This window comes from Scyliorhinus canicula, chromosome 1 (assembly GCF_902713615.1).
Source record: "Scyliorhinus canicula chromosome 1, sScyCan1.1, whole genome shotgun sequence".
Taxonomy (NCBI): domain Eukaryota; kingdom Metazoa; phylum Chordata; class Chondrichthyes; order Carcharhiniformes; family Scyliorhinidae; genus Scyliorhinus; species Scyliorhinus canicula.
The window spans coordinates 191443953-191729562 of NC_052146.1; the positions used below are offsets into that span (position 1 = coordinate 191443953).

The 285610-nt window shown below is 44.8% G+C and overlaps 1 protein-coding gene across 5 annotated transcripts; it reads left to right on the forward strand.

The window, feature by feature from the left end:
- The first annotated feature begins 5268 nt into the window (after window positions 1-5268).
- On the forward strand, window positions 5269-227507 carry stxbp5a (syntaxin binding protein 5a (tomosyn)). 5 transcript variants are annotated; one of them, XM_038805189.1, is made up of 29 exons: window positions 5269-5513; window positions 11220-11317; window positions 30834-30915; window positions 46578-46678; window positions 90203-90337; window positions 93824-93887; window positions 109105-109188; window positions 116696-116819; window positions 119815-119893; window positions 127913-128067; window positions 133159-133231; window positions 138965-139112; window positions 140196-140263; window positions 146777-146817; window positions 149635-149855; window positions 151263-151441; window positions 160671-160796; window positions 163657-163808; window positions 167807-167869; window positions 174876-174935; window positions 175037-175084; window positions 190411-190461; window positions 197793-197906; window positions 199407-199646; window positions 206030-206399; window positions 208642-208807; window positions 213584-213695; window positions 217944-218164; window positions 224778-227507. In XM_038805189.1, exons 1-29 carry the CDS (start codon window positions 5373-5375, stop codon window positions 224817-224819), a joined length of 3558 nt encoding a protein of 1185 aa, XP_038661117.1. In that variant the 5' UTR covers window positions 5269-5372; the 3' UTR covers window positions 224820-227507. The 5 variants fall into 5 exon arrangements, with proteins under 5 accessions (XP_038661117.1, XP_038661079.1, XP_038661087.1 ...); XM_038805151.1 differs by lacking the exon at window positions 197793-197906 and adding an exon at window positions 165884-165967 and having other exon boundaries at window positions 5270-5513; XM_038805159.1 differs by lacking the exon at window positions 197793-197906 and having other exon boundaries at window positions 5271-5513.
- Window positions 227508-285610: the final 58103 nt, after the last annotated feature.

Below are 285610 nucleotides of genomic sequence, written 5' to 3' on the forward strand. Positions count from 1 at the left end.
GTATTAGTGGAGCTGATGCTCAGAGTATTAGTGGAGCTGATGCTCTGAGTATTAGTGGAGCTGATGCTCTGAGTATTAGTGGAGCTGATGCTCTGAGTATTAGTGGTGCTGATGCCGTGAGCATTAGTGGAGCTGATGCTCTGAGTATTAGTGGAGCTGATGCTCTGAGTATTAGTGGTGCTGATGCTCTGAGTATTAGTGGTGCTGATACTCTGAGTATTAGTGGAGCCGATGCTCTCAGTATTAGTGGAGCTGATGCTCTGAATATTACTGGTGCTGATGCTCTGAGTATTAATAGAGTTGATACTCTGAGTATTAGTGGTGCTGATGCTCAGAGTATTAGTGGAGCTGATGCAATGAGTATTAGTGGTGCTGATGCCCTGAGTAATAGTGGAGCTGATGTTCTGAGTATTAGTGGAGCTGACACTCTGAGTATTAGTGGTGCTGATGCTCTCAGTATTAGTGGTGCTGATACTCTGAGTATTAGTGGAGCTGATGCTCTGAGTATTAGTGGAGCTGATGCTGTGAGCATTAGTGGAGCTGATGCTCTGAGTATTAGTGGTGCTGATGCTCTGAGTATTAATGGTGCTGATGCTCTGAGTATTAGTGGAGCTGATGCTCAGAGTATTAGTGGAGCTGATGCTCTGAGTATTAGTGGAGCTGATGCTCTGAGTATTAGTGGTGCTGATGCCGTGAGCATTAGTGGAGCTGATTCTCTGAGTATTAGTGGAGCTGATGCTCTGAGTATTAGTGGTGCTGATGCTCTGAGTATTAGTGGTGCTGATACTCTGAGTATTAGTGGAGCCGATGCTCTCAGTATTAGTGGAGCTGATGCTCTGAATATTACTGGTGCTGATGCTCTGAGTATTAATAGAGTTGATACTCTGAGTATTAGTGGTGCTGATGCTCAGAGTATTAGTGGAGCTGATGCAATGAGTATTAGTGGTGCTGATGCTCTGAGTAATAGTGGAGCTGATGTTCTGAGTATTAGTGGAGCTGACACTCTGAGTATTAGTGGAGCTGATGCTCTGAGTATTAGTGGAGCTGATGCTGTGAGCATTAGTGGAGCTGATGCTCTGAGTATTAGTGGGGCCGATGCTCTCAGTATTAGTGGAGCTGATGCTCTGAATATTACTGGTGCTGATGCTCTGAGTATTAATAGAGTTGATACTCTGAGTATTAGTGGAGCTGATGCTCTGAGTATTAGTGGAGCTGATGCTGTGAGCATTAGTGGAGCTGATGCTCTGAGTATTAGTGGGGCCGATGCTCTCAGTATTAGTGGAGCTGATGCTCTGAATATTACTGGTGCTGATGCTCTGAGTATTAATAGAGTTGATACTCTGAGTATTAGTGGTGCTGATGCTCAGAGTATTAGTGGAGCTGATGCAATGAGTATTAGTGGTGCTGATGCTCTGAGTAATAGTGGAGCTGATGTTCTGAGTATTAGTGGAGCTGACACTCTGAGTATTAGTGGTGCTGATGCTCTCCGTATTAGTGGTGCTGATACTCTGAGTATTAGTGGAGCTGATGCTCTGAGTATTAGTGGAGCTGATGCTGTGAGCATTAGTGGAGCTGATGCTCTGAGTATTAGTGGTGCTGATGCTCTGAGTATTAATGGAGCTGATGCTCTGAGTATTAGTGGAGCTGATGCTCAGAGTATTAGTGGAGCTGATGCTCTGAGTATTAGTGGAGCTGATGCTCTGAGTATTAGTGGTGCTGATGCCGTGAGCATTAGTGGAGCTGATTCTCTGAGTATTAGTGGAGCTGATGCTCTGAGTATTAGTGGTGCTGATGCCCTGAGTATTAGTGGAGCTGATGCTCTGAGTATTAGTGGTGCTGATGCTCAGAGTATTAGTGGAGCTGATGCTCTGAGTATTAGTGGAGCTGATGCTCTGAGTATTAGTGGAGCCGATGCTCTGAGTATTAGTGGAGCTGATGCTCTGAATATTAGTGGTGCTGATGCTCTGAGTATTAATAGAGTTGATACTCTGAGTATTAGTGGTGCTGATGCTCAGAGTATTAGTGGAGCTGATAGTCTGAGTATTCGTGGAGCTGATGCTCTGAGTATTAGTGGTGCTGATGCAATGAGTATTAGTGGTGCTGATGCTCTGAGTAATAGTGGAGCTGATGTTCTGAGTATTAGTGGAGCTGACACTCTGATTATTAATGGTGCTGATACTCTGAGTATTAGCGGTGCTGATGCTCTGAGTATTAATTGTGCTGATACTCTGAATATTAGTGGAGCTGATGCTCAGAGTATTACTGGTGCTGATGCTCTGAGTATTAGTGGAGTTGATGCTCAGAGTATTAGTGGAGCTGATGCTCTGAGTATTAGTGGAGCTGATGCTCTGAGTATTAGTGGAGCTGATGCTGTGAGCATTAGTGGAGCTGATGCTCTGAGTATTAGTGGTGCTGATGCTCTGAGTATTAATGGAGCTGATGCTCTGAGTATTAGTGGAGCTGATGCTCAGAGTATTAGTGGAGCTGATGCTCTGAGTATTAGTGGAGCTGATGCTCTGAGTATTAGTGGTGCTGATGCCGTGAGCATTAGTGGAGCTGATTCTCTGAGTATTAGTGGAGCTGATGCTCTGAGTATTAGTGGTGCTGATGCTCTGAATATTAGTGGAGCTGATGCTCTGAGTATTAGTGGTGCTGATGCTCAGAGTATTAGTGGAGCTGATGCTCTGAGTATTAGTGGAGCTGATGCTCTGAGTATTAGTGGTGCTGATGCCGTGAGCATTAGTGGAGCTGATGCTCAGAGTATTACTGGTGCTGATACTCTGAGTATTAGTGGTGCTGATGCAATGAGTATTAGTGGTGCTGATGCTCTCAGTATTAGTGATGCTGATACTCTGAGTATTAGTGGAACTGATACCTGGAGCATTAGTGGAGCTGATGCTCTGAGTATTAGTGGAACTGATAGTCTGAGTATTAGTGGAGCTGATAGTCTGAGTATTAGTGATGCTGATGCTCTGAGTATAAGTGGAGCTGATGCTCTGAGTATTAGTGGAGCTGGTGCTCTTAGTATTAGTGGAGCTGATACTCTGAGTATTAATAGAGCTGATGCTCTGAGTATTAATGTGGCTGATACTCTGGGTATTAGTGGTGCTGATACTCTTGCGTATTAGTGGAGATGATACCTGAAGCATTAGTGGAGCTGACACTCTGAGTATTAATGGTGCTGATGCTCTGAGTATTAGTGGAGCTGACACTCTGAGTATTACTGGTAATGATGCTCTGAGTATTAGTGGTGCTGATGCTCTGAGTATTAGTGGAGATGATACCTGAAGCATTAGTGGAACTGATGCTCTGAGTATTAGTGGAGCTGATGCTCAGAGTATTAGTGGTGCTGATGCTCTGATTATTAATGGTGCTGATACTCTGAGTATTAGCGGTGCTGATGCTCTGAGTATTAATGGTGCTGATACTCTGAATATTAGTGGAGCTGATGCTCAGAGTATTACTGTTGCTGATGCTCTGAGTATTAGTGGAGCTGATGCTCAGAGTATTAGTGGAGCTGATGCTCTGAGTATTAATGGAGCTGATGCTCTGAGTATTAGTGGAGCTGATGTTGTGAGCATTAGTGGAGCTGATGCTCTGAGTATTAGTGGTGCTGATGCTCTGAGTATTAATGGAGCTGATGCTCTGAGTATTAGTGGAGCTGATGCTCAGAGTATTAGTGGAGCTGATGCTCTGAGTATTAGTGGAGCTGATGCTCTGAGTATTAGTGGAGCTGATGCTCTGAGTATTAGTGGAGCTGATGCTCTGAGTATTAGTGGTGCTGATGCCGTGAGCATTAGTGGAGCTGATGCTCTGAGTATTAGTGGAGCTGATGCTCTGAGTATTAGTGGTGCTGATGCTCTGAGTATTAGTGGTGCTGATACTCTGAGTATTAGTGGAGCCTATGCTCTCAGTATTAGTGGAGCTGATGCTCTGAATATTACTGGTGCTGATGCTCTGAGTATTAATAGAGTTGATACTCTGAGTATTAGTGGTGCTGATGCTCAGAGTATTAGTGGAGCTGATGCAATGAGTATTAGTGGTGCTGATGCTCTGAGTAATAGTGGAGCTGATGTTCTGAGTATTAGTGGAGCTGACACTCTGAGTATTAGTGGTGCTGATGCTCTCAGTATTAGTGGTGCTGATACTCTGAGTATTAGTGGAACTGATACCTGGAGCATTAGTGGAGCTGATGCTCTGAGTATTAATGGGGCTGATGGTCTGAGTAATAGCGGTGCTGATACTCTGAGTATTAGTGCAGATGATACCTGAAGCATCAGTGGTGCTGATGCATTGAGTATTAGTGGTGCTGATGCTCTGAGTATTAGTGGAGCTGATAGTCTGAGTATTAATGGAGCTCATAGTCTGAGTATTATTGGTGCTCATGCTCTGAGTATTAGTGGAGCTGATGCTCTGAGTATTAGTTGAGCTGATGCTCTGAGTACTAGTGTAGCTGATGCTCTGAGTATTAGTGGAGCTGGTGCTCTTAGTATTAGTGGAGCTGATACTCTGAGTATTAATAGAGCTGATGCTCTGAGTATTAATGTGGCTGATACTCTGAGTATTAATGTGGCTGATACTCTGGGTATTAGTGGTGCTGATACTCTTGCGTATTAGTGGAGATGATACCTGAAGCATTAGTGGAGCTGACACTCTGAGTATTAATGGTGCTGATGCTCTGAGTATTAGTGGAGCTGACACTCTGAGTATTACTGGTAATGATGCTCTGAGTATTAGTGGTGCTGATGCTCTGAGTATTAGTGGAGATGATACCTGAAGCATTAGTGGAGCTGATGCTCTGAGTATTAGTGGAGCTGATGCTCAGAGTATTAGTGGTGCTGATGCTCTGATTATTAATGGTGCTGATACTCTGAGTATTAGTGGTGCTGATGCTCTGAGTATTAATGGTGCTGATACTCTGAATATTAGTGGAGCTGATGCTCAGAGTATTACTGTTGCTGATGCTCTGAGTATTAGTGGAGCTGATGCTGTGAGCATTAGTGGAGCTAATGCTGTATTAGTGGTGCTGATGCTCTGAGTATTAATGGAGCTGATGCTCTGAGTATTAGTTGTGCTGATGCTCTGAGTATTAGTGTTGCTGGATTAGTCTTAATCCTGTTGCTGCTTCAGGTGCTGATTGACATCCGGGTGTGTGCGGTGGGGGGTGCGGTGTGTGCGCAGGCGCGGTGCTGCGGTTTGGGGCTGGCGGCTGCGTGTGTGTGTATCCCGGGGAGCGGAGCGATTGCAGCGGGAGGGGAGAGACCGGCAGGGGAGTGGGGAGGAGGAGGCAGGCGGCGAGGTGGGAGGCCAACAGCCCGCGGCACAGGGCCGGCCCTGCCATCCCTGACATGTGAGGCGGGCCAGCCGGCACCATGAAGAAGTTTAACATCAGGAAGGTGCTGGACGGCCTGACGGCGGCGGCGGCCGCCTCGTCCTCGTCGCAGCCCGGCCAGCGGCCGGCCGACACCGACATCCTCGAGACCCTGTGCTCGGACCACTTCCAGCTCTGCAAAGTGAGTGCGGCTTAGGCCTCCCCCTCATCCCCGCCGGCCCCCGGCCCCTCTCCCCCAGCCGACCCCCGGTCCCTCTCCCCCAGCCGACCCCCGGTCCCTCTCCCCCAGCCGACCCCCGGCCCCTCTCCCCCCAGCCGACCCCCGGCCCCTCTTCCCCCAGCCGACCCCCGGCCCCTCTCCCCCAGCCGACCCCCGGCCCCTCATCCCCCAGCCGACCCCGGCCCCTCATCCCCCAGCCGACCCCCGGCCCCTCATCCCCCCGCCGACCCCCGGCCCCTCATCCCCCAGCCGACCCCCGGCCCCTCATCCCCCAGCCGACCCCCGGCCCCTCATCCCCCAGCCGACCCCCGGCCCCTCATCCCCCAGCCGACCCCCGGCCCCTCATCCCCCAGCCGACCCCCGGCCCCTCATCCCCCAGCCGACCCCCGGCCCCTCATCCCCCTGCCGACCCCCGGCCCCTCATCCCCCTGCCGACCCCCGGCCCCTCTCCCCCCGCCGACCCCCGGCCCCTCATCCCCGCCGACCCCCGGCCCCTCATCCTCGCCGACCCCCGGCCCCTCTCTCCCCCCCCCCCCCCCCCTCTCCCCCCCCCCCCCCCCCGCCGGCCGCCGGCACCACAGAGTTCGGATGGAGGGGTGAGCCTCGGCCCTGCCAGCCCCCCGAGGGTGATGCAGCATTCAGGGCGCCGGGCCGCCTGCCACCCCGTACCCCATCAGTGCCACCCCGTACCCCATCAGTGCCACCCCGTACCCCATCAGTGCCACCCCTACCCCATCAGTGCCACCCCGTACCCCATCAGTGCCACCCCGTACCCCATCAGTGCCACCCCGTGCCCCATCAGTGCCACCCCTACCCCATCAGTGCCACCCCTACCCCATCAGTGCCACCCCTACCCCATCAGTGCCACCCCTACCCCATCAGTGCCACCCCCTACCCCATCAGTGCCACCCCTACCCCATCAGTGCCACCCCCTACCCCATCGGTGCCACCCCCTACCCCATCGGTGCCACCCCTACCCCATCGGTGCCACCCCCTACCCCATCGGTGCCACCCCCTACCCCATCGGTGCCACCCCTACCCCATCGGTGCCACCCCTACCCCATCGGTGCCACCCCCTACCCCATCGGTGCCACCCCCTACCCCATCGGTGCCACCCCCTACCCCATCGGTGCCACCCCCTACCCCATCGGTGCCGCCCCCTACCCCATCGGTGCCGCCCCCTACCCCATCGGTGCCGCCCCCTACCCCATCGGTGCCGCCCCCTACCCCATCGGTGCCGCCCCCTACCCCATCGGTGCCGCCCCTACCCCATCGGTGCCGCCCCTACCCCATCGGTGCCGCCCCTACCCCATCGGTGCCGCCCCTACCCCATCGGTGCCGCCCCTACCCCATCGGTGCCGCCCCTACCCCATCGGTGCCGCCCCTACCCCATCGGTGCCGCCCCTACCCCATCGGTGCCGCCCCTACCCCATCGGTGCCGCCCCTACCCCATCGGTGCCGCCCCTACCCCATCGGTGCCGCCCCTACCCCATCGGTGCCGCCCCTACCCCCTCGGTGCCGCCCCTACCCCATCGGTGCCGCCCCTACCCCATCGGTGCCGCCCCTACCCCATCGGTGCCGCCCCTACCCCATCGGTGCCGCCCCTACCCCATCGGTGCCGCCCCTACCCCATCGGTGCCGCCCCTACCCCATCGGTGCCGCCCCCTGCCCCAGTGGCGCCGCCCCAGTGCAACCCTCTTCCACACCTGTCCTGCCCGCATAACTCCCGTCCACGTACCCACCCCGTTGGTGCAACCCCCGGCCCCTGCCCTATCGGTGCAGCCACCCTACCCAGATCAGCAAGCCTCGCCCACCATATCTGTCACCCACCGCATCAGAGCAACACACACCCATCGATTTCATCAGAGGACCCCCTCACCCACCCCGTCAGAGCAACCCCCGCATCCAACTACCCATCTCACAATCATTATGGCCCCACCCCTCCCAACACACCCACCAACGCAACCGAACCAACCTACCCACCCACTCAGATTAGCGCCCACCCCACCCACCCCTCACAGCAGCGCCACCCCACCCACTCCTCAGATCAAAGCCCACCCCAACCACCGCTCAGATAAAAGCCCACCCCAACCACCCCTCAGATCAAAGCCCACCCTACCCTCAGATCAAAGCCCACCCCACCCTCAGATCAACGCCCACCCCACCCTCAGATCAACGCCCACCCCACCCTCAGATCAACGCCCACCTCACCCTCAGATCAACGCCCACCCCACTCTCAGATCAACGCCCACCCCACCCTCAGATCAACGCCCACCCCACCCTCAGATCAACGCCCACCCCACCCTCAGATCAACGACCGCCCCACCCTCAGATCAACGCCCACCTCACCCTCAGATCAGCACCCACCCCACCCTCAGATCAACACCCACCCCACCCTCAGATCAACGACCCCCCCACCCTCAGATCAACGACCGCCCAACCCTCAGATCAACGCCCGCCCCACCCTCAGATCAACGCCCACCCCACCCTCAGATCAACGACCGCCCCACCCTCAGATCAACGACCCGCCCCACCCTCAGATCAACGACCGCCCCACCCTCAGATCAACGACCACCCCACCCTCAGATCAACGACCACCCCACCCTCAGATCAACGACCGCCCCACCCTCAGATCAACGACCACCCCACCCTCAGATCAACGCCCACCCCACCCTCAGATCAACGCCCACCTCACCCTCAGATCAACGCCCCACCCCACCCTCAGATCAACGCCCACCTCACCCTCAGATCAACGCCCACCTCACCCTCAGATCAACGCCCACCCCACCCTCGGATCACCGCCCACCTCACCCTCAGATCAACGCCCACCTCACCCTCGGATCAACGCCCACCCCACCCTCGGATCACCGCCCACCCCACCCTCGGATCACCGCCCACCCCACCCTCGGATCACCGCCCACCCCACCCTCAGATCAACCACCACCCCCCTCAGATCAACCACCACCCCACCCTCAGATCAACCACCACCCCACCCTCAGATCAACGACCACCCCACCCTCAGATCAACGCCCACCCCACCCTCGGATCAGTGTGACTCAAACCTACCCACCCACCCTCGGATCAAAGCAACACCTCCCCACCCCCTACCCCAGCAGCGCAGCCCCTTCACACCACGCCACCCCTCCCCACCCACTCACCCCTTGCCCACTCAGCGCCACAGCTCCACATTCCCCTTCCCTCGTCAGTGCCACCTTCCCCCCTCCCTCCATCTTCGCCCCCTCCTCCCTCCTTACCCCGTCAGTGCGACCTTTCTTCACTCCCATCCCTCCCCATCAGCACGATGCCTCCCCACTCCCTCCCCCATTAGCATGACCCCTCCCACATCAGCGCCACCTCCTCTCCACCCACTCATCCCATCAACATCACCCACCCACCCTCTCCCAAGTCAGCATCGCCCCCTGCCCACCCACCCATCGCCTGTCAGTGCCAACCCCTACCCACCCACCCCTCTCCCATCAGCGGCACTCTCTCCCCATCTGCCCACCCCTCTGTCAGCGCAACCTCTCCCTACCCACCCCATCAGAGCGACACCCCCGATTGTCCATTCCCCACTGCCTGTCACCGGTCCCGCCCTCTAACTCCCCCACCCCACCCCACCCCGTCAGTCCATCTCCCTTTGACAACTAATCAGGTACCCATTATTCAAGAATTACAGGCCAGTGAGTCTCAATTCAGTGGTAGTCAAAATATTGGAAAATATTCTGAGGGACAGGAATAGTGTTGATTTGGGAATGCAAGGCTTAATCAAGGGTAGTCAGTATGGCTTTGTTACAGGAAGATCATGTCTAACAAATTTGATTGAACTTTTCAAGGTGGTGACTAGGCTTGTAGATAAGGGATATGTGGTGAAGCTTTTGAAAAGGTCTTGCATGGGAGACTGGTCAATACGGTTAGATCCCATGGGATCCAGGGAAAATATGATCCAAAATTGGCTGAGTGGCAGGAGGCAGAGGGTAATGGTCGAAGGTTGTTTTTGTGATGCAAGCCTGTGCCCAGTGGTCGTCCACAGGGATTGGTGCTGTGTCCTTATGCTGTTGATAGTATACATTAATGGTCTTGACTTGAATGTAGGAAGTGTGATACAAAAATTGGCAGTGTGGTAAATAACGAGAAGGATAGCCGTAGATACAGGATGATATAGGCGGGCTGGTGAGATGGGCAGAACAAGGGCAAATGGAATTTAACCATGAAAAGTGTGAGGTGCTACAATTTGGGAGGAATAACAAAGCAAGAGAGTATACAATGACCAGTAGGATACTGAGAAGTACAGAGGACCAGAGTGACCTTGGGGTGCGTGTGCATAAATCCCTGAAGGCAGCAGCACAGTTAGATGAAGTGGTTAAGAAGCCATGAGAGATACTTGCCTTTATTAGCCGAGGCATAGAATACAAGAGCAGGGGGTTACCATGGAGCTGTATAAAACGCTGGTTAGACCACAGCTGCAGTTGTGTGCGCAATTCTGGTTGCCACAATATAGGAAGGAAGTGACTGCACTAGAGAGGGTGCAGAGGAAATTTACCAGGATGTTGCCTGGGCTGAAGTGTCTCAGCTATGAAGATAGACTGGATAGGCTGGGGTTGCTTTCCTTGGAGCAGAGAAGGCTGAGGGGAGGATGTGATTGAGGTGTATAAAATTGAGGGGCATAGATAGGGTGGATAGGAAGGAACTCATCCTCTTAGCAGAGGGGTCAGTAACCAGGGCGCATAGATTGAAGATAAGGATCAGAAGGTTTGTAGGGGTTGCGAAGAAAAGGATTTTCAACCAGAGGGCGGTTGGAATTTGGCACCCACTTCCTGAAAGGGTGGTAGATGTCAGAACCGTGCCAAGTGTTGAGAAATATTCAGATGAGCACTTGAACTGGCGTGGCATACAAGGCTACGGAAAATATTCTGGAAAATGTGATCAGAATACATAAGTACTTGATGGCCAGCATGGATATGATGGTCCAAAGGACCTCATACCATGCCTTTAAAAGTCTGACACACCCATTCACCCCCCGTGACTCCGTCATGCCCCCACCCTATTGACACCCACCCTACCCGCCCGCCTCGTCGCTTTGACCCCCCGCCCGCCTCGTCGCTTTGACCCCCCGCCCGCCTCGTCGCTTTGACCCCCCGCCCGCCTCGTCGCTTTGACCCCCCGCCCGCCTCGTCGCTTTGACACCCGCCCGCCTCGTCGCTTTGACCCCCCGCCCGCCTCGTCGCTTTGACCCCCCGCCCGCCTCGTCGCTTTGACCCCCCCGCCCGCCTCGTCGCTTTGACCCCCCCGCCCACCTCGTCACTTTGACCCCCCGCCCGCCTCGTCGCTTTGACCCCCCGCCTCATCGCCATCCCAAAACCCTCGTGCCTGCAATCAGCACATGCCCCCCTCATCCCCCGTTGGATCCTCTCGGATGGCCACGCCCTCTCCCTTCTTGATGGTTCCCATCTAACACATGACCTCATTCAGTCCCTATTACATCCCGTAACCTTCCATCAGCGTTTTATTCATGTTAAACCCTTTCTTGGTAATTGCTCTCTGTGAATCCACATTTTACTCCTGCCAGTTCCCATTCTTGTATCCCAGATTTTGCTGTCACTGTAGTCTGTTAATCCACATTTTTTACCTCTTGCATCTGGATTTTTCTGCGGCTACTTGTGGTGTCAGACGGTTCGTCATGGATTTCCATATCAGCCCTCAGCCATGGCTTTCGATCCGGTGCAGAAAATCCTCGCCATTGGAACCCAAACTGGATCTTTGAGACTGTATCCTTTAACTATCAGAGAAAAATTGCTGAACTCCATCTGCCTCCCAGTGCCCCTGGCACCTTGCTCTACCCCATTGGAAAGGCAGGCCACGTATTCTGTGCCCTGTTCCCCCTTGATGGCTTCGAATGGTGCCTGGACCATTGACATACTACATTTCTCCGTTACAGCCATGAAGATGTGCAGGAAAAATCTCTTGATTTATCAGTCAGTGGAGGTAATGCCTTGCCATTTGGCTTGTCATTGTGTCTTGTCTGTCAGTTCTGTGCTAATCTGTTGTGTAGCAATTAGTCTGCAATTTACTCATGTTGCATTTATTATGGATTCTAATGATCAGACTTTAAACTGTGGGGTCTGTGTCTTTTGCCTGTTACGTACTGTGCGTGTACAAGCTCTAGTAGTTCAGTCCTGGTTGGTCACATGCTCGGTGCTTCATTATCAGTCTATACATCTGACTTGGTACAGCTGCCCCCCCTCCGTGGAACATGTGCAGTGTAGCTTGTTACAGTTTACAACTGTGTGTGCATTGCAGCATGCTTTGTTTGAAAGAAAACACAGAATGGTAAAGCATTGCACCTGTGACTTCAGTATTTATTCACAATCTTCCTCCTATGCTGATGTTTCGTAACTCTAATGTTGCACTGTCGATGCATTTGCAATTACAACATGGGTTATGTTAATAGAATGTTATCGTGCATTCAGCGCTTTTGGTTTTGAAGTGATTGTTGCAACGTTAGATTAATTTGATTTCATACTTATTTGCCTGGCCCGACCCTGGTCGTCTGGCATAAAATGTCTGTGTATTGAATGGATCAGTTTGTGTATCTCTTGTGTAGTTAACTGGGAACTAGGTGTCTGTGTTGATGAACCGGATGAATTTATTGAGAAGCCTCTTTATTGCTACTGTCCTGATAATGTCCTATTCAACCATTACCTATTTGCTTGATTTTAAAAATTCTCATCCTTGTGCTCAAGTGCACACAAGCGCTTGCCCCTCCCTATCCCTGTATTAACCTCCTTAAGCCCTTCAGGTTATTGTGCTCCTCCAATTCTGGTTTGTTATGCATCTCTTGATTTTCTCCACTTCACCGTTGGTGGCTATTTTCAGCTGCCATGGACCAAAGTCCTGCAATTCTCTCCATGCTTTTCCATCTCCCAATTCTCCACTTTTCTCTCTCTCCTCACTTGAGATGCTTTTTAAAACCAACCTCTTTGACTGCACTTTTGGTCGCCTGTCCTCGTTTCTTGAGTAGCTCCGTGAAAGTTGTTAACCTCTGTGAAGTGGCCTCGAGCATTTTACTGTGTTAGTCCCTGCTGTCCCTCACTAGCATCATCACAGTGTCTGATAACACACACATCCTCATAGCACCCAATTGTACCTCACCACCACTTCTCCCAACCTGTCACTATCTCTTAATTGTCATATGCTTGTCTGACATCCAGAACTGGATGAGCAGAAATGTTCTCCAGTTAAATATCAAGCAATCCTTGCCACAAATGCCTAGTTGCTGACTCTATTCATTCCCCAGTCAGATGCCTGGGACTCTAGCAGACTGTTCACAACCTTGGTGAAATTTTTGGCCCTTGGATGAGTTTTCAACCACCTACCTTTGTCATCAATATTAATTTCACCTCTGAAACATTGCCCGACTCTGGCTTTGCCTCAGCTCCTTGTGGAAGTCACCATCCTTGCCGTTGAACCTCTTGTGTTTGACCTCCTTTATGTTATCAAAAGCTCTGCTGTCCATACCCTAACCCACACCAAGTCCCAGTTACCCATCGCCCAGATGCTTGCTGCACTTCGAGTTAAGCTGCGCCTCAATTTTAAAATTCTCATCCATATTTCAGATTTCTCCATTGCCCTAACCCTCCCTCTCCATCCAATCACATCTAGCGTAACAACTTTGCTCTTTTACAATTTTGGCTTCTTGGGCATCCCTGTTTTTTACTCTATTGTTGATGGCTGTGTCTGTAGTTGCTGGGCCCTATTCAGGAATTCCCTTCTGCCTCTCTTCCATTAAGGCACTCCTTAGACCCTATATCTTGGTCATCTGTCCTAATATTTCCTTGTGGTCTTGAGTTTTGTCTGACAGTGCTCACTGTAGAATGCCTCAGGATGTTTTTGCTCCATTATAATAACTATTTTAATACAGGTTGTTAAATGGGTGGCTGTGCGGCGCAGGGGGGGGGGGGCGCCTGCGTGCGACGCGGGTGGGGGACGCCTGTGCGGCGTGGGGGGCGTCTGTGCGGGGGTGTCTGTGGGTGTCTTTATCTGTGGGTAGATGTCTGGGTGTAGAGTGCCTCTGTGGATGTGGGGTGTCCTGACCAATCTAAAACTACAGTCGTTCAATTGCCTTTTTGCTTTCTTTTCCCCAATGCTAGACTCCAAAATGGTGCCACATCATTAATTTTGTTTGCTCAATAACATAACCATTTCAATTTAATTTTCGATATTTTTCCACATTCACTACATGTCTGAAGTTTTTTCTCTGCTCCTTCACAACCAGTTGACTCCAATTATTTGCGTCTCATGCTCTCCATTTTTAATATGATTCTGTCACTGTGAAGTGGTCAAAACAGTTCCACAACTGTCAAGTTTTTATCCTTAAAAGGTGCTCCACATTAAGTCAACTGAATCAGTCAACGGTCTCGGTTAGGAGTAACGTGTGATTTAAAACGAGCCTTTCCTTCTTTTTTGAAATGGAATTGACTCTCAGAGATTTGGAGTTTGTTGCATTGACTACTTGGAGCCCAGGGCTGCTGGCTTGGTGCACTCTGGTCCTAGGCACATGGGCTTCAAAGTTCAGGAATGTGAGGCCCAAGAGTGCTGGCCCCCTCCAGACACACTTTCGGAGAGTGAGGCAACCTTTGGTATACTTAAATGTGATTTCCATAGTGAGCATGGATACTGAGTGTTGGTACACCATTTGTGGCCCTGCCTTTAAGACAATACATGGCAATTATTAGCAAATTGTGTATTGTTAATTCCTCAGAACTTGGTGGATTTCAGCTTCATCCTTTGGTAACCATCCAGGTTAGTTATTTGCTGCAGACCAGAGGTTAGTTGTCTAGCCTATGACCAGTAGCTGCTACCTTTCCACTTTAGTCCGTCTACCAAGCTACCCCTCTTTAAAATTGAACTTTAAGTAGTGTTGGAATCAGATCGAGAACAATTGGTTTAATGTTGGGATAAACTGCGAAAGGAATCAACTTTCATTGTTAATTTTGGGACAGAGTGCAGCAGGATTTGCAAATGAAAATAAAATTGAACACACTGTACTTCTACAGATGTGGTTTAAATAGGCTTCTTTGCTATTTTAGGTACTGATTTCATGGTTGTGGTTGGGGAAATAGTAAACTCCATTTAAATGCGAGAGGCTAACTTTTGCTCTTTGACCATGCTCTGTGATTTTGTTTTATAAAATCACTATTGTTTTCATAATCACTCACTTTGTTTTTCTCCCCTTCTCTGTGTTCCTTCCAGCCCCCGCCCCAGGCTTAGGTGGGACGGTGATGTGTTCCTAAGTTTTGTTTTCTAAGATTTGGAGCTGGCTGCTCAGAGTTGCACACGTAGTTTAGCGATAATTAAGACGCATCGGCCTGTTTTTAAAAAAGAATAGTAAAAATCAAACTGCAATGGAGCATTGAGCTGGAGCCTGGACAGGAGGAGTGCAAGCATACCCAAGAGAATGGTGAATAATGAGATTGTTTGAAGTTTATGACTGCGAGTAGGGGATATTTTGAAATTTCTTGTAAGTTTTAACATACTTGTAAACCAGGATTGTGATTGCTAAAGTGAAATAGCTGAGAATTGTGTACGAAACTTGGAGCTGAGAAGATCAGACAGGTGTATTGTGAATATCTGCTTATCAAGGGGTTCTAGCAGTGTGTGCTGGAATTGGGACAAGAGGGTTTCTATGTGTGGGCATGAGGTACTGTGAAGGGTTCATTTGTGATACGTGCAAGAATTGGGACCAGATAAGGTACCGAAGAGCATGTTGGATAGGAAGTGGAGAATCTAGAGACAGCAGGAATGATTTGGGCTACAAATTATGATTTTGTTTTAGAACAAGTAGGGAAATTATGCTATCAGGTGGGGCCCAAGTATTGATTAGCATAAGGGCACTAACAAGGGGAATTCTAGAACAACCAGAACAGGGGCAAAGGAAAAAGAAGCGTGTCACTACCACCCAGCTCTCTGTTCATCTTTCCTCAACTCCCTGTTTGAATCTGCTCAACTGACTTCCTCTTAAGTCAAACCACTGGGTGTCCTCTTGTCTGTGACTGCATTATCCTTCATAACCCTCAGTCTTCAACAGTGTTCAACACAGTTGGCAACACTGGCCTTTTTCATCAACTTATCTCCGTTGCCCAGCTCTGTGGGACCGACATTGTGTTCTATCCAGATTACACGAGTGCGTCCCCAGCAATTGCTTCTCCGTTGCCTGCAGCATCACCTTTAGGAAATGCTTCCTCATCTATATATTGCACCTCTCTGCAAGCAAAGGATAATTTTCCATATCTCTGCTGTTTGCACCCAGTTTGACCTCCTCTGTGTCTCAACCCCTCTGATCACCGCTCTGCAATCAGATTGCCTGTCTGACATCAACATGAACATCAGCCACTGTTTACTTGCTACTTAACTCCTACCCCTTTCTCAACTATAAGCTTGGACTGTGCAGGCCCAGTTCGCAGTCTGGGCCCTGTTTGATCTTTAGCTGAGATTCACGCCACATCCTGTTCAGTCAGCTACATAAATTTATTTTTGCAATATTGCTCAACTCAGTTGCTGGAACCCTTATTTGTGCATCTGTCATCTCTAGTTTCTCCTGTTCAACTTTTTTAAAGACCCATTGAAGTTTTTTTACTTTAATGGTGCTGCATGACTGTGAGTCATTGTTGGCAATTTCTCCAGTAGTGATATTGCAAGGTGGCCACAGGCTGCAATACTGCAGTTGTAAATGTTGAAAGGGACTGGGTATGGGTTGGTGTTACGAGATCACTCGTGTTGGCCTAGTGGGCAGTTAAAGACTTGAGGAAGAGCTGAAGACTGATAGTAGCAGGAAGACGTAGTAGTGGAACTTTAACCTGTAAACTCTGGGTTATCCTTGATCTTTTGAAAGAAGTGATTAGAATTTTGGAAGTAATTAGAATCATAGAATTCACAGTGCAGAAGGAGACCATTAGGCCCATTGAGTCTGCATTGGCCCTTGGAAAGAGCACCCCACTTAAGCCCACGCCTCCAACTTAGCCCCGCAACCCAACCCAACCCAACCTTTTGGACACTAAGGGTATCATGGCCAATCCAGCTAACCTGCACATCTTTGGACTGTGGGAGGAAACCAGAGCACCCGGTGGAAACCCACGCAGACATGGGGAGAAAGTGCAAACTCCACACAGTCACCCGAGGCTGGAATTGAACCCGGTACCCTGGTGGTGTGAGGCAGCAATGCCAACCACTGTGCCGCCCCAGTAAGTAGAAGTTTGCACCACAGAAGGCTATTCAACTTCATTGTATTGATGCCATATTTCTGCTAGTGCGATCCAAATCTACTTTCACTGCTGTGGCCCCTCCCATAGCACTGAATCTTGTGCTTTGAATATTCATCCTATTTTCCCAGAAAATATGCTTTGGTCTCTGTCTCAGCCACTCTGTGCGAACGATTCCATGCTTTTAATTACTTGCAGAAATAAGCTTCTCTTAACCTCGCTTCTCTCTCGTAGTGACTAATTAGTGGCTGTCCTGCTAATCAAGTAGTGTTTGTAAATAGCTGCCATGCTTTTTTGGGAGTGAATCAAATTGTTGAGGAAAATGGGTTGAACAGGACACGATCTGAGAGAACAGATGTTAATGTGGAGGAAGCAAATGAAACCTTGTTGAAGTTAGAAGTGAAGAGTTCTGTAATTAGCTTCTTATCGAGTGGGTATTTCTGGATGGATGAATTACAATGGGTCAATGGCTTTGCTTGTCTGTAATTGTGTTGTAGGAGGCGACATGTCTTGAATTCTAGATGGAGCATGGGTTGAATGATCAAGAGGAGGAAGAGAATTTAAAGTAGCAATACATTCTGGGCTTGGGGACTGAAGCCGAGAAGACCAAAAATTATTTAGTTGTCTGTGGCCTCCACCTTTAGAAGAACTTGCATTTTTATACTGAGTCTTTCAAGACCGTGGGAGATCCCAAAGTCCTTTACAGCCCACTGAAGTATAGTCACTGTTATAATGTAGGGAAGCATAGCAACCAGTTTGCCTACTGCGAGGCCCCACAAATAGCAATTTCATAGTGTAGCCCATTTGTTTCTTAGGTAGTGATTGTGGGATAAATATTGATGAGGGCATCAAGGAAAACTCCTCAGCTCTTCAATGAAGTAGTGCCAAGGAATTATTTATGTCTGCCCATTTAGGATATTCCGGTTTTGGTTTAACATTTTTGCCAAAAGTTGATCCATCAGCAGTGCGCTGCAGTGACATGTATTGTGTGACCAGGATTTGCAGTTTATACTGCAAAGACAAAAATTTGTACTTTAGTGCCTTTAACATCCAAGACACTTCACAGGAGTACAATTGCATTAGAAGCAGTTCAGAGATGGTCCACTCTACTTCCTGGAATTGGCAGGGGTGGGGAGGGTTGGTTGTCTTACAAGAAAGCTTGCGCTGTTCGAGCCTTTCTCAATTAGAGTTTAGAAGTATGAAATTGACCTTATTGAAACATTATAGATCCTGAGGGAACCTGACAGAGTGGGTTGTTTCCCTTTTGGGAGCGACTAGAACTAGGGACGCTGTTTTAAAAATAAGGGGCCCTCTAAGACAAATGAGAATTGTTTTCTATGGGTTGAGAGTCTGATAAATTCCTTCCACAGCGAGTGTTAGAGGCAGGGTGAACGAATATCTTTAAGGCAGAGGTAGATAGATTCTTCAATAACCAGGGAGTCAAAGGGTATTGGGATGGGGGGGGGGGGGGGGGGGGGGTAGGCAGGCAGGCAGGTTAGTGCTGTTGAGGCCACAATCAGATCAGCCATGATCTTATTAAATAGCAAAGCAAGCTAGAGGGGCCAAATGGCCTGTTCATCCTAACTTGTATGTCTGGATATATTATTAAACAAACTCGACACTGAGTCACGTAAGGCGTTATTAAGGCGGATGTCCAAAGGCTTGGTTGGGGTACATTTTAAGAAGCAACTTAAGAAGGAAAGAGAGGCAGCAAGGTTTAGGAAAGAGAATTCAAGAGCTTAGGCCTTTAGCACCTGAATGTACAGCTGCTTATGGTGGAATGAAATGAATCGGAGGATGTGGAAGAGATAAGTGCAGATGTAGCACTGGGTTCACGGTTGGATGATGCGCTGTTTTGTAAGGCCAGGTATGTTAGACCTTGTAATGCATGTTGCATTTTGCTAAAGTGGATCTGTTCCCTTTCGGTTCCAGCCATTGTTATCTGGTTAAAGAGCTTTACAGATTGGAATATGCTCATCAATTTCAAACTACATGTTGAGCACCTTGTTTTTGCATCTGTTGCAAAGTGTGATGACTGACATGTGATGTTTTAGTCTGCTGCACCTAATGGTTTTAATATATTAATTTAAATAGATTGACTATCAAATCCTACTTTAAACTTTGCGGTGGTGATTAAGTAGGATGCTTTCAGGTTCAGCATTTAATCCATTTACCACATCTCAGCCCACCAGCAAAATCTGTCCCAAGTGCCCCTGAAGATAATTCTCTTTTTACTTGCCCACGTGGTAATGTATCATCAGCAAACTTAATACCATTTCATTTGATATTGTGAGCAAGGAAGTTTGCAAAGATTCTTGTGGAAGTTCATTACTTTCTGGCAGAACATTACTTGTTTCAGGTCTGCTCTAGATGTTCCTTTTGGGTCCAGTGTCATTGGTTATGATTATAAATGGATCCTGTAGGGCAGCACAATGGCGCAGTGGGTAGCACTGCTGCCTCATGGCACTGAGGTCCCAGGTTCGATCTCGGCTCTGGGTCACTGTCCATGTGGAGTTTACACATTCTCCCCATGTTTGCATGGATTTCACCCCCACAACCCAAAGATGTGCAGATTAGGTGGATTTGCCACACTAAATTCCCCCTTAATTGGAAAAAAATGGCGTACTCTAAATTTATATTTTAAATTTTTTTCAAAAATAAATGGATCCTGCATCCATCTCCTATGATCAGGGGTGTATTTGTACTTGCAAATATCTGGTTACTTGTTGCTATAACCTGAGAGACATGACACTGAGACCCCTAATTGTATTACTTTCTGTGATCTTTCACAAACACCACCTGCATTTTGCCTTGTCTTCTGGAAAGCAGATTGTTAACATTCTACTTAGAGCACATTGTAGATTAACAAACTTCAATATCTGATGAGAATAGTTTTCATTGAAATTCTATCTCTTTCCTTTCACTCCTTGCAACATCGAAAAATAATAAATTGATAAGTTAGCCCTTGGTGTAGCTTCATAATGCAAATTGGTATCCCTGAACTGACACTACCTTTTGAAGGAAAGTTCTATTCCTCACTGACCGTCTGCATGCAGGTTGAATTTGAAACAGTCTCTCCATTGCAAGCAAGGGAGTGAGTGAACAAGAAAACGTGATCTTTGCCCTTCCTCCAATGCTCTGTTGAGGATTGATTCATTGGTCAAGAATCTAAATCAAGAATCTAAACTACCCTCACTCCATTGTATGTCACTGAAACACCAGCTGGAATCCTGCACTCTATAAATGGAAACCATTTGAACATTGTATCCAATTCCGGTGTCCAGTTGTGACAATGAGCCTCAAACAAATGCATTATGTAGAAAATAATAATCTTTTATTGTCACAAGTATGAAGTTACTGTGAAAAGCCCCTAGTCGCCACATTCCAGCGCCTGTTGAGGTAAGCTGGTATGGGAATTAAACCCGCGGCGCTGGAATGCTTGTTCTGCATTACAAACCAGCTGAGCTAAACCAGCCCATATGTTGGCAGGTATGTTGGCAACTTCATCTGGTCGCACTAATGAATCCAATGTATGAACTAGATGTGAGTTAACCCTTTGCTAAGAGAAATTAAAATGAATGATTTCATTATATAAATTGATCTGAAATCCCTTCTACATCACATAGATAATCTCAAACTTGGCACTGTTCATTTTTTTTTAATCACCACCCTATCCTGCTTCATGTCCAATGAATCCATATAGGCAATACTATTCAATCACATCCTCAAAGAATACCAGTAGGCTTGCAAAACTTGTCTGATTACTGCTCATTTATGCTGAAAGTGTCCCAGAGTACCTGTGCTCTTTAGCTTTTCATTTACAGCAGCCCTTGGAATGTCTGAATGTTGTCCCCAATATGAAATTAAGCTAACTGTAATTGTCGAGTTTGTCTTTTATTTTTAATGTTTCATCATGACTATCCGTGGTTCAGAAAATATTAGCCAAAGCATCTTTAATTTCAGGGAATAAACCCATTAGATTTATGGACAATTAATCCTATGTTTTGCACAGGGAAACTTTTAATGTCCGCCTGTGCTACTGAATATTCTTGAGTTTGTGAAACCTGATGTGAACAAACCATTCAGTATATCTGCCATAACCTGAACACCCAAGTAGTTTTACCCAATTTATTCTTGAATCGACACCCTATCCTTCGATTTCTATCACTCTTCCTTATTTTATCTCAGTCATGGTTCTCATAATTCTTTTGTTTTCTTGTGTCAATTATTTTGCTTTTTTCCCTGGTTCCATCTACCCTTCATAACCATTGCTTTAGGTCCAGCTCTGGTTTTCATTTCTACTTTGTTTTTCATGACCTGGTTAGTTACTCTTGACAACCCATAATAAAAACTCTTCTCTGGGCCTGAGAAATCAGTGATAAGTGTAATAAAGTATTAATTGGTAATGATCAAGTAAGCAGGTGGACAGGATGATGATCAATTGGCTCAGATAGCTTGCCACTGTTGAGGTCTGGTTTTGATTAAAGTTCCAACAAGGCCCTAAAAGCAGCACGGTGGCACAGTGGTTAGCACAGCTGCCTCAGCATCAGGGACCCGGGTTAAATTCTGGCCTTGGGTGACTGTGGAATTTGTACTTTCTCCCTGTGTCTGCGTGGGTTTCCACTGGGTGCTCCAGTTTCCTCCCACAGTCCAAAGATGTGCAGGTTAGGTGGATTGGCCATGCTAAATTTCCCTTGGTGTCCAAAAAAGGTTAGGTGGGGTTATGCGGATAGGGTGGAGTTGTGGAGGTGTGGGTTTGGGTGGGATGCTCTTTCCAAGGGCAGGTGCAGACTCGAAGGGCTGAATGGCCTACTTCTGCACTGTAAATTCAATGATTCCATGATAGTTTTTGAAAAGGTGACTAAGGTTGTGGACAAGGGATGTCTATGGATGCTATTTATATGGCCTTCTAGAAGGTATTTGATAAAGTCCCACATAAGAGACTTAACTAAGGTGGAAGCCCATGGAGCTCGGGGCAAATTATTGACATGGTTAGGAAATTGGTTAAGTTGCAGGTAACAGTGGGGGGGGGGGGGGGGGGGGGGGGGGGGTAAAGGGTAAATACTGTAATTGGCAGGAGGTGACTAGTGATATACCACAGGGGCCTGTGCTGGGGCCTCAATTATTCACATTTTTCATTAATGATTTGGATGATGTAATAGAAAGTCATGTATCCAAATTTGCTGATAATACAAAGTTAGGTGGCATTGTAGGCAGTCTAGATGATAGCATAACATTGCAAGGAAATATTGACAGACTGGATGAATGGGCAAAGTTATGGCAGATGAAATTCAATATAAGCAACTGAGAGGTTATCCATTTTGGATCAAAAAGGGATAGAGCAGAATACTTTCTAAATGGGAAGAGGTACAATGGACGTCCAAAGAGACTTGGGGGTTCAGGTCCATAGATCTTTAAAATGCCACAAACAAGTGCAGAAAATAATCAAAAAGGCTAATGGAATGCTAGCCTTTATATCTAGACGATTGGGACTTACGTTTTCAGGGGTTATGCTGCAAATATATAAAACCCTGGTTACACCCCACTTGGAGTACTTTGAGCAGTTCGAGGAAGGATATATTGACCTTGGAGGTGTACAAAAATTATACCTGGACTACAGGGATTAAGCTAAGAGGAGAGATTATGCAAGTTAGGCCTGTTTTTGCTAGAATTTAGGAGGTAAAGGAATGATGTGATCAAAGTCTTCAAGATATTAACAGGGAAAGTTCAGGGTAGATAAAGATAAACTTTCCACTGGCTGGAGATTCTAAAACTAGGGGGCATAGTCTAAAAATTAGCACCAGAGAGTTCAGGAGAGATGATAGGAATCACTTCTTCGCACAAAGAGTGGTAGAGATTTGGAACTCTCCCACAAACAGCAGTCGAAGCTGGAACGGTTATCAGTTTTACAACTGAGATAGATAGATTTTTGTTACGCAAAGATATTAAGGGCCAAGGCAGGTATATGGAGGTAAGTCACAGATCAGCCTGTTCAAACTGGGTGATTTAGTTCTGTGCTCCCCTTCCTAGTGTAAGTTAAAAGGATGATCATACAGTGAATGAAAGTTGAAATCTTACCAATGCATTTTGTGAATGTAAGCTTTGTTTTGAAATAAAAAGCTGGAATTGATAAAAGTGACCATGAAACTGTCGAGTTGTCGGTAAATTCCAACTGGGCCACTCGTGCTCTGAAGAAATGGAAATCTGCCACACTCGCCCAATCTGGGCCCATCTGTAACTCTAGTCCTAATTTGTCAACTTCTCCTGCCCCTTTATCCCAGGAATTTGAAACCTTTCATTCAAGAGCAATTTTTATTTTGGTTCTAGAGCAATTTTTATATTGGTTCATGGGATTTGGGCTTCGCTGGCTAGGCCAGCATTTATTGCCCATTCCTAATTGTTCTTGAGAAGGTGATAGTGAGCAGCCGCCTTGAACTGTTGCACTCCGTGGTGTAGATACACCCACAGTGCTGTTAGGAAGGCAGTTCCAAGATTTTTAACAGCGATTATAGTTCCAAGTCAGGATGATGTGTGAATTGTAGGGTAACGTGCAGTTGGTAGTGTTCCCATGCACCTGCTGCCCATGTCTTTCTAGGTGGTCGGGGTTTGGAGCGTGCTGTTGAAGCTTCAAGTCTTGGTGAATTGCTGCAGTGCATCTTATAGATGGTACATACAGTTTCCACTATGCATCAATGATGAGGGTGTGAATGTTGAAGGTGGTGGATGGGGTGCCAATGAAGTGGGCTGCTTTGTCCTGAACTTCTTGCGTGCTCTTGAGCTGCACTCATCCAGGCAAGTGGTATATATTCCATCACACTACTGACTTGTGCTTTGTTTTTGTTTTTTAAAAAATATTTTTATTAAGGTATTTGCAACATTTTTATAACAATAACAAAAACAATAACATTAACCTGGCAAAATAAACATTTCCCCACCCGACCCAATCTTCACACACCTCAACCATCTAACACCTATCCGCCTGCCCCCCCCTTCAGAATGCTGCTTCTGCCGACATTTTAATTTTCTCAGAGAAAGTCAATGAACGGCTGCCACCTCCGAGAGAACGCCAACATTGACCCTCTTAAGGCAAACTTTATTTTCTCAAGACTGAGAAACCCAGCCATATCACTAACCCAGGTCTCTACACTCTGGGGCTTTGAGTCCCTCCACATTAGTAAGATCTGTCTCCGGGCTACCAGGGAGGCAAAGGCCAGAATGTCAGCCTCTTTCACTCCCTGAACTCCCGGATCTTCTGACACTCCAAAGATCGCTACCTCTGGACTCAGCACCACCTATGTCTCTAGCACCGTGGACACTGCCTTCGCAAACCCCTGCCAAAACCCTCTGAGCTTCAGGCATGCCCAGAACATGTGGACATGGTTTGCTGGGGTTACCGTGCATCTCGCACCTCTATCTTCTATCTTGAAAAACTTGCTCATCCTCGCCGCTGTCATGTGTGCCCAGTGGACCACTTTAAATTATATTATGCTAAGCCTGGCACATGATGAGGAGGGATTGACTCTGCTTAGGGTGGCCGCCCATAGACCCGCCTCCAACTCTCTTCCTAGCTCGTCCTCCCACTTGCACTTAAGCTCCTCCACTGGGGTTTCCTCCGCCTCCAACAGCTCCTGGTAGATATCTGACACCTTCCCCTCCCCCACCCAGGTACCGGAAACTAATCTATCCTGTGTCCCCCGTGGCGGCAGCAGTGGAAAGACCAACATCTGTTTCCTCAGGAAGTCTCGCACTTGCAAATATCTAAAACCATTCCCTGGCGGCAGTTTAAATTTATCCTCCAGCGCCTTTAAGTTGGGAAAGCTCCCATCTATAAACAGATCCCCCATCCTTCTCATTTCTGCCCTCTGCCAGCTCTGGAACCCGCCATCCAGCCTGCCCGGTACAAACCGATATTATAAATCGGGGTCCAGACCGATGCACCCACATTTTCTTATACCTCCTCCATTGCCCCCAGATCCTCAGTGCCGCCACTACCACCGGACTTGTGGAGTATCGGGCTGGCGAGAACAGCAGAGGTACCGTTACCAATGCTCCCAGACTGGTGCCTTTACATGAGGCCGCTCCCATGCCGACCCCTCCCCTATTACCCACTTCCTAATCATGGCTATATTAGCCGGCCAGTAGTAGTTGCAGAAGTTCGGCAGCGCCAACCCACCCTCCCCCCGACTACGCTCCAACAACATTTTCTTCACCCGCGGGGTTTTATTCGCCCACACAAAGCCCAAAATGATCTTGTTCACCCGCTTGAAAAAGGCCTTAGACTTGTGCATTGTTAATGGTTGACAGGCTTTGGGGAATCAGGAGGTGAGTTACTCTGCATAATTCCTAGCCTCTGACCTGTTCTTGTAGCCAGTGTTTAAAGGATTGGTTCAGTTTCTGGTCAACGATAACTCCCAAGATGTTGATGGTGGAGGATTCAGCGATGGCAATGCCATTGAGTGTCAAGGAGCAATGGTTGGATCCTCTGAGTCTAAAGTATCTGATTTTCTTCCATTCCAAATTGATCCAATGCCTGGCACTAACAGTGATGGTGGGAATTGTGGGAAGAAGTAGAGTTGCATAAAGTGAAAGGGGAGAGATTCGCATGGAGTGGTGGGAGATACAAGGGTAGAGGGAAAGTGATGCACATGAAGCAAAGGGATAGAAATACAGGAGTGAGAGGGCAACATGCACACAAAGCAAGGAGGCAAGGGAAGGACATACACAAGTTGAAGTAGAGGAAAGAGACACGGGCAGGATGAGAGCCACTCAAATGTGAAAGGCGAGAGGGGAAATCACTTATTTGGCAAGTGAAAGGCTGAGAGTTTGATGTATATCTTGCCTGTTTGCTCGGAGCGAATGTGTCTTTGAATATAGAAACAAAGTATTTTGCTTGTGAGCTAGAGGATTCTACCTCAAAATTGGTTATGTTCCTCTTGGCTGTTCCCAAGGGGATGCAATGAAATACTTAATTCTGTTCTCTGGCAAAGCATTTTCACAGGCTCCTGTGTCAATGTTTCAGCTCTTTACCCCAATTGCCTCTGCCTCCATACACTCATATGCTTTGTTACTATGTTTTCAAGACTGACCAGCCTAGACCAAAAAATATTCATGGCACTGGTACTTTCAGTGCCCACCTTTCCCTCACAGTAGCCCCCTCCTGTACCCTCCCCCAGTACCGGATGATTGACGGTCCTAATTTTCGCCATGGCCCCGCAATCTTCAGTAATCCTATGTGTATCACATAATATAATAATCCTGTACTGAATAATCTATCCTGTGTTAAACAGTATAACACCCTTTATTATCTACAAATGTTACATCATTGGTAACACATTGATTACATGGTATAATATTTTTGTATTGTATAATTTGCTGTTACACAATATAACACCCTGAATTATATAATAATTCACTGTTTCCTATATGATATAACATCTTGTAATGTGACATGATATAGTGTTCCATAGTGGCTGCACAGTATAACTACTGGGAAAAGTAGAACCATAGTAGTTGACAGCATAGATGACAGCCATTTGGTTCATCATGTTTGCACTAGCTTTGCGTTTGAGCCGCCATGCTTTCCTCAATGCCATTAGCTTTCTCTGCTACAAGTCCTTGTCCTATTTTCGCTTAAACTATGCATTGGACTCTGTTTTAACCACTCTCTGTGGTCAAGTTTTCATTCATTCCATGTTTTTAATTTTAATACTTGGTCAGTTTTTGGATTTATGAACTTTTTGGTGTAAGTTACACTGCAATTCAGCCTTTGAGTTGCGAACTTGTTCCTTGAATAAAATACCATTATTATAAATCTCTGTAAATCAATGTCTCCCCCGAGCATCGATTTAAATTGATAGCCCATCATTATAAAATGCAGAATACAGCATTCTATCTCATATTATGTGCTGTGTGGTATGTCATACTACATTATCTAATTTAGTGGGACAACCAATGTTATCATGAGGGGCTGTTGATCAGAGGGGTATATTTATTGAAGGATAAGTTTAGGTAAAACTTTCTTGATAAGTGAGGAGGTGAAAGGCTATGGGGGTAGGTGGAAATGTCGAGTTGAGGTTGCAATCTGATCAACTGTGATCTTATTAAATGGCGGAGCAGGCTTGAGGGGCCAAGTGGCCTACTCTTCTAATATGTGTGTTGATATGTTTCATGTGATCAGAATATGGCAAATAATGGGCTGGGTTCTTCATCAGGTATCCCGAAAGTGTATTGTGATTTATAGTAATCAGGATGAAGTCACTCATCAAAGTTAGCAAAGGATGTGCTGTATAGAAAACGGAAGGGTCAGATATATATAAGGTTCCTGGGTCAGATGGATAAGTCCTGGGAACGGTCAGTACAGTTTGTCAGTAACAATCACATATTATAAGCCAAAATTAGCACTTGGAACGTCCGAGCACTCCTCCAATGTGGCAAGGTGACCCAGGTACTGCAAAAGATGAGAACCTATCCACTTGACATTTTGGGCATCAGTGAGGTATGGTGGACGATCGAGGATGAATCAGCGATCGAGATGTTCAGCCCAAGTGTTAGTTGGCCGGAAGCCAATAAGCTATCCAATCATCACTGCCAGATTCCACGTCAAAGTCGCACTAAGTTTATTTACCCACAAAACAGACACAAAAGGAGAAGGATGAATTCTACCACTAATTGTAGGACATGCTGGATGAGGCACCCAACTATGATATGAAGCTCAATGGCAACCATCGAGGACTGAACAGTATCATTGAGCCCCATGGGACAGCAAGTATACTCAGCATAAATGGTGAGCATCTGCTGGCCTTCTGAAACAGCAATAGACAGAGCGTTGAGAATATTTTCTCAAAACACAAAAGGTTATGGAGGTCTCTAGATGGTAACACCCTTAACGAGATTGACTACATCAGCAATAGATGGGGACACATCCCTGGAAGATGGCCAGACTTGTCAAGGTGTCAAGATAGAATTAATTATACTACCGCCTTGTAGTTAGGCTAGATACTGTGCTAGATACTAGATACTACCTGATACTGGAAAAGACAGCAACCGCAAAGTCATTTGCAATAGAAAAAATAGAAGGGCAAGGACATGCTGGACAGTTTCCCGTTGGCTCTTTTCAATAGATTCAAAGTACTGTTGAGATTGGGCAACATGTAGGAACAATGGAAAATAATCAAAAGAGGGATTATGGAGAGTGCAGAAAATTGGGCAGAGGAAGCAACAAAGAATGGTGGATCACTGACATGGAGTGAAGCAGAAAATTGGAGTACGGTCACTAAATATTTGAAAATTGAATGCTTAAATAGCTAGAGTGGTTTATAATTTTTTTGTGGTGGTGATATACCTCCATGAGTGTGCAGAGTACAGCAGCTGATATGAGTCATATTTACAAGACAATCTATGTCTGAACCAAGCTGGGCATGCAAGGTGGTTTACTATGCGTTGTTGGAGAGGATTCAAGCTGATGTACTGATGAGGAGGAAGAAAGTAGAGTAGGCTGCTTGCCAGACCAAGCCAGCTTTAGGTATAGAGAGAAGGGAGGAAGATTGAAAAATTCTAAGTAATGAGGGAATGCTGGTATGTGACAGAGGGGGGCGTTTGAGAAGAGATAGCACAAAGTATTTAGATTCATGGTGAGAACAGAACAGAGAACTTGCCTGAGAAAAGCATTTTATAATATGATTAGAAAGGCATTATGCTTAGATTAGTTGGAAAGAAAAATGACCACAGAACCAACTATCAATGGGGAATCTTTGGTATCAGTCTTACATCAGTGGTGCACTTTCACCTCTTGAGCAACAAGGTTATGGGTTCAAGTCCATACCAGAGCAGATGATCTGGGCTGACACTTAGTGTAGCAGTGAGAGACTGCTGCTTTGTCTGCTGTCTTGCCGATGACATATTAAAACGAGGGCCAATAATGGTTGAAAGAAATAATGCAAAGAAATACCAAGAGTTCTTCCCACTGTTCTGACCAATGTTTGTCCCATTGCAGTTTGTGAGGTTTTTGCTGTGCTTGAACATTTGATTCAAAGGTAAGATTGCTGCCATGTGAGATGCAGTTTACATGGCAAAAGTACTTCATTAGTTGTGAAACATTTTTTGGTTGCTTTGATGTTGTGATTGGCACTTTATAAATGCACGTCATTTTTTTCTTTTGAACAGGAAATAGAGTGAAAAATGAAGTGCACTCCAGTAATGAGGAACAGGAAGTAGGTGGGGTTCGTTATTGAAATATTCACATTTGAAACTGAGGCATTTGGCACTTACAGGCAGGTAACAAAATCTGCAGAGATATTTGGCAGCACAAAAGGGTAGCAATGAAAATAAGTAAATAATCTAGGGCTGTTAAATAGCATTTGTAGTTAGAAGATGATTGAGGTAGTGACAATTTAAACTATTAAAAGATGGAGGCAAAGCTTCTAAAATAGCGAGTGAGGGAAAGGCAGTGGCTTTAAAATAATTTTCCTTCACTTTTCACGGAAGAGGTGGATAGGATTGTAGCCACCAACCAAAGTTTGGAACGGTTAGAAATAAGTAGGGTATTCTAAAAGTTCTGTGGGAAGACAAATTGATGCGGATGGCTTGAGGGTGGGAAATGTCACTTCCCTCTTCATAAAGAGTCAGAAATAAGTCAGGAAATTACAGGCCAGTTAGTCTCATTTTGATTAGTGGGCAATTACTGATCTATAATAAAGGATGAAGCTATTAAGCATTTTGAGAAGCAAGTTAATTAGGGTTGGTCAACTTGGATTTCTTAAGTGCAGGTTGTGCTGAAGCTCCTCGTGGAATTGACCAAGAATAGATGATGGAAATTCAGTGATGTCGTTGCATAATTTTTGAAAAACACAAATGAGAGGTCACACTTGCAATATAGGCAAACCCGGCAACCAATTTGCAATGCTATTCCACAAGCGACAATGATGCAAATGACCAGTTAATCCGTTTTGATATTGGTTTAGGAATGAAGGCACAACATGTCCGTGAATAGTATAGTTGGATCTTCTGCATCACTGGAACAGGCAGTGTTTCAGTTTCACTTTCATCCAAAAGTGGTACCTCAAACAATGCGGTTCCCACTAAATAATACAGTACTGAATTGAAATGTTGGCTTGCGATTGTGTGCTCGAGAGGACTGCAGTGAGGTTTGAACCCATGACCTTGCAAGGACATGAGTACTACTCACTAAGCAAAGTCGGCACCATGCAGCAGATAATTAGAATGTATTTTTGGAGAAGACAAACAATTACTTGCACCTTCAGCAATGATTTTGCTGCAGCAGTTAACAGCGTTACATATATCTCAACAATTGCTCTTAATAGAGTGTGATTTTAAAATGTTATTTTACCTTTGATGAGATTCTATATATTCAGCAAATCTGTGCACCCATAGGCAAAACCAGCCATTATGCTGCAGTGAGCCTGTGGTATATTACCAGAAATTGAACTCCAGGCCCAAGGCTACATGTGAATAACAATCTCAAAAAGCGCATCAATTTATTCAATAGTTTGCAGCTGCTGTCTGCTGAACCACTACATTGGGGAATGGAAACCTTGGCACAAACTTAAAAAATGAAGAAAAACTGAAGGTGCACAGAGAATGCAGATCGGCCAGCATTTGGATGAGACTCCACCTGCTGGTTTACCTATTTGGGACGTTGCCATCTTTTATAGTCAGCGTGACAATTTTCCTTTGTCAAAATTGGGTTAAGGGCTACATCTGAATTGCCTTCTGCACAGTTTTAAAACCACAGCACATGAAAGAAATTATGAACACTGCACAAAGTCAATTTTCACCCTAATCGGCAGAAGACACATGGCGTCGGAGCTTATGGTTGAGGATCCACATAACTGTGGCCTTGTACTTGAGGCCTTTAGCATAAATCCTGTGTCATTGATACCACTGTTCCTGAGTTTTTAGTGTGTGTATAGTAAGAACCGTCGCCCAATGGTTAATCTGATGGCTTGGTAAATATATCTTGGTAGATCACTAGGAAACGCTAACTTTCCTTAACCATGTGAATCCTCAGCTTTGGACGACCGGGGGTGGAGTGTTACTGCCAACACGACAGTGCTGCAGGAGTGATCCAACTGCAGTTTTTGGTCAATGAGGTTAGTTGTTTGATTTGGAGAAATTGAAATGTTCAGAATGTTTCATTCACCTGTTTAAAGTCAGTATGGATTTGTGATGCATTACACAAAATTATTTTGGCTGCAGTCGTTTAGACATTCGGATTGTGTATCTTGGAAAAATAATACAACTCGGAGGGCAGCACGGTGGCGCTGTGGTTAGAATTGCTGCCTATGGCGCTGAGGACCCGGGTTCGAATCCTGGCCCTGGGTCTGTCCGTGTGAAGTTTGCACATTCTCCCCGTGTCTGCGTGGGTTTCACCCCCTCAACCCAAAAGATGTGCAGGGTAGGTGGATTGGCCACGCTACATTAACCCTTAATTGGAGAAAAAAATAATTGGGTATTCTAAATTTTAAAAAAAAATAATTGTATCAATCATAAACTTCACCAACAGGATTGAATCAGTCTTTTGCATGTAAATGTATAAATTTGTTTTTTAAAAATTAGATTATGTTGAATGAAAGTAATTTTTATACTATTCCTGCAATTTTGCTGACGTGGATTGTATGTTTATGGGATCCAAATGATATTTACTCTAAATGAAGCTGAACTCAATTGGGGTTTTCTGTTTGCTTCTAAATCTCCTGAATTTGATTTGTGATCTGATGGGCCTGCTCTTTCTGCTTTCCAGATTCATGATCTACAGAATCTTATTTCACAATTTGACAAATATGTTTCTTTAAAATTAAGGTTTATACTTGACAATCCTGTCACCTTTGCATACACAAGGTTCAATGATGCATAACATATGTCAGTCCTTCATTGGGATTTAATGCATGGCAACCATGCCTTCCGAAAGAGTGCCAGAAAATTGAGGATAGTACCCATATAATTCCTTCTTGAGCAATAATTGTACTTTAAAAGTTTATAATTATTTCCCACCTTTTCTACATCAATTTTAACTAAATACTATGTACAAGGGTGAAAGCAGGCAAAATAATGGTTTTTTAAGGTATTCATACTACGTGATGTTTCTAATAGGTTGTCCTCTCTACTCACTGTAGTATTCTGAGCCTGTTGTTGCTGTTGCCTGAGAGAAGATTTTCTTTATTACATGGTTGTCAAATGTTTTGCAGAAAGTGCACTTTCTCTCCACAATTATTTCAACTGGTTATTTAAAACCATGATTCCTTTTCTCCATAACTGTGTCTGGAAACTCCTTTCCTCTTCCTTCCTCACTTCTTGGCCACATGTAAAGGTCTTATGGATTTCTTTGGCACTTAAGATTGAAATCATTCATGCAGCTACTTATGGAACTACCTCTGAATTCCTGCTCGTCACCCACCCCTAACCCCACAACTAGTCTGGCTCTGATTTCCTGTCGCTTTCCAGTTCCTTTCTCATCTCTCATCAACGTTATTAATTTTCCCCGTTCCATGACCCGCCTCTTGTATCAATACATACCCGATAAGTTAATGGTCCTCTTGGCTTTTTTTCAAGACTGCAGTCCTCGCTCCTTTCTCAAAAAAATCCACCTTTGATCCATCCTATCTCAAACCTCCCCTTTTGTTTTGGTGTGCTATTGCATCGATTTGACTGAGCAAAGCGAAATACAAGAATGTCTGGTTATGCCACCTGAACTCTGCTCCTGTTATGAGAGTTTTGCCCATCTGATAACTGATTAACTTTCACCACAGTATCAGGAAGTAACAGTGATTCAGAATTCAGACACAATGCCTCACCTTCATGACCATTATAATGCTGCCATGAAAGCAAAAGCTTTAATTTTGTATGGGCACTGAGGAGAATTCTCCTGGTTGAATTAGTATAATAGGATCTTTACTTACATCCACCTGAAAGGGCAAATTAAGTCTCATCTGGTAGATGACACCTTCCTCAGTGCACGACTGCATTGAGTTTTCAAGTTCCTGGGAACTGGACCCACAGCCTTTTGACCTGAGAGGAAAGAGTGCTACAACTGAGCCATGACTGAAACCTTCAAAGGTACCAGGGCAGTAAATCAACACAGTAGTTCTGCTATATGGTACAAGTGCCCCACTGGGATAATTGTAAAAGAATATTTATAGACATAAATTATGGTGTGGTGCTCGGTGTTAATTACTACTTGTTTAGGTGGACTGCACAAACTGAACTAACTCATCAGCGTTTTGAAGTAGCACCTTCACCTGAGCGAGGGTGTTTATGTATTTAAAATGCAGGCCACGCCCAACAAGGTTATCAAATCAAACTAACCAAATTACATGCAGGTACCAAAAATCTACAGATTTGTGTGTTAAAGGCGACTGACTTCTTGGAGGTGTTGGTGACCATGTCCCAAAGTAACCCATTTTCTGAGAATTGGTCAAGCAGAGGTGAGCAGCTGCATTTCTGCCCAACATCTGAGTATCAACCCAGGAGCTGCTGAGTCAGCTTGGATATTGCACAATCTACTCGGAGCTGAAGTTTGCTTTATGTATTGCTTTGCCTCTTTCGGTTTTCTTCCGAGATCTGCAACATGTATGATTAGGGAATTCATGGGAAATATAGCCCTGTCATATAGAAGAAAACCAAACAGCTTGTATTTATATAATGCCTTTTGGAACATTGAAGTTCCAAAGCGCTTTATAGCATGAAGTATGTGTCATGACCATGTAAAAGGCACTTCTTTAAAGTAGTCTATGAGCTAAGAATTTGTGTTTGTGCATCTAGCCCCCTTTTTAATTTGAGTGGTTCAATTTAAAATAGCCCAGCATTCAAACCTTAGTCTTAAACAAAATAAAGGTTAGATTATTACAAAACGACTGCTGGAAGTTATTTAGGTAACGGTGATAGTTTTAACTAATATACAGTTGGCACAATTAAAATACAGGTAAAGGGAAAGAAAGGAAAATGAGATTTCAAAACAGCATCTGAGGAATCATTGTGGGTCTGTTACTTAAATTCCTTCTCCAATGTGGAAGGTTGAATCTTTCAGTTTAGCAGTTGCAGTGGTTTCTGCCGTGTCTTTTCAGGTGGAGTCAACGGGCCACCAGGTTTTTGGGAGAGGGAGATTTCCTATTCATCACTAATTCTGTGGTTGCGTCACTTGCAGATTATATGGGCTCTCTTTGCAGAACGGCAGTTGATTTCTTAATACTTTCCTCTTTGTCCTCCTTTGCTAAGAGCCCTCACTGAAGTTGTTTTTAAGAGTTCTTCCTGGGGTTCTGCTGTTCTGAGCCAGACTTTGTGCAGTTCCAAAACTTAATGGCTGTTATCCCAAACTGTCAAAGCATACATCCAAACTAGGTATAGTCTGGGGGTTATATTCCCATCCATTGCCTATTTTAGCTGAGGTAATTAAACTTTTAAATGTCTCCGCCTTTAACTTAAAAAACATTTTTTCATAGTACCCAATTAATTTTTTCCAATTAAGGGGCAATTTAGCGTGGCCAATCCACCTAGCCTGCACATTTTTGGGTTGTGGGGGTGAAACCCACGCAAACACTGGGAGAATGTGCAAACTTCACACGGACAGTGACCCAGAGCCGGGATCGAACCTGGGACCTCGGCGCCGTGAGGCTGCAGGGCTAACCCACTGTGCCACCGTGCTGCCCCTCCGCCTTTAACTTGAATAGTTCCCATTCTCCTAGGTTTGAGGAGCTATTCACGTCTCCAGCGAAGCCACAATGAGTTTGTTTACCCTTGTGAGTAAAGCCCTTGAAATGAGAATTGAATTTCAAATATCTTCACCTTTCATATAGCCATCTGCAATCCATTTGGAGCCTTTGAAGCTTATCTACATTGCAGTTGAAAAGGGTCAGGTGACTTTCAGCAGTCATCTTTAAGGCTTCCTGTGTCCATTTAGAAGGAAGATTAACGTTTTTTTTTACAAAACTCTAGAATATCATAACTGCATGTCCATTACATATGAAATTAATCACTATTGCAATGTAGTCAATTTGCAAACATCAATAACCTAACTACCATGTAATCTATTTTTACTGTGTTGGTTGAGGAAAAAATATTGGCTTGGACACTTGAGAATGCTTTATCTCTTTGAGATGTGATGGGATCTTTTATGTCCACCTGAGAGCAGATGAGACTTTGGTTTAAGAACATATGAGATAGGAGCAGGAGAAGACCATGTGGCCCCTCATGCTTGCCCTGACATTGTGTGCTCATGGCTGATGATCAGCCTCCACTTCACTTTTCTACCCGCTTTCCAAATTCTTGATTTGCTGAGAGATCAAAACTTACTCACTCCCCACCTAGAATATACTCAACAATGAAACATCCGTCTAGGATGAAAATTCCAATGATATACTCAACCCTTTGAGTAAAGACATTTCTCCTCAACACAATCCTAAATGATCAACCCCTTATCCTGAGACTGTACCCCGTACTCTGAGTTCCCCAGTCAGTAGAAACAACCTCTCTCTACTTTGTCAAGTTCCATTCCTTCTATGTTTTAATGAGGTCATGTCATTCTTCCAGAGTGTCGGCCCTATTTACTCAGTCTCTCATTATAGGGCAACCCTCTCATCTCAGGAACCTTTATCGTCTCCAATGCAAGTATAATTCCTCTTGGATATGGAGATCATAACTGGGAACAGTACTCCAGATGCTGTCTCATTTAAGCCCTCTGTGACTAGCATGACTTACTTATTCTTGCACTTCAATCCCCTTACAATAAAGGCCAACATGTAATTAGCCTTTCTAATTGCATGCAGACTTGCTCCTTGCAAGAGTACTCAATCTCTCTGAACGTCATTTAAAGTTTCATACCTTTTCTAAAGTATTTTGCCTTTCTGTTAATAGTAACCCCTCCATTGCTCACATTATACTTCATCTGCCACCCTGATTTAACTTGTCTTTATTTCTTCCCTTCTAGCTTTGTATCCTTGTTCTGTGCTGTATTTCTCTATCTCTATCTATCTATCTATCTATCTATCTATCTATCTATCTAAACTAACTTGAAACATTACTCTGTCTTTGCCAAAGTAGTACAGTGGTTAGCACTGTTGCTTCACAGCACCAGGGACAGGGTTTGATTCCCGGCTTGGGTCACTGTCTGTGCGGAGTCTGCACATTCTCCCCCTGTCTGCGTGGGTTTCCTCCAGGAGCTCTGGGTTCCTCCCACAAGTCCCAAAAGACGTGCTGTTAGGTGAATTCGACATTCTAAATTCTCCATCAATGTACCTGACCAGGCCCCAGAGTGTAGCGACTAGGGGCTTTTCACAGTAACTTCATTGCAGTGTTAATGTAAGCCTACTTGTGACAATAATAAAGATTAATAATAATATAGATCTTAAATAGTTTTTTAAGAAATACATTTTATTCTGATTTTTCAACAACAAATTTTATCCCAACAAAGAAAACAAAAAGAAAAAACAGAACCCCCCCCCCCCCCCCCCAATACAAAGCAATAAATTAACAACAAGAAAGAGTAATAAACATAGAACCGTAAGAACAAACCCCCATAACCCGAGCGCCTCCTGCACTCCCGGCTCCGATGCCACCCCAAAAATAGCGAGCCCCCAGCCCGGATCCACCCTGGAACCAACCACCCTGGACAAGGTCCCCGCCAGCTGCCGCCTAACAAACTCCCAAATCTGCATATACCTAAAGGTATTCTCTGGGGGGAGACCCCACTTCCCCTCCAACTCCTCTAGGGTCGCAAACTTCCCATCAAGGAAGAGACCCCCCAACTTCCCTATGCCAGCTCAAGAACCCTCCATCTATCCTCCCTGGTACAAACCGGTGGTTCCCCCGTATCGGGGACCAAACTGAGGCCTTCACCTCCCCCCTATGACATCTCCACTGAATCCAGATTTTGAGGGTAGCTACCACTACTGGACTCGTAGAGTACCTTGCCGGGGGGAATGGCAGCAGGGCCGTCACCAGTGCCTCCAAACTCGTGCCTAAACAGGACGCTGCCTCCACCCTCTTCCATGCAGCTCCCTCCCCCTCCATCGCCCACCTACGAATCATTGCCACATTTGCGGCCCAGTAATACCCACACAGGTTGGGCAACGCCAGCCCATCCACCTCCCTGCCTCGCTCCAAGAATACCCTCCTCACTCTCGGGGCCTTCTGCGCCCACACGAACCCCAAAACCCTACTAACCCTCCTAAAGAAAGCCTTCGGAATCATGATGGGTAGACACTGGAAAAGAAACAAAAACCTCGGGAGCACCGTCATCTTAACCGACTGGACCCTGCCCGCTAGGGAGAGTGGCAACACATCCCACCTCCTAAACTCCTCCTCCATCTGCTCCACCAGCCTCGTAAAGTTTAACCTATGCAGGGCCCTCCAGCTCCTGGCTATCTGGACTCCCAAATACCTGAAGCTCCTCTCTGCCCTCTTCAACGGAAGCTCTCCTATCTCTCTCTCCTGGTCCCCCGTGTGCACCACAAACAATTCACTCTTCCCCACATTGAGCTTATAGCCAGAGAAGTCACCAAACTCCCCCAGGATCCAATCCCCTCTTTTCCTCGATTCCCTCAGTGCCATGGCCAGGGGTTCAATCGCTAGTGCGAAAAGCAGGGGCGACAAGGGGCACCCCTGCCACTCGGGACAGCCGAAAGTCCTCCAACCTCCTCCCATTCGTCATCACGCTCGCCAGCGGAGCACTGTACAGTAGCCTCACCCAACTAATGAACCCCTCACCAAACCCAAATCTCCTCAACACCTCCCACGGGTAACTCCACTCCACCCTATCAAAAGCTTTCTCCGCATCCATCGATGCCACTATTTCCGCCTCCCCATCCGTCGCCGACATCATTATAACATTAAGAAGCCGCCGCAGGTTGACATTCAGCTGCCTCCCCTTCATAAACCCCGTTTGGTCCTCGTGGATGACCTGCGGAACCACATCCTCCACCCTCCTGGACAGTATCTTGGCCAACAGCTTCGCGTCCACGTTGAGGAGCGAGATCAGCCTGTAAGACCCACACTGGAGGGGGTCATTATCCCCTTCAAAATCAGAGAAATTAGTGCTCAGGACATCGTCGGGGGCAAAGCCCCCCCCCCCCCCCCCCCCCCTCGCTTCATTCAGGGTCCTCACTAACAACGGGCCGAGCAGGTCCGAGAATGTCTTGTAAAACCCCACCGGGAACCCATCAGGCCACGGTGCCTTCCCTGACTGCATGCTCCCCAACGCCTCGATCAGCTCCTCCAACTCGGTTGGGGCCCCCAGACCCTCCACCCGCTCCTCCCCCACTCTCGGGAACTCTAGCTTATCCAGACAGCGGTCCATCCTGCCCTCCTCCCCAGGGGGCACCGACTGGTACAGCTCTTCATAAAAGGACCTGAACACCCCATTGATGTCCCTTGCACTCTGCACCAGATTCCCTCCTACATCTCTAACTCCCCCTATCTCTCTCGCTGCCTACCGCTTCCGGAGCTGGTGGGCCAGCATCCGACTTGCCTTCTCCCCGTACTCAATAACCGTACTCAATAACCGCACCCTGCGCCCTCCACTGCGCCTCCGCCTTCCGGGTGGTCAATATATCAAACTCTGCTTGGAGACTAAGACGCTTCCTCCAAAGCCCCTCTTCCGGGACATCCGCGTACCTCCTGTCTACCCTTATAATTTCTTCCACCAACCTGGCCCTCTCAACCTTCTCTCCCCTCTCCCTGTGTGCCCTAATAGATATCAGCTCCCCTCTAACCACCGCCTTCAGCGCCTCCCAGACCACCCCTACTTGCACCTCCCCATTGTCATTAGTTTCCAAATACCCCTCTATGCATCTATGGACCCGCCCACGTACTTTCTCCTCCTATAGAAGCCCCACATCTAACCTCCATAGTGGGCGTTGATCCTTCCCCTCCCCCAGCTCCAGGTCCACCGAATGCGGAGCGTGGTCTGATATGACTATTGCCGAGTACTCCGCCGCTACCACCCTCTGGATTAGCGCCCTGCTGAGGACAAAAAAATCGATCCGGGAATAAGCCTTGTGGACATGGGAGAAAAACGAGAACTCCCTACCTCCCGGCCTCAGAAACCTCCAAGGGTCTACCCCTCCCATCTGGTCCATGAACCCCCTCAGCACTGTGGCCGCCGCCGGCCTCCCCGTCTTGGACCTCGAACGATCCAGAGCCGGGTCCAGCACAGTATTAAAATCTCCTCCCAATATCAAGCCCCCCCCCCCCTCTCCATGTCTGGAATCCGGCTCAGCATGCGCTGCATGCAGCCTGCATCGTCCCAGTTGGGGGCATACACATTAACCAGCACCACCCGCTCCCCTTGAAGCCTACCACTCACCATTACGTATCTGCCACAGCTATCCGCCACCGCACTCGACGTCACAAACGACAAGCTCTTTCCAACCAAAATCGCCACCCCCCGGTTCCTCACATCTAGCCCTGAATGGAACACTTGTGCAACCCACCCTCTTCTCAGCCTCACCTGATCCGTCACCTTAAGGTGCGTCTCCTGGAGCATAGCCACGTCCGCCCCAGCCCCTTCAAGTGCGGCAACATCCGGGCCCGCTTCACCGGTCCATTCAGCCCCCTCATTCCATGTGACCAGCCTAATCGGGGAGGGGCGGGTCCTCCCCCACCCTCTGCGCCGGTCAGCCATAGCTCTCCCTCGGCTCACCATGTGCCCGCAGAACCCCCCAGGCCCGTTCCCCATGGTGGCAGACCCCCTTCTCAACCCACCCCCCAATCACCAGCAGTTCCCCTTCGGCTCTTCAAGCAGCAACACGGTACCTCCCCCCTATTCTCCCCCCCCCCCCCCCCCCCCCCCCCCCCCCCCCCCCCCACACACTCCAGCTAGGGCCCCCCCTAGCTGCGTAACCCTTCCATCGTGCTTCCGTAAGTCAGCCGACTGCTGCTGACCCCGGCTGCTCCCGCCACCCCAACGACCCCCGGTGCAACACAACCGCCACTCTCCCTGCCCGGTGCCGGCCCCTCCCACTCCACAGCCAGTGTGGGTAAGCAGCCTGCGCTTCCATCCCAAACCCCGGCCTAACACGCGGGAAAAAGAAGGGTGCGCGACCCAACGGGCCTGCGAAACAGCTCCCCAGCCCCCCTCCAGTGAAAAAGAAACAAAAACACCAAAATAAATAATTGAAGAGCCCCAAAAAAGCAAAAAACCAAAAAGGAACCAACAAAAACAGCAAACAGGTAAAAAGGATACCAGGGAGGACAATACCTCTGGGCAGTGTACATCAGTCCCCAGCACCCCCCAGTCCTCAGTTCGAGTCCAGCTTCTCTGCCTGGATGAAGGCCCAGGCATCCTCTGGGGAGTCAAAGTAGAGCTGGCGGTCTTTGTAAGTGACCCAGAGGTGAGCCGGCTGTAGCAGGCCGAACTTCACCCCCTTCTTGTGAAGCACTGCCTTCGTCCGATTAAAACCAGCCCTTCTCTTCGCCACCTCCGCACTCCAGTCCTGATAAATCCGGATCTCTGCATTCTCCCACCTGATGCTCCTCTCCTTCGCCCATCTCAGCACACACTCACGGTCAACAAAGTGGTGAAAACGGACCAGCACCGCCCTGGGCGGCTCGTTCGGCCTGGGCTTCCTCAGCAGCACTCGATGGGCACCCTCCAGCTCCAAGGGCCCTTGGAAAGGACCCCGCGCCCATTAACGAGTTCAGCATCAAGGTCACATAGGCCCCCAAGTCCGAACCTTCCAGCCCCTCCGGGAGGCCCAGGATCCGCAAGTTCTTCCGGCGGGAGCGGTTCTCCATCTCCTCCATCCTCGCTTGTCATTTCTTGTGAAGCGCCTCGTGCGACTCCACCTTCACTGCCAGACCTAGGATTTCATCCTCGTTCTCCAAGGCCTTTTGCCGTAACTCGCGGATCTCTGCGCCCTGAGCTGTCTGAGTCGCCATAAGCTTGTCCAATGAGGCCTTAAGCGGTTCCAGGAGCCCAGCTTTCAGCTCTCTGAAACAACGCTGAAGCAGCTCCTGCTGCTCCTGCGCCCACTGCTGCCACGCTGCTGGTTCCCTGCCCGCCGCCATCTTGTTTTTCCTGCCTCGCACCTTTCTCTGCTCCAAAGCCGATTTTCTGACCGCCCCGCTTTTTGTCCAGTCCATCCACCGGCAGATGATCGCAGCAAATGTGTTCCCCCACCGGGAAAAGTCCAGCCAGCGCCGCTACGGGCCCTTAAAAGAGCCCAAAAGACCGAAAAAAGCAGGAGCCACCGAACGCGTGGCTTAGCTCCGCATCACCGCAACCGGAAGTGAGATCTTAAATAGTTGAGGCCCCAGCACTGATCCTTGCAGCACTCCATCAGTTGTAGCCTGCCAACTTTAAAATGTCCTGTTTAGCCCTACTGCCAGCCTCTTGTTTGTTAACAAATTTTCCATGTATGCTAATATATTAGCCTCAACTCCACAAGGCCCTATCTTCTGCAAGAAAATTAGGGAAGTAAACACGTGGCTAAGGGATTGGTGTGGGAAAGAGGGATTCCACTTCATAGAACATAGAACAGTACAGCACAGAACAGGCCCTTCGGCCCTCAATGTTGTGCCGAGCCATGATCACCCTACTCAAACCCACGTATCCACCCTACACCCGTAACCCAACAACCTCCCCCTTAACCCTACTTTTATTAGGACACTACGGGCAATTTAGCATGGCCAATCCACCTAACCCGCACATCTTTGGACTGTGGGAGGAAACCGGAGCACCCGGAGGAAACCCACGCACACAGGGGGAGGACGTGCAGACTCCACACAGACAGTGACCCAGCCGGGAATCGAACCTGGGACCCTGGAGCTGTGAAGCATTTATGCTAACCACCATGCTACCCTGCTGCCCCAACTTCATGGGACATTGGCATCAGTTTTGGAACCGGGGGGGGATCTGTACCGTTGGGACGGTCTCCACCTGAACCTATCTGGAACCAGTGTTCTAGCGAAGAGGATAAATAGGGTGGTCAGTAGGACTTTAAACTTCTGAGTTGGGGGGAAGGGAAAGTGAAAGCGACAGGGAGCATGGAGTTAAATGGCAAGATACGCAGGAGGATAACATGTAGGCAGGTGGATTTAAGCTTGAGGCAGACTAGGAATTCAACAAAAGGAAGGATAACTTTGGACATCTTAGGACTTCCAATATCTGTAATGATAAGAAAGTTAGCATTAAGGCACTTTACCTGAATGCTCGTAGCATTTGTAACAAAGTAGATGAACTAATGGCACAGATCATCGTGAATGATTATGATGTGGTAGGCATCACAGAGACATGGCTGCAGGGGGTTCAGGACTGGCAGTTAAACATCCAAGGATATACAACCTATCGAAAAGACAGGGAGGTGGGCCGAGGGGGTGGGGTTGCCTTGTTAGTTAAGAACAAAATTAAATCTATGGCACTAAACGACATAGGGTCGGATGATGTGGAGTCTGTGTGGGTAGAATTGAGAAACCACAAAGGCAAAAAAACCATAATGGGAGTTATGTACAGACCTCCTAACAGTGGTCAGGACCAGGGGCGCAACATGTACCATGTTGCGCATGTCAGAAAGGCAAAGTCACGGTGATCATGGGGGACTTCAATATGCAGGTGGATTGGGTAAATAACGTAGCCAGTGGATCCAAAGAAAAGGAATTCATGGAATGCTTACAAGATGGCTTTTTGGAACAGCTTGTCATGGAGCCCACAAGGGAGCAGGCTATTCTGGACCTAGTGCTATGTAATGAACCAGACTTTTATAAAAGATCTTAAAGTAAGGGAACACTTAGGAAGCAGTGATCATAATATGGTTGAGTTCAGTCTGCAGTTTGAAAGAGAGAAGGCAAAATCGGATGTAATGGTGTTACAGTTAAATAAAGGTAATTACGAGGGCATGAGAGAGGAACTGGCGAAAATCGACTGGAAGCAGACCCTAGTGGGGAAGACAGCAGAGCAAAAATGGCAGGAGTTTGTATGCATAATTGAGGACACTGTAAAGAGGTTCATCCCCAAGAAAAGAAAGATTATCCGGGGAGGGATTAGACAGCCATGGCTGACAAAGGAGGTCAGGAAATGTATCAAAGAAAAAGAGAGATCCTATAAAGTGGCCAAAAGCACTGGGAAATCAGAAGATTGGGAAGGCTACAAAAACAAACAGAGGTTAACAAAGGGACAAATAAGGAAGGAGAGGATCAAATATGAAGGCAGGCTAGCCAGTAATATAAGAAATGATAGTAAAAGTTTCTTTCAATACATAAGAAACAAACGACAGGCCAAAGTAGACATTGGGCCATTTCAAACTGATTCCGGAAGGCTAGTGATGGGAGACGAGGAAATGGCTGGAGAACTTAATAAGTACTTTGCGTCTGTCTTCACAGTGGAAGATATGAGTAATATCCCAAAAATTATAAAGGGTCAGGGGGCTGAGTTGAGTATGGTTGCCATTACAAAAGAGATGGTGCTAAAAAAGCTAAAAGGTCTTAAAATTGACAAATCTCCTGGCCCCGATGGGCTACACCCTAGAGTTCTGAGAGAGGTGGCTGAAGAAATAGCGGAAGCGTTGGTTGAGATCTTTCAAAAATCACTGGAGTCAGGGAAAGTCCCGGACGATTGGAAGATCGCTGTTGTAACCCCCTTGTTCAAGAAAGGATCAAGACAAAAGATGGAAAATTATAGGCCAATTAGCCTAACCTCGGTTGTTGGTAAAATTCTAGAATCGATCGTTAAGGATGAGATTTCTAAATTCTTGGAAGAGCAGGGTCGGATTAGAACAAGTCAACATGGATTTAGTAAGGGGAGGTCGTGCCTGACGAACCTGTTAGAATTCTTTGAGGAGGTGACAAGTAGGTTTGACCAGGGAAACCCAGTGGATATGGTCTATCTGGATTTCCAAAAGGCCTTTGATAAGGTGCCACACAGGAGGCTGCTGAGTAAGGCGAGGGCCCATGGTGTTCGAGGTGAGCTACTGGCATGGGTTGAGGATTGGCTATCTGACAGAAGGCAGAGAGTTGGGATAAAAGGTTCTTTTTCGGAATGGCAGCCGGTGACCAGCGGTGTCCCACAGGGTTCAGTGTTGGGGCCGCAGCTGTTCACCATATATATTAATGATCTGGATGAAGGGACTGGGGGCATTCTAGCGAAGTTTGCCGATGATACAAAGTTAGGTGGTCAGGCAGGTAGTGCTGAGGAAGTGGGGAGGCTGCAGAAGGATCTAGACAGTTTGGGAGAGTGGTGCAGGAAATGGCTGATGCAATTCAACGTGAGAAAATGTGAGGTCTTGCACTTTGGAAAAAAGAATCCAAGCATAGACTACTTTCTAAACGGTGAGAAAATTCATAATGCCAAAGTACAAAGGGATCTGGGAGTGCTAGTCGAGGATTCCCTAAAGGTAAACATGCAGGTTGAATCTGTGATTAAGAAAGCGAATGCAATGTTGTCATTTATCTCAAGAGGATTGGAATATAAAAGCAGCGATGTGCTACTGAGCCTTTATAAGGCTCTGGTTAGGCCCCATTTGGAGTACTGTGTCCAGTTTTGGGCCCCCCATCTCAGGAAGGACATACTGGCACTGGAGCGTGTCCAGCGGAGATTCACACGGATGATCCCTGGAATGGCGGGTCTAACATATGATGAACGGCTGAGGATCCTGGGATTGTATTCATTGGAGTTTAGAAGGTTAAGGGGAGATCTAATAGAAACTTACAAGATAATACATGGCTTAGAAAGGGTGGACGCAAAGAAACTGTTTCCGTTAGGCGAGGAGTCGAGGACCCGTGGGCACAGCCTTAGAATTAGAGGGGGTAAATTCAGAACAGAAATGCGGAGACATTTCTTCAGCCAGAGAGTGGTGGGCCTGTGGAATTCATTGCCGCGGAGTGCAGTGGAGGCCGGGACGCTAAATGGCTTCAAGGCAGAGATAGATAAATTCTTGATGTCGCGAGGAATTAAGGGCTACGGGGAGAATGCTGGTAGGTGGAGTTGAAATGCCCATCAGCCATGATTGAATGGCGGAGTGGACTCGATGGGCCGAATGGCCTTACTTCCACTCCTATGTCTTATGGTCTAAGGTGGCATCTCTGAGGGTGCGGTATTCCCACAATACTGTACTGGAGTGTCAACCTTGATTTATGTACTCAGTGGGATTTGAATTCATGACTTGCTGATTCCAGAGACATGAATGGTACCAATTGGGTAATGCCACAGGAGCCTTCTAGATCAGTCAGGAGTCCAGTTATGTCTTGACTGTGTGACTGCTGATTCAGGAAGGGTGTTAATCCACAGTCCATTATTTCCTATGAGGGAATTCTGGTTCAGTATGTGGAGAATGCTAAAAATGTTTAAGTCATTAGGTTTGTGCAGTCACCCTCCAGCTCCAAGTGACATCCTGCATGCACCTTCTCCAAACCTCTGTGCTTCCTGTGTTAATTTTTCTTGAGGTAGAATTTTACTATTACATCAGAGGAACAAGCTCAAAAAGAATATGTCTAAAGTTGTTTAAAATGCAGGGTTTGTGTGCACAAATCAAAAAATAGAATACTGCAGCTGCTGGAAATCTGAGATAAAACTAAAATCGCTCGAAGTACTCCAGTTAGGCAGCATCTGTGGAGAGAGAAACAGTTAACTTTTCAGGTCAAGGACATTTCCTCAGGAAAGTTGAGGTGAAATTAGATTTTGAGCAAGGGATGGGTCAGACAACAAAAGGAAGGCTTGTGTTCGGGTGGAATACAGGAGAGATTGAATGGCACAGGGCCAGAGGGAATGCGTGGGTGGGGGGAGGGGGGTGGAAATAAACAAAAAGATATGCCTAGAGCAGATCTAACACTAAAGAAGAGAAAATCTAAAACATGCAAAACCGAGGAAGCAAAATGAGACTGAACGTATGGTCCGAAATTGTTGAACTCTATGTTGAATTCAGAAGGATGCAAGATGTGTAATTGAAGGATGTGTTACTGTTCCTCAAGCTTATGTTGAGTTTCACTGGAACAGTGCAAGTAGGTCGAGGACAGAAATGCCAGCCTGAGAGCAAGATGGAGAATCAAAATAACAGGCTACCGAAAACTCTGGGTCGTGCTTGTTGACTGTATCGAGGTGCTCCGCAAAGCAGTCATCCAATCTGTGTTTGGTTTCCTCAGGGTAGAGGAGACCTCAATGTGAGCAGCAAATACAGTAGACTAGATTGAAAAAAGATACAAATTAATCACAGCTTCACCTGAAAGGAATGTTTGGGCCTTGAACACCTGAGGAGCAAGGAGTAAAAGGATAGATGTTGCATTGCCTGTGTTTGCATGGAAAGGTGACACAAAGTGAGTTTTGGTGGATACCTGATCAAATGCAACAAGAGAAGTAGAAAACAATGAAGGTGAAGAAGGGATTGTGAGAAGTCTGCTTAGGTTATTTGAAACAGTGATGGTAGCACTCAATCGTTTTAAAAATCCAGATTTTATATGTGGTCAGGATAGATGTCAGGGCCCTCTGCAACATACTGCTGTGAATTGTGAAATGCATTTTTAAAAGGGAACATGACCAGTTCTTGAGCGAAGTGGACTTTCTTGATCCCAGGGATAAGTTGCTGCTTTGTTACAATTTTGATGAGCAGTAGGCATTGGGAACCGCCCTTAATTATTTTGTATCAGTAATTTTCAAAGGTCTCTGAAGTTGGCTGTGACACTTTTTTTTGCCTCTTCCAGGAGATTGAGGTAAGGGGTGGGTGAATGGTAGGAGAAGTTGCACTGTATTTTGGACAGGGCAAACCTGATGGTGGCCTTCTAGTCTTTTTGTGTATTCATTTGTTGAAAGGTATAATGTGTTTTCACTCTTCTTCAGGGAGCCCTTGTGAGTGCCTTGGCGGATGATACTTTACATCTCTGGAATCTACGTCAGAAAAGGCCCGCCATTCTTCATTCTCTTAAATTCAACAAAGAAAGGTAGAGTGATTTTTGCCAATAAAATCTTTGGAGTTCTACTCTGTGTAGCTGTGTTCCTTTTATGGAACAGATAGGTATTGACAACCAATGTGAACATTTGTTGCAATGGTCGGAGGTTTGTACTTTGCAATTTATTTCATCATGAATTGCGTTCACCAGCGATAGGGTCAGTAAACGGAGGACACCGATTTAAAGTAATTAATAAAATATCCGAGGGGACATGAGAGTTTCTATACATGTTATGATGATCTGGAATGCACTGCCTGCAAGTACACTTGAAGCAGGTTCAGTTGTTACTTTCCACAGGGAGGATTGGGTGTATACTAGAAAAGGAATATTATACAGACCTATCGGGAAAATGGAACAGTAGAGGGTCTGATCTGATAACTCTTTCAACGAGTTTTGAATTTTCTTTGAATATCTGAATATATAATGTCTTTTTTTTTAAACTTCTCAATTTCATTAGTTGAAAACCTCAGTCCTTTTCGGAGCTTATGTATTTTGCCCTTTCACAGCTTGTCCAAAGAAAACAGGAGCCGCACAATTTCTCAAAGGGATGGGAGGGGGAATTGGAAGGGAAAGCCATCCCCAAGCCACACTTGCGTGCCACACAGATTCATGTCTGTGTGGCATTGAAAGCAGATAGCTCCCTTGGCCACAGGTGGTGTCTATTCCATTGGGATTGGGGGGCAGAGAATAACAAAGCTCGGCTCTCCATCCCTCTTGTGGGAATGTAGCTGATGTAGACAGGAAGGCAGGGTCTCTATAATTCAATAATGATGTGGAATTAGTGTGAATGCAGGAGGTCAAAGTGGTGGAATTGTATCGGTTTCTGCTCTTTTGAATATGTTTAGCAATAAGCAGTCTTCAGGTTACAGTAACTCTAGGTAATCTTGAACCACGTACTCTAAATCACAAACATTTTCTTCCCACAGATAAATGCCTCTTATTGCTGTTTCTATGGTTTTGCACAATGGGAATTCACCATAAATATCAGAGATAATTCAATCCATATCTGAGGATGTTATTTGTACCCCTATGTGATAGCATGAAAACCTGCACGCACTTTGTTCCCTTTCAAAACTTGTCATAAATTTATTCACTAAAAGTTGAATTTCCCCACCCTATTAGTTTTTTTTTCTTTGCCCCAAAGTAATGCTTCAACCACGCATTGGTTAAATTTAGGGAGATGTCAAGAAATCCTAAAGTTGAAATGTTGCTCAGCCTGGAAGAGCAGAAAAGGAGGGTAACCGGTAACGATATCCAATAAGAACGCATAGCTATGGTAGGGTACCGTTGATAAAATATTTTATCTTCAACATACATTTGTGCTACATAAGCTCAGATCTAGTGTCTCTTACATCTGCCTTGAAGTTGGTTGGTTACTTTGCAATATGAGAAGCTATGGGGCCTTTCCCAGAACAAATTTGCTGCAAGGTTAGTTTTGAGAGTGAAAGCTAGTTAAATTCTTGCTGCCTGTGTCAATTTTCAAAAAACCTTTTTGGTTGTGGCTTATGCAGTTGTGAAGCAATTTCCTTACACGTACAGGCCTGTAGATTTCACTCTTGCCAATTTTTAGCATCTGTTCAATATGGATTCCAGATCTAGATGTGGTGTAAATGCAACTGTCATAGATGTTACTTCACCCCTGTTATATCTGTCCTTCTCTAAACCAGGTAGCTTCCTTTTTCAGAGCCAGTCCAGTTAGCAAAGCATGGTCTGACTCTGCCCAGAGTGGTTTACGACTACCACATTGGCTTGTTGTTGGTTTTTGGGCAAACTAATAGATATGGTAGTCAGCTGGTTCTTCCCATGTTCGTCAGCTCCCCACAGTGTACTGTGATCCATTTCAAAAATACAGTTTAAACTATGCGATAATTTTATGTTTGAAACAGTTAGATAAAAATCATCAGAAGTATGAGAACTAGCAGGAAAGACGAAGTAAGCTGTCATTCTTTTCTCTAGAAAAGAGAAGTGGCCTAACAAGATCTTTAAATTATTAAGGGATTTAATAGGCTTGATATAGACGCAATATTTCCACTTGTGAGGGAGTCCAAAAGTAGTGGCTGTAAACATAAGGTATCTGCAAATAAATCTGCAAATAAGAATATTAGGAGAAACATTTTAGAGTTGGTTGTTAGAATGTGAAACTTGCTATCTTAAGTTGAATGGTAAAACATTTCAGGGAAACTAGATGATTAAATAAGGGAGAATGGAATAGAAGGAAGCTCAGTGAGATGAAGTAAGGTGGAAGGAGGCTTCTGTGGAGCATAAACATCGACATAGACTTGTTGGGCCAAATGGTCTGTTTTTCTGTGCTGTAAGAACTGTAATTATTCTATGCGGGTAGAAAGAATTGTCTACGCATCTGCTCTAACAAGGTCAGCATTTGTCGTCCAGCAGGCTTCCAAATTCTGTTCGATGCTGCTGTAATGTGAAACTTGCAACAAGTAACTGCAAAATATTTCTCTATTTTACTTGTCATATCTATTCATTAAGATATCGATGGTTTAGAGATGGGTTCCTGAAGGAATTTGAATTTTGGTGGCTCTTGCAACCAATACTGGTATCAATCTAATGCGGTCAGCATAGGTGGGAAATAATCTGTTTTGGTGTTTTTTTAATTATGGTGTGACTTTTTTTTAAACTGTCTGCTGCAAGGTGAAGTTTTGACATGTCTAGGTAGGTTGAAGAGAGGTGAGAATGTGGAATTTGCAACCACTGAGTGGTTGTAGTGAATAGTATAGAAGCATTAAAGGGAAGCTAGACAAGCGCATGAGGGAGAAGGGAATAGAGTTTTCATAGATGTTGATGAGGAAAGATGGGAGGAGCCTTGAATGGGCCATAGCTACCAGCAATGACTAGTTGGACCTAATTGCCTGTTTCTGTGCCATATATTCTCTTGTCCTAAGTAAATCTGTAACAAAACCCTTTGATTTAAAGCATTTATATGTTGTTAATTATGTACTTGTATATATTTGTTCAGTAAGGATTCCATTAGCCAGATCATGTCTTGAATACTGATCATGAGCATTGATGCCAAATATCCTGTGTGAGGATCTTGAGTAGCGGTCTGCATATCTAGTAATGGGCTGTATATCCAGTATTGATACCATTTCCTGAGGCGTGAATGTACGGTGGTATCCTGCATACTGATCTTGAGTACTAAACCTGATACCGGGATTGAATATTGGACCTTATTCAGAGAATTGGTACAGAATATTGGACTGTATCACAAGTACTGATCCTGTGTAACAGTTGATAGCTCAAGTACATATCCAGATTATCAGACCAAATCCTGTATATAGATTGCCAGCACGCAAGCATACCACGACAATTGGTAACATAATATCCGTTCTATTCTCGAGTGCAAATGATAAACAACTGACTGTATCCAGTGTACAGACATTGTTCTGAATACTGGTCCTTATCCTGAGCACTGGCACAGAATATTGGATTATGGAGGCAGCACATGGCATGGTGGTTAGCACTGGGACTATGGCACTGAGGACCCGGGTTCGAAACCCGGCCCTGAGTCACTGTCTGTGTAATGTTTGCACATTCTCCCTGTGTCTGCATGGGTTCCACCCCCACAACCCAAAGATGTGCTGGTTAGGTGGATTGACCACGCTAAATTGCCCCTTAATTGGAAAAGAAAAATAATTGGATACTCTAAATTAAAAGAAAAAGAATATTGGATTGTATTTTGGACCGTTTGACTATACCCTGAGCAATGATCCCAAGTAACTGCCCTTATCTCGACCGCTGGTAATGAATGTTAAATTGTATTTTTCTTTTACAGGATGAGACATTCGCTGGCTATGCCTGCATTTAATGCCCATAGCTAATTGTCCTTGAGAAGATGGTGGTGAGCAGCTTTCTTGAACTGCTGCAGTCCATGTGGTGTAGGTACATTCACAGTGCTGTTAGGGAGGGGGTTCCAGGATTTTAACCCAGTGACCATGAAGGAACGTCAAGTCATAGTTCCAACGGCATAGTTCCAAGTCAGGATGGTGTGTGGCTTGGAGGGGAACTTGCAGGAGGATGTGTTCCCATGCAGTTGCTGCCCACGTAATTTTAGGTGATAGGGATTGTGGGTTTGGAAGGTGATGTTGTAGGTGCCTTGATGAGTTGCTGCTGTGGGTCTTGTAGATGGTGCACACTGCTGCCACTGTGCATTGGCGGTGGAAGAAGTGCATGTTGAAGGTGGCGGACAGGGTGCCAATGAGGGGGCTGCTTTGTTGTGGATAGAGTTGGGCGTCTTCACTTGATGGAGCTGTACACACCCAGGCAAGTGGTGTATATTCCATCACACACCTACCTTCTGGTTTGTCGATGGGGGACACTCTTTGGGGAGTCAGTCTGAAGAGCAGAATTCCAAGCCTCTAACCTGCTCTTGTGACCAGAGCTCCAGTTCAGTTATTAGTCAATGGTAACACCCAGAATGTTGATTGTCAGGGATTCAGCGACGATAATCCTACTGGATATCAAGATAGAACAGTACAGCACAGAACAGGCCCTTCGGCCCTCGATGTTGTGCTGAGCAATGATCACCCTACTTAAACCCACGTAACCCGTATACCCGTAACCCAACAATCCCCCCATTAACCTTACACTACGGGCAATTTAGCATGGCCAATCCACCTAACCTGCACATCTTTGGACTGTGGGAGGAAACCGGAGCACCCGGAGGAAACCCACGCACACACTGGGAGGACGTGCAGACTCCACACAGACAGTGACCCAGCCAGGAATCGAACCTGGGACCCTGGAGCTGTGAAGCATTGATGCTAACCACCATGCTACCGTGAGGCCCCTCAAATGGTTGGATTCTCATTGCCCGATACTTGATGTGGTGCAAATGTTATTTGCCATTTATCAATCCAAGCCTGAATATTCAGGTTTTGTTGCTTTTGGACATGGGCTGCTTAGTTATCTGAGGAATTGTGAATGAACATTATCAATGAACATTTCCACTTCTGACCATGTGATGTAAGGAAGGGCATTGCTGAAGCAGCCGACAATGGTTGGGTCTGTGACACTGTCCTTAGGAATGCAGTAATGTCCTGGGACTGAAATGATTGACCTCCAACAACCATAATCATCATTCTTTGCGCTTGGTATGACTCCACTCAATGGGGAGTGTTCCTCCCCGATGTCAAGGACTGTCCTCTTGCCTCATTTCTGGAGTTCAGCTGTTGTCCATGTTTGGACCAAGGCTGTAATGAGGTCAGGAGCTGGCAGGACCCTAACTGAGCGTCAGTGTCGAGTTATAGAATCTACAGGGCAGAAGGAAGCCATTCGGCCCATCGGGTTTGCACCAGCCCTTGGAAAGAGCACCCTACATGAGCCCACACCTCTACCGTATGCCTGTATCCCAATAACCCCACCCAATCTTTTTGGACACTAAGGGCAATTTAGCATGGCCAATCCACCTAACCACATCTTTGGACAGTGGGAGGAAACTGGAGCACCTGGAGGAAACCCACGCAGACACGGGGAGAGCATGCAGACTCCGCACAGGCAGTGACCCAAGCCAGGACTCGAGTCTGGGACCCTGGAGCTGTGAAGTAACAGTGCTAATCATTGTACTCTGCTGCTCCAGTGAGCAGTTCGTTGCTGAGTAAGTGCCGTTTGATTGCACTGTTGCTGACTCCTCCCATCAATTTGTTGCTGATTGAACCGCCTCCCGCTGGCCCGGGACCCTGGGAGGAGCCTGAGGAGATCCCGCCTGTCGATGATCCCGGTGGTGGGATCAAGGCAGCCCCTGAGTTGGTTGGTGGGCCCGTGTCACCCGCCGCGCTTAGCGGGTGGAGGATTCGGGCCCAGATGGCGACTGTCCGAAGGCTGTCAGCCGCCCAGTGTCGGGAGTGCAGGGTGCACGAGACGCTCTGTAGCGGGATGCAGATCTCACTCGTGCCTGACATTGTCGTCCCTCACCCCCTCTGGGGGACTCCCGGAATCTGACACATCATAATTGTAGGTTCTTTTGTTTTTCTTCCTCCGTAGATAGTTCAGGTAGTGTCCAATTGGGCTTTCCCCTCCACCAACACCCCAACTCCGTCGTTCCCCACCACCCTCCTTTACTCTCTCTCCCCACCCACCTCCAGCCTTTCCCTTCTGTTGGTACAGATGCAAGGGTGTCTTGTCTCTCCTGCGCCAAGCTTAGTGCTTGTACCATTTGTTTTTTGTAGAAACGCGTTGTGAACTGTTTTAATAATCAGAGTATCCCCTCCCCCCTCCCCGTACATTGGTACTAAGGGAAGGATATCCTGTTTCTCCAACACAAAATGAGTGTTTGTACCGTTTGGCCTTGTACATATTTTTTACTGTTTTAATAAAAAGATTATATAAGATAGTCAAAGGGTTAGCTAGGGTGGACAGTGAGAGTCTTTTTCCTCGGATGGTGATGACCAACACGAGGGGACATAGCTTTAAATTGAGGGGTGATAGATATAGGACAGATGTCAGAGGCAGCTTTTTTTACTCAGAGAGTAGTAGGGGTGTGGAACGCCCTGCCTGCAACAGTAGTAGACTCGCTAACTTTAAGGGCATTTAAGTGGTCACTGGATAGACATATGGATGAAAATGGAATAGTGTAGGTCAGATAGGCTTCAGATGGTTTCACAGGTCGGCGCAACATCGAGGGCCGAAGGGCCCGTACTGCGCTGTAATGTTCTATGTTCTATACGGGCCGGGATTCTCCTCTACCCGGCGGGACAGGGTGTCCCGGCGTATTGGAGTGGCATCAACCACTCCGGCGTCGGGCCTCCCCAAAGGTGCGGAGAATCGGGGCCAAGCCCTCACATTGAGGGGCTAGACCTGCGCCAGAGTGGTTGCCGCTCCGCCGACCGGCGCAAACGGCCTTTGGCGCCACGCCAGCTGGGGCCGAAAGGCCTTCGCCGGCCGGCGGAAGTCGGTGCGTGCGCCGGTGTGTCAGCGGCTGCTGACATCATACCGGCGCATACGCAGGGGAGAGGGTCTCTTCCGCCCCCGCGATGGCGAAGGCCATGGCAGGGCGGAAGAAAAAGAATGCCCCTGCAGCGCAGGCCCACCCGCCGATCGGTGGGCCCCGATCGCGGGCCAGGCCACCGTGGGGGCACCCCCCCCGGGGTCAGATCGCCCTGCCCCCCCCCCCCCCCCCCCCCCCCCCCCGGAGGACCCCGGCGCTGGCCCGCGCCACCAATCCCGCTGGCACCAGACGTGCTTTAATTCCCGCCGGTGGGATTAGCCTGTCAGCAGCGGGACTTCAGCCCATCGCGGGCCGGAGAATCGCCGCAGAGGCCCGGCGCGGCGCGATTCCTGCCCCCGCCGATTCCCGGGTGGCGGAGAATTCTGCCCCTGGACTGATGGGGTGATAATTGACCAGGTTGGATTTGCATTGCTTCACACATTGGCAATTTGCCACATTGCCAGGTGGATGCCAATTTTGTGGCCGTACTGGGACAGCTTGGCTCAGGGTGGAGCTAGTTTTGGAGCACAATTCTTCCGTACTATTGCCAGAATATTGTCAGAACTGTTGCAGTATTCAGTACCTTCAGCTGTTTTCTGATACCACATGGCGTGAATCAAATTGAAGACTGGCATAATGCTGGGGACCTCAGGAGGGGTGGGGGGGGGCAAGATGGATCATCCACTGGCACTTCTGGCTGAACATTGTTGTAAATGCTTCAATCTCGGTCTTAAGTTTTGTTTAATTGTCTACTACTGTTCCCAACTGGGTATGGCAGGACTGCAGAGTTTAGCTCTGATCAGTTGTTTTTTGGAGCGTTTAGCTTTGTTTTTGCTATTTGGCATGGAAATAGTCCAATGTTGTATCTGAGAAACAGATTATATTCTGGTACCAGGTCATAATTGGAGTATTAATACTGAATATCAAGCATAATCCTGAGTAACAGGTGTTGTATATTAGCCCATCTCCCAGGTACTGGTACTAAATAACCGACTACACCCTGAGTAGTGGAACATATCTCTATTACATCTTAAGTACTGATTTCAAGTACTAGACCATGTCCAGAGTACTGGTCCCATCACATTCCCGACATTATCAGGCTACCTCCTTCCACCTATTAAAACCACTTGACAGCTCGTTCATTGCTGAAATCCGCATCGGAATCTTTGTTACCTCTAGAGTTGGATAATTTCCACATACTCCTAGCTGACCACCTACATTTTGCCCTCTAAACTTAGGATCATCCAGAAGTCTAACTTGCACCAATTCCCTTTCATGTACCATCCCTGCGCTCTCTGACCTACATTGACTCTTTGTCAAATTTGGACTTGTACCAAATATTAGAATCAAATTTAGGAATGCTAGTTTGTTCCAGTGGAATATATGTGCCACTGCTACAAGATATGTGCTACTGCTGAGGGCCTGTTCTGTGCTGTACTGTTCTAAAGACTGACCGACTTCAGGTCACTACGGAGTATCACGTGAGGAAGTTGTGATTTGATCAGGGAAACTGGGTCTCTTGCATTTGCTTCTTGTAGAGCGCTTGGTCTTCCCTCCATTTGCCTTCACTCAGACCACTTTGAATTCTTTTCCTTTGTCTCCCCCACTTTTTTAAATTATAAATTCAGAGTACCCAATTCATTTTTTCCAATTAGGGGGCAATTTAGTGTAGCCAATTCGCCTATCCTGCATATCTTTTGGGTTGTGGGGGTGAAACCTACGCAAACACGGGGAGATTGTGCAAACTCCACACGGACAGTGATCAGGGATTGAACCTGGGGCCTTGGCGCCGTGAGGCAGCAGCACTAATCCACTGCGCCACCGTGCTGCCCAGTTGTCTCCCCCACTTCTTGCTGTGGGCTTGACCTAATAGCTGGCACATTTCTTCTGCTGTGACTGGACTTTTGCATTTTTCAAGCAAAACTTGGTAGTACCACGTGTGATGAAGGGAGCAAATGGTGTTTGAAGACAACTTGAAATTAACCAATCAAGATTTCTGTCGTTGCTAAATTTAGGAATGCCGAGTGGGTACTTGGTCGTAGAATCACACTGTGCAGGAACAGGCCATTCGACCCATTGAGTTTGCACAGGGCCTCTGAAAGGGCACCCGACTTAAGGCCACACCTCCACCCTATCCCTGTAACCCAGTAACCGTACTAAGGGCCAATTTAGCACGGCCAGTCCATGTAACCTGAGGATCTTTGGACTGTGGGAGGAAACCGGAGCACCCAGAGGAAACCCACACAGATACAGGAAGAAAGGGCAAACTCCACAGAGACAGTCACCCAAGACCGGAATCAAATCCGGGTCCCTGGAGCTGTGAGGCAGCAGTGCTAACCACTGGATTGGATTGGATTTGTTTATTGTCACGTGCACCGAGGTACAGTGAAAAGTATTTTTCTGCGAGCAGCTCAACAGATCATTAAGTACATGGGAAGAAATGGGAATAAAAGAAAATACACAATAGGGCAACACAAGGTATACAATGTAACTACATAAGCACCGGCATCGGATGAAGCATACAGGGTGTAGTGTTACTGAGGTCCATGCCACCATGCTGCCCACCCTGGAGCTTTTATCACATGACATTCCACATGCAACCACACTGCCTGGTCAAATGTCATCATCTATAAAACAAACCCCTGTGATAGTTTATCTCAGGTTTCTCATGACAGTATCCAGGAGAATGATCGTCAATTTCTGGAGTCTTTGAGCAATCCTGGAGGTTTGGCAGCAGTAGCAAAACTGTGATTAATTAACTTGTGCTGACGAAGAAGCAGCAGCAGCAAAAGAAGAGAGGAACAGAAAAGCAGAGCTCCTGGAACTGACTCCAGAGAAATCTGACTTAAATTTATGTTGATGGCCGGGTCTTCCTTTAGCCCAGGGCACCAACAGAGATGGGGGCCAACTAATGCCTCTCAGATGAAAGTGACGGTTAAATATGCTCTGCTGTGGATCATTTGACAGTAACTGAAGTGAACATGGCAACCCTCAGTACTGTTTTCTTTTATCACCTGACTGTAGCAATTGATATAATCGCCTCAACTTACCACAAGGATCTGATGAAATTATTCAACTGGTGACTCAACTTTCCCTATCTTTGCGGAAGGAGGTTCAGTGAAGATCAGACATTTTCACGGAATGTGGAAGTTGGAAAGTTCATCAGAAATATTACATAACACTAAAGAGTTCAGAGAAGAATTGAGCTTAGCAGGAAGTGTGAATCGATTCTGTTGCATTCAAGAATGGAATGATTCAGCGCACAAAGCCTTAAGGGGAATGTTGATCTGCGGACTCCTCCGAGTGATGAATTAAATATAATTTAATCATTTAAACTTTGAGAAATCATATGCTTTTAAGAGAAAGTTCCCGAGCCATCCAATTAAAGGAACACTGAACTCGGCTTGAAATGAAACCTAAATGGCCTGTCAGCTCTGCCCTGTTGTAAATTTAATTCTTGGAATTTAGGTGTTGCTAGCAAGGCCCCATTTATTGCCACCCCTGTTGCCGTCACAGCAATGTTTGAATGACTGCATTCCATATGGAGAAGGTATTCCAACAGTGCTGTTTGGTAGGGAGTCCCAGGATTTTTAATAGGGACAGTGCAGGGACAGTGCAGGCACAGCGATTAATATTCATGCTGCGATCATGTGACTTAGAGCTGCTGAAGTAGCCTACAAGAAATTCAGATATTTCTGCATAATCCTCTTATCGAGGAATGTAGGTCATCAGAGTATAAGCGCTGTTACAACTTTGTCCTACCCTCCCGCCTCAAATCATCGATAAAGCGAAGGTAGGTGTTGTTGACAGTGCTATCACGTGGCACTTTCTCAGCAATAACTTGCTCATTGCTCATTTTGGGTTCGGTCAGAGTGACTCTGCTTCCATCCTTCCATCCAACATAAAGTCAGAAGCAGGGATGTTTTCTGGTGATTGCACAACGTTCAATTCCATTTGCAGCTTTTCAGAGAACGAAGCAGCCTGTCCCCGCATTGGCATGACCTGGACAAGCTTCAGGCTTGACCTGATAAAGTAGCATTTAATATTTGCAGCTCACAAGTTCCAGGCAATGATCATCTTCAAACTTCCCATGTTCAATGGCATTACCATCGCCAAACCCTGCACCATTAACTTCCTATGGGTTACCATTGACCAGAAACATGACTAACCAAATAAATACTATGGTTTTAAGTCCAGCTTAGAGGCTGGATTTCTGTGGCAAGTAATTCATCACTTGACACCCCAAATCCTGTACACCATCTGCAAGGCACACATTTTCTTTTTCATATTTGTTCATGGAATATGGGCAATGTTGGCAAGGTCAGTATGTGTTTCCATCTCTAATTGCCATTGAGAAAGTAGTTGAACTGTTTATCTGTGCTACTGCAGTCTGCATGGTATAGATACATTGCCGTTGGCAGTCCCTCAATTTGAGGATGATGCAAGTTTCTGCCATGGATCTTCATGAGACTGAACAAGCCAATTCTTGATCCACAGATCTTTGGGCATTATTGATACATGCCTCAAAGTGTGATGCAGCTTGATGGACAAGTTGCTCATTTTAATGATTGGTAGAAAGTTACTCCCAGTCGTTAATTTCAATGCTGCCACATTTCAAGGAGAACTGTGTAGTGTCTTTGAAACACTTATTTAACTTTCCCCGAAATGTTGTCCATTTGAGAGGTTTTTTTTACATTTAGTGCACCCAATTCATTTTTGTCCAATTAAGGGGCAATTTAGTGTGGCCAATCCACCTAGCCTGCACATCTTTGGGTTGTGGGGGCGAAACCCACGCAAGCACGGGGAGAATGTGCAAACTCCACACGGACAGTGACCCAGAGCCGGGATTGAACCTGGGACCTCGGCGCGTGAGGCAGCTGTGCTAACCACTGTGCTGCCCCGTCCATTTGAGAGTTGATGCTTTTTGGCCATCTGGACACATCCAGTCCATCGAAGTTGATTTTGCAGTTTTGCCTGAATTCTGGGGGCAATGGCTTCAAGAAGGGCAATCAGAATTTGTCTTGACAGTACTCCCATTGAATCTAGAGGATGTGGCGGAGGTCCAGGTACACCCCAGTTCTGTTAGAAACGGAGTTCTAAGTTTTTGACCCTGTGACAGTGAAGGAAAAGTGATTCTAATTCAAAGTCAGGATGGTGTGTCACTGAGCAGGAAATTTGCAGGCGATGGTGTACCCATGCATCGAGAGTGCAGTGCAGTCCTTTCCACTTGGCTGGCTGAATGCTTCTCCACCAAAACTCGACACCATCCAGGACAAAACAACCTACTTAACCATCCAAAATATTAATTTCCTCCATTACTGGAGCATGGTGACAGCAGCGTGAACCATCCAGAAGATACACTGCAGCAAATCATCAAACCACATTTGACAGTGCTTTCCAAACGCACAATCTCCACCTATAAACAAGTGCAGCAGATGCATGGAAATACTGCCACTTGCATGTTCCCGTCCAAGTCCCATACTTCCTGACTTGAAATGATATCTCTACTCCTTCACTGTTGCTGGGCTAAAATCGTGGAATTTCCTCCCCAAAGTACTCTGGCTATACCTACACCCACGGATGGATTCACCATTACCATCGCTTTTTTTTTAGAAAACATTTTATTGAGGCATTTATAATTGTAACATTTTAACATAGCAACATTCTAAACATCAGAGTGGTCCGATACATGCAAAAACCCGACAGCAACATACCCAACTCCCGCCCCCCCCTAATTCCTAGCTACCCATATATTAGATTCCCTGCCCTTATTCTCCACCACTTCCAGGCCCCCCCATTCCCCTTCCCCCTTCTGCTGACGGTCAGTTTTCCTTAAAGAAGTCAATGAACGGCTGCCACCTTCGAGCGAACCCCTGTAATGAATCCCTTAAGGCGAACGTAATCTTCTCTAGCCTGAGAAACCCTGCCATGTCACTGACCCACACCCCAACTTTGGAGGCTCTGAGACCCTCATCCCAGCAAAATCCATCTCCGGGCCACCAGGGAGGCAAAGGCCAATTCATCGGCCTTTCTCCTCCCCTGGGCTCCCGGATCTTCCGACACTCCCAATATTGCCATCTCTGGACTCTGAGTCACCCTCCCCTCCAAGACCTCTTGACATGACATCTGAGAATCCCTGACAAAATCCCCTCAGCTTCGGACATATGCACATGATTTACCGGAGTTCCCCTGCACTTCCCACACCGGTCCTTCACCTCTGCAATCATCCGGGGCCCAGACATATGAGCCCTGTGGACCACCTTGAACTGGTTCAGGCTGAGCCCGGCACGCGATGAGGATGCATTGACTCTTTTCAGGGCCTTCTCCCATAGCCCGACTTCCAACTGCCCCCCCCCCCCCTCCCCAACTTCCTCTTCGCTGCCCCGATTGGGACACTTTCCCACTCCATCAATTCCTGTTTTGACATCGCCTTGTTCTGTAGTCCCTTAGAGGGAGGCGAGGGAAGCTTGGAACCTGCCTCCGGACAAAGTCCCGTACTTGCAGGTACCGAAATCCTTTCCCACCCGGCAACTCAAACCCCTCCTCTAGCCTCCAGACTCGTGCCCTTCCAAGATGCCGCTTCTACCTGCTCCCCCACTACCCACTTGCTAACCATCCAATTATTAGTCGCCTAGTAGTAATTAATAAAGTTTGGAAGAGCAAAGCCCTCCTCCCCACACGCCCGCTCATGAAGGGTCGTCTTCACCCTCGGGGCTTTCCCAGCCCATATAAAACCCGAGATCGCCGTCTTAAGTTTCCTAAAAAATGCCTTGGGATAAAGGTTGGGAGACACTGAAACACAAACAGCAATCTCTGGGGGACTGTCATTTTCACAGTCTGTACCCTCCCCGCCAATGACAGCAGGAGCACGTCCCACCTACGAAGATCCCCTTTCATTTGCTCAATCACCCTGCCCAAATTTAGTTTATGAAGCTGACCCCAGTCCCTTGCCACCTGTATCCCCAGATACATAAAACGCCTTCCCACCACTTTGAATGGCATCTCCCTCAGTCTCCTCTCCTGCCTCCTTGCCTGGATCGCGAAGATCTCAACTCTTGCTCATGTTAAGTTTGGAACCTGAGAACCGACCAAATTCCTCCAGTATTCCCATGATTCCTGCAATCCCCCCCAATGGTTCTGTTATTCACAGGAACAAATTGTTCGCATAGAGCGAGACCCTATGCTCCAAGCTCCCTCTTAATATCCCCTGCCAAACGTTCGATGCCCTGAGCGCCATTGCCAAAGGCTCTATGGTCAGGGCAAACAGTAGTGGGGAAAGTGGGCACCCCTGCCTTTTACCCCTGCATAGACTAAAATACTCTGACCAGATCCAGTTGGTCCTTGCATTCGCCAGCGGTGCCTGATATAGCAACCGAACCCAATCCACGAATCCCTCCACGAACCCAAACCTTCCCAGGACATCCCACAGGTACCTCCACTCCACCTGATCAAAGGCCTTCTCTGCATCCATGGCCACCACCACCTCGACCTCGTGCCCCTCCGCAGACATTATTATCACATGTAGGAGCCGTCTAATATTGGACATCGGGTGTCGTCCCTTCACAAATCCCACCTGGACCTCCCCTATTATCTCCGGGACACAATCCTCTATGTGCATGGCCAAGACCTTTGCCAACAATTTAGCATCCACATTCAACAGCGAGATCGGTCTGTACGACCCACAACTCTCCGGATCCTTATTCCACTTCAAAAATAAGGGAGATCGATGTCTGCCATAACGTTGGGAGGAGCACTACCCAGCTCCATGGACACATTAAAAGTCTTTACCAGGAGCGGCCCGAGCAACCCGGAAAACGTTTTCTGGAACTCAACCGGGTATTGCATCACCCCCAACCCATCTATAACCTCCCCAAGCCCAATTGGGACTCCCAATCCCTCCACTAACTCCCTCCATCTATCCTTGCGAACTCCAGCCCCCCCCCAGGAATCGCTTCATACCCTCCTCCCCAGCTGGGGGTTCCGATTTATACAAGCTACTGTAAAACTCCCGAAACACATCATTAACCCCCGCCAGATCCAAAACCAAATTCCCCCCCTGTATCTTTTACTTTCCCAATCTCTCTCACCGCCTCCTGTTTCCTGAGCTGGTGCGCCAACATTCTGCTGGCTTTTTCCCCATATTCATACACCGCCCCCTTTACCCTCCTCAGCTGTTCCTCCGCCGTACCTGTGGACAGGAGCCCAAATTCCAGCTTCAGTCTCTGATGCTCCTTCAGAAGTCTGTCATCCGGAGACCCCGCATACCTCCTGTCCACCTGTAAAATTTTGCCTACCAGCCTGCCCAACTCTGCCCGCTCAGTCTTCTCCTTATGTGCCCGAATTGAGATGCGTTCCCCCCCCCTAATTGGGGCAGCACGGTAGCACAAGTGGATAGCACTGTGGCTTCACAGCGCCAGGGCCCAAGGTCCGATTCCCCACCGGGTCACTCTGTGTGGAGTCTGCACGTTCTCCCGTGTCTGCGTGGGTTTCCTCCAGATGCTCCGTTTTCCTCCCACAGTCCAAAGATGTGCAGGTTAGGTGGATTGGCCGTGATAAATTGCCCTTAGTGACCAAAAAGGTTAGGATGGGATATTGGGTTACCTCCGCTAATAGTCCCACATTTAACCTTTATTGCGGCCACTGGGCCTTTCCTTTGTTGATTTGCAGGTCTACCCAGTGCAGGGCGTGGTCTGACACCACAATTGCTGAATCCAGCAGCATTTTGTCGAACACAGAGAAGTCTATTCGGGAATATACTTTGTGTACATGGGAGTAGAATGAAAACTCATCACTCCTTGGCCTCCCAAATCTCCGGCGATCCACACACCCCCAAGTGCTCCATAAACCCCCGCAGCTCCTTTGCCATAGCTGATACCTTCCTAGACCTGGAACTCTACCGATCCAGTCTTGGATCCAGGACCGTGTTGAAATCTACCCCCCCATAATCAATCGATGTGAGTCCAGGTCCGGGATCTTCCCCAGCACCCGTCTGACAAACTCAACATCGTCCCAGTTTGGGGCATATATATTTACCAATGCCAGGGCCATTCCCTCCAACTTCCCACTAACCATACCGTATCTACCCCCTGGGTCTGCCTCTATCTTCCCCACCTCGAACACCACCCGTTTATTGACCAGGATTGCCACCCCCCCTCGTTTTAAAGTCTAACCCCGAATGGAACATTTGCCCAACCCACCCCTTCCTCAACCTGATCTGATCCCCCACCTTCAAATGTGTCTCCTGCAACATGGCCACGGCCGCCTTCAGTTGCCTCAAGAGCACGAACACACGGGCCCGTTTTTTTTTTGGAAAATCTTTTTATTGGCCCCCCGGATTGCGCAGTTCTTTGGTTTCTCATCTATCTTGTTGTTTTCTTTATATTCTTATCCAAGGCTTTGGGGGTGAGGGTGAAGCCATGCCTGATAGTGGCAATCTTCAGGGTATTGGAGCAGCCAGAGGTACACACGGGGAAGGCGGCCAACGCAGTTGCTTTTGCTTCACCTGGAGAAGATTAAGTTCGCCATCCGAGAGTTGGATGAAGGCTTCCTGGATATTTGGGGGCAGTTTGTCGGCCTGTTCCAAAACCTGTTTGAGGCCAGCAACGAGGAGTAAGCTAAGAATAAAAAGAAAACACACGGGCCCTTTGGACTGGCCCATTCAGTCTCGTCCCGTCCCCCACCTCGGTCTTCAGGTCACTTCCGTGAACTAACCCACCCAGGTGGCCTGGCAGCCCCTGCCCATGGTGCCTAGCATCTAACACCCCACTGGTCTTCTTTCTTTCTTTCTCTCGCTCTCGCTCTCGCTCTCGCTCTCTCTCTCTCAAATTTCTATACCAGCCTAACCACAAACCGAACCGAAAAAACCAGCAAGAACCAAGCAAAACCCCCAAAATAAGCATAGATCCAAAGTTTTACAAAACATAGTTAGGTTCTCCTCAGTCAAAGTTCAAGATCCTCCTTCTCCTGTCAGTCTATTCTCCTTCATAAAGTTCACTGCCTCCTCCGACGAGCCAAAGTACCACTCCCAGGACCCGTAGGTCACCCATAGGCGGGCTGGGTACAGTGGACCGAACTTTATCCCCTTTTTGTACAGGGCCGACTTGACCTGATGAAAGCTCGTCGCCCTCTTTGCGAGCTCTTTCCCCAGGTCTTGATACACCTGGATCTCGACATCCTTCCACGTACATCGCCTCGTCTGCCTGGCCCACTTCATAATGCGACACCCCACTGAGGCTTGCGAATCAGTGCCCTGTGGGCCCAATCCACCTCCAGCGGTCAATCAAATGCACCTTATGCAAGCAGCTTCTCCAACATCTTCCCCGCATAACGCACCAGCGTCCAATCCTTTGATTCCTTCCGGCAGACCTACGATCCGAATGTTCTGCCTCCGAGAACGATTTTCCAGGTCCTCCACTTTCTCCAGCAGCCTCTTCTGCTGGTCACGCAGCATCCCAATCTCTGCTGACATTGAGTGGACTGGTCCTCATGCTCCCCCGCCAGCTCCTCCAACCTCTGGATCGCCTGACCCTGGACCGCCAGTTTCGTCTCCACGCGGTCAAGTCCACCGCCTGGGCCAGGTCCTCTGCACTCTACATCCGTTGTTGGGTGAACTTCTCATTTAAGAAGCTCACCAACTGGTCCATCGACCACTGAGCTGACAGGGTCCGACCCTGTTCGTCCGCCATCTCCACGTGCGCTGTCCGCTCCTCACTCGCCACCACCGTCCGGTTTGTTCTTCTACGATGACTTCTGGGCCGCAGCTCCTTTCTTCTGTTTCTGCTTCTACACCCTTTCTCTTCAAATTTTCTGCAACAATCTGGCTTAAAAGCCACACAAAGACCACCATGAGCGGGAGCTGCCAAATGTGCAGCCACTCACTCCATGGTCGCCACCGGAAGTACCACCATTACCATCTCAAGGGCAATTAAGGATGGGCAATATCGCTGGCCTTGCCAGAGATGCTTGCATTCCATGAATGAAGAAAACAAAGTGAAACGCCTGAGAGCATAAGAAATGAATGAATGGAATGTCCAACTTAAATGCGAAGCAAAACTTGGATCCTTTCTTCAGGCCTGAAGAGAATCCAGGATGAAGGGTTGAGACCCATATTATCAGCATTGCCAGGGTTGAAATGGCATTAACAGTAAGATAAATTGGCAAGATAGTGACCAGGAAGCACTGAGCCATTTTCAAAAAGATTGAAGATTGCCAAATGAAAGACTTCTGGAAGCAAAGGAGTTTCTCATTTTGAAGTTACGGGAAAAGTACACAAAGAAATAGTAAACTCTTCAGTGAATATGGATTGTGACACAGCAGGAAACGGAATGAGAGGGATGTAAAAGCTGGACAGAATGGAAGACAGCAGAAAATTAAGAGGAATATTTGAACCAAACATTTGTCAGTGGCTTATTGACTTTCTCTGCTGTTACGTGGCTCAAAGTGACAGAATTGTGCAGTGCAGAATACTATTCAGTTCATCGTGCCTGTGCTGGCTCCTTGAAAGAGCTGTCCAATTAATCCCACTCCCCTGTCCTTATCCTTAGCTCAGCAATGTTTTCTCTTTCGTGTACCCAATTCCCCATCGAAAGTTATTATTGCTTCTGTTTCTGTCATCCTTTCAGGCAGCACATTCCAGAGCATGATTCATTGGATAAATTAATTCTTCTCCTCCTCCCCTTTGGTTCTTTTGCTAATTATCTTCAATTTATGTCTGGTTACTGATTCTCTGGTGGACTGATTTCTCATTCTAATTCATCTTGTTAGTACACATGCGATTGTACCAGTGCAAGATCAGGCCTTCATCGAAACATCATGTTTTGTGATTCCAGATTGAATGCCACCAAATAGTGATTTGTTGGTACTTAAATACTATTTTCCCCTTTTTGATCATTTACTTTGTATGCGTATTAATGAATCAGTGAGCCAAAGGTACACCCAAGTGACCGCATAGCTAATTAAATGCAGTGAAGCTAAAAGAAACAAAAATGCATAGAAATCAAGATACCTGGTATAAGCAATAAGTCATAGTTAAAGATGCACACAGCTAAAGCACATCTGTCCTTGGTCCCTTTCAGTCATCCCATTATGGTCATATCTTAATTAGCTCAGTGACACTCATGGACACAAGTGCTCAGCTAAGCTTATTTAGAGACATATTTGAGTACTTACTTTCAGATGTCCTTTACCCCCTTATGTATGGAGGTGTCCTTTCTGTACATCCTCTCGCACAGTTCATGACCTGCAATCCACATTTAGCCTCAGGCGCATATTCAGCAGAAAGCTGTTTTAACTTATACACTGGTCATTTAATTTGCCCTATAGGCTGTCTCGGACAACAAGACATTTGGGTAGTGTGGACTGCCATCCACACTCTTGTCAGTAGAAGCAGGTTGTTCTTACCAAATCAGTCAAAGCCCCTCCTGAACCTTCTCTGCTCCAAGGTGTACAATTCCAACAACTCTAGTCTCCCAACTTAATTGAAGTCCCTCAATCCTGATACCATTTCAAAAATGGGTTTAATTCGGAACCATTCATCCTCTTGCTGGCAGAATGGCTTTGATTCTTTTGACTCTTGACCAAGTTTGTAAAGTTTAAAAAAAAAACTTCAGTCATCAATGCAGTTTATTGTGTCCAGATGTGTTTCTTGGTCACTGCTCATTAAGAATGTGAGATGGTGATTAGGATCCTTGTTTGATTAAAGTATCTTGGTCATCAGACTGAAGTCTCAAAGTGTTAAAATGAAAGTAAAGAGAAATACAGCAAATTCAGGAAATCTAAAATTAAAACAGAAAATGCTGGAAGTCCGGCAGCAGAGAGAAATGGTTTTGGAAGATCATTGACCTCAAATGCAGCTGATTGTTCCTTCATATAATGACTGACTTGAGTATTTCCAGCATTTTTCTTTTATTTATCTGAAGGTCTCAAATTTTTAACAATATTTTTTATTAGGGTTTTTCAAATTTCTTTGTTAACTTTACAGGGTCAGATAAGGCCAAAACACATATTTACAGTAATTTATGTACGTTGTGGTTCAGGCAGCAATTTGCCATTCCTGCGGTCGTCTTCTCTTCTGCCTGTCCTGGGTGGTTCTTGGATGCATTCATTCATTCCCTCTCCCTCCTTTATCTTCCTCATTCCTTGACTTGTCCCATGCCCTTCCCCGTCCCTACTTTTTAAAAAAAATATAAATTTAGAATACCCAATTAATTTTTTCCAATGAATGGGCAATTTTGCATGGCCAATCCACCTATCCTGCACATCTTTGGGTTGTGGGGGCGAAACCCACGCAAACACGGGGAGAATGTGCAGACTTCACACGGACAGTGACCCAGAGCCAGGATCGAACCTGGCACCTCGGCGCTGTGAGGCAGCAGGGCAAACCCACTGCTCCACCGTGCTGCCCCTCCTGTCCCTACTTTACTGGTTGCTGGCTACGATCAAGTCTTGACATAAGTTGGTGAATGGCTTTCACATCTTGTTAAATCCTTCTTCCAAACCCACAGATGGCGAACTTTATCTTCTCGAGCCTGAAAAATTCCGCCAAGTCAGACGGCCAGTCTGCAGCTTTGGGTGGTCTTGCTGATTGGCAGCCGCGCAGGAGTCTCCAGCGGCAATTGGGGAGGCAAGGAGTAGGGCGTCAGCCTCCCCCTCTCCATGTTGAGCTCTGGCTGCTCTTGAGACCCTGAAGACCACCACTAGTGTGCACGGCTCCACCCTCACTCCCACAACCCTGGACATTGCCTCAAAGAAGAACATTCAGTACGCAGCAAATCTGCGGCATGACCAGAACATGTGGGTGTGGTTGCCTGGGCCTCCCTGGAACCATTCATTGTTGTCCTCCACCTCTGGGAAGAACCCGCTCATGCGTGATCTAGTTAGATGCGCCTTGTGAACTACCTTTGGTTGTGTAGGCTCAGCCCTGTGCATGTGGAGGTGAAGTTTGCCCTGTGCAGTGCTTTGATTCAGATTCCTCCCCCTACATCTCTGCTTTGTTCTCATCCTACTTTTCTTTGTCTCGTCCAGAGGTGAGCTTGCTTCTTCTAACAGTAGTCCATACATGTCCGCACAGTTCCCCTCCCCTAGCTCATCCGCGTTCAGTGTTTTCTCCAGCAATGAATGGCCTGGACTCTGGGGGTTCTGTCATCATTTTCTTGCAAAGTAAGTTTTTGACCTGTATGCACCTTGGATCGCTCCCTCTCAGGAGTCAGAACTTCTCTGTGAGGTCCCCCAAGGCCGCTACTCTCCTGTCCATCTACATGTCCCTAACCGTCAGTGTCCCCTCGTCCTGTTCGAAGATCTCAACTTTTTGATGTCCTGTTTTGACCTGGCCATGGGAGTCCAGGTGCAGAGCTTTCGATAGGGCTGCCTATATAATTTCTTGAAATAAAATCATTCTTAAGGATTGGATAATGACTCCGTTGCACAAATTGCTTGTTCATCCTTTTTTGGAAGGTCTATAAAAAAGCCAGTCAGGGGAACAACACTGATGGTATTGTTCTATTGAATCCATTCATTAATTTGTTTGAAGCTGCTGTGTTAACTCACATTTTCTTTTTTTTTAAATGATTATCTATGAATAGAACTGTTTGGTAATATAATCTGTTGCTCAACATCTATGATGATATTCTGAAATGATGAGGATACAATTTGAATCTTGCATGTAATATTAATAAGTAATAATCGCTTATTGTCAATCCAGGGCATGCTGTCCCTGATTACCCACAAGGTTTCATTTCAGTGTACAGGAGACACAAATTTGCTTTGATGAGAAAAACTATCTGGAGAAATCTGATTTACAAAACACTGAGCAGGGAGTACTATCTGTATGCAAGAGAGAAATGTAATCTAACGTTCATCTTTTTCTTTGTATTGTGTTTGGCTGTGAGAGTCTGCTACAGAAATAATCACATTTTTGGATTTGGGCCTTTTGTATTGAAAGAGTAAAATGTGCTCGTCGTGAAAGAGAAATCATTTTTTTTCCAAAGTGATTTTGGAATGGAGAAGAAATGAAAGTTCTATTGAGGCCAGAGGTGTTCAAGTGCAGGAGGGTTAATAGGTGATGGAGGACCCAGGGAGGAGGTGGAGTCATTCGTTAGACTTGAGTTGTCTTTGAATGGTAGATTGGAAGGGATAGAGAAGATTTTAATGCAGCAATTGAATCAGTTGAGTGAGAGCAGTGGAAATTGTGTACATTAGGGGCAGGAGCGCTACTTGCCTAAAAAGGCCAGCCATGGGTAACTTGAGAGGTAAATCGAGAAGAAAAATTCATGAATGCAAAAAGTAACACATCCTGATGCATTGTTCCCCTCCAAGTCACTCACCATCTTGACTTGGAAATATATCGTCATTCCTTCACTGTTGTTGGGTCAAAATCCTGGAATTCCCTCCCTAATGGCACTGTGGGTGTTCCTAGACCTCGGGGACTGCAGCAGTTTAAGAAGGCAGCTCACCGCTACCTTCTCAAGGGCAATTAGGGATGGGTAATAAATGCTGGCCTAGGCAGCAACACCCATAAGTGAATTGAAAAAAAATTGGAAGGACACGAGCAGCAAAAGTGACAACGGAAATATAGCTGCAAAAAATGGAATATGCAAGCAATCTTGCAAAGTGAGCACTAACATTTTACAATTATATTCTGACAAAAGATGGTTAAGAGCAATGTTCCCTTGAAAACTGGGAGCAGCGATACTGTCAATTGAAATGAGGAAATGTTGGGCACACTGAATAATTACTTTGCAAAAGTATTTATAGTAGAGGAAGAAGTCAACACACTGGAAATCGCAAGCAGAGTAATGTTGAATTGGGCCAGGGACTCCAAACAGAATAACAGCAATAAAGAAAGTAATGGCACTAAACAACAACAGTTTGCATTTTAATGTGATAAAATGCCCCAAGGTATTTAACAGGTATATTATAAAGCAAAATTTGACACCAAGCCAATTGAGGCATGTTTGAAATATTAGGGCAGGTGACCAACAGCTTGAGTAAAGGTTTTAAGGAGCATCTTTTTTTGTAAAAGAAAGCGAGGCAGAGAAGGTTAGGGATGGAATTCCAGAGCTTGGGGCCTAAGCAGTTGAAAGAACAGCTACCAATCATGGAGCATTAAAAACTGCTGTGCTTGAGAGGTCAGAATTAGATCAGCACTGATATTTTTAGAGGATTGTGGGGCTAAAGAAAATTTTAGCGATGAGGAGGGAGAAGGCCATGGAGGGATTTGACAGCAAGGATGAGAATTTTAAAATCTAGTCGTTGCTTAAGAGAAGCCAGTGTCGGCCAGCGGGCCCTGTGGCATGGGACCCGGCACAAATAGGGACACTGGCAGAAAATATTTGGGTGACCTCAAGTTTATGGCGGAAGGCCATTAGAATAATCAAGTTTCGATTTCAACAAAAGAGCGGATGAGGTTTTCAGCAGCAGATATGTTGAGACAGCGGTGGTGTCAGTGTGATGGTGATGGAAATAGGTGATCATCAAGACTAAGTGGTCGATTTCTCACCTTTAGCGTAAATCTTTTTTAACAAACATTTTATTAAGACATTTATGGTTTTATAACAAAAGATATAAATACAAATGTAGACATAATTCAGTACGTAACATCCCCCAACCAACAACCATACCCCGCCAACAAAGCTTATACACACAATTCCCAAGTCCCTCCATCGCCTCTCGCTGATCCCGCCTAAACTGAACTAAAGTAAACTAATTCCCCCTACCCACCCCCCCTTATTGTATCTGCTAACAGCTGAGTTTTCCCCGAAGAAGTCGATAAATGGCTGCCACCTCCGGACGAACCCTAACATTGATCCTCTCAGGACGAACTTAATTTTCTCAAGTCTGAGAAACCCGGCCATGTCGCTAACCCAGGTCTCTGATTTCAGGGGCCCTCCACGCTAATAAGATCCGCCTCTGGGCTACCAAGGGGGCAAAGGCAAAAACATCAGCCTCTCTTGCCTCCTAAACTTCCGGCCTTCCGACATTCCACCTCTGGACTCGGCGCCACCCTTGTTTTTAGCACCGTGGACATGACATCGGCAAATCCCTGCCAGAATCCCCTAAGCTTCGGACATGCCCAAAACATCTGGACATGATTTGCATACCTCTCACCTGTCCTTTACCCCAAAATACCTGCTCACCCGGGCCACTTTTATGTGTGCTCGGTGAACCACCTTGAAACATTAGCTTAAATATGAAACCTAGGATGATGAATTACCAGAACCCAGACAGTTCCTATCCAGTGTCTTAAAGGAGGTTGGTGAAAACATTGGGAAACAGAATTCCGTAACTCCACTGCTTTTTGTGAAAGAATTTCACTCCAATTTCACTCCTAAATGGCTAAGCTCATTTTAATGTTGTACTCACTTGTGAATTTCCCCACCTGAGGAGGTGGCTTTTTTATTATCTACTCTTCTTGACTCCTTTTGTAATTTTAAGCACCACACTTGATCATCCCTCAGCCATCTAAACTCGATGGAATATAACCCAGATTTATGCAAAACGAAGTACTGGAAAGACTTGGGTATAGAACTTTGTGTGGAGAGAAACAGTTAATGGTTTGGGTCGAATATGATCCTTCAGAACTGGCTGTTGTGGAAGGTTGCATCAGCAAAGCAGATGCAACAGAGAAACTTGGAGAATTGAATGGGGTCCTTATAGGAGACAGTGTCTTTGAGGTAGTTGTGGGAGTCGTTGGATTTATGATGAATATTAGTAGATAAACTAACCCCAGAAATGGGGATGGAGAAGTTGGAGGAGGGGAGGGCAAGTGTCAGAAATGGACACTGTGATGGTGAGAGAAGGGTGGAAATTGGAAGTAAAAGTCGATTAATGTTTTCCATTCCATGTGGGAGCAGAAAACTCCACCTATAAATCCTTCTCCAGTACATGGAGGGGGGCCTGAGTATAACTGGGACAAGGAATGTTAGTCAGACCCCCTCCCCCAACACACTCCTGCCTGGTGGAACTGTTAGAACATAGAACAGCACAGAACAAGCCCTTCGGCCCTCAATGTTGTGCCGAGCCATGATCACCCTACTCAAACCCACGTATCCACCCTATACCCGTAACCCAACATTGCGTCTTGGAGCCAGCTGCCCCAAGCTTGAGTGCGTCCCTCAGCACGTAGTCCTGGACCTTGGAATGTGCCAGTCTGCAACACTCGATCGAGGACAATTCTTTGCACCGGAAGATAAGCAGGTTTCGGGCAGACCAAAGAGCGTCTTTCACCGAGTTGATGACCTTCCAGCAGCAGTTGATATTTGTCTCGGTGTGTGTCCCTGGAAACAGTCCATAGAGCACAGAGTCCTGTGTCACAGAGCTGCTCAGGATGAACCTTGACAAATAGCACTGCATCTCTCTCCAGACCTTCTTTGCAAAGGCACATTCCACAAGGAGGTGTGTGACTGTCTCATTTCCCCCACAGCCACTCCGAGGGCAGCATGCAACAGTGCTGAGCCTTCGGGTGTACATGAAGAATCTGACAGGGAGGGCCCTTCTCCCCACCAGCCAAGCTAGGTCTTGGTGATTGTTTGAAAGTTCTGGTGATGAGGCATTCTGCCAGATGACTCTGACAGTCTGTTCAGGGAACCATCCAACGTCCTCCACAGTCTCCTTTTCCCTGCGGGCCTCGAGGACATTACGTGCTGACCACTGCTTCATTGCCTTGCGGTCGAAGGTGTTTTCCTTCAAAACATTTTCCACGAGGGACGGGTGGTACGGCACGGTCCAACTACTTGGAGCGTTCCGCGGCAATGAGGCCAGGCTCATCCTTCGTAACACCAGGGACAGGTAGAACCTCAGTATGTAGTGACACTTGGTGTTTGCATACCCGGGGTCTACGCACAGCTTGATGCAGCTGCACACAAAGGTGGCCATCAGGATGAGGGAGACATTGGGTACGTTCCTCCCTCCTTTATCCAGAGGTTTGTACATGGTGTCCCTTCAGACCCGGTCCATCTTGGATCTCCAAATGAATTTGAAGATAGCCCGGGTGACTGCTGCAGCGTAGGTCCGAGTGATGGGCCAGACCTGCGCCACGTACAGTAACACCAAGAGTACCTCACACCTGATTACCAGGGTTTTGCCCGCAATGGAGAGGGAGTGTTGCTCCCACCAGCCCAGTTTCTGTTTTACCTTGGCTATGCGCTCCTCCCAGTTTTTGGTGCACGCCCCAGCCGCTCCGAACCATACCCCCAGCACCTTCAGGTAATCTGACCTGACCGTGAAGGGGACAAAAGACCGGTCGGCCCAGTTCCCAAAGAACATGGCCTCGCTCTTGCAGCGGTTTACCTTGGCTCCTGAGGCCAGTTCAAACTGGTCGCAGGTGTCCAAGAGCCTGCGTACAGACGCGGGATCCAAGCAGAAGACGGCGACCCGTCCATGTACAGGGAGGCTTTGACTTGCGTGCCTCCGCTGCCTGGGATCGTCACCCCTCTCGTACCCGGATCCTTCCTGATGGACTTGGCAAAAGGTTCTATGCAGCACACAAACAGGGCCGAGGAGAGAGGGCAGCCCTGCCTGACTCCAGATTTGATCTGGAACTTTTCTGATTCCCATCCATTGATTGAGACTGCGCTATAGATGTTTGTGTAGAGTAGTTTGATCCAATTGCGGATTCCCTCCCCAAACCCCATTTTGGAGAGCACATCCATCATGTACATAGAACATAGAACAGTACAGCACAGGACAGGCCCTTCGGCCCTCAATGTTGTGCCGAGCCATGATCACCCTACTCAAACCCACGTATCCACCCTATACCTGTAACCCAACAACCCCCCCTTAACCTTACTTTTATTAGGACATTACGGGCAATTTAGCATGGCCAATCCACCTAACCTGCGCATCTTTGGACTGTGGGAGGAAACTGGAGCACCCGGAGGAAACCCACGCAAACAGGGGGAGGACGTGCAGACTCCACACAGACAGTGACCCAGCCGGGAATCGAACCTGGAACTGTGCGATATTCTGTCAAAAGCCTTCTCCTGGTCAAGGCTGATGAGACAGGTGTCCACCCTCCTGTCCTGCACGTAGGCGATCGTATCTCTGAGTAACACGAGGCTATCAGAGATCTTCCTGCCGGGTACAGCACAGGTCTGGTCGGGGTGGATCACTGACTCCAGAGCAGACTTGACCCGATTGGCGATGACCTTGGCTAAGATTTTGTAATCCACATTTAACAGTGAAATGGGTCGCCAATTTCGAATTTCTCTCCTTTCGCCCTTCTGCTTGTAGATGAGGGTGATAATGCCTTTCCTCATGGATTCTGACATGCTGCCATCCAGAAGCATACTCTCGTACACTTCCAGCAGGTCTGGGCCCATCCAGTCCCATAGAGCCAAATACAACTCAGCCGGTAAGCCGTCGCTTCCGGGAGTTTTGCTCGTCTCAAAGGACTTGACGGCCTTTGTCAGCTCGTCCAGAGTTAGTGGTTTGTCCAGGTTTTCCCCCTCGCTGTCGTCCAAGACCTCCGTGATAGACGACAGGAAGGTCTGGGTAACAGTACTGTCTGTTGGCTTCAGATCATACAGTCTGGCATAAAAGGATTGACTGATCCTCAGGATGTCAGACTGCGATGACTTTACAGAGCCATCTTCTTCCTTCAGGCTGCTGATCACAGAGGTCTCTCTCTGTACCTTTTGGAAGAAGAAGCGTGAGCACTTTTCATCCTGCTCCACGGAGCGGACTCTGGACCGGAAGATAACCTTGGAGGCCTCCGATGTGTAGAGTGAGGCTTGCTGGCCCTTCACTTCTTGGAGATCCTCCTTGATATCAACCCCCATCGACTACAGCTGGAGAAAATTCTGCATGCTTTTCTGGAGCCTGGACATGACCCCTCGTCTCTCTCTCACCTTTTGAACGCCTTTGAGGATGAAGAACCTTTTGATGTTCCCCTTGATTGCTTCCCACCAGAGATGTGGAGACTCAAAGAAGGGTTTCACGGTTCTCCAACCTTTGTAATCCCTTTTGAGTTCCTGGAGGTTCTCTGGAGTCAACAGTTTTACATTCAACTTCCATGTCCCCCTGCCCACCCCCTGGTTTTCCTGCAGGTGGCAGTCAGCCAGTAGGAGGCAGTGGTCAGAGAAGAACACCGGCTTAATGTCGGTGGGCCTGACCGTGAAGGCACGGGACACAAAGAAGAAGTGTATCCTGGAGCGGATGGACCCATCTGGCCGTGACCATGTGCATCTACGCTGCGCTCCATCTGCAGGGTTGCTGAAGACATCGTGCAGCTTGGCATCTTTTACCGTTTCCATCAGGAGTCTGGATGTAGCGTCTAGTTTGCTGTCGGCTCTGCCGGATCGTCCAGCCGCGTCGATGATGCAGTTGAAGTCACCGCCCAGAATGACCGGCTTGGAGGTGGCCAACAGCAGTGGGAGTTGCTGAAGGACAGCCAGCCGCTCAGTTTTTACAGCCGGGGCATACACGTTAATAAGTCTGAGAGGGGTGTTTTTGTATTTGACGTCTGCTATGAGGAGGCGTCCACCCACCACCTCCTTAACGTCGGAGATGGTGAAATTGCCTCCCCGTAGCAGAATACCCAGGCCGGAGGAACGACAGTCGTTTCCTCCTGACCAGATGGATGGCCCGTGGGACCACCAGCTCGACCAGCGCCTGTAGTTGCTGAGGTGTGGAATTCCACACTCCTGCAGAAACAGTAGGTCGGCTCTCACATTTGCTAAGTAGCCGAGTGTGGCTACACACCGCAAAGTGTCTTTAATGCTTCGCACATTAACAGATGCAATTTTAAATCCCATTTTAAAAAGGGTAGATTTACCAGTCTCAGAGTCCAGAGTCTATTACAGTTGGTTGTTCCAGCTGTTCAAAGTTCCCCAGCAAGCCGGTGGTGCTCATAAAATGTTTCACAGTTGCAGGGCTAAGGAAGCTGCCCTGGTCCGCAGTGTGGCCGTGAACCTGATGGATATGTATTGTGGGGTTGGGGGAGGGCGGGGGGGGGGGGGGGGGAGCCGTCGTGGCAGTCAGTGGGTGTTGGGATTGCAGGCCGGTTCCCATCGTCCAGAGGTTGGTGCTTTGGGCGAGTTTTATTTTTGTTCCTGTCTGTGGTCTGGGGGTTCTGTGCATCCCCTTCCACATTGGCGCTTTTCCTCTTTAATTGAGGCCTATTCTTAGATGGTTTTCCCCTCATCGCAGGAGGTGTCGGTGCTAGGGAGTTGCCGCTTTTTACCATTCACCGTCAGGGGTTTCTTTGGTTTATTATTCAGTTTCCTCTTTCGCTTGTTTCTGCTCGGCTTTTCCCAGCGCCTCTCATTCTTTGTTCCATCCTCGTCCGTCGCGTGTTCCCCATCAGATGAGGGTGGGGTTGGTTTGTCAGGCTGTGCTGGGGCCTCCACTTTCTGTTGAGGGTCTTTCTGTTGGATTTCAGCATTCTGTGGTGTGGTGTCTTTGTCGATGGAGGGTGCCTGAACCTCCTCTGTGGTTGCCTTTTTTGACTCCACCGCTGATGATTTGCGCATAGGTTGCCCCACGTTTTGGGCAGGCCCTGTAAAGATGGCCGGCCTCCCCACACAGGTTGCAGTACTTGTCTTCTTTGCAGTCCTTTGTCATGTGTCCCTCCTGCTTGCAGTTTTTGCAGAAGGTGACGTTGCAGTTGGCGGCCATATGCCCAGTTTTGCCACAGGTGTGAAATACTCGTGGCTGCCCCCCGTAGTAGAGGTAGCCTCAATTTCCATATACAGGTATGTCAACTGCACACCTCGCACCCTTCCTCCTGTTCATTCCATTCCATTCTCCCAGTTTCCCGTCACACCTGTTCTGCAGGTGCAACCTTCACAACAGCCTATTCTGAAGAAATCCTACTCTATTCGACATGAATTCTATTTCTCTCACCAGATACTGCCAGACCAGCATTTTCTATTCTTATTTCAGTTTTACAGAAACCATAGTATTTGACTTTTTTTAAGCTGTGCAACCTGACTTCATAATTTAGTTCTTTAAACCCTGAATCTACATTATTTACCATTCAAGACCAATAGTATATCCTTCCTGAGGTGTGATACATGAAACTAAACACTACTCCGAATGAGGCTTGATCAAAAAGCATCACTTCCTTTGTACACCATGAAATCAAAATTCCTTGACTCTTCCCAAGTGACTAGCTTCTTGCTTTAAGAACATTTTCTAACTTGTCTTTGAATTCAAATAGGATATCACACTCCCTTACTCCATTAGCCACTGTTTTTCTCACTTGTTTAGCCTGTCTTTGTCCCTGTGTAATTTGCTGCTTCCATCTACATAATTCTGCCTCCTAATTTAGTATCGTATGCAAATGTAAATATACAACTTGCTATTCCTACCTTCAAGTCACCAATGTTTTATTCTTTAATGGGGTGTGAGCATTGCTGGCAAGGCCAGCATTTGTCACCCATGCCTAATTGACCTTGACTTAGTGGCTAGCTAGGTCATTTCAGAAACAATTAAGAGTCAATTACATTGCTGTAGATCTGGAGTCAGATGGAGACCTGACCAGATAAGTAGGGCAGATTTTCTTTCCTAAAGGGAAGAAAGTGAACCAGATGGGTTTTTGCAACAATCGATGATAGTTGTTGTGGTCACCTTGATGGAGGATTTTTTTTTTAAAAAAAAAATGTTTTTAAATTATTTTTTTTAAGGTTAATGGGGGGGGGGGGGGGGCTGTTGGGTTACGGGTATAGGGTGGATACGTTGACTTGAGTAGGGTGATCATTGCTCAGCACAACGTCGAGGGCCGAAGGGCCTGTTCTGTGCTGTACTGTTCTATGTTCTATATGAGGCGCCCAGAATCATAACCGGGTGAAGTAATTATTTTACTTAATATACTATGCGACCCTTTAAAATTGTGAATTTCTGAATGTGGCCCTTGCACGGAAAAGTTTGCCCAACCCTGGCTTAACCGGTTCGTCAACCTGTCTAGTGTTTAACGTACTTAAGTGAAAGTAAGAAAAAGAAACCTAGATGTTGTAGAATCTCATTGCACCATCAAGAGTCTGAAATCCTTGATAATTAATAAGGCCATAAGACATAGGAGTGGAAGTAAGGCCATTCGGCCCATCGAGTCCACTCCGCCATTCAATCATGGCTGATGGGCATTTCAACTCCACCTACCAGCATTCTCCCCGTAGCCCTTAATACCTCGCGACATCAAGAATTTATCTATCTCTGCCTTGAAGCCATTTAGCATCCCGGCCTCCACTGCACTCCGCGGCAATGAATTCCACAGGCCCACCACTCTCTGGCTGAAGAAATGTCTCCGCATTTCTGTTCTGAATTTACCCCCTCTAATTCTAAGGCTGTGCCCACGGGTCATAGAACATAGAACAGTACAGCACAGAACAGGCCCTTCGGCCCTCAATGTTGTGCCGAGCCATGATCACCCTACTCAAACCCACGTATCCACCCTATGCCCATAACCCAACAACCCCCCCCTTAACCTTACTTTTATTAGGACACTACGGGCAATTTAACATGGCCAATCCACCTAACCCGCACATCTTTGGACTGTGGGAGGAAACCGGAGCACCCGGAGGAAACCCACGCACACAGGGGGAGGACGTGCAGACTCCACACAGAGTGACCCAGCCGGGAATCGAACCTGGGACCCTGGAGCTGTGAAGCATTTATGCTAACCACCATGCTACCCTGCTGCCCCCTGCGGGTCCTCGTCTCCTCGCCTAACGGAAACAGTTTCTTTGCGTCCACCCTTTCTAAGCCATGTATTACCTTGTAAGTTTCTATTAGATCTCCCCTTAACCTTCTAAACTCCAATGAATACAATCCCAGGATCCTCAGCCGTTCATCATATGTTAGACCCGCCATTCCAGGGATCATCCGTGTGAATCTCCTCTGGACACGCTCCAGTGCCAGTATGTCCTTCCTGAGATGTGGGGCCCAAAACTGGACACAGTACTCCAAATGGGGCCTAACCAGAGCCTTATAAAGGCTCAGTAGCACATCGCTGCTTTTATATTCCAACCCTCTTGAGATAAATGACAACATTGCATTCGCTTTCTTAATCACAGATTCAACCTGCATGTTTACCTTTAGGGAATCCTCGACTAGCACTCCCAGATCCCTTTGTACTTTGGCATTATGAATTTTCTATGCGGGTCATTTTTAAAATTAACACAGCAGGGTCTCGATGAGATGAATGACCAGTTGATTTGTTATTGTTGTTTCTGTTAATGGATAAATACTGCGCAGGCCCTTAAACTATTTTTGATGGTGATAAACCTCAGCTGTCTGCTTTTCTCTGGCGAATTCGATAATGAGAAGAATATCTTGTTAATCTGCCGTGTTGGTGGCCCTTGGCCCCTCATTCTGTGGTAACCTTCATCCACAATGTAAACTGGGTTGTGTCTTGACTCATGTAATCTTCGGTGAAAACAATGCCAACGTGGAGACTCCTTTTCATTTCCTTGGGCTCATGTTACAGGGTGCTCTTTTGACTCTCCCCTAACCATTTCCTGGAGTATTTTTGTCTATTTGGTTGTTGACTTGTGGATTCCAAATCTGCTATTAAAATAACCTGTTTATAATTGTAAACAGATGACGATTACAACCTATTGATTTCCTCAGAACTGTTTTGTGTTGTCAGTGTGCTGTATTATACCTTGGCGATACAGCTTGGTATGTAACTCAGTTGGATGGACGACTGGTTTGTGATGTGGAATGATGCCAACAGTGCGGGTTCAATCCTGCACTTTTCAACCTTGACCCTCGCCTGAGGTGGGGTGACCCTCAGGTTAAATCAGCACCAGTCAGCTCTCAAAGGGGAGTCCGGCGCTGGAATGTGGCGACTAGGGACTTTTCACAGTAACTTCATTTGAAGCCTACTTGTGACAATAAGCAATTTTCACTTTCACTCTGGAACTGTGGCAACATTTACATTTATTACAATGTAATGAAACATCCAATAGAATGTTGTAAAGCAATATTTTACAATGTCGCAAAAGGAAGGGTCAGGTTGATGAGCAAAGGATGGGCCAATGAAATGGGTTCTGAGGAACGTCTTAAGGATGGAGAGGTTTAGAAAAGCAGTGTTCCAGAGTTTGGGACCTGAGCAGCTGAGGGCACGACCTCTAATAGTGCAGTCATTAAAATTGGCGATGTTAAAGAAGCCAGCATTAGAGTATGATATCCAAGGGTTGAGGGGTTGCAGGAGATTACACGGATAGACAGGGCATCCCAACAAATTAATTTTTTTTTTAACTTTCAAGTACCCAATTCATTTTTTTTTCAATCGAGGGTCAATTTAGTGCGGCCAATCCACCTACTCTGCACATCTTTGGGTTGTGGGAGTGACACCCATACAGATGGGGAGAATGTGCAAGCCCCACACAGACAGTGACCCTGGGCTGGAATCAAACCTGGGTCCTCGGCTCCACGAGGCAGCAGTGCTAGCCTCTGCTGCCCTGACATCAGCAAACTATAAGGCTCAATAAGTATATTCCTATTACATTGGCAAGCACTATGCCCGTTCAGCTTCTGATGCCGCAGTCTTCTGATTCTGCAGTTCAGTTGGTATTAGCGGTACATTTCGACTGTTCTTTCAAGAAAATATCTGCATTTTTTGACGCCTTTCAATGAGGGAGCCTTCATTTAAAGTTCCTATTTGTGGCTACCTTATTATGTAGAAACTATTAATTAACATCTGTTGAGTCCAAATAGGTTTTATTTCACACTCCAGTTGTCAAGCTTTTTTTTACATGTTCTGAATAAGGGTACATAAAAATGATCTGTATAATTACATTCTGGCTGCTTGGGTAGTGGTTACAGAATTTATACTTTAGTCAATGATAGATGATTTATGTACCTTCTACAGCAGCGTTGCTCTGGATAATCTCTTTCAATTAATTTTGAATAGTTAATTGAACAAATGAGTCCATGCCTCTCAAGTTACAGGGCTGCTTAGGGGGCCAGCTATTGCATTGACAAGAACTCCTTCGCGATTACGTTCAGGCCTTTTCTTACATGCCTGAGCTGATAGAGCTATTTAACCTGTTTTTTTTTTTAGCCTAGAAGAGTAGTGTTTGATTTAACTGCTTAAGTGAAAGTAGGCAAAAGGAGCCTAGGTGACTGTCGAACCACATTCCGTCCTCAGCACCTCAGGTCCTTGAAATTATTGGATTTCTTAATTCAACAAGCACTCCAGGGTCTTGCACGTAGCAAATCAGATGACCAGTTCATTTTTCTGGTGGCCTTGTTTGAGGGATGAATGCTGGGCAGGACACGGAGCTCTTTTAACAAAGCATGGTGCCATGGTATCTTTCATATCTAGCAGAACAGACACACTCGTATCAATGTTTCATCTGAAAGTCAATGGCTTCAATAGTGTCACACTCCCTTAGTACGGCACTTGGTCAGTAAACCCAGATTATGTACCCAGATCTCTGGAATGGGGCTTGAACTTGTGACTTGGGCGCGAGTGCTCCCACTGAGTTGGGTGGAGTGAAACAACACTGTTTCCAAAATGATTAATTAATTGAGCCATTATTTTGATAGCTAGATTTATAATGCTGCTTTAAGTGCCTTTTATTCCCTGTGTGCAAGCTTTGGTACAAATTCTACAGTCTGTAGAATGAAGTGATCACAAAGTTTATTAAAAAATAAATTTAGAGTACACAAATCATTTTTTCCAATTAAGGGGCAATTTAGCGTGGCCAATCCACCTACCCTCACATTTTTGGCTGTGGAGGTGAAACCCACGCAAGCACGGGAAGAATGTGCAAATTCAATACGGACAGTGAACCTGGGACCTCGGTGCCGTGAGACAGCAGTGCTGACCGCTGCGCCACCATGCTGCCCACAAGTGATCGCAAAGTTTTCCCATTTCTGCGGCCATAGCAGTCAAGAACAAAGAAAATTACAGCACAGGAACAGGCCCTTCGGTCCTCCCAGCCTGCGCCGATCCAGATCCTTTATCTAAACCTGTCGCCTATTTTCCAAGGATCTACTTCCCTCTGTTCCCCGCCCGTTCATATATCGGTCTAGATGCATCTTAAATGATGCTATCGTGCCCGCCTCTACCACCTCTGCTGGCAAAGTGTTCCAGGCACCCACCACTTTTCATGCACATCTCCCTTAAACTTTCCCCCTCTCACTTTGAAATCATGACCCCTTGTAATTGACACCCCCACTCTTGGAAAAAGCTTGTTGCTATCCACCCTGTCCATACCTCTCATAATTTTGTAGACCTCAATCAGGTCCACCCTGAACCTCCGTCTTGCCAACGAAAACAATCCTAATCTACTCAACCTTTCTTCATAGCTAGCACCCTCCATACCAGGCAACATCCTGGTGAACTTCGTCTGCACCCTCTCTAAAGCATCCATATCCTTCTGGTAATGTGGCGACCAGAACTGCACGCAGTATTCCAAATGTGGCCTAACCAAACTCCTATACAACTGTAACATGACCTGCCGACTCTTGTACTTAATACCCCGGTCCGATGAAGGCAAGCATGCTGAATGCCTTCTTGACCACTCTCGACCTGTGTTGCCACCTTCAGGGTACAATGGACCTGAACTTCCAGATCGCTCTGTACATCAATTTTCCCCAGGACTCTTCCATTGACCGTATAGTCCGCTCTTGAATTGGATCTTACAAAATACATCACCTCGCATTTGCCTGGATTGAACTCCATCTGCCATTTCTCTGCCCAACTCTCCAATCGATCTATATTTTGCTGTATTCTCTGACAGTCCCCCTCGCTATCTGCAATTCCACCAATCTTAGTATCATCTACAAACTTGCTAATTAGACCACCTATACCTCCATCCAGATCAGTCGGGGCATTCTTTGGCTCACGGTCCTCTCCTCACCCACTGTGGTTTTAAGAAACAGCTTGGCATCTATTTCATTTCAGTAACACATCAGCGAAGCACCTTGGGGCGGGTTACTGCATTAGAGACTCTGTCTAGATAAATGTAAGTTGTTTTATGATTGGTAAAACCATTTGGGAAAGGCTGATTTCACGTGACTGCAGATTGGATGTCAGATGCAGGGGCTGGTTTAGCACAGGGCTAAATCGCTGGCTTTTAAAGCAGACCCAGGCAGGCCAGCAGCACGGTTCAATTCCCGTACCAGCCTCCCCGAACAGGCACTGGAATGTGGCGACTAGGGGCTTTTCAAAGTAACTTCATTTGAAGCCCACTTGTGACAGTAAGCAATTTTTATTTTTTCATTTTCAGATATATGCTGACCTGATCATTGAAAAATATGCCTGTAGGTGCTGAAAAGATACTTTGATATTTGACTTAAAGCATTGTGTCCTGTAGTTACTGCAGCTCATCACAAAAATGAAGATTTTGTTTTACAATTAACCTGCTGAATTCCCTGCCAGTTCATTTTGTTCGCAGTGGGCAAAGACGACCACTCTCTACCCACTTGTTTGAAATGTAAAATAATTACTAACTTAGTCCCTCAAAAACACAATTTTGGGTTTGCTTCTGCCAGTAAGATGTGTTATAAAATATTGGTGATAAAAGATGCGTGTGTAAAACTGTTGCAGTGCTCCTGAAAAGTTTATTTTGTGTTTGTATATGGGATTATAACATTGCTGGCAAACCAGCATTTATTGCCCATCCCTATTTACCCTTCAGAAAATGGTGGTGAGCTGCCCAAGTTGTCAAGAACCCACTGCACCAATCCTAACCTGATCACTGGTATGTTTATATGGTACAGTTTTATGACTTTACTCAGTAAAATAAAGGCCATCATGCCAGAACAAAATTGTTAATGATCATATCAATAACTATTCCAAAGCCATATCAGAGCAAAAATTGTTCTGAAAAGATTTTATTTTAATAAAGTCTGGAATGGAAATCTATTCTACTTCAGCAATCTTGTCTGATCTCCCTCATTAAAAGTATGAAGACTCTGCTCCCCAGCCCAATGTGGCTCTGCACAATCCCAGGAGGTGGGGAGAGAGAAGGGAGCTAACGTTTCCATTCTGGATGGCACTTTGTCAAATCTTTGACAAAGAATCATCCCGACTCGAGACATTAGCTCCCTTCTCTCTCCACAGATGAGTCAGACCCGTTGGGAATGTCCAGTATTTTCTGTTTTTGTTTCAGATTCCAGCATCTGCAGTAATGTTCATAGTGGCTCTGCCCTGTCACCCCTCCCTTTTCTCTCCTCTTCCTCCACTCGTTCACCCCGTCCCCCTCTCTCTCCATGCCTGTTGTGCCTTCCCTCACTGTTTGTGTAATTCTCCTGTACTTGATCTGGACTCCTTGAATGTTACATCACTCAAGATTGACCAGTCACACTTTTATCGAAAGAATGTGTACACATATATGCAAGTGTATTTAAAAACTGCGGCAACTTGTATTTATGTTGTAAAATGTCCCAAGCTCTTCGCAGGACTGTTGTCAAACAAATTGCTAGCGAGTCTTGTGAGATATTTGGTTAGATGCCAAAAAACCTAGTCATCACCCTTTACCTTGTTGGTAAAGTCTTTGTGGGCTGTTGAGTGGAGTTTGCTGTCATGGGAATCTAATCTACCTAATCTAATCTGGTTCTCAAAACCCCGCTCCATAATTTTTAACATCTATATTATATCTCCCATAACCTTCTCTGTGCTCATTATCATTACCGTACATCACAGTGTCCAAGTGGAGCTTTGAAGTTTCAAAAGATCTTTCCAAAAACAGGGGGTTGACTTGTGCGCATAGTATGAAATATAAAGTGTTGGTGCATGTAATCGCCATTTTGAAATGTGACCTGTCCAACATTAAGTTTTGGATGCTCCAAAACTATTTATATGGTGACAGTCAATGTTTTGATACTTTAACCTAATGCTTCGAGCTTCATGTTGGCTTATTGCTCAGCTTTTGGGTTCAGCTTACCATGCCATTTCTCTTTACTTTGGAAGCATTGTGCATCTTTTCCCCTGCACCCCCTGAAAAAATACTCTTTGTTACTTCATCCTGCTTCACAAAATGCAAGTTATTGAGCAAACTGTGGCTGTATTCTGACTCATGCTGCATACTTCGTACAAAAACAAAATATAGTGGATGTTGGAAATCTTGAAACCAAAGCAGAAATCACTGGGAAGACTCAACAGGTCAGGAGGCATTTATGTTTCAGGTTGATGACCTTTCACCTGAGATTCATACCGTCATCCTAACGACCAGTGAGGTCTTGTGTCCCAGAGAAAGAACGTCCATCTCTTCAGGTGCCTACTTGGCCTCACACAGCTGTACAATTATGCTTAGTCCTCTTACTCTTGCCTCTTGATTCAGAAGGGCGAGGGTTCAGATTCCTTACCAGAGACTAGCACAAAATCTAGTCTGATGTTTCAGTGATGTGCTGAGAGTGTGCTGCACTGTCAGAGGTGTCATTTTTCAGATGAGATGTTAAACAAGGCTATATCTATCCTCTTGGCTGTGCATGGCCGTGGCAATTTGAAGAGCAGCAGGAGAGACACCCTCCCTCATTGAGCAGGTGATCCATTCATTTATTTCACTGTTGTTTGTGAGGCATTGCTATGTGTCAGTTGGCTGTGCATTATAACTGTGACTATCTTTCAAAAGTATTTGACTGGTTTCATGATACTTTGAATACCACCTCTTCACTCGCCTGATGAAGGAGCTGTGCTCCGAAAACTAGTGATTCAAAACAAACCTGCTGGACTTTAACCTGGTGGTGTAAGACTTCTACTGTGCTCACCCCAGTCCAATGCGGGCAGCTCCACACCAAAATACTTTGGAACATGCTAAGCTTGAGAAAAGTGCAAGTTCACCTCGAGTAAAAACAGAAAATTCTGTAAATGCTCTGCAGGTTAGGCAGCACCTATGGAGAGAAAAACTAAGGTTAATGTTTCAGGGTCAATGTCAGAAATTCTGAAATTATTTTTCTCTTTCTCCCTACAGTGTTGCCTGGCCTGCTGAGTATTTGCATCATTTGCTGTTTTTTCACAGATTTCCAGCATTCGCAGTATTCTGCTTTTCATTTTTCATGTCTCCTTTAGTTCTGTGTCCCTTGTTTGTCCACTGCATCAAAGCCTCACTTTGCATTAGGCTAGCCACCACAATGCTCCAACCCTCTCTCAGCCCTTGTACTGTATCATTTCCCTTTCTTCTTTCAAATGCCCCTTAAAGACATTGTCCCCTCGTCCTTTCTTTCTCCAAATGTGTGCTTCTCTATATGAAGAATACTGCAGTAGTGTAAATTTGCTGGTACATGAATGCTTGGATAAATCACTAGAATTGCCACATAGGAAAATAAACTTATTCTGGAAAAATCTATGCCGTGATATTATTTTTGAAATACATATGCACAATGTGATGCTAGTGAACCCATCCATCACAATATGGGATTGTCAAATGTATACTCGTGTGATGTTGGATCAAATGTGGCAATAAAGAAAAAGCATGATCTAGAAATTATTTAGGATGAAATATAAGTCATGGGTTTAAAAAAAGTGGCCAAAATATGAAGGGACCTGTGGAACATCCTTAATATTTGAACATAACTGATCACCCAAGCATTTTTTAAAAAGTCAAATGACTTGTGAAACGATGAATATCACCAAACAGTTGTAAAATTCTGACACTTACATTCTAGAGAATGAATTTGAATAAAGATTATTAAAGAATTGCTTAAAAAAATTCTACAGCAGCAAATAATTAGTCTGGAGCAGCCAAGGTAGTTGTGGATAGCTAAACTGAGGGATTGAAGAGACAAGATAACTATAGATAACCAGTGAGGATTCAAGAGCCAAGGCAGCCATAGAATTCACAAAATTGTTACGGTGTAGAAGGAAGTGATTTGGCCCATCATATCTGCACCGGCTCTCCAAGTGAGCATTATGAATTGGTGCTATTCCCCTGCCTTTTCTCTGTACCTCTGCACCTTGTTTCTATTCAAATGGTCAACCAGTGCACTCCTGAATTCCTCATTTGAACCTGCCTCCACCGCACTTTTAGGGCATTGCAGCCCTGAACCACACTTCATATTCTTCCTGCCAAAGTGCATCACCTCAAAACTTCGCCACATTGAACTTCATCTGTCACCTATCTTCCCACTCCACTAAAACAGTTTGTAATACTTCAAGTTATCTTGCAGAAATTTTAAAATTATCCTTGCGTCCTGTTCATTAACGTACACTAGGAAAAGCAAGGATCTCAAAACTGACTGCTGGGGAATACCACTAAAAATCTTTCTCCAGCCCAAAAAAAATCCATTGACCGCTACTGTCTGCTTCCTATTATTCAGCCAATTTTGTACCAATGTTGCTGTACCTTTTATCCCATGAGTTATGTGTACAAGTCTGTTGTGTGGCACTGCATCAAATGCCTTTTGGAAGTCCATGAACACCATATCAACAGCATTACCCTTACTGACCCTTTTTGTACCTTTTCAAAAACATTCCATGAGCACTGAAGAGCCAGTGTAGTTGTGGGCAAGGAAACAATAGTGGCAGAAGGAACCGCTGATCTTTTGCACTTAATTACACCAAAATATAGTGGCACTGGGAAAAGATCAGCCAAAAAGTAGTGTTGGGCAGACTGTCTTATGAGTACTAATTATCAACAACCTTGCTGTTATCGGGGATCATTAATAAAATCAAATATTTTTGTTTAGTGGCCAATGAAGGGCAATAATTGACTGTCAGTGGGTTCTGAAGCTGAAGTTCCTGAGTATGAAAAATGTAGCACTCTGCAGATTCCACTGAAATATCTGTTGAACAGCAGCCTTCATTGTGCAGCTCTTTTTTTTATAACACATTGCACAGCGTTTTCAAAGTTCACTTTTCTTCACGTGATAGAACATATTAATATAATGCAGGTGATGAAAGGATCATGCACTTAGAAGCTGGAGGAATTGCCCGATGGGTGCACTAGCATTGAGTGGATGGGAATTGCAATTTAATTAATCGTATATATTGATCCTTACCAACCAATCCAATTGACTTCTTTGTTGAATGAAATAGCCCAAAACCTGTATGTTCTTTACCTCTCTTAAAGAGAAAGCTCCAGCAAAGATTTCTTAAAGGTTGCTTGTCACAGAAGCCTGCTTGCTTCTCAAGAATAGATTGGACATGTCTATTGTGTAATTTTACATTTATTTGAGCGATTAAAGATTTATTTCCCAAAGTATGTACTTGTACAGTTATACATTTGTTGCATTTTGATAACTTGTATTAAGGAACATTCAATTGGTTAGTTTGACTATTCCAGCATAATTCTTTCTGCGAACTATTGATGTAAATTACATATCAGCTACGTAGTTGAAGTAAGAGTGTCCTATGGAGTATTTTGAATGTCGGTCTGCATTGAAGAGACAGGAGACTGTTGACTGCAAACATGTAAACTTGGCATAGATCAACACCGTGACAATTAGCATGAAGTCCCTTGCAACCTGCATTCCCTTTGTTTCTATCCTCTTGAGTACTGGAGGGTTCTCTGAAACTGAGGACATTCAGCCAACGTAGGTGGCAGTTAACAGGTTGAAGACACAGATATTGGAGAAGCACTTGTATTACATCTCCAGCAAAGTCAACACAAACAGCTGAGTCTGGTTTGTATATTGTAGATGCACGTGCTATACAAGAACATAGCGATGGAAAAGCAAAATAGTGCTGATGCTGCAAATCCAAAATAAGAACAAAAAAATGCTCAATGCTCAATACGTTTGGGAGCCTCGTGATGAAATGGAGTTAATAGTTCAGGTCTGTGACCTTTCATCAGAACTGTGGCTGATTATGTCCATTGAGCTCCAGTCATTCACTAGCCAAGTCCTACATTTTGCAATGATTATGCTGGGTAAAACAATTGGTCAATATACATTTCTAGTAGCTATTGGATTGGATTGGATTTGTTTATTGTCACGTGTACCGAGGTACAGTGAAAAGTATTTTTCTGCAAGCAGCTCAACAGATCATTAAGTACATGGGAAGAAAAGGGAATAAAAGAAAATACATAATAGGGTAACACAAGATACACAATGTAACTACATAAGCACCGGCATCGAATGAAGCATACAGGCTGTAATGGTAATGAGGTCAGTCCATAAGAGGGTCATTTAGGAGTCTGGTAACAGCGGGGAAGAAGCTGTTTTTGAGTCTGTTCGTGCGTGTTCTCAGACTTCTGTATCTCCTGCACGATGGAAGAAGTTGGATGAGTGAGTAAACTGGAGTTAGGGGGTCTTGGATTATGCTGCCCGCTTTCCCCAGGCAGCGGGAGGTGTGGATGGGAGGCAGGTTCATGTGATGGACTGGGCGCTGTTCACAACTCTCTGAAGTTTCTTGCGGTCCTGGGACGAGCAGTTGCCATACCAGGCTGTGATGCAGCCAGATAGGATGCTTTCTATGGTGCATCTGTAAAAGTTGGTAAGCGTTAATGTGGACATGCTGAATTTCCTCAGTTTCCTGAGGAAGAATAGGCGCTATTGGTGGTAGCGTCGACGTGGGTGGACCAGGACAGATTTTTAGAGATGTGCACCCCTAGGAATTTGAAACTGCTAACCATCTCCACCTAGACCCCATTGATGCTGACAGGGCAGTGTGCAGTACTTTGCTTCCTTAAGTCAATGACCAGCTCTTTAGTATTGCTGGCATTGAGGGAGAGATTGTTGTCGTTACACCGCTCCACTAGGTTCTCTATCTCCCTCCTGTATTCGGACTCATCGTTATTCGAGATCTGACCCACTGTGGTCATATTGTCAGCAGACTTGTAGATGGAGTTGGAACCAAATTTTGCCACGCAGTCGTGTGTGTACAGGGAGTAGAGTAGGGGGCTAAGTACGCAGCCTTGCAGGGCCCCGGTGTTGAGGACTATTGTGGAGGAGGTGTTGTTCATTCTTACTGATTGTGGTCTGTTGGTAAGAAAGTCGAGGATCCGGTTGCAGAATTCTGGCCCTGGATATTCATGTCCTGCAATATGTTTTAATCAAAATGGGATTTTAAAAAATTAATTTAGAGTACCCAATTCTTTTTTTTCCCAATTAAGGGGCAATTTAGCATAGCCAATTCACCAACCCGGCATATTTTTTTAGGTTGTGGGAGCGAGACCTACGCAAACGCTGGGAGAGCGTATATACTTCACATGGACAGTGTCCCGGGGCCGGGATCAAACCCGGGTCCTCGGTGCAGTGAGGATCAAAATGGGATTTAACATTGCCCCAGTAGAATTTGTGATTCATGATGGTTTGCATGGAGAAATGGGAGCAGGCTGCTTTCTTGAAGATAGCAGCAGTGGTTAGCATGACTGATTAGTTTGCTGGACTGCTTGGAGAACCAAAGAGTCAATTGTCAGTGGGAACAGAGCCACATGTAGGTCAGACTGGAAGGGCATAGCAAGTTCACTTGCCTGCAGGACATAGTGGATCAGATGGGTTTTTAAAGCAGTCAAACCACCATTTATTGAATTAAATTTCACAAGTGAGTGTGATGAAGAATGAACTTTGAACCTGAGAGTTGCTAGTCCTGTACCACAACCAACACATTAAAATCCCCAATAAATATATTCATGTTTTTATTTAGTTAATTAGAACTTGTTTTAAGTGAATGTTCTTTAGTTGAATTTATGAATATAATATATGGGTAATATTTTCATTCAGCGTTTTTTTCTTCTCTGCAGGATAACATTTTGCCATCTGCCCTTCCAGAGTAAATGGTTGTATGTTGGCACAGAAAGAGGCAATGTACATATTGTCAACGTGGAGTCTTTCACACTCTCAGGCTACGTTATCATGTGGAATAAAGCCATCGAACTGTAAGTGCTTCATTCTTGTAATGCATGTTTGATGACATTTCACTTGGAAACATTTAATACTGTGTAATGGATAGTTTGTCCTTTTCAGATTTAAGATAGCTTTTGTCAAAAGATTTGTTTAATTATTTGGCATCAATAAGGAAGCTTTAATTGATATTTGAATGTCGGTCTGCATTATTTTTGTAAATTAGCCTCCCTAATTGTATATTTATTAAAGATTTTTTTAAAGTTTTAATTGAAGGAACCATGCAATTTGTCAAATACACATTGGACAAACTGTTTGATGTGGTTCAGGAAGCTTTCATACACAGATCTTTACCATATCATTGCTTGCAGATGAAGGAATGCCTCAACGTATTCAAAGTGTTTGAAACTAGTTAGTGTGTTTCCAAGATGGAGAGGAATGGTGCTCTTGAAAATTGATGTTTTAATTGGCAGCTGAAATTGAGACACCTATCTTATTTTCTTTGTTCTGATCAAGCTAAGGATTTTGCAAGTGCATTTCGGGAAGGCTGACGCCAATTTTTTTCCAGCCCTATTGACACTAATGAGTGAGATGGGGCCAGGGTAGCTATGAGGAAGGCTAGCAGTGAATTACATGTAAAGTCATAGTCAGAAACCTTGTTCCCATTCCAATTTAACATTAAGTGCAGAAAGTGGAAAGTGCATATGCTATTCTCTGTACATCCAGAGAGGAATAGTTAAAGTTTGTGTATCACTGCAAATCTTTTGTTTGACCTTTCCCCTGTCCACTTAACTATTCACCACTAAATCGGTTTGATTGATAGGAGTAAGGCATTGGGATCCTTTAACCTGTTCTGCTAACTAATTAGATCATGAAAGATTTGTATCTCAATTCCATTCCTGTCTTGTTTCCATAACGCAATAGTTCAGCGAATGATGTATCTGCCTTATGTTGCTGAATATTGGGCCTTTGTTCAGAAGCTCAGCTCGGTGGCAGTATTTTTTTTTAATGACTGGAGTTAAACCTGGCCAAAGTTTGGTTGCGCAAGTCATGCCAATTAGCCGACTTCTTTGAGAAGTAATCAGGAAGGCTATTGGGAGATTAAGTAAATTTAAAAATTATACTAACAGGTTCAGCATCTGACCAACGTGTGTGGTCAGATTTATTTTTGAAACTGGATTAGTCCATGCCAGCTATGTGAATTGGTATTATCGTGGACTAATAAATGGTCTGATTTTATGTTTCCTCATTAAAGATACTTTTTACTGAGTGCCCTTTAATCCCCAATATAAACTTCAATGATGTAAGAATAGGAGAAGGCCCTTCAGCTCCTTTTGATCAAAACCTCAATTTCATTGACTTGTTTTGTTTCCATATCCCTTGATACCCTTACCGAATAAAAGTCAAGCCTCAGTCAACAGGGCTATGTGCAAAAACATTTCGCAGGCAAGCCTAATTTTAAATAGCCAATTAATTTTTTTCTAAGTCGTGGCACATTTCTTGTCAGATAATAAATGCTTTTAGCTAAACACATTGGTTCGAAAGAAGGAAAATGCTGACCGAGAGAAGTGAAAGATTACTTAGTTGGTTTTGTGGAGTGTTTTTAGGTGTGGCACAGTGGATTATCACTTATGTCCTGCATCTCCCTGTCTCAAACTTTGCAATTGGGGTTCCAACCCTTGTGTCGCATTAAAATGTTCATTGTCACATTTATGAATGACTTAGAATCGCTACAGTGGAGAAGGAAGTCATTTGGCTCATCAAGTCTGCACGAACCCTGCACCCTACCTAGGCCCACGCCCCTTTCCTATCCCCTTAACCCAGTAGATCCACGTAACCTTTTTTGGACACTAAGGGGCAATTTAGCATGCCCAATCCACCTAACCATCTTTGGACTGTGGGTGGAAACTGGAAAACCCGGAGGAAACCCACGCAGACACTGAGAGAATGTGCAAACTCCACACCGACAGTCACCCAAGGTCGGAATTGGACCCGGGTCCCTGGTGCTGTGAGGCAGCAGAGATAGCCACTGTGCCACCCTTCTGGTTATGTGCATTGACCTCTCTGCATCCTTTGACACCACTGACCACACTATGTTCCTCCGCCTCCATTGCCTACCATAGTGAAACTGTCCTTACTTGATTTCTATATTACCTATCTGATCTTAGCCATAAAATCTCAACCAATGGATCCATCCAAACCTCCTCCACTTCATCTGCATATTTTGCTTTGACCACATCATCCAAAGACATGGCATGAGCTTCCATCTATATCTCAATGAAATCCAATTGTTTGCCCTTGCCATCAACTCCACCCTCCTCCCTGTTTAATTCCTCAGACCGAAGAGGACCTTTTGCAACCTGTTTTGTCACTGAACTGAGCTTCCAATTTCATATCCTCTCCATCACAAAGACAACCTCTACCCCTACCTGAGTCCATTTGCCACTGAAATCCTCATCCATGCTGTAATTACATGGAGGCTTGTTTACACCTCTCTGACTCCTTATCCTCTACTCTCCATGAACTCCAGTTTGTCCAAACTCATTTGCCGATATCCTATCCTATATCAAACCGCTATTAACCCCATCTTTCTGACCTACATTGGCTGGTGTTCCCCAGATTCCACATGTTTAAGATTGCCATCCTTTTTCAAATATCATCACAGCCATGCTTCTCAGCTTTGCACTCTTCTCCCAAGCTAAAATACTCCCTTTCCCTCAATGACTCTGACTCCAGTCTCTTGTGCATTCCTCCTCCTTTTGCCCAAAACGTCTCAGATCGAAGATTTGGAATTCCCTCTCTAAACATCTATACTCCCTCGCTACCTTAATGTCTCCTTTCAAACTGACCTCTTCAGCAAAGCTTTTGGGGTTACCCCTCCTAACTTCTTCCTCACTGTCCTTTTCCCTTTTAGTTATTCAAAAAATATCACCAAATACTTCTGTTTTTAATGTGCTACATAAGGGAAGGTTGTTCTCTGCAATTAAGGTTTGTGCGGTTGGCACTCAATCACATACATGGCTGTTCTGAATGCTGCCTGGCTGATCTGTCTGTTGTCCATTATGTTGATTGGATGACTGATCAGTTGGCTTATGTCTACTCTTATTTCATCGCTGGTTCTTTTTAATCTTGCATTAGGTTAGTTGACTGGTTTTGAATAAATTAAAATCTTAAAATCTAATTGTATTCCCATTGGCATTAAAATTGAGGTGGAAATTGTGCCCTGTAGTTATCGTGATGTTCCTGTCAAAAATAGTCAAATCTGCAATTATGGGATGAGTAGGATAAGGATGTTTAATGTATGCCACATAATTTAGTTTATTTCAGAACAGTAATGGCAGCTGAATAAATGAATAATTGGGTGGCATTTAGCCTGATAAACCAGCTGAATTACGTTATTGTAAATGGTTGTTGTCTGTTCATGTTGTAATCTATTAACCATGTTTTATACTGCTTGAAAGCTTTGCCCAAGCATGTTTTTTCCCCTATCTTTTATAGCTAAATTAATGTTTTAATTGCAGATCATCAAAAACTCACCCAGGACTGATTGTCCACATCAGTGACAACCCCATGGATGAAGGCAAGGTATATGTGACTCGTATAATGGGTAACTGCTTAAATTTAGCCCCAATGGCAAAGTAAAGAGAAAAAATTGTTGTGGAAGTTGACGATTTTCGGGGACTATACCTTTTATCCTGAAGTTATTGAACAACCTACCCTAGTTCCTGTCCAGCCCCTACAGTTCTTGGGCTATATTCTAACCAAAACAAATCCTTTATGTATTGGGAATATATTTATTTTCATTGAAATGATTCTATTAAGTTTACATTCCCTGTACTGTATAGTTTGCTCTGGAAGTTCATGGCTCTTGATGTAATGTTTTACATTTTTATTTAGAACATAGAACAGTACAGCACAGAACAGGCCCTTCAGCCCTCGATGTTGTGCCGAGCCATGATCACCCTACTCAAACCCACGTATCCACCCTATACCCGTAACCCAATAACCCCCCCCCCCCCATTAACCTTACTTTTTAGGACACTACGGGCAATTTAGCATGGCCAATCCACCTAACCCGCACATCTTTGGACTGTGGGAGGAAACCGGAGCACCCGGAGGAAACCCACGCACACACGGGGAGGACGTGCAGACTCCGCACAGACAGTGACCCAGCCGGGAATTGAACCTGGGACCCTGGAGCTGTGAAGCATTTATGCTAACCACCATGCTACCGTGCTGCCCTAACCCTAATTTAGCTCATTGTTTCAGAAACAAATGTCCTATTACTAAAAATAGCATGAGTACTGCCTCATTTATACTTGCATCTTGCATACCTGATTCAATTTTTTAAAACCCATGATCTTTCTATCTATATCAGTTACAAATGTGTGCACCCCTTGAGACATTCTTGCAAAAGCATTGTGCTTTTGCTCCACGTTACCATTTCTAAGATTTTGGGTCTTGTGTTAGCGATGCTGTTGAGTTTTGAACAAACAGCTCCTTTTGTACGAATCCGCAAACGTCTTCCAATGTTTTCTGTTAAATCACATGCCTAAAAAGCTGGCCAAACTTTCATGAAACTAGAATGCGGTAGAACAGAATTGGTAAAATGCAAATGACAAATAGCGTGCCATTTTTTTTCTTGGTTGTGAAGGCTATACCTCAACACCCCAGGGCAGCACGGTAGCACAGTGGTTAGCACTGTTGCTTCAAAGTGCTAGGGACCTGGGTTCGATTCTAGCTTGGGTCACTGTCTGTGCGGAGTTTGCATGCTCTGCCAGTGTCTGAGGGGGTTTCTGGGTGCTCCAACTTCCTCCCACAAGTCCCAAAAGACGTGCTTGTTCAGTGAATTGGGCATTCTGAATTCTCCCTCTGTGTACTTAAACAGCCGCCGGAGTGTGGCAACTAGGGGGTTTTCACAGTAACTTAATTGCAGTGTTAATATAAGCCTACTTGTGACTCTAATAAAGATCATCATAATGATAATCCATAAACATCTTGCATTTATATAGCACCTTTTGTGTTTTGTGCTTCACAGGATGTTATCCAACAATATTTGACACTGCCATCCACTGAGGAGGATATTAGAACTAGGAACCAAAAATCTGTTTGGAGAGAGAAATGTTAAGGATTTTCTTTGAGGAGAGAGGGGGAGGGATGTTTAAAGAGGGAATTCCAGAGATTGGGGTCTAAACAGCTGAAATCATGGCTGCCAGGAGCAGAGTGATAAAAAATCGGGAGAACTGGAATTGGAACTCTAATGCACAGAGATAGAAAGTGAGGAGGAAGTACCTTCTGAGCAAGACTTCCTATTAGGCTCCCTTTTCAGTTCTTCAACACTGAAAATATTGACACAACACCTGAAATTGGGGCAATCTACCTCTTAAGAAAGACTCCTATAGAAGTTCAGACTATCAGATGCTGACTTTCACAAGTAACCTGTTGAGCTTGGAATTGGCATTCCAGTGATGTCTTTGTGAGATTTCAGGCAGCAGTACAACACGTGTGAGAGCACTGGATGCAATAAAGATTCAAAGCCATCTGTAGCCAACATGCATATGGCAGAAGTGTGCCCATGATTACGTGCCAGTCACTCTTTATTGTCATAGATGCACGAGTCTTTTGGCACAGTTCCTGCATATTACTTGTACCACCTGCAAATCCAGCCCAATGTAGGTATCCATTTGATGTATAAATTACTGGTTGTAAGACTTATGAAGAGATGGCAAAAATAATTGTGTGCAGGGTGGTGCTGGTGTGGATAGGCTGAAATTTGTTGAATCGGCTGAGAGCTGCAATTTAAGAATTCAATGTGACATTGCAGAGGTGCCATTGTTTGAACAGCAGATTAAATCAATGTCTTGTCTGCTTGTTTTGTGACACTTTGAAGAAAAGTGGCAAGATCTCCTGGTGTCTATGCCGACAAATGTCCTTGCATCACCACCAAAAACAAATTAACTGGCCATTTGTTAATTTACTGTTTGTAGGTTTGTGCGCAAATTGGCTGTTATTTTTACATGCGCTTCCAAATTAAGTAAACAATTAATTGTAAAATACTTTAATGTCTGCTGGATGTGAATGGTGCCATATAACTGCGAACTCTTTGTCTTATTTTCTCTTTGCAATGCAAGTCTTGCACAATCTTATCAATTTCTCCAGGTCCAGGATGTGGGAGAATTTTATCTTCCTCCCTGAAATCTCATGCATCTATGTCACCAGTACTGCTGCTTTGTTTCCTATGGCTTTTTTTGCCCCTTCATATCTTTCATTAGCCAGCCAACCTAGTCATTATGGAGTTTAATTAAATAATAACATGCCTCTTAATTAATAGAACGTAGAAAGTCATTGGCAAGTGATTTGAAAAAAGCTAAAAGAAGTCATCCTCATCAGCCCAAAACATTCCTGGCGAGGCACAACGTGGCCTCACTTGACCTAACACAAATCTAATCTAATTTTGGCCTGGCTAGATCTGTGACTCGAATGCCCAAAAATATCTCAACTCCGTGTGACCATGAAAATGTCTTACTCCAACTTCGAAAATATCCTGGTGCTCAGTGCCTCGTCTTTGGAAGTTCAGTTGAGGGGTCTGGGTCCTGGATGGTACCAGGAGAAAGGAGCCTCTGAAGTTTGCCAGCTGTATATTCTAAGCCAATGGAATATTTCCTTAATTTGTTTTCCCTTTCCCACTCAGCTACATGAAGTATAATGTTTTTGAACTGACAATATAAGCAGAACTCAGCTGACTGCAATTAGCCTCGTCTTTATAAAATGTTCACCAGAAAGGCTTCACAATTTGCTTTCAATGGGTTCTTGTTTGACGATAAGGGGAAGCAAAGGAACTGATTATAACAAAATAAAATATCCTATTAACTAAAATATTCTGCTAAATATTTTTGAATTCCAATTAAAACTGCTTATTAATACTTATTGTGTATGTGTGTCTCATTTGCAATTTGCAAATTTACACAGTTCATCACTTTTGGCTGAGAATTCCCTCTGTGACTTACTTTTAAGACATTTGAAAAAACTCGAAACAAATTCAGATATCTTGTTCCACCACATGCCTACATTTGGTACACTGTACATGCTCGGACTTCCTTCAACCAGTAGATTCAAATCTGGGTGAGAAGATTAGACCATCTGAGCCACGTAATTCATTGTTATTCTGAAATATATTTTAAAACATCTTCCCTTTTTAATATCTTAATTAATCTCTGTTTACAAGTAAGTCGGAAGAAAATAATGGGCATTTTTGTGTTTTAAGCTATTTTAAATTTCTATGTTAAATTGCATTTAATACAGTCCGCATCGGTCAGATGGAAGAAAAAAGATTTTATGTGGAACAAATTCTGTTTTGCATGAGATCGTTGGACCAAAAATATGTGGGCCTTAGTTCTTTTTAATCTACCTGTCGAACTTTCTGGAATTGTGCCTGCAGTGAGTCAGATTACACTTATGATGACTCTCTTTTCGTGCACTGTTCTGGAAATGTTTAGAGAGTTCTGATAGATATATTAAATTGAAACCTGGTAAGTTCAAGTAACAAGTTAGAAACCACGTGGAATTTGTATTTTCTTACAGAGATGCTGAATATTTTATGATTGCTTCACAATTGCAGAAAGAGTTGATTTTCTGGAGGCAGAAAATGTAAATTAGCAAGAAGCGTGCTGTCAACCTTCCTAGATTCACACCTAATATGCAACTGTTCAATTCTTCAATGCATTTTAAGTCACTTCCCACTCTTGATAAATTGGAAGTCAGGGCTGAGTGTCAAATGTGAGAAAAATGATCTAGTCAGGTGTGATAGAATAAATTTGACACGGTTGGAATAAATTTTGTATAGGTGAGTGTGACTGGAAATCATTACTGTGCACACAGACTTTTGAGTTATTGAGGCCAGAGCATATGCAGCGTGTAAAAGTCCCAAAGTATATCATGATAGCACAACTGGATCTCTGGCCCCCGTGTCAGTCTCTCCCTGGGTAACCCTCTTCGTGTTTCCTTGAGTCTCTTTCCCCCCACTGCCCCCCTCTCCTTGTTCCTGTCTGATTTCTGTAGCCCCTAGACATCCCTCCGACCCCCCCCCCCCCCCCCCCCCCCCCCCCCCCCCCCCCCACCCATCCATTATTGGCTTCAAACAGTCCTGGAACAGGCTGACGAATAGCCCCCATGCTTTATGGAAGTCATCGTCTGACCCTCGGTTGGTGTATTTGATCTTCTCCAGGTGGTGAAATTCCGACAGGTCTGCCAGTCAGTCTGAAGCTGTGGGTGGTGCTGCTGTTCGCCAGCCGAGCAGGATTCTTTGGCGGGCAATTAAGGAAGTAAATGTAGGCCATCAGTTCTCTTCCCCATATGAAGTTCTGGCTGGTCCGATACCCTGAAGACTGCCATTCCTGGGCACGGCTCCACCCTCACCACCATAACCGTGGCCATCGCCTTGAAGAAGGTTGCCGAAAACCCGACAAAGTGAGTCAGTACTGTCCCGCGCAAACATTGTCCATGTCCATCACTTCTTTCTTTCTCTGCTTCGTCCTCAACGCTGACTTGTCTGCCCCTTGTCCAGGCCATTCGTATGCACAAACTTATCTGCCACTGCCAGGGTGTTTAAATAATGTTCCTTACTTTGGGATGTCACCCAGAGCCTGGATGGGAAGAGTTTCCCAAATTTTACTCCATTTTTGTACAGGGCTGATTTCACGTGGTTGAACTTGGCCCTGCGCTTTGCCAGGTTTTCCCCAATGTCCTGGTACACCCGTATTCTGTGTCCTTCCCAACTACTCGCCTTTGTCTGCCTTGTCCAACGCAGGATCTTCTGATCCTGGCATCTGTGTAGTTTGACGATTATCGCCCTTGGCTGCTCTCCGGCTTTGGGCTTCGGTCGGAGTGACTTGTGAGTGCCCTGTCGAAGCTGTCCCTCCTGACTAAGTTGCCCAGCATCTGGGCCACATAGTCTGCCGGGTCCCTTCCCTCGATCCCCTCTGGCAGGCTGACGATTTGGATGTTTTGGTGCCGAGACCGTTGTTTGTGTCGTCGGTCTCCCTTTCTCGGGGGTGGATGGGGACCCCTTGCCTCGTGGGTCAGCCGACTCACTCGCTTGCTGTTCCTGACCTTTTCCTCCAATTCTACCTTCTCTGTGGCCTCGAGTTCCCATTCGCTGGCATTCTGTACCTCTCCTCTTCCTTATTTGTGGGTAAAAGGAATCCGGATCTTCTGGCTAAATTCGTTCAAAAGTGCATATTTTATTGTATTCCGGAGGAGAACCATCTGATGTGCGACTGCCCAGTACATCCCTGTCACTGTAAGTCCCCAGCAGCATACTTAAGACTGGCGGAGGTGATATCCGGCTACGTAAACATTAAAAATCTTTTTTGGGGGTATTTCTGCTGGGCAAAGCAGAGCAGGAGTACTTTCTCCCTATCTCCTCAAGGAGTGCTTAGGTCTCCCATTCTGCCTCTTTCAATTAGTGTTCTGCTAAATTTCTTCTCATGCCTGCTTGTGCAGTTCGTCAATCTGAGCAGGAGTCAGTGAATGTGGCCGTGTTATTAAAATCAACAGGCAGGCAATATTCCTGACCTGTCCTTTCTGGGTTCCTCTATAACCTATTCTGATTAACATAGAGGCCAATTAGGGCAGCACGGTAGCATAGTGGTTAGCACAAATGTTTCACAGCTCCAGGGTCCCAGGTTCGATTCCCGGCTTGGGTCACTGTCTGTGTGGAGTCTGCACGTCCTCCCCGTGTGTGCGTGGGTTTCCTCCGGGTGCTCCTGTTTCCTCCCACAGTCCAAAGATGTGCAGGTTAGGTGGATTGGCCATGCTAAATTGCCCTTAGTGTCCAAAATTGCCCTTTGTGTTGGGTGGGGTTACTGGATTATGGGGATAGGGTGGAGGTATGGGCTTGGGTAGAGTGCTCTTTCCAAGAGCCGGCGCAGACTTGATGGGCTATGAAATGTATCCATTTGTTACTTTCAGAAAGCCAATAGATAGATTTCAAATCTATATTCCCTAGTAGATAGATTTCAAACATGTATTTATGTCGAGCTAATATGGAGGATTATTGTTTTGGAGTTAGAGAGAAGCAAGATGATTCAAAGCGCTTGAACTGTTGTACATATTTTCATCTACACAAGTGAATACCAAAACAATCCTTTGTTTCAAGATAAACCTCCATAAAAAGTTGTAGTAAAGGAAGTAAAACCAGAAAATACAGAAGTATTTGTGGAGAGAGTGGGTAGCTAATGTTTCGAGTCTGATGGCTTTCTCAGTCATCCAGTCATTAGATCCCTTCGCTCTCCATAGAAACAAATGACAAAACACCAATACTTAGAGAAACACGTCTTGTACACAGTCCATCAAAAACTCTGTCACGGGACTTTCAATTCCTCTGGGAGCAATGTAGCTCAACTGGCAATGGCTCAACTATCGAGGTAGATTCTGCTGCAATTATCGCACGCTGACGTTCCTCTGGAATCTGTGTCTCTCTTCAGTTCCAGTGGGAGTAGCACTTTGGCTTGATACGGGCTGATCAGCCACTTATACTACTTTCGGGCAGAACTGGATCAGGCAGTAGCAATGGCTCTCGGGATGGCTCCCATCTTCTCAAATGTTCCACGTGCATCTCCAGTAACTTGTCTTCTACTTGCACCTCATATGATAGTGGCCCCATTCTGGCCACCACAACTCTAGGAACACAATCTTGACCACTTCCAAACTTTTTAACAAAGACTGGGTCATCTGTGTCAAATGCCCTCTATATTTTCGAAGAATCATGGTTCCTCTTTTGACAATTCCACCTTCTCTTCACCCTCCCAGCCAAATTCAGAACAAGAGGCTTAATCTGGTCCCGAAGTGAAGGCTAGTGCCAAGTTGGCTGGAGCTATTCCCGTCATCGTATGCTGGGTGATTCTGTAAGTCAACAGAAAACCTGCCATTTTAGTCTCCAATGGAGCAGGTGTTTGTTTTTTTTTCATGCCAGCCTTGAATATTTGGACAGAAGGTTCAACTAATGGATTTGATGATGGGTGAAATGGTGCTTTACTCATGTGTTTAATGCCATTGATGGCGAAGAACCTTTGGAATTTGGCACTAGGAAACCCTGTGCTACTGTCTGAAACTACACCTCTGGCACACCATGAGTTGCAAAGCATTGATGCAACATCTCAAGTGGGATGTTGTAGACCTCATTTTGAAAATATCAATCCATTATGAATAGACATCTACCAACAACAGCAACATTGTGCCCATAAATGGGCCAACATAATCAATGTAAACTCTTACCCATGGCTGACCTGGCCATTTCCAAGGATGTAAAGAAGCAGTGGCAGGTAACTTCTGTTGTAATTGGCACTGGTCATTCTGTTTTACCATCTGTTCTATGTCAGCTTCAATTTACACCTCCCTAACATTTTCATATTTGATGCTCCCAGATGGGAACTATGCATCTCTGCTGGTAACAACTATCTTCCTGGTTTTGGGATGACCACTATAGAGCCTGAGGATGCCACCATCCTCTCACCTAAACTCATCCTTTCTGAGCTGATGTGGCTTCATCTCTTCAGAAGCCTCCATCTTTTGCCAACATGCAATTTGCAATACATGAACCTATCTTTGACAACAAAGGGCCCCTTTTAGTCCAGTATTTGAATTGCCATGTTGTAACAGGCAAGATATCCATAAAGTTTGAGGGCCATCATAATCTCTTGCTGTCTAGGGGAGGCCCGGGGGGGGGGGGGGGGGGGGGGGGGGGGGTTGCTTTCAGGTAATGGCAGCTGACTTTTGGTGTCTACATTGACTATGTGAATACCTGATCAGTGCTTTAAAGTATACTTATAGGCTGCTAGGAATAACAGGGTGGCAGAGTGGTTAGCACTGCTGCATCAGCTCCAGAGACACGGGTTCAATTCCGACTTCAGGGTGACTGTGTGGAGTTTGCACTTTCTCCCCGTGTCTGCGTGGGTTTCCTCAATGTGCTCTGGTTTCCTCCCACAGGCCAAAAATGTGCAGGTTAGGTAAATTGACCCTTTGTGTCCAAAACGTTAGGTGGGATTCCGGGGGTAGGGTGGAGGCATGAGCTTAATCTTAAATAGGGTGCTTCTCCAGGGACCAGTGCAGGCTAAATGGGCCGAGTGGTCTCTTTCTGCACTGTAGGAATTTTATGATTTTGTAACACCCACTGCTGAATTTGAGCTCAAACTACTGGAGGTCCTGCCTTGTAGTCTTTGAAAAATCCTTAAAATGGCTTATGATCTGTAATAATGGTGAAGTAGTGCCTGTATACATATTGGTGAAGCTTCTTAATGCCATGAATGATGGCCAGGCCTTCCTTTTCTACTGTGGATATCCCGTTCTCCATCAGATAAAGTTCTTAACTTATAATCTCCACAAATTCTAATTATCTTGTCTGGTTTAACTACCAATATGATGGGTGCGGCCTACTCAGTAAATTATATGAATATAATGATGCCCAAATCTTCCAATCGCCGCAATTCTGTTTTAAGTTTTTTCTTCTAACGCATAATTCCTTGCCGAAATGAACCTTTGTATAGCTTCTGGATCTACATTGATTTTAGTTTATAATCTTTTAATCTTTCCAATACTTCAAGGAATACTTCTTGATACTTCATTTAGACCTCATCCAGGCCACCTCCGTTTAATCTTAAAGAGCGCTAGTCAGTTTAATTTTATCTCCTGGAGCCAATCAAGCTTGGTCCCTGGCCTGACACTACAATCAGTGAAAGCTGTGCTGACTGCTGTTCGTAACTCACAGGGGTTGTAGTTGTTCCTACTATCTTTGTAATCTCTCTGGTGTAAGTGGCTAACTTTGCTGTAGTGTTCAGGAACTTTAGGAGTTGAACTCCTTTCAGATACCTGTAGGTACATAAGCTTAGAACACTAGCTGATTCCCCTGTATCACCTCCATTTTGGCCGTTTACTATCATTACTACTTAGATGGGGGCTACCTTGTCCTCTTCTAAATTGTTTAAAACATACATTATATCTTCCCACTAGACAGTCCTCCATGTTATTTACCGGTGCTTGATTACTTGCTCTGTTTCCACCAAGCTGCTCCTTTGTGCTTCTGCATTTGTGCCTTAGATGGCCCCTCGTCTTGCACCCATAACAATTGGCTCCTTTGAATTTACACACTTTTGGGGTGTGGCTTCCCCAACACCAAACGCATTCTGTTACTCCTAGGCTGCTTAATTCTTCAGTATTTAGTGATTCTTCCCACTTCTATGGTCTACTCATTGCCTGATCTTGATCCCTCGCTTCTGGTGCCATTACTACTCACGGTTTCCCACCCTAACTGGTGGACTTCAAAGCTTTGTTCGCCTTGTAACTCTTGGCTGTCCTTTTCAGCGTTCTCTATTACTGTGGCCATTTCTTTTCTTTCATAAATTTAGAGTACCCAATTCATTTTTTCCAATTAAAGGGCAATTTAGTGTGGCCAATCCACCTACCCTGTACATCTTTGGGTTGTGGGGGCGAAACCTGATGTCCCTTCGCTAGTTCCACTAGTTCTCTCTGTCGATGATTGGTGTCGGGTGCCTCTGGAAATATTAAACTATAAATCAGATCATAAATTTGGGTCCTGCATTTTCTTTCTATCCTCTTTCTCTTCTACCCCACCCTGCTGATCTCCATTCCATTATCCTGAAAAATACTCCTGCTGTTTTGTATACTGAACCTAATACTCAGTAGTTAGGTGGAAGGTTTCTCGCTTCCTGAAGAAAGGCATGCTTATTCTCTCTTCAGGTTTCACGCGATCTGGCTCACGTTGCTGTTTTTCAATGACTCGCTTGTTGAATTCCTTGCTGCTAACAAAGTCACTCTGAATTACCACATCATTAGTGTAATAAGGGAGGATTGGCGACCACCAGTCAGTATGTATAACGAATTATAATGTTTTTTATTTATGAACTGTATTTACACAGTCTTTCACTGCGTTGTCACTACCAGCTTTAGGATCTACTCTGGCTGCAAAAGCCAGTGCTCTGCACTGAGACCCTTGTGCTCGATTCCCACTGGGTGATGGGGTCACATGACTCCCTGAAAGAAGCCTGTTGCTACAAGAGTTTTCTTCTGTTTATTTTACAAATCATTTGATTACAACCTAGAGCATGAACTTAAGAACATATTGCTTTTAAGTTTGAGCTAGTGTGATTAAGTTTTTAATTTCAGAAAACAATTCTACTAGAGGGAAAGACGAGCTGTGTTGGACTACTGAACTGCTGTGCTTTTTATTTATCTTTGCAAAATGTGTATATATAAAAATTAGCTGTGAGAATTAAGAACACAATTTTTCATGCAGTGAAATTTTAAAACCATGCAAATCATAAATACACCAAGTTTTATCCAAGCTAATAAATATTCCTTGAGGCTTTTGAGACTTACAGAAAGACAGGTTGACACACTTCCTTTTCTACCCTCTCACTCGCTACTGAGGTCAGTGCTAGCTCATCTAATGCTGGCTGAGCTGAGATCAGCAAAATCTGTGCCACCCCATCCGTATAAATCAACTGCTGTAGCCAAAGGAGCTAAATTGCTGACTTCTGACTAACAGGATACATATACACCTGTAGAGTCAGAGAATTTACAGTGCAGAAGGAGGCCATTCAGCCCATCGAGTCTGCACCAGCCCTTGGAAAGAGCACCGTACTTAAGCCCATGCATCCACCTTATCCTTGTAATCCAGTAACCCCACCAAACCTTTTTGGACACGAAGGGTAATTTAGCATGGCCAATCCACCTAACCTGCATCTTTTTGAACGTGGGAGGAAACCGGAGCACCCAAAGGAAACCCACGCAGACACAGAGAAAATGCAAACTCCACACACAATCAGCCAAGGCCAGAATTGAACTTGGGTGCTGGAGCTGTGAGGCAGCAGTGCTAGCCACTGTGCCACCGTGCCGTCACTGACCTATTAGAAATGTATGCCATTTGATGGTCTACCACAATTCATGCCACAAGTTTACTGAAGTCGATCCCATGCTGAGCATTTTGTAATCGGGTTGTATGATTTGATTAAATCACCCACACTCAGCAGTATAATTAAGTCCAACCCCATTCCCATATCCAACTGTAGTCACTTGGCAGCATTCAGGAAATCCATTTAGTCCATCATGTTTGTGATGGTTCTTGGCTGAAGCAGTCCCATGATCTCCCGATTATCATGTTTAACTTCCAGTGTTCAATTCTGTTAAGAATTGCAATGTACTTGCCATAAATGTTGTTACTGATAAAACTATTAATCTCTAACAACATACTTTTAAAGAAAAACTCCTGTTATAATCTGTCACAAGTAGGCTTACATTAACACTGCAATGAAGTTACTGTGAAAAGCCCCTAGTCACCACACTCCGGTGCCTGTTCAGATACACTGAGGGAGAATTCAGAATGTCCAATTCACCTAACAGCATGTATTTTGGGACTTGTGGGAGGAAACAGGAGCGCCCGGAGGAAACCCACGCAGATGGAGGGGGAGGGAGAGTATTATTATTTTCTTTTAAAAAGATCAGTTATTCACTTTGTGTACTTGCTTATCTATTAACTTTCTAATGAAATGTACTAATCATGTATTTAACACAGTCTGGCTTCCTGCCTAAGTTTATATTAACTTTCATATAAATCATGAAATGGGTTTCTTTCTATGATCCTCCCCATCATAAATTGGAGTTGGAAAAGTTCCATTAGAGAATGACGTACGGATATAATATGCTATGCTGATCCAACAATTGCATGAATATTTGTTCCCCTTAGTGTGGCATATCTGTCACCAAACAGTAGCTTGACAGCTGGTTTATGGAAAGTTTTTTGAGTTGTTGGCAGCTATGTTATAAAGCGGCGTAATGAAGTAATCCACATACTTTAGCAAACATGACTGGCTGAATTTAGTTGGCTATGGGAGTTACAGGTACTTTGCTTAACAAGTCAATCTTGGTAGCTGAAGTGCTTATGTCACGCAAAGCCTTCCCATTCCGAACAGACACCTAAGTTAGTTGTGCGAAGGACATGATATGCAAGAGGAAAAAACACACTTGTTTTTCCTTCTAATGACTTGAGCGCTTTCATGAGCCAACCCCGCAGGCCTTTCAGGAAGTGCAAATCACCATTACCTTTGGATAAGCTGCTGAAATTGAGGCCCCATCTACCCTCTCAGATGGACATAAAAGATAGCCAGGAACTGTTTAAAGAGGAGAAAATGAGTCCTCCCTGGTATCCTGACCAACATTTATCAAACAGCCAACATCACAAAAAAGTAAAAGCATCATGCTGTTGATGCTGGAAATAAGTACGAGCAGAAAATTATGAAAAACTCAGCAGGTCTGGCAGCAGATAGTTTTTTTTCCACAGCGGTTTCATGGTTACTATTAGACTTTTAATTCCATATTTTTAATGAGTTCAAATTCCACCACCTGCCGTAGTAGGATTGGAAACGAGGTCCCCAGAACATTCCCGTGGGTCTCTCGATTACTAGCCATTTATCACATTGCTGTATGTGGGAACTTGCTGTGTGCATGTTAGATGATTTGTTTCTAACACAACAGTAACTACACTTCATGAAGGCCCCGCTTTCTCAACCATGCCCCTTACCAGATGCGTGGTGATCCTCAGGTTAAATCACCTCCAGTCAGCTCTCCCCCCCTCAAAGAGGAAAACAGCCTATGGTCATCTGGGGCTATGATGACTTTATCTTACTTCAAAAGTCCGGAATTGACTATGAAACACTTTGGTTGAAGTGATGAAAGTCACAATATATATGCATGGAATACCCAGACGGTATTTCTTGGAGCCACATTTTTTTCCCACCTCATTTTGCAAACCATTTGTGTACCGTTGCAGATAAGAGCAAAGTAATGAGTTCCCGTTACTAATGGCATATGTTATAATAATGGTTGCTATTTTCTACATGGGCCAGATTCATGAATACTCTCTTGATTGGGCAGCTTTCTGCTGAGAAACCACAGCTCCAAACAGTTTTCACTTGGGATCGATAAGAGCTGTTGGACGGAAAGGAGATTTTGTCCATTCAAAGTCGGGGCAGTTTCCAGAACTATGTTCACACTCTGTGGTGTGAGCCTGCTTTCAATCTGAACTACCTCAGCATCGTTTTCATAATGAAAGCTAATATCCTAAAAATCTCCCTCAACATCCAAGGATGCCTGGAACCTGATTCTCATTCATTCTTTTAAACTTGTCCAATAGCTCTGCACACTGACCTTGCAATGCTCCCTTTATGTTTGAATAACAGTCAGATGTTATATTTCTGAGAGTTCTCTGTACAGGAGTTGGCTTGTCAAACCTGCCCTAAAATTCACTTAGATTATGGCTTCTGTATCTCGACTCAATTTACCAATCTTAACCCTGTTTTTCTCAGAGTTCTGATTTCTCTGATTAGGGAACTTGCTGAGCAACCTTTTCTTGGAATGGGAATTGCTTTATAAGCGATTTTGATAACTTTGTTTCCTTTTGGGTGTGTGCTCGTACAGTGCTTAAAGATTAATTGCAATGAGAAGGTAGATAAATGTTCCGAGTGAGTGAAGCTCAAGGGGTGGTTAACCTTGTGGCAAACCACAAGGTGTGGCTAAAAACAGATATTGCTGGAAATATTCAGCAGGTCTGGCAGCAACTGTGGAGAGAGAAACTATGTTAATGTTTTAGGGCTTTGATCTTTCACAGAACAAGAATGGCGAGATCTGATGGGGTTTACTCACCTTTTAATATGTACACATACTATTTGCTGTTCTGCAGGAATCTGCTTTATTATGTTTTGCTTAGTTAACTATTCATATTTACACCCCTAACATATTTCCCTTGAGCTCTTTCTGGAGATCTCTCTACTGTAGTCTCATTAATCTCACTTCTGTCTCCTTGTAGGCTCCATATGGTCACTTAAAAGTAAATGATCTATTTTTGACCTTTGTGCCATTTGAATTTGTTATAATAATCCTCCACATTGAACGTAATAGTTCATTCCTCTTTAACTGAGACACCCTGTGGCAGAATTACTGGTTAACTGTCTTCAAATTTAAAATATAGCCTTTTTCCCCCCCAATTTATTCATTGTAGCCCCTTCCCTTATTGCTGTCATTGTCCGGGTTGCACCATTTAGTCAGGTTGTAGCACAATCCCCAAAGTTTCCACTGCTGAATTATGAGGTGAATTAATCTTCAGATTAATAGCTAGACTCAGGTCCCTCTTTAGTCAGGCCTTTAATGATGCACTAAAAGCATTTGTATGCCGATTAATTTTGATCCACAGTTCCACTTGGGCATATGAAATTTACACCAGCTAGATCTGTCATCAATTATTGACCAAGCATACATTTCTTGCCTAATCACTAAAATTATTTTAATTGCTATTAACCATATCCTTCCTACATGTACTATCTATTCAAGCCAGGCTATTTTGTTTTGCATCCATCATGGGGCATTATTTCAACTACCCTAATTTCTAAATTGTCTGTGTATGTAATCCAGAATTTTCTTTCATATAACATGCTGAGGAGGGCAGTTTTTGCAAGTATAGCACCACAACATTGGTGTCTGTATTTGGTTAGCTCGTTTGTTTGCAGTTGAAATGAAATGGGAGTTAAGATGTTGTTTGCAAACCAGAATGCTTTACCTGTTTGCTTCCTTTGGTATTAAAAATATATGATGAAGAGAAAGCAAGGAAGACACCTTCATGGGTGGAAGGGAGGGAGTGGATGGGATTTATTTATTTTAAATATGTAATAAAATTAAAACAAGGAACTGGAAGTGGACTTTAGTGATATACCTGGTCATGTCTTTTTTATTTCTGCAGCTTTTAATTGGTTTTGAATCTGGAACGCTGGTATTGTGGGACCTTAAATCAAAGAAGGGAGAGTACAGATACAGCTACGATGAGGTAAGCACATGCTTTAACAGAATGAAAATATGTTGATGTGAATTGAATTATTGGTGAGTAACATTTGTAATTTTCCTTGCAACCCTTTTTGATACTTACAAACGATTTACATTTCCCATACATGAGCAAGGCTGCAAAGTATACTTATCTCTGCCTATTTGAAAACACTTCATATTGGATTCTTTTCAGTGATTGTGGCAGTAGTAGTGTTTATAGAAAGCAAAGAGTGGGGATTAATGGGTGTTTCTCTGGTTGGCAATCAGTAGCTAGTGGTATCCCTCCGGGATCAGTGTTGGGCCCACAATTGTTCACAATTTACATAGATGATTTGGAGTTGGACCAAGGGCAATGTGCAGATGACACTAAGATGAGTGGTAAAGCAAAAAGTGCAGAGGATACTGGAAGTCTGCAGAGGGATTTGGATAGGTTAAGTGAATGGGCTAGGGTCTGGCAGATGGAATACAATGTTGACAAATGTGAGGTTATCCATTTTGGTAGGAATAACAGCAAACGGGATTATTATTTAAACGATAAAATATTAAAACATGCTGCTGTGCAGAGACCTGGGTGTGCTAGTGCACGAGGCGCAAAAAGTTGGTTTACAGGTGATTAAGAAGGCAAATGGAATTTTGTCCTTCATTGCTAGAGGGATGGAGTTTAAGACTAGGGAGGTTATGCTGAAATTGTATCAGGTGTTAGTGAGGCCACACCTGGAGTATTGTGTTCAGTTTTGGTCTCCTTACTTGAGAAAGGACGTACTGGCATTGGAGGGTGTGCAGAAGAGATTAACTAGGTTAATCCCAGAGCTGAAGGGGTTGGATTACGAGGAGAGGTTGAGTAGACTGAGACTGTACGCGTTGGAATTTAGAAGGATGAGGAGGGATCTTATATAAATATATAAAATTATGAAGCGAATTGATAGGATAGATGCGGGCAGGTTGTTTCCACTGGCGGGTAAAAGCAGAACTAGGGGGCATAGCCTCAAAATAAGGGGAAGTAGATTTAGGACTGAGTTTAGGAGGAACTTCTTCACCCAAAGGGTTGTGAATCTATGGAATTCCTTGCCCAGTGAAGCAGTAGAGGCTCCTTCATTAAATGTTTTTAAGATAAAGATAGTTTTTTGAAGAATAAAGGGATTAAGGGTTATGGTGTTTGGGCCGGAAAGTGGAGCTGAGTCCACAAAAGATCAGCCATGATCTCATTGAATGGCGGAGCAGGCTTGAGGGGCCAGATGGCCTACTCCTGCTCCTAGTTCTTATGTTCCCATGTGCCTCTCAGACAAGTGAGGAAATATCTTCTTGTGTTACTAATTCTTTGACCTTGAGCTGCAAGAATTATACTAACAGGCAATTTTGAACCTCATTGCCAAACCTCAAATCTACCAAATATGGGAAGTCCTTGTCTGTAGGAGTCAGTGTTTATAGAGCCATCCATCAGACCTTAAACTCGGCTTCACTTGAATATTATCTAAGATTTGAGGGAAGATTGAAGAAAGACTGCAAAATTGACCATATGTGTTTTTTTTTGAAAGGCCAATAGATGTCAGGGTAGACCGTCCCAGTTCTGTTCAACTTTTATAACCTCTTTGGATGCCTCCAAAGTTGCATCGTTAAACATGTTATTTACTTGGATTTGGTCCTAGCCTGAATGGTTGAAAGTCCTAATAGCCATGCATTTGTCTCTGCTTTTTTGGAGGCACAAAGGTGGGAGATATATAAAAGGTAAGAGAGAGGCAAAAATAGACATTGGACCATTGGAAAATGTGGCTGGAGAAGTAATAATAGGAAACAAAGAAATGGCAGACAAACTGAAAAGTTACTTTGCATCAGTCTTCACGGTGGAAGACACCAGTGGGATGCCAGAGCTCCAGGAGAACCAGGGGGCAGAGGTGAGTGCAGTGACCATTGCTAAGGAGAAGGTTCTGGGGAAACTGAAAGGTCTAAAGGTGGATAAATCACCTGGACCGGATGGACTACACCCCAGGGTTATAAAAGAGGTAGCTGAGGAGATTGTGGAGACATTGGTGATGATCTTTCAGGAATCACTAGAGGCAGGAAGGGTCTCGGAGGACTGGAAAATGCTAATGTAACACCACTGTTTAAGAAGAGAGGGAGGCAGAAGACGGGAAATTATAGGCCAGTTCGCCTGACTTCCGTCATTGGTAAGATTTTAGAGTCCATTAAAGATGAGATCGCAGAGTACTTGGAAGTGCATGATAAAATAGGACTGAGTCAGCACGGCTTCGTCAAGGAGAGGTCATGTCTGACAAATCTGTTAGAGTTATTTGAGGAAGTAACAAAGAAGTTAGACAAAGGAGAACCTGTGGCCATAATTTATTTAGATTTCCAGAAGGCCTTTGACAAGGTGCCTCATCGGAGACTGTTAAATAAGTTAAGATCCCATGCTGTTCAGGGTAAGATCCTGGCATGAATAAAGGATTGGCTGACTGGCAGAAGGCACAGAGTGGGGATAAAGGGGTCTTTTTCAAGATGGCAGCCGGTGACTAGTGGTGTACCTCAGGGGTTGGTGCTGGGACCACAGCTTTTCACAATGTACATTGATGATTTAGAGGAAGGAACTGATGGCACAGTTGCTTAGTTTGCAGATGATATAAAGATCTTTAGAGAGGCAGGTAGTTTTGAGGAAGCAGGCGGGCTTCAGAAGGACTTGGACAGGCTAGGAGAGTGGGCAATGAAGTGCCAGATTGAATACAGTGTGGAAAAGTGTGAGGTTATGCACTTTGGAAGGAGAAATGAGTCATAGACTATTTTCTAAATGAGAAGATGCTTAGGAAATTAGAAGCACAATGGGACTTGGGAGTCCTTGTTCAAGATTCTCTTAAGGTTAACGTGCAGGTTCCGTCGGCAGTTAGGAAAGCAAATGCAATGTTAGCATTCATGTCGAGAGGGCTAGAATACAAGACCAGGGAGGTACTTCTGAAGCTATATAAGGCTCTGGTCATACCCCATTTGGATTATTTTGAGCAGTTTTGGGCTCCGTATCTAAGGAAGCATGTGCTGGCCTTGGAAAGGGTCCAGAGGAGATTCACAAAAATGATCCCTGGAATGAAGAACTTGTCGTATGAGGAACGGTTGAGGACTCTGGGTCTGTACTCGTTGGAGTTTAGAAGGATGAGGGGAGATCTTATTGAAACTTACAGGATACTGCGAGGCCTGGATAGAGTGGATGTGGAGAGGTGTTTCCACTTGTAGGAAAAACTAGAAGCAGAGGACGCAATCTCAGACTAAAGAGACGATTCTTTAAAACAGAGATGAGGATGAATTTCTTCAGCCAGAGGGTGGTGAATCTGTGCATCTCTTTGCCGCAGAAGGCTGTGGAGGCCAAATCACTGAGTGTCTTTAAAACCAAGATAGATAGGTTCTTGATTAATAAGGGATCGGGGATTATAGGGAGAAGATAGGAGAATGGGGATGAGAAAAATAACAGCCATGATTGAATGGCGAAGCAGACTCGATGGAGCAAGTGGCCTAATTCTGCTCTTATGCCTTATGGCCTTATGGAGGTGGGTTTGAGTGTTTAATGCCTATACCTATATAGCACATCATTATGTCCTGTCACCTGTGAACTTCCCTGATGGTCTTTGCAATATTAATTGTCCCAAAGTTTGTCATGCTTGTTATTGCCTGTGACGCATGTAGATGGTGCTGCAGTAGGATTTTCCATTTGCAGCACTTAACCCTTTATCACGTTTTCCTATCATGAGATACCTACACAATTCCCCTGTTAAAACATTTTGTTTGAGTCTGTGATTGAAGTTGTGGGCACTATGTTACCAGTTTATTTTCCTTTCTTTGGTTCTGAATTGCCACCATGTGATATGAATTATTACTTTTCAAGGTGAGTAACCAGGTAAAATGTTCAGTTAGTTACATTTTATTTTTGCTTGTCCTCCAAGAAATGTTTCTCCCCAGAATTTCTCAACCCTCCAGTTGCTGGCCATCCACATCCCTCTTTAGCATTTAACAACGACTTGTATTTATCCAGCAGCTTTAATATACAAAATATCCTGAGCTGCTGCTTAGGAGCATTATGGAACAAAGTTTGACACCAACCTGATGAAATATTGAGGCAGATAACCAAAAAGCTTGGTCAAAGCTTTAATGAGTGGTTTATAAGAGGGAAAACTGAGTGGTTCAGAAACAAAATTACAGAACGTTGTGCCTTGGCAGATGAAGGCACAACCACTAATGTTGGAGCAGGTCAAATTGGGGTGCTGGAAATGGCCAGAATTATGAGGGCGGGTATCTAGGAGGGCTGTGGGGCTGCAGGAGATTACAGATATAGGGACGGATGAAGACATGAGATTCGAAAATAATGAACAAAAGAGATAACCAGCATAGGCCAGCGAGCACAGAATTATTGGGTGAGCAGGAATTGGTGAAAGTTAGGACACAGGCAGCTGAATTATGATTGGTGTCACAAAGTAGAATGTGAGACATGAACCAGGGAGGCATTGGAATAGTCAGAGGTGGTAAAGGATGTATGAAGGTTTAGGCAACATCACCTGAGGCAGGGCGAAGTTGGACGATGGTATAGTGGTGGAAATAGATGGTCTTAATGATGGCACAGATGTGTAGTCAAAAGCTAGCCTGGGAATCTTGTCGGGAACAAAGGAAATAACAGGAGTAGACCATGGAGGAGCTTGAGCCTGCTCTGACTATCAATACCATGATCTGCTTCAACTCCACTTTCCTGCCCACTCTTCATATCCCTTGATTCCCTGGAGATCAAAAATGTATCTATCTCAGTTGCAAACAGTCTAGTTTTGTCTCTTGACAGTTGAAAGGAGGAGGGGCGCATGAGGTAGAAAAGCAACAGAGTTTGTGGGATAACCAGACAATAACATCTGGTCTTAATATTTAATTGGAGGAAAATGCTGCTCATCCAATATTAGATAGACAGTCTGATCATTTAGAGCCAGTGGAGGAGTTGAGATGTGGTGGTCAGGTAGAACTGGATGTCTGGTGTACAGGTGAAAACTGAAGCTGTTTTCAGAAGATGTCACTGAGTGGCATTATGGAAACAAGAAAGATCCCCTGGGGGACACCAGAGGTAACTGTGCAAAAGGCTGAAGATATATAATTGCAGTTTATTCTCTGGCTATGATTAAAGACATAATGGAACCAGGTAAGTGCAGCCCCATCCATCAGGATGACAATGGAGAAGCTTTGAAGGAGGGTTGTGCAATCAGCCATGTCAAAAATTGCAGACAAGTGCAGGAGGACAAGGTGGAATAGCTTAACATCGTCATAGTCATGCAGGATGACATGTGTGTCTTTGATAAGAGCTACTTTGGTTACTGTGGCTGAAGCAGAAACCTGACTGGAGATATTAAAAAATTGAGCTTCAGGGAAGATAGACACGAGAAGTGACAACACGTTTCAGGGATCTTAAAGAAGAAAGGGAGGTTGGGGTGTTAGTTTGCAAGGACGGTGGCATGCAGCTTTTTTTGAGGAGAGGGTTGATGATGGTATATTTTAAGAAGAGAACATACCCGAAGAGAGCCATTAATATTAATTAACATAGGGTCCGGGAAGGGAATGCTGATGATCAACAGTTTAGTGGGAATAAGGTCAAGGAGACGGGTGCTGGATCTCATGGAAAAGTTGAACTTGAAGAGGGCACAAGGACGATGATAGTTTTGGAAGAGGCAGGGAGAATTTAGATGCAGTTTGGCCTTGTGCACTGTGGGAGGGTAGTGGCAGAGGAGCAGATCAGATGGTCTCAAACTTTGAGTTAAAGAAGGCCATGAGCTCTTAGTTATTGGAGGTAAGGATGGAGGAGACCGTGGAGACGGATTTAAGACATTTTCAGTTGAATAAGGAAACTGAGTCTATCTTGCATTCCAGGGTGCTTCTAGAATGGGCAATTTTGTCAGACAAGCACCCTGTAGGTACTTTACCTCTTCCAGCCATAAAAACATTACATTTTGATCAGCATTTTTACACAAATTATATCAGCTTTTCATAAAGTTCTGTGGCCTATTTGTATTCATTTTGTGTTTTCCAGCATGATACCTTTATGGGTGTTTAGTTTTCTTTCCCCTCCTTCAACTCGTCCCCATTGGGTCCACTAGGACTTGGCTCAGTCCATACCTCATACCCACCCAGGTCTATGTTCTAAATACGAAAGAGAAAATGCTGGAAAATCTCAGCAAGTCTGGCAGCATCTGTAGGGAGAGAAAAGAGCTAACATTTCGAGTCTGATGACTCTTTGTCATCAGACTCGAAACGTTAGCTCTTTTCTCTCCCTACAGATGCTTCCAGACTTGCTGAGATTTTCCAGCATTTTCTCTTTCGTTTCAGATTCTAGCATCCGCAGTAATTTGCTTTTCTCTATGTTCTAAATACTTGGCAGGGATACTACTGATGAATGTTAGCTCTGTCCTCTCCCACCACACCAGCTTCCTGCAATTCCCCTTTTGATGCCTGTTCCTGTCATCGCCCCACCCCTCTGGGTGACAAAGATATAACACTCATCAAGAATGGCATAGAAGCAGGAACTTGCCTTTTTGCCACTGACAATGCTTTCATAGTGTGCTATAATGCTTCTGTCATTGTAAAAATATTAAATTCCAACCAGTGCTACAGGTTTCTCACCCAATAATACGACAGCAACCAATTTTAAGGCCAATGAAATAGTGCAACAGTGCTTTTGGTCATACTATCAATCACTTGCGTTAGTGCGAGTGTGCGCTAATGTGTCCGAAAACCAGATGAATCTTTCTAATCCCTGCTTGCTCAATTATGGCCTTCATTGTCTGCTATTGAAGATTATTTTTTGTTTAGATTACCCATTGTTCTAATAAAGGAGAGTACAATTGAAAGGAACTGGTCAGTTATAAATATTACTCCTACATTTTATATGAGCTCATGCCTTTCAAAACAAACTGGGGACTTCTAAGGTTCTGACAGTTTATGCTCCTATCAATGTTTTTTAGTAAGACCTCTCTATTCCAACCCATTTTGCCTCTCCATCCCAGTGGCATGCTTCTACACAATAATTTGCTTTTATATAGTAAAATGTCCCAGGATGCTTCACAGGAGTGCAATAAGGCAAAAATTGACACAGCCAAAGAAAGAGATATTAGCACTGTAATCAAAAAAAGTAGTTTTTAAGGAGGGATTTCTAGGTGGAGAGAGGCAGGTGGGGTTAGACAGCTGAAGACATGGCTGCTAATGGCAGGGCAAAGGGAGTGGGTGTTCAACTTCTTGGAGGGGCATATGGCTGGAGGATGATTTGGCGATGGGATGGAAAGACCATGTACTGAGATAGGTGGTTTGTTTCTCTGTTTGCTGCTGTCCGTATGCTAATTTATTAGTCTGCCAGCAATCAAGACTTTTATATCGTTAGTTTGTAGTTTTTCAGTATTCCACTTTGAGTCAAGCTAATGTTAAATTGATGCAGACAATTATGGTCATTATCAAAGTTCTTTCTTACTAATGCTATTTTAGATCTGTTTTCTGACACACCTTCTATTCAACAGGCTATTCATTCTGTGGCCTGGCATCATGAAGGAAAACAGTTTGTCTGTAGCCATTCAGATGGCAGCCTTACTATCTGGAATGTAAAATCTCCCATCAGACCTGCGCAAATTATTACACCACATGGTAAGTGCAAACCTGTTTTTGTGGTCTTAACAGCCTACGTGTGTTACTTAACATAGTAGCATGGAAAATATGGAACACAAAGAAGGCAACCATTTGGCCCTTTTTTTTTGTCAGCTGAAAAAGAGCACTGTAGCCTAATTCCACATGATAGTTAAGGGTCTGTAGGCCTGATGGTTATGGCATTTCAAGTGCACGTCCAAGTATTTTTTTGAATGCGATAAGGGTTTCTGCATCTATCACCCTTCCAGGCACTGAGTTCCAGACCCATTCAAGTTTTAATGCCCTACATTAAAACATTTCTCCTCAACGTGCCTGGAATCCTACTGCCAATTCGGCTTTCTGGTTATTGACCTGTGCTGAGGGTATTAGGTTCTTCCTATCCACTCTATCCAGTCCCCTCATAATTTTATACGCCTCAATTAAATCTCCCCTCGGTCTACTTTGTTCTAAAGAAAACAGCCCCAACCAATGGATTCTCTTCCTCATACCTAAAATTTTCCAATCCTGGCAAGACCTTTTATACCCTTTCTAGTGTGATCACATCCTTCTTGCAATGTGGTGAGCAGAACGGTTTGCAGTACTCTATCTGTAGTCTAAACTAATGTTTTATACTATTCCCTTATATCCTTCCCGTTCTTATTATTTTATGCCTTGACTAATAAAGGATAGTATCCTGTTTACCTTAACCACCTTATGCATCTGTCCTGCTCCCTTTTGAGCTCTGTGGAGATTTCTCTGTTTCTCTAACCGTTAGGAAATTAAATGAAAATCGCTTATTGTCACAAGTAGGCTTCAAATGAAGTTACTTTGAAAAGCCCCTAGTCACCACATTCCGGCGCCTGTTCTGGGAGGCTGGTACGGGAATTGAACCGTGCTGCTGGCCTGCCTTGGTCTGATTTAAAAGCCAGCTCTTTAGCCCTGTGCTAAATCTGCCCCTATTTTGAAGTGCAATGTGTATTAAAGGATCATAGAGCTGTTACAACACAAGGCTATTTGGTCCATCGTGTTCATACTTGCTCTATGAACTTGTTTCACTCCACTGCCTTTTCCCATAGCCCTGCAATCATTTTCTCATATAATTATCTAATTCCCTTTTGAATGCCACTATTGAATTTGCTTTCTTTGAAAACTCGGTCAATGCATTGTAGATCCTAAACACTCGCTGAGTAAAAGCTTTTTCCTCACTTTGGGGCTGGTTCGTTTGCCAATCATTTTAGACAGGTAGACTGGTATTCTCTAGTTCTCAACCTTTTTGCTAATGGGAACAGTTTCTCCTTATCTACTCTGTCCAGACCCCTCAAGATTCTGACTGCCTTTATCAAATGTCCTCTTTACCTCCTCTCAGGAGAACAGCCCCGGTTTCTGCAACCTTTCCATGTAACTGTAGCTTGTTATTCTTATGAATCTTTTCTGCACCTTCTCCATTACCTACACATCCTTCCTAAAGTCTGGTGCTCAGATTTGGGCACAGAACTGCAGTTGAGGCTAAACCAGCATTTTTTATAAAGATCGTCTATAACGTCCACGCTATTGTACTCTATGCCATTATCTATAAAATCCAAGATCCAGTATTTCCTTGCCTTGTTTGCCCTCCTAAAACACATTAGCGCTTTGGCAATTATTTGTACACCTGACTCTTCGATTGTAATCTTGCTGTCATCTACAGCTTTTCTTCTTTAATATCAACCACACAATCAATTTTATTTTGCATAAGCTTCCTAATTATACTCTTATCTTGAAGTGTAAATCGTTGATATATACAACAAAAAGCAAGAGACCCATCACTGAGCCCCGCTGATCTCCCTTTACAATCAGCCTTCCAGTCACAAACACCTGGTCTGTAGTTTGCTCGGTCTATTCCTTACTTCGTTTTCAAACAAAAATATAATGTCAGCTGTCCTTCAGCATTATGCTTGTAACAAAATAGGATTGGGAAATTATGGTCAGACTCTCCATTATTTTCTCTCTTGCTTCACTTCGCAGTTTGGGACACATTTAACCCAGGCCTGACAATTTATCCACTCAAAGATCCCAAGCCCCTTAATATTTCCCCCTTCATGATGTTTATCCCAACAAATATTTTGTTCTCCTCATCCTTAACTCCAATATCTATATCATCTCCCTCTTGTGAAGGCAGATGTGAAGTATTCCTTAAGAGCCTCTGCTTCCATGCACAATTTTCCTTTTTGATCCGTAGTCCGTCTTACTCTTTCCTTCGTTGCTCATATGCTCTTTCTGTTTGAAACATCTTCAAAGAACTGTTGTGGCAAGCTTTAATTTAAGCAAAAGTTCTTGCCCCTAAGCTCTGTGGTTGGTTATCTGTGCCTATCCACACCTATTAGTTGATGATTGCAACTGGTACAATGTTTATTAACTTTTTTCTTTCACACTGAGTCTTTTTTTATAGTTTTCAGCTTTGTGCTTCTATTTTTGAATTGCATATGCATTTCTGTTTATGTGGATTGTAATCAAGCCTAGGGTGTCCTTCCTGTTCTTCCAAAGCCTAAGTATGGCCAATGTTGCGGAGCAAACTTTGAGTCACGACGTGATGGAATACAGCAATTCCTTGTCTACAGCTTATGATCAAAGCTGGCACATCGAGAAAACAATGCTTATACTTTACAGCCTGTCTCAAAAAGAGAACGCTCCCTCGCACATTGACCCAAATTTTGAACACTACATGATTGGAATAAGTTGAAACTTCTCCCAATGGGCCCTACCCATCTCGCAAGTCGGACAAGAGATTTGTTCCAATTCCTGATTTTTAAAACTCTGCATAATAATCTTTGAAGTTTTGTTAATAAAATGGATAGCTCCCCGGGTGGAAGCAATTCTTCCTTAACAAGGAATGATGAGTCAAATGCTGCAGTGCAATTAGCTTTGCTAAATTACAGCACGGTTCTGCATATTCTTGCCGAAGAACACAGCATCTTCATTGCACACATTGCATTTGGGGGGCAGGCTGAGCTACAGTTGATCAAACTTTTTCTTTCAGGAAAGCTGCCAAAAGATGGGAAGAAACCAGAGCCCTGCAAACCTATCCTAAAAGTGGAATATAGAACCTGTAGATCCGGGTATGTGTTGAGCCTGCTCTTTCAAAATGTTTCCGTGAATAATTTGTACTTTGAGATGTCAGTGCTGAAGCAAGGTAAGAGGTTCCATTTTGTCTCCCAACAATTGTCAATTACTGGATGTCATCAAGGCCTTCAACAGTAATGTGTACTCACAGCCACAGCTCCTTCGAGTCCTTGGGAATACTCTCTGTCAAAGTCCACTTTGAGTTTGTGGACAGTTTCTTCTGGTTTGTGGGAAATATTTGACAAATGTGCCAGCAGAAAGGTATAATTAATGAACATGAAATGTTTTTGTCCCTAATTTCTCCTTGCCACCTCTTTAGGTACACCTCACATGACAGGTAGAGAACACACTATCATCCTGATGTAAAGCCAGATCTAATAGGGACGAATTTATGATATTTAGTTAATCCTACATCTCCAGATAGGATGAGTGAGCTATTCATTAGGTTGAAATTCAATCATCTGGGAGGGGTGGGGGGTTACCATTGGCCAAAAGCTGAACTGGAACAGCCATATAAATAACGTGGCTGCAAAGAGCAGGTTAGCAGGCTGTGAATTCTCCAGCAAGCAGCCCTCCTCCTGACCACAAAGCCTGTGCACTACCTACTGCTCCGTATTCCACCATCTACACAAGACAGGAGTGTGCTGGAATACTCTTCCACTTGCCTGAATGAGCACAGTCCAAAAGACTAACGCCCAACACCATCCGAAACGAAGCAATCCGCTTGTTGACACCATGTCCATCACCTTAAACATTCACTCCACCACCAGTGCACAGTGGCAGCATTGTGCACCATCTACAAGATACACTGCAGCATCTTCCAAACCCACAACCTCTACTACCTAGTGGATGTATGGGAAGACCATCACCCTGCATGTTCCCCTCTAGTCACACACAATACTGATTTTGAACCGTAATGCTGCTCTTTCACTGGAACTGGTTCAAAATTCTGTAATTCCCTCCCTAACACTGCACGTACCTAAAGCAGATGGATCGCAGTGGTTCAAGAAGGTGGCTCATTACCACCTTCTGAAGGACATTAAAGGAAGGACAATAAATGCTTGCCTTGCCAGCAATACTCACATCCCATGAATTAAAAAGACGTCAGCTGCCAGTAACTGTCTGTTCCATCAGTGCGGTGTTACTTCACAGAGGGGAAGAATTTGTGTGGTTTTACTTTCAATGGAATCGCAAAACGGGGCAAATATCCTTGACCCCACTGCAACTTATGATGCAGCCTGCCACATTGGCTCATTCATCAGTATATCCGAGTGTCCCTTCCTGGATAAGACTTTCCTGGAGCTGGAAGATGCATTAAGAGATGAAATTGCAAAGCTGGCTGACTACTGCAAGTCGTGGCATCTACAACCAAGCACCACTATAACAATCTCTAGCACATACTACCTTCATAATCCAGCGCTGAGGGGTAACTGAACAGGATTCCAGATGGCCAGAGACTGAAGCACACCTTCACAGTAGTACAGTGGTTAGCACTGTTGCTTCACAGTGCCAAGGACCCGGGTTCAATTCCCGGCTTGGGTCACCGTCTGAGGAGTCTGCATGTTCTCCGAGTGTCTGCATGGGATTCCTCCGGGTGCTCTGGTTTCCTCCCCCACAAATCCCAAAAGACGTGCTTGTTAAGTGAATTGAACATTCTGAATTCTCCCTCTGTGTACCCAAAAAGGCGCCGGAATGTGGAGACTAGGGAATTTTCAGAGTAACTTCATTGCAATGTTAATGTAAGCCTAGAACAAAGAACTATACAACACAAGAACAGGCCCTTCGGCCCTCCAAGCCTGTACTCTTGGCCAAAATCCTCAGCACTATCTAGTGCCGTATCCCTCTACCCAATCTATCCATGCATTTGTCGAGATGTCTTTTGAACGCCGCTAATGTTTTATTTTCCACAACCTCCCCGGCAACACATTCCAGGCACCCACCACCCTCTGTGTATAAAAAAAAACCTGCCCCGCACATCATCTCTAAACTTTGCCCCACGGACCTTAGACATATGCCCCCTGGTGACTCACCCCTCCACCCTGGGAAACCTGCCCATCCACTCTATCCATGCCCCTCATAGTCTTGTCGACCTCTGTCAGGATACCCCTCAGCCTCCGTCGTTCTAATAAAAACAGTCCGAATCTATTCAGCCTCTCCGCATAGCTAGTACCCTCCAGACCAGGCAACATCCTGGTAAACCTCCTCTGCACCCTCTCCAAAGCCTTCACATCCTTCTGGTATTTTGGCGACCAGAATTGTGCGCAATATTCCAAGTGCGGCCGTACCAAGGTTCTAGACAACTGTAGTATGACTTGTCAGTTTTTATATTCGATCCCCCGTCCAATGAAGGCAAGCATTCCATGTGCTTTCTTGACTACCTTATTCACTTTTGTTGCCACCTTCAAAGATCTGTGGACCTGCACGCCCAGATCTCTCTGACGTTCTATATTCCTAAGAGTTTTGTCGTTTACAGTATATTTCCCCTCTTAGACCTACCAAAATGGATTACCTCACATTTGTCTGGATTAAACTCAATTTGCCATTTCTCTACCCAAGTTTCCAACCTATCTATGTCCTGCTGTATCATCTGACAATCCTGCACACTATCTGTCACTCCACCAACCTTGGTGTCATCCGCAAACTTACTAATCAGATCAGCTACATTTCCCTCCAAATTGTTTTTGTATACTCCAAACAGCAGAGGCCCAAGCAACGATCCCTGTGGAACACCTAGTCACAACCTTCCATTCAGAAAAACACCCTTCTACTGCTACCCTTTGCCTTCTGTGACCGAGCCAGTTCTGTATCCATCTTACCACCTCACCTCTGATCCCTTGTGACTTCACCTTTTGTATCGGTCTGCTATGAGGCACCTTGTCAAATCCAGGTAAACAACAAACACCGCCTTTCCCTCATCAATCATCTTTGTCACCTCCTCTAAAAACTGGATCAAGTTAATGAGGCACGACCTCCCCTTCACAAAACCATCCTGTCTATTACTAATTAGTCCATTTGTTTCCAAATGGGTATAAATCCTGTCCCTGAGAATTCTGACCTATAATTTACCTACTACTGATGTGAGGCTCATCGGTCTATAGTTTGGATTGTTCCTGCTACATTTCTTAAACAGCCATACCACATTAGCTATTCTCCAGTCGTCTGAGATCTCGCCTGTAGCCAATGAGGATACAATGTCAGTTAAAGCCCCAGTAATTTCCTTCCTTGCTTCCCTCAGTACTCTGGTGAAATCCCATCAGGCCCAGGAGACCTATCTACCTTAATGCCTTTTAAAACATCCAATAGCACCTCCTTTTTGAGGTCAACATGACCCAGACTGCCCACACACCCTGGTGAACACTGATGCAAAGTACTCATTTAGTACCTCGTCCATTTCCTCTGTCCCCACACACAGATTTCCCCCACTGTCCTTCAGTGGTCCAATCCTTTCCCTGGCCACCCTCTTGCTTTTTACATATGAACAAAAAGCTTTGGGATTCACCTTAATCCTACTTGCCAAGGCCTTTCACTGACCCCTCGTAATTTCCCGCTTTCCTGCCACTTTGGCTCATTCATCAGTATATCCGAGTGTCCCTTCCTGGATAAGACTTTCCTGGAGATGAAAGATGCATTAAGAGATTAAATGAGATGCAACCTTCCTAATTTCTTTATACTCAAGAGTTTTGACTGCCCCCACCCTAGAGACCATACAAAGATCTCCTTTTTATTTTTGACAATGTTCACAATATCCCTCATTATCCAAGGTTCTCTAAACTTTCCATAGTTCTCCTTCGTTCTCTCAGGAATTTGTCTTTCCTGAATCCTAATTAATTGTCGCTTGAAAGACTCCCACATGTCCGATGCTGATTTACCTTCCAACAGCCACACCCAATCCAAATTCTTCAATTCCTGTCTAATATTATCGGAATTTGCCTTTCCCCAGTTTAACACCTTAACCACAAGGGTTACCCTCAACCCTATCCAAAAGTACCCTAAAACTTACGGAATTGTGGTCAGTACACCCAAACTGTTCCCCTCCTGAAACCACAACCCCTGTGCAGGCTCATTCCCCAATACTAGGTCCAGTACTGCCCCTTCCCTAATTGGACTATCTACATATTGCATCAATAAGCCTTCTTGGATACACCTTACAAACTCTGCCCCATCCAAACCCCTAAGCACTAAGTGAGTCCCAGTCAATATAGGGGAAATTAAAATCCCCCACCACAACAACCCTGTTACTTTTGCACCTATCCAAAATCTCGCTACCTATCTGCTCCCCTATCTCTCGCTGGCAGTTGGGGGACCTGTGATAAACCCCCAACATTGTGATTGCCCCCTTCCTGTTCCTGAGCGCTACCCAGATTGGCTCATGGTTTGAGCCCTCTGAGATGCCCTCCCTAATATTCTCCTGAACCAGTAATGCTACTCCCCCACCCCTTTTACATTCCCCTCTATCTCTCCTGAAGCATCTGTATCCCCCAATGTTCAGCTACCAATCCTGCCCTTCATTTAACCACATTTCTGTGATAGCACAGCATCATAGTTCCAAGTACTAATAAGTGCTCTAAGTTCATCTGCCTTACCTGCTTTACTGGTATACTTGAAACAAATACACTTCAAACCATTGTGTTTGAGCAGACAGATGATGTTGTTCTCATTTTTGTTCTCTATTTCCCCTTCAGTTATTGCACCTTTTCAGCTAACGCTCTGGTTCCCACCCCCCTGCCATACTAGTTTAAATCCTCCCTAGTGATTCTAGCAAAGCTCCCAGCCAGGATATTGGTGCCCCTCCAGTTTAGATGCAACCTGTCCTCTTGTCACACCTGCCCCGGAAGAGATCCCAATGGTCCAGCAATCCTCCCTCCTACACGTATTTAGCTGCACTATCCTCCTACTTGTGACACCAATAAAGATTATTATTTTTGTTATCCTATTTATTTAGGCATCACTCTTGGAAACCCTTGCGTAAAGACAGCACCTCATCAAGAGTCTAGAAAGAATTAAACCCCACAATAATCTCCTTAGTCACAACTTCCTCTGCCCATCAGGATGCTGCAGTGTCAATTTCATGAGCAGCAGGCATCCAAAATCTGAATGTGACCTATTGAGCAAAAATCTCTAGAATTAATTTAAACGATTTGTGTACCCATGGAAAAGCATAGTTTGAGACAGCCAGAAAACAGTAAGGGAAGAGAACTGGTAGTTAAAGAAATACTGAAAAATGACAGTCTTGATACAAAGGAAAGTCTTACATAGACGGAGCCTCCACTGCCTGCCATAGTGGCGAGGTTCCCTTCTCCCCTGGTGGGCGATGGAAAGTGTATGAAATAATTCTGTACTCAATTTAATAGTGGTAGCAAATTTCTGAATGAGTTGGAGATAGTAAGTGCGTTGGGGTGCCAGCAAACTGTTCAAAGGTTGTCAGAAGTGACAAATGTGGATGAAGATTTCAGTGGTAGTGGGAGGGATGGGGCTAAATTCGTGGTAGAGATAGGTAATGTTTTGGTCGCATGGTTGGCCACCTTGTTGAGTTTGTCTCCATGTTTGGATCTAAACATTAAACCCAGTTTCTGAATCATCATTTCCGGAAGGAGATGCAGTCAGGCTACTTTGGGTGTCAAACAAAATGGCCCAGCCAAATGCCATGCTCCAAGTCAATCTGTATCATCCACAGCTTCATAACCAGCAACGGAGTGGTGTTGGAGAGGTGAAGCTTGGTATTCTTAATATACAAGTAGAAAGCTAATACTCCACGATTATAGATAACGTGAGCAAAGAGGATGGTATAAAAATGGGAAGGGACACAGAGAAGCAACGTTGTTCCAGACTAGCAGTGACCATTAATGGAGAGTCCAAATCTATGGGCCATAATTATGAAAACCACTGATAAGGAATTTAGGAAAAACTCCTTTACCGAGAATGGTTGGAATGTGAAACTCGCTACCAGCAGTTGAGAGAAATAGGGCACGTGGTTGATATAAGGGGAAACTAGCTAAGTGCATGAAGAAGAATGGAATAGCAGGATATGTTGATAGGGTGCGATGACGTATGGTGGGAAAAATTGAAAGCTTTCCTCAATTTCTGCGCACCTTCTCCTCTCTTTTAAGGTGCTCCTTAAAACCTATCCCTTTAACCAAGCCAATCGCCAAAATATCTTTTTGCGACAGTCTTTGTCCTGTGAAGCACCTTGGGAAGATTCCCAACATGAAATGCGCTGTACAAATGCAATTTGTTATTGTTGTGGTGTATGGCTCTCTGAATAACTGTGCCCAAAATGGCAGAATGTTGTTCTGTAACTTGCTGCAAATTCGGCCTTAAATATTTTCTCGAGTTGGGGCAAAGTTTCAGCAGAACTCCTTCCTCAAGAAGAGCAATAGGAAACTGTGCCATCCTGCTTCTCTCAGCAAACTTTGTACATGCAGATGGGCACCTGCGCATTAACAATAAATGTTATCATGCCCAGTATTAGTAACAAGCTGGGCACCCTGTCCTATGTCTGGGGGAAAAACGGAAAGAAAGTTTAAAAAAATTAGAAGAAAATGTGTTTATGAAATCATAAGCTGAGATGTTTGCCCTGCGGGCATATGAGCTGAGTGAAATAGGTATTAAAGCTGAAAACCAGAGCACAAATGTTTCTGTGAAGTAATATTTGAAACGTTTCACTATTCAACTCACTTAATTACATTCCCCCTCTCAATCAACAATTTTAATACTACAAATGTGAAACAATACCTAAATTCACACAAAATTACTGTAACGTTATTTGACATTATATTCTCTTATCTACATCGCAATATTCACGTACCTCTGATTTCCTGCTGATATTTTCTGGGTCTGGCTTATAATGAGGACCATAGATGAAAATTTCCTTCAGGAATGTTGGTCCCTTTATTTGCAGCACTGGTTCTTCTTGCAATCTGTTGCACTGACACCTTCTGACATTCTTGCTCTAGCTTCTTCATCTTGTGTTTCTCTTAATTGCTGCCTGTTGCTTTCTGTCAGTTGTTTTCACGTTGGTCCTCGTTTCTTCTTCTTCCTTGGCTCTGCTTGTCATCTGTTACTTTCCCTTACCAGGCAATTCTTGTTAGGCAAGGCAATCAATTCAACTTGCTTCTCTGGACAATATTATCCCTTGCATTTCTCATTCCCTATGTAAAGTAATTCAGTTTGAACTGGCCATTCACTATTCCTGTTCTCGGCTTAAATCTGTACAATTTGCAATATCAATTTATTTAATGTGAGTATAGTACATCTCTACCCCTTAGAATATTGAACATATCAGTAAGGTATCGCTCAGCTGCCTTTTCCCCATTGCAAATATTCCCCATTTCTGGAGACTGCCGTTGTAAATTACCCTTCACTGTGCCCTTTCCAGTGCCAGGAACCCCTCGTACAGTCACTAGAATTGTACACGGTACTGGGTTGGTGCTTTGGGTAAGTTTATTTTAACTTTGTTTGGCCTTCGATTGTTTACCTGATTACACACCCAATGGTATCGGCTACAATTGCAAGACAACATCAGCTCATAGAATGGTGCGCCCATAGGGTAATTGAAATATTGATTACACTAAGAGTTTCTACAAATGCCGGTAGTTAAGGTTTTTTTTAAACCTGTCTAGAGAGACCAAATTACATTCTATGTGCACATTAACAACATCCCTAAATTCCCCTTTTTAAGATGTTAAGCATCCACTTCCTAACTTAAAGGCGGTTATATAAATTTCACAGTATAATTTTGTGAAGTGATTGATTAGTTCTGCAGAAAATCTTTTCACTTCAGTTAACTATTTCGCCGCAAGAATAATTAACATAAAATGCTACTCTTCAGGCTATTCCATCAGGTTTATTTTGTAACATGCACATTGCTTTGAAATATGGACATCCCAACAGCTTTGAGCTACTAATTGCAGTAAAATATTAGCTTGGGATTTCACTGTCTCGTATAACTTGAGCATAGAAAACCAAATTTAAATACGTGCTTGGCTCAAACTAATATTTATAATTTTTGCTTCCAGAGATCCTTTCATCATATTCTCAGGAGGTCTGTCCTATGATACTGTAGGCAGAAGACCATGCTTGACGGTGATGCATGGGAAGAGCACTGCAGTACTTGAGATGGACTACCCAATTGTTGATTTTCTCACCCTCTGTGAAACGCCGTATCCTAGCGGTACGTTTACCCAGTTACTCAATTTTTATCAACTGTGACAACTTTATATTCTGCACTCGCCTTTCCATGAATTTTAAAATAAAGATCTGTTGCAAATGCTATTATGGGCATCGTTACCCAAGACTACTGAATCTGAATTTGTCGCACCTTCTAGATGCAAGCTATTCTCTTACGTAGAATCCCTGAGGGGCAGAAGGAGGCCATTCGGCCCATCGAGTCTGCGCCTATCCTCTGAAAGAGAACCGGACCTAGGCCCACGTCCCGAGTCTATCCCAGTAACCTCACCTAAGGGGAAATTTAGCATGGCTAATCCATCTAACCTGCATGCTTAAGACTGTGGGAGGAAACACAGACACGGGAGAACATACAAACTCCACACAGACACCCAGGGCTGGAATTGAACCCGGGTCCCTGGAGTTGAGGCAACAGTGCTAACGACTGTGCTACTTTGCCGCCCTTTGCAAAAGTAGAGGATTTGCAATGTTATAGTGCTTCACAACCTGAGGATGTCCCAAAGTAATTCACAAACAATACATATTTTTGAAGTGTTGTCACTGTGCAGGGGTCATTTAATGTGGAACAACATCAGACAGCAAAGAGATATATGACCTCATGATCTGATTTTAGTCTTCTTGATTGAGAGATAAATATCTCACTAGGGGGAACTGTCCTGTTGTGGTTCTAGTCATGCCACGCAATATTTTACCGGGGGGGGAGGCATTTATGATTTTACATCTCATCAAAAAGTTGATACCTCCAACAACAGTGCAATGCTCTATCGGTAACGCAGTGTTAATCTACCGCAGACTTTGGTATATAAATTGACCTTTGCCTCAAGATCACACCATTTACAGGGTGTGACTTATATGTCTAGTGTAAAAGTTAATTTCTGGTGTGGGTGGTAGCCATCTTTATCAATCACTGTGGGTGTGGGGAGTGGGTGGTAGGGGTCAGCTCTTTGTGGGTGCAAACTCCCCAGGCATCTTTGCAACACAACTCATATCACCTCCTTGATCCCTTATACCCAGTTATTAAGTACTGGGAAGTAAAACATGCATTTTTGGGTGAAAAAAATGAGACTGACTAATATAAGTACTATGCTGTGACTTTACATGATTTTTGGGGCTGAAAAAATTGAGCTGTCTTGCGTTCCGGATTGACTTGTACGCCACGTAAATTATATGCTCTGATCTTCGCTGTGGGCCTTAAACCTTTGACTCAAATGTGATAGTTCTACCACTATAAAAAATGGATAACTTTGCCCGAGATTATTTTTATCACAAATTCACTCCTCAGGCAATCTTTCAGTTCATTGTAGTTTATTCATTAATGTTTAAGTTTAAAGCAAAGGAGACCAAAAAACATGTATAAGCCACCTATGGTAGTACTAAAGACAAATGTTGCAAATGGAACTTTCAGCCAGTGAAACAGTGATTCATTTGTAAGCATGCTCTAATCTAGGCTAAAGAACCCAGCTTGCCTTTCAATGGCCACAGGAGTGTGTGACATTTTTATTTTTAAGAAAATGTTTTATTGAAGCATTTATAATTTTAACAATTTTAAACATCAGATTTCAACAAAAACACAATAATATAACCAGCAACCCCCCCCCCCCCCCCCCCCCCCGCACAAACCCCAGCCAACAAATGACTGCGTGCGTATCATTCCCAAAATATTTATTTAATGAAGTTCAAATAAGATATAATTGGATATGAGTGCAGTATTTTAACTACTTAAGCTAATTATAGATTCCTAGATTTGCAGATTTGCAAGTCTTGGAAAGTGCTTTTGCCCCACTTTTAAAATAAAGGTCCCAGACATGTGCTACATTGCAGTACTCTGATTCTGCTCATCGTTCAAGTGATCAGAAATTAGTGGAACACAGATATCTCTAAGGAATATAGGGCAGCAGAATTTTGCAAAAATAGGGAGCGGTGAAGCCATGGAAGGGTTTGAAAATGAGCAAGACATTTTCAAATAAAAGGCACTGCTTAACTGAGAGTTAATGTATTGCATTGGTGAACCATGTCCTATGGTGCAAGTTAGGGTATGGACTTCAGAGTTTTCATTGACTTTCAGTTTATGGAGGATGTAAAATGGGAGGCTGGTCAGGAGTGTGTTGAAATAGTTTAAATCTAGAGGTAACAGAAGCACATGGATGAGGTTTCAGCAGAAGACAAGTTGGGGCGAGGTGGAATTGGGTGACGTTAGAGAGGTAGCAGAGAAAGAAATGTGGTTGATGAGCACATGGATTTCCAAAAGGCATTTGATGAAATACAATGGAACAGGCTTGTCAGCAGAGTTGATGCCCATGGAATAAAAGGACAGTGGCAGCATGTAATGGGTTGAGTGAAAAGAAACAGTAACGGTGAATGGATGTTTTCCGAACTGGTGGAAGGCATATTCAGTGGTGGGGTTCCCCAGGGTTTGATGTTATAAGCCCTGCTTTTCCTGATATATGTTAATGGTATGTGTGTACAGGGCACAACTTCAAAATTTGTAGTTGACATAAAACATTTCATTATTGTGAACTGTGAGGATAATGTGGAACTCCGACTAAAGGGCTGATCCTTTAAAATGGAGATGAGGAATTTCTTCAGCCAGAGGGTGGTGAATCTGTGGAACTTTTTGCCGCAGAAGACTGGGGAGGCCAAATCACGGAGTGTCTTTAAGACAGAGATAGATAGGTTCTTGATTAATAAGGAGATCAGGGGTTATGGGGAGAAGGCAGGAGAATGGGGATGAGAAAAATATCAGCCATGATTGAATGGCGAAGCAGACTCGATGGGCCGAATGGCCTAATTCTGCTCCTATATCTTATGGTCTTAAGAGAACGCAGGCTGGTGGAATGGGCGGACAAGTGGCAGATTAAATTTAATGCAGAGGAATGTGAAGTGATTGGTTTTGCTCAGAACAAGAGGCAGTATAAAGGGTACAATTCTAAACTAGGTGCAGGAGTAGAGGGACATTCAGGTACATGTGCATAAATCAATGAAGATGCCAGAGCAGTTTGAGAAAGTGATTAATGAAGCATATGGCATTCCTGGACTTTATCAATCGAGGCACAGAATACAAAGGCAAGGAATTTATGTTAAACCTGTGAAAGACTTTGGTTTGGCCTCAATAGGAGTCTTGGATCACTATATTCACTTGAAGGCTTTGGAGAGAGTGCAGAAAAGATTTCCAGGAATTGTTCCAGTTACAATTGTTCCAGTTAAACTTCAGTTACGTGGACAGACTAAGGAACCTGAGGCTGTTATCCAGGGAGAAGGAAAGATTAAGAGGAAATAAATAGAAGTGCTCAAGATCATCAGGGGTCTGGACGGAGTAGATAGGGAAGAACTATTCCCATTGGCAGGAGGATTGAGAACTAGAGAATGTGTTTTACACAGCAAGTGGTTAGGATCTGGAATGCACTGTCTGAGAGTGGTGAAGGGAGCTTTTGTTGAGATTTCGAAAAATAATTAATAATTATCTGAAAAGAAAAGAATTTCAAGGCTATTGGGAAAAGACAGGGAATTGGGATTAGCGAGTCAGCACGTGATGGGCTGAATGGCTTCTTTCTGTACAGTAACCATTTTGTGATTCAATGATCGGAATAGACAGCTTTCGTGATGATACAGATTTGTGGTTAGAAGCTCATTTTGGGGAAACACAACACTCACCAAGGTTGCAAACTTCCAGTTTCAGCCTCTCGGGTCGCCAGGGAGAGGGATGGGGTCAGTGGCTGGAGAACTGAATTTATGGTGGGTCTTCAGTATTCAGTTGGAGGAAATTTCTGCTTGTCCAATAATGGATTCCGGATAAGCAGTCAGACAATTTGGATACAGAGGAGGGATTCGGAGAGGTAGTGGGTGTTATCATTGTGCACATGAAACTGAAAGACAGGGCGATGATAAATAGTGGGTGGATTTCTTCATTCTCAGGTTTACTCCCATAGTCTAGAGATGTACAGGTTAGGTAGACGAGCCATGATCAATGCATGGGTTTGCGGGGATGGGGTGGGAGAGTGGGCCTGGGTGGAGTGCTCATTAGAGAGTCGATGCAGACTCGATGGGCCAAATGGTGGCCTCCTGTCATTTGTGGTACTGTGGGGAGGCCTGAATGGAGGCATTCAACCATGGATTTCGAGGAAGGCTGAACATGTATTTGGCAGACAACAGCAAGATCCAGGACTTTGGAAAGATTAGGGACATTAGAGCCGGGTTGATGGTTTGGAAGAGGTCAAGTGCTGTTTTTGAGGAGGGTTGATGGTAGAAGATTGAAGGAAACTAGCAAGATACCTGAAGCGAGGATCATTGGCTAACATGGGGAGCCAGACAGGGAATTATTTGTGGTCAGTTTAGTGGGGTTGGGTTGAGGGAGCAGGAGGTAAGTCCTGTGGATAGGATGAATTTGGATAGGGCATATGGGGAGATGGGGGAAACGAGAGCTGCAATTTTGGGTTGGGTCAGGGACATGTTTCGAGGAAGTCTGACCCAGTGGAGTATGGAAAGGGGAAATCAGAAAGGCAACTGAATGCACGGTCTTAACTTTGGTGCTCCTTCCAATTGTTATTGGAGGTGAGGGTGGTCAAAACAGGAAATGTATTAAGAACATGTTTTAAAATGGAGAAATGAAGCTGGGCTATCTTTTCATTTCAGGTTGATTGTGGAATAGGAAGCAGTTTTAGCAGATTAGAGCAGGACCCTAGTGTGCTTCATGAAGTCCATCCAATCTCACCAAGAGCCAAATAAACAATTTCAAACACAAAATACAATAAAATATACAAATGAAAGTGTCAATGTTTAAGTCACAATTGTTCTTACTATGGCTTAACTCCACACTCAAGACAGCTTCACTCTCATGACTTAATATTGTTCACATTTTGGATCAGTGGAGAGTTGTGGAATGGGAAGATAAGTTGATGAGGACCAATCTTTTCTACTTTTAGTGAAAAATTACAAAATTGGAATTTGATTTTCATGTTATTCAGGAAATATTAACATTGCCAGATACTTGCATTCCACGAGTCTAATTCATCTGAAGACCAATTTTCCAATTGGACGCATCTATTTCTGGCATGTTTGATTTATTGTCGTATTTCTACAGATTTTCAGGAGCCGTATGCAGTTGTTGTCCTTCTGGAGAAGGACTTGGTTGTTGTAGATCTCGGACAAAACGGGTAAGAATTGTACTGTAAGAATTGCAGCAATGACCAGTGAACTGGACCAAAAAATACCAGTTCAGCTTAAATAAAAATCATTCAAAGGAGGTATATATTCCAGCCATATCTGATCATTGTTTTACCTTGCAGTAATATTTTGATGTTCGGTCATAGCATGACTGTAGATGATTACTCCTGAAAAAGAAATGAAATGAAATCGCTTATTGTCACAAGTAGGCTTCAATAAAGTTACTGTGAGAGGTGCCTGACTGAGGGAATTTAAAAGCCCTGAGGAAATGGGGACGTTAGCAAGATGTCTTTTCGAGAGAAAATAAACTAAATGCAGAATACTTTTGAGCAGTCAAAGGCCATTAGCTATCGTATTGCTTTTTACATATCTAACATATCCCTCAACACGATTTACTCACTCACCCACCTAAATTGATGGTTGCTTTTAACAAAAATATAGCATTCGATCTTCAGTTGCTGACTTCATCCTTGGTTGAAGAATTTTCCCAACCTTGGATGACCGTATCGTACTATGACCACTGACATGCGTTTGATGTTGGGTTTCATGCAGGAAGAAAAGGAGGAGGGTGGCAGTATTGATTCAGGAGGACATGGCAGGGCTGGAGAGAGAGAGCATGTCCCAGAGGGATCAAGGACAGAGTCTATTTGGCTAGAGCCAAGAAACAAAAAAGGTGCAATTACATTGCTTGGTGTTGTTTATATGCCATTGACTAGTGAGAAAGATGAAGAGGAACAAATTTGCAAGGAAATTAAAGAGAAATGCAAGAATTATAGAAGTTATAATGGGGGACTTCAGTTATCCAAATGTAGACTGGGATAGTAGCAGTGTTAAAGGCAGAGAGTACCTCTAGTGTCTTCAGAAGAATGTTCTACAGTATGTTTCCAGTCCAACGTGAATGGAGGCATTGCTGAATCTGCTTGTGAATATGTTAGGTCAAGTGAATCAAGTGTGAGTAGGGTGCCATTTGGGGTCAGTGATCATTGTATCATAAGGTTTAGGATGGCTTTGGAAAACAATCTAAAGTAAGAATAATTAGCTGGAGGAAAGCCCATTTCAATTGTACACAAATGGATTTGGCTGCCTTTAAAGAAAGGATAGTCTAGGTGCAGTGGAAGTATCTTTCCATTAGGGAGAAGGTAGGGAGTTTTCTGGAAAACATAAGAGATGGAGATTAAGGCGAAGCAGGAAAAGTGTGCTTATGACATGTCAGGTAGATGATACAATTGGGAACCAGACTGAACATGGAAGGTTTCGAGGGAAATTGTAAAAGCATATAAGAGAAGTAAAGAGAGAATATGAGGAGAGACATGCAGCCAATATTAAAAGGAATCCCCAAATCACTGTTAGCATATAAAAGGTGATAAAAGGAGTGCAGCTGATTATGGGCTAAAAAAGAGGATTTGCACAGGAAAGCAGGGGCATGGCTGAGGTAGTGAATGAATACTTTTCACCTGACTTTACCAAGGAACGAGATGCTGCCAAAGTCACGGTGTAAGAGAAGAAAATTCAGACACTTGAAGGGTTTAAAATTGATGAAGCTGAGGCATTAGTTCGGCTGGTTAGGTTAATGAGGGACCAGGAGATGCATCCATGGATACTGAGGGAAGTGAGTGGAAATTGAGGGAGCACTGACCACAATTTTCCAATCTTCCTTACACTCTGGGGTGGCCATCGGCAGAAGACGGAAAATTGCACATCACATCCTTGTTCAAAAAAAAGTAAGAAGTTTAACATCAGTGTTTGTGAAGCTTTTGGAAACAGTAATTCAGGACACAATTAGTAGTCCCTTGGGCAAATGCAAGTTAGTTAAGGAAAGCCAGCCTGTATTTACTAAGGAAAAATCATGTTTAACTAACTCGCCTTGAAGTTTCTGATGAGATAATGGAGAGGGTTGATGAAGATAATGCTGTTGATGTGGTGTACATGGACTTCCAAAAGATATTTGATACAGTGCTGCACAACTGATTTGTGAGCAAAGTTCAAATTCCTGGAATAAAAGGGATAGTGATAACATGGATACAAAATTAGCTGAGTGACAGGAACCAGTGGTGGTGTTTTTCTTTGGACGAAAGAAACATTCACCTGTGGGGTTCCCCAGGTGTCAATCAGTGTTTTAGGATCCTTGCTCTTTCTGATATATATATCAATAGCACAGACATTGTTATAAAGGCAAAATTGTAAGATGTGGGTATGACACATGATTTGGCACCATTGTGAATTGCGGAGGATAGTGTAGAATTTCAAAAGGACATAGGTTTGAGGCAGATGAAATTTAATGCAGAGAAGTGTGAAATAATTCACTTTGGCAGGAAGAAAGCAGACATGTATTATAAAATAAAGGGTACAACTCTGAAGGGAGTGCATGATCAGAGCGATTTTGATGTATCTGTATACAAATCATTGAAGATGGCAGGGCAGGGTGAGAACGTGGTGAATAAAACATATGGGATCCTGGGCAGTATAAATAAGAGCATAGAGTGCAAAAAATAAAACATTGGTTCTGCTTCAACTAGAGTATTGCATCTAGTTCTGGACACCACGCTTTAGATGAGGACATTGAGAGGGTGCAGAAAAGATTCACAAGAATGGTTCCAAGATATGAGTTATTTGGATAGCTTGGAGAAAATGGGGATGTTCTCCTTAGAGAAGACAGGTTGAGAGGAGATTTGATGGGGGTTTTCAAAATCATGAAGGGTCTGAACAGAATAGATAAGGAGAAACTATTCACGTTGATGGAAGAATTACTAACCAGAGGGCACTTGTTTAAGGTAATTGGCAAAAGAAGCAATGATGACACTTCTTGACGCAGTATGTAGATTGTCTGACCAGAGGGGCGGCCATATTGGATTTGGTACTTGGTAATGAATCAGGGCATGTGATAGGTTTGTTAGTGGGGGAGCATTTTGGAAATAGTGACCACAATTCTGTGACTTTCACTTTAGTAATGGAGAGGGATAGGTGCATGCAACAGGGCAAGGTTTACAATTGGGGGAAGAGTAAATACGATGCTGTCAGACAAGAACTGAAGTGCATAAGTTGGGAACATAGGCTGTCAGGGAAGGACACAATTGAAATGTGGAACTTGTTCAAGGAACATACACTACGTGTCCTTGATATGTATGTCCCTGTCAGGTTGGGAAGAGATGGTCAAGTGAGGGAACCATGGTTGACAAGAGAGGTTGAATGTCTTGTTAAGAGGAAGAGAATACTTATGTAAGGCTGAGGAAACAAGGTTCATACAGGGCGCTTGTGGGATACAAGAGAGCCAGGAGGGAACTGAAGAAAGGGATTAGAAGAGCTAAGAGAGGGCATGAAAAATATTTGGCAGGTAGAATCAAGGAAAGCCCCAAGGCCTTTTACACATATGTGAGAAATATGAGAATGATTAGAGCGAGGGTGGGTCCGATCAAGGACAGTAGCAGGAGATTGTGTATTGAGTCAGAAGAGATAGGAGAGGTCTTGAACGAGTACTTTTCTTCAGTATTTACGAATGAGAGGGGCCATATTGTTGGAGAGGACAGTGTGAAACAGACTGGTAAGTTCGAGGAGATACTTGTTAGGAAGGAAGATGTGTTGGGCATTTTGAAAAACTTGGGGATAGACAAGTCACCCGGGCCTGACGGGATATATCCAAGGATACTATGGGAAGCAGATGAAATTGCAGAGCCGTTGCCAATGATCTTTTCTTCCACACTGCCAACAGGAGTGGTACCAGGGGATTGGAGAGTGGCGAATGTCGTGCCCCTGTTCAAAAAAGGGAATAGGGATAACCCTGGGTATTACAGGCCAGTTAGTCTTACTTCGGTGGTTGGCAAAGTAGTGGAAAGGGTACTGAGGGATAAGATTTCTGAGCATCTGGAAAATCACTGCTTGATTAGGGATAGTCAGCACGGATTTGTGAGGGGTAGGTCTTGCCTCACAAGTCTTATTGAATTTTTTGAGGAGGCGACCAAGCAAGTGGATGAAGGTAAAGCAGTGGATGTGGTGTACATGGATTTTAGTAAGGCATTTGATAAGGTTCCCCATGGTAGGCTTATGCAGAAAGTTAGGAGGCATGGGATAGTGGGAAATTTGGCCAGTTGGATAACAAACTGGCTAACCGATAGAAGTCAGAGAGTGATGACGGGTGGCAAATATTCAGCCTGGAGCCCAGTTACCACTGGTGTACCACAGGGATCAATTCTGGGTCCTCTGCTGTTTGTGATTTTCATTAATCACTTGGATGAGGGAGTTGAAGGGAGGGTCAGTACATTTGCAGATGATACGAAGATTGGTGGAGTTGTGGATAGTGAGGAGGGCTGTTGTCGGCTTCAAAGAGACATAGATAGGATGCAGAGCTGTGCTCAGAAGTGGCAGATGGAGTTTAACCCTGAAAAGTGAGAGGTTGTCCATTTTGGAAGGACAAATATGAATGCGGAATACAGGGTTAACGGTAGGGTTCTTGGCAATGTGGAGGAGCAGAGAGATCTTGGGGTCTATGTTCATAGATCTTTGAAAGTTGCCACTCAAGTGGATAGAGCTGTGAAGAAGGCCTATGGTGTGCTAGCGTTCATTAGCAGAGGGATTGAATTTAAGAGCTGTGAGGTGATGATGCAGCTGTACAAAACCTTGGTAAGGCCACATTTGGAGTACTGTGTGCAGTTCTGGTCACCTCATTTTAGGAAGGATGTGGAAGCTTTGGAAAAGGTGCAATGGAGATTGACCAGGATGTTGCCTGGAATGGAGAGTAGGTCTTACGAGGAAAGGTTGAGGGTGCTCAGCCTTTTCGCATTAGAACGCAGAAGGATGAGGGGCGACTTGATCGAGGTTTATAAGATGATCAGGGGAATAGATAGACAGTCAGAGACTGTTTCCCCGGGTGGAACAAACCATTACAAGGGGACATAAATTTAAGGTGAATGGTGGAAGATATAGGGGGGATGTCAGAGGTAGGTTCTTTACCCAGAGACTAGTGGGGGCATGGAATGCACTGTCTGTGGAAGTAGTAGAGTCGGAAACATTAGGGACCTTCAAGCAGCTATTGGATAGGTATATGGATTGCGGTAGAATGCTGGGGTGCAGATTAATTTGTTCCTAATCTAGGACAAAGTTCGGCACAACATTGTGGGCCGAAGGGCCTGTTCTGTGCTGTATTTTTCTATGTTCTAAGTGGTTGAGATCAGGAATGCACTGAGCGTGATGAAGTCCGGTTCAGTCGTGGCATTTGAAAGGAAATTGGTCATTAACTGAAAAGGTCAAATGTACAGGCCTACCAAGAAAAGGCAGGGAGTGGCAATTGGTTAATTGTTGCTGCAGAGGACCAGGACAAACATGATGGGCCAAATGCCTTCCTTCTGCACTGTATCCACTGAAATTCTTTGATTCCAACATGGGCTTCGTTTTCTACCCATTTTATAGCTGAGAGGGGGACATTTTAAAGTGGCTGTCTAATAGATGACCTTGAATCCTATTGTTATTACTAAAACTAAACAGAAATGGTTTGGAGCAGGGTACAATACCCATGTGTTTTGTTAAAGAAATAATACAAAGCAGTGGGTGCCTCAATCATCCATGGGCAAATACTTGACAATATGCTCACTTCTATCACTGGGTATAATGACATAATCACTGTGTACACTCTTTCCCAATTTATGACTTAAGTTGACGGATTTGCATGAGAAGTCTGTTGCCACTGCTTATTTTAAGGCTTTTAATGCATGTTGGTTTTTTTTGTCTTCCAGTTATCCTATATTTGAGAACCCATACCCCTTGGATATACATGAATCGCCTGTCACCTGTTGCGAGTATTTTGCTGACTGCCCTGTTGATTTAATTCCTGCACTTTATTCTGTTGGGGCAAAGCAGAAGCGGCAAGGATACAGCAAAAAGGTTTAGAATCTGTCTTTTGAAATATAAAAGCTAAGCTGTTTGTTTGTGCTCCTATGCATTTCCTCTGTATTTTCGGTCTCTCGCACGAATGTTTATGCAGAATTTTGTTGCTATTTAGCATATCATGTGCACCACACTGTTAAACTATTTCTCCTGGGATAGTAATATCTCTCTGCCCAGTGTGACCTCTTTGATCCTGTTGCTTACATGAATAGACGTGCCTCTGTACTTTTTTTAATACTCCTATTTTCACAGTTCACATGTATTCAAAACTTCTCTTCATTGTAAAATGTTCTGTTTCTAAAATTTTATTGCTTTTTAAATTGCATGACTTAAAATAGGATATTGTGTTTACACCTAGTTATTTATGGCTTCCATTTCGAGAAAAATGTGGTATTTGAACAATACGTAGATTTTCATTGATACCTGCAAAACAGGAACAGCTATCCTGAAGCATTAACACGTTGACCATCAGTGTGCCTCCAGCACTTCATTTTACTTTTCTTTTTCTCCTTTCAGTGGTGTGTTAGTCATTTTTGTACAAGTCTCCAATGCAGCACCTTATCAAATAGGGTGAATCAGCTCCAGAGCTGCAGACCACTGTGTTTATATTTCAGACATGGGTGTCTTCAGTGTGGTTTGATTTTGGGACTCCGGCCCCCCTACCATGTTTACAAATGTTTTAATTGGGTACAGTTTGAAGATAGAGAGGGAAGCAGAGAATTTGAATATCTCTGAAGATGTCAAACTATATTTGGGAAAGTTAATTGTGGAGGAACTAACCATTATTTGCTATTCTCCTTCAAACCAGGAGCTATTTGCTAGGGACCCCTTATTGGATTCTAGTTTTATTTGATCCATTGCTTGAATTTGAATTTTGTTTGGAGACAATGCTGGCACTGTTTATGCAGTAGGCCACAGACAGTTATTGGTGAGAAGTTCATGTTGTAGTGTAGCTCTCTTGCCCACTCGGACTGCCCTAAATGCTTACCTGAATTTTTGGATAGTATGACGAGTGGCAAGAGCACCTATTGAAAAGAAGATCTCTATGGTGTCTACATTTATTCTTCTTATGTCTTCTAGGAATGGCCCATCAATGGAGGTAATTGGGGTTTAGGCACCCAGAGTTACCCAGAGATAATTATTACAGGGTAAGTATGGGGCATTCCGTCTCTGCCTGTCTTATTCAAGATATGCCTTATTTTATACAACTTGAGGATAATCTGTTAAGTATAAAGCACATGGTTTATATTTAAGAAAAGTGGTCTGAAACGGGTACATGTTATATTTCTTTGTTACTTGAAGTCAGCATGAGACCAATATAAGTATGTGATATGTTGATGCTTATTCCAGTGAAAAGTAAATGGCAGCATACCTTTTGTTTATGAAATTCGTTTTCCTTACATTTGCTGGAGTATACACTCTAAAATTACTTAATCTGTACAGCTCTAGCAGCTACGTTGAACCCAGCAAAGTTCAAAATCCATCGTCTTCAACTGTGAAACAGTGATTGTGTATGAAGTATATGATCAGATTTCCCATTGTACTGTTCATGTTAGTTCGGAATGTATCATTTGACAATGACAAAGGTTGCAACATGAAATCAAACAATAGCATACCATTTGTGGTATTTTGTTATGAGTCTCTGGATAAACAAGGGGATGCTCAGGTTGAAGAGAACAGTTCATGGCCAGTCACAATATTTGGGAAGAGGTTCCTCTGAGGCTGATTTTTTTTTTTGAGGGGGGGGGTTTCTGGGGAACTGTAAGCTACTTTGTGATGAACACAGACTTGCATACAACAGTACATGAAATCACTCATTGGGACATTGATGAAGTTAGTTACGGATTTGATGTTTACCTAGACCCTGTTGCAGTCTAAGCATGGCAGAAGCTCATCCATTACTGTGTATACAACTAGTTCACTGTAGAAATATATCATGCGATTATTGTTGCATGCCTTATTGATCTTGAAAGATTGTAGCTTTGTGTATATTTGTAGTACTATTTTGCTTTGTCCACTTGAGATACAACCAAGTTTGTTCTTCCTAAAAACTTTTTTTTGATATGGTTATTTGTATTTTTATCTAAAACTCTGACTGTACCTCAGACTGATGTGTAGTATTCCCCTCGCCAGCAAATTCCTCTTTCCCAGTCATTTGGAATCATAGAATCTCTGCAGTCCAGAAGGAGGCCATCGAGTGTGCACCGACTCTCCAAAAGAACACCCTACCTAGCACTGTAACCCCGCCTAACCTTTTGGACATTAAGGAGAAAGTTAGCATGGCCACTCCACCTACCCTGCATGTCTTTGGACTGCGGGAGGAAACCGGAGCACCCAGAGGAAACCCACGCAGACATAGGGAGAATGTGCAAACTCCATACACACAATCACCCAAGGCTGGAATTGAACCCGGGTCCCTGATGCTGTGATGCAGCAGTGCTAACCACTGGGTCACTCTGCTGCCCCTATTTATGGATGAAAGATATGATTTGATTCCTTACATCACAGAATGAATTTACAGTTATTGTATTGGCATTTGTCTTGCCATGAAGCACTTACCTTTCCTCTGTTCTCCCAATTATAAGACAAGATTCAAAGAAATGAAAGATGAGCTCAGCTGTATTTTGCTGTAAAGCATCTGTTGATATGTGAAGTGAACCCTGAAGAAACAAAATGCATGACTGCCACTTAAAATGGGAATATGAAGAGAAAATAAATTGCAAGCTCCAAGGAAAAGGAGCAAGGACACTGGAGGACATTAGGAATTTTTAGCTCTTCTGAAACCTCACCATTTCTTCATTTTGGCCGTTGCATTCTTTCCGATTCTGGCCCACCTCGCTTGTTTTTTTAAGTTAAAACCTATCCCCATTCTTATCTTTGCACAACAACTAGCCGGCCAGGTAGCACTCTCCTCTCAGAGTCTGAAAGTTGTGTGTTCAAGTCCCACTTCAAGATAGGAGCACATATTTCAAGCTACCACTTCAGTGCAGTCCAAGTGAATGCTGCATTGTTGGAGGTGCTCTTTGAAATATCACCTGTCAGTCTTTTGTTGTAGTTTAGGTTGAGTTCACAATTGTTGAAAACAAAAAGGAGACATACTATTGAAGCTTTCTGTTTTGCAGTCATCAGGACAGCTAATGAACCAACAGGAAATAGAGGTGCTGCCATGGAGAATGCAGCAGAGAGTAGTTAACTGCCAAGTCAGGCAGATCAACTTTGGTCAAGTCGTTGCCATGGGGAATGAACCAGAGAATGGCAGTCCCCCCCAAGCATTTGTTTAGTTGGAAAGGGTGTAATACATCGTCTTGCTCCTTCTGTCTGCTAAGGGTAGGGCCCTGTGTGTGGATATATGTGGTTTTTAGCACAATTCTTAGCACAAATCAGGATTGTTTAGCAAGTGTTGTTCGATTGTGGAATCACATCTAATGTTGGATACTTATAAGTTTTGCATGCACCGGCTGGTTGGGTTTACTCAGCACTTGTTACAAACATTCAACAGTCATGCTGTTTGATATGATCTTTCAGGTACTGGGGTGTATGGCCTACATAACCTGGCACCTCACTTGCACAAAATTCATACACCATGTTACTCATTTGTGTGATAGGAAAAACATCTTTTTGGCTTGACAGCAGCATCCTTTTATTGGAGAATACCACTTGTATTGGAACTGCATAGTAATAGCTTTATCTGTTGCTCAAGGTTTTGAGACACCTTACCCTTACAGGAATCTGAGACAGACTGGATACTTTTCAGGGCTAAATGATATAAATGAGCAATGATCTGATCAGGATAGTCATAATCCCGCAGGATAGTTTTAATACACCATATTATAGCACCCAGTTTGGCACGGTAAGCAAATTGCTCAGGCCCTATTTATGAGCTTGCCAATAAGGCAAATCTTATATCGTGTGACACTGTATGTCTCCTCACGTGTACAGTGACCAGTGATGGTAGGCTTATGGTAAACAATAGTAGAAAACTCATTGCGCATTGAGAAAAAGGAGCTAACTTGACTGCCCCAGTTCAAAGGTGAATGTGAACGCAGGATAAAGCCCACTGAGGTGTGTAAAGAAGTTCTTACATTCAAATATAACAAACATATCATCTATGTATCAGAAGTATATAAGGTCTAGGAGGTTAGGTGTCTTTCCATCAAAGATGTGTTTCTTTTGGAAACCAACAAAATGATTGAAGAAAAATGTTCAGTGTAAGAACAGTGGAAGCAATTATGGAAGGAGGTTAGAGCTGTAGGAAATGTAGTTGGTGGTCACTTCAGTGCAGTACATGAATGCTAAAGATGAGATGTATATTACAAAAGCAATAGGCAAATACAAGCCTATATAACTTCAGTAGCGAGAAAAAGAGCAGTCAATTTTAAGAGCAACATAGAGGAATTAATGAGGGATCTAGCACTGATTTTAAAAAGGGAAGATAGCACCTGAGAAACCCCCACTGGTGTAGGAATGTTGAGAAGTGAGTTCTTTATTCTTTCAAGAGTTGCATGGATGATTCTAAGTAAAATAAAATCCACACAGATCCCATGTTCAGCCATGGGATAGGTAGGAAATGGGTATAAAAATTGGAAATGCAAAGAACTTGAATAGTGCAATATCAAACTAGGAAGGATGGGGGTCATGTTGTGAGCACAGGAGAGGCTCCATCTCCACTCATCTTTTAATGCCTTATTATATCCTAATGCACAATCCATAATTTCCTGGGGATATATGTTTTGTGCTAAGTTCCTAGCTGATCTTGGTCAGAGTTTGATGGTGAGGAGCCAAGTTGAATCAGAGCAAATCCTCGTTTGATTGGGATGGGGTGGGGTCCAGCTTGCAGTGGCGGGTTGCTGGTGAGCAAGCATACGCCTCGGCAGTGCTGTGTGCGTCTGGATGATGGACGTCACTGCGAATGATGTTCTGGATGATGATTTCAGCTTGATGCAGGTTTTTGGTGCTCTCTTTGATAAACTGCGACATATACCAGTGCTGTGATTGATACCCTGTTGTTCTCTTGTGCTCGGGACGTCCCTTCTCGAAGATATTTATTAGGGGCATCCTGAGAGGCAGAGTTATTTGATATGCCTGAATACCCTTGGTTTATTGATTCTTAAGTGCACAAGGGTGTGGAATTAAGTCCGGTCCTGTACTCTGGTTAGTATCCTGTTGCCCCCCGCATGGTTGGGCATGAATGAGCTTTGTCCTTGAGGGTTGGTGTACACTGAAAGAATGTGGACTTGGTTATATTTGTTCCTGTTTTAACCTGAGAACATTTGCTCCTGGGAGCGCTCCCTTTTTTATCCCGTCTTGTTTAATGTGTTGGGAAGCGCAGACTATATACCAAATGTATGGCTGCTGGTCCTCTGTATGAATATGTGGAATGATGATCGTACTGAACTGAGCCTTGGTTTATGTTGCATTGTGTGGTATATGTAAAACCATAGAACTGGGCATTTTCTTTGTATTTTTCTTTTTTTAAGAATTAGTGATTGGTTCCTGCAGGGATACAGATGAGTCAGAGGGAAGGGGTTGTCGTGTGTCATTGGTGCTCTGGTGTTATTGGAGCTAAGGGATATATGTTCTGGTGCGTGCCCGAACGTGACGTGAAATATTTATCCTGAACTCTCGTGGTCGTTGCGAGAAATGGCCCTGTGGGAAGATGTGCACCATTTTACCTGCTTTCAAGGCAATTATCTATCTCTCCCTTTGTTCTCTGGTGGTTCATATAGAGGCACCAAATTGAGTCTGATGATACTGAACCAATTATATTGCTGTTCTCCTGTTCCCCTCTGTAGCTACATATGTTGAGACTTTTTTGTGTTAAGCTATATCATTCCTGTGATTTTGTTGTATTACTTGTTAAAATGAAAAACGTAAATATGTTTAAAAAAAAAAAAATTTGTAGGATTGTTGAGTGGAACTGAAAATCCTCTTGTTTCTAAACTAACTGAGGTATGGTCAGATTTTTTGGCACTAAAATAGTATGCCATAGCTCAGTTATACAACTGGGTAGGCACCTGACAAATGAAATTGAAAATGACTAAATATCAAGAATTAGACATGAGTTAAAAAATTCAGGGCTGTATGGGGTTAATAACGGGTTTGGACTGAAGAACTTTGCTGTTTTATGCCATGGAGGGTGGAATCCTTGTGTGTACAGTTCTGTAGCTAATCCCAAGGAGGCAGACTTTGACCATGAGAAGAAACAGGGAGCAACTGAATAATTCACGTCAGCATGTAAATAACTAGAAAATGTTAAATAAGTTGGAGTTTTTTTTGGAGAAACAGACTTGAGATGACCTTATTTGTTTCCAAGAATGCGCAGGTAGGGCAGCACGGTGGTGCAGTGGGTTAGCCCTGTTGCCTCACGGCGCCGAGGTCCCAGGTTCGAATCCCGGCTCTGGGTCACTGTCTGGGTGGAGTTTGCACATTCTCCCCGTATTTGCGTGGGTTTCGCCCCCACAACCCAAAGATGTGCAGGATAGGTGGATTGGCCATGCTAAATTGCCCCTTAATTGGAAATAAAATGAATTGGGTACTCTAAATTTATATTTAAAAAAAGAATGCGCAGGGAATTGACAGAACTGACGTTGCTGTGGTGAAAGATTTAAATAGCTGGAGTACAAATTAAAAAGAAACTTGTGGAAATGTTTTTAAATCTAAATGGTGATATTGTATCCTATAAGTCAGTCAGCAGATGCAGGTGGTGTAAGTCGGTTCAAAGACGATTGAAGGCATTTTGGAAAAAGCAAATAGTCTCACCTCTGTTGAAGGGGCAGGCTGGACCAAGTAATACTAATTCCTAAAAATATTTTTCATTCAGTTCTGTTGCAAAATACCAATGACAACAAATAACTCAACAAAATTAGAAATTATGACATTTTCTGCCAGGCAAATGGCTGTTTCTATGTAAAGCTTCATTGAACAAGCTCAAAAAAAGATAATCTTGATCATCTTTTGAAAATCTGTCGATTGACTTAATAATGTCCTGTTGTTTGGACATGCAGAATGGTGAATTAAGATTTATTTATTTTTTAAAAACTTGTCTGCTCCTTTAGCCATCCTGCAGAAAAAGGTTACAAAATGTTACATCTGACTTCAAAAAGTTTCACATATTTGTCCTGACTAAAACTCTTGTCCCAAAAATACTGGAACGGTACCAGTCTCTGGTGTGTACAATTAACTAGCATTTGCAGGACTCAATTTGGACTAGTGGCAAGCTAGGTAATAAGGAATTGTATGGCTCGGTTAATATCTTGGGATCCGTTTCCTAACAACATTGTGGAAGCGCCATCAGCACAAGGACTGGGTTCATATATTCAGGGCAACTAGTGATGGACATTAAATGTGATCTTGTCAGCAGCATCCATATTCTAAGCAGAAATAAAACAGAGCAAGGATCTAACCAGCCTGAAAGCATGGCCAGCTTGGTTTAACTTGTTCTTAACTTCCTGGTGTTAAGTGCTCACTCTTTTGAATGAGGTTTGCTCAATTGGTTCAAAAAATAACCTTTTGCATATAAGATAGGCAAGTGAGACTACAAAAACTAGGTTGCAATGGTTCTAAAACTAATCTTCATGTATAAGTGCCATTATGCTTATCAAACAAGTTGGAAATGCAAGTGGACAAAATATTTAAACGTATTTTTCCTTTGCCGCCTTTAGGCATGCAGATGGATCTTTGAAGTTCTGGGATGCTTCAGCCAGTAAGTTATTTAAATTCCTTCAAATACCTAGGTGAAATGTTCTTCGCCAAGGGACAAAATATTGCAGTGTCTTAGAACACTTCCCTCATGGATATCATTGGAGGGAGTTGATATGACGACTGTATTTCTAGAATTAGACCCAAGTTATGATGTTACATGATATGAGCTTCTTTCCCCTCCATGCAGGCAAGCCAGATTGTCTTCTGTTGCCATATTTTTTTTCATGTCTGTAATGAATTAAACCAAATTCATGCATATGTTTGACAATACTATGGTTACATTTGCACATTGAATTGTTCATTTTTCATTTAAAGTCTTAACGTCAAGACCTCGGTCTGTCTGCAGAAACTGACTTCGACTGGGCTTTTTAACCTCAGAACAACTGACCAATGCATCCAACTATATTTTTTCTTGAAACCAAGTGCACTATGCAAGGGAGCAGACTCATTCAATGTCATGAAATTCTTCATAGAACATGATTTAAATAAAAATTTGAAGGGAAGGCAACTTGCATTTGCCTTCATCCTACTACTTCTGATTCCAAACTGTAAAAAGATTTGGGTTTAATTGCTGGAGTGGATTTATTTTTGATATTGAGACGAAAGACAAGGGGAAGGAATAATGACCTCCCCATTGCAATTCATCTTCATTACATTCAACCAAGTTTAGTTTCAGGTTATTGGGGAAAGCCCTCCACAAATAGGGTGTCAGACCATTATTTGGGGTGTGCAGAGGCAGTAGCTGTGGGATATGGGAAAAGCCCACATGATTTTACGTCCTTGTTCAGAGTATATGGAAGACCATCTCGTTTAAACAGTGAACATTTATTTCCCTTTCACAGTTTTATGGTGACATACAAAAATTGATTGTTATTGAGATCTGGGTCACGATCGAACAGCTACACTGCACCAGTAAAGTAGTGCATTGCGGCGCAACATGGCTGATAGAAGCTGGGAGATCCTGCTACAGGGATCTACCCGGCTTGCAACTCCTCACGAGATCCAAAGTGATCTTGCAAGATATTGCAGTGTGAATCCCGCCCACTGGTGGATCACTTTTTGGCAGCTTTGCATATTACAGCTAGCCTTACGATATTTTTTTTAAAACGCATTTTATTACAAACTTGTATCAAAGTAGGTTACAGCAAATAAACACCCGGGAAACATACTTCCCAACAATCAGCTATGCAGATTTTGTACAGATTTTTCTCCTTTTTCACCCCTGCCCATCACCCACCCCCTTGCGATGAACAGCTCCTCAAACACGGTCACAAATATCCCCCACCTTTTCTCAAACTCCCAAGCTGAGCCCCTTAACTCATACTTTATCTTCTCTAACCGCAGGAAGTCATATAGGTCACCCAACCATGCTGCTACCCCCGTTGGTGATGCCGACCGCCACTCCAGCAAAATTTGTCGGCGTGCTATCAGAGAGGCGATGGCCATGACATCGGCCTTCCTCCTCTCCATGAGCTCCGGCTTCTCTGAAACCCCAAATATCGCCACCAAAGGTCCTGGTCCACCTCCTCCACTATCCTGGCTAAGACCGCAAACGCTCCCGCCCAGAATCTTCCCAGTTTTTCGCAACCCCAAAACATGTGTGCATGATTCGCTGGCCCCCGCCACACATCTCATACTCATCTGCTACCCCCTGTAAGAACCCACTCATTCTCGCCCGATACATATGCACCCTGTGCACCACCTTAAACTGTGTCAGGCTCATCTTTGCACAAGAGGAGGTCCCGTTTACCCTTCACAGTGCCTCACTCTATACACCCCAATTGATCTCCATTCCCAACTCCGCTTCCCATTTCTCCTTGATCTTCACCACCCGCTCGCCTCCCTGCTTAGCCTCACAATATTATGCAGTTTCCTAACATACCCAATCTATCCCCTTCGCCTCAGAGACGTCAGGTGGGCGCCATTCAGTACTGGTCTCCACAAACTGATCAGATGGAATGGAATGCATAGGGGTCTCCCAGAGGATCGGAGAGTCGCAGGTGCATGCCCTTTGAGGAGGGTGATACCCTGGCACTGCTGGTGCCACATGGGAATCCTTGCACTGCCAGCTGGTACCCTGGCAGTGCCACCTTGATGCCAGCCTAGCACTGCCAAGGTAACCAGGTGGCACTGGCAGGGTATCAGGTTAGCACTGCCAAGGTGCCACGCTGGCATTTTTCACGCATCAGAGATCAGACGGGGGTGCCTTGCGTGGTTGTTGGCGGGATGCTGTGGGCCTGCATTGGAGCTTGTGGGTGTCAGGTCGTGTTGGGGGCTCCAGAGATTGGGATGCCATTTTTAAATGGTGTCCCAATCTCGCACTACACTGAGGAGTTCCGGTGAGTGGAGCTATGTGTGGCCTCGCGCGCGTGTTCCCCACTGAGGCACCTATCTAACCCGAGTGGCATTTAATAGCGTTGTGTTACGCGGAGCTGCGAACGCAAGGCAACACGCGGCCACTTAGTTCCCATTTAGTTAAATCGCGCCTCTGATGTTTCTTCGAAAGTGAAAATAGTTCAATTTGTCTTGCTGTCATCCACAGCTAGTTATCCCCATGCAGCATACTGATCTGAAAGAATACTTAAACACTTCTTAAAAATTTAAATTTGGAAAACTGAAATATTTGAGCATGTCTCAGAGCAGCTTTGGTTCTTTGATACTTGCTGGATGATCAATTATTTTATTTCTAGGACCAAGAATATTGTAGTGTCGTAGTGAGCAAGTGCTCAATATTTAATATGCATGAAGTTATTGTTAATTTGGCACAAATCTGTTACATGTTCTTTGTCTCCACATTTCCATTTTCCTCGCTTATTAGTAACGTTACAAGTTTTGTACAAGATGAAAACATCCAAGGTATTTGAAAAATCTCGGAATAAAGAGGAAAAACCAAACACAGACATTGTAGATGAAGACCCATATGCCATTCAGATCATCACATGGTGTCCTGAAAGCAGAATGCTGTGTGTGGCAGGAGTATCAGCACACGTAATAGTTTACAAATTCAGCAGACAGGAAATGACGACAGAGTCTATCCAGGTATGACCTATAGTTATTAAAGTGAACTTGCAAATATTGAATTCTTAACTGATGTAGTCATTATTTGATTATATTTAAAGTAAATCGTAGCAGAGAAAGCAACCCGATTTTTCCAAAACAAGAAATCCTGCTTTTGCATATACTTGGTAAACCACAACATGTTATGCTTGCCTTTGTAGTCAGTTTCAATTTTTCACATCACAAATGCAAGTTTTACTTACCGATATCATAACTGGGTGCAAGGGATCAAGTCAGCAATACAGACTGCGGAGTGAAGATGTGTGTGAGTTTAAGACATGTCTATTCTGCATTGGATAGCAATGACATTTTAAAATGACAATCGCCAATACTCATGTCCCCGGAGCTCATGTTTATCCCTGGCGGACAAGTCAACCCCAATATTCCGAGGGTTTCTTTTAAGGCTTTTTAGGTCAACTTGTATACGCTGACATCTATGGTAGAATAAACCATAAACGATTAAGTTTGAAGATATTTCATAGTATCATCCAGGATAGAGTTCAGTCCATTTTGATTACTCTTGAAAAAACTATCCAATCAATCACATTCCCCTGTTCTTTCCCCAAAGCTCTGCAATTTTTTGCTTTTTCAAGTATACGATCAATTCGGTTTAGAAGTTACTCACCTTTCAGATCATACATATCAGATCATAACTTGCTGCAGAACATAAATTTTTCTCGCAACTGGTTCTTGTGCCAAATTATCATTTATCTGCCCCTCTGGTTACTGACCTGCCTGCCAGTGAATCCTACCCATACCATTTATAATTTTATTAATATTAAATGGCATTGAAAGTCACGCCAAGATGCAAGGCAGTCTATCAATAATAGGCCACAGAGAATCAAAGTAGTACATAGTGCCCTGACATGTTTGGCAGGGTTTAATGTGATAATTCTCCATCAGGAGTTGACATAATACTCTGAGCACTGAGGCCTGAGTTTGGGCATTCCAGCTTGTTGGATCTAAGTTCACAAGTGGTAAGTGCCCAAAGACATGTAATGTTTATGCACAGTATCTTTGTTCATCACAGCACTCAGTTTAGAACTCATATTGTGAACTCTGCTGTACTTGACTTAAATTGGGCTACGTTGTTGTGCTGACAATTAGGAGTGTTAAGTTTTTACCATGATGCCTCAACAGCTGCATTTCATTACGGTGCTCGTTGTGATGTAACTAAAATGACGTAATGATCTTTGTCTTTCGCAACACTGCACTTTATAACTGTTTAACCCGATAGTATGTTAATGCAAATTCAATTAACTGAATTTTGAGTAATAAATATCATATTTGCTTCTGTCAAGTCAAAGTACTGTTTAGGTTCCTGGATATTGAAAGTGTAGATTACTACTATGCAATAGTGTTGCACCCATTATTCTCTCTCCTGGTCAGATGCTTGAAATACGATTGCATTATGAAATAAATGATCTGGAATCACCTGACACTGATCAAATACCATCGTTGGGGGCATCATGCCAGGGGCCAAACTCTCAGACTGCAAACTCTCAGTCTCATCCCTCTACAAGCAGCAGCTCGTCAGATGGTCTCCGTGATAATGTGCCCTGTCTTAAGTGAGTATTGATCCACCCAAGAAAATTAAGGTTGACCTTGATAAGTAAGTTTCTTTTTAAAATGCTTGCTTTTATATATTGTATTCCATGACTGAAGTGTTTTACAACCAATTCGACATTTTGGCATAAAAGCAAAATACTGTGGATGCTGATGATCTGAAATAAAAACAGAAAATGCTGGAACAAAACTCAGCAGGTCTAGCAGCATCTGAGTTAACATTTTGAGTCCAATACGACGACTCTTTGGAGCTCTCAGGCAGGTCTGAAATATAGTCACTGCTGTGATGCAGAGAACGCAAATCATAATGAGAAAAATGACCACACAATCTGCTCCATGTTCTCTATTCTCTCTGGAGCTCCACAGTTGCTGTCTGATCTGTTTTTGTGATTTGATTCATGACACGGGGAATAACTCCCCTGCTTCTCTTTGCATTAGTGTTACATGATCTTTTACTCCTATCTCGCACAGTTGCAGCCTCTGTTTGCTTTTCATTAGAAAGAGGATGCCTCTAACAGTGCAGCACTCCCTGGTTTTGGAATGTCGGCCTAGATTGTTGTGCTGAAGCAAGACTCAAACCCACAGCCTTTGTTGACTGGGACCCACGCTCCAGCAGTCGATTAATAGGCATAACACCTTTAACTTTGAATCAAATCACATTTTGTTGAACAAAATATAAAATCCCAATGTTTATCACTACAATAGAGGTTCTATCACACACTGCATTGGAAGCACATAAATGATTCTACCTTCCTTCGCTACCACTACAGGTTCACCAGCATAGGTTAAACTGTTAATGTCACTGTCTGTGTGGTGTTTGCACATTCTCCATCTGTCTGCGTGGGTTTCCTCTGGTTGCTACGGTTTCCTCCGGGTGCTACGGTTTCCTCCCACAAGTCCCGAAAGACGTGATTGTTAGGTGCATTGGACATTCTGAATTCTCCCTCTGTGTACCTGAACAGGCGCCGGGATGTGGTAACTAGGGAATTTTCACAGTAACTTCATTGCAGTGTTAATGTACGCCTACTTGTGACAGTAATAAAGATTATTATTACTTAACTCCTAATAGTGGACTTGTGGCGGATGTCATCACACTGGCCAGGTACAAGTGGTGATCGGACTTCATCTTTAAGCTCGAGGTTTAAGGCTTCTTCCTTCTACGATGTTGTTCCTCAAGGTTTCACTGATGAAATCTCTGTCTTTCCTTCTTATATAGATCTCACTAGCACTGATCTCATGCTTCCAGACATGTGCTCACAGGATAGGACGAATTAATATTTATGTCTTTCTAGTCATGAATGCTCAAAGAGTCATGACTCACTCGGGGGCCGTATTTCTTCTTAGGAGCAGGACACACAGGGGCCAAAGCACAGCAACAGCTACTCCCTGGCTGCACATCCTGTTCTTCACTGCTGTTTATCTTGCTTATGCTTATACAGCCGTTTTAATCATCAGGCTTTGCTGGTGTCTTCACTTTGTTGTCAGGCTATAGTGTCTCTTTTAACTTGGCATATTTCCCAGTAGGCTTAGGGTCAGGGCTACACCTTCTGTCTTTGAGGCAAGAGTGCTACTAATGGAGCTAATGTTGGCACACAGAAGAATAGTGTAGATTGTAAAATATGCTAACGGTGTACGGTTTGCGTTGGTGGTTCAGTGGTAAAATTCTCACCTGCCATGCCGGAGGCCTGGGTTTGGTTCCCGGCCAACGCAGGGCAACACTTTTAAGGACGGCAGGGTAGCATAGTTGTTAGCACTATTGCTTCACAGCACCAGGGAGCTGGGTTTGATTCCCGGCTTGTGCCACTGTCTGTTGAGACTGCACATTCTCCCCATGTCTGCATGGGTTTCCTCCGAAGATTCCTCCCACAAGTCCCAAAAGTCGTGCTTGTTAGGCAAATTGGACATTGGGCGACATGGGGATTTTCAGAGTAACTTCAGTGTTCATGTAAGCCTACTTGTGTCATTAATAAAGATTATTATTGTTACTATTTTCTGTTTGAGGACCACAAACTGCTGTGATAATATCAGTCATTGCACTAACCTCTGCTACCCTTTTAGTGTATCACTTTTTAAAAAAATGTACTTTATTACAAACATGTATCAAAACAGGTTACAGCAAATAAACACCCCGGGAAACATACTGGCGATGCAGACCGCCACTCCAGCAAAATGCGCTGCGGTGCAATCAGAGGGGCGAAGGCCACGACATCGGCCTTCCTCCTCTAAATGATCTCCGACTTCTCTGAAACACCCAAATATCGCCACCAAAGGGTCCAGGTCCACCTTCCCCTCCACCATCCTGGCTAAGACTGCGAACACTCCAACCCAGAACCTTTCCAATTTTTCTCGACCCCAAAACATGTGCGCGTGATTTCCTGGCACCCACCCACACCTCTCACACTCGTCTGCCATCCCCTGAAAGAACCCACTCATTCTCGTCCAAGTCATATGCACCCTGTGCACCACCTAAAACTGTATCAGGCTCATCCTTGCACAAGAGGAGGTCCCGTTTACCCTCTGCAGTGCCTCACTCCATACTCCAAAATTGATCTCCCCTCCCAACTCCGCTTCCCGTTTCTCCTTGATCTTCATCACCTGCTCGCCTCTGTGCCCCCTCAGCCACTTGTATATATTCCCAATTCTTCCCTCCCCTTCCACATCCGGAAGCATCAGTCGCTCCAGCAGGGTGTATCCCGGCAACCTAAGGAACCCCATCCAGATCGTTCATGCAAAGTCCCTAACCTGCAGATACCTGAGTTCGCTCCCCCTCGGCAGCTCTACCCTCTCCCTTAGCTCCTCCAGACTGGTGAACCCTTCCTCCAAATACAGATCCCTCACCTTGACCAGCCCCACTTCCCTCCACCTCCTGTATACGTTGTCTGTATCACATCAGTTATATTGTGCTTTACATGCTCACTGTTCTCATTGCATTTCGTCCTTGCTCAGATGCCAGCGCTCTCCCCTCTGCTTTATGCTGTGGGTTGAAACTTCACTCCAGAGACATGAGCATGTAATCTGGGCTGACCCATCAAGTGAAGTAACTGAGGGAGGACTACATTGTTGGAGATGCTATCTTTAAGATTAAGCAGAGGCCCTGTATGCCAAAAAGAATCATTCTTCCTGTTTGCTTTTGTGGATCTTTGCAGTGTAAGAATTGCATATTTAACAGTGAACACACTTCAGGAGTAAGACTTGGCTTGTCAAGCACTTTGGGACATGTTTAACACGTGTAAGCAGAAATGGAAGATCTTTCGAGTTCAAAATCATCTTTACTTTTTATAAAATATTTCATCCATGAACTTGCAAAATGTCAGTTTTAAAAGGTTGTAATTTCTCAGTAGAAAAACCTGATTTAAAGGATTAAATTTTCAACATCAACAACTTGTATTTATATAGCGCCTTTAACATAATCATCCCAAGGCATTTGCAAGATTGTTATTAAACAATATTTGACACATGATATTAAGACGAATAACCTAAAACTTGGTAAACTAGTATTAAGGAGTATCTTAAAGGAGTAAAGAAAGGTTAAGACAGAGAATTGTATTGCTGAACAACGGCATCTTGCCACTCATCAGGATAAATGCAGGAAAGTGAAATTTCAAACTATCACAAATTATACCACAGGAATAAAGGAGTGTGAATTTTTTGATGAGTCAACTAGCCAAGATGTTGCCATACAGAAAGCCATAGGGAACTCTAGGCTTACCCATACCTCCAGGTAATTAAAAAAAAACCAGCAAGGTTTGAACATGTTCCTTTTTACTTTTGCAAAGAATGGATTCCTGCATGTGAATATGTCAACTCGTAACAAGTGTAATCGAACCACATTGAGCTCCACTGATGGTATTAAATTGGTTGTTAGTGTAGCTATTAGCATACTGTGGATTGTTCAAAAAGTGCCACGGAATCACATCTAACAGTAAACCTTTGTTGAACTTTTATAACATTAATGAGCTGCCTCATGATGCATGTGATAGGATTCATCTTCATGGCCCAATATATCCACACATGTATGGGTTCTTAAGGCGCACAGAACTGATGCCCTATTATGGGCGGTGCAGTGGGTTAGCCCTGCTGCCTCACGGCGCCGAGGTCCCAGGTTCGATCCCGGCTCTGGGTCACTGTCTGTGTGGAGTTTGCACATTCTCCCCGTGTTTGCGTGGGTTCCGCCCCCACAACCTAAAGATGTGCAAGGTAGGTTGATTGAACATGCTAAATTGCCCCTTAATTGGAAAAAAATGAATTGGGTGCACTAAATATATTTTTAAAAAAGTGATGCCCTAATTTATGCCCAATGACTGATTCAGTGCAGCATGATTTTACCAAATGGCTGAGTGAATTACTACAACCAGTTCTTAGTGAGCTTTGAACATAAATTCTGCCACTTAGCTAAGACTATTCATGATCTACATGTTTATTGCAATAGATCGTCTATCTGATCGTCACACTGGCTTATTTAAAAGCTTATTTGCGAGCATGCTACTATATCACAATATCGTGGCAATCTGGACGTTGTCATTTTCTGAATTTATATCCACTTATCTTGAGCTTAGCAACCTTGTGTAGTCTAGTTTAGTTTTAATGACACCATGTATGCCCAAATAGTTGGTGTAGCCATGGGATCTCCTCTAGATCCAGCATTCACAAACATTTTCATCGCTTTCCCTGAGAGTTGAGGTTATGATGGAATGAGCCCTAACCTGTGTGTGTTTCCAAAATGAACATGATACATTTGCAATCTGAATCTACACTCGCATATAAGGATTTCCTTGCACACCTTAATGTGCTGCATCCTGCCCTCCAGTTCATTATTGAGACAGAGCAGGCTAACATGCTCCCTTTCCTAGATGTGGTCATTGAGAAATCAGCTAATGGGTTCTCTACTGTTGTCTATTGTAAGCCTATCTTCACCAGTCAATATTCACTTTGGTATTCATTTAGCTTCACGTGCTTTCATTAGCAATCTTGTAAATAGCGCACTAGACATTTGGTTATCTTGCAAGCTCACTACAGAAATCGAGCACATCAAAGCTATATTGCAGGACAGTTGCAATCTCAATCTGATCATTGTTCACTGTGTATCATGCAAACTCACAAATGGACTGCTACTTTTAGAACTGAGGGGTCCCCAGTCTACTTCAAATTACCCGGGACAGGCAAAATGTGAGCAACAGACTAAGCCAGCCATTTGACACTGCTACTATACAGTGGTGACCAGGATGCTGCCATCAGTCCAGAAAGGCAATCTGATTACCACACAATTGAGCAACTCCGTGTATGAATTTCAGTGCCAGTGTGATGCCAGATACTTAGGCTTTACGTCCCAATGATTATGAAGTGGAGATGCCGGCGTTGGACTGGGGTAGGCACAGTAAGAAGTCTTACAACACCAGGTTAAAGTCCAACAGGTTTGTTTCAAACACGAGCTTTCGGAGCACAGCTCCTTCTTCAGGTAATTCACCTGAGGAAGGAGCTGTGCTCCGAAAGCTCGTGTTTGAACCAAACCTGTTGGACTTTAACCTGGTGTTGTAAGACTTCTTACCAGTCCCAATGATTGGCTAACTGTATGAAACAACATGCTCTTCTGGCTATTCTAAATAGGTCGAGTACAAACAGGAGTATAGCAGCCTGTGTTTGCAAAACTCATTACAAAATATCTACTTTAGATGTGATTCTGCAATTGAGCACTTCCTGAGCAATCCTGAATGCACAAGTAGCTACTCAAATAACCTATGTAAGATAATCAGTCAATCATTTATGCTTATTAGAAGCAACATTGATTCGTACACTGGCACCTGTTTTCTGCAAACAAAAGGAATATGTTCAAGTCATGTGCTTTTTGAAATACCCAGAAGCATGGGGAGCCTCTAGTTCCTCTTTGCTTTCCCCATGACAACCCCATGCCAATCAAAGTTGACTTGCCAACCAGTCAGCACTTTTCCTCCTGTGGTCTAAACTGTTGTGATAGTTTGAAATTTGACATTCTTGCATTTGTTCTATGATTGCAAGATGAAAAACCTCAGTGACATGTCTCTCTTTTCAGCAATATTTGATTTTCATAACTACCAAGCAGCTACAGAGGTTTAGCACTTTGGCAGCAGAAAGCATGGTTTCCAATGGGGGAGCTATTAAATTCAGAAGGGACACATCACATCTCGTGGCAAACAGTTTAACCTGAGGTTGATTCATGATGCATTATGTAAATAATCATTGGCATGAATTGTAATGGCCCAGAATTATCTGGAAACTAGTGCCATATTATGGTGCATTTGTGATGAATGCCATCGGTTTGATACAAAAATTTCTGCCATGATCAACCTATGATTTTATCCTAGCTTTTGTGTCACAACGATGTTTCCTGGGTCATTTATGCTGTGCCTGTTGGCGTCATGACCAAAACCTTTAGAAACTACTTCCTTCGGTACAGGTTTTCAGGAAATTCTGGGCCACTTGCTTGATCATTAATTGATCATGAACATAACACATCACAAATTATACAGTCCTCGTGAGATGTGGTGATTTCTGAAGGGTGTTCATCCCTCAACTCAGACTTTGCTAATGAGTGAAGAGAGCCCTTTAAAACTGGTGGTGCAAGCCCCTCCTCTATTCAAAATATTGGTGGCTGCGAATATATTGATTGGCATTACTTTAATTGCCAAATATGGGAATATCAATGTGCTCAAATTGTTGCATAGGTTAGTTCTGGGCACAGGATTTAAGAGTTGAAAGGATTTCAAGAACAGAATTTGCTTTATGAGGTATTCTGTTTGTTTCATGTTTATATTAATATCATTTATTATATCATGAACAAATTTTCAAAAATCCATTGCTTTATTGCAATGGAAAGTAAATTTCTGTTGCTCAGCAATTAGAGTGAGTATCTCATCATGTGTCTAAGTTTTGCAAATTGAGATGAAATAATTTCACAATTAATGTGATACTTTTATTGCATTTGGTGTTGGATATAAATTCAAGACAATCACATGGTTTCCAATGCCATCCTCTTTGAGATTTCATTTTTAGTTGAGTAATGTGAAAGGAAATTAGGGATATGTAAAGTAATGCTAATGACATCTGGACTCCCAGTTAAATGCTAAGCAACATCTTAAATGACTTCCTGTCTCTTTACAAATTTATTTAATGAGTTTCAAATGAGTTTTTGTAAATTGGAGAATATTTTGCATTTCTCAAGTGCTGTGAGCAGGGCTGACAACTGTGACCTATGCACCACCTGATTGAAATTGCAAAAACATGAGGTAAATTTATCTCTAGTAAACAATATTTTTGCCAATATTTGCATTGCTGTATGTTGTAATACTGTTTAACTTGCACATACTAAAATACTTTAAAATGTTTATAGTAAAAGAGAGTAGGTAAAGAATTGAATTTGAAAGAAATATTTTGTGATGCTGTTGGAAGGCCAGCATTTATTGCCCAGCACTAGCTTCTCTGAGAAAGTTTAGCACAGCTACTGGGCCACCTCAGCAATAAAGAGTCAACTATGTTGGTGTGGTTCTGGAGTACCTATAGGCCCGACCAGGTGAAGCGACAGGGTTCCTCCCCTATCAGATATTGGTAAAACAGTCAAAAATCCGACAGCGTTATATCCACTACCATTGCCAGCATTTTATTCCTGATTGAAAAAATGGAATTTAAATTCTCAAAGCTGCCATTGGTGAGATTTGTTTTTGCATTCTCCAGATTAATAGTCCAGGCTAGAATGCCTGATGCTCGTTTCCCAAAGTGAATCTTTTATGTAGAGCACAAATCTTTCGTGTACTCTCATGGTGATCAAAGGAAGTGCTCAAGAACACTCAAAAGTCTTCACTTAGGAGTTTCGATATCAACTTGGAGTCCTGGAGGATAGGCTCATGCAGAATTCCAGCATCTGGCGCAACCAAATAAGAAACCGTGTGGCTATGTTCGAAAACAAGCTCATGTTGGAAGGCAGACAGTAAATGAAAGGAGACTAAATCCCAAGCTGACAACTCATTAATAGTTCAATCGTAAGCAGTATCCTGCCCTGTTAGCAGCAAAATCTTCTGTACGCAGCTCATCCTAGGCAATTACCTACAGACCCACTAAACACCCCAGATGATGAACATAGTCAACCTCATTTTTAATGGGAAAACAAGGGCACTGGTTAACTGTTCCAGTAATATAACCACTGCACTATCACATCCCAGATTCACATTAATTAAGGGCTAATTTCTCATGCTCAAAAGAAATCACCTTTCTAAGTACTACATTCCTTCCTGTAAACAAAAATTATTGTCGAAATGATTCTAATTTGTTGCTATAGCTCCATCTCTTTAGTACTGTGGAATAGCCTTCATCAATTTGTACTTGGGAAAGGATAGGAAATGGATCAACGAGCTAGAAAATGTAGCTGAGCCAGAAAGGGCCCAAGTTCTATCCCCAGTTTACGAGTTATGAGCTGACCTCCATTCAAAGCTAGGCTGCTGCATTTTGCATTTAAATCAACTGGGAATCGCTCCTCTTGACTGCTATGAGAAATGGTTGACTGTTATTAGGAATGGTACCTGGGTGTGGTCAGAGTCAGCCTCAGCTGTGAAAACCACCACTTCCCCAGCGGCATGGTGGCACAGTGGTTAACAGTGCTGCCTCATAACAGCAGAGACCCAGGTTCAATTCCAGCTTTGGGTGACTGTGTGGAGTTTGCACTTTCTCCCCATGTCTGCGTGGGTTTCCTCCGGGTGCTTCAGTCCCTATCCAACAGTCCAAAGCCGTGCAGGTTAGGTGGATTGGCCATTATAAAATTGCTCCTTAAGTGTCCAGGGATGTACAGGTTAGGTGGGGTTATGGGGATAGGCCAGAGGAGTGGGCCTAGGTGGGGTGCCCTTTCAGAGGATCGGTGCAGACTCAAAGGACTGAATAGTCTCCTTCTACACTGTAGAGATTCTATGATTCCCTGCAGTCATCATTTGGGCTCCACCTGTGATTTGGGCAAAGTTGTTGAGGCAGATCTATATCGATAGAACCGTGGCCAAGTAAGGAATCATCACCTTTAAGATGAGAACAAGAAAGGTTGTTGAGGAAATTTGAACCTTACTGTGTTGTTAGTTATTGCAATTTGAAGATTTTGTGTTAAGTATAAACTGAGTCGGTGGACAATTCCAAACACTATAATATGTAATTAGTTTTTATATGCAATTCACACAATCCTAAAAGATTGCATATTAATCAAATGTACATTTCCTTCTCCAGAATTAAAAGTACTCCGTTAAAACAAGGAGCAGGCTATCAGGCTGAAGTAGTGATTCAGTTGGTTTGGGTTAATGGTGAACCTCCACAGCAGATAAGCAGCCTGGCAGTGAATTCTTCATATGGACTGTGAGTACCAGCCGTATTGTCATTAAACCTCGATCGTCTGTGCATAAAAGAACATATCATAGTTTTCCCAAATTCTAGTGGTTAAAATATGATACATTACAGCACTGCTCAGTAGATTTCCTGCTTTCTTCCCATGAGATCTCAAGTTAACTTTTTGTTCCACATCAACTTTTCTATTTATTGTGTGGGTGGGGTGGTGTAGGTACAAGTGTGTCTGTTCCCCAGTAAGCTAATACCTGCCAGAGACTGTTCACCATACCCTATCATCATCAGTCTCTGTGACAGAGCTTTCCCCCACCTCATTCCTGTACTGTGGTACACTCTTTGTGACCGCTCTACACCTTCAAAACCTTCTCAATTCCTTACTGCTTGGCTTCTCATCTTTCTGCTCCTGCACCTTTGCCTCTGGAGGCCCCAAGATCTATACATGGCCCTCTTATTTCTCATCTTCATGCTGCTTCAGCATCCAAAAGCGTATCATATTGCACATACACTATGACAATATCCAACTTGACTTCACCACTGGTTTCTGAACCCCTCCACTGCCTCTGATTTGACGCTGCTAGTCGGGCACGGCAATAGCAGAAATTTCCTCAATTAAATATTGAGAGGACAGAAGCCTTTGTCTTTAGTCCCTGCCACAATCTTGGTTTCCTATCCACAGACTGCATCCCTCTGTGTCCTCTTATCTGAGGCTGAACCAAATGGTTGGTAACATCGGTATCCTATTTGACACTGAGCTCCGTGTCTGACCCCATACCTGTGCCATCAGCAAAGCCTATTTTCACCTCCATGACAATTTGTGTATTCTTTATTCGTTTCTGGGATATGAGCATCGCTAACAAGGTCAGCATTTGTTGCCCATCCCTAATTGCCCTTGAGATGGGAGTGGTAAATCACCTTCTGATGTAGTCCATCTGCTGATCAATTGGACTGTTTTGACCTGGGTTGCATCCAACTAGTGTTGTTTGAGCCACACCCATCTAAGCAAATGGAGAGTATTCCATCACACTCTTGACTCATGCCTTGTAGATGGTGGGTATGTTTTGGGAAGTCCAGATGAGTTTCTCGCCACAGAATTCCCAGCCTCTTATCTGCTCTTTTAGCCACAATTTATAGGGCTGGTCCAGTTAAGTTTCCGATCAATGGTGACTACCCCACCACCGACTAACCCTCCCCATTCATGCTGATGGTGGCAGTTTGAGTCATGGTGATGTCGTGAAATATTGGCGATGATCATTGTCTGGCATTTAGTGGCTTGAATTTCCTCCCTAAACCTCCAGGAACATGGAAGCAGGGGTATGCTGTTTAGTATGTTGAGCCTGTTCCATCATTCAGTTATCTGTGACCTAATTGCTACTTTGTGTCTGTGCCAAATAATGTCTCCACTGTGCAAGTCTTTTAAGAGACTCCTCAAAAATCTACCTTTTGTTTCAACCAAACTTTAGGCCAACTTCTAATGTCTTTTGTGGCTCGATTTCGAATATTTGATCATTTCTGTGAAACACCTTGCAGTGTTAAAAACACTAAATAAGTTGATGCTGTGAAAACTCTTTGGGGTATTTTGTTACCTGAACTGTTACATACATGTACCCTGTTATTAAAGACACAGACTTAATTGGGGAAATTATCCTGAGTTTATGCCCAAGCTACCATTTCCGGTGAGCATTCTGGCCCACTTGCTGTGTTCCAGAAATCCAGTGTTATCAGGATAAAGACCCAGATGTGTTGATGTAATTTTTTTTTGGAAACCTATTTTATTCCAAACTTACACAACATTTGACAGAATGCGCAGTCCATCAAAGCATAGTAAGCAGTTTTTTCCCCTCTGCAACAGAGCCCTCTTCACCCCTGGTACCTTCCCGTCCATATCACCTCGGAGATCAGTGCCTCCGCCCTCCAGAAGAAGGCCTTGGGGAGAAAGATTGGGACGGTCTGAAAGACAAACCGGAACCTTAGCGGTACATTATACCACCTGCACCCCCTTCCTGCCAACGTCAAGTGCATCCCACCTCTTGAGATCCTCCTTAACCTCCTCCACTAACGCTGGTTATCTGCATATTTGAAAAAACACAAATTGGTTATACAGAAAGATTTTGCCCAAATTTCTACTGACTTCCATTTTTTAAGGGCAGAGTAATATACTTGCCTGGCAGAGGATGGGGATAATTCATTAGTCAGCTCCTTAGTTGGTTTGATTATCCTCCATCATTCACGACTGGACTTGGCAGACGTGCAGAGCTGTAATATGATCCATTGGTCATAGGATCACTTTTGTTGCAGCTTCTCCAGCTTGGACCTCAATTTTAGGAATGCCTGGTGCTGCTCCTGGCATGCTCTTCTGCGCTCTTATTGAGGAAGGCTTGGTCCCAGGCTCAATGGTAACCTTAGAACCAGAGATCTAATGTTGATGTGAGTCATTAGAATATGGGCAGCACGTTAGCACAGTGGGTAGCATTGTTGCTTCACAGCTCCAGGCCTAGGTTCGATTCCCGGCTTGGGACACTGTCTGTGGAGTCTGCACATTCTCCCTGCGTCTGCATGGATTTCCTCCGGGTGCTCCGGTTTCCTCCCACAAGTCCCGAAAGATGTGCTGTTATTCTGAATTCTCCCTCTGTGTACCCGAAAAGGCGCCGGAATGTGGCGACTAGGGGATTTTCACAGTAACTTCATTGCAGTGTTAATATAAGCCTACTTGTGACAATAAAGATATTCTATGTCCTTTCTAGCCACCTGTTGTGGGTTACAGGCACACATTCGCCTAAAGCACTGGATTTTCAAGATAGGGTGCAGGTTTGAGTGTTTAGAGTTTACTGGTGGACTGAAGATGTTGTTTAATATAATGCATTTTTGTTTTTAGTTTGGTGTTTGGAAACTGTAATGGCATTGCAATGGTCGATTACATTCAGAAAACTGTGTTACTAAACCTGGGAACAATTGAACTGTATGGGTCGAACGATCCTTACCAGAGACAACCAAAGTCCCCACGCAAAACACGGCAAACCTCAGGAGGTAAGCACCAAAGCTTTTACTTTTGTAACACCTGCTGGAGCTAAAACGAACTTGATGTGCTCAGCCAACTGAGGCATAATGTTCACAAGAAGATAACCTGTAGTATGGAAGCATTAATTAGGCAGAGGCTCAGTGCAGTCAGCTGATAGCTCATGCCCAGGTATTGTAAGACAGCTTGAAGAGCTGAGCAACAACTGCTGCTGCTGTAATGGAAAGGTTGCCTGTTTAAGGGAGCATCATCATCAGTCTGAGTTCAATGGATGTATGCTTTGTATTATTTGCTTGGGATAGAATTGAACAAAAACTGATTTGCAAGCTGTATGCAAACACTGCAAGACTTCTCACTAAAGTCTCTTACTGAAATTAGAACAAATGGGTCTGGATAAAAAATTAAGGAATTAATGATCCATAAGGGAGTATCAGGATATTGGGGGCAAGGGGCAAAGTGGAATTAAGGCCACATTCGGGTCAGCCATTATTGAATAGAGGAGCAGGCTTGAGAAGCCAAATGGCTTCCTATTTCTTCCATTCTTATTCCTAATCTTCATACGACCTGGAATAAGAAAAGAGAAAGAGAGGAGTGTGGCGCAAATTCAATGTGTCAAATTACCTCCTTGTGTGGTATTATTCAATTTTACCAAGCAAACCTCAAATTTGCGTATTTCAGGGCAAGCAAGTGGAGGAAGCAATCACTGACATATGAAAAATTGGTCATTGCCCTAATCAGTGGCAGGTGAAATTCAATACAAATATACAAGGTGCTGCACACACAGGCAGCACAGGAGCTTAATGACCCTCTGTGCTGTAGGATTCAAAAGAAACAGAACATTATGCGTAACTCCTCATAGATTAACATTTACCATCACGGTTGAGGAGGGCAGCACGGTGGCACAGTGGTTAGTATTGCTGCATCACGGCGCCGAGTTCCCTGATTCGATCCCGGCTCTGTGTCACTGTCCGTGTGGAGTCTGCACATTCTCCCCGTATTTGCGTGGGTTTCGATCCCACAACCCAAAAGATGTGCCGGGTAGGTGGATTGGCCACACTAAATTGGAAAAAATTATGATTATGGAAAGATCTTGAGTACTGAGTTCACTCTAGGTCAAAAAGAGAGAAAGAAACATTTGAGCCATGGAAGCATTGCAGAGAAGAAGCATGACAGTGATCCTCAGTATCAGAGGACTGAGTTAAAAGGAAGGACTGGGGAGCCTGGAGTGCTTTAGCTTTCAAAAGGAGATGATCCAGTAGTAGACACGGTGAGAAAGATTAGGTAAGCCCAAAACATAATTTAATGTAGGCCAGGATATTTCAACAAAAGAACACATTAAAATTAGAGAAAGGAAAATTTGGGCCATATATCAGGAAGGACATAATTCCACCCTCTCTCTTTATCCATCATCCACATGTCATGTTGTCCAGACCCAGGTCCTGCTTGATGGAATTTTCAGGATTTACATTTTCTACTTCAAACTTTGTAGTAGCTCGCTTCTCAATGTAGACCCTAGAAATCTGCTGAACAGAAGTGGAGGTCATTCAGACTATCGTGTCCACCATCCTTTGGAGCAATCCCTCTCGCTTTTAACTCGGAGGATTTTCAGAAGCTGCCATTTTGTAAAATGACCTGCCTACAGCACTGCAATCCTCTTCACAAAGTTGTTCATTCCATTTTGTACTGACCTTTTATACTTCAGTAACTTTAAATTCTACAGAAACTTTAACACTCTCATTAAATACACATCAGTTAACTGACAGGAAGGTTAATACAGCGTTGGAGAGTCTGAAGATTTAAAAAAATATATATATATCCTACACTCTTCTGAATGAATGACCGTTATTGTGTTTGTCTTCATGCCTTAAGCTCTACTTAGAGTATAATATTTTTACGTATCTTGAATATTATTTTGAGGTCATGAAAAAGTCATGTGGAAATGGCCCCAGTGATTTCTGATTTTAGTTTCTTGTCTTTGTACAGATTGCATTATCTGTTGTTGTGTTCCAAGTTTTGTTCTGCAGGTTATTGCAGCCAAATCGTTATTTTGGTGTTGTGCTCTTTCTTTTTTCCACTGCGTCCTAAGGCATGCTGACGGTGACTTCTTGCATGTGTGGTCTTTCTAGTTTATATTCTGAGTCTGTGAAAAGGCTGCGTTCTTCATATCTAAGTAAGTTATCCCACGCTGATACAAATTTCTGTCCTAGTGTTTGGATTTTGAAGTTAGTATACGTAGCAACATCCATTGAAACTATTCTCAAAGGGTCCCTTTTCTCTTTGCACATATGATGAGCTGTTAAGAATAGTCTGCCTTCGCTGCCTGCGTTGGTTGCATAATGGTTGGAGAAGCTCTTGAGTGGCTTTGTTTCAATAGCTGCTCTATAAGAGGGTGCTTGTGTTAAGTAGGTTAAGTAGTTTTTTTCTAGATAGGCAGCCAAAGCTTCAATGGAGAATATTCCACTTGGCAGCAGAATCAACATTCGCAGTCAATCATGTTATCAACCAAGTGGTGACAATTCCTGTGTTGGCCTCACAGAACAGTCAGCAAGAATTTAATGATCAGTGTTGTCCAAGTGGTCACCAGAAGTAGATGGCTGCATTCCATTCAAGTACCGCAGGAGTTAGCATCTTAATTATATCCCTATCTATTTTAATTTAGTATATCTCTATGAGGGATCCATCCTGGACTCCTTTCAAGACTGAAGAGACTAGCCTTCTTTGCTCTTTGTTCTGTTTTATTTGCTGATTATAGTTGCTTGTTCTAAGTCGCTGGATTCAGTTTTTTTAAATCATCGGTTACTTGGACCTCACTTTGTGAATTGTTCAAGAAACCGAGAAGTAACTTATCGTTGGTAGATCCTGCCGGTTGAGATTCAGAAATTCATGCAGCAAAAGACATGAGATAAAAGTCGAGAAACATGCACTATTTTGAATAAAATGTTAGTTTTTACACGAACAGGTGCCGGAATGTGGCGACTATGGGCTTTTCACAGTAACTTCATTTGAAGCCTACCTGTGGCAATAAGCGATTTTCATTTCATTTCATTCATGTCTTGCACAACCAGAAACATGAATACAATAAAGTAAAATAGGACATGCACCATCCTATATTTTGGAAGTGTTCTGAAATTGCATTTTTCTTGCATAAATTTCAACATTCCTTCACAGTGATCATTGGCACATTAGGGTAAACTTTCAATGTACTGCTCAGGCCTGTAACTGGTATTATAGATGGTTGACGCCTCTGGAGACAGAGCTGGGATTTTCATTACATTTAATGTCCGTCATGGTGGCCTCACCGCCAGTGTCTCGGGTTCAATTCTGGCTTTGGGTGACTTGTCTGTGTGGAGTTTACACTTTCTCATCATGTCTCGTGGGTTTCCTCCGGGTGCTCCGGTTTCCTCCCACAGTCCAAAGATGTTTAGGTCAGGTGGGTTTACGGGGTTAGGACTGAAGGGGGAATTGACGTACCAAAGGGATGTACTTTGACTGAGTTAATGTTCAGGAAGAATGGAATTGAATGGAAGAAGCTGGGTTGATGGGCTACTCAACTCTCTAAGTGCATTAAGAATCTCACCAATGTCTCTTCCTCTAGTACATTTACACAGCAATGTGCTCCCTGTCCACTATGCAGGCTTAAGAATTAAAAAAATAGCTAAAATATTTCACTCGAGGGCTTTCACATTTTTGCTCCAATGGAGCAAAAAAAAGGAGGCCTTTTCCTAGAGATGTAATATAAGCTTATGGATCCCCTCTGGTTTCTCTGACCTGTTCTCCATCTCAGAATGAGATTTTACATCCCATAGCACTGTGATGAAGTTCGAAGTATTTGTGACTCAAGTATTTCCAGAGTAACTTTTTTCCGTGAGCAATTATTTCTGTCCATTTTTATCTGTTTTGCCTCTGAAGCAGCTTAGGATGTTCTTCTGCATTAATGGAGTTCAATAAATGGAAGTTTAACCCCTTGTCATTGTGTTCTTTGTGGTAACAAGCTGATTTTTTTTGTCAGGTCTCTGTGATATCAATGAGGGTTCTACCACTCTAGATGACCGCTGCAAATCCCCCACATCAGGTAAGTGTGTCGATGAGTTTATAGGGATTTTGCTTTCAAGGGAATGGACTAACTGAAAATGGGGTGCTTGTATTTATTCAAAGGGTATGAGGAGCAGTAGTATGCAGTGAGTAATCATGAAATTAGCTTGTTGGTTGATAGAACCTTAATTATTTTAAACAATACCTCGTCACCCAACAATTTCACGTGTGTAGCTGAGGAGTAACATGAAAGTAAATGGCTGAATCCTAGTTTCACATTTCTTGATAAAATGAATTCATGGTGGTTTGCGATCAAATAGAAGAAAAATCCAACTGTGACCATGGTATAAGAGATAGATTCTGGATTAACCCCCTGTGATTCTGTTATGACCCCCTCTGTAAACAATCCACAGAGAGAGTTTGAAACTTCTAAATATATTCTGACAAAGCAGTTAGCATACCCGTGAAGTATAGATTTTAAGCAAGTGAAGGGGGCGGGGGGTTCGTCTGGAATCTGAGGAAAAAGAGCAAAACAGTCTGTAATAGACAGGTGATACAGCACAAGTGTGATGCAATAAAATCAATGATAAAGTACTGTACCAAGTTTAACTGAACATTGTTGCCAAAAGAATTTGAAATGTGACCAAGTTAATTGGAGACATTTTTAAATACTACAAATATTAAAATGAGCAACTTTCTGTCGAGTTTCCTGCAGGTCATTAACTTCATTAAAAAGGGGATGAGGGTCTGTGGCACTGTTTTTGCCCAAAGTTTGCATCCAGTTAACATTCATCCTGAATTACTATATAACCAATTGAGATTTGTTTGTCATCTGTTTTCTATGGCTCCCAAGTTATTATGTGTTAGCATACTATTTTCTTGCAGAATTCCCTACAACAAATCGGTTCAAATAATGCTTCAGATTCCAGTTATATATTCTTGATCAATTTTGTCCGATCGACTTAGCAACAGGCTACTTCTTTTAGAACTCCGAAAAAAGTAGATGATAAGGAGTGAAATGTTCTATTGGCAGTTCATGTCAGCCAATGGGTTAGTGGGCACAGAAGCTACAGCCAAACAGTGCATTTCAGAGCAAAGCAAACCAGTCTATTTATAGACTGAATTGAAAGAGAACTTCTATAAATTTCAGCAAATAAAACTAGTAGTCAAAACTGCAGCAACTTCTAATAAAAGCATGCAGTGAATGGAGCATATTGACCAGCACCGATGAAAGAATTAAGCAATGGTCTCCATTCTGGCCAGACATAGTGGTTCCACTGTACGCATCTATTAATGTGTTTTGTCCATGGTTGTCTGACCAATTCTTGTCTTCTGTGTGCCAGTGGTGTCCAACGATAATAAAAACAGAAAATGCTGAAAATACTCAGCTGGCCTGATATTATCTGAGGGGAGGGAAAAAGTTGATGTTTGAGTTAATGTTTCATCAGAACTGGGAAAATTTAGGAATGTGATAGATTTTGAGCTGGTGAAAGGTTGGGGGAGGGTGGAGAAAAAAGTAAAAAGGAAAATCTGTGATTGAGTGGAGGGCAGAATAGATTAAATGGCAATAGAATTCTTGGTGCATGGCTAAAAGGAGTGGTAATGAGGCAAGTAAAGAAACTAAAGATGTGTCTGGAGGAATGAATGTCAATGAAAAGGAAAAAAGAAATGAGAGAGAGAGGGAAGGAAAGGGAAACAAAATGGGGTCAGAGGTTATGAGCTACAATTGTTGAACGCAAGTGAGTCCAGTAAGTGCCCAATCTAGATAAGGTCCCTCCAACTTGCATTGAGCTTCATTGGAACACTACTGGGGTTCGAGGACAGGAAGACCGAGTAGCAGAAAGGTGGAGAATTCAAATGATCAAAAGCTTGGGGTCACGTTTGCTAACTGTACAGATGTGTTCTACAAAACAGTCACCCATTGTGCCTTTGGTCTACCCAGTGTAAAAGAGTCCACGTGATGAGCTTTGAATGCACTGGATTAAATTGGCTGAAGTACAAATGAATAACTGTTACACCTGGAAGGATTGGGCCTTGAAGGATGGGAAGAGAAGAGGCTAAAAGTGAAAAATATTGCACCTCTTGTGCTTAAAGGAAAGGTACTGTGGGAAGGGTTGTGTGTTGTTAGGGGGGTAGGGGGCAGGCGGTGAGGTGATGGAGAATTGGAGCAGGGCATCACATAGGGTTCCTTTGGAATGATGAAAGGGGATTGGAAGGGTTATAGGATCCACAGCTTTTTGCTTTTGTAATAGTGTCCAGCTGTTGCCTTATTCGGACTCATTGTGCACTGTCGAGCTTTAAACTAATACTGTTGTGACTGTTTTTCTTTGGTCATCTTTTCCAGTTTGAGAATAATTATTTTAATCAACAACTCTTTGGGCTTGTTGCAACAGACTGATCTTGTGTGCATGATCAGATCTCCAATTCCAAAATATTTTTGTTTTCTTAATAATGTGCTCCATCCATGTCACATGTTGCATGTCTGTGTCCTTGTGGGTTTTGAGTTTTGTTTAATTGCCAGCAGTCATGATGGCTGCCTTTCTCTTGGAGCAATCTCACTCTTTCTGTTATGCACATCTAACTGCTGCCCCATCATCAACTGAGAGGGTCAGAGGTGATTAACGTAGAGGAATGGTAGCCTAGTTAGAACTGGAAAATCCTGGTATTGGGCTGAAACCTAGCTGGAATAAGCTTGGATTGATGAGACTGTTGCTGCCACTATGCTGGCCTGCACTGAGTGCCAACTTTTTTTTTGGTGGGAATTGCAGGTCGTTCTTGTTTTAGGATATTTATGATTTTTCTGTAATAACTGGTGTCCAAGGACAATTTTTTATATTTTATCAATTGGTGAAGAATTTTTTTCAGTTGATAAAATATATACATATCAGGATAGGCTGAATACCAACAAAGGGAAGACCATATTATGTAGTTTACCTAAACTGGCAAAGCCTTTGATAAAGTACCTTAGGAGAGAATCCTTTACAAACTAAAGCCAGCAGGTAATGTTGATAAGAAATGAAGATAAATTCTTATCTCGATAAAAGAGAAGGAAATAGGGGCAGATAGATCTATGTGAAGCCAGATGAAAAGGGGAGTAATATTGAATGGGATTCTCCAGGATCTTAAAATATTCCAATATCTTGGATCCCAAATATCATGTTGTATTGGATTTTACTTACATATATTGAAGAGATCTTGGGCCAGTCCCTTTTTTCCTAGATCCTCTTGTATTAGTGTCTTTTGTTGCTGGTATCTGCAGTATTCTGCTTTTCTGGTTTTCTATTGTTCCTTCTCTAGTCTTTTATTCTTGCAGGCTGCATTTCTTTGTTACACGTACAGTGGTGCCAGATCCCTAACGCTGGATTTTTTTGGGGTTAGCAATTCCATCAGTAGAGGAATTCTCTCTTGTGCTTTTTAGTTGGCAACACCGTCTCATAAGCCTTTTGGTGATACTAGTTCAATATTTTCATCTATGGAACATCGCGTTCCAATCCTCAGGAATCTCTTCAGAAATCCCGAACAGGCGCCGGAATGTGGCGACTGGGGGCTTTTCACAGTAACTTCATTTGAAGCCTACTTGTGACAATAAGCGATTTTCATTTCAGAAATCCTAGTAAAACAAAAGTGATACTAATTTCAGTCCCCATTCATCTAGAGAAGGAGTGTGCACTTGCAGGATCCTAGCCAGCAAGGAGCCAGTGCCTTCAGGAGATGTGAGAGTGAATGTAGTTAAAGATTTGTCATGTCCTGATGACTTAAGAAAAGAAGACCTGCACTTTCATGGAAGTCTCCCAAGTGTTTTTGAAGTATAGACAATGCTATAATGTAAAAAAATGCAGCAACTGTTTTGTACACAGCAGCATCCCACAAACAGCAATGAAATAACGACCAGATGTTGGTTGAAAGATACGTATTGGAATACAGGAGAACTTAACATTATTTTCTTCTGATAGTGTTGTGGAATTTTATCCATTCTCTTGAGAAGAGTGGTTGGGGCATCAGTTTAATGTCTTGACTGAAAGATACAAGTTATTTGAACCAGGCACTGTATTAATTTTAAAATAGCTTATTTTCTGATTTACTAAATAGTCCAATAGAAGATCCCCAGGTATAAGGAGCCTTTTTATCATTGGGTTCCACTTGCTAGTTTCTTTGCTGTTCCTTTCCTGGTCGTCATCATTCTTCTTTTATCTTGTAACCTCATTGAGACCCACAGCTTTATAGTCCCCTTACATATTAATTATCTTGTGCTATGTTTTTCATTGTCTTCATGTTTTACAGCTCAATACTAGTGCAATACAGGTAACAAAAGATTTTAGATTTATCCAGAACTGTTCAAATCTTCAGGATGTTCCAAGGCTCTGACAACGAATCAGCAATACTTATGATCTGGCGTCACTGTTTTGTAGGTAAAAAAGACAGCTAATTTGTGTGCACAAAGGTTGTGGTAAAAAGATAAGCAGCTAAATCTTTTTTAGGGGTTGGTGTCCAGGAAATGGGAGAATTTTCCTGCTCCTCAAATAATGCCATGGGATCGTGGCTTAATGTCTCGTCAAACTACATGTATGTACAATATTTCACCTATATTGGAACACGTTGCATTGCTTTGAATTCATGATTAGTGTTCAATTAAGATGTGTGTCTGCGTGTAACTGCAGAGGGAATAGTGCACCTCTGATCACAAATGATGTGTTGCTGTATGGTCACACCTGTTGAGAGGCAATGGAGATTAGTGTCCCTGATATTGAGATAATTTATGTTAAGTGTACTGGTGCATGATGGCTGACTCTTGTTGGAACTATTGTTGCTAAATAAATAAATATGGGAACTGACAGTGAGGCCAACAGAACAGTTATACATTTCTGAAAATGAAAATAATAATAACCTTTGTCACAAGTAGGCTTACATTAACTTTTTTTTCTTTTCTTTTAAATTTAGAGTACCCAATTGATTTTATCCAATTAAGGGGCAATTTAGTGAGGCCAATCCACCTACCCTGCACATCATTGGGTTGTGAGGGTGAAACCCATGCAACACGGGGAGAATGTGCAAACTCCACATGGGCAGTGGCCCAGAGCTGGGGTCGAACCTGGGACCTCGGCGCTGTGAGGCAGCAGTGCTATCCACTACGCCACCGTGCTGCCCGGCTTACATTAACACTGCAATGAAATTACTGTGAAAAGCCCCTAGTCACCACATTTCGGCGCCTGCTCAGATACACAGAGGGAGAATTTAGAATGTGAAATTCACCTAACAGCACGTCTTTCGGGATTTGTGGGAGGAAACCGGAGCACCCGAAGGAACCCCGTGCAGACTCCACACAGACAGTGACCCAAGCCGGGAATCGAACCTGGGACTCTGGCTATGTGAAGCAACAGTGCTAACCACTGTGCTACAAAGACATCACCAATCTTTTTCTGACACTGACTGACTTGCATTTCAGCCAGACCTGGTGAGGGCAATAATAATAAGTGTCAAAAATAGGCTTATATTAACACTAAACAGGCTTCCTTCCCTAAACAGTTAATTAGTGAACTGTTTGGGTTTTTGACAGTTCATGGTCACTTTTATTGAGCCTACTTTTATTTCCATATTTTTAAACATGTTCTCAAACTGCCAAGAGGCCAAGGAGCGGTGTGCATTTGAACTTCCACAGCCAGTAACATAAACACTGCAGAAACCTGGGTCCAGCTGTCTGGTGAGAGTCGTTGATTGCAGCAATATTGGAGTTAAAATTACTTTGACAATATTTGCCCATTGCTTCGGGTGCAGTTGTTGGGGTGGTAGCAGAGGGAGGCTTTCTAATTAGACTAATTCGACCATTATTGACTTCAGTTGGCAAATTAATGTCATTGGTATTCCTTCAGACATTAGTAATTAGATTTATATAGCAGCTTTCTAGTTTCTCAGCTGATTATGACTGTTAACAATACGGATCACAAGGGCTGCAATTTTGATTCCTACTTTTTTGAGTTAATGGAACTCGCTTATGGCTGACCTCGTAGTTAGTCAGCACCTTCTGATTAAAATACTCGTGTGCAGGCATCATATCAGGAAATACATATCAAGCTGGTTACTGACATCCCTCTTAACCAGAAGACACTTGCTATTGGGGGTGCACACTATTGAGGCTCCCACATGAATGATTGTCAAATGGATGAGCTAGTAGATGGTTCCTGCTGGACTGTAACCAACAAGGAATCAGGACAGCAGTATGTGTAATTAAGGTTTCCTGCGCCTTGATGTCATCTTAATGATTTCAACATAGTGCTTTTTGTTACATTTTAATGAGATTTACTTGTAATTAAATGTTCTAACGAAAAAGGCAGAGATCAGGAACCAGCACATCAACGGATTGGTGAAGATTGTGGATGCATCGAACAAAGTAACCAAGAAGAGATTGGAATAGTATGGTCGTATGTTGCAGAGAGAGGAGAACATGTTCTGAGGTGTATGATGGAGATGAGACTGCCAGGAAGCAGGAAAAGAGGAAAACCGGAGAGTAAATGGAAGGATACAGTAGTGGGAGACTGAAATACAGAGGGACTGAAAGACAAATGGGTGATGACAGAAGGAAATGGCGAAGGATAATCAATCAGCATTGTGGAAACCCCAAATAAAAAGGGAAAAGCTGAAAAAAGAAAAAAATTCTGAATAGGCTTGCACCTCATCAGAGAAATGTTTGGGGTTTTGTTTTACAACAAAAATGCATGATTATTTGAGGAGTATCATATTGTGTCTGGATGTCAGGTGATTGGATTGGAAATGTTTAGTGCTCATGCTTAAAGTAACTTCTAAAATTGTACTTGCTACAGTCAGCACTTATATTGTCCAAAATGAGGGGGTGGTGAGGCTTTACTTCTAAATTGCTCAAGTATTCCTTGTGTGGAGAAACATGGGCATCTCCCTGGAGTGCTTTGACATGGGGTTGGATTGAAATAAGCACACATTTGTACCTTGCATATTTAAACCTAGGTTAAGTTGGAGGAAGATGAAATGTTTGTGCTTTTTTTTTTATTTAATACATTGTCAATGTATTCCTGTAGGTTCTGCCTCTTCATGCAATTCTGAAGATGAACAAAAAATGCCTAACTTTATAGAAAGGGGTATAGTATTATTATGGTACAATATAATTTCAGTTTTCAGATTTTTCTTCTGTTACATAATTTTTCTTTTGATTTACATATAAAATATTATGCTTTTCCAGTGAAAAACAAAAGCAGAAAATTTTCCAAGACCGTAGTATCTGATCTAGGTATGATGGATAATTCCATATTTTGCTAATGCCTTTCTTTCTGAAGCACTAACCAAAATGCAAACAAATAATCAAAGCACCCTGCTTGGTGGCCTTTCTAATCCACACTGTACTTTGAGCTGTTTCTGATCTGGGAGTGCAGTGCATGAATGTGATTGATCACCATTTTATTAAATAGGGGCCGCTGTAATCTCAAACTGAACTCTGACGTTTGATCTCCAGATGAACTATTTTAATTGCTTTATCTCCCAGATCTTGCTTTTTTTTTTTAAAAATCATTTTATTAATGAAGATGTTAGTATTTTCTATAAGGATATATGCAGGCAGATGAGTTTGCAGATACCTAATAGAAAGCAATCATATACAATAATTGTGAAACTAGTTACAGCATAAAATTTTATGTTTTCTTAACAATTAAAACAAATTCAAATGGTGCAACATTTTAAATGTGTGTTATTTAGTTCAGTTTTAAACCAGTCAATTGATGGACGGTATTATTGTTCGATATTTGGTGGTTTGGCATTTTTAGACTAGGTGATTGACCTCCATTGTGAGGATTACGTTCTGGTAAAAATTGAAGCTGCGTTTGTATGGTTCATGGCACTGATTATTGCAAATGGTGCAACCAAATTGTTAAATACTGGTAACAGAAAAGCACTTCCTGCTTCCCAGTGAGTAGCCATATGTCTATTGGAAAGCTGCAACAGAATATGTGGCACTTAGTGTTCAAGCTGTAATATAAATATATGCTGGTTGATCTCACTTGGCGTTGCATACAGGGAGTCCGACCAAGTGTAGTCATGAGCTCAGGTGGGGTTCTAGGACAGGAGATAATTGAACCAGAGTGCACAGATATAATTCGGTTCCCATTTTACATTCGTAGTCTTTTTTTTTTACAGTTCTGCCGCAAGTTGCTGCGTCCATAATCTATACTGAAAACTGTTGATGGAACTATACCATATTGTACAACACCTGCTCACTTATAATGGGGCTGCATTGCTGGGGAGGATGTAATCAAAACTTGACAACTTTATATCAGCAGTTTCCACTATAAATGTGGATTTAAAATGAAAAATGTTGACAAAGACTTGAGGGTTTTAATATCAAAGTATTACATGTAAGGTGCACAGTCAGCCACTCCTTGTAATGTTCTAATGCAATATTTTAATCACACTTAAACTACAGTCATAGTTATATATGCATCTAGATACATAAATATATTGGAATTCGACTCCTTCATTTGGTTATATAAAAGATTTGGTTATAACCAATTTATTTTCCATCTGATTTGCTGATTTCAAACATAGCTCACATATAATAACAGAACCTAGATGGAGGCTATTTAAATGACTCAATCAAACAACATATTATTCCATCATCCTTTATTCTACCTGCTTAGGGTACTCCATAAGAAATTTCTAATTTTCAAAGTAAATCTTTTTTGTTTTCCCCAGATTTTTCTGTATGAAAAATTACTTCTGAATTATTGTTCGGTATACAATTCACCTTTTCTGTTCTGCAGTGACTTACCGTGGTTTTACTTCTGACACCGGCTAATCTACCAGAAGACCTCCCTTGTAGTTTGCTTATGAAGGGCACTACACCTTTCCCTGCTGAACTTTGATTTCAAATTTTCTTTCCCACCCACCACAACTCTTCATTGCATGTGCAAAACCATGTTCCACATAGATGTCCACTCTGTTCCCAAAGCTGCTCTAATCGCCTCCAACGCTTCTCCAGTCCTCTCCAATTCTTTGTCGTCAGCTGGGAACCGGCTTTCGCAAAATGACTTGTGTTTATTCAGCAATTTGAATCTAATAATGGCAGCACGGTGGCACAGTGGTTAGCACAGCTGCCTCACGGCGCCGAGGTCCCAGTTTCGATCCCGGCTCTGGGTCACTGTCCATGTGGAGTTTGCACATTCTCCCCCAGTTTGTGTGGGTTTCGCCCCCACAACCCAAAGATGTGCAGGGTATATGGATTGGCCATGCTAAATTGTCCCTTAATTGGAAAAAATGAATTGGGCACACTACATTTTTTTAAGCTTTAATCTAATAAAATGACCATAGGTGCTAATTGGCTCTGAGCCACATAGGAGGTGTTTGCTTTGGTGACCAAAAGCATGGTCAAAGAGATTGCTTTAAGGATGATCTCAAATGAGAGCGGTATAGAGATGCAAAGAGATTTGGGGAGGGAGTACCAGCTTAGAGCCTGGGCAATTGAAGGCACAGCTGTCAATGAAGGGGCAAAGGAAATCGGGACTACTGAAGAGGCCAAAATTGAAAGAGTGAAGAGGCCTCAGACAGTTATAGGGCTGGAAGAGGTTACATAAATTGGAGGGGTATGCCAGTATAGAATTTGGCCACAAGGACATGAATTCTAAAACTGAAGGTACTTCCTGCTAGACCGGGAACCAGTGTAGGTCAACAGAAACCAAACTTGGTGCATGTTGGAATATAGGCAGCAAAGCTTCAGTTAATGGACGATGGAAGATCAGAGGCCAGTCAGCAAAGGATTGGAGTAGTTGAGTTGGGAGGTAGCAAAAGGATATGTGTTTGAGACATTGATGGACCAAGGTGGGTGGGGCAAGGATGGGCAATCTTAGAGTTGGCAGGCTTGATAAGGGAGGTGATGGGTGGTCAGAAGCTCAGCTAAACGTCAAATAAAACACAAGGCTGAAAATGGTCTAGGTCAACATCAGGCAACATTTCGTCTTGACTCCCTTATACAATACCACAGGAAATTTTAGTATACAGTGTAATATTTTATATGCAGTTTATTTATTTTAATACAAATTTGACCAAACCAAAAGGCAATCCTCTTTCTGTTATCTAACATTTGTTTAGCTTGATCTCATTCATTATAGAATTATAGATTCATAGAATGGTTACAGTGCAGAAGGAAACCATCTGGCCTGTTGTGGCTGTGCTGGCTCTCTGCTAGAGCAGTTAATGTCTCACTCTGCTGCTTTCCCGTAGCCCTGCAATTTCTTTCCTTCAGAATATGCCAATCATTAATCAGAGTACTCTGGGTTTTCAATCTTTCCACCAACAGGAGCAATTTCTCTCCCTCGACTCTGACCAGACCCATCATGATTTTGAATATTTAGCAAATCTCTTTTCAACCTTCTCACAACAGCCCCAGCTTCTCCAATCTGCAACCTTCAATTATTTGTGCAGATATATCCCCAGGTCACTTTGCTCCTGCACACCCTTTAGATTTGTAGCCTTTATTTAAATTTCTATATGCAATTATTTTAATTCATTCATTTATTCTTGCCTGCTATTCATTTTATCCCTACTTTACTGAGTAATATAGCACCAAAGTAATGCATGTTTCATTGGATCATAAATATTCCATTCCTTATAAAACTCCCCGTCTCACCATGATAAATGCGGAGAATGCCATTAATTATTTATAATGTCAATAATCAGTAGAACTGGAAATGTAAATACCAATCAAAATGACTAAAATGCACTATTTTCTGAGTACTTATGCGAGTCTTCGTCCTCATGGGTAAATAAATTATCTAAATAGAGACTGAACAATTATATTCTGTCTCCACTCTTACTCTCAGGATATCAATGACAGATATCTCGCTAGCGGTGGTAAGTTGTAGTATTTCTTGTATGAATTGTGAAATGATTTGTCACGTGAGAATACTGGAACTCAGCATCTCTAGTTGGACCTCAGTATATCACATGTTCAGCATTTTCAAAAGAACTCTTCATGTGTTGAGTATGTAATTCCAGTGAACCTCCTGTGGAATTGCTCAAAGTTAGCCAGAGGAAATGGTATGTCATGTAGCCTTGTCTATATTTGCTTGTGGCCCTTGTTCTGCACGGTAACCGATTACTTATTTGTCAATGTACTTTGTTGATTATTCTCTTTGTCTACTGTGTACATTCCCTTGGCCGCAGAAAAGTACTTTTCACTGTACTTCGGAACATGTGACAATAAATCGATCAATCAATCAGATGAGGTCACAGATTTGTGTCTGGACCAAGCAAGAACAGCTGGCGTTCTTGAGATTTTGCTTTTAGATTAATAGTATCTTAGTCTGGAGAAGAGTAAATAAGAACAACCATTAACCATCCATGTTGTTCTACTTCACCGCCACCTTTCTTGGCTCCTCTACAGTTGCTAAATTATCAGACTGTTTACTCAACATCCACTAGTGGATGAGCAGAAATTTCCTCCAATGTACTATTGGGAATACTGAAGCCATTGTTTTCAGTCCCCACTCAAAGCTTCATTTCCCGAGTCCTGACTTCAGCTCTTCCCTCCAGTATTTGTGAGAGACTAAAATCAGTCTTTGTGTCTTTGTTACCCCTAGATTTGACTATTCCCTCTCACTGTGGCTGGATTCCTACATTGTAGACTCAGTTAACTTGCTGTCATTCAAAACACTGTCTTAACTCTCAAATCATCCTTGTGCTCATGGAAGTAAATTAGCTCCTATTCAAGCAACTCAATTTCAAAATTCTCATCCTAGTTTTTGAAATCCCTCCAGGCCTCGCCCCTACCTCTCTATAATCTCCTGCAGCCCACAAATTTCAACCTATCTGCATCCCTTAATGCCTATCGCTTTGGTCAAACCTTTGGTCATCTGACCTAATATGTGGCTCGGTGTCTTATTTTGTTTCATAATGCTCCTGTGAAACACCTTGGACAGTTTTTTATGTTAAAGATGTTCTATGAATATAAGTTACTATTGCTCGTTGATTTCAGAGGACTGGGGGCATTGCAACATAAATAATTAATGTATCTTAACTCAAGGGACATTTAAGTGTTCATTAATGTGAACTATTTGCTAATTTTTAATGGGGATGATACTCCTTTAAGACATGAAATATTTTTTCAAAAGCATTATACATAATAAATGTTGAAAGAATGGTTTATTTTGAAGCCCCCTTTATAAATATTGAAGCTGCACATTGAAAGTGTACTTGGCATTAAAACATGCTGAACGATCCCCTCTTGAAAAACAAGCTGGTGAGCAGCTGAAAGGGGACATCAGTCATAATATGTGCAGAGCAGTATTCATGCCATGAATCAGCAACCAGCTTTAATGTTCTTTAAAGCACTTAATGGGCTTTTACCATCTGTTTCTTCCCATTGTAGGAACTAAACCAGTCTGACAAGCTCTTGAAAGTTTCAAACTAAATTTGTGAACTTCACTCAGAACAGCTCTGCTTAATGCATTAAATATTCCTGAAAACTGTTGGCCCTTAGCTTTGACAAATTCCCTGCCAGATTCAAAAGGTAACTGGTAATTACACAATACAGCAAATCTCACACAGTTACTAATGTTTGAATTAATTGGTTTGCTTTCTCAAAGCAGAAACTCTGGAGACAAAAAAAATCAAAATATTTGATTTTTTTAAATTCTTGAATGGGATGTTGGCATGGCCAGCATTTGTTGTCCATCCCTAATTACCTTTGAACTGAGTGGTCTGCCACACCAGACATTGTTATAGGTCCGGAGTCACATACATGGTAAAGATCATTAGTGAACTGCATATTTTTGACAAATTGTGACAACAATTACTAAGACCTTTCCAATTCCACATTATTAATTGAATTTAAATCCTACCATCTCCTGTGCTAGGATTTGAATCCGTGTCCCCAGAGTATTAACCTGGGCCTCTGGATTACCAGTCCATTGACACTGTCAAAATGCCAAATCCCCTGGATGGATCTAGGCAGGGGCATGGATTTTAAGGCAACTAGGTTTTAAACTCCATATATTTGGACTGAACTTGAAAAACCACCAAACCAAAACCAGATAAAAGTACCTCTTTCCCCCTGTACTAACCCAATTAACTTTTGAAGTATCCATACCACAGTAATGTAAAAAACCACCAAATAATTTGTGCTCAGCAATCTCCCACAGAACGCATTGTGTTAATGATTAAATCATCAGTTTTAGTGGCGTTCATTGAGGGTTAAGGGGTCAAGATTTCAACAAGAGCTCCCCTGTTGTTCCATCAGATAGTGCCATGAGATCTTTTGTGTCTACCTGATAAGGTACTGCATATGGTTGTCAACCTCTGGAGTGGGACTTTAATTCATGAGCTAACTCCAGCAAGAGTGTTGTTAATGGAAAAAGCTGTCACCTTGTGAACACGGAGTGCGTAGTTCTGGAATTGCAGATGCTGTTGGGGTGGCGCGTGATCTAGGGTTTTGTAACGCAGCAGAGAATTTACAACATTAGAAAGGCATTTGGAGTTCAGTAACAAAGTGACATCCTACAGTCTGGTAGCACTGAGCGAATTCTTTGTTTGCCAACAATGAGGGAATGATCCTAGAGTTTGAGAATGTTGCCATTAGGTTGTAGAAGTGGAAGCGAGATGCACGGCAACAGTACAAGAATTTTTTAAAAAGTGTCTTCAGATTCCACTCCAGCAACATTGAAGTGAGTTCTTGAAAAATTGTTTCCCTGAAGTACCACATGCTGAAAGTGTCTTAGACCTCTAAATATAAACAGAGAATGCAGATTTGTAAGTTCTGTGTCACTGAAATTTCAGCTTAAAGGCTTTCCAGTTAATCGTCCATTGGCTTTCAAGTGATTTTCAAAAAGGTAATGCAACAGTATAATTTGATCTGCCCTTCGGGTAATAAATACATTTCTTATCAGTATTCTTGGTTAAGTGTTAAAAGAATTACATTTGAAAAGCTTAAAGGCAGACATGGCAGTGATACAGGAGACACACCTGAGGGTGATGAATCACACTAGGCTGAGGAAGAGGTGGGTAGGGCAGGTTCCATTCGGGACTAGACTCTGATTAACAAGCGGGTGGCGTTTGAAGTGGGAAGTATAGTGGGGTGGGGGGGGGGCAGATACGTTATGGTGAGCGGGAAGTCGGAGGTGACGCTGAACATTTATGCACCGAACTGGGAGAACATACAGTTCATGAGGCGGGTATTGGACTCGCATCGGCTGATTACGGTGGGGGGGATCTTTAATATGGTTATAGATCCAAGACTGGATCGGTTAAGTTCGAGGACAGGAGGGTGTCGGTGGCTGCGAAGGAACTAAAGGGGTTTATGGAACATATTGGGGTGGGGGGTGGATCCGTGGAGGTTTGGGCGGCTGAGAGCCGTGTACGCAAAGTTTACTCCTGAATCAACTTTTTTGTTATGGATGAAACGTTGCTGGCGGGGGTGGGTGGATGTTGAGTACTCGGTGATTGTAATGTCGGAGCATGCCCCGTACTGGGTTGACTTACGGGTGAGTAAGGGGGGGTGCCAGTGCCCGCACTGGAGGTTAGATGCAGAGCTATTAACGGAGGAGGAGGTGTGTGTGCGCAGGTGAGCGAGGCCATTCGGAGGTGTGTGGGGGGAGGTTTAGGCAGCTACGGTATGAGAGGTGTTGAAGGCAGTGGTGAGAGGGAAGTTTATATTGATACAGATACACAGGGAGAAGACTGAGCGGGCGGTGATGGATAGGTTAGTGAAGGAGATTCTCCATGTAGACAGGAGGTACTCGGAGGCCCCAGAGGCGGGGTTGTTGAAGGAGGGGCAGAAGGTGCAGATGGGGTTTTGGTTGCGTTGGGAAGCGGGAGGCCAAACTACTGGCCAAGATCCTGGCCTCGAGAATAGAGGATTGTGTGCCTGGGGTGATAGGAGGGACCAGACGGGGTTTGTGAAGGGGAGGCATTTAACGGCGAGCATTAGACGGCTGCTAAATGTGATTATGATGCCCTTCGAAGGAAAGGAGGTGGAGCTGGTAGCCACCACCTTTGACCGGGTAGAGTGGGAATACTTATGGGAGGTCCTGGGGCAGTTTGGGTTTGGGCAGGGTTTTGTGGACTGGGTCTGGTTGCTGTCCACTCTCCCCATTGCTGTTTGCCTTGGCAATAGAACCACTGGCCTTGGCAATAGAACCACTGGCATTGGCGCTGTGAGCGCCAAAGGACTGGCGGGGGGGATAGTGCGGTGGAGGGGGTGGAACACAGGGTCTCGCTATATGTGGACGACCTACTTTTGTATATTTCTGATCCGGGTTTGGTGGGGGGGGGGGGGGGGGGGGGTTTGGCGAGATTATGGGGATCCTAGGGAAACGTGGCAGGTTTTCGGGGTACAAATTGAATATGATCTTTGCAATTCAGGCGAGGGAACAAGAAAGGAGATTTGGGGGGGGTGCCGTTCCTCGTGATGGGAGGGAGCTTTCAGTATTTGGGTATCCAGGTGGCACGGAAGTGGGTACAGCTACACAAGCTGAATTTGGTGGAGCAGATGAAGGAGGACTTCAGAAGATGGGATGCGCTCCCGTTGTCACTGGCGGGGAGGGTGCAGAGGGTAAAGATGATAGTGCCTGCCTATTTTTATTCTTATGTGGAGGACAGGTGTGGGCGCTATTCGGGATGGCCCACAAATTATATCCACGTGTTTTGGGCATGTCCGAAGCTTTGGGGATTTTGGCAAGGATCTGCCGATGTTATGTCAACGGTATTGAAGGCAAGGGTGGTTCCGAGTCCGAGTGCCGATTTTAACTGTGTCGGAAGACCCAGGAGTCCAGGGGGCGAGAGAGGCTGATGTGTTGGCCTTTGCCTCCCTGGTAACCGGTGATGGATCTTATTGGCGTGGAGGGACTCGGAACCCCCGAAATCGGGGGTATGGATCAGGATATGGGGTATAGCCGGGTTTCTCAGGCTTGAGAAGATCAAGTTCACTCTGAGAGGATCAATGCTAGGGTTCGCCCGGAGATGGCAGCCGTTTATCGACCACTTTGTGGGAAATTAAGCTGTCAGCAGATAGAAATGGGGGATAGCGGTAGGTAAAGGGAAAGAGGGAGGCATCGGGTGCTGGTTGAGGTGGGAAATAGTTAATGGGAAAGGGGGTTGGGGAACTGTGTATGTAAGCCATGTTGTCTGGGTTTGGTTGTTGGGTGAGTGTTATTTGTTTTGTTGTTTTTTTCGTCTTGAAAATTGTTAAAATTATTATATGCCTTAATAAAATATTTTCAGTAAGTGTTAAAAGCATGAACTGATGTCCAAAGTTATACAGAAACCTTACACTGTCTGACAAGAGAATTATATTGATTCAAATTGGGAAATTCCAGGGATTTTGATCACAAAATGAGTTGTAGTACCATAGAAATGTCCAGTGCAAAAAGGCCCACCTCTGGTAGTGGCTGGCATCTGTGACTCCATAATGGTTAAGACCGAGAACATTGAATCTTTCACTGAAAATCAATTTTTCAAGTGGAGCAAGGTGCAATTGAAAATGTTTTTAAAAAACTGAAATTGATAGTTACATGTAAAGCCACTGTATTAAGGAATGGGGAACCAACGTGGGTAATTGAGGTTAAAATACAGATCAGCCATGATATAATTAAATGGCAGCTCAGGCTCAAGAGACTGTTGCGCCTGTTCCTTTGTACTGCGATATCGGGCAGGTGTAGAGCACTGCAGCTAATTTTACATTGTGACATGAAGATGGCTTCTGTTAGTGAAATCTTAATGGAGATGCTCAAGATGCAAAAGCAATTTGATAAATATTTGTGAACTGCATGTTTTCTGATCTTTTTAATTATATTATAAATGTTGGCAGAATGAAGAGGTGGAGTATTTCCAAATGATGCCATTAATATGTTTGATTCATACTCTTTCTCTTACTGGTCACTCAGTGTTGATTTTTCCCTTCTAACAATTGCCCCATTTCATTCTGCTGGCTGCCTATTGATTCATAGTATCTGTTGTGATTTTCCTGCTTCCATAGAGAATCATAGAACCACTACAGTATAAAAGGAGGCCATTCAGTCCATCAAGTCTACACGGACCCTCTGAAAGAGCATCCAACCTAGGCCTACACCCCCATCCTATCCCCATAAACCAGTAACCCCACCTAATCTCTTTAGACACAAAGGAGCAATTTAGCATGGCCAATCCACCTAACCTGCACATCTTTGGATTGTGGGTGGAACCCGGAGCACCCGGAGGAAACCCACGCAAACACGGGGAGAAAGTGCAAACTCTACAGACAGTGACCCAAGGCTGGAATTTAACCAGAGTCCCTGACCACCGTGCTGCCATTTTATTTAGGTTTAAAAAAAGTTCAGCTATTGTATTACAGGTTCAAAAACAAATCTGAGTGAGCTGAAGTGTGACAGTAAAGGAAATGAAAACGTGTCCAATTTCGTGCAGGTCGATTAAATAACTGCATCATTTTTATTTTAAATAATTTTTATTGGAATTTTTTTGAAAAATATATATCAGCAGAACAATAATAACAATAGTAATAAACACCCCCCGGCACCCGTAACAACCCATATAACAAACCCCGCCAAACCCAATAAACAACAAAATAAATTACCAATGAGCAAATTAACTTAAACACTATCCTCCTAAACTCCCCCCTTCCCCCCGGGTTGCTGCTGCTGTTGACCTAGTTCCTTATCGTTGAGCCAGAAAGTCGAGGAAAGGCTGCCACCTCCTAAAGAACCCTTGTACCGACCCCCTCAGGGCGAAATTTGACCCTCTCCAGCTGAATGAATCCCGCCATGTCATTAATCCAGGTCTCCACGCTCGGAGGTCTCTCATCTTTCACTGCAGCAAGATCCTCCGCCGGGCTACTAGGGACGCAAAGGCCAAGACATTGGCCTCTTTCGCCTCCTGCACTCCCGGCTCCACCCCAACCCCAAATATCGCGAGTCCCCAGCCTGGCTTGACCCTGGATCCCATCACCCTCGACACCGTCCTCTCCACCCCCTTCCAGAACTCCTCCAGTGCCGGGCATGCCCAGAACATATGGGCATGGTTCGCTGGACTCCCCGAACACTTGACACACCTGTCTTCACCACCAAAGAACCTACTCATCCTAGACCCGGACATGTGGGCCCGGTGCAGCACCTTGAACTGGATGAGACTAAGCCTCGCACATGAAGAGGAGGAGTTCACCCTCTCCAGGGCGTCCGCCCATGTCCCCTCCTCAATCTGCTCCCCCAGCTCCACCTCCCACTTAGCCTTCAGCTCCTCTACCGACGCCTCCCCCACCTCCTGCATTACCTGGTAGATGTCAGACACCTTCCCATCCCCGACCCACACCCCCGAAAACACCCCTATCCCTTAACCCCCGCGGGGGCAGCAAAGGGAACACCTCCACCTGCCACCTAGCAAAAGCCTTGACCTGAAGGTACCTGAACATATTCCCCGGGGGGAGCTCAAACTTCTCCTCCAGTTCACCAAGGCTCGCGAACCACCCGTCAATGAACAGGTCTCCCAACTTCCTAATGCCCGCCCTGTGCCACCCCAGGAACCTGCCATCCATGTTCACTGGGATAAACCGGTGGTTCCCCCGCAGCGGGGCCTCCACCGAGCCCCCCACTTTCCCCTGTGTCGCCTCCACTGCCCCCAAATTTTGAGGGTAGCCGCAAAATAACTGCATCATGATATCTCCTCTAGGCCTTTTCTCGAATGCTAACTTCAGTTTCTTAGTTTATATTGAGAAATCAGTCGCAGAATCTCACTTCCTGCTCTTCTCTGAATCTTCTTCAACATATGGTGATGTTAGGATGCCCAAAACTATATTTAGCACGTTATCTCAGCAACTGATATGTACAAGACTTGAATAACATCCCAGCATATCATTATCCTATTGAAAAGTTTCATATTGATTGGGAACTTTTAGTGAATAACTAGCGGTGGCGTCCATATTCTTTTATTGCTTTTCTTAATGTACGCCTGTGTGTAGGTATTTTTCGTATCTTCTATACCAGTGTTCATTACATTGATATCTGTTTAAAATCTTCCTGCTGGTTCCTTAACTGGTCCCAGTTAATGGGGCTATATTCTCTGGAATTTAAAGAATGAGTTGATCTCACTGAAATGTACAAAATTTTTAGAGGGGTTTGAGTCATTGTCGTTTATTGAACAGAAGGGATGCCATTTGTTCAATCAATATCCAGCTCCCCTTGGACCATTCTCGTGAATCCCACTTCCCTCGTAGCCCTGTAAATTTATTTCTTATTAGCGCCCATCCAGTTTCCTTTTGAAATCATTGATTGTGTCTGGCATGTTAGAGAAGATGCTCTTTCCCCTGGCTAGAGAGTCTAGGACTTGGAGTGAGGACTGGACTGAGATGAGAAGAAATCTTTTCACCCAGAGGGTTGAGAGTCTTCATCCCAGAGACCTGTACATGCTCAGTTGTTGAGTATATTCAAGACTGAGATTTTTAGATCTTTGAACAATATGCGAATTCAGGAAATGTAGATAAGGGAGGAAGGTGAAGTTGAGATAGAAAATCCGCTTTGATCTTGTTGAATGACAGAGCAGGCTGGAGCGGCATATGGCCTACTCCTCTTATTGCTTATGTACTCACGACTCTTGTATTTGTCACTTGGAAGCATGCTTGCTGTCATCTTAAGCATTTTGAATTGCAGTATCTCTTCTATCTTTTGGTTGAGAAACCAGCAAAAACCTTTACTTTTGGTCATTCTCAAAGCCTTTTTTTATTTGGCCATTCGCAAAGCCTTTAAAATTCTATCATCTACTTACTATTAATTCTGTTTTCTATCCAATTCATTAAATTGCCATTTCTTCCATGTCCATTCTAAATGTTGATTTTCATCTGGGCACAGGAATGGTCAAACTGAGGATCACATTAATATGATTCAACAGGACACAAATTGCATTTAGCTCCCACGTGATCTGTTGCAGTTCCAGTCCCTGTAAAAGACGTAGAGTATAACATGCATTCTCAGGTGGGAACTAACTTCAAAAGATGAGATTCAGAAGAAACCAGCTAATGCTGTTTGGTTAAGAAAGAAGGGAATTGTGTTGATCTGGTGCCTTTCATAACCTCTGGACACAAAACACTTCCAACCAGTGTAATACTTGAACTGTAGATAAGTAAAACAGCCAATTTATGCACACCAGAGCCAATGAGCAATGAAATAAAAATCTGCATATTTTGTTTATGCAGTGCCATTTGATGGATAAATATTGTCCAAGACACAGAAATTCTGTTCAGTCATTTGTCAAAAGGGCAGTACAGTTGTCCCTCAAGGCTGCACTGAAATGCCAGCCTATATTGTGTTCAAGTCTGTGGACTGGGACTTGAACCACAACCATTTAACTCAGACAAGAGTATACCAGCTGAATCACCGCTGACACCGTAACAAATTAACAAATACTACTTGGGTAAGCCCGCCCTATTTTTAGGGTGTAAATATAAAATTGGGGGGGGGGAAGAGAGAGATTGGTGATGTGGAATATGGCTTGTTGCAAATACAAATGTAAGAATTGCTTTGTATTCAAATAGAAGGGAAATGGGTATTGGTGAATTCCAAATTTGACTGCAACAATTGCCTTGTATTCTGTGGGAAGGGAGAAATTACTGAGTTCTGAATACAATTACAGAAGTTGCCTTGTGTTTTAGTGATCAGGGTAGATTGAGTTCCAAAATGAACCTAACAATTGCTTTAAATTCTAATGATGGGGCGATATTGTTGACTTCCAATTACGACAGCAAGAACTGCGTTTGTATGCCAATGGAAGGGGAATGACCTCTGAAGTAAAGTTTTAAGGAATGTAGATTTGAAAATTTCTGTTGGACAGCTGATCTGGCAATACATTGGCAGATCTGGCTGGACTATATAAAACGCTAACGGGTCCTGCTTTCCTCTGCAAAAGTGTCTACTCTTCGAAGATAAACCTAGAATGGTAAGATAGTCTGTGACTTCTCACCTCCATTACAAACTGTCTTCTTAAATACCTCTTCTCTCTCTCTCTCTCTCACCTTCATCCACCTTTTCTCTCCCAACAACTCACTCATGTCCTGTACATGCTCACCTTGTTCATGCAGCCCATCTTCTACTCCCTTGACCGTATTCTCACCAAACTGTTGACCATCAAACTTCCTCTTCCTATCCCTCATATTAACTGTTCTGTTTGTTTTTTTCTCCTCAAACTCCAAGCCTTTTGTCATCAACGCCCCCAAAAAATCCCTCTCTACTGCCAATGTCTCCTTCCTATCAAAGCTCCTTGAATGTGTTGTCACCTTAATCCTGTGTCCATTCTTCCTGCACCTCCATTTTTGAACCCCTCCAATCAGATTCCCATTAATGTTTCAGTATTGAAATAGGCCTCATCAAAGTCACATGACATAAATTATTTTCCTCACCCTCTTGACCTACTTGCAGTCTTTAATTGGTTGGCCACATCATCCTCTATAGTCCACGCCTGGTTCCATTTCTTTTTTTTAAATTTAGAGTGCCCAATTATTTTTTCCAATTAAGGGGCAATTTAGCTTGGCCAATCCACCTATCCTCCAAATTTTTGGGTTGTGGGGGTGAAACCCACGCAAACACGAGGACAACATGCAAACTCCACACGGACAGTGGCCCAGGGCCAGGATTCGAAACCAGGTCCTCAGCGCCGTAGGCAGCAATGCTAACCACTGTGCCACCGTGCTGCCCTCTGGTCCCATTTCTATCTATTCAGAATCAGCTGCAGTGGCTGATTTTCCCACTGCCATTACCTTTGGCATCCCCCAAGAAAGTTCCCATTGGAATCATCAGAAATAATGACCAGTGTTCCGCATATCTAGTGATGCCACCACCTCTACTTTAAGAAAACAGCTTTCAACCCCTGCACTACTGTTGATTTGTCAACCTACGTCTGACATCTAGCACTGGTTGAGAAGGCATTTTCTGTCGTTAATATGGGAAGATCAAATACACCAACTCCATTCCTTAGTCGGCAACTCTATCCCTCTGGTCACTATCTGAGAGGCTAAATCAGACCACTGACAATCTTGCCATCTAGTTTGATCCTGAGCTGAACTTCCTCTCCGTCACATGAAAGCTGACTTTCAACCCTACCTCAGCTCATCTGCTGATACCTGGAATTCCATCCCTAAATCCCTTTGCTTTACCTCTCCCTCTCCTCTTTCTTGGGTGTTCATTAAAACCTACATGATTAGTCAAACATTTGTTTACCTGTCCTAGTATTTCTTCTTGTAGCTCAAACAATTTTTTTCTGATAAATCGCTTCTTTAAAGGGCCTTGGCACAGCTTACTAAATTAAAGGGATTTTGTATATGCAAGTTGTTGGTGGCGGCTGGTACCGCCACTGAAGGGGCAGTGGAAGTGGGGTGATATGGTGAGTTTTAAAAATGGTGTTTGAAAACTCTGTGTTCTAAGGCAAATACTTCAAAGGGGAAGGTGTTTGGCATCTTCTTGGATCTTGGCTTGTGTTAATCCTGCAGTAAATATTAAGTGATCTTGAATCAAGAAGGAAATATATCGGTTTATGACTCCACACTTCAGTACTGGTTTGTATCATTTTGCCTAAACCTAACTTTCTGTGGGTTTTTTTCAGCGAAGATGTCAAGAAAACTAAGCTTGCCGACTGAACTGAAACCCGATTTAGGTAAGTGCGGAGGCTAGCATGATACTTGGTGTTGAAACATTCTTTGTCTGTTTACGTATATTTGTGTGTAACTGAAAATAAATGAGGAGTGTATGTTGATCCACCAAACTGCAAATGCAGATAGTGCTTATGATTTAAACAGAACTTCTTTGCTTGTTACCATGGTTATTGAAGGATGTTAAATTCTGTTCACTGATTTGTCTGTAAGAATCAACTTTGTACTTCCTTGAGAATGAGCTGAAGAACGATGTGGACATAATAATAATAATCTTCATTGTCACAAGTAGGCTTACATTAACACTGCAGTGTAGTTACTGTGAAAAGCCCCTATTCAGCACATTGCAGCACCTGTTCGGGTACACAGGGAGAATTCAGAATGTCCAAATTACCTAACAGCACGTCTCTCGGGACTTGTGGGCGGAAACCGGAGCACCCAGAGGAAACCCACGCAGACACAGGGAGAACGTGCAGACTCTGCACAGATAGTGACCCAAGCCGGGAATCGAACCTGGGACTGTGGATCTGTGAAGCAACAGTGCTACCCACTGTGCAACCGTGCCGCCCATGTTTCATTGTCCCTTCATTGTTGCTGGATCAAAATCCTGAAACTCCCTACCTTACAGGGAATGCCTTCACCACATTATCTGTAGGAGTTCAGGAAGAAGGCTTACCGCTACCACCTTGAGGGGAACTGGGGATAAACAGTAAATATCAATGTTGGCACTGAAGTCCAAATCTTAGGAATAAATAAGTGCCTGTGGTCAAAAAGGGAAAATTAGCCCGAGCTCCCACTTCAATCACCATCCAATGGCCCAAGGATAGAGAGGAATTCAGTCAAGATTCTCATTGCTGATCGCTATCCAATGAATAGGTTTGAAAATGCACATATATAGCATTTGTTCAATGGAGGATGATGCTTAGATGTTAATGGCTTTAATAACCTCTCAACAATCTCTTATAATGGCCACTTACTTGATTTGAGGTATTGCAGTTGCTTGCTCTTAGTACACCACTGTAACAATTTCCACTTGATCCATGCTGGTGGTACTACCTCAGGGTCACTTTTTGTTAAAATTGCAGATTATTTTATGTTGTAGCCTTGAATCCAGTAGGAACATGATCAGGCTACCCCGATTCATTTAATTCAGGACCCTTAATTGCAAATCGATTCTTCAAGTTGTCATTACATTAACCAAGGCTGAAATAAAACTAGAGCATTGTCACGCGTTATCTCACTGTTTACACCTCAGACATTAATCCTTGTCAGAACATCTTGTAATTTTGTGTCCATGAGAGTGCATGTGGGGTTGGGAGGAGAGATGGAAAATCAGCACAATCCATTTCATTCTCAGCACTAGAACAGGACTTTATCCTTGAATGTCATCAACTCTGATAACCTATGTTGAGTCCTTCGCCAATACAGATGAGAAACTTGTAGAGTCTATTTAATCAGCAAAAGATTAAACGGCAAATGAGTTAGCAACTTTTCCTGTCCAAGAAATAGAGCTAAGTTGATTCAAAAGTGATATAGGAAGATCAGATTGAATGCTGTAGAAGTTTTATGGGGCATTAGCAGGTGGCAATTCTATTCCTGTTTTTAAGTACTCTCGGTCAGACTGCTCTCTGAAGTTTGTTGCTGTATATTACTCGGCTGTCAGTTATGTCACATTGCTACCAATTCAATTGCCAGAAACAAGGTTATGTTCGCAGTTGTGGATGTTGAATACTTCCTTCTTTAACAGAGGCGTGAGTTATTGCTACTCCTGGTCCAGTAACTTCCTGCCAGGTCCTGATCACTATATATGGCCTGCAATGCCATATATGTTCTGTTGAGTACAGCAGCTGCTGCAGCATCTTATCCATTGAACCCACTCTTAATCTATCCTATGTAACAGTGACTACATATCACTGAAATAATGAATAGTTAAGTATTAACATTTTAGATGGTGCTTTTGAGGGGTTTCAGGAGATCTTTTGCTTCCACCTATCCCTTAACAGGCAAAGTGGCCCTTCAGTTATCCTGCAGCAATCTCTGCCCAAGATCTGTATTTCTCAGTATCTGACCAGTGAAACCATATTGGTATCAGACCTGCATGTTCAGAGCTTGGACCAGTAAAATTACAAAGAGGGGCACAGGTGAGAATGTGGATGAGGATTTCACTTTGATAGATGTAGTGTTCTACTTTTATTCAGCTAAGACAATGGAGAGTAGCAAGTTTGAAAGCAACTCGCTTCATAAAACAATTCTGCTCAGCCTTTACAAGGAGCCTTGTCCCATACACATCCCTGACCAAAGTGGGGACAGGAACAACAACATCAATTATCACCCACTTTCTACCACCAACAAGAATTAAAACCAGCACTCTGTAGTTGATCTGTCATGTTCACGTTCCCTGTTTGTTGTTTGCACTTGATAGGTTCTTACTACCTCACAGTTTCCACTCCTGTTCAAGTTCAGGGTGTCAGTGTGATTTACCTGCAAATATTTTGGATAAGTAGTCACTGTTGTAATGCCCGGAGATGGGACAGCCCTTGTGCACGCAACAAAGTCACACAAACAGCAATGTGATATTGACAAAGTCATCTATTTTAAAGATATGATTTAAGGGATAAGTATTAGTCTGGGACGACCACCCTGTTTTCTTCTTTAAAAAATAATCATGAGCGCAAACCGGGTCTTGGTTTAATATCTAATCCATAGACACATTACTGCACTGATTTGGTGTTCATGGTCTCTGGAGTGGAATTTGAGCCCACAACATTTAGATTTTTGCACTGCCCATTGAGCTACAGCTGACACCGTTCCTCTTCTCTGCCAATCCTCTTGACTCCTTCACCCTCTCCAAATTATCAGACTGCTTGACTGACAGCTAGTACTGGATGAGCACAGACGTTTTCCAACTAAAACTACCAGAAAGCGAAGCCATTGTTTTTGGTCCTTGCCATAAACTCTGTATTTTGGCCACCGACTTCATCTTCTCCCTGGCAGTGAGAGACTGAACCTTTCATAATAATAATCATTATTGTCACAAGTAGGCTTACATTAACACTGCAATGAAGTTACTGTGAAAAGCCCCTACTCTCCACATTCCAGCGCCTGTTCGTAGACACAGAGGGAGAATTCAGAATGTCCAAATTATCTAAGATGTACTTCTTTTGGGACTTGTGGGAGGAAACCGGAGACCCGGAGGAAACTCACACAGACACAAGGAGAACATGCAGACTCCACACAGACAGTGACCCAAGCTGGGAATCGAACCTGGGACCCTGGAGCTATGAAGCAACAGTACTATCCACTGTAGCCCACACAATGAACTTATGACCACATATGCTCCTTTCCATGTCTGTAAAAAAACACCTGACTCCACCCTGCCTTGACTCACCTGCTGCTGAAACTATGACCCATGTATTTGTTACCTCTAGACTTGACTATTCCAACAAGCACATGGCTGGCCTCCCGCGTTGCACCCTCTGAACTCTGCTGCCGGGTCCTAACTTGACCCTGAGCTCTGGAATTTTGTCCCTAAAATACTTTGCCTTTTTACCCTTCTTTTGCCTCTTAAGGTGCTCCTTAAAACCTGCCTCGGCCAAGCTTTTTTTGGTCATCAGTCCTTATATCTATGTTTCATGATGTCAAGCTGTATTTAATAACTCTGAAGTGCCTTGGGACATTTTGCTACACTGAAGGCACAGATAAATACAATTTTGTAGTGGAGGTGTATATGAACCCGGAATGCTCTTGGACATTCCTAGTTTCAAGGCATGTCTCCTGACAGTGTTACTGATGTTCCTCACTCCCCTTTTTTAAAATATAAATTTAGAGTACCCAATTATTTTGTTTTCAGTCAAGGGACAATTTAGCGTGGACAATCCACCCACCCTGCACATCTTTTGAGTTGTGGGGGTGAAACCCAGGCAGACGCAGGGAAAATGTGCAAACTCCACACGGACAGTGACCCAGGACCAGGATTCGAACCCAGGTCCTCAGTGCCGTAGGCAGCAGTGCTAACCACTGTACCATGTGCCGCCTCTCACTCCCCTTCTAATATTGATGAGTTATTTCAATGTCTTTACCAAACCCAAATCACCTGGCCCATTTCTCATTGAACACAAATAAACAAGGAGAATTTCATACCATTGTTCTTTTTTACTTCTGTGCTCATTTGTCTACCCTAGTCTCCAAGTATGCCTTATGCGCAAGATATGTGCATTCAATTTTCCCGTTTGTCTCCCTTCTCATCTATTCTAAATGCCCTCCACATTTATATGTTATAGCTGCCATCATTTAAGATTAGCCATGTCTTCTATGACATAGTTATTGATTGTCCAGCTGTTGAAGAGATTTATGTAGCTTAATCTGTTTTTCTGTAGAAAAGTAATCTTTGTGGAATCGGGTTTTGATTTTATTTTCAGCTTATTACTCTGTAGGTATGAACGGTTTGAAGTATTTTTCAGAAAAAGGTTTTGTTTTCCCCTCATTTACGGTAGATGTCAGTGTTGTGATGAAACAGCTTTTCTAATTTATGTAATAGTAATCTACCAGAAGTACTTCCAGAGTCAGGTATAGAGCAAATAGATAGAAACAAGGGATGTAAGAAATTAAGGAGACCAAAAAGGACATTCGGCTCAGTTCAAAATATTGAAGCTAAAGGCCTGAATAATATTGTCAAACTCTAAATTCAGACGTACCCTGAGCTTGTTCATTTCCACACCAGAATGTCCGTGCACAGTGTGGACAGGTTTATGACATGGATTATTGGCCACATCCAAGTAGATGGAGAGTGCACAAACCTTCTAGCCAACAGAAAGATGATACCTTCATCCTATTCCTATGTTTGTTTCACTGCCAAAATTCCAAAGATTAAAGGCTTGGATTGAAAATTTAGCTAGTTTTTGAAATGTTTTTATAGTTAGTTTATATGCTTTGTTCTAGCAGTAGAAGGAGAACTAGGGATGGGCAACAAATGCTGGCCGAACCAGTGACACCCACATCTCGTAAATGAATTAAAAAAGATTAGTTTGTGAAATGTCATTTGTCTTCCCAACTCATCACACCCCTTAGGTTGCAGGTTGAAAGTGGAATTTCAGCCAGCCATTTTAATTTTTTATGTATTTGAAGTATCCAGTGAGGTGGTTACAACATTGCTTAAGTTAGCTCTTTATGGGCCTTTAAATTTCAAACAAGGCATTTGTTTCAAGAGGACAAAAAGCAAAAGGCTGGAGGTAAGAGCAGAAAATGCTGATTCATATTTAGGTCAGGCAGCAATTCTGTAGAAAGGAAACATTAATCCTATCTTCTTCCCACATATGTTGCGTGACCTTTGAATATTTGTACATTTCCTGTTCCCACTTATTTCAATAGGTCACTTTGACCATTCGAAACCTGATACTAACTGGGATTGAAGCGCTGGGTGTTAACGTAGCTTCAAGATTTTAAAAAATAAGCAAATGAATACATGTTCCATCACTGCGGTGGTGGCATAACAATAGACGTTGTGTGATAGTGAATCAAGAATTCCGAAACTTGGAGACAATCAAACTCCTGTGGCCAATTTAATGACATGAGGTTGATGCACTGACAGTTTTCTGGATGGTATCTCTGCAATGCATTACAGACAGAGTAGGCTTACAACATTTCCTGCTTTTGTTTCACAGAATAATAACGTTACTACACTGGCTGGACTTTTTTTTTTATTGAGAGGCCATCCTTTATATAATGGGCATTAGGGACATCAGCTATCTCTCTGACATTAATCAGATAAAAGAATATCAGCGGTCTAGTGATTGTTGAACAATTTTTAAACAAGTTACTACGGCAGGCTTTCATCAGCATTAGAGTGCAAAAGAGCAGTTAAGTGGGCAGCATAATCAAAGACCCCTCCCACCCAGGAGATACAAAAGTCTGAGAACACACACAAACAGATTCAAAAACTGCTTCTTCCCCGCTGTTACCAGACACCTGAATGACCCTCTTATGGGCTGAACTGATCTCCACGCATCTTCTCTACTGAGTAGTAGTACACTCCGTATGCTTCAGCCGATGCCTGTGTCTATGTATTTATATTGTGTATCTATCGTATGTTTTTTTTCATGTATGGAACGATCTGTCTGGACTGGCAGAACAATACTTTTCACTGTACCTCTGTACATGTGACAAATCCAAGTCCAAAATAATTTTGTTTGCCTGGCCCACTGATGTGGGGAAACGTAGCTTTGACATTATTGAATATAATTCAGAAAGACAAGTTTTTCTCATCAAATTAAATATTGTCAGTGTGACTTCAAAAAGATTGGACAACCTCACTTAGGGGCATGTATGAGACATGTGAATATCTGGTTCAGATCACAAGGAGGTAATTTTGTTCGACCCTTGGGTTACCTTACTGTGTTGTTACATATTGAGCACCCAGGCATAACATGACAAAAGAAACCAGCATGTCTGTACACGAGACAATGTCTCTACTGAAACCCAGTGTTCTGAGCACCATCTAAACTGTTGTTATCATCTACCTGATTAATACAGGACTGATGTTAGATATCTGCATCAACCTGTAACATCTTGGCCTTGTGAATGCTCTGGGAACAAAGAAAAAGCAAGGAAGCCTTGAGGAAGTGCTGTTTGAAAATGATCACTTAATTCATGCTTAATTGTTAGTTTAAATAACTGGGTTACAGGGTCTCAGCTGATGAAAAGACCCAGGAACAAAATTGAACATTAGGTGTGAGAATTCTCAAGCTGAAAAAGATTGCAAAAAAATGAAGTAAAGTGGAAAATGTCTTTCAAGTAAAGTTGAACATGTATTTTTCCTCTCAGGATATCTTGGTTCTTATCTGTACTGTGCTCAATGAAATAAGCTGATAAGAATGTTCACCTTCAGAGAATGGGAGGAGGACTGGTAACTTTAAAGTCATTCAAATTTAAAAGTTCACAAGTGAACTGTTAAAACTTATTTGGCTTTGCACCAGTTTGCAGTCTGATGTTAGATCACCTGTAGAACAAGGTCATCGCTTGTTGTAAGAGTTAAATGATCAATATGATTTCCAGGATTTGCCATGGTTGATGTTGAACATACTGTATATTGGTGCTATATTTGGAATCTGACTGTTTAACCAGTGTAACCAAGCAGTATGGCAGTGGGTGTATAGTAAGGTAATAATACAGTTTGCTAGTGGGTGTATAACAATACATTGGTAGCTTTTCTCCAGTGCATAGGACTTCATGAAAGAAACATCTGCATTATTTATAACCCAACGGCGATTTTATTTTACGTTCGGGCAGTGTCTCATCATTATAGCACTGACCTCCATTCTTTGCTCTCTGCCAATGATAGAGCTTGGATTTGAGTCAAAGAGCAGAGACCAACTCCATAATCATCACCCTGAAGGAATGAAGCAACTTAAAAACAATGTTTGGAGTATGACTTCTCTATGTGCACATTTCTTTAGTAAGGCTCCACTTCTGAAAAACTTGGTAATGGGATTGAGGTTTTACATTAATCTTTGATCAACCTAACCTGCATGTTCATTTTGGGTATTAATTTTCTATCACCAATAGATTCTTCAAAATCTGCGGTAATAATCACGAGTTGACTCATCTGATTCCTATTTTTAGATTACATTGCACTAACGTGTACAGAAAATCCTGTGAAATGAAGTATGGTATGATGAGTTCCCTTCTATAATGGTTAACTAAAAATACACATGGGTACAGCACGCCTGCATCTTTTTGTTGATGCAAAAAGGCTGCATATACAGTCAGATCTTCCTAATCCATATTTAACTATGGAGACCCCCTAATGATTTAACAAGATCAGTCTGCACTATTACTTATTCCATGGCTAACCTGAAAAATTAAAATTTTCAATCTGAATTGACACGGATTATTGGCCATAAATTTGAGGGTTTTGCTGATACCAACTAGAGGAAGGGGTGCTTTTGGAGATATGCAAGCTAGGGGAAGCCGTGGTAATGTGATGTACAATAGCCACTTTTCACAACATCAGTGTCAAGAGCAGATGAAGTGGCTTTTGGCGCCTAGCGGCAAAGACACTTGTGGCTTCTCCTCCCAAGAGACGTTTCTCCCACCCGCAATGTAACTAATCCCTATTTGAGAAAACCCTTGTGTCATTTGCTGCATAAGTGAAAATTGCTGACTTTATTGAATATGACAGCGGGCAGTCACAACGTAAAGCATGGATGAAGCACCTGTTGAGCAGATAACAATTGCAACAAGTGATGGAAAATATCTGCATACAATTGGACAAATACCATATAGTCTGTGGCCACTCTTGGAGGCTGCTTTGGCATAATCCCTAACCCCTGTCCCCCAGATCACCTTTCAAAATCAGAAACTGAAAGTGTCTTATCAACTAGAAATATTCCCAAGCAGTAACCTACATACCTTAATGGCCTGACTGCACCCTAGACACCGAGGAATTGATGCAACCCTTAAATTCACATTGCCTGGGGAGATAATACATCAACATCATGTTCTCTTCTCTTCTCTCCCCTCTCCCCCCCCCCCCCCCCCCCCCTCCATGCACAAAGTCATCAAATTGTACAAGCTCATAAAATATATATGTAATGTCTCATAAGTTGTGAAACAAGGCAAAAGAAAATAAAGGGCCAAAATGTTGGGGAGAAAAATAATTAAAAGCAAAATGTCTCCTCGTACGATTTCAGCAGCCCGTTGGAGACTGACTTGATGCCCCTCCTGATAGTAAGTGCTTGCTACCATCAGGCTTTACTAGTATGTGTGGATTAACTGATCTGACTACTAACTTTCTATATCAACAAATCAATTAAGTGGGAACAAATTTATTTGAAATATAAAATGTCAAATTCTGGGTCATTAATCATGTCCAGATAATTTAAGCTGCAGATACCTTGATTTGTGCTCTGGTCTATTTAAATGAAGAATTTTACTTCTCATGTTTCCAAATCAGATGTGAGAGACAACTCTTTCAGCCGTTCTCGCAGTTCCAGTGTTACCAGCATTGACAAGGAGTCTCGAGAGGCAATCACAGCTCTTCACTTCTGTGAGACTTACACCCGAAAGGCGGACACATGCACATCACCATGTCTTTGGGTAGGGACTACACTTGGCACGGTACTGGTCATAGTACTGAATCTGCCACCTGGAGGAGAGCAGAGACTTACTCAGCCAGTCATCGTGTCTCCCAGTGGTAAGAGCATTTATACAATCATAGTTCCTGTATCAAGGCATTGTAGAGAAAAGAATTGAAGGACATTTTTGCTGTATTAAAGATGCTATATAAATGCATGTTTAAAGGAAATGCACATTTTTTAAAAACTGGCTGCACACAACAATTAAATTTCAATGATATTTGTACCCAGAACTGAACACCGTACCTCCAGTGTAATCTAACCAGGCCTTTGAATACTGTAGCATGACCTCCGAAGCTTTGTATTCTATTCCTCTGGGTATAAAGGCTAGCATTCCATTAGCCTGTTTTCATTATTTTCTGCACTGGTTCCTGGTTAATGATCTATGTAGCTGAATCCCTAAGTCTCTTTGGATCTTCACTCTTACTAGTTCTTTACCATGTTCTAACCTTTCCGGGCCCAAAATATATAATCTCCATTGAGTTTTACCCCTTCACCTAATCTATCAATATTTTTTTACCTGTACCACTTACAGTGCCACCTATCTTTGTGTCATCGCAAATTTGGATATGTGTCTTTCTAGCCCATCATCTTGAGTCATTAATTAATACAGTGGATAGTTGTGGTCCTGACGCATCCTGCCAATTCGAGTAGTTGCTCACCATCTCCTGCTACGCAGTCAATTTCCTAATCAAATCAAAAATGTGACTTCAATTCCATGAACTTCAATTTTAGCTAAAAGTTTTCCATGAGGAACTTTATCAATTGTCTCCCAGAAGTCAATATAAAAGCACATTTTCCTGACCACAACTTCAAAAAATTGAGGCGGGTGGTCAGGAACGACCTACCCTTGACAAGTCTATGCTGGCTCTCTGATCAACTGAAAACTTTGAAGGTGTTCTGTAACCCTATTCTTAATTACAGACTCTAATATTTCCTGAATTTAGACAAACTGGTTTATAATTTCTTGGTTTTCCCCTCTCACCTTGCTTAAAGTTCATGCTGTATAATGGCAAAATGTGACCCAAAAGATACTACTTGCAACAGTTTGTCAACTTTGTTTCTCCCGCTGATTCCAGTTTGTCATTCAGCCGGATTCAGGTACAATGCAGATTGTGTTCTCCCCCCGCCCCCCGGTTTGCTGCTGCTGCTGACCTCCACTTAACGTTCCGCGAGAAAGTCTAGGAACGGTTGCCACCGCCTGGAGAACCCCTGCAAGGAACCTCTTACGGCAAACTTTATTCTTTCCAAGCTTAGAAACCCACTGACCCAAGTCTCCACTCTTGGGGGGTTTCATGTCCCTCCACATTAACAAGAGTCGTCTCCGGGCTACCAAGGAAGCAAAGGCCAAGACTTCGGCCTCTTTCGATTCCTGCACTCCTGGATCTTCTGACACCCCAAATATCGCTGTCCCCCAACTCGGTTTTACCCGAGTGTCCAAGACCTTGGACATAGCCTTTGCAAAGCCTCTCCAGAATTCTGTAAGTGCCGGGCATGCCCAAAACATATGGACATGGTTTGCTGGCCTCCCTGAACACCTCACACACCTGTCCTCCACCCTAAAGAACTTACTCATTCTCGCCACTGTCATATGCGCCCGGTGCACCACCTTGAACTGAATCGGGCTAATCCTGGCACAAGATGAGGAGGAATTGACCCTGCCCAGGGCGTTAGCCCACAGGCCTTCATCCAGCTCCTCACCCAGCTCCTCCTCACACTTGCCCTTTAGCTCTTCCACCGAGGCCTCCTACAGCTCCTGGTATATATCTGATACCTTTCCGTCTCCTACTCACGCCCGAGACCACCCTGTCCTGTATCCTCTGGGCCGGTAGCAGCGGAAATTCCCCCACCTGCTTCCTCACGAAAGCCTGGACCTGCAAGTACCTAAAGGTATTCCCTGGAGGCAACCCAAATTTCTCTTCCAGCGCCCTCAGGCTAGCAAAAGTCCCATCAATAAACAAGTCCCCCATCCTTTTGATACCTGCTCTGTGCCGGCTTAGGAACCCACCGTCTATTCTACCTGGAACGAACCTGTGATTGATCCGTATCGAGGCCTAAAACTGAGGCCCCTACCTCCCCCGTGTCGTCTCCACTGACTCCAGATCCTCAATGTCGCCATCACCACTGGGCTCGTGGTGTACCGTATCGGCAGCAGTGGTGCCGTTATCAATGCCCCCAGGCTAGTATTCCTGCAAGACGCCTCCTCCAACAGCTTCCCCCCCCCCCCCCCCCCCCCCCCCCCCCCCGCCTCCCTCCCTCCCTCTACTACCCATTTCCGAATCATGGATATATTCGCTGCCCAGTAATAGCTGCAGAAGTTTGGCAGTGCCAGGCCCCCCCCCCCCCCCCCCCCCCCCCCCCCCCCCCCCCCCCCCCCCCCCCCCGACTGCAATCTAAGAACAGTCTCTTAACACGCGGGGTCTTGTTTGCCCACACAAATCCCATAATAATCCTGTTCACCCGCCTGAAGAAGGACTTGGGGATGAGGGTGGGAAGGCACTTGAAGACGAACAAGAACCTGGGGAGGACTGTCATCTTCACAGACTGCACCCTGCCCGCCAGGGAAAGCGGCAGCATGTCCCACCTCTTAAAGTCCTCCTCCATCTGATCCACCAGCCGCGCTAGATTGAGCTTGTGCAGGGCATCCCAACTCTTAGCCACCTGTATGCCCAAATAGCAAAAGCTCCTCTCCACCAGATTAAGCGGTAGCTCTCCCAGTCTCTTTTCCTGGCCCCTCGCATGTATCACGAAAAGCTCGCTTTTCCCGACATTCAGCTTATACCCCGAAAAGTCCCAGAAATCTTGAAGGATCTGCATGACCTCCCCCATCTCCTCCACCAGAAATGTACAGGATCAGGTCACCCGCATACAGTGAAACCCGATACTCCTCCCCCCGAACCAGCCCCCTCCAGTTTCTAGACACCCTCAGCGCCATGGCCAGCGGCTCAATTGCCAGGGCAAACAGCAGGGGGGACAGGGCACCCCTGCCTCGTTCCTCGATGTAGCGTAAAGTACTCCGACCGCAGCCGGTTCGTTGACACACTCGCTACAGGGGCCTGATACAGCAACAAACCCACCATATAAATTCCTCGCCAAATCGAAATCTGCCTAACACTTCCCACAGGTACTCCCACTCCACCCAATCGAAGGCTTTTTCCACGTCCATTGCCGCCACCACTTCTGCATCCCCTCCTTCCGAGGGCATCATAATCACATTCAGGAGCCTCCGCACATTCGTGTTCAGCTGCCTGCCCTGCACAAACCCCGTCTGATCCTCATTGATCACTCCCAGGACACGGTCCTCAATTCTGGTGGCCAGGATCTTGGCCAACAGTTTGGCATCTACATTAAGGAGGGATATCGGCCTGTAGGAGCCACATTGCAATGGGTCCTTATCTTGTTTAAGGATGAACAAGATCAGAGCCTGTGACATTGTCGGGGTAGGATTCCCTTCTCCTTAGCCTCGTTGAAGGTTCTCAACAATAGCGGGCCCAACAGCTCTTGAGAATTTCCTGTTAAATTCTACAGGTCCCGGGCCTTGCCCGACTGCATACCCTCCAAACCCTTAACCAATTCTTCCATCTCAATCGGGGCCCCCAATCCCTCTACACATCCCTCCTCCACCTTCGGAAACCTCAGTTGGTCCAAGAATCGCTTCATCCAACCACCAACCTTCATCTCCCCCACCAACCTCTCCCTTTCCATCTTATCCCTTTCCATCCTATCCCTTTTCTCCCTGTGGGCCCTGACTGAAATTAGCTTCCCCCTGATAACTGCCTTCAGTGCCTCCTAGACCACACTCACTGAAACGTCCCCAGTATCGTTGGTTGCCACATAGCTTTAGATACTCCTCCGAATCCGCCCACAGACCTCCTCATCCACCAATAGTCCTACGTCCAGTCTCCACAGAGGGCGTTGGCCTCTCTCCTCCCCCAGCCCCAACTCCACCCAGTGCGGGGCATGGTCTGAAATCGCAATGGCTGAGTACTCTACCCCCTCCATTCTCGGTATTAGCGCCCTGCTCACCACAAAAAAGTCAATCCGTGAGTACGCCTTGTGAACATGGCAGAAGAAAGAAAACTCCTTCGCCCTTGGCCTAGCGAATCTCCAGGGGTCCACTCCTCCCATTTGGTCCATGAACCCCCTCAGGACCTTGGTCGCTGCCGGCCTCTTACACGATCTGGACCTAGGCCGATCCAGTGCCGGGTCCAGGACCGTGTTGAAGTCCCCCCCACTCCCCATTACCAGACTGCTTGACTCCAAATCCAGAATCCGACTCTACATCCGCTTCATGAACCCTGCATCGTCCCAGTTCAGAACATACATTCACTAACACCACCCGGGCCCCCTGCAGTTTGCCGCTCATCATAACATATCTACCCCCTTTATCCGCCACGATACCCCCCGCCTCTTATGCCACCAGCTTGCTCACCAAGATTGCGACCGCCCTGGTCTTCACCATTCCTCCCCCCCCCCCCCCCCCCCCCCCCCCCCCCCCCCCCTGCTGACTAACCTCTCCGGAGGCTCCCTGTCCCAACTCTCCCCTTTATCCGAAAATTGATTCCCCTCCAGTCAGCAAAGCAGCATCCCAGCCCCCCCCCACCCTAGTCAAGCATTCGCTTAACTCTTCCCCCCCCCCCCCCATTGCACTCCCGCAAGTCAGCTGACTCATGCTGACCTCGGCCGCTCCCACCTCTACCTCCAATGCCCCTGTTGGCTCCCTCTTCCCCCACCCCCCTCAACTAAGTGAGATAGAGAGAGTTCTACCCCTGCATCCCATGTGTTCAGAGAAAAGAAAACATAACTCTCTCAAACAAACAAACTTCGGGTGCTACCCCCCCAACGTTGAGCGACTAAAACGCTCTCCCTGTCTGGCCCGACCCCATCACCTGTGGTGCAGCTCTTCCCAACTGCAACCCAACCCAGAACCCCGAGGGCCTAGGGCACAGAGCAACAAAAACAAAAGAGAACACGGGGAGAAAACCCAACATAACACCGCCCCCACCACCCCACCAGCATGCCCCAACAACATACTGCAGTCCATTAGTTCGAGTCCAGCTTCTCGTTCTTCATAAAAGTCCACGCCTCATTCGGCCTATCGAAATAGTGGTGCCGGTCCTGATATGTAACCCACAGCCTCGCCGGTTGTAACAGCCCGAACTTCACCCCTTTGCTGTGGAGGACTGCCTTGGCCTGGTTGAATCCCACACGCCTCTTGGCCAGCTCTGCACCCGAGTCCTGGTAAATACGGATTTCACAGTTCTCCCACCTGCTACTTCGCTCCTCCTTCGCCCATCGCAGGACACACTCCTTATCGGTGAAGCGGTGGAATTTTACCACCATAGCACTCGGCAGCTTGTTCGCCCTAGGCCTCCTTGCCAGGACTCTGTGCGCCCCATCCAGCCCCAGGGGCCGCGGGAAAGCCCCCGCGCCCATCAGCGTTCCCAGCATCGTGGTCACATACGCCCCCGCATCCGACCCCTCCACGCGTCTTCAGGGAGACCCAGAATCCGCAGGTTCTGTCTCCTTGAACTGTTTTCAAGGTCTTCCAGCCTCTCCTGCCACCTTTTGTGCAGAGTCTCGTGCACCTCCACTCTAACCGCCTGGCCCAGAATCTTGTCCCCATTATCAGAGGCCTTCTGCTGCACCTCCTTGATCGCCGTCCCCTGCATCTTCTGGGCCTCCACCAACCTTTCAATAGAAGCCTTCATAGGGGCCAACATCTCCGCCATTAACTCAGCAAAGCAGCTTCTGAGAAACTCCTGCTGCTACCATGACCACTGGGCCCACGCTGCCTGATCCCTGCCGGCCGCCATCTTGTTTCTTCACACCCGTTCTCCCCTCTTCTTCGAAGCCGCTTTTTTGATTGCCCCACTCCTGGTCCACTCTATACAGAGCTGGGGGACCCTCACTTTCGTTCCCACACCGGGAATCGTCGTCCAAGTGCCACTGGAGCTCCGTAAAAGGGCCCAAAAGTCCGTTATCGGCAGGAGCTGCTGACCGTGCGACCTTAGCATAGCCAATCCACCTAACCTGCACATCTTTGGACTGTGGGAGGAAACCGGAGCACCCGGAGGAAACCCTCACAGACACGGGGACAACGTGCAGACTTTGCACAGACAGTGACCCAAGTCGGGAATCGAACCTGGGACCCTGGAGTTGTGAAGCAACTGTGCTACCGTGCTGCCCTATTTTCATATTTTTGAAACCGTAATCCCACTTCCCCTCTCCACAGATGCTACCTAACATGCTAAGTGTCTCCTGTATCTGCAGTATTTTACTGTTCTCAATGTTATGTCAGTATATTTTGCATATTTAGTAGTGGGAAAAGTGGCTTGCTGCTGTACCTGAAATCCATAAATGTACAATGTACATTGGTGATTTGTTTTACATGGTGTAGCTCTATTGTCCTTTTATATATTCTATTTTATATATTCTACAGGGACTATATTGAGACTAAAGGGGGCAATTTTGCGATTGGCATTTCTGGACACCACAGGAAGCCTCATCAACCCAGCACACGAACCATGGAGGGAACCAAATGTACAAGAGGAGAAGGAGGACAAGGATAAATGTAGGAAACTGAGGCCGGTATCTGTCTCCCCCTCATCCTCTCAGGAGATAAATGAAACCCAGTACGCAGTGATATGTTCAGAAAAACAGGCAAAAGTTATCTCGCTGCCATCCCAAAACTGTATTTATAAACACAACATAACTGAAACATCATTTGTTCTTCGTGCTGATATTGTGGGACTGAATGGGAGCATCTGCCTTGCATGCTTCTGTGCCAATGGACATATCATGACATTCAGGTAACTCATTGTGCTTAAGTGTGAATGAACTGGTTGAATCAAGATGTGCGATAGATGTTCGCAATGCACAAACTAAAATTTGCTACGTACTTGATAACCTGTTGTAAAGCTATCAGAACTTTGTATTCAAAGATGTTTGATTGGAAATAATTGGTTGTTGTTACCAGTTTGGTATTATAGGTTTAAAAAATGTAAATTTTCAGCACCTTCCAGCCTGGCTCAGTTGTAACATTCTTGCATTCCAGTCAGCAAATTGTGACTTCAAGTACATAATCAGTGCTGTGTTGCTGGAGGAGCCATCTTTTGCTCAATAAGTTGAAATATGGTCCGTGTGCTTTGACCAGCAATGATCCCTCTGCCAATACAGCTTATCTGTTTGTGCATATAATTGGTGGAACGCTATCCACTGCATTACAGCAACTTGCCGGCCTCCTTCAACAGCACTTTCCAGACCTGCAACCTGTGTCACCTAGAAGGACAGGTGAATGGGAACACAGACACCTGCAAGTTCCCCACCCAAGTCGCTCACCATCCTGATTCGGAACTATGCTGCTGTTCCTTCACTGTCACTCCCTTCTAACATTGTGAACTGCAGTGTTTCAAAAATGTGGCTCAGCACCACTTTGCAGACAATTGGGGCTGGCCATTTGGGCATCAAATGTTGGTCTTGTCAGTGATGCTGACATCCCATGAAAGAAGTTTTTTTCTAAATTGCTGTTTGTGGGACCTTTGTGTATAAATGGGCTGTCATGTTTCCTTCAAAACAACTGCATTTCAAATGTACTATTTTGGTGGTGAAACACTTTGGGACATTCTGAAGACTAAAAAAGTGTTTCATAAATACAGACCGCATTTCCCCAGTGCACACAAGTGGCTCCAATGTTACAGGAATTTTCGAATCACGCACACTTTCACTTCGCTCCCAACATTTACGGAAGGGAAATTTCATGGAAATTACAGAAAGCACAGAACAGGCCTCATTGGTCTCTTGTGCCTGTGCTGTGCTGGTGACAGGTTTCCAGCTGCAACTCTGCGTTCAAGACTCCCACCACCCTCTGGATGAAAAAGTGTTTCCTCGCATCCCCTCAAAATCTCCTGTCCTTGCCTTAAATTTATGCCCCTTGTCATTGATCCCTCCACCAAAGGGAAAGTTTCTTCCTGTCTTATCTATTCACCAAGCAACACTGCCAGAGATCTGCTAATATATTTGACATAACAGCACCTTCCAGACCTGCAACTCTCACCTAGAGTTGCTTTAAGGCTGGATTGACCCTTGAGGAATTTCCTTTATCTGTGTATTTAATTTTTATCTTTTCCCACTTTCCTTTGGAAACGCATCCATAGGTAGGATGGTGACTCAGTTGCAAGGGTATGGTTTTGAGATACGGCAGTAATATAGGAAAAAAATCATACTGACGTGCTGATGAATGAAACATCCAATTTAGAAGCCATGGCCTGGGAATATTGGGGAGGGTCCTGAGACTTGTCTGAATTCAGTCTGAAAGTTGGCAACAATGGGATAATGGGACACTAAGGGAATCCTGGGACTAGTCCACCTTGGGATGTTCTGAGGAAGTGGAAGATGTTCTATAAATATACATTGAATTTGTTCTAGAACTTGCACTGAATAGATTTATAAAATGGTCAAATTCATCAGTGCAGTTTAAAAATGTAAATCTTTCCATAGACTATCATGGTAATATATGGGGCAACTTGAATAACAGCTCTATTGTAAAGAGGGAGTATTGCATCAAGCTAACAGAGTTCTTTTATCAACGGCACTATGTTGCTACTTTTTATTCAAGGCCTCCAACATCATACTTGAAATCAGTATTTTGAATGATTGTCATTCATCAATCTGTATTTGAGGTCATAGTGATAAAGTCTAGACCGGAAAAAATGACGTTCCTTCTTTAAAGCATCATTAAGCATATTTGGTTATTTGATAACTTATAGCCAAGGTTTTCTAACCGTGACTCGGGTGCCTGCTGGTCATGCATGTCCGAAACATGCTGTCTGATATAGTAGTATAATGCAGGCTATTTGATACCAGTGGAAAGTTGTTTGTAGAACAGTGCATGTGGGATAGCTGGTACAGGGAACATATGTATAATACAGTGTATCTGTGACAGGTGATTTATATACATTTAGTGTATCTGAACGGATGATATGTATATATAATACACAAAGAGAAATGTAATAGAATACCTATTTTTAATCATATTCTGATTTTGTTTTTAAGCTTACCAAGCCTTCGGCCACTGCTAGATGTCAATTATTTGCCACTGACAGACATGCGAATAGCTCGTACTTTCTGTTTCACCAACAATGGGCAGGCTCTGTATCTGGTTTCCCCTACTGAGATCCAGCGCATCACTTACAGTCAAGGAACTTGTGAGAATTTGCAGGTGAGGATCATCGAAGTTCATTGTATTTCTACACAGTGAAAACTACTGCAGAAGCAAGCCTTTAAAGTGCCTGTTCTCATTTCTTCACTTACATGGCATCTATATAGAACTGGAGCTGAGACACATTGGGCACAGTCCTCTTTAAGGTGTTATTCTGACATGTGCTGGCAGGTAGTATAACCAGAATCACAAATAAGTTGGTTTATTTTTGCATTTCTACGACTCAGCATTGCAGCAATGCTGTTTTCTGTTGTATATTGGCTGGCCCTGAAAATGTGCCCTTTTGTTCTAGATTCCTCAACCAGGGGAAACATCTCCGTGTCAAGCCCCTTCATAATCTTGAAGTTTTTAATAAGATCATATCTCATTCTTTTAAATGAATGCAGACACAATTTACTTAGCCCCTCATCATAGGACAACCCTCTCATCCAAAGGACAAATTTAGTGAACCTTTGTTCTATTGCCTCTGATACAAGTAAAGTAATTCCTTAAACTTGAAGACCAAAACTGCTATTCCACATGTGCTCACACCGAAGCACCACACAATTGAAGCAAGATTTCTTTATTTGTGTACTCCAACCTTTTTGCAAAAAGGCCAAGATGACATTTTCTTTCTTCTTTGTTTGCATTATCTGCATGCTTACTTTGTGCATTCCTTGTACGGGTACACCCAAGTATCTCTCTGCACAACAACATTTACAAGTTTCACGCCACTTAAAAAATATTCTGCTTTTCTATTCTTACAACCAAAGTGAATAACCTCACACTTCCCACATAATACACCATCTGCCATATTGTTGCCCACCTAGTTAAAGAGGCTGCAAAGAGTTGTAGACAGTTTCTGTCTCCCTCACAGCTTGTGCTGTCAGCAAACTTGGTTGTATTACTTTCCATCTCTTCATTTAAGTCATGTTATGGATTGCAAATAGCTGAGGCCCCAGTACTTACCTTTGCAGCTCTCCACTAGTCACAGCTTGCCAACTTAAAAAGTCCCCATTTCTCCTGACTCAGCATCCTGACGATCTGTTAATGTTAGAATCATGCTGCACTAGTGTGCGTGCTTTCAGCTGATAATTAAGAGCAACTGCCCCCAATTTGGGAAAGGTCAGGGTATCATTGCAAGAATGTAAAAAACAGTTCACACTGGCTGTGGGGAACAAGTGGCATCTCTCATTACTCAGTAGTCTTGGAAATAAACCCAGCTGAAGGAAAAGCCTGGTTTCAGATTCGTCCTATTCAAATTAGCACGTTAACTAATTTTCTATCTGTATAAAACAGTGGTTAGTACTTCTGCCTCACAGCGCCTAGAGACCCAGGTTCGATTCTGACCTCGGGTGACTGTGTGAAGCTTGCACATTCTTCCAGTGTCTGAGTGGGTTTCCTCTGGGTGCTCCGGTTTCCTCCCACAAAGATGTGCAGTTTAGGTGGATTGGTCATGATAAATTGCTTCCAGGTGGAATTGCTGGGATAGGCCAGGGGAATAGGGACTGTGAAGGGTGGTGCTCTAGGGGCTGGTTTAGCACACTGGGTAAATCGCTGGCTTTTAAAGCAGACCAGGGCAGGCCAGCAGCACGGTTCAATTCCCGTACCAGCCTCCCTGAACAGGCGCCGGAATGTGGCGCCTAGGGGCTTTTCACAGTAACTTCATTGAAGCCTACTCGTGACAATAAGCGATTTTCATTTCATTTCTTTCAGAGGGTTGGTGCAGACCCGATGGGCCAAATGGCCTCCTTCTGCATTATAGGGATTCTATGATTCTATATCACCCTCAACTTCATGAATGCCATTTGGAAACTCAAGGCTACTACACCTACTGATTTCCCATTTACCTACCCTACTAGTTACATGCTCAAAAAACTCCTATAAATTTGTCAAACAGGATTTTTCTTTTGTAAAACCATATTGATTTGTTATAATCATAATAGGCTTTCCTAAGTGCATTCCTCAATAGATTTAATAGATTCCTCAATAGATTCCAGCACTTTCTGGATGGTTGTCAGATGAACTGACCTTAGTTACCATTTTCTGTCCCCCTGCTTTCTTGAATACAGGTGTTCGAATTGCTAACTTCAAATTGGCTAGCACCATTCCAGAATCTCAGGAATTTGGGAAAATCCTATCCAGCGTTCCACTATTTCTCTAGCTATATCTTTTAAACGAGGTTATATGACATAAAGTTTGTCTAATTTTATTCCCTTTAATTTCTCCAATACTTTTTTCTCCTCTGAAATTAACTTTCTTAATTTACTCACTCGTATTAGCCCTGAGGTCACCTTCTGTTTTTGTTATGGAACTTGTGTCTTCTCCCGTGAATGCAGACACAAAATATTTGTTCAGTATCCCTGCGACTTCCTCACTCCCCATGATAGTTTCACACATCTGTGCTTCTAAGTAGCCAGTATTTACTTTAAATACTCTCTTCCTTTTTATATGCTTGTAAGAGCTCTTATCTGATTTAATATTCCTGGCTCGTTTACTCTCTCATGCTATTTTTTTCCGTTTTTTAATCAACATTTTGGTGGTACTTGGGTTCCTAAAATACACAGCAATCCTTAGACTTGCTACTATTCTTTACAATATTATAAGCCTCTTCTTTTAATCTAATAGAATCTAAACCTCCTCAGTAAGCCTAAGGTGGATTGTTCTCACTGAGTTTTTGGTTTTCAGTTAAAAGTATTTTTGTTGAATATTTTGACTTGGTTTTTCTAAATGTTCCTCAATTTTTATTTACCACCAAAACTTGTAATCTTAGCCAGCAAAACTATGTAATTGACTTGGTTTAAGCTCAAGATTCTTCATTGTGATTGGAATATGTTGTTTTCAAACTTAATGTGGAATTCAATTGTATTATGATCAGTATTTTCCAGTGAATCTTTTCCTACAATAGTATTAATTGACCCTGCCTCATTGTACAATATTAAACCTAAAATAGCTTTACATCTCGTCAGCTTTATCTCGAGTTAGCTCCATAATATACTGCTACAAGTTTGCTATGAGGGCTGGTTTAGCTCAGTGGGCTAGACAGCTGGTTTGTGATGCAGAACAAGGCCAGCAGCACGGGTTCAATTACCATAGCAGCTTACCCGAACAGGCGCCGGAATGTGGCCACTAGGGGCTTTTCACAGTAACTTAATACTTGTGACACCAAAAGGTTGTTATTGTTATGAATACAAGCAAATGTCAGAGAAACATTGTAAGATTAAAGTCCCCTACATATATTACATTGCCTTTGTTACAAGCTCCAATCATTTCTTATTCAATGCTCTGCCCAAAGATGTAACTACTGTTCGGGGAGCCTATAAACTACTCCCACTAGAATTTTCTGACCCTTACCAAGTCTGCTTCCTGATTTTCTGAGCCAAGATCCTTTTTACACTAATGCATGATCTTATATTATCAGATGCACCTTCACCTTTTCCATTCTGCCTGTCCATTTGAAATGTTTTGTTCCCTGGAATATTTATTTCCCAAACTTGATCACCTTGTAACCATGTCTCTGTAATGACGATCAGATCTAAACACTCTGCCTATTTGTCCCATTAGTTCATCTATCATCTTGTGGATTCTCTGCATATTCAGATAAAGTGATTTCGATTTATTTTTTGTCCTAATATATCCTTTTGTTTTTTCATTGTCAATGGTCTGATTATGCTTTGACTCATTTTACTGTGTTAATTGCAAGTTGCTACTGTTGCATACAAAGGCCAGGGTTTTTTGGTGGCACCAGCATTGAGCAGGAGAGGTGATCCTTGGCTCACCTGGAAAATGTGCAGAAACTAGAAGCTTCAGTTGAAGCTGCAGCAAATCAGATTAGTTGTCGCCTCTCTGATATTTCATAGCTTTATGTTTAGGCAAATCTTGTGTATTGTTGTTGTCCTTTGCCGTTGTTTCCTCTTGCCGTTGTTTCCTCATTCCAAGGAACTGCTTGACTGGTTCATACTTTCAAGCCTCCCTCAGCGTAGAACTGACTTATCAAGTTTTAATTGTTCCGCTAATGTTCTCTTGGATCATAGTCTATTTAGGGCTCCTTAGAATTCAATCAACTTGAGTTTTGTGACCAATAGTCAACACCAGCATCTGTTGAATGCAACAAATCCTTCCCTTTGGTAGACACCCTGAACTGCGAACTGCAATGTTTTATTCATGCCTAATGTGATCAGATTTAACTGGATGAGTCAGCTCAAGGCAGGTGGAAAGTTTTAACAACATCACTCTGCCTGGAATTTTCTTTGGCGGGGGAGCTTTGGGGGGAGATGTCATGCATTCGATGGAAAACACAGACATGCTGCTTGGCGGGGTCTCACCTGATCCCTGCTGACGTGGCAATTGATTGGAAAAGTACAAAATTCATCTTGCTGCTTCCTAATAAAGCTTCACAAAAGGCTTAAAGCAGTGATTTTGTGTGCATTTCACAGGTGCAACGGCCACCTTTCAGCCACTGGTGTGTAATGTGCATGTCAGTGTTTTACTGCTCAAGCACTTATCCAAACTTTGCATTGCACCAATAGCATTCCAACAGCTCAAATCTGCTTTCTCCACTCAAAACAGTAAAGGTGCACCTCAAAATATGACTTCATACAGTTGTTTGGAGAGGGTGGCAGGGAGCAGGTTTGGAAAAGGCTGGGATACACTCACTTCCAGAATTAAAGGGTCTTTTTCCCTATGAAGTGTTTTCAACAGGCTACTAACTAGTTAGCAATGCAGTATTTTGTGCAACTTGGATGTCCTCGGTTTTGTAAAAAGGTTTTAAATAAAACACATTTGACTTTATTCCAGGAAATGCTAGGAGAACTGTTTACTCCTGTGGAAACACCAGAAGCTCCCAACAGAGGATTCTTTAAAGGCTTGTTTGGTGGAGGCGCCCAGTCACTAGACAGAGAAGAGCTTTGTAAGTACAATAGGATAATGACAAGAATGACTTCAGTCCTTAGAGCTGTGTCCTTAGCTGGATTTTTTAAGGTCTTTGTGTCATCTTTACTGACAAGCAGGAAAAATGTTGGTGAGCAAAATGCCTGTTCCTAGGCTGTTGCAGTATGGAGGTTTTATAGCATCCAAAAGAAGATCCAAAAAGACTCAAACATTACATTATCCCTGTGGAATATTCACTATCTCTGTGATTTGTGAACTCAAAACTCTGGCAGAACACAGCGCTAGGTCCTCGGACCTATGACTGAGGATGGAGTAGAATGAAGAGAACTGCAAAATGAGCCAGAGGATAAAAGTGAAGGATGAATGCAAAAATGCAGGGCATAGGGGGATTGCAGAGTTGGAGAAGCGAGAAGGCCATGGAGGAACGTGTATAGGAGGGCAACAATTAGCACAGGGTGATGGGGAAATGGTGAGCGTTCAAGAGGCCACGGGTAATAGGAGAATTAGTGTGTGAAATAATATAGGTGGCTACTTCTGATTGAGGGACTTTGCCCTTCAATACATTTAATGTAATTATATTGTCCTAAAGAAACAGCAACTTATCGCACCTTTAACACATCTAAGGCACTTCACAGTTTTGTTTTGTTTAACAGTATTTGACATTAAGTCACATATGTAATTATACAGAAGGTTATCATAGAATTTACAGTGCAGAAGGAGGCCATTCGGCCCATCAAGTCTGCACCGGCTCTTGGAAAGAGCACCCTACCCAAGGTCAACATCTCCACCCTATCCCCATAACCCAGTAACCCCACCCAACACTAAGGGCAATTTTGGACACTAAGGGCAATTTATCATGGCCAATCCACTTAACCTGCACATCTTTGTGACTGTGGGAGGAAACCGGAGCACCCGGAGGAAACCCACGCACACACGGGGAGGATGTGCAGACTCCGCACAGACAGTGACCCAAGCCGGAATCGAACCTAGGACCCTGGAGCTGTGAAGCGATTGTGCTATCCACAATGCTACCGTGCTGCCCCTAAGGTGGCCAAAAGCTTGGGAAAAGAGCTAGATTTTAAAGAGCATCTTGAAGGAGAAAGGAGCAATAGAGGAGGAAGAAGTATTAGGGAATAGATTCCAAAGCTTAGACCGTGGCAACTGAAGACAAGTCCCCAAAGTTGGAATGATTCAGGTTGTGGGTGTGCACAGGACATGATTAAAAGTGTGTGGATGCCTCAGCGTTTCCATGGCAGAGAAGGCTACAAAGGTGCAATGAGATGAGGTTATGGAAGATTCTGAGCATGGTGAATGGGACTTGGTGCAAGTTAGGACAGGGGCAGGAAAAATTTGGTACCTTAAAGTTTCTTGGGGATGGAAGATGGGAGGCTGGCCAGGATTGTGATGTAATAATATAGTGTAGACTTAACAAAGCCATGGTTGAGACTTTCAGCAGATGAGCTGAGGCATGCGTAGAGTTGGGCAATGTTATGAAAGTGGAAATAGGCTGTCTTGGTGGCATGGATATTTGCTCACATGCTCATCTTGGGCTCAAAAATAACACTACGGTTGCAAACAAAATGCTTCACAGAGGGATAACGGTGGATGAGATAATTAGGACATTGGTGGGAAGGGAGATTGAAGTGCTAGGTTTTGAGCAGACTTTCAAAGAAAAAAGATTTTAAGGGTGTTACTGTGAAATTGGACAATGACTACTGGTGGCTCTATGACTGAGGGTGGAGCAAAACAAAGTAAAACTCAAACCTGGACAGAAGTAAAATAACTTGCATTTATGTAGAAGCTTTCATAATCTCATGATGCTCCAAAGACTTTTACAGCAAGTAAGCCCTTCACAGCAAGTAAAGACCTTTTATAAGTATAGCCAATATGGATGAGTGGAGCGCATGTAGAGAAATGCAGGAATGGAGGAAGTCAGAGAGGTTATAAAATCATAGGTGGGTAAGGGTTTGCATGCGGTAGAAAGAAAATGAAAGTTCAAGGACACAAGATTAGGATGTTGGGTTCCAGATTTGGACACATTATGGGTTGTAAAGAGCAGAACTTGGAAGTTGAAAAAACCAAAAAATAAAATAACTCAAATCTGGATCACCAACAATCCCCTGGTCACGTATCTGCACCACATCTTATACCATTCATTGTTTGAGTAGTTTGGGCTATAAGGAAACAAGACTTCCATGGAGTTTTACTACACCTTGTGTCAATTCAACCACTCACTGTCCCTCCTCACTAGAACTTTCTCTATTCTTTATTTGATATTTCAATTAACTTGCATCTTAGATTACTGTTTAAACAACTTTGTGATACTCTAGCTTTACACTTGGATCTGAATGTTGATTATTCCAGTTTGGCCCAAACAGATTATGTATTTCTTTTATTTATTTCTTAGTATGTGAGCATTGCTGGCTCGGCCAGTATTTAATGCCCTTTGGAAGGTGGTGGTGAGCTGCGTTCTTGAAATGCTGTAATCCATGCAGTGTGGCTACACCCACAGTGCTGGTAGGGAGGGAGTTTCAGGATTTCCTAGTTAGGATGGTGGGTAGCTTGGAGGAGAACTTTCAGGTGGTGGTGTTCCCATTGGCCAAAAATATTTGCATTTAATGTTGCCGTTTCATGTCTGGAATCTCTTCCCTAATATGAACTCTACTTGTTCAAGACCACTAGAAATTGTACTTTATCTCCCCTCGCAACTCCTCAGCTTTAAGGGTCCAAAATTGGTGACCAATGATACACTGATTTCTGGGATGACGGGTTTGTCTTCTGAAGAAAGGTCGAGCAGATTTGGCCTATGAACATAGAACATACAGTGCAGAAGGAGGCAATTCGGCCCATCGAGTCTGCACCGACCCACTTAAGCCCTCACTTCCACCATATCCCCGTAGCCCAATAACCCCTCCTAACCTTTTTGGTCACTAAGGGTAATTTATCACGGCCAATCCACCTGACCTGCACGTCTTTGGACTGTGGGAGGAAACCGGAGCACCTGGAGGAAACTCATGCAGACACTGGGAGAACACGCAGACTCCGCACAGACAGTGACCCAGCAGGGAATCGAACCTGGGACCCTGGCGCTGTGAAGCCACAGTGCTACCGTGCTGCCCACCTTCTAGGAGTTTTGAAGAAACATACAAGATTCTGAGGGAGCTTGACAGGATAGGTGCTGAGAGGATGCTTCCTCTTGTCTGGGAATTTAGAACTAGGGGCACAGTTTAAAGATGAAGGGTCTCCTCACTTAAGGTGTGGAGTACCTTTCTGAGGATCATTAGTCTTTGGCATTCACTTCGACAGAGAGCAGTGGAGGTTGGGTCATTAAAAATAATCAAGGCTGAGTTGGCAGATTTTTGATCAACCAGGGTCAAGAGTTATGGGGGCAAGCAAGAAAGTCACAATAAGATCAGCCATGATCTCTTTGAATGGCAGAGCAGATCAATGGGCTGATTGGCCGACTGTTGCTGCATTTCATATGATTTGTTATTGGCAGTATTAACCCAATTTCCTTGGTGACGGTATCCAAAGTACAAAACTGCCTAGAATTTGATAGAATATTGTTTCATTGAATCATTGAATTTACAGTGCAGAAGGAGGCCATTCGGCCCATTGAGTCTGCACCGGTCCTTGGAAAGAGCGCCCTACACAAGCCCACACCTCCACCCTTTCCTGTAACCCAGTAACCCCACCCAACCTTTTTTGGACACGAAGGACAATTTACTGTGGCCAATCAACCTAACCTGCACATATTTGGACCTTGGGAGGAAACCGGAGCACCCAGAGGAAATCCACACGGACACAAGGAGAACGTGCAGACTCCGCGCAAACAGTGACCCAAGCCGGAATCGAACCTGGGACCCTGGAGCTCTGAAGCAACAGTGCTAACCACTGTGCTACCGTGCCGTTTCATTCAATAGTGTTCTATACGTTGACTGAAGTGTCGACTTGAAATGTGACTTTGTGCAGTAATCCATTGGATTTCTAAAGTCAGAGTTAAAGAGCACTGCTGGATCAATGAAGAAAGGCAGCCAGTCACTTCAGCTCATACAGCGATGACGTTGGAAATGGACCAACGATCCCCATACTTTAATAGAAATAAAAGCTATTTCTGATATTTACATTTAAAAGTAGATAGGCCTTCACACCATTTTACAATTTCATTTGCGTTCTGAGCATTTACTATTTTCAAAACTTGTATTCTCCATCTTGCCCCTGTCATATTTCATTTCTATATTAATATTCTATTTTTCCTTTAAACCAGTTGGTGAATCTGCAGCAGGGAAACCCTCTCGGAGCCTGGCACAGCACATCCCAGGGACTGGTGGAATTGAAGGTGTCAAAGGAGCAGCATCTGGTGTTGCGGGCGAGCTGGCACGAGCCAGGATAGCACTTGATGAAAGAGGACAGAAACTCAGTGAGCTGGAAGAACGGACAGCGGCCATGTTATACAGTGCTGACACTTTCTCCAAACATGCTCATGAGGTAAAGACTAAGACGTGTACTACTTTTAGCAAGTTGCTCCTCATGTTATCTCTTAACTTCTGGTTTCCTTAGCTTGCACCCATAACATATAATACGACAATTCAAAAGTACTTTGCGCTATATAGATGCAGGTTCTTGCTTTCTGTGTTTCACAAGAAACAAGATGCCTTTCAATCATTGATTCTCATTTCGCCCCACTAGTTATCTCAACTGGCCTCGCCTCTTTTCCCCGCCCCACGAAACATAATAATTGGCGAAACATTCAATACCTAAATAAAAAACCACAATATACCTTTTTGTTTACATTTAGTGTACCCAATTCATTTTTTTCCAATTAAGGGGCAATTTAGCATGGCCAATCCACCTACCCTGCACATTTTTGGGTTGTGGGAGCGAAACTTGCGCAAACACGGGGAGAATGTGCAAACTCCACACGGACAGTGACCCAGAGCCAGGATTGAATCTGGGACCTCGGCGCCGTGAGACAGCAGTGCTGACCACTACGCCACAGTGCTGCCCCCACAATATACCTTCTTTATGAAAACCATGCAGCGACCCTTATTCACTTGCTCCTATTTAATGCAAGGGTAAAATATTGTTGCAAATAATGTTTTTCTCTTCCCAAATTGAAGTTTACCATGCGCTTGATATCCCTTTTAAAATCTCTTCAAATTGTAAACACATTGATGAAGCAGTGCTTGTTCTGATTGTGTTGCATGAAGTGCAGAGCGAGAAGCTTCAATCATAAGGTTATAAGATCATTAGAATTGGAAGTGGGAGTAGGCCTGCTCCGCCATTCAATAAGATCATGGCTGATCTGATTGCGTCCTCAACACCATTTTCTGTCAGCCCCCCATAACCCTCGACATTCACTGTCCCAACTGATCGCACTAATGACGTTCATTACATCCCTGACCTGTATTTTAAAGAACTTGGATTTATTTATATAGCACCTTTCCTGACCATAAGACTTTTCAACGCACTTTGCATCCATTCAGGTTCTTTATTGAAGTGTAGCAACTGCTGTTTAATGTGAGAAACATGATGGCCAATTTGCACACAAGCTGTATTAGTGGTCTTGGTTGAAGGATAAATACTGAAACCTTCAAAATAATACTTTGGTATCTTTTCCCTCCACTTAAGAGGACAGATGCATCTTTTAACATTTAATCTGAAAGACAACACATCTGACAGTGTAACAGTTGCTCAGTACTGAGAAATGTCAACCTAGATATTGTGTCCTGATCTCTCCATGTAGCTGTTTCTTCCCCCCCCCCCCCCCCCCAACCGCCAAGTTATCTCTCTCTAGCCTGATATGTCTGCCAGACAAAATTTTGTGAACACGGTGTTCGATCTTTTCCTGCTACACCTTTATATAACTGTAAGCCACTCCTACTTTACTATTTTGTGCTACATATCATTCAGCAGCATACAATGTCCCCTATTCCAATAGGGATTTGATATAATTGCCAAACTTAGAGGTGATCTTGGATTACTTCCCAATGTTATAGATTAGGATAAATCAGAGAATTCAGGAGTTAAATCCTCCGCCTGTACAAACCCACAGTCATGTAACGCAAGTAATGAGGAAACCTGCAAACTATTTGAAGGCTTTACAAACACAAGTGTTAGTGATTTGTTCTGTGATGCCGAAAGCAGGATCTATATTCTTCATTATATGGTGTCAGTCAGTCCCCTCTGTTTTACTGAGTAAAGCCATAATCCAGCTTTCATTAGGGTGTTTGCAACAACAGGACTTTCATGTCTCTGAGGGAACCTTGGAGGAAAATTCGGTGACCACTTGCTTCATGAAAAGTGGCTTGGCAGTTTGATTTCCTTCCCTCAGTCCAACAAACCCAATATTTCCTGAGCTGATGTTGCTCCCCTTTTGGACTTTTGACTATTATTGGAGGTAAAACTTCTGTTTGATGAAAGGCTTTGTCTGTACCTCTGAACTAGCCATGGGGAATTTTTGATGAAATGAAATGAAAATCGCTTAATGTCACGAGTAGGCTTCAATGAAGTTACTGTGAAAAGCCCCTAGTCGCCACATTCCGCGCCTGTCCGGGGGGGGGCTGGTACGGGAATCGAACCGTGCTGCTGGTCTGCTTTAAAAGCCAGCGATTTAGCCCAGTGAGCTAAACCAGCCCCTGATCATAATGAACTGGGAATTGAGGTCACCATGTCATGTTTTTGTCTTCCCTTTATATCCTGCATGTTGAGCACCGGAGGAGGAATATTTAACTATTTCAATCTGACCGCTTCCTATCATGGGACCGAGACTCAGAACTTTCAGAAGTTTCATCATTGCTTGTGTCGTTATCGGAGTGTAATTTGGGGTTTTTTGTAATTTTGGAATTTAAAGCACTGTCCCATTGATTGTTAGGGCGTAGTGCCATCTGCTGTCAGTTGACAGAATGTCCCAGAGGGGGTTGCTGGTCTTTACACCAAAGCCTGCAGGAGAGCTGTAGACTCTTCTGAAAGCTGTGCCTTAGTGATAGAACATCAGGTTTCAGCCAATCTTGGAAATTCTGCAAAGCTGGCAGTGCCTAGGGCTCGATCAACATGTCTGTACAGAATGTAATTTCTAATCAAATAAGTAAGAATCGTACATCTTTTCTTGATTTTGGCTTGTTTCCTTGTACTATTTGCATATAAACTTTCCGTTTAATATGTATACTCCCAAAATCTTGTAACATGTACTTGCCTCTTACTTAAACAGCTTAAGAACAAGAACTTGTTTTTGCCATCAAAACAGCAGAATCCCAATTATATTTGAAGTTTTTTGAGCTACCTGGAAGATGTGATAGGAAAGGTCTTTGAGTCTGTCCTCTCCATAAAATCTGGAGATCTGAGCATTCGGTTCAGTATCAAGCCGGACTCACTGGATAGCACCATTAACTCTGAACGTTGTGGGCTCAAACCCCACTCGAGGACTTGGGCCAAAATCAGGGCCAACACTTCATTACTGAGGATGTAGGACATTTTAGGAGGTGCCACCTTCATGATGAGGCACTAAGTGGAGGTCCCGTCTGCCCTGGATGTAAAATGCGCTCCTGAGGCACTAATTGAGGATGAGCAGTGAGTTCTCCAGTGTCCTGGCCAATATTCATCTCTCAATCAACTGCACCAGAGGAAAATTGATTGGTTGTTCCTTACTGTTTGTGAGATTTGTTTTGTGCAATTTGGCTGTCATAATGTGATACGGTGCTTTAAGTACAAGGTCTTTCCAAGATTTTGCAATATTTTTGTTGAAAGAAAAGACCCTGTACAGCAGAATTAGGAGCAGCAGTAGGCTGTTCAGCCCCTCAGGCCTGCTTCACCATTCAATAAGATTATGGTTGATCTGATTGTGACCTCAGTTCCACTTTCTTATTTGCTCTTCTCCACCCCCCCAAACTTGGACTCAAATATATTCGGTAATCCAGCTCTGCTGCCCTCTGGACAAGAGAATTCCACAGACTAGCAACCCGCAGAGAGAGAAGAAGAAATTTCTCCTTATCTCAGTCTTAAGTACGCAACCATTAAGTTTCAACTGTGTCCCCTATTTTTACACTCCCCCATGAATGCTGGCGTAATACAGTAAATAGGAAAATGACTTGTTCACAAAGACATGCAATTGCAGCAGTGAGGTTAGCAGAAAGTAATTTTTGGTATCTGGGGGTCCACAAATACAAATCTGATGGGGAAGGTCAAGGTGTACCTGCAAAGACGGGATGGTCTCCCATTAGCCCTGGCGCGCCGAGTACAGTTGGTTAAGATGAATATCTTGCCGAGATTTTTATTTCTATTCCAGTGCCTCCTGGTGTTCCTGCCCAAGGCGTCTTACAAAGAGATTGACCGGCTTGTGACTGGGTTTATTTGGGCGTGTAAGGACCTGAGGACCAGGAGCTTGGTGCTGCAGAGGGAGATGCGAACAGGGGGCTTGGCCTTGCTAAACTATTATTATGTTATTATTGAGCGGCTAATGCTGAAAAGGTGCTGGAGTGGTGTAGTTGAGGAGCTGTGGGTCCGACTGGAAGCAAAGTCTGTGAGGGGGGGGGGAAAGCCTGGGGGCGTTGATAATAGCTCTGCTCTCATTGGTGCCAAAGAAACACTCTACTAACGCGGTGGTAGTAACCACATTCAAAACTTGGAGCAGCTCCGTCAACATTTCAATTTGAAGGCTGCCCCAAGGCTAGCTCCCATCTTTGCAAACCAGTTATTTGAGCCTGCCAGGCTGGATGCGAGGTTTAGGGCATGGAAGGAGACGGGGTTGAAGAAGGTGGCAGAATTATTTTTAGAAGGTCGGTTCGCTAGCCTGGAGGAGCTGTAGGAGAAATATGGGCTTGCAGACACTGATCGGTTCAGGTATCTCCAAGTGTGTAACTGGGTCAAAATATAATTTCCTGCCTTCCTGGTGAAAGCAGCCTTGCTCGAGTGGATTTTATTCTGCTCTGACTCAGAGGTGGCCAGTACGTCAAGCATATACCAGCAGATAGTGGGGGGGTAGACGGGCTCGGTTGAGGGAGTGAAGGCAAAGTTGGTAGATCAGCTGCGGCCAATTTTGGAGAGGAGGTTTGGAGTGAGGCACTGAGGAGGGTGAACACGACCTCATCCTGTGCGAGGCTGAGTCTCTCAGCCAAAAGTAGTGTTTTCGAGCACACGTCACGGAGATTAGAATGAGCCGATTTTTTAATGGAGTGGAGGATAGATGTGATCGATGTTCAGGGGGCTGGCAACATGCGCACATGTTCTGGTCGTGCTCAAAGCTCTGGAAGTCTTTTTTTGATACCACGCGGCAATCCTGAACATTGGGGTCTCGGATGTGCCGGAGCTCCGGACAGAGGCAGGTGCTCTGGCCTTCACCTCCCTTCTGCCAAGGAGGCAGATTCTCTTCGGCTGGAGGTCAGCTACACAGCCTCGGCGTGGCTGGGTGACCTGATGGAGGCTTTGCACCTCAAAGGTCAAGTTCACCGTGAGAGGGGCGGTGGACGGATTCTACCCTGGATGGTGGCTGTTTATAATGTACTTTAAAGAGTTGGTCACTGTTTGCTGTTGGGGTGGGGGGGAATAGGGTGGGTTGGGTTAATTTATCTTGTTGAGGGTGGAGAGTGGGGTTATTGTTTTGTTTGTTTTTTGTAAACTTTGTATAAAAATTGTTAAAATGTCAATAAAAATTTCCAAAAATAAAATTGTAGCAATGAGGTAAAGGATAGACCAGTCAGATCAACATTTTCCAGAGTCAAAATAACCATGGCTTAGTTGTTGGACACACTTGCCTCGGAGTCAGAATGTTGTGGATTCAAGTCCTACTTCAAAGACCTGAGCATATAATTCAGGCCCGACTTCTGTGCTACGTTATAGGAATGTTACACTGTCAGAGATCCTGGGCGCGATTCTCCACCCCCCCACGCCAGGTGGGAGAACAGCGGGAGGGCCTCCCGACATTTTTCACGCCCTCCCGCTATTCTCCCCCACGCCACGAATCGCCGCTCGCCATTTTTTACGGCGAGCGGCGATTCTCCGAGGCCGAGCGGCCAGGCCTTCACACCCGTTTCAACACGGCAGCAAACACACCTGCTCACTGCCGTCGTGAAACGGGCGCCAGATGCCCATTTGGGGCATCTGGGGGCCCGATTGGCATGGCAGTACCACGGCTGTGCCAAGAGGGGCATAGGCCCGCGATCTGTGCCCACCGATCGTGGGTTTACGGACGCACTCTTTTCCCTCCGCCGCCCCGCAAGATCAAGCCGCCACGTCTTGCGGGGCGGCTGAGGGAAAAGACGGCAACTGCGCATGCGCGGGTTGGCGTTGTCCAACCTGCGCATACGCGGCCGACATCATCGGCCGCGTCAACCGGCATGACGCTTGACGTGCGGCCTTGACGACCGTTGTCAAGGCCGCGCCGCCGTGACGCGCAGGTCCGCACTCCTAGCCCCGCCCGGGGGGGGGGAGAATCAGCCCCGGAAGTGGGCGTGAAGGCTGCCATGGGTCACGGCCTGTCCCATGGCAGCCTTTATAATTCTCCGCATTTGCGGAGAATCTCGCCCCCTGTTTTTCAGACGAAAAGTGAAGTGAGGCCCCATCATTCATCTCTGGTGAGCATAAAAGAATCCGCACATTATTTTCAAGTGCTCTGTTGTTGTTTGAGCTTTTATATTAGATTGGAACATTCCCTGAAAAACTTTGCAAAACTCATCAAGAGATCATTGAGCAAACTATCACAAGGAATTCAACAAAGTTATTGCAGTTAACTTGGTACCATAGGAAAACACTTTTGAGAAAGGAAATCAATTCTTTGTCACAAAATTCCAGAAGCTTACCTTTTGTGATCTGCCCTTCTGTTCACTAATGTCCCTGAGGTTCTTGGAGCAGTTGACGGGCATCTCTTAATAGCGAAGAAAGACCAATCCCTCGGTGTACAATTCATGGCTATATGGCTCTTTCAAACAGTCACAACCAGGACAGATTGTTCGAATTGAACCCATTCTTTGAAATCCTGGGCAAAAGTAAATCTGTTGTCCGAAACTGTCACTGTGTTGATCCTCAGGTAGTTATGAGTACATCTCAAAAGATATAAACTTTTTTCAGTCTGTTCTTTAGAAGTAATATTTGTGCCTTTTCTTTCCAGATGATGTTGAAGTGCAAAGATAAGAAGTGGTACCAGTTCTGATGACCTTGGTCCACATTACCAAACTTAAGCTGGAAGGAGGTTATCCACAGATGATTCTCCCTCTTCATTTATTTCTGCAGGACAGGAGGTTCATCTTTGAGTACTGCTGTTTCCTAGCACAACTCATAAACTTTCCCTCAGTCACATTGCTTTAAACTGAGGAGGAAACTGAAAACTTGCAACATGAGGTGTTTTCTACTGTAACTGTGGGTTGGTGCACAGTGTGGGACCTGAGCAGGGAACAAGGGACACATGGGGCAGTGCTGGGTTTTCTGTGTTATTTCACACGCCAAATGTTTTGTGCTATTGTCTCTGCCAGTGTTTCACCCATGGAGCTATAAATGTATACTGCATTCACTCCAGATGCCAACAAATGCAAAACAAGAGGATAAATACATGTAGCAGAGTATTGACATGAGAATCCAAACATGATCCATTTCTGGCCCCAATAAATTTATTTGCACCTTATTGCTTTACGTTCAGTGCTGGTTGGTTGATTCTGATTTGCATCTGATGCTGATTGGAAGATACAGGCTTCCATCCAATTCTTATTGGATGATGCTTGTTTGCCTAATGCTGGTTAGATATTGGTGTATGTCCGCTGGTTGGATGCTGTCAGTTTGTGTCCGGTGCTAATTGGATGATGTCAGATTGCGACTGCTGATTGGATGATACTGGTTTGTGTCTGGCAATGTTTGGATGGTATCAGTTTGTGTCCAACACTGGTCAATGTTGATTTCTGTCCAGTGGTGATTGGATGATGTCAGTGTCTCCAACAATGATTGGTTGATGTTGATTTCTGTTCAATGGTGATTGGATGATGTCAGTTTGTGTCCAACACTGGTTGAATGAATAAACCTTTTGATCTGATTTTTGTCCTTAGCTGATAATTTAATTCATGTGGATTCATTTCATGCCAGCTGCTGCCTGCAACATTACTCATACAGAAAGTATTGTAATTAGATTTGTTACTTTTGTTAATGTAAGTTTATGTATGTCCCTCATTTGCTATGAATATTTGTCAATAATGCAAGTCCTTCTAAACTATTGACCTTTTTTAAAAAAATAAATCATCGTTTTGGAGTTTGAATCCACATATCCATTAAACAAATAAAATCTTAATGTTCATTAATAGTATTACGTTGCCAGATTTTACTCCAGTTTGAATACTCTAATATTTATTGTACTAACTCCTACCTTATTGCTACCTAGGTCTTGTATGAAATCATGCCATTTAGCAGACTTGTGTCTGCAGAATACTTAGGTAGACTATGGAAGTATTTTTTTCCTGTTCAAGGAACAATTTCAATGAGAACTATTTTCCTGGCAGAAACATGGTTGGAACCAAAGGGGAGAAAGATGGCAGGTTAATATTATTTATGATGTGGGAGGAAGAGGTAGATGAGTCTGTGAGTGGATGGCACATTAATAGGACTTTGAAGTTCAATAGAGAAACACCTGTGTGCATGGAATATAGCACAGTTAGAAATCCTTTGTCAGTGAGGTCAGCTGCTGGCATGGCCTCGTTCTGATTCCTGTTCATACCTTGCTGTACATTATTGGTGTATTGTAGCATTCTGTGCTACATGGAGGTGATATTTAGTGCAATACTTTGGGAATGTCCATATTCGAAAATTAAATGGAATGTACCTGAGAAGTTGGTCACAACTGTGTTTTACCTTTGTTTTTGTACATACAGTAGTTTTATCCACTTACCTTCCCCACTTCCTTGGTCTTTTTGCTTTAGCTATGGTGTGTGACGTCTGCAGCCTTTCCCATTCATGATCATTGCACATGTTCATCTTGGGTCTTGTGTGGGGAAAGTAAAGGCTGAGATTGTGAAGGAATGCTGCTGGCTCCAGCAAAAATGGCTGTTGTTTAACAACAAAGTCTGGACTTGGAATGTAATTGAGTCCCATTGTCGACTGTTGCTCTTGCAGTAGAACCTTTTGCTTCAGACCTCAGCAGCCACAGTATCCAGATCAACACAGCAGATCACTATGCTTTTAAAACATAGTCTATTCGAAATTCACAAGCTTTTGTTTCATGATGAAATTCTAACCTGCATTTAATATAAAATATTGATCACCATGGCCGTCGTTTTGAGTGTAGAAATGTGTTTATCTGGTGTGTTATCATTTGTTGCCAAGCTTTTCATATTCAGTTTTTCTGCATTTATTTTTGAGATTATTTCATTCCTTTTTGATTGCAGTTCTTGTTTGTTGCTCTTGTACCTCATTGAAATCTGGCGCACCTCTTTTAAAGTGGTTGCTGCCTAGCTTACCCTCCCTCTCTCCCCTAATTATGAAGGCACAATGCTCCTACAAGGGGAGTTGTACATACACAAGGGTCTTTATCCTCTTGATTAGCATTTCAGGATTTCTTTAATGAAATGGATTTCTTTTCAGCATATTTGAAAATATATAAATATGAAGTATATGTGTTGAGAAATATATTTCCTTAAACCTGTTTTCAGTGTAGGGTCTGTACTTCATTTCCCTGATCTTTTGATGGAAGTGCACGAAATTAACTGCTGTTTGTGTGTTTACGTGATGTGCATCAAGTCTCTGAGTGTTCTGTTAAATTAAAAGCTAATGAAGTTGAATTTGCCGAGTACTTCTGCCAAATTGTAATGTTTTTTCCTGAAAATTGTTTTTCTAAAAAAATTAAAATATCCAATCCAGCTGACAAATCTGTGTGTTTGTTTTGGGAGCAGTTGTTTCATATAGTGTGTACAAACTCATGCTTTTCCAACTCCATGACTATAAAGCCCGTGTCTTTCTTTCCTTTTCTTTTATCAATTTAGAGTACCCAATTCATTTTTTTCCAATTAAGGGGCAATTTAGCGCCGCCAATCCACCTACCCTGCACATTATTGGGTTGTGGGGGCGAAACCCACGCAAACTCGGAGAGAATGTGCAAACTCCACAGTGACAGTGACCCAGAGCCGGGATCGAACCTGGGGCCTCGGCGCCGCGAGGCCACAGTGCTAACCCACTGCACCACTGCACTGCCCTTTTCTTTCCTAACATGGTCAAACCTTGAGCTTACCTGCCTTTCTTCTCAAGATAAGGACAACACAGGCATGGTACCCTGAGAAGGTGGTAGTGGGCCTTCCTGAAATGTGCAGTCCTTGTAATGGTGCTTTTTCTTTTGGTAAAATATTGTTTGCAAATGAGAGGCTTACAAGGTCCCTTCAGAGGGCATTAAGTCAACAGGTCTGTAGTGTTGGCTGGTGCCATGTGTAGGCAAAACCAACAGGGGTGGGGGATTCCCCTCCATTGGGGAGATTAGCTAATTAGTTGGGTTTTTACAGTAATCTACCAACTTTCAATGATTGTTTCTGATGTCAACCTACAGTTGCTAGGTTTCCATAACTTTCATGGTGAGCTGTGTTGGTAAGACTGCTGTAACCTGTATTCAGCTGGGGTGGAAATTGAATTGACAGCTATAATTGGGATTTCAAAATGGCAGGCCAAAAGGTACAAAAGCATCCTTCCATACAGGGGATTAAATGAGACAAAGTTGTTCATCACCTCCCTTTGCACTGTCACGTCCTTTCTCACACAACCGTGCAGTCTTTGCAAACTAGAGCAATGGCACAGATCGGTAAATGATTTTGCAAAAATCACACATTTGATTATTTCAGATTGGTTGACCAAAAAAATCAGTAATCATAATACTGGAAGCATCATTGAGATTAATTTTGGTTTGACTCTCAAGATCGTACATTGTAAAGAAAATTATTCATATCCGTTAATCATCAGCAGCCCAGCTATACTGAATTCTACGTTTTGATTACCAGTAACTGAGTCGTCAGCAAGATTATGCCAGGTGTTTGTATTATATACTTACTTATGGGCAACGGATCTAAATATTTCCTTCACGTTCACTGAGATTAGGTACATTCTGATGTGTTAGGCAGGTTGGTTCGACGTTGACTGCAACTGGATGCAGGTAAGCTCGAAACAAACATCTGACACCGGAGATGATTTAACTATGGACTGCTGTACATGTTCAGCTATGGGTTGACACTTTACTAATCCAACTGACGACCTCTTACTGGCTTGACCAGACTTACTAGCTACCGCATGGTAATAGTGCCCACTAACTTGTGCACTGACTCTCTCAGTATCTGGGTCCTGACAGAGCAGGAGTCTTAATGCCCCGTGGGCTTTATAGTGGTGGTGTCCTGTCTGGTGATTGGTTGTTCTGTGTTGTGTGTTCATTGGTCATTCTGTGTGTCAATCACTGCCTGTCTGCATCTTATATACATGAGTGGATATTATGACACATTCAACTAGTACAAAGGGAAGAATGTAGAATTTACAATATTTTCTCTCCATTTTCATCATGAAAATAGTTTGTCCTCGGCCCTCACCAGTAAGGTAAGTAACTGTCGGCTCTTGTAATTAATTAGCGAGGTTTCATTCTGTTTGGTTGTTGCCATTCACCAAGGATTTTTTTGTACCAAATTATTGTCAGATAAATACCTGAAGGGGAATGCTAAATCAGAGTGGAATGTCACTTTATATCACGTGGAAGAACTGTCTTAAATGGATATTTATAAAAAGCAGAAATATGTTGCTTACAACTTATTAATTTATTTACCAGTGAGCTGACTGTCATGAACTAATATTGACAATCTATGATACATGTTCTATGATAAGATTTGTGAACAAAAAGATAAATAAGAATATTTAATTGGAATGGATTAAAGAAAGCTAACTGAACTAATTGATTCAACAAGGAAAAGACATGATATTTTTGTGTCACTGTTGTAAACAATTGGATTAATAAGCCCTCTGTTGGCTGTTCTATTGATTTGGTGTACTGTACATTTTAAAATACATGTTAACAGACAGAGTGCCATCTTATTTCATGAGACTTGAAGAAAGGCACCTTAATAGCAGTCTTCACTAATTTTCTATCCAAGTTATCTGCAGTTTTAGATAGCTTCTTTGAAGTTTCTGTGACAAAGCTTTTTTTCTGTAACTTATTAGCTACTGTAAAAACTAATAAATGAATTTAATGACTATCTGATTTTAAGATACGAACAATATAAAGTTATTGGGGGTTATTTTGGTTAAAGGATGAAAGCGAGTGCAAAATGAGTGTTCTGTTAATATTTTTAGTGTGAAATTTTGGACTTAATCATCAATTACTATAATTTGAGTTTGCCCAGAGCTGCTAAACTGGCCACCTATATGTTTGACACTCAAGCACTGTTCAGATACAATTTTCATGGTGCAGAATATGTGGATTCCAAGGAGCTTTTCTCATTGAAGATGTGGACTGTATTGACATGGTGCCACCTTTCAGGATGGCTCACAGATAATGCACAGGTTCTTGGGCGAGGTATTGGAGACCCAGAGAAGAAGTTGCCATGTACACATGGTGGGGGGAAAGTCCACCTTGCCCTCCTATCCTTTTCCAGCAGCCGGTGCTGCTCTTCTGGGCCTCCTGTCCTCCCATTCCTCCTGCAGATGAAGGGGAACCCTAGCAAGATGCTAATGACCAAATACTCGCTCTCCCCTGGTGACTTATTTCAGTGTCCAGTAAGATAGGGTGGCACAGTGCATGATTTTGTATGTAAAGTAAGTCTCTAATAAATAGACAGTGTTAATGATGTCAACAAAATGTTATTTTGGACAGGATGAGATGTAGGATCATTTCCACCTTTTCTCACCTCAACTAACCTGAGATATATTTAAAATAATTGCTTATTGTCACAAGTAGGCTTCAATGAAGTTCTGTGAAAAGCCGCTAGTCGCCACATTCCGGCGCCTGTTCAGGGAGGCCGGTACAGGAATTGAACCCACGCTCCTGCTTTGTTTTGCATTACAAGCCAGCTGTTTAGCCCACTGTGCTGAACCAGTATTTTTGAGGAGGACTGTTTCAACCCCTTGATTGCGGTGACTTTAAAGAAAGATACAGAACACGCTTTCTTGTAAATATAAGTCAAAGGATAAATTTTATTTCTCAACGCGTGAAATATAAATACAACCAATGCCCGCTCCTCAGTCGCACCAGATCGGCATACAAGGAAAGAGGAGTTCTAAACATGAAGCCTGCACTTACCTCAGTTAAAAAAAATCATTTCTCTTTTTTTAAATTTAGAGTACCCAATTCATTTTTTCCAATTAAGGGGCAATTTAGCGCGGCCAATCCACCTACCCTGCACGTCTTTGGGTTGTGGGGGCGAAACCCACGCAAACACGGGGAGAATGTGCAAACTCCACACGGACAGTGACCCATGGCCGGGATCGAACCTGGGACCTCGGCGCCATGAGGCAGCAGGGCTAACCCATTGTGCCACCGTGCTGCCCTAAAACAAAAAAAATTCTAATCCATCCTTGAGATGGTTGTTGAAATGTTGCATGCCTGAATCATTCTCTCTTAATGCACTGAAGTAAAATGAAGGTCAGAACTTTCTGGCGCACTGGGTCTCCTCAAACAACAGCAAGGTTCTGGCTTTCCAGTTGAAATTAGTTGAGCTCATGAGGTAACAAGCTTTGATCTTGCAGGTAAAACAGATAAGCCTGAATTCTCTGCCCTAGGTGGCTTTTGAGGACGGCCCCTCCCTTGTGTGGAGTAAGATGGCTTCCCATTAGACTTTATATCTCAGACTGTGCTGCCTTGTTTAGTAAGGTATTGGCTTTGTTCAGCAAGTTTCAGTCGCATGACAAGAGATGAATACATTCCATTTTCCACACATAACCTGATGTCATAGACATTGTCACACAATAGGGAATGAATGGCAGCCGTTCACACTTTCCTTGTGATAAAATGGTTCCTTCACATCCCAATTCGTTAGATTTAAAATTTGCAATCGCCAAGTCTGGGCGACCATCGAGTTTCTGTAAATTTCCAGATAATTGGTATCTAAATTCCACCAATTACTTTGTTTCATCCCAATTCTCTTTAATTGAAGGCCCTCCACAAGAACATTTACATTTTAACTTTACAGTCTCATGTCCAAACACAAAGTCAATCCCTGTCTGTATAGAAATCGCAAAGCCACTCTGGAGTCCATTTGTGAGGTAATTGTCCATGTTTCAGGCTCCCTTTCAAAAGTAAAGTGTTCACCTATGAGTATCTGTAACAACCTGTTTACTCTCACTCAACTGGTCGCTGTTAAGATGATAAGACAAGTGCTATCTACCAAATTTGCCACACAGCCTGCTTAATAAACACCAGCAGACATTTTAAGGGACAGTTAGCTGCCTATTGACCCGCTGCATGGCCATTCCTAGCGCATACTTCAACTCCTTTACCAAGATGTCATCTTGCACTAAATTCAAGCTAAGCTGATGTTTCTACTTAGGCCACCTAGTGGTGACCTGAAGTATCTTGGGAAAATTGCCATGATTGTATTTAGTCAATTGTCTTAATGATTTATGAGAGCTTTAGTGTTAACCTACTGAAGGTGCAGAAATCATGTCAGTTGTGTCTCTTATCAAATGTTCAGTTTAAATAATGTCTTAAATTGCAAAATCAGAATACACTTTATAATGCTGTAGGTGAGGTCAGCACTGCTGCCTATGCCACTGAGGACCCGGGTTCATCCAGGCCCAAGGTCACTGTCCGTGTGGAGTTTGCACATTCTTCCCATGTCTGCTTGGATTTCACCCGCACAACCCAAAGATGTGCAGGTTAGGTGAATTGGCCGTGCTAAATGGCCCCTTAATTGGAGAAAAATAATTGGGTACTCTAAATTTAAAATAAAATTTTAAAATAATGCAGTAAGTATGCCATAATGTGTGGAAAATCTAAATTCCATGGGGTCGGGCATACATATTGTTCCATAAGTTTGCATCAAATTAAATGTCTAAATTCCCCACTTCAAAAATAATATATTTGCTGGAATATTGAGTGGGACTGTTGCTTAATTCAGGGTGACTACATATCCTATATACAAGAACCAGGAGTAGGTAATTCAGCCCCTCGAGCCTGCTCCGCCATTCAGTACGATCATCGTTGATCACAATTCTGCCTCAACTCCACTTTCTTGCCCATTCTCCATAACCCTTTAACCCATTAATTAAAATTCTGTCTATCTCCTCTGATTACTCAATGTCTCGGCATCCACCGCACTCTGGGGTAGTGAATTCCACAGATCCACGACCCTTTAAGAGAAGTAATTTCTCTTCATCTCTGTTATAAATCTGCGACCCGTTATCCTAAAACTATGGGTAGGATTCTCTGATCCTGAGGCTAAGTGTTGACGCCATCGAAAACGCCATCGCATTTCACGACGGCGTCAACATGCCTTCAGGAGTAGCGATTGTGACCCCTACAAGGGGCCAGCACGCCGCTGGAACGATCCAAGCCGCTCCAGCTGCCGATACCGGCATTAGATGGGCGCCACGGGTCCGCGCGTGCGCAATGGGACCGGCACCAATGCACGCATGCAGAGTGGCTTTCTCCGCGCCGGCCCCGACGCAACATGGCGTAGGGCTACAGGGGCCGGCGCGGAGCAAAAGAGAGGCCTGAGAGGCCGGCCCGCTGATCGGTAGGTCCCGACCGCGGGCCAGGCCACAGCGGAGGGCCCCCCCTCTCCGGGTGCATGCACGCTGAAGTCCCGTCGGGACTCTGATTTTTTGCGTGGCCACTCGGCCCATCCGGGGGGGGGCACGTAATGCGGCCCCCGACCGCCGCCGACTCTCCACTCTCCGGAGAATCGGCAGACTGGCGTCGCACGATTCGCGCCCGTCCTGGCGATTGCCGGCCTGGGCTGAGAGAATCCCGCCCTATGACTCTCGTTCTAGATTGCCCCACAAGAGGATGTCTACTTTGTTAATACTTGTTATCATCTTGTATACCCCCAATTAGATTTCCTCATTCTTCTAAACCCAAGAGTGTACAGGTCTAAACTGCTTAATCTCTCTTCATAACTAGGGCAGCACAGCGGTGCAGTGGTTAGCACTGCTGCCTCATGGCGCCAAGGACCTGGGTTCGATCTTGGGGCCCCGGGCCACTGTCCATGTGGAGTTTGCACATTCCCCCCATGTCTGCATGGGTCTCACCCCCACAAACCATAGATGTGCTGGTAGGTGGATTGGCGACACTAAATTGGCCCTTAATTGGGGGAAAAAAAGAGATTTGGGCACTCAAGTTTCTTTTTTTTTAAATCTCTATAAGACAAACCCCTCATCTCTAGAATCAATCTAATAATATCTTTATTAGTGTCACAAGTAGACTTATATTTATACTTCAATGAGGTTACTGTGAAAATCTAGTCGCCACATTCCGGCACCTGTTCGGGTACACAGAGGGAGAATTTAGAATGTCCAATTCACCTAACAAGCACGTCTTTCGGGACTTGTGGGAGGAAACCGGAGCACCCGGAGGAAACCCATGCAGACGTTGGGCGAACGTGCAGACTCTGCACAGACAGTGATCCAAGCCGGGAATCGAACCCAGGTCCCTGGAGCTGTGAAGCAACAATGCTAACCACTATGCTACCGTGCCGGCATAAGAATATTGAACCTCTGACCTGTACTCCAGGTGCAGTCTCACCAATGCCTTGTACAGTCGCTGCAACACTTCCCTACTTTTAAACTATATTCCTTCAGTCATAAATGGCAACATTTAATTTGCCTTCCTTATTACCTGCTGTACCTACATACTAGTTTCTGCATCAGCCATGATCGAATGGTGCAGCAGACTCGATGGGCCAAATGGCCTAATTCTGCTCCTACATCTTATGAATTCATGCATGACAACACTCAGATACCTCTGCAGCGAAGCACACTGAAGTTTCTAGGTAATAAGCTGCCTTTCCACAGAAGCGCATTGGTGAGCACTGTTGCTTCACAGCGCCAGGGTCCCAGATTCGATTCCTGCCGTGGGTCACCATCTGTGGGAAGTCTGCACGTTCCCCCCCGTGTCTGCTTAGGTTTTGTCCGGGTGCTCCGGTTTCCTCCCACAAGTCCCAAAAGACGTGCTGTTAGGTAATTTGGACATTCTGAATTCCCCTCGGTGTATCCGAACATGCGCCGAAATGTGGAGAGTAGGGGATTTTCACAGTAACTTCATTGTAGTGTTAATGTAAGCCTACTTGTGACACTAATAAAGATTATTATTATACATTTTTCTGACAAAACTGGATGACCTCACACTTATCCACATTAAACTCCTGTCAAATTTTGGCCAACTGTCCGAATCTAACCATATCCATTTGCAAATTTCTAATTTCCTCATTGGCTATTACTACTCCACCTATTTTAATGTCATCTGAAAATTTGTCCTTTAGTACCTTCTATCGCTTCATCCAAGTCATTAATATAGATTGTAAATAGTTGGGGCCCCGAGGACCGAACCCTGTGGCGCCCCACTAGTTACATCTTACCCACCAGAAAAAGACCCATTTATCCCAACTCTGCCTTCTTACCAGTTAGCCAATCCCCTGTCCAAGCTAATTAATCACCCCTAACTCCATGTGACCTTACCTTTTGTGCGGCATCTTATCAAATGCCTTCTGGAAGTCCAGATATATTACATCTACATGATCCCCATTATCCATTTGGCTTGTTACATCTTCGAAGAGCTCTAGTAAATTTATCAAAGAATTTACCCTTCATAAAACCATTCTGAATCTGACGTATTGAGTTTTGACTTTCCAAATGTCCTGTTACTACTTCCTTAATAATGAACTCTAACAATTTTCCAACAACTGATGTTCAACTAACTGGTCTACAGTTTCCTACTTTCTGCCTCCCTTTTTGAATAAGGGCATTTTTCCAATCCACTGGAGCATTTCCCGCATCCAGGACATTTCAGAATATTATTACCAATGGATCCATATCTCTGCTGCCACTTCCTTTAAGACCTTAGGATGTAGGCCTTCAGGCCCTGGGGCTTGTCTGCCTTCAATCCAAGTAGTTTGTTTAGTAATTGGTCCCTATTGATGATTGTTTTAAGTTCCTCCCTTTCTATTACCTCTGCATTACCTGTTACTATTGGAATGGTATTAGTGTGCTCCACTGTGATCGCTGAGGCAAAATGTTGATTGTGTTGCTGGGGCTGTGTTAACCACTATTAATTCCCCGATCTATTCTCCAAGGGACTAATAGTCACATTTGCTACTCTCTTCCCTTATGTGTACTTTTAGAAGCTTTTGCTGTCCTTTGTGCGAGTTTTCTTTCATAATTTGCCGTTACTCTTTTTATTGCTTTTCTAGTAATCCTTTGTTGATCTTTGAAGTTTCCCCCATAACTTTGCTAGCCTGATGGATGGGGTGAGGGCCGACTTGAAAAGGTGGGACCCCCCTCCCTCTGATCTTGGCGGGAAGGGTACGGATGGTGAAGATGAATATTCTCCCAAGGTTTTTGTTCCAGTGCCTCCCAGTCTTTCTTCCCAAGGCTTTCTTTTGCAGGGTCAATAAATTGATATCTACTTTTGTTTGGGCTGGTAAGATCCACTGGTTCATTGGATAGGCAGTCGGGGGGCTGGCATGACCTAAACTCTTGTTACTATTGGGTGGCAAATATTGATCAGGTGCGAGGGTGGCTCAGGGATCCGGTTTCTATTTGGGGGGGGATGGAGGAGTGTTCGTGCATAGGGTCGAGTCTGAGGTCCCTGGTTACAACCCCACTCCCTTTTCCCCTGCAAGATTCACTTCGAGCCCGCTGGTGAGAGGCACTTTGAGGATTTGCAACCCGTTCAGGCAGTATTTTAAACTGAGCTCCATGTCACTGTTGACTCCGATTTGTGGGAACCCTAGGTTTGAGCCATCTGGCTTGCATTCATCGTTTAGGACCTGGGAGAGGGAGGGGTTGTAGAGGATGAGGGAGATGTTTTAGAGAAGTTCCAGTTCCCGGGAGAGAACATATTCAGGTCCTCGCAGGTTTGTGACTTTCTCTGTAAGGAGGTTCCTTAATTTCCTGTGGCACGGTCACCCTCACTCTCTGGTAGATTCCTGTCCTTTGCCGCGTTATGAGAGGGAAAGATTTTGGATATTTATGGGCAGATGTTGTCGACTGAGCAGCTTTTGTTGAAAGAAGTAGAGGAAATGGGAGGGTGAACTGGGTTTGGTTTTTGAGGAGGTGTGGAGTGAGGGTCAACAGGGTCAACTTCACCTCCTCATGCTAGGTTAAGCCTGATCCAGTTCAATGTGGTGCACAGGGGGCACCTGACCAAAGCACATATGAATGGGTTCTTGGGTGTGGAGGACAGGTGTGAATGGTGCTCGAGGGGACCGGCGAATCTCACGCACATGTTTTGGTCTTGTCCCAACCTTGTAAGTTTCTGGGTCTCCTTTTTCAACACTGTCGGATATTTGCGGTATTCAGCTGGAGCCGTGCCTATTGGTGGTCATTTTTGGAGTATCGGACTTGCCGGTGCTGCAGATGTACATGTCCTAGCATAGGCAGATGTCCTAGCCATCACCTCATTAATAGCCCGGAGGAGGTATGCTTGGGTGGAGGTCACCGGTGCTGCCTCGGGCTTCAGCCTTGCTGGGGGATCTGATGGGACGTTTGTATCTGGAGAAGATAGAGTGTGCCATGACTGGGCCTGTGGAAGGGTTCAAGTCAAGGTGGCAGCCTTTTATCTCCTTTTTCAGGGAACTGGTTACCATCTTGGGGGGGGGGGGGGGGGAGGGGCGGTTTGTCTTTTTGTTAAGGTTTTGTTTCTGGTGGACGTTTGGGAGGTGGTGCAATACTTTGTATTGGGTCTGTTACTTTGTTGTAATAAAAATATTTTATGAATAAAAATATATATTTTTTGCAGTTTCCCAATCTTACAGCTTGCCACTGACCTTTGCAATCTGGTATGCCTTAGTTTTTGTCTTTATTGTTATCTTTAACTTCCTTGCTTAGCCATTGATGTTTTTCCCCCTCTTATTTACCCGAACAGGCGCCGGAGTGTGGCAACTAGTAACTTCATTGTAGTGTTAATGTAAGCCTACTTGTGACAATAATAAAGATTATTAAGATTATTATTACAATCTTTCTTCCCATTTGAAATATATTTTAGTTGGGAGGAATTAAATATCTCCTTAAGCAACTGCCAATGCTCATCAACTGTTCTACCTTTTCGTCGTCTTGCCCAATCAACTAGTGCTAAAGCTGTTCTCATGCCTATGTAATTACCTTTGTTTAACTGAGTGTGGGACTCCAGTTTCTGGCCCTCAAACTTAATTTTGAATTCCAACATGATATGATCACTCTTCCCACCGGGTCATTAATTGATCTCTCCTCATTACACAATACCAAATCCAGAATAGACTACTATTGGTTGCACAACATATTTCTCCAAGAAACAATCTCATACATTCAGTGAACTCTCCCTCAAGGCTACCCTTGCCAATTTGATTAATCCAATCAATGTGAACATTAAAATCACCCATGATCATTCTTACAAGACCCAGTATTTCTTGAATAATAATGTGACCCACTGTGGAATTCCTGTTTGGTGACCTATAGATTAGTCCCATCGGGAACTTCTTTCCCTTGCTATTTCTTACTTCTACCCAGACTGATTCCACATCTTGATTTCCAGTGCCTATATCATACTGCAGCTAGGCTACATCACTCCTTTTCCTTTCTGTCTATCCTTCCAAAATACTGAGTCCCCTTGGATATTCAACTCCTGGGCCTGGTCTCCTTGTAACCATGTCTCCGTAATCGCCAACAAATCATAACCCTTTGTCTCAATTTGCACTGTTAACTCATTGATTTTATTCTGAATGCTTCATGCATTCAGATACGAGAACCGTTTGGATGTTTTGAGGCTCCACAATCAGTAGCAATCTGTCACTAGCTGCTGAAATTAACACCTACATTTCAAAGCTGCCGATACATCTAAACTGAGTAAGAGAGTGTAGAACAGCAACAAACTGACCAAGAACACAACAATGCAAGTCTACCAAGCTTGACATGGGCAACATATAGCAGGTAGGAGAAAATGCTGAACAGTTTCCACCTTTGCGGTCTCTGATGTGTTCTGGCCATCTCTTGGCTGAATATGTTTGCCAACTCAGAGCCTGGAGTGTGCTTATTGCACCAGCATACACAACCATGACCTCTTGGGATGCTGAGGCTTCCGGTGGCTGATTGTTCAAGGAGGTGTTGGAAGAAGCGAGAAGAAATGGAACGTTCAGCTGGCCGAGAAGAGTGCCCTGTGAACCCTGCACATTCTCAAACCTCTGCTTATATCTGCAGCCAGTGTGGCAGGGTCTGCCTTGCCTTGCCATGCCAGAGTGGGGATCCTGCGATGCACCAGGCAATGTTTAACAATGTTAATTCGAAAGGTGGAAACTTCCAGAATAAAAACACAAACTTTTAGAACTAAAATTGTGGAATGTCCAAAAATACTGATGATAAAACCTTGAAATTCTATTTAGTAAATAAAGAGCTTAGCAACTTCAATCGCAATGAAATAATGGCGTTGGTCACTAACCTTTATTCAGGGTTGGTTTTTAGTTGTATGATTTTGAGTTGGCAACATGTTAAAGCTATCAACTTGTGTGTGTTTGGTAGGTTGACATTTTGTGGGGGGAAATACATGTGTTGCACTCATTTGAGGCCCCTTTAAGAGGCAAGAAAAGCACCCAAAAGTAGTGTTAGCAGGTGCAGCCTGACATATACTGTTCGGATACCAGACTAGACCCCAACATTTGTTAGAATACTGGACGAGAACCCCAAACAATGTTTTTTAATTTGTAAAACTGTGAGGAAAGAATACTGAACCCAGGAGTGATGACCCTAACCTATAGATATCAATTATGTTAAAACAAGCTTTAATTTCCACACAGAATTAACCATGTTAACATCAAAGCAGTAGCTTTACAATTATCAATTAAACTGTCCCCCAACAAAAATAAAAACTTAATATCTATACCTGCTACTAACTCCAATTAAGCAACCTGCTGCAGTTCAAATGTCACTTATAAATAAAGTTAACAAACAGATTACTTAGCTGTGTAGAGGCTTTTGGAGAGAGAGAGACCCTTTCAGGAACAGATTTAGTACACTTTTGCGCAACCTAATGGCATTTGGCAAAACTGCTGTTCAGCTTAAAATCCTCTCTCAGACTGCAAAACTACTGACAGACCTGGCTCCTCCCATTAATTACATCATCTGTATCCCACTAAGATGTCACAACCTGATTAGCTAGGACTAAATAGCACTCCCTCATAAATTATCTATTCTCCAGGGAATGTCCATAATCATAACAATATTTTGTGCAGGTTAGGTGGATTGGCCATGCTAAATTGCCCTTAGTGTCCATAAAGGTTAGGTGGAGTTACTGGGTTGCGGGGATAGAGTAGAGGTGTGGGCTTAAGTAGGATGCTCTTTCCAAGGGCCGGTGCAGACTCGATTGGCTGAATGGCCTCCTTCTGCACTGTAAATTATATGATTCTGTGAATATTCCATTTTATCTGTAATCAAATAAGCGGTTGGAATGAATCAAGCACTCACTTTATCTGACTCCTTAATTACAGCTTTAGCAGACATACTGCCTGTGTGTATTTTAAACCTTGTGTTTTTTTAGTAAAATTACTGCCACAAATATGAAACACAATATATATATAAATTTCTACATTCATCACAATGCTCAAGGTTGTGTGCGTGAGCAGGGCTTCAGTTGTGTTGAGAGGCTATTGGCACTTGACAGAAGAGCTGAATTCCACAGTGGGAAGTGAGAATGACACTCCCTGACGTGAAGGCAACGCTTGACAGTATGATACTAAGGAGCCCTAACAATTGAAGTCAATGGAAATTGGGGAGGGAAACTTCCACTGTTTGAAGTCATACCTAGCACAAAGGAAGATGCTTATTGGAGGTCAATTATCTGAATCCCAGGGCAAAGCTACAGATGTTCCTCAGGGTTGCTGTGTGGGCCCAACTATCTTTAGCTGCTTCATCAATATTCTTCCCTCCATAAGGTCACAACTAGGAATGTTTGCACAAGGTTCAGTACGATTTGCATCTCCCCAGATAATGATGCAATCCATTCCCACATGCTGTGAGACCTGGACAACATTCCAGCTTGGATTTATAAGTGACAGGTATCATTCAAAGCACAAGTGCCAGACAATGGCCATTGTTCAGATTTGGCAGATGGCGAGTGCTGTGTTAATCAAATCCCAAAGGGAAACTTGCCAAGCTATCACAATGATTTTCAATTTGTATTTTACTATGAGAAGATAAAGTCAGAAATCACTAATTCCAATAACAATCTCCTGTTGCAGATTGTAAATAGTAAATTAAAACATTTATTAGCAAAAGAAAACAACCACAGGATTACGCTTACACAGTTAGAAATTAGTCTTACAGAACATTTACCCCAAAAAGACAGCTGCCTGGTTAGACTCACAAATAAACACATCATTCGGCAATAATATTTATGGATACTTAATCTATAAAAATTCCATGATATCACAAGGCACAACCCACTGTTGCTGTAGGCAAGCTATTATTTCACAGTCTCGTTCTCTCGCTCAACTGTGGAAATTCAAGGCTTTATAACAAAACCCTGCTTTGTGGAACAGGCACTTTACTGGGGTGGCTGAAGACTGCTTGACTTTGGTTCTTTTCACAGCTCTAAGTCAACACATGGCACACTGCAGAGTTTTATATGGCCACTCTCCCCACATTACCCAACTTTTCCTGAAATATGTTTTTATCTTTAAAACCATTGTTTGCAACATCTCTCTGAACTTAACTCTTCAAAATTAAAAATTATCTTTCAGGTTTCCTGTTGCCCCACTCTTAGGTCAAATAAAACTTGATACATAAGAACTAGGAGCAGGAGTAGGCCACCTGGCCCCTTTGAGTATGCTCTGCCATTCAATAAGATCATGGCCAGTGGCGTGCAGAGGTCTGGTGATGCCCGGGGCAAATCTTGATTGTATGCCCCAAAGCCCCACGTAAATATTTCATTAAATATCACCAAAAAACCTATAGAAAACGTAGTTGCACCCGTTCTAGAGCTATTCACTGACCTCTTTATCTTTAGAACATAGAACGATACAGCGCAGTACAGGCCCTTCGGCCCTCGATGTTGCACCGACATGGAAAAAAACTAAAGGCCATCTAACCTACACTATGCCCTTATCATCCATATGCTTATCCAATAAACTTTTTAATGCCCTCAATGTTGGCGAGTTCACTACTGTTGCAGGTAGGGCATTCCACGGCCTCACCACTCTTTGCGTAAAAAACCCACCTCTGACCTCTGTCCTATATCTATTACCCCTCAATTTAAGGCTATGTCCCCTCGTGCTAGCCACCTCCATCCGCGGGAGAAGGCTCTCGCTGTCCACCCTATCTAACCCTCTGATCATTTTGTATGCCTCTATTAAGTCACCTCTTAACCTTCTTCTCTCTAACGAAAACAACCTCAAGTCCATCAGCCTTTCCTCATAAGATTTTCCCTCCATACCAGGCAACATCCTGGTAAATCTCCTCTGCACCCGTTCCAAAGCTTCCACGTCCTTCCTATAATGAGGCGACCAGAACTGTGCGCAATACTCCAAATGCGGCCATACTAGAGTTTTGTATAACTGCAACATGACCTCATGGCTCCGGAACTCAATCCCTCTACCAATAAAGGCCAACACACCATAGGCCTTCTTCACAACCCTATCAACCTGGGTGGCAACTTTCAGGGATCTATGTACATGGACACCGAGATCCCTCTGCTCATCCACACTACCAAGAATTTTACCATTAGCCAAATATTCCGCATTCCTGTTATTCTTTCCAAAGTGAATCACCTCACACTTCTCCACATTAAACTCCATTTGCCACCTCTCAGCCCAGCTCTGCAGCGTATCTATGTCCCTCTGTAACCTGCAACATCCTTCCGCACTGTCTACAACTCCACCGACTTTAGTGTCGTCTGCAAGTTTACTCACCCATCCTTCTGCGCCCTCCTCTAGGTCATTTATAAAAATGACAAACAGCAGCGGCCCCAGAACAGATCCTTGTGGTACGCCACTCGTAACTGAACTCCATTCTGAACATTTCCCATCAACTACCACTCTCTGTCTTCTTTCAACTAGCCAATTTCTGATCCACATCTCTAAATCACCCTCAATCCCCAGCCTCCGTATTTTCTGCAATAGCCGACCGTGGGGAACCTTATCAAACGATTTACTGAAATCCATATACACCACATCAACTGCTCTACCCTCGTCTACCTGTTCAGTCACCTTCTCAAAGAACTCGATAAGGTTTGTGAGGCATGACCTACCCTTCACAAAACCATGCTGACTATCCCTAATCATATTATTCCTATCTAGATGATTATAAATTGTATCTTTTATAATCCTCTCCAAGACTTTATCCACCACAGACATTAGGCTCACCGGCCTATAGTTACCGGGGTTATCTCTACTCCCTTTCTTGAACAAAGGGACCACATTTGCTATCCTCCAGTCCTCTGGCACTATTCCTGTAGCCAATGATGACCTAAAAATCAAAGCCAAAGGCTCAACAATCTCTTCCCTGGCTTCCCAGAGAATCCTAGGATAAATCCCATCAGGCCCCGGGGACTTATCTATTTTCACCTTGTCCAGAATTGCCAACACTTCTTCCCTACGCACCTCAATGCCATCTATTCTAATAGCCTGGGTCTCAAAATTCTCCTCCACAATATTATCTTTTTCCTGAGTGAATACTGACGAAAAGTATTCATTTGGTATCTTGCTTATCTCCTCAGCCTCCACACACAACTTCCCACCACTGTCCTTGACTGGCCCTACTCTTACCCTAGTCATTCTTTTATTCCTGACATATCTATAGAAAGCTTTTGGGTTTTCCTTGATCCTACCTGCCAAAGACTTCTCGTGTCCTCTCCTTGCTCGTCTTAGCTCTCTCTTTAGATCCTTCCTCGCTTCCTTGTAACTATCAAGCGCCCCAACTGAAACTTCATGCCTCATCTTCACATAGGCCTCCTTCTTCCTCTTAACAAGAGATTCCACTTCTTTGGTAAACCACGGTTCCCTCGCTCGACCCCTTCCTCCCTGCCTGACTGGTACGTACTTATCAAGAACATGCAATAGCTGTTCCTTGAACAAGCTCCACATATCCAGTGTGCCCAACCCTTGCAGCCTACTTCTCCAACCTACACATCCTAAGTCATGTCTAATGGCATCATAATTGCCCTTCCCCCAGCTATAACTCTTGCCCTGCGGGGTATACTTATCCCTTTCCATCACTAACGTAAAGGTCACCGAATTGTGGTCACTGTTTCCAAAGTGCTCACCTACCTCCAGATCTAACACCTGGCCTGGTTCATTACCCAAAACCAAATCCAATGTGGCCTCGCCTCTTGTTGGCCTGTCAACATATTGTGTCAGGAAACCCTCCTGCACACATTGTACAAAGAACGACCCATCTAGTGTACTCGAACTATATCTTTTCCAGTCAATATTTGGAAAGTTAAAGTCTCCCATAACAACTACCCTGTTACTTTCGCTCTTTTCCAGAATCATCTTCGCCATCCTTTCCTCTACATCCCTAGAACTATTAGGTGGCCTATAGAAAACTCCCAACAGGGTGACCTCTCCTTTCCTGTTTCTAACCTCAGCCCATATTACCTCGGAAGAAGAGTCCCCATCTAGCATCCTTTCCGCCACCGTAATACTGTCCTTGACTAGCAGCGCCACACCTCCCCCTCTTTTGCCCCCTTCTCTGAGCTTACTAAAACACCTAAACCCCGGAACCTGCAACAACCATTCCTGTCCCTGCTCTATCAATGTCTCTGAAATGGCCACAACATCAAAGTCCCAGGTACCAACCCATGCTGCCAGTTCCCCTACCTTATTTCGTATCCTCCTGGCATTGAAGTAGACACACTTCAAACCACCTACCTGAACACTGGCACCCTCCTGCAAAGTCAAATCTGTGCTCCTGACCTCTATACTCTCAATCTCCTGTACCCCAAAACTACAATCCAGGTTCCCATGCCCCTGCTGAATTAGTTTAAACCCCCCCCAAAGAGCACTAACAAATCTCCCCCCCAGGATATTGGTGCCCCTCAGGTTCAGATGTAGACCATCCTGTCTATAGAGGTCCCACCTTCCCCAGAAAGAGCCCCAGTTATCCAGAAATCTGAATCCCTCCCGCCTGCACCATCCCTGTAGCCACGTGTTTAATTGCTCTCTCTCCCTATTCCTCATCTCACTATCACGTGGCACGGGCAACAACCCAGAGATAACAACTCTGTTTGTTCTCGCTCTGCGCTTCCATCCTAGCTCCCTAAAGGCCTGCCTGACATCCTTGTCCCCTTTCCTACCTATGTCGTTAGTGCCAATGTGGACTACGACTTGGGGCTGCTCCCCCTCCCCCTTAAGGACCCGGAAAACACGATCCGAGACATCACGTACCCTTGCACCTGGGAGGCAACATACCAAACGTGAGTCTCTCTCGCTCCCACAAAATCTCCTATCTGTGTCCCTGACTATTGAGTCCCCAATTACTAATGTTCTACTCCTTTCCCCCCTTCCCTTCTGAGCAACAGAGACAGACTCCGTGCCAGAGGCCCGTACCCCATGGCTTACCCCTGGCAAGTCGTCCCCCCCACAAGTATCCAAAACAGTATACTTGTTACTCAGGGGAACGACCGCAGGGGGTCCCTGCACTGACTGCTTCTTCCCAGTCCCTCTTACAGTTACCCATCTATCTCCAGTCTTTGGTGTAACTACTTCCCTGAAGCTCCTATCTATGACCCCCTCTGCCTCCCGAATGATCCGAAGTTCATCCAGCTCAAGCTCCAGGTCTCTAACACGGTTTTTGAGGAGCTGGAGTTGGGTGCACTTCCCACAGATGAAATCAGCAGGGACACTGACGGCGTCCCTCACCTCAAACATTCTGCAGGAGGAGCATTGTACTGCCTTCCCTGACATCACCTCTAGATTTAAAAAAAAACAAGAAGAAAAAGAAACGAAGAGCTTACCTGATATTCCCTCAAACCCTGCTCCCGGTGAAAGATAAGCAAATTTAAAGGCACTCACTCACCTTCACGACAGGCCCCAAGCTGCCTCTAGGTCATCTCTAAGGTATAGGACGGCTGCCTGAGGTTAAATTGCGCTGTAAGAGTTAGTCAATTTCCCCTTAGCGCTGGGATTCTAGGGATATTGTTCTCTTCTTCAGTCATTTTGCTTTGCAGCAATGGGTGAGTTGTTATGTCTCGAAAGTTGTGCCTCCCTCCTCTGCAACCCCCATGGAGAAGGATACGAGCAGCAACATCATGGAAATACTGTTATGACCCTTGTGGAAACAAACTACAAACAACCCAACTAAGACCAATATACAAGACTTCACTTTTATATTAGCAATCACACCAAAATCAACGTAAATTAAACATGAATTAACAGGAAAATTGCAATAATATGACCGATAAATTACACATAGCAGATACAAAGACATATCTCACACATTTCTCAATCAGCCCATTCAGCACGTATCGCATTCATTTCAGCCACAATATCCTTCAAAACGTTGAACTTCTTCAAATCATCTTCAAATTCCATCTTCATTTCTCTAAAGCTTTAGCACCAAGTCTCATCAAACACCGGCATTACTTCACCCAATTTCCACAAATATAATTTTCACAGTCGACGCATTTCCAGATCACTTCTTCTTCACAAAACCCTGCTCATGTGGGGCCTGTTTGTGCACTATGCCAGTGCATAAAGGGTCTCCAAATCCAGATATAAAGCTCTGTTCAAGATCCGAGCTCCAGCAGCTTGCAGTCAAGTAGAACATAGACCAGTACAGCATAGAACAGGCCCTTCAGCCCTCGATGTTGTGCCGAGCAATGATCACCCTACTCAAACCCACGTATCCACCCTATACCCGTAACCCAACAACCCCCCCCCCCCACCTTACTTTTTTAGGACACTACGGGCAATTTAGCATGGCCAATCCACCTAACCCGCACATCTTTGGACTGTGGGAGGAAACCGGAGCACCCGGAGGAAACCCACGCACACACGGGGAGGACGTGCAGACTCCGCACAGACAGTGACCCAGCCGGGAACCGAACCTGGGACCCTGGAGCTGTGAAGCATTTATGCTAACCACCATGCTACCGTGCTGCCCCTGTCTCTGAGAATCTCCCATTTATAGGACCCTGGGCTTTAAGTATAAAGGGTAAGAGGGCAAAAGTTAAGAGGCCATGATGAATCTTCATAAAATACTGGTTCTGTCCCAAATGGGTGCCCCTGGCCCAAATGTCAAATTCTGGGCACGACAGTTTAGTAAAGTTGACAACTATAGAGAGGGTGCAGAGAAGAGTTTAAAAATGGATCAAAAGATAAAGATAAAGAATAAATAAAACTCACCCATGGTGGCATTGATTGCCATCGATTCGGGAGAAGAATTCGCGCCCTTTTTGTTCACTCCGGCGCAGGCAGGCTGACCGCGGTGCGCAGGCGCGCTCCGGCCGACCGCGGTGCGTATGCGCGCTCTGGCCGACCGCGGTGCGCAGGCGCGCTCTGGCCGCCCGCGGTGCGCAGGCGCGCTCTGGCCGACCGCGGTGCACAGGCGCGCTCTGGCCACCCGCGGTGCGCAGGCGCGCTCTGGCCGACCGCGGTAGGTGCTCCGTTCTCTTCACGCTGCTGCCCCCATCCAATCGATGCCCGGGGCCAGCGCACCGTCGGCCCCCCCCTCTGCACGCCACTGATCATGGCTGATCTTTTTGTGGGCTAGTTTCACCCGCCAGTTGAAACAACCTCCCTGTTTCTATCCTATCTATTCCCTTCATAATTTTATATGTTTCTATCAGAGTCACCCCTCATTCTTCTAAATTCCAATGAGTATGGTCCCAGTCTACTCAGTCTCTCCTCATAAGCCAATCCTATCAACTCCGGAATCAACCTAGTGAATCTCCTCTGCACCCCCTCCAGTGCCAGTACATCCTTTCTCAAGTAAGGAGATCAAAACTGTACACAGTACTCCAGGTGTGACCCCATCAGCACCCTATACAGCTGCAACATAACATCCCTGTTTTTAAACTCCATCCCTCTAGCAAAGAAGGACAATTCCATTTGCCTTCTTAATTACCTGCTGCACCTGCAAACAAACGTTTTGCAATTCATGCACAAGGACACCCAAGTCCCTCTGCACGGCAGCATGCAGCAATATTTTACTGTTTAAATAATAGTCCATTTTGCTGTTATTCCTACCAAAATGGACGACCTCATATTTAGCACATTGTACTCCATCTGCCACAGCCTTGCCTACTCACTTAAACTATATATATCCTTCTGCAGACTTTCAGTGTCCACTGCACACTTTACTCTACCACTTATCTTAATGATGTGGAGATGCCGGTGTTGGACTGGAGTGAGCACAGTAAGAAGTCTTCCAACACCAGATTAAAGTCCAACAGGTTTGTTTCAAACACTAGCTTTCGGAGCACTGCTCCTTCCTCAGGTGAGGAATTCACCTGAGGAAGGAGCTGCGCTCCGAAAGCTGGTGTTTTAAACAAACCTGTTGGACTTTAACCTGGTGTTGTAAGACTTCTTTCTGTACTCATCTTAATGTTGTCTGCGACTTTGACACATTATACTTGGTCCCCAACTCCAAATAATCTATATAAATTGTAAACAATTACAGTCCCAAAACTGATCCCTGAGGCACATCACAAGCCACTGATCGCCAACCAAAAAAACGCCTATTTATCCCCACTCTTTGCTTTCTGTTAGTTAACCAATCCTCCCATGCTAAGACATTACCTGTAAAGCCATGCACCCTTATCTTCTACAACAGCCTTTTGTGTGGCACCTTGTCGAATGCCTTCTGGAAATCCAGATATACCACATCCATCAGTTCCCCGTTGTCCACCCCACTCCTAATGTCCTCAAATAATTCCAATAAATAAGTTAAAAATTATCTGCCTTTCATGAACCCATGCTGCGTCTGCCCAATGGGACAATTTCTATCCAGATGTTGTGCTATTACTTTCTTGATGATAGATTCAAGCATTTTCCCCACTACAGAAGTTAAGCTAACAGGCTCATATTTACCCGCCTTTTATCCACCTCCTTTTTTTTAAACAGTGCCGTCACATTTCTGTTTTGCAATCGGCCAGGATCACCCCAGAGTTCAGCGAATTTTGGCAAATCATCACGAGCGCATTTGTTATTTCTTCGCCACCTCTTTTAGGGTCAGGGGACTTTTATACCTTTAGCCCCATTAGCTTGCCCAACACTAACTCCTTAGTGATAATGATTATTTTTTAATGTATTTTATTCCAAACTGAAATAAAAGGTTACAAAACATTAACAATTTGGGGAGCGAACTCAAACTATACAACTATACAGTTTGTACAATTTTTATCCCATTTTCACACACTCTCACGACGAACAGCTCCTCAAACACGGCCACAAACATTCCCCACCTTGCCTCAAAGCCTTCCGCTCAACCCCTTAATTCGTATTTGATTTTTTTTTTCCAGCCAAAGAAAGTCATACAGATCACCCAGCCAGGCTGCTACCCCCGGTGGCATTGCTGATCGCCACTCTAATAAAATTCTTCGCTGGGCAATCAGAGATGTAAAGGTCTTCATCCATCAGCTCCGGATTCTCTGAGATCCCAAATATCAGATCCCAAGGGTCTGGCTCAACCTCCTCCCCCACTATCTTTGTTAGCGCCTTGAACACTCCCGCCCAGAATCTCTCCAACTTTTTGCAGCCCCAGAACATATCTACATGATTTGCTGGCCCCGCCCACACTTCTCACACTCGTCTGCCACCCCCTGAAGGAACCCAGTCATTCCTGCCCGAGTCATATGCACCTTGTGAACTACCTTGAACTGCATCAGGCTCATCTTTGCACATGAGGAGGTGGCATTTATCCTTCGTAGCACCTCACTCCATACTCCCCGTTTTACCTCCCAACCCAGCTCCTCTTCCTACTTCTCCTTAAACTTCACCACCTGCTCCCCCATCCACCCGTATATGTCCCCGATCTTACCCTCTCCTTCCATATCCAGAAGCAGCAATTGCCCCAACAGGGTGTACCTCTGTAACCTGGGGAATCCTCTCCAAACCTTGCCCGAAGTCCTTCACCTGTAGGTAGCATCACCCATTTCCTCGCTACCTGAATCCCCGGGTATCTAAACCTGTCTCCGGCTACCTTAGATGCCATCCCCCTTAAATTGGCTCGCCGACCCAGCTCGTTCACCGGGAACACTTCACCTTTTCCCTACGTTTAGCTTATATCCCGAGAACACCCTGAACTCCCCCCAACAGGCCCATGATCCTCTCCAGCGGGTCCGAAACATACAATAGTAGGTCATCCCCGGATAGTGACACATGATGCTTCCTTCATCTCCTCTAAATCCCTTGCCACTCTGTCAACCCCCTCAGAGCCATTACCAGAGGATCTATCGCCAGTGCAAACAACAACAGTGACAGCAGGAACCGCTGCCTTGTACCCCTGTGTAGTTTAAAGTTTTGTGAGCCCATATTGTTGGTCCATACACTCGTCCTCGGTGCCACGTATAACAGGTGCACCCACACCACTAACTTCGACCCCAACCTCCCAGGACCTCAAACAGGTACAGCCATTCCAACTGGTCGAATGGCTTCTCTGCATCCATGGACACCACTACCTCCGACACGTGAGCTCTCGCCGGGGTTATCATCATGTTTAACTGCCTCCATATATTACTAGAAAGCTGCCTGCCCTTATGAAACCTGTTTGGTCCTCCACAACCACCCCCGGGACACAGCCTTCCATCCTTCCCACCACCAACTTAGCCAGCACTTTCACATCTGTATTTAACAACAATATGGACCTATATGACCCACACTACAACAGGTCCTTCCCCTTCTTTGGTAATAATTATTTGTGTCTCACGTAGGCTTACCTTAACAATGCAATGAAGTTACTGTGAAAATCCCCTAGTTGCCACATTCCGGCGCCTGTTCGGGTACACAGAGGGAGAATTCAGAATGTCCAATTCACCTAACAGCACGTCTTTCAGGACTTGTGGGAGGAAACCAGAAGAAACCCACGCAGACACAATGAGAACATGCGGACTCCGCACAGACGGTGACCCAAGGTGGGAATCGAACCCCAGTCCCTGGTGCTGTGAAGGAGCAGTGCTGACCACTGTACCATCGTGTTGCTCACAAACATTAATCAATGTGGTATCAATATGATCGTTTCCTGCGGCATCATCTGCGCCTCATTAAACGCCCCCAAGAGATGTCGTGCTAGGCCCGTTGCAAACTCCTTATAGAATTCTGCCGGATAACCGTCGGGCCGCAGGGCCTTCCCCGACTTCATACCCCTTGTACTGTCCAATACCTCCCTCAGCCCCAAGGGCTCCTCTAGCGCCTGACTCTTTTCTTCCTCCAATTGTGGGAACTCATCTAAAAACTGTCCAATGTTCCCCTCTTCGACCCCCGGGTCCGCTCTATAAAGCTTCTTATAATTACCCCTAAACGCCTGATTTATCTTCCCCGGCTCCGACACCACCTCACCTGCCTCAGTTCGCATCTTCAATATTTCCCTGGATGTGGCGTGCCTCCGTAGCTGATGCGCTAACATTCGACTTGCCATCTTTCTGTATTCGTACTCCACCCCTCTAGCCCTACGCAGCTGTCCTACCACCATCCCGACGTCAACCTGTCAAATTGCTCCTGGAACCTTTTCCTCCTCGCCAATCCCTGTGGTGGGCGTCCTCGAGTACTCCCTATCTATCTCAACTATCACGTTCATTAACCGTTCATATTCCTCCCTCCTTTCCCTATCTGCATGTGCCTGGAATGAGATAATCTCCCCCCAGACCACTGCTTTTAGTGCTTCCCAAAGTGTGGCCGCCGACACCTCCTTGTTTTGATTCAGTTTGCATAATCCTTAATCATAGATTATCATAGAATTTACAGTGCAGAAGGAGGCCATTCAGCCCATCGAGTCTGCACCGGCCCTTGGAAAGAGCACCCTAACCAAGGTCAACACCTCCACGGCAGCATGTGGATAGCACAATCGCTTCACAGCTCCAGGGTCCCAGGTTCGATTCCGGCTTGGGTCACTGTCTGTGCGGAGTCTGCACATCCTCCCCGTGTGTGCGTGGGTTTCCTCCGGGTGCTCCGGTTTCCTCCCACAGTCCAAAGATGTGCAGGTTAGGTGGATTGGCCATGATAAATTGCCCTTAGTGTCCAAAATTGCCCTCAGTGTTGGGTGGGGTTACTGGGTTATGGGGATAGGGTGGAGTTGTTGATCTTGGGTAGACTGCTCTTTCCAAGAGCCGGTGCAGACTCGATGGGCTGAATGGCCTCCTTCTGCACTGTAAATTCTATGATTCTATCCCCATAACCCAGTAACCCCACCCAACACTAAGGGCAATTTTGGACTCTAAGGGTAATTTATCATGGCCAATCCACCTAACCTGCACATCTTTGGACTGTGGGAGGAAACCGGAGCACCCGGAGGAAACCCACGCACACACGGGGAGGATGTGCAGACTCCGCACAGACAGTGACCCAAACTGGAATCGAACCTGGGACCCTGGAGCTGTGAAGCAATTGTGATATCCACAATGCTACCGTGCTGCCCAAGAGGGGTTAAGAGGGGTTTACTTGACTTATACTTGGAATGGGTGTGGTTTCTTATGAGGAAATTTTGGACAGGCTAGGATTTTATATACTGGTGTTTAGAAGAGTAAGAGGTGACTTAATTGAAACCTTTAAGATCCTGACGAGTATTGACAGGGTGGATGTGAAGAGGATGTTTCCTCTTGTGGGATAACATAGAACGAGGGGCCACTCATGGCCTAATCGCAAAATCCTCTAACAGCCGACAACCCCGAATCGAGTCTCCACCCCGGCCTCTGCTCCCGTCCTAATCTCCAGCCAATGGGGCCCATGGTCCGACATTACTATCCCTACATTCTCTGCCTCCTCCACCCCAACCAAAACCTCCCGGCTCACCGCAAAGTCAATTCGTGAATACACCCTATAAATATGTGAGAAAAAGGAATGCTCCCTTCCCCCTGGGTCCATCCTGTCCTTCCGAATAGTCTGATACCCCTGGATATTTAACTCTCAGTCGTGACCACCCTGCAACCATGTCTCTGTAATGGCTACCAGATCATACCCATTCGCGATGATTTGTGCCATCAACTCATTTACCTTGTTTCGAATGCGACGAGTGTTCAAGGAAAGTACCCTTATGCTAGTTTTTTTACCTTCTTTGTGACTTCTCTGTGCGGAGTCTGCACATCCTCCCCTGTGTGCGTGGGTTTCCTCCGGGTGCTCCGGTTTCCTCCCACAGTCCAAAGATGTGCGGGTTAGGTGGATTGGCCATGCTAAATTGCCCATAGTGTCCTAGAGAAAGTAAGGTTAAGGGGGGGTTGTTGGGTTACGGGTATAGGGTGGATACGTGGGTTTGAGTAGGGTAATCATGGCTCGGCACAACATTGAGGGCCGAAGGGCCTGTTCTGTGCTGTACTGTTCTATCTATTTGAACCCTCCTCTCCACATGCTAACCTGCTTTGCTTCCCATTAACCATAATTCTTCCCGTAGTCTCACCCATTGCTATCCCCTCCACTTTCTAGTTTAAAGCCCTTGTGACCACCCGATTTATCCTTTCCGCTAGAACACTGGTCCCAGAGTGGTTCAGGTAGAGACCGTCCCAACGGTACAGACTCCTCCTGTCCCAATATTGATGCCAATGCCCCTTGAAAAGGGACCCTCTTACCCACACCAGTCCTTTAGCCACATGTTTACTTCCCTAATTTTTTTATCCCTGTGCCAATTCGAACATGCCTCAGGTAGTAATCCTGAGATTATAACCTTTGAGGACCTGGTCTTTCATTTTTTTCCTAGTGCCTGATTATCCTCAATTGGTCCTCTTTCCTAGTCTTGCCTCTGTTGTTTGTCCCAACGTGGACCACAACAACTCAACCCTCCCCCTCCAACTCCAATATACTTTCAAGCCGGTCACCTGGCACCATGCGGGACTCTCAATCCTGCTGGCAAAGGATGCTACCAATCCCCTTAATTATAGAATCCCTGACAACTACCACTTGTCTTTTTGCTCCTCCCACTTGAATGGCCTCCTGTACCACAGTGCACTGGTCGACTAGCTCATCCTACCTCGAGCCCTTTTACCCATCCACACAGGGAGCAAGTACCTTATACCTGCTGGACAAGGTCACGAGCTGAGGCTTCTCCATTGCTGAATTCAGGATTCCTTTACTGCCTCACTTGCAGCCATACCCTGCTGTCCCTGACCACTGACCGACTTTGAAGTACTTAATCTGCGAGGTGTGACCGTTTCCTGAAACAAAGCGTCCAGGTAACTCTTCTGGATGTGCCTCAGTGTCCAATGCTCAGATTCCAGCTCATCAATTCTGAGCCGAAGATCTTCGAGCTCCAACATTTGCTGCAGATGTGGTCACTCCAGCTCGCAGTAGGATCTGCCAACTCACATATCAATCAGCTACTGCACATCACCGGCCCAGCCATCTCTAACTCCTTAATTAATTGATTAATTAGTTTTGCAGCATTCTCCTTCTAGTCCCGCAGACTAATCTCCCCCCCCCCTTCCCCGCCCTCCCGATCCAGACCGTGTGATCTCCAGTGTCATGTGAGAGTACCTTTAAGAAATGGGTGTTTATAAATGGGTGTGTATATAAATATCTGTAGTGAGAGAACCTTTAAGAAATGGGTGTTTATTACTGCAGTGATGTCAGAGAGTGGGTGGAGCTAGGCTGTGTCAGCTTTTTACTTTTGTTTTAGGCTGCTTGCTGCACGGTGTATTTTAGTTTTGTTTTCAGAGCTGGATAGCTGCAGTCACAGCCAGAAGGTATACGAGTCTCTCTCTCTGTAATTTAAAAACTGTAAATCGATCCTTTGGTGATTTAAAACTAATAACTGTTCTCAGTAGTGACTTTAACCTGATGTGCCAGTTCAAGGTTTTGTTTTTACGTCTTATGGATGTTAAAAGGAAGGCTTAAAGGATTACTTAGTGTTGTAGTCTTTGGGGGTTGTATTTGAATTAATGATTGCTAAGATGTTCACTGTATGTTTTAAAAAGGTTAAATTGAGTTCATGGATTAAACATTGTTTTGCTTTAAAAAAAAACTTTTCCATTTCTGCTGTACCACACATGTCGAGTGGGTTGTGTGCTCCCCATACCACAATCTATTAAAGGTTGTGGGTCAGGTGAACTCCATGATACACTTTGGGGTTCTCTAAACCCTGGCCCATAACACCAGGGAGCAATGATAAAAACAGAACTAAAAACCCAGGGGCCAATAAGGGAAATAGTTCTGGGAAAATTCCTCACCGACCCCTTGTGGTGATCGAAACAAGTCCAGGAGATCACTGTGGCCGGGATGATATTTAAAATGAACTTCCTCCTCTCTCCCTGCTGATAAATGTGAACTCTCCTCTCTTCCTGCTGTTCAAAATTAACTCCCTCCTCTCCCCCTGTTAATCAAGGCGAACTCTCTCCTCTCTCCCCGCGCTTTTTAACCTTTCCAAAGGTTACTTATGATCTTTACTACCTCCCTTTGAAATTCCAAATCCTCATTTACCTCCAAATGGAACTTTCTACCCACATTGTGTTTACTTGTAGAACATCCAGTTTGGCCATATTCACTTCAAGTGCCTGCCTTTCACACTGAGCCCTTTGGTCTGAATTGGATAGACACTCAGCTTAATTAAATTAGTCTCTCACACACATACACACACACACAGCCTACACAATCCCGCTTCCCATCCATTGACTCCATCTACACCTCCCGCTGCCTGGGGAAAGCGGGCAGCATAATCAAAGACCCCTCCCACCCGGCTTACTCACTCTTCCAACTTCTTCCATCGGGCAGGAGATACAAAAGTCTGCGAACACGCACGAACAGACTCAAAAACAGCTTCTTCCCCACTGTTACCAGACTCCTAAATGACGCTCTTATGGACTGACCTCATTAACACTACACCCCTGAATGCTTCAGCTGATGCCGGTGCCATGTAGTTACATTGTGTACCTTCTGTGGCCCTGTTATGTAATTTCTTTTATTTCCTTTTCTTTTCATGTACTTAATGATCTGTTGAGCTGCTCGCGGAAAAATACTTTTCACTGTACCTTGGTACACGTGACAATAGACAAAATCCAATCCAAAATTCAATCCAATCCAAAACACCACAGTACACCAGAAATTTTTTTTCAAATAAAATTTCCTTCATGCTTTCGCCCTTACAGATAAATGAACGGTCATACTTCTGAAAAGACTGTTTTGTTTTCTCAACCCATTTAGCCACTTACTAAATTCACTGATACAATCAATTATTACACGACAAGGTGCATGCATTAAACATTACCAGTCTTTTGGTAAAAAATAGAGTTCATTTCAGCCCATTCTCCATGTTCCGAATATCCGAACTCCTTGCAACTTTGAATCTTGCCTCCGCAACAACTTACTTCCAGGTCCAGAAATCCACGACTATTAAATTTGAAGAACAAGAGACTGCAAGTAGTCATAGTTCCAGAAGTAAGGAAGGGCATAGAGAAACAAATAAAAGAGGGAAAACTTAAGAAGCAAGGATAGGGAACAGGGTAAATGCAAAGAGATAAATAAACCTGCAAAATCAATTATAAGAAAATATTATTTATTTTTTTAATTCATTTTTGGAATGTGGCTGTCGCTGACGAGGCCAGTATTTATTGCCCTTCCCTAATTGCCCTTGAGAAGGTGGTGGTGAGCTGCTTTCTCGAACCACTGCAACTCGTGTTTGTGTGATTAAGAAACGCACAACGATAAAAAGAGGAAGAAACCAATCCAGTCCAGATCCAGAAATCAGACCAAGGGAAAGAAAGGGTTATAGTCCTTTGGACTCTAAACATCTTAAGATCTTATTTTGTGCATCCTTCAGAAGGTAGCATTAGGGTTTGTAAGGGTCAATGTGTGGTACTGTATAAAAAGCAGGTCCCATAATGATGATGTAAGGGAACACATGACTAGGAGAGAGAGAATGTTCATGGCTTCAGCAACGTGACACCTTGTCATGAATAGCTGTACATATTTCAGTTGTATGAAATTAATTAGTTGTTGCTTGACCGCACCAATGTCTCAGTAATCATTCCCAGGCTAGACTAACAAACATAGAACAGTCATTTCAATTCCGCACTTTGCTCCCACTCTGGTCTTTCTGTCCTTGGCCTGTTCTAATGAAACTCAACGTGAGGTCAAGGCGCAGCATCTCATCATGCGCATGGGAGGGGTTGATCCGTGGAGATTCGAGAGGCCACGGAGCAAGGAATATTCATTCTACTCTCATGTGCACAAGGCATACGCCAGGATAAATTTCTTTGTACTGGATAAAACACTGCTGGCAGCAATTGTGGTGTCAGACCACGCGCTACATTGGATAGACATGTGGGTAAACACGGGAAAGTCCCAGTGCGCACAGTGGGATTAGATGCAGGGCTGTTAGCGGACGATGAGATCTGTGAGCGAGTGAGGGAGGCCATTCAGGGGTATATAAAGAACAAAGACACAGGAGAGACCATGACTGGGGTGGTGTGGGAGGCATTGAAGGTGGTTATTAGAGGGGAATGTATTTTGAGCTATTCGTGATCTAGGCACGGGGGCAGTAAAGGAGACTGAAGGAGTTAGCTTTTAAAGGGGCTGAGAGGAGTTTTAGATATCTGGGGATTCAAGTGGCTAAGGATTGGGGGCAGCTTCATAAATTAAATCTGGGCAAAGCGGTCGATCAAATGAAAAGGGACTTCTGCAGATGGGACATGCTCCCGCTGACGCTGGCGGGAAGGGTCCAGACGGTGAAGATGACGGTCCTTCCGAGACTGCTCTTCTGTTTTCAATATTTTCCGATTTTTGTCCCAAAGGCTTTTTTCAGGAAAATGAACGTGGCGATATCAGGTTTTGTGGGGACGGGCAAAACCCCTGAGAGTAAAGAAGGTACTCCTGGAACGGGGTCGCGGAGCCCTCCCGAGCTTTATTAACTATTACTGGGCGGCCAACATATAGATGGTCAGGAAGTGGGTAGTGGGGGAGGGGTCGGTTTGGGAGTGAGTGGAAGTGCCATCCTGCAAGGGTACGAGTTTGGAGTCTTTACTAACGGCGACTCTGCCGTTCTCGCCAACTCGATACTCTACAAGCCCTGTGGTGGTGGCAGCGCTAAGGGTGTGGGGGCAATGGAGGCAGCACATGAGATTGGAGTGTGGTCACCGATTTGTGACAACCACCGGTTAGCCCCAGGGGTGCTGGATGGGGGCTTTAAGAGATGGCAGTGGGCAGGGATTGAGAGATTTGGGGACCTATTCATCCAGGAGGGGTTTCCGACCTTGGAGGCACGACAGGAAGAGTTTGAGTTGCTGGCTGGGAATGAGTTTTGGTACCTTCAGTTGCGTGAGTTTGTACGGACGCGGGTTCCAAGCTTTCCTCGCCTCCCCCTGAGGGGACTACAGGACAAGGTGCTGTCAAATAACAGAGGTTGGAGAGGGGAGGGTTTCGGAGATATACAAGGAGTTGATGGAGTGGGAAAGGGCCTCTATCAGAGAGGTGAAAAGGAGCTGGGAGGAGAGCTGGAAATTGAACAGTGGGAAAAAGCCTTGAAGAGAGCTAATTCATCCTCGTCTTGTGCCAGACTTAACTTGATCCAGTTCAAGGTGGTCCACAAGGCCCACATGACGGCAGCCCGTTCTTTGAGGAGCTGGGCGGTGTGGGGGTAGCCCGGCGAACCATGTACATATGTTTTGGACATGTCCGAAATTGAGGGGATTCTGACAGGGATTTGTGAACGTTATGTCAGAAGTCCTGGAAGGTAGGGTAGCTCCGAGTCCAGAACTGGTAATATTTGGGGTATCGGAAGATCCGGGGGCCAAGGGGGGGAGGGAGGCCGATGTCCTGGCCTTCTCCTCCCTAGTGGTCCGGAGATGGATTTTGCTGGGATGGGGGGACTCGGAGCTCCCGAAGGCAGGAGTGTGGGTCAGCAATATGGCAGGATTTCTCAGTCTGGAAAAAAAAATCAAGTTCGCTTTGGGAGGATCAATTCAGGGGTTCGCCCGGAGATGGCAACCGTTCATCGATTTCTTCAAGGAAAATTGAGAAAGAGACATGACAAACGTTGAGCATGCTTCTCAAAGGGGGGTGGTGTAGCTCCATATGTTTTGAACATCTGGAAGACTAAAACGTTCAACCGGCGGAAGGTAGAAAGCTGCAAAATATATCTGATCAACTGTCTCTGATACTAAAGGTCCCAAGCTGGGGGCTACTGTGTATTATTGGGTCAATAAACCAAGGCTATGTATCTATGAAGAGTCAGGAAGATTGTAAGAGTGGAAAAATGTTTTAACGGGAGACTTCAATTAACCTAATCTGGGAAAACTAGAATGGTTTAATGTCTGATTGTTTCTTGACCCAGTGCATCAAGATAGCTATAATAGGCAATCACTAATGGCCCAGAAAATGCACATAAGTCATAACACCCTGGACGACGATGGCCACAGAAGAATCAAGCTTAGCATGATCCAGGAAACATAAATCGGAGCTAGGTGCATAATTTTAAATGGGCTGAATGTAACAAAATGGGTGGTCAAGCTAAACAGATAAAGTGAGGAAGATGAATAAGTGGTGCATCTGGGGTTATGGGAGCAAGAGAAATAAATACATTCCCAAAAATCAAGATATAGCAAAAGCAGCATGGACCTTAAAATGTTCATTCGTCCAAGAGAAGAAATGGCCTTTACAAATCATGCAAGGAGCAAGGACTACTGGGATCAATAGCAGAACATGCAGAATCAGGCTACAAGAGTGATCAGCATTCAGAGGCCTCCTGAGGCTAAGCTTTCAGCAAGAGGACAGTCTGAGAAGTTAAAGCCATAAAAGATGTGGAAAATACCAAGTATTCTGAATGATAAATTCCTTCAACTATTCACCAGACATGAACAAGTTAAATCAGTACTGTCACCATAAGTGAGGTGGAAAGGCTAAGCTGAGGTCAAAACAGCTGATGGCCATGGAGAGTCATTATTGCAGAACGCCGAGAGACAAGAGGTTTTCAAGACAACTGAAAGCCATTATGAAGGTGTCATTGGCTTAGTAGAAGCAGATTAGGCACATCGTGCCCATATTCATGAAAGGTGACAAAACGGGGAGGCGAGAAGTCTGTTTCCTGTTGGTGTGAAATGATGACAGAAGCATGTAGTCCCACCCATCGGTGAGTCTCCATTCCAGCCAGAGGCCGGCATGACATTTTTTTAGATGTAGTTAATGGGATGCAGATGAAGGTCCAAGCGGAATAGTCTCCTCACCCCCCCCACCCGATCATCCCTGCCATCAGTGAGTTTGCACGCCAGCCGGAACATGTCTGGACCAACATGGCGTGTAAAGGCTTGGAGTATAGCAGTGTGTCGAACATCAACACATGGATCCTCCAGCTGCAGCAACTTCCAGGAGGTCAGTCTTCAAGCAGCAGGAGCTACTGTTTTGGTGGCACATGGTCTGCGCTGGGGAGGTGAATTAGATGGGGAGGTGGACAATGAAGGGGCGGGTGTGGAGGCCTAGAGGGGTGTGGGAGTGGGGATGGGGGGGGGGGGGGTGTTTGGGGCAGGTAGGAAAAAGAGAAATGCTGTGGAGTCCATGGAATGGGTGGAGCTGGTATGGGGCAGAAGGGTGGGAAGGGCTATGGTGGAGTGTGAGCAGGTATGAGCAAACTTGGGGGCAAGGGAGTTCAAAGGGAGTGGGCGTGAAAATGCATCATAGAATCATAGAACCTCTAAAGTGCAGAGGATGGCCATTCGGCCCATCAAGTCTGCACTGATCACCGTAATCCCACCTAACCTGCACATCTTTGTGAGGAGTCTTGGGGAAACCCATTCTGGGAATCAGTGATAGGAGGAGAGGGTTGAAGTGGGCGGTTTCAGCGATGGTGGATTAATGAAGCACTGAGGATTATTGGAGGGCATGCAGAAGGAGAGGCAGATTCTGGGAGGTGACAGAATGAGAGGGGTGAGTAGATCCACGGTCAGAAGTGGGATTCTCGGGAAGGTAACATTTACCTGCAAGGGATGGAGGGTGCTGGGGAAAGATTAAAGGGTATCTATGGGAAGGTTAAAAGTTACACCATGGAGTCAATGATTATGGGGGCCAGGTGTAGGTCACTGAAGGAAGAGTAAAGATCATCGACTGGATGCTGAAGGTCACGATAACCATGGCTGCTTGAAACTGTATGAAGCCTCGTGGTACACATGCTGAATAGGAGTTGGGTTATTGAGGTGGCGGAGATGCAGGTCAGCTGAACTGGACAACTGGGGAAACCCCAGCTTGTCGTACTTGCAATGCTAGGATGTTGGAGCAGATGAGTGTGCGAAGGGTAATGCGTGAGCATGCGCAGGAAGCTTCTTGCATTTGGCTTGTAAGGGTCGTTGAAAATAAATTTGCCTCCCTGCACGTGCATGATTCCTGGGACATGGAACCAGGCTGGGGTGCGCTGCTTAAAATTGGGGTGGGGGGAGGTGGGGTGCCCACATGCTTACTGTCTGGACTACAAAACTCCATCGGATCTCATTGAAGCGCAAGTGGGCTATATTGATAAAAGTGTCATAAGATTAACCATCATAGTACATCTGTGTAACCACACGTGAACCAAACCTCTTCATTCTGCGCTTCCTACAATTCTAATGTGACATCTGCAGCAGGAGTGGAGGCAGCTCGCTGACCAGTTTGCCTTGGATGACCTTGGCACCCATCCTCTGGAGACCCGAAGCATGGTGGACGTTGACTTACTTTGGCCGTCCTGCTTTGGGGCAGCTGCACTCTCTGTGGGCACAAAGGTTGAAGCTGAAGGGGCCACTGGCAAGGGTGATTCCAAGGACCCAGACTCGGGATCCGTGAATGCAGGAGAGTCCCACAGCTGCTCAGGGAGAGGGCACCTGGAGGGAGTTGAAGTGCCTCGATCTCTTCTTTCTCCACCCCTCCCCCCCCACCCCTCGCCTCCCATACACCCCACCCCACCTCCCCCACTCCCCACTCACGTAGCCAGTGCAAAAGTACACCCATGGCTACATTGCACGCATCTCCGACAGGAACTGGGCTTTATGCTGAACTGAGTTCTCCGTGATGTCTGCTGCCCTCCCCATGGAGACTTTGATATTTGCACATGTTGACACTACTTTATCAGAGAGCAGGTGAAAGGACTCCTCTAGCTTACGTGCCATGGTGTTGAAGGCCTCTAACACCTCTTCCCCTGCCTCTTGCAGCTTCGCAATCTTTAGCAGGGCCCATTCCAAAGGCTTATCATCCAACTGGGATATTGCAGATGCCACTTCCCCAGCTGGGCTGCCAACTTTTCGAAGTCGGTGAGATTCTTGAGGTCAGGAGCACTGGGCGGCTGGGTGACACAGTGGTTAGCACTTCTGCCTCACAACTCCAGGGACCCAGGTTCAATTCCGGCATCGGGTGACTGTGTGGAGTTTGCATTATCTCCCCGTGTCTGCATGGGTTTCCTCCAGTTTCCTCCCACAGCCCAAAGGTGTGCCAGTTAGGTCGATTGGCCATGATCAATTGCCCCTTTGTGTCCAAAAGCTTAAGTTAGGTAGGGTTACTGAGTTAAGGGGATAGGGTGGGGGCCTGATCCTTGGTAGGGTACCCTTTCAGAGGGTCGGTGCAGATTTGATGGGCTGAATGTCCTCATTCTGCACGGTAGTGATTCTATTCTATTCTATCTCTTGTGCCTCCCGTTTTCCTGTGCAAAGAGAGAAGCTGGGGTTGGGGATAATTGAGAGCAATTATATCTTTCTCAAGCTCACAAATAACCTACTGAGTTGGGTGCATCTGATCGGTGCACTGCGGGCTGTCCAGAAGCGTTCCTGAGCAGCACCCTCCAGTGCGGTGAGCCCATGCTGGTAGAAGGACCAGGCTCACAGAAGCATGTCATTAGCGATGCTTGCTGGTGACCTCAATGCCAAGCCCTTCCCTGCCCCACCCCCCAACCCAGACAACATCGGAGCTCTCTGTGAAATGGGACTAGGTAGGGTGCTCTTTCGGAGGGTGGCCAAATGGCCACCTTCTGCACTGTAGGGATTCTGAGCATCATTAAAATGTCTTGACCATTAAAGAAATTTAATGAAATGCTGGCCTTTCTATCCAGAGAATTAGAACACAGTGGAGTAGAAGTCATTTTTTTTGTTTTTTCAAAAAATATACTTTATTCATAAAATCTATAATAAACATTACAGAACATTTTGAATTGTCTTGACTGTACATTTCCATCAAAGTTACACATTCCCTTGACTTTCTTCCATTCAATTAGGATGACATTACACACCTATCCCTCTTTACGTTACAATTCTTTCTTAAATATTTACATTGTCATGTTTCTTTTGTACATTGGAGTGTTAATGACCCAGACCAAGGGGTTTTACACTGTTACCCACCCCTCGGTGTACATTTGTTGGACAACCTTACACAGTGGTCTTTCCCCATTGCGCCTTGGCGGCAGCTGCCCCAAGCTTGAGCGCGTCCCTCAGCACGTAGTCCTGGACCTTGGAATGTGCCAGTCTGCAATACTCGGTCGAGGACAATTCTTTGCACTGGAAGATCAGCAAGTGACGAAAGAGCGTCTTTCACCGAGTTGATGACCTTCCAGCAGCAGTTGATATTTGTCTCGGTGTGTGTCCCTGGAAACAGTCCATAGAGCACAGAGTCCTGTGTCACAGAGCTGCTCAGGATGAACCTTGACAAATACCACTGCATCTCTCTCCAGACCTTCTTTGCAAAGGCACATTCCACAAGGAGGTGTGTGACTGTCTCATTTCCCCCACAGCCACTCCGAGGGCAGCATGCAACGGTGCTGAGCCTTCGGGTGTACATGAAGAATCTGACAGGGAGGGCCCTTCTCCCCACCAGCTAAGCTAGGTCTTGGTGCTTGTTTGAAAGTTCTGGTGATGAGGCATTCTGCCAGATGACTCTGACAGTCTGTTCAGGGAACCATCCAACGTCCTCCACAGTCTCCTTTTCCCTGAGGGCCTCGAGGACATTACGTGCTGTAGAAGTTATGCTTCAGCTTTACAAAATGCTGCTCTGTCCACACCTGGACTGCAAGCAGTTCTGGGCACCATGTTTCAGGAATGATACATTGGACTTGGTGTGACTGCATGGTGAATGATCAAAATGACAACTGGATTCCAAGAGTTAAATTATAAACAGAGATTTTCCAAATTAAGGTTGCATTCCCTGCAATTGAGAAGGTTAAGGGGTGATTAAATTGAAGTTTTCAAGGTAATAAGGAGAACAGAAAGGATAAGTAGAGAAAGCTATTTTTTTCATTGGAGAGTCTGGGATTTGAGGGCATCGAGCCCTGCTTTCAGAAATGAAATTATATGCAGAGTTATAGAAGCTTGGATCTCACTTCCACAAATGTCACTTGATGTTGGATCAGTTGTTAATTTTAAATTTGAGATTAATAGCTTTTTTGTTATCCAATGGTATTAAGGAATATGGGGCAAAGGTTTTGCATGTGGAGTTAGTTTGCAGATCAGTCATGATCTCATTGTTCCATCCTTTGAATCTTTTAAATGTGAATTTAAGTGTGTGGAAAATTGGATTGCAGGTCTTATTTTCAGTACTGAGTCACTGAACCTCAAGTCTGAGTTTAGTTTAACAGTATTTGATGTGGCCTAACTCTGCAGTTCCAAAACTTTCTTTTTTTCTATTAACTCCTTTTGGGGTTCTAAGTGATCCAAGATTGAATGGGCATGGAATATCTTTTTGAGTTTAAAACACACTGCAATATTTAGCAATTCAGCCTCTTGCTTAGAGGAGTATGATTCACACTAGTCGCCTGACTCAGAATGCTGATTGTTGAGGAAAATTGCCATCGATTAATATGAAACCAAAACTTTCTGTGGTCTATTGAAAAAGAAAGACTACGTGTGAGAAGGCAAGCAATTTTGAGATTGTCAGCTCTTCAACATCAACTTGAAGGATTAATAGAATCATAGAATTTACAGTGCAGAAGGAGGCCATTTGGCCCATCGAGTCTGCACCGGCCCTTGGAAACCGCACCCTAATAAGCCCACGCCTCCACCCTATCGCTGTAACCCAGTAACCCCACCTAACTTTTTTTGGACACTTAAGGGCAATTTATCATGGCCAATCCACCTAACCCGCACATCTTTGGACTGTGGGACGAAACCGGAGCACCCGGAGGAAACCCACTCAGACACGGGGAGAACATGCAGACTCCGCAGTCACCCAAGCAGGGAATCAAACCTGGGACCCTGATGCTGTGAAGCAACAGTGCTAACCGCTGCGCTACCGTGCCGCCCTATTCCTTTACTATGAGCTGTCGATCTCCTGAAACCTGCTGAAAGAAGGCAAGCAGGGGGCTCACTTTTTTTAATTCTCTGAGACACTCCTTTGAAATCTCCATCCACAATTGTTTAATTTGAACAGCATTTGGGTTTGAGGACTGGGCTTGGCTGCAAGGATGATTAGAGCTGGGGATTTGTTTTCCTGTTCTTGGCATATGGGTGTTGTTGTCGAGCTACCTGCAGCCTTGAACCCTTGCAGCCCATGTTGTGAAGTGAGTTTTGTGACACTGTTGGGTAAGGATTTCCAAGATGTTGGTGATGAAGGAACAGCGATATATGGCATACAATATATGATCGATGTTCCCTATTGATCTTCTTTCATCCCACTTCCTCTCCCCTGTTCAACTTCAATGTTAGCTTGGCCATCTCACCACAGTTCACCAACGGACCCCCTCCCCCCCCCACCCCCCCAAACATCCCAGTTAGCAACATAGGAACAGGAATTGGCCATTCAATCCCTCAAACCTGTTCCACCACTCAATTAGATCACGGATAATTTGAATCTTAACCCTTTCTCGCTGTCTTGGTCCCATAACCGTTGTTGCACGTTTTACTATGGGCGTAAAACGCGTTTATTGGAGTGTATTAACACGCCTCCGAGTTCGACGTGTGCTTAACACTGCTAGGCTCTGTCTTATGTAATTATTTAGCTCTGGAGTCGCCAGCTGCCGTATAGGCAACGTCACAAGTATTCCAAGGTCAAGTTCAAAGTAATAAAGACGATACACCGATTAGTCAAGTTCAAACGATCAATATTTATTATACAGTTAATAATAAATACTCATGCACACACTAAGAGACTAAGCTACAACTAAACATAAGCAAACAGAATACTTATCTAACAGGAACAGGCAAGGTCAGAGAACGAGGCCTTCGTCCTGGTTTTGTCTGCAGCCTTCAGCAAGCGTTCTGGTACTTGGGAGTCTAGTGGGCTTGGATCGCGTAGCGAGCGTTGAACTTACGGTTTCGGCGGCTGGTGCTCAACGGCTGGAGTCAGGATACCAGGTGTCAGTCGGAGCCGGAGCACGGGTTTAACAGACCGGACAACACGAGGTCCCTATCTTTTATAGGGGTTCCGTTGTCCTTCCCTCTTCTCGGGCGGGCTCTACCTATTGGATCAATTTCTTATCGATACTGGATTAATTCCCCAATGCGAGGGGGTCTCCGTGATGGAGGGGGCGTTTCTTATGTCCTTTTGTTTGGAGGTTTCTGGTGCCTCGATGTCTGGGTCTTGATTGGAATGTGTCCATTCAGAACCAAATGTATCTATTGTGTGGGTGTTCAAGTCTGATGGCCTCATTAGCATGCAAAGCGTTTTGCCATTTGCACCTAGCTAAGGTCTTTTCACCTGAGCCCAAACTGGTTTCTGCTGCTGCAGAATGCAAACTGCTCTTTGCAGACTGCTGTTCTGGCTGAACTGTCTGTTTCCCAGCAGCCTTCCATTTTAGTTTGGCTCAGTGTCCATTTTGCGTGGCCAGCATGGCTACATTCCCTCCTTGTGATCCTCACAATCATACTATTGTGAAGGATCACCTATGTGCTTTGCCTCCTTGTGTTCTGACCTCTTGCCAGTTCCTGTTCTACTCTGTTCTAAACTATGGGAAGAAGAGAAAAAAATTTTAACTAACATTTCTACTTGGCCCTATGTCAAAGGGACATGCATTACTACAATTGGGAACCTCTACCTATCACTATTAACCTTAACCTTAACTTAAACATTTAATCACTCTAAAACCTTAACCATTCACACCACAACATCACACTTCCCAACTCGGCAGTCGAGTATGGAACAATATAATACATGGCTGAATTTTATTTACAGAGTGTTGTAATCAGTGAGGGGTTGAGGGGTTTGGTGGAATCCGAAGATGGGGGATTGCACTCTATAGATGGGTGAGGTGCTGGAACGAGAGGCTCTCCTCTTCCATTTCCTCAACCTGAGGGTCTGCACTAGGACGATGAGGATCGCGATCACCAACAGTGATTCGATTATGTAGGACATGGAGTACCACGTCATGAATTTAGTACACCAGGTCTGAACCTCGCTGATCAGAGCTGAGCACTGGGGGTTTGCTGTAATGGACACATTTACGGTGGGGGTTGTGGGGGAAACGTGTCTTGTTTCCACACATATACATATGACATTAAACAGTAATAAGTGGGCTTCCATCATCTTTTGTTGTTCTTCTTCTTTCTCTTCCTTCTTCCTCCGGTATTGACAATCCTGGCTTCGACCTCTGTCTCGTCCTTTGAAACCTTTGGGATCAAGCACAGTATCTGTCAATACACAGTTTAAGACCTTTACTTGTTAGTGCATCTGTCTTTCAAATCCCAATTGACCCTTTAAAATGACTGGCTAAGTCACACCCTGTGACTCCCCTCATTTTTTTTTTCAAAAAGCGAATTTAAAGACCAGCATACACCTAACAATCCTTCCTTCTGCGAGCCGTCTCGCAGGCTTTGCTGATTTACCATCCGAATGTTCCTGGATGTAAATAGCACGTGGGATGGCGGCCGAAGGGCTACCTAACGTAAAATGAAAACAAACTTGGAAACAAACATCCGAATGAGTTGCGTATGGGCCGCTACGGGTACGAGTTGGATGGGATCCCCGGGTAGGGCGTGCTGTGCCATACCCGAGCTTGGCTGACCAAGGGTTGGTTCTCAGACAGGGCGGGTCCTCAGTGCCGTTTGTCCACTGCCTGAGTAACCTGGAGAAAACGGGTACGAATGTGTTTACCATGACTTGCAGCCTCTATTTCGCCGAATAGAGGGGCACCTAAAAACAAAACCAAGGGAGCCAAGATGCTCCGTTCTGAAAACAGGGAACAAGTCGTGAACCGTGTCGGTTCACCAGAGGATACAACTGAAGTTCTCAGAAATATCTGCGGACAAGCTATTTGGCGTGTGGCCTTACAACTTTGGAAAAGATCTCCAATCAAACCGAAGTTCTCAGAAGTATCTGCGGACAAACTAACGTGCATGTGAGGTGGTCACAATCTTTTCAGCTGAAAAGAAGATGTCCATCCTCCAGCTGAACAATGTACAGTCCTGAGACAAACAAACATAAACGAAGACAAACATACGTGCAGGTTCCATCAGAAAGGACATCGTTTCCCTCAAACGATTCCTATCTTACATCATCTGGACACCTCACTTTGATTCTGCCTCTGTGAACAGGGTCACAAAGGGGTTGCCGTGTCGGGAGTCAGACACCGTGTCGTCCTGCTCTCCCGGATCCCACACCCTTGTGTGGATCAGGCATGCTATTTTGGAATTGTGTGACCGGGGGTCACTCTCGTCATTGCGGACAAGTCTGTAGGAATTGTCCCTGTGCCATTGTGTAGCGTCGAGTGTGTTGTCGGGGTAGTCGGGGTCGGGTGGTGGTTCTGGGTTTTTGAGGTAAGTGACTTCCATGGGGTCACTGGAGTCGGGGTCGTAGTTGGTGCAGTGTGGGCTGTATGGCTGTGTGGTGTCGCTGTCTTCAGAGTCAGTGTCTGTCCTACTGTCTCTGCTGTGGCAGCTTGTGGGCGTGTCGGGGCGTGGTCTGTAGTGGTCTGTGGGCGGAGTCGTGGGCGAGTCCGTTGATGAACTGGTCTGTGAGGGGAATGGTGGAAAAGTGTCTCTGGTGGGCGGGGTGGAGTGTTCTGCTGCATCCAGCAGGACATGGTGAGCATGGTTGGCCTGTGTTCCATATGCCTTTAACTGGTTTATATGGAACCACGCGGTCTTCCCATTAGGATATTTGATCCTGTAAACGGAGGGGCTAATTTTGTCCGAAATTGAGTAGGGACCGGAATATTTTGGAGCCAAAAAACTGCTGGGGTTATAAACAGATAACATTACCTGTTGCCCAACCTGGAATTCTGTGGTGTGGACGGTCTTATTGAAACAGGCAGTCCGTTGCTGTCGGCGTTTCCCTAGCTGGACTGCGGCTGCGATCTGTGCAGACCTCACAGTCTCAACTAGATCTTTAACTGCCTTTTCATGTGTGAGGGCCGTCACTTCGGGGCTTGTCATGTCCAGTCCTAAAAGGAATTCTGTACCTTTCATAGGGCGTCCGGTCATGAGTGTGTGTGGTGTGTATCCTGTCGATGTGGAGACAGTGTTCCTTATGAACATAAGTGCAAAGGGGAGCACTGAATCCCATGTGGAATTGTTCTCTTGAACCATTTTTCTGAGGGTAGTTTTTAGGGTCCGATTCATGCGCTCCACAATCCCGCTGGACTGTGGATGATACGCAATATGGAAGTTCTGTTTGATTCCGAATATTGTCAGGACGTTCCTCATGACCCGTCCTGTAAAGTGAGATCCCTGGTCCGAATCGATACTTCGGGGTAAACCCCATCTCGTGAAGATGTGGTGGGTCAGGATCTTTGCAGCTGTCTTAGCTGTGTTTGTTCGTGAGGGAAATGCCTCTACCCATTTGGTAAAGGTATCTATCACCACCAGAACGTATTTATAGCCATTCCGACAAGGGGGCAATGGACCTATAAAGTCGATCTGGAGGTTTGTCCAAGGGCCGTTAACTGGGCGAGTATGCCGAAGTTGTGCTTTCTTAGAATACCGCTCCGGGTTATTCTGAGCACAAATCAGGCAATTCTCTATGTAGTGCGTTACATCATTCCTGAGATTAGGCCACCAACAGAGTTGCCTGAGGTGCCTCGTTGTTGCATCAATTCCCTGATGCCCGTGTCCGTCATGGAACAAGGCAATCATCTGATTCCTGTCCTGCTGTGGGACCACGTAAAGTTGGTCCTTAATGATCACACCCTCATGTGTGGTCAGTGCGTGTTTAAAGTGCTCGTAAGCAGGCACAAAGTTTCCCTTGAAAACCTCCCTGAGGTCTCCGTCCTGTTTTTGTGCTGCCACGAGATCTTTAATATCAGTCTGTGAGACTTGGACTGCGCTCACAGGGGCGCTAGCTGGTGCGCTAGCTGGGGGGGTCCATAAGTGTCCTCTCCTGGAACCTGCCTTAGCCAACGCGTCGGCCTTTACATTCCCAGGGGGTGATGACCTATGGTGGCTTCGAACTTTTATAATGCCGAAGGTCCTGTCCTTCGCTTCCTCTAGGATATGCTGGAGTAAGGGGGCTGATGGAAGGGGTTTTCCGTCTGCGGAGACAAAACCTCGTGTCCTCCACAGGGGCAGAAAATCCGTTAGGCTATTGCAGACATATAAGCTGTCTGAATATATGTCTGCTGGGCTGGGGAAAGAATCGGGGTGGTCCACTATGTACGCTATGGCTGCTAGCTCTGCTGCCTGCGCGCCTAAGTGACCTGGTAACTTAAGAGCTATCTCTTCGAGAGCGCGCCCCTGCGCGTCCTCTACATAGATGCCGCATCCTGTGATACGCTCACCATTTAAAACTGTGGAGGAACCGTCTACATAAATCCTCAAGGGTCCACACGTGTCTGTGGGCTGGGGGCTTTGTTTCGGGTTCCCTATCTTCCTGGGGGGTGTTTTTGCTAAAAAGGGTCCTGTGTTATGCAGGGGAGCTACAATTTCACAGTCATGGGGCTGTCCGGGGTATTGGAGGTTGTCTGCTAAATATGTGTGTGTGCGTGTCCGTTTTACTGTAATGTCCCGTCCTTGTAAAAGTAGGGTCCACCTAGCTGCCCTAATCTGGCTAACTGAACCGTCCTTCAGTCGACCGTCTAGTAGTAGCTGTGTGGGTGTATGTTCGGTTAGAATGGTGATGGGGTTTAGTCCGGTAATGTAGGAGAAATACTGCACTGCCCAGAAGACAGCAAGGAGGTGCCTCTCACAGGCCGAAAATCCTTGTTCTACTGGGTCTAACAGTCGGGAGGCATAAGCCACTGGTCTTAGCTGCTCGTGCCGTTCCTGAAGCAACACGGCCGAGAGGGTCAGATCGGTGCTCGCTACCTCGATTGCGTACGGGGAAAGTTGGTCGGGGACTAGCAGCGCGGGTGCTGCACTAAGGGCTCGTTTCAACTCTTCCACAGCGCCTGTATGCTGCGGAAGCCATTCCCAGGGGGCTCCTTTCTTAAGGAGGTCTGAAAGTGGGGCGGCTTTTGTCGCGAATCCGTCGATGTGGTTCCGACAATAGCCAACCAGTCCTAAAAACGACCGGAGGGCTGATACATTCTGGGGAAGGGGCAATTTGACGATCGAATCTATTCTTTTGAATTCGATCTCGCGTTTGCCGTGCGTGATGACTGATCCCAAATACATCACTTTACTTTCCAATATTTGGGCCTTTTCGGGTTAACTTTACAGCCAATTTCAGTTAAGAGTTCCAGGAGTTCGGCCAGAAGCGAAATGTGCTCTGCCTTTGTGTCTGTCTGCAGTAGTAGGTCGTCTACATACTGTACCAGACATTCGGGTCGGGAAAATTTTCTAATCCACTTGCCAGCTGTCGGTGGAAAATGGAGGGTGAATTGTGGAATCCTTGTGGGAGGCATGTCCACGTGTACTGCTGTGTTTTAAAAGTGAATGCGAATTTGTATTGGCACGCTTTTGCCAATGGTATTGACCAGAATCCATTACTGATGTCCAATACCGTGAAGTACTTGGCGTTGAGACCCTGCTTGAGCATGGTCTCGGGACTAGTAGCTACCGTTGGGGCTACTGCGGGGGTTACTTTGTTGAGTTCCCGATAATCGATGGTCAGACGCCATGATCCATCGGGCTTCCTCACTGGCCAAATAGGGGCATTGTTGGTGGAGGCTACCGTTCTCAGTACACCTTGTTCCAACAAGCTGCCTATAACTTTTTCTATTTCCACCTCTGCCTCGAGGGGAAATCTATACTGCTTTTGCGGTCGGGGGTCCTGTCCGGTAACATGAACTTGTCCAGTCATTCTGCCACAGTCATGACGGTGACTTGCAAATGCTGTCCTGTGTTTGTTTAGTAGGGCCTTAATTTGTCTGTCGGTGTGGAGTGTAGTCAGGTCGAATGAGTACTCTCCCACTGCGCTAATCCGATTAGCGTAGTCTCCTACTGTGAGGGTGGCTGGGGCTCTGTCTGATCTAGCCATTCGCCAGACACACTGGTTCACTGGGTCGAACGACAAGCTGTGAGCGTTCATAAAATCTATCCCCAGGATGTGCTCTGCTGTCCGGGGAAGATTTACTAGAACTACGGGGTGCCTTGTGCTAATGTTCCCTAGCTGGATCGCTACGGGTGCTGTGATATGTCCCTGCTGCGAGTGTCCGGTGAACCCGCTAAGTGTGATGGTGGAGGTGGTCGGCCACGTGTCTGCGTGTGCCGTGGTTGTGGAGTTAATGGTGGTGCGGGAGCCTCCTGTGTCCCACAGTAACTCTATGGGCTTCCCTTTGACTTTCGCCGTGACTACGGGCCTCCCTGATGAGTCCCATAGTGTGTCACAGACCCAAGTGGGGGAGCCCGAACACCGTCAGTTCGTCTCGTCCACATTGGTGGGTCCTGACTGTACTGCTACATTGTGGATGGGTTTTGCCTTACTGCGGTTCAGAGTGCCTGTCTGCTGGCCTCTCTGAGATCGCTGGGGTGCATTACACTCTTTTGCCCAATGCCCTAACTGTCCACAGTTATAGCATTCCTGTCCTTTCTGTTGTGGGCTGCTCTTGCCTTCATTTACCCATGCGGGCTTCTGGTGCTCTCTGACTGCTTGGATATCTGCAGCAGCCTGAGCCTCTTCTGGGGATCTAACCTTTGCTTTTGCCTGAAGCGATTGCTCCCAAGCGCGGGACAATCTTTTGAGGACCCATTTTTCGTTATGGGCCTCTTCTGAGGGGTCGTAATTATTGCAAGCGCTCTGTCCTGCTTCTGTTGCGTGTGAGATAATTGTGCGCGTCCACTTAACCATGTTTTCGCGGGTTAAATGCGCTCTATCTAGCTGTCCGAAAACTGCGCTGAAGTGAATCCACAGCCTTCCTGCGAATGCTGTGGGGTGTTCGGATCTCTTCTGCCTGCACTTATTCAATCCTTCTACGGGGTCACCTCTATTGTACCCGATGGCATCTAAAATGGCAGTGTGCATCTCCTCTAGGCTGCCTCCTGCCACGTTTTGTGGGTCGGGGAGGGCTGCCACTACACTCTGGTCTAAGCTCAGCACGGTGAGCTTAACCTGCTCTCTCTCATCCAGGCCGTACATGGTAGCCTGCTGCTTTACTTTAGCAAAGAACTGGTGGGGGTCTGCGGTGGGGAGGAACGGAGTGATCTTTTCACAAGCGTCCCTTAGCTGGGTTACTGTTAAAGGGGTGGTGTAAGTTATGTCTGGGGCGCCTTCTGATTCGGCTTTCCTCTGTGTGGTTACGGGATTCATGGGTGCGGTTATGATCTGAGCTGTGGGGGGTTGGGGTGCCTGTCGTTTCTGCTGAGCTGCGGGCGCACATGTTCCCTGAACATAACGCTGCGCTGTCTCGCTTAATTCCTGCCAATCTGGGGCGTTTTCCCCATCTAACTGAGCTCCAAAGGTGCTTTGGAAGCCATTCTGCACCGAAAGCAGAGATTGCAGTTCCGCAATCTGTTTCCTGCATTTCGCGTGGTCAACTGTGCTTTGTCTGTGTTCGGTCGTTGCAGCGTGGAGTGCTCTCAAAGCTGCTTTGAGATCGGAACATTGCCTCTGCAATGCCTCCACCTGCTTTTCCGATTCCTGTCTTATCAGAACGGCACGTTGCACGTCCTGATAGGCTTTCTCATACTGGGTCTGGGAACTGTTCAGATGAGCTAGACAAGACTGGTGAGCCCTCTTGGCATCATCCACCTCTCTACCCTTCTCTGCCAACTTCCCTTTTAATTCCAGGTTTTCTTTCTCGATGTCCCTGACATCGACCTTACTCATTCGGTTCCTTTCCTCTAAATCTGTCCGGAGCGTCCTGATGACCTCCTCTGCGCCTCGCAACTGTGCCAAGCAGGACACAATCGCCATCGGCTTGCGTGCTTTACTTAAACTCTTTTTGTGTATTTGAGAGAGGTTCTCCCACCAAGTATGACCTATACTTCCGGGACCTGTCTCCTCATTTGCACAAAACTCTTTCCAAAGGGGCCATCCCTTTCCTTGTAAATATTTGCGGAGTTCCAGCTCCCACGTGGGACACTGGCCTACTCTGCTACTGCTGCTGGTCGCTGCGACCACAAACTTTGCTGGATCCATCAGACGTTCCATTGCCTGCATGGCCATTTCCTCTGACTCTCTTTTTATAATTTGGAACAGGGGGTTGCTGGGGTGGTGTTTCGTAAAAAGGGTACGGCTTACGCTATTTTCCGATCACAAAACTACCGAAAGTTTGTCGCAACAAAAAGCTTTCAGTTTTACCTTACAGCCCTGTTAGTACGCATGCACTAAACACACTTCCGAATTTCGCTTATTATTTTGAACACCTTGAATACTTGTGATCTCTTTCTTTCTCTGCAATTTGGAGTTCTAATTCAAATTTCAGGGTCCTGGACACTGTGGTGTTTCCACTTACAACAGGGTCCCGGCGGATGTCGCCACTAAATGTTGCACGTTTTACTATGGGCGTAAAACGCGTTTATTGGAGTGTATTAACACGCCTCCGAGTTCGACGTGTGCTTAACACTGCTAGGCTCTGTCTTATGTAATTATTTAGCTCTGGAGTCGCCAGCTGCCGTATAGGCAACGTCACAAGTATTCCAAGGTCAAGTTCAAAGTAATAAAGACGATACACCGATTAGTCAAGTTCAAACGATCAATATTTATTATACAGTTAATAATAAATACTCATGCACACACTAAGAGACTAAGCTACAACTAAACATAAGCAAACAGAATACTTATCTAACAGGAACAGGCAAGGTCAGAGAACGAGGCCTTCGTCCTGGTTTTGTCTGCAGCCTTCAGCAAGCGTTCTGGTACTTGGGAGTCTAGTGGGCTTGGATCGCGTAGCGAGCGTTGAACTTACGGTTTCGGCGGCTGGTGCTCAACGGCTGGAGTCAGGATACCAGGTGTCAGTCGGAGCCGGAGCACGGGTTTAACAGACCGGACAACACGAGGTCCCTATCTTTTATAGGGGTTCCGTTGTCCTTCCCTCTTCTCGGGCGGGCTCTACCTATTGGATCAATTTCTTATCGATACTGGATTAATTCCCCAATGCGAGGGGGTCTCCGTGATGGAGGGGGCGTTTCTTATGTCCTTTTGTTTGGAGGTTTCTGGTGCCTCGATGTCTGGGTCTTGATTGGAATGTGTCCATTCAGAACCAAATGTATCTATTGTGTGGGTGTTCAAGTCTGATGGCCTCATTAGCATGCAAAGCGTTTTGCCATTTGCACCTAGCTAAGGTCTTTTCACCTGAGCCCAAACTGGTTTCTGCTGCTGCAGAATGCAAACTGCTCTTTGCAGACTGCTGTTCTGGCTGAACTGTCTGTTTCCCAGCAGCCTTCCATTTTAGTTTGGCTCAGTGTCCATTTTGCGTGGCCAGCATGGCTACACCGTTAATATCCTTGGCAAACAAAAATCTTTCTATTTCAGTTTTGAGGTTTTCAGTTGACCTCACCTCCAGATGTTTTTGAGTGAGAGGTCCAGATTTCCACCATCTTTGGCATGAAGAGCAACACCCCCGAACAGCCTGGCTTTAATGTTAAGGTGATATCCCCTTGCTTATTCCCACATGCCTTTGATTTCCCCCATTGCAATTTGGAAGGATGAGGTTCAGGTGCCCTTTCTTCCGCCTTACCTGTGTTTTTTCTGTTCCATTCCATGGAATTCCTTGGTTTTATAAAGTTCCCAGCCCCCAACCATTCATGATGCCTCCTCTGCCTTGTACGCAGTCTTTCAAGCCCACCATGACTCTCATTTCTGGCCAATCTTATATGAAGCTTCTGCTACCCTACTCCCTAAACTGGGATCTTCCTGTTGGTGTGTAACAGCCAGACTTCTGATGCTGGGTCAGAACCATCTAGTCGGTTGTGCTAAACCAGGGAGCAGGCCAGCAGTGGGCCTGGACTGGAACCTACCTGTTGACATTGCTGAGCTGATGTAGTTCTGTTTCTGATTAAAGATAATCTGGCTAATATTGCTGGGCTTGTCATAATATACACCCAGGTATATGATGGAGTGCAGACAGGCAGTGATTGACACACAGGCTGACCAATGAACACACAGAACACAGCAGCCAATCACCAGACAGGACACGACCACTATAAAGCCAGAGGGCACCAGTTTTCCCGCTCTCTCAGGATCCAGCCTCTGAGACAGTCAGAGCTTGTGAGCCACAACTAGAACATACACCATGTGGTAGTCAGTTAGTCTGGTCAGGTTAGCCTCAGGTCTCCAGTCAAGTCAGCATAGTGTCAACCCACAGTTAAAGCATGTATTATAGTTCAGTGTTCAATAAAATTGAGTTGCATTTCTTCCTGTCTCACCACTGCAGTAAATGCAGTCCTTGCAGACCCAGCTTACCCAACACATCAGGGCTATGATCAGCAGCTAGTCTTGGTCTTGAGCCAAGATAGTCCTGCTGGTGTTGGTGTGAGGCTGAACTTATGCACCTTCTGCATTTGGGTTGGGAAGAGGCACCTGGGTTGCAAGGCTTTCTGACATCTGCTGCAGTTGGATCAAACGGCTATTCTCATTTTTGCTGCAATCGAACTCTTTGGATTCAGCCTGCCCAACTTCAATCAACCTTAGGGTTGCCAACTGTCATTGAATGTATTCCAGGCCTTGAGATTTCATCACATGATTTGCCCCCCTACCGTTCCAGCCAATCATCGGTCAACACATCATCCTCGCGTCGCGCAGCCTTCTTACGACAATTGGAAAGCAAAAAGACTCATTAGTTACCTAGCGGGATGATCTTCGACTGTCAACCAAACAACCATTTTCTTCCCCTCCCCCGTCTCCATTTTTTCAATATTTTTATATCTGGGAAAGAGAGATGTTCAAAGAAAATGACAAAAACAAACTATCTTTTTTCATGTCCCGATGAGTTTTCTCCAACAGCTAATCCCGGAGAACGACCTTCAATTCCTGGAGACTCCAGGCCAATCCTGGAGGGTTGATAATGTTAACAATGGGTTTGCTGGTGGGGAGCCCCGTGATGTTGAGCTGGAATCAGAATGCCTGCTATCAAATGAAGAGGGTATACATGGCCAAGGAACTATTCCAAGAAGAATAGGGGAGTTATTCCTTGTGTCCTGGTCAATATTTATCCCTCAATCAATGTATCTAAAATTGATTGATTTGGTGATTACTTCATTGTTATTTGTGGGAACTTGCTGCATGCAAATTGATCACTGCATTTCTTATATAACATCAGTGACAATGCTTCTAAAGTACCTAATTGGCCGTAATGCGCTTTGGGACAAGCTAACGTAAAAGGCACAATACTCGAGCCTTTCGTCCTTTACTAAAGGATGGGAACCATTGTTACTGCTCTGTGAAAATCAGCCTGCTGCTGTTACTGTGATCAGAAACATTATTGAAGGGGCAGCACGGTGGTGCAGTGGGTAGCATTGCAGCCTCACGCCGCTGAGGTCCCAGGTTCGATCCCGGCTCTGGGCCACTGTCCATGTGGAGTTTGCACATTCTCCCCGTGTTTGCGTGGGTTTCGCCCCCACAACCCAAAGATGTGCAGGCTAGGTGGATTGGCCACACTAAATTGCCCCTTAATTGGAAAAATTGAATTGGGCACTCTAAAATTTTTTTTTTTAAAGGAACATTATTGAGTAGTTTGGGCTTGGATTTAGTTCCTGGTTTAGAACCAGCCAGGTTGTCTGATGTTGAGTTGGGATCAGCATACGTGGAAGCAGCCTGCTGCACCTTGGCAAGGATCAGCTTCATGCTGTCACTGCGCAGGATTATGTTTTCTCTCTTCCAGGCAACCCTCATCATTAATCCACCAACCAGTTCTCCAATCAATCTGCTGGTCTCAAAACAGAAAACGCTGGAAACCCCAGCAGGTCTGGCAGCCTCTTGTGGAGAGAGAAACAAAGTTAACATCTTGAGAGCTGAAGGGAGGTAGAAATTAGGTGGGTTTTATGCTGTTGATAAGCAGGTGGGGGGTAATGGAGCACCTGGAGCACAATTGAAGGGCAGGGAGAGGTTGGAGATCAGGAGAGATTAAATTACCAAGATATAATACACAGCACAGAGGTTAGCATTGCTGCCCCATGCTGACTTCCGGTGGTGACATGTAGGTGGAGGTCGCAGGTTGGTTGGCTCCTGCTACAGCTTCTGGATTTTGGCCCTTTATACCCAGTTTTATTGGGGACAATTTTGGATGGTTAGGTGTTGGAAGGTGTGAAGAAGTCGTAGGATGTCAAAGTTCCAGAAGAAGAATCAGAGGAAGAAGGAGTTGACCGAAGGTCCACCGGTGTGTTAGTTTGAGAATCCAGCAGAAGGAAAGATGGTGGGCGCATGTTTCCGAGTGGCGCCACGCCCATTACGCTGGATAAGCTGGCCGAAGTGATGGCAGGAGAGTTTGAGAGGCTGTTCCCTAAACATTTTGATATGTATCGAAAATAGAGGATGAATCAACCTCGCTCAAGGAGTGGGCGGGTGAGACCCTTGCCCCGGTAAGGAGGCTTTGGCTAAGACGTTGACGGTGATACGGAAGCAAGGAGAGGTGTTGAAGGGTGGAGGAGGCATTGTCGCAGCACAACAACCAGTTCCACTCGATGGGTGAGGAGCTGGAGAAGGTTGAGGAGAGCAATAATGGGAGAGCCAAAGTGGAGGACACGGAGAACATGTCAGGAAGGCTGAATCTAAGGATCATGGGACTGCCTGAGGGGGTGGAGGGCCAGAGGCCGACGGAGTACTTTTCAGAGATGTTCACTAAGTTGATGGTGGAGGAGAAGGACCGCTCCCTCTGCGAGTTGGACAGGGCCCACCGGTTGCTCCGGCCAAAGCCAAAGACGAATGAGACACTGAGGGTTGTGATATCTGAGGGCTTCCACAGCTATCAGATGAAGTAGAAGGTGTTGAGATGGGAAAAGCTGAATTGGGAGGTGCGAAGGTGGGAAGGCCTTGGTATTCGGATATACTAGGATCTGACGACGGAACTGGCGAGAAGGCGGGTGGCCTTTGGCCGTGTGAAGGCGGCATTATACCAGAGTAACGTGAGGTTTGGGGTAGTCTATCCGGCGAAGCTGAGGGTGACTCAACTCCAAGGGACTTCTACTTTGGGACGACGGGGGGAAGCCGAGGCGTTCGTGAAGGCTGAAGGATTGGGACTGAAGTGAATTTGGACTTCGGTGTTGATCTTTCCCCTTTTTTTGTGTATCTCTTTTTTTTGTTTTCTATTCTTATGCTTAAAGTGGTAGTGGGGTAGGATTGGTTTGGGGGTTGGTAATGATCAGCTGGGATTTGTTTTTTTTTGGGTCTGTGGGATTATTGGGTGGGGAGTTTGGAAGATGTGGGGGGACTTGGTGTTGGTTTGGTTTTCTGTGTGGGGGATGGGGCTCTGGCAAGGGCCACCCCGCTAGCAAATGTAAGTTGACTAGTGAATGGAAGCGAGGTGGGAGGAGAAAGCACGGTGATTGGAACCTGTATGGATGGGTTATGATGGGCCTGGGAGGTGTGAATGGTGGGGGAACGGAGATGATACGAGGGAAGTTGAATAAGTGGTGAGAGGGTTTCTGGGAAGGGGGCGCTGACGGTGACTAGGGGTAGGGCTGGGTCCCGCCTGTTGGGCTGGGTCACAAGTAGCAGTTATGACTGAGGGGGTGGGTGGGGAAGAGTGGTGACTTGGAACGTGCAAGGGCTGGGGGGACCGGAAATGTGAATGGAGAGTCTTCTCACATTTGAAGGGCTTGAAAGCTGACATGGTGCTGTTGTAAGAGATCCATTTGAGGGTGAAGGGCCGGGTGAAGCTGCGGAAGGACTGGGTGAGTCAGATGTTCCACTCGGGCCCGGAGGTTGGCGATTCTGGTGGGTAAGAGGGTGAGGTTTCAGATTGAGAAGTTGGTGGCTGACCAAGGGGTAGGAACATAATAGTAATGGGTGCATTGGAAGGGAGGTTGGTGGTGTTAGCTATGGTATATGCCCCGATTTGGGACGACGTAGGATTTATGAAAAGGATGTTGGCTGCCATTCTGAATTTGGATACTCACCAGTTAATGCTGGGAGGGGACTTGAATACAGTGCTGGATCCAAAGATGGGCAGATCCGAACTGCGTTTGCTAACCCCTTGATGGGGGGGGGGCGAAGGTATTGGCCGCATTTATGAAAGAGGTGGGAGGGGTGGACTCGTGAGATGGGAGGGGTGGACTTAGCACCCATGGGGTAGGGTGTATTAATTATTCTCGTCAGCGCACAATGTGTATTCGAGGATTGATTTTGTTTGTGATGGGAAAGACGCTTTTAGCCAGGGTGGGAAAGGCAGAGTATTCTGGGATTTTGGACCATGCTCCACATTGGGTGGACGTGGTCATCGAGAAGAGATCAGAAGTTCATAAAATTTGAGAGCAGAATTAGGCCGTTCAGCCCATCGGGTCTGCTCCGCGAATTCCACAGATTCACAACCCATTTGGAGATGTAGTTTCTCCTCAACTCCCTTTTAAATTTGCTACCTCTTATCCTGAGACTATGGCATCACCCAAGGCCAGAATTGAGCCTGGGTCGCTGGCGCCGTGAGGCAGCAGTGCTAACCACTGTGCCACCGATCATAATGTACACAAGTCCAAGGGGTAAAGACAGTATTGAAGACTAAAGCAGGTGTGAATAGTTGTATAAAGATCAGCCTTGTCTGAAGGCAAGAGCAGAATGTGTTTATTGCAGAACAAGATAAAAGCAAATGACTGCAGATGCTGGAATCTGAAACAACAGAAAGTACTGGTCAATCTCAGGTCTGACAACATCTATGGAGGGAGAAGGGAGCTACCGTTTTGAGTCTCGATGATTCTTTGTCAAAGGTCGAGAGAAATAGGTTCAGATGTATACTGATCCCTGTTCCTAGAAGTCATAGAAGTCATAGAACAGTACAGCACAGAACAGGCCCTTCGGCCCTCAATGTTGTGCCGAGCCATGATCACCCTACTCAAACCCACATATCCACCCTATACCCGTAACCCAACAACCCCCCCCCCTTAACCTTACTTTTATTAGGACACTACGGGCAATTTATCACGGCCAATCCACCTAACCCGCACATCTTTGGACTGTGGGAGGAAACCGGAGCACCCGGAGGAAACCCACGCACACAGGGGAGGACGTGCAGACTCCACACAGACAGTGATCCAACCAGGTTGCCCTTTGACACTCTGCTTACCTTTGTTCTGCCATTAACACATTTTGATCTCTTTATGCGCCACTATCAGCACCCTTCTTAGCCTTAATCACATCCATTTACATTCCCTTTGTCTTTCTGTCCATGATATCTTTGACAATGTCCACCAATCACCAGCCCTCTGTCCAGCCCCACTGTTCAATCCCGCCTCACAACAGTATAAATCCCATTTCCCGTTCTCTCCAGCTTTGACAGAGTCATGCAGACTCAAAGCGCTAGCTCCTTCTTCTCTCCACAGATACTGGCAGAGATTGTCCAGCATTTTCCGTTTCAGTTTCAGCATTTTCTAAGCCTGATTGAGTTGAACCTGGAGGAGAGCCTGGTCTTGGCTGGGTTGAACCCAGCTGGTTCTGCTGGATTTCAGTCAGCCTGTTCACCATGTTTGGTGGGATACGGTTGGTGGTTCTGTTGGGTTTGCATTGGCGTAAGAAGGATTTTAACCTGCTGATTTTTGTTGCCAGTTTTTAGTTTCTAGGCTGATGTCAGGAGTGGTGTCAGCCGCCTGTAGAATTGTAACCTCACTGAGTCAGTGCAGGCAGTTGTCAATGTGGATCATCAATTTCTGATCAACTGGGCTCATTCTGCTAGTTTGGAAAGCTCAAGTAACGCAGTTGCTGTGCATGGCAAGGATCACACTTGTGATGCTGATCGAACCCGCCTGCTTCTGGTGCATTTCACAGACCAGCTTGCAGATGTTGGTGTTCAGACCCATCTGCTGGGCCTTGCTCAGCCTGGTAATGTTGCAGAGCTTTGCTGTTCCAGGCCTGGGATCAGCCCAATATTGCCATTGCAGCTGAGTCGGGCTGAGTGCCAAACAGAGGATGTGTGCAAGGCTGGAGGTGGGTGCCCTTTGGGTGCCAGTTTGGAGCTTGGTGTCAGTGTGGACCTGGGTACCAGTTGCTGGTAGTGTGCTGTGCCACTTGCTGCGGGGCTGTGTGCCGGTATGGGGCTGGGTGCTGTTGCATTATAATAATCTTTATTGTCACAAGTAGGCTTACATTAACACTGCAATGAAGTTACTGTGAAAAGCCCCTCTTCGCAATATTCCGGCGCCTGTTCAGGTACACTGAGGGAGAATTCAGAATATCCGAATTACTTAACGGAACATCTTTTGGGACTTCTGGGTGTTGCGTGTGGATGCTGGGCTGGAGGCTGGATGTGGGGACGGGGTGTGGGTGCTGGCTGGGCGTAGGTACTGGGTTGTCTGGATGTTGGTGCTGGGCTGGGCTGGAGGCTGGGTATGGGGATGGAGTGTGGGTGCTGGGCTGGAGGCTGGGTATGGGGGTGGGGTGTGGGTGCTGGGCTGGGCTGGAGGCTGGGTATGGGGGTGGGGTGTGGGTGCTGGGCTGGGCTGGAGGCTGGGTATGGGGGCGGGGTGTGGGTGCTGGGCTGGAGGCTGGGTATGGGGGTGGGGTGTGGGTGCTGGGCTGGGCTGGAGGCTGGGTATTGGGGCGGGGTGTGGGTGCTGGGCTGGAGGCTGGGTATGGGGGTGGGGTGTGGGTGCTGGGCTGGAGGCTGGGTATGGGGGTGGGGTGTGGGTGCTGGGCTGGAGGCTGGGTATGGGGGTGGGGTGTGGGTGCTGGGCTGGAGGCAGGGTATGGGGGTGGGGTGTGGGTGCTGGGTTGGGCTGGAGGCTGGGTATGGGGGTGGGGTGTGGGCTGGGCTGGAGGCTGGGTATGGGGGTGGGGTGTGGGCTGGGCTGGAGGCTGGGTATGGGGCGGGGTGTGGGCGCTGGGCTGGGCTGGAGGCTGGGTATGGGGGCGGGGTGTGGGCGCTGGGCTGGGCTGGAGGCTGGGTATGGGGGCGGGGTGTGGGCGCTGGGCTGGGCTGGAGGCTGGGTATGGGGGTGGGGTGTGGGCTGGGCTGGAGGCTGGGTATGGGGGTGGGGTGTGGGCTGGGCTGGAGGCTGGGTATGGGGCGGGGTGTGGGCGCTGGGCTGGGCTGGAGGCTGGGTATGGGGGCGGGGTGTGGGCGCTGGGCTGGGCTGGAGGCTGGGTATGGGGGCGGGGTGTGGGCGCTGGGCTGGGCTGGAGGCTGGGTATGGGGGCGGGGTGTGGGCGCTGGGCTGGGCTGGAGGCTGGGTATGGGGCGGGGTGTGGTGTGGGTGCTGGGCTGTCTGATGTGGGTGCTGGGCTGGGCTGGAGGCTGGGTATGGGGGCGGGGTGTGGGCGCTGGGCTGGGTATGGGGGTGGGGTGTGGGCGCTGGGCTGGAGGCTGGGTATGGGGGCGGGGTGTGGGCGCTGGGCTGTCTGGATGTGGGTGCTGGGCTGGGCTGGAGGCTGGGTATGGGGGCGGGGTGTGGGGGCTGGGCTGGGGGCGGGGTGTGGGCGCTGGGCTGGGTATGGGGGTGGGGTGCTGGGCTGGGCTGGAGGCTGGGTATGGGGCGGGGTGTGGGCGCTGGGCTTGGCTGGATGTGGGTGCTGGGCTGGAGGCTGGGTATGGGGGCGGAGTGTGGGTGTGGGTGCCGGGCTGGAGGCTGGGCTGGGTGTGGGTGCTGGGCTGGGTGTGGGTGCTGGGCTGGGTGTGGGTGCCGGGCTGGGTGTGGGTGCCGGGCTGGGTATGGGGGCGGGGTGCTGGGCTGGGCGTGGGTGCTGGGCTGGGTGTGGGTGCCGGGCTGGGTGTGGGTGCCGGGCTGGGTGTGGGTGCTGAATGTTTGGGCTGGAGGCTGGGTATGGGGGCGGGGTGTGGGCGCTGGGCTGTCTGGATGTGGGTGCTGGGCTGGAGGCTGGGTATGGGGGCGGGGTGCTGGGCTGGGGCTCGGTGCTGGGTTGGATGTGGGTGCTGGGCTGGCCTGTGTGCTGGATGTTTGTGCTGGGCTGGAGGCTGGGTATGGGGGCGGGGTGTGGGTGCTGTGCTGGACGGGGTGTGGGTGCTGTGCTGGGCGGGGTGTGGGTGCTGTGCTATGTTGGGTGTGGGTGATGGGTATGGGGGCGGGGTGTGGGTGCTGGGTATAGGGGCGGGGTGTGGGTGCTGTGCTGTGTTGGGTGTGGGTGCTGGGTATGGGGGCGGGGTGTGGGCGCTGGGCTGGGCTGGAGGCTGGGTATGGGGCGGGGTGTGGTGTGGGTGCTGGGCTGTCTGATGTGGGTGCTGGGCTGGGCTGGAGGCTGGGTATGGGGGCGGGGTGTGGGCGCTGGGCTGGGTATGGGGGTGGGGTGTGGGCGCTGGGCTGGAGGCTGGGTATGGGGGCGGGGTGTGGGCGCTGGGCTGTCTGGATGTGGGTGCTGGGCTGGGCTGGAGGCTGGGTATGGGGGCGGGGTGTGGGGGCTGGGCTGGGGGCGGGGTGTGGGCGCTGGGCTGGGTATGGGGGTGGGGTTCTGGGCTGGGCTGGAGGCTGGGTATGGGGGCGGAGTGTGGGTGTGGGTGCCGGGCTGGAGGCTGGGCTGGGTGTGGGTGCTGGGCTGGGTGTGGGTGCTGGGCTGGGTGTGGGTGCCGGGCTGGGTGTGGGTGCCGGGCTGGGTATGGGGGCGGGGTGCTGGGCTGGGCGTGGGTGCTGGGCTGGGTGTGGGTGCCGGGCTGGGTGTGGGTGCCGGGCTGGGTGTGGGTGCTGAATGTTTGGGCTGGAGGCTGGGTATGGGGGCGGGGTGTGGGCGCTGGGCTGTCTGGATGTGGGTGCTGGGCTGGAGGCTGGGTATGGGGGCGGGGTGCTGGGCTGGGGCTCGGTGCTGGGTTGGATGTGGGTGCTGGGCTGGCCTGTGTGCTGGATGTTTGTGCTGGGCTGGAGGCTGGGTATGGGGGCGGGGTGTGGGTGCTGTGCTGGACGGGGTGTGGGTGCTGTGCTGGGCGGGGTGTGGGTGCTGTGCTATGTTGGGTGTGGGTGATGGGTATGGGGGCGGGGTGTGGGTGCTGGGTATAGGGGCGGGGTGTGGGTGCTGTGCTGTGTTGGGTGTGGGTGCTGGGTATGGGGGCGGGGTGTGGGTGCTGGGTATGGGGCGGGGTGTGGGTGCTGTGCTGTGTTGGGTGTGGGTGCTGGGTATGGGGGCGGGGTGTGGGTGCTGGGTATGGGGGCGGGGTATGGGTGCTGGGCTGGGTGTGGGTGCTGTGCGGGGTGGGTGCTGGGTGTGGGTGCTGTGCTGGGCGGGGTGTGGGTGCTGGGCTGGGTGTGGGTGCTGTGCTGGGTGGAGTGTGGGTGCTGTGCTGGGCGGGGTGTGGGTGCTGTGCTGGGTGTGGGTGCTGTGCTGGGCTGGGTGTGGGTGCTGTACTGTGCTGGGTGTGGGTGCTGTGCTGTGCTGTGCTGGGTGTGGGTGCTGTGCTGGGCGGGGTGTGGGTGCTGTGCTGGGCGGGGTGTGG

Coding starts and splice junctions, on each gene's coding strand:
- stxbp5a (XM_038805189.1), top strand. CDS start 5,373: ATGAAGAAGTTTAACATCAGGAAGGTGCTGGACGGCCTGACGGCGGCG. Junction 11,318..30,833: donor CAAACTGGATCTTTGAGACT/GTATCCTTTAAC, acceptor GTGAATCCTCAG/CTTTGGACGACCGGGGGTGG. Junction 139,113..140,195: donor GGCAAGGATACAGCAAAAAG/GTTTAGAATCTG, acceptor TATGTCTTCTAG/GAATGGCCCATCAATGGAGG.